We start from the raw sequence: 221078 nt of genomic DNA, 5'->3' as shown, positions 1-221078 counted from the left end.
AAATTAAGAAATACCACGTGAGGAGGAGGAAGAGTGTTGTTCAGCTAACGTTAGGCCTATAACGTTAACTTGCGAATAGGCCTACAGTAGATTTTCAAACTCCCTGTAAAGTCAAAATTTAATCACACAACAGAAAAATTGGTTATTAATCACACAGCCAAATTTGAATTATATATAGGCCTAAATAAATAAAAAAAACAGTTTAAGTCAGCATGAAGCGGAAGTTTGGTAGTCTTTCTTCTTTGTTGTTGTGGCCATAGGTTGTGGATGACGCATTCAAGTCCTCCTGGGAAGTTCGTATTTCCGAGGTGGGAAGTCGTGTTTACAACGTCAGGTTTCTTTCATCGGCGCAAGATGGCGGTATACCTCATTTTAATGAACTACACAATATCAGAAATGTCCGAATTCCCACTTCTTGTGATTACAAGCTCATGCATGGGCAAGACCCACCCACCCACTTTTTACAATCAATGATATTGGACCCACTCAATTTTATCGTCTCTAATTCAGCTCATGTCTGTTTACCGACCCCCTAATCAATAAACACTTGTTATTAAACACATGATAGACACTTTATTTCCACTTTTCTAATATTTTCTTCATTTTTATTGAAAATAAATGCCTTTCCGATCTGATATGTGATGGGAAAAGGGAGTAGAGTGAGTTCGGCAAAAGGCGGATTCGAACCTCGGGTCAATTTGCGTCAAAACTTGATGCCCTGCGTCTTACCCCTACAATTGCCACTCTCAATAATACTGTGATTTCCTTAATTTTGTCTTGCCCAACCATACGTTTAGCAAACAAGGCGGTATACTTAATGTAAATGGCATCTTCTCTAGTAAAATTTTTCTGAGAGAGGATCCACCCACAATTTTTTTTTCTTCCGACGCCCATGAGCTCATGGCATTCAAATTTTGACGTGAGAGGGCGTTCGTTTCCAATTTTTGGAAACTCATATTTATGAAAATTCCGATAGCACGCGAAGGCGGCATAACTCGAATTCTAGAAAATGAAGAACAAAGAATGGTGTGTGTTTTTATATGGTGCTTTTTTTTTATCAATTTAAAGGGGTCATAGAATGGTACATGCACTTTTACAAGTTGATTATACGGAAATGTGTGTTGGCAGTGCCTGTACACAACCATCCTATAATGATAAAAATACATCCAGTGTTTTTTTTAAATCTCCTTATATGTTTTCCCCTGTCTCAAATCGAGCCGTCTGACCGTGTGACGTTACACGGTGTACGCCCCCCCTACGATTGTTGATTGACAGCAGCGTTTCAACACAGACCCGCCCTGAGCGAGCTGTCATCAGTCCGCCATTGTTGATACTCTGGAGCAGAATGGTGTCTAAGCGGTTGTGGTGTTGTGTTGTTGGGTGTAATAACGAACACAGCAGTCATTTTGATGTTCCTAAATCCGAACCGCTGAAGACCCAGTGGCTGCTGAGTTTTGTTTTAGAAGGGAATGTTCCCCCCGATCAACGTCAATGTTTGCGTGAATCATTTCTCAGCAGACTGCTTTATGAACGAGCGTCAGTATAAAGCAGGTTTTGCTAATAAGCTGCTCTTGAAAAAAGGATCGTGTTCCTGCTGCACATCAGGAAGATGTGAGTGTAACGTTTTATTAACCTTTATATTAATCTTTGCAAATCGCTTGCACGCTTCACGATGAATGAGACTAAAGTTTACAGGGTAAGTTACATTACGGCATGCTTTCTGTGTATGACGTTCTCAATATAATTCATAATCCCACGTTTATAATGAACAATGCGTTATGTTTGTTATTACAAACTGTGTACTCGGGTGCTAAAGTTAACGTGGTAACACTACACTAAGCTTACTTTTGTACATGGTTTATAACGGTGTCTGTTACTGATTAAGAAGTAATGTAAAAAAAAAAATCTTATAACATAAAATCAATCTGTCAATGAACTAACACATCAGTAAACACATAGCAACTACGCTACTCTGCCAGTACAAAGATAGATCAAAGTGACATGACGTTAACCAACCATTCAGAAACGTCCTGTTCGAACTTCGATGGGTTCGTCATCTGTTCCTGGTCCGACTCCGGTTCAAAATGATAAGGTTGCTCAGATGTGTCCTCACAGACTCCCGTTGCCATTATTTCTCGAAAATATACCCTCAAATGTTGTCAAGGCAACACTCCACGTGTGTTGTGGTGTTGTCGAACCGAACGCCCCACAGAGCAGAGGGGACGGGGTGAGCAAAGCTCATTATCATTTAAAGTCACATACACTGAAATGAGTTGCTGAAAACTGAGCTGGTTTTGACCAGGTAAATTGAGTGTTTTCTTACAATACTAATGAGAATTTTTAATTAAAGTATATTACAAACTTTTCATTTAGACACTAAAGAATCATATTAACTTGTACAAAAATGTCATTCTATGACCCCTTTAATCGTATATAATATTGTCTAATGTTATCATATTTTGTGCTGGCAATAATCTTATTTTGTTTTAAATAAAAAAGCCTGGCAATGTCACTGCTATCTAAGTAAAGTGGTAAGTTCAACTCTCTCTTCTAAATACCGACTTCACAGGTTGGTACACCATAAATTTAGGACTAAATTTAGATAACGACTTTGATTTTGTCCATGGGGAATTGATTAGATGGTTGTGGTTTGCTATTGGTGGATCTCATGTGAGTGACAAGTTGTCCCGCCCTCACGCAAGTAAACACATCATCATAGAAGAGGGAGGGGAAGCTATTTTGATTTGGCTAAAGATTAGGACTGCACATGAATTCAAATAATAATAATAATTAAAGCTGCAAGCAGCATTTAGCGGGGTTCAAGCCTTTAAGGCCTTTAAGCACACAAGCATCAAAAGACATTAAGTTTTATTTAGCAAGATTTTAAACACTGAAATAATAGATGGAAAAGTCAATTTACAGGCAATTTACCATAGGAAACATGGTTTTAAAAGGTTTTTAACAGTTATAGCACCAACTATGGTCCGATCTCTATAAAACGTTTAATGCTTGTTAAGGATCTAATGTCACATATGCCCACCAATTTTCGTGAAGTTTTGAGCTTTCCCTTAGAATTTATAGGCTTTTGAGTGTATTTTGCCACGCCTCTTTTCTAAATGACCCTGTTATAGCCATCCAGATGCAAAAGTTCAACTTTTTTGATAATTATTGATAGGGGTGCTCCGATCGATCGGCAACCGATCATGATCGGTCGATAATCGCTTTGGGATGGTTGATCGGCGGTCTCCAAAAAGGCCGATCTCATGAACCGATCGCATGCTGACGACACATAAACCCCGCGCCTGCTGTGAGAGCTCGGGCATAATACGCAGCGACACCGTCTCATTCTCTTTCCAGTGCGGGTAAAATAATTATAATGCTGAAGGTGAGGTACAATTCATATTTCTATATTAGATAACTTTCGCAGTCATTTGAAAACGTTCTGTGGGACATAAGTTCACAAACAGCGCGCGTGAATCACAGCGTGCGCGCGCGCTCTCTCTCCCTTTCAAAATGCTCAAATGGCTTCACATCAGCGCATCGCATGTGCACTAAAATCGAGGTGCTCAGTTGACACAGGATTTGCCACTTTGCACAATCGAGGCAGTGTCGCATTGTCACTAAAGTTTATCATTTGCATTTATTTTTAAGTCTTGCCAGTGTTCAAACCGCACTCGCGCGCACGGTCTGGACACACACACACACACACACACACACACACACACACACACAGGCCATCTCACAAAAAGCTTGCGAGTACAAATTGCGCTGAAATGGTCAGATACACACATATGTATGTACTAAATGACCGTCTTGACGAGTATGCACGTAAACCCCGTCGTGACTCGCGAGTGAACATTTGTGCAACTGCATGTAACCGTAACCGTGTTCACTCTTAAAGTGACAGCTGTCGAATAAACTGCTGCTGTCTCTGAGTTTCTCTTTGTCTTGTGTTGAACCTTTATGACACCCACTGCTCTTGAATGACTAACTTTTGCAACCTTAAGTGTAAGGATTAATCTAATTTAATTTATTCAGGGAAGACCAATATTAATTTACATTTGATTTCTTATTAAATGTCTTTAGTATTTCTTACCTCAATACTAATGTTAGACCTACCTGAAAAATTGTTTTTAAAAACAAAAATGCACTGCATGATCAAATATTTAGGTGAGAATTATATACATTTATTATATACATTTATTTGGGAAAGATGGCCTACAATAGTCTTAAGTTATCTCATTTTCTAAAATAAACACTTGGTGGTTCTTCAAGATCTTGACTCAGTTAATTTAGAGTTAGTTTCATTTCTACAAATGGTGCAAACTCTGCAAGATTATAGTTAAAAGATTGCCATTCTGTGATCGGCAGTGATCGGCAATCGGCAGATCATGATCTTGGTGATCGGTAATCGGTGATCGGCCCCAAAAATGCTGATCGGAGCATCTCTAATTATTGATTTAGAGAGTGCAGAGAATTGTCCTAGACTGGTTTGGTTCCGATCGGGCAAAAAAACCGGGACTAGTTTGCAAAAGTAGGTTTTGGACAAAATTCGACATAGCAGGAAACTTTCCCTGCCTACATCAAAATCGGAGATAGCCATTTTGTCCGACTTGAGCCACGGATTCCAACGATATAAGACACTTGATCCTGGGACAATCGGTCTAAGAGTTTTGAGCAATTTTGAACTTTTGGTTGCTGTAGCGCCATCTATGGGCCATTCGGGGTCATACTCTGATAGGTTGTCCCCAAGTTGAGGCCTACCATCTGGCCAGGTTTCAAGTCTCTAGGCCTTACGGTTTGGCCTGCACGATGCGTTTTACGAATCCTTACAATTACAATAAGGTTTCAGCATTACATGCTTGAACCCCTAATAATAATAATGCGCAGGGATAAATCATTTACAATAATTACTGCTATATTCCGTAAAAAAAAAAGGAACTGTCACCATACAATTTATTTCATGATGACTTCAAGAAGTTCAATAATTACATTTTAGACACAATATTAACAGTTTGTTTTTGCAAATCAATGAAAATAGATGCAAACAAAGACAATATGATGCATCACTGAGCAACATGCAGTAGTTTCTGAATGAATAAATGTCTTTAAAGTGAATGATTCATTGATTCACAACTAATATACAGAATGGTGGCCACTAGTAGCATAACCTGCAGACAAAATAATAATAATTATAAACGTATGCAGTTATATATAATATAACAATGTTACAATATATATATATATATATATATATATATATATATATATATATATATATATATATATATATATATATATATATATATATATATATCAATTCCTTTGTGTGATGGCACAAACCTGTTGGGTTATGAAAAAACACAGTACTAGAAAGCAATTTAGGCATTCAACACTTTATTCACAAAGTAATGAGCACTATCAAATGTTCACTGGTAAACCAAAACAAAAATATAGGTTTGATAAATCTATAGAACTGTACAAGACTTTGTTAAAACCATCTCATCTCTTTTAAATTTCTATTTCAAAAACAGCCCTCCCTCTGAAAGTGCCAAAGGAAAACCTCTCCTCTCCAAGTTGTCTCCTATCCTCCAGTATCTACACAGTACATCTTTACAATAATTATGACCGTTTGGTTTTCAAAACAACCATACACAATCTCAGACAAAACTGCTTTTAGTACAGCCATGAGAGGTGAGGGGTGGATGTAGTACATTGATATGAAATAAGGAAACACAATGACCTGTACTGATGAAGTATCCCAGAGTAAGTGGACTGATCAGGGATCAGATTACCCTCTTGAACATTATAATCTCAATCACAATCATTTAAGAACCAAACTGATCTCAAAACAGGGATGAAACACATCGGGAAGGTGGATTAATAATTTAAACAATCTCAGAAACATCACCATAAAAAAACAAGAAACGAATATGTGTATTAAAGAACTGTTAGAAAATATGCTGCATAAATAATAAAACCTGAAGCTGGAGTGATGTCTTTTTATGTCTGGCGGTCGGTTTCGCTTCAAATGTGTGGTAAAAAATCCTTTAACCATTTACATTGCGAACACACATTAAAATACATACATCCATTTCATATATTTGCTCTGATATTAGTAGCGCTGTGTATAGCAACAAGTTTAAGAACACGCTAAGGTTACAAAAAAAGGTTACAAATATGCCGTGGCAAAATTTCTTTCTCATGGGGGAAAACATACATTTTTGTCAAACACAAATAATGACAGATACATCGAAAGAACCATTTTTCGTTTGTTCTTATTCTTTTGTCGTTCGTTGGTTCAACTTATAATGCTGCAATACGCAGCAAAGGAAATGTGTAAGAAATCTCAAATTTCTTCAACAAATTGTCCAATATTTAAGCATAAACAAAATAATGCTATAACATACACTGGGAGCAACAAATGAAATCAGAAAGCTTCGATTTATCACACTTTTGACTTATACAGCATGTTCACACACTCACATAACACACACACATTCGCCATTGACCTATCTGAGGTGATGTTCAGTGAAGTTGTAAGGCTGTATGAGACATTGTCCCACCAAGTGAGACAGACACGAACAAACAAGAGAGAAGCAGCCATCAAGGATTGTGGTGCAAAACCGGTTTCAAACTGAATCAAGTATGAACGGAAGTTTTACTGCTTTGAATTTTGACCCCCAACCTTCCCTAATGCCTTCAAAAAAAGGGTAAATGAATAAAAACAGTGAAGAATCTTTCTAAGTTAAAAGCCTAGCCTATCCTATCTTATGGACAAGTTGGGAAAACGGCCCATCTGTAGCTGGAAATGTCGCCGCGCTTCTGAGGCCAGTTGATTATAGAGCGAGGGAACATATGAGAGAAGAAAAAAGAACCGAAGGACTGCTGGCATTAAACCTCCTCTTTCTTCACATCCGTCAAATTTAGATGCGTCTTTCTGACGAGGGACGGCATGAGAGGAATATTACATGAGAGTCAAACTGTTTCCTGCAAAATGTCATTGCAGTCGCAGTCGGTGGAGCTTAACTCTCCTGTCCGTCTCTGAACAAACTCCTCCTCTTCCTCCTCATCGCCGTCCCTCCCTTCTCTCGGTCTGTCCTCTTTCAGTTCTCCAGGAGGAGCGTCCCAGGCCACATTGTCCATCTGCGAAGACGAAGAAGAAGAAGAAGAAGAAGAGGGACGTTCCTGTTGGTTCAGCCCCAAAGCATCTCTCAAAACCTCAGCACCAGCTTCCTTCAATAATAGAGCGGGTGTGGCCAGAGTGGTCAGGTATATGGCTGAAGCAGATTGGCTGGACGAAACCAGTGCGTGGCCTCTCTCTGTTTGTTTGTCCTCGGGGCGGGGCGGAGAGTACGGCTGGTTGTCGTTGCTGAGGAGCGTGAACATGTGGTCCACGGAGCGGCTGAAATGAGCCCAGTCCTCGAGGCTGAGGGTGAAGTTGAGTTTGAGATCGTAGGCGTGCTCGTCAAGTCTGTACAAAGGTTCAAGTTCGGACCAGTTCGACTCGCCGGGAAACAGGTTGGTGTCTTCCGGGACGTCCTCGTTCCATGAGTTATCCTTCCCATCCCTCCCAAATCTGTCCTCTGTGAGGGAACATCACACACACAAGCACGGCCACAACAATTAATCGTTTGCATCAGGCGACAAAAGGAATCAAGGCACTGATTAAAAGTGGATGCATCAAAATGGAGATGGATGCGTGTGATTTCATGTTCAATGGAAAAACTGAAAATCAACAACGGAAAACCCTAAGAAGGTATGGTGGAGGCAGGAAGAACGTAAAAGTTTTAGGCTCTGAGTGAGATGGGGTGAAGATGATGGGGGCATGTAGAGGGAATCTCCCCTCGTGCTCAGAAACAAAACTGTCCCGAACAGTTTCCATGCAGATAGACGCCTCTACAAACTAATCAAGCTATCATGCAGGCCAGGCAGAACTGAATGCATTCAAGAGAAAGGAAATTAAAGAGAGAGCGAGAGAACGGTGATTCAGAAAAGGTAGTGGCTTGGTGGCATTGTATCCTATGGACAAGAAGCAGAATTATTGTCCAAACTCACAGCGATTTGGAGACAGGCTTCCTCACTTTAGGCCATTTCCGACGCTGAAACTGCCTAATGCGACAAGCAACGATAAGACAAACTGTTACCCCGCCCCCAAACTCAAGCATGTGATAGAGACAGAGCCAATCAGAGAACTCAGAGGCTTTCACATACACACAACAAAACCAAAGGCTGAGTACATGCAAGGCACAGTAGAGAGAGGGAGACAATACAAGAGAGACAGAGACAAAGAGAGAGAGAGAGAGAGAGAGAGAGAGAGAGTACAAAATCTGAAGGAGAAGACATCTGATCTGTCAAGGAAGTAACTGAACTTAAATGTTTGCAGATGGTCAGTCATGATGTTTGTAAGAACCAATTATTAGCTTAGAAAAAGGTATGTATATGTATATATAGATATATATATATATATATACACACACAGCAGTTCAAATGTTTGGGGTTGTTACATTTTTTAAAATGTTTTTGAAAAAGTATTTTACGTCCACAAAGGCTGCATTTTATTTGATGAAAAATACAGTAGAACTGTAACATTGTGAAATATTATTATTACAATTAAAAAATAACCATTTTCTATATGAATATCATTTAAAATGTAATTTATTCCTATGATCATTTTCACTATCATTACTCCAGTCTTCAGTGTCACATGATCCTTCAGAAATCATTCTAATATGATGACTTGTTGCTCAAGAAACATTTATGATTATTATCAATGTTGAAAACGGATATGCTCCTAAATGCTGCTTTTGATCAATTTAATGTGTCCTTGCTGAACAAAAAAATCTTACTGACCCCAAATTTTTGAACAATAGTGTGATATAAATGTATACACTCTAAAAAATGCTGGGTTAAAAGCAACCCAAGTTGGGTTGTTTTAACCCAGTGAATGGGTCGTTTTAACCCAGCGGTTGGGTTAAATGTTTGCTTAAAACAACCCAATCGCTGGGTTAAATCAACCCAATTGCTGGGTTAGTCCAATTTCAACCCAAATTGGGTTTTTTTTAACAGCATTTTTTAGAGAGTAATATGTGATATTACATTTACCCTTAGGCTGGGAATATGTTAATCATATAATCTCTTCCAGTTTCTAGAAATCCATTTGGCAGACATAAAATTGATAGATCAAGTGTTTATTTTAATTTTTAAAATTAAATATATGTAAGTTATAAGTTATATAGATATAACTACCCATATTTATGCCATCAGTTACCATATAAAATAATTTCACCTTGTTCCTCAGTTTGTAAAAACAACAACTTTTATTGACAGTAAAAGCTATCACATTTAATCTGTGCCACCATTTATCGATTTTAGCTTTTTTTTCTCCCTTTTTTGTATCTGATAAATTAATCGATCAACCTCTAAACAGTGTTTACAGTAAAGCCCTTACAATGGAAGTCTGTGGGGCAAGGACAGGACACCTGGTGCTCGGTACCTTTCACATAATACATGCAAGGACACTCTTTACATGGAGAAACTGGCATCTAAAGGCTAATCCACCTACACTGTAGTCTCTCCAGTAAAGGACATTTTAGACAGCTTTACAGCACAATCAACACACCTTTTTGTAGAGAAGAATTAATAACTTTAAAATATACAAGCTGCACATTTTTGTTTTAAACTCTCCAGACTCCCATTGCAAGCGCATTACTGTACACACTCAAACTGAAGAATAAGTCAAGATTGTTTTCAACAGTGGAGCTTTTAACAGCAAACCGCCATCAAATAAGTTCAAGTTTCTCCATCTCCCTCTGTGACAGAGAGGTCTTCTCCTTGATTTCACATTGAGGAGTGAATTCCTGTGATGCCTTTAGGTGTGTGTGATGTGCATCAAATCAGACTACTTCAACATTCACTTTAAGCTTCAAGCTGTCTACAACAGAACTGCAGAAGTGGATTAGTATCTTCATCCAAAATAATCTCACAGTAGCCTTCTAGTCTAAAATGGGGTTAAATTCATTTGGCAGTGATACCTGTATTCATCATAGCTGCTTCTCTCTTTACCCCCTGAAGAAGAGACAATATCATTAGTTAGAGAGTGTAAAAACAATGTGATGTACAACCCCCATCAATGTTTAAGATCCTTAGGAAAGCATCACTGGGAAAACAACTCTGGGCTTCTGTCCAAGGGTCATGTGGAAGGTCGCAGTGTCAAGATAAGATCATCCATTGGTAAGAATGAAGTCGCAAGGGTTGGGCAAGGCCAGCTTGAATAAATGAGCTTGACAAAAGTCATCTTTTGGAAAATAATAAATCTGCAGGCTCAATATGCAGATGTAGAGTATTATTGTTCATCTTGAGCTGAGAAGTTGCTATTCTGATCCCTTTCAGATGATTTTTATACATATTAATAAAATACTGAACCGAAGGTTCTCAAACAGGTCTGTTACTAAAAAAAAAAAAAAAACAGGGCATCAGGAATAAACATTGCTAAATGTAAGATAAAATTCAACTAACAATATAATTGTGCAGCGTTGATAGATTTATCATTTTTCCGACCCCAAACTTTTGAACGAAATGTATTTAACAGGGTTTCTGCAGGTTTAAAGAAGGTACATTTAAGACCTTTTTAAGACCATTTAAAGAAAATTTAAGGAATAAATTGAAGGGAACATAACACGTCAATATGTTCTCTAAATGTAAATGTCTAAGAAGCACACAATGAGTTGTATTAACGACACTTCAAAGCTTGAAAATACAAATTCCAACAGATCTCCATAACTTTTTAACTTATTTTACAAAAAATAGCTCAAAGTTTGAGATAAAAAATCTTGTGAAAGTGATTTTATGATTAAAAGAAGAACAAATATCTGTGCCGATGGGTTCATAAAAATCAACTTCATTCAAATGCAAGTTATTTTCATCCCCATTGACAGATATTTGTTCTTAATTTTGTTCAACTTCTCAGAAAACAAGAATTCATATAAATGTATCTTGACTTAGGGATGTTTAGATATTTGTACTGAAACAAAAATCCTAGATATACATTTTTCATATATTTAGTTCATGATTTTTAAATGTAGGGCCCTATGGAATATGTTTTATTAATTTATTTATTGTTTTAAAATTTATTCTGTTTAAATTTTTTTATCTGGGCTCTGATCAAATAGCATGTCTAATTAATTGAAATCATGAAACAGACAATTTAAAAGCAACTTACATTTGAAATACGTTTTATTTTTTCCCAAATTTGTCTATTATTTTAATCCATTTTTATGAATGGATTCTACGATTCCGCCCATGTTTTCTGCATCGCAGAAATCATATGGCCCTAATTTAATGCCATGATATTGAATTTAAGATTTTCTGCTCCAATTTGAAGAATTTTTTTAAGGCCTTAAATTGTGGAAGGTCAAATTAAGACTTTTTTAAGACCTGCGGAAACCCTGATTTAAAAATTATAAAAAAAAAAAGAATGTTCTATTCAGCCTTTCTATGCTAAGAAGTTCTTTGCTAATATAAATTCCATTTGTCTACAAACGTTTTACTCTACTCTTGCATTTTAATGTGACCTTTCGACATATTGAATCCAATCGCAAGCCAGAGAGTTTTAACATGACATCAGCTGTCCTTGAGTTCATTATGAATGAGTCAATAAATGTGCCTCTTCTGTCTTTATCACTGGGACGATCACTTCTGCAGAAAACTCATGTCAACTCGAGTTTTGAGAGCAGGGACTACATGTCAGATACAACTAAGGACATGGTAACATCATCGGACGGCATGCTGTGTGGCACATCATGTTTACCCTTCAGGACAGCAGCCCAGGATGTGATGGGACGAGTTTCTGTTTGCATATAAAAACAAGGAGAAAACAGGAAGCAAGGCAGGGCCAGGGATCAGGTGAGGATGATGATGAAGATGTGATATTCCATGTCACCCTTTGCCTTCGGTCCTTTCAGAGGAAAGTGTGTGTGTGTGTGTGTGTCTGTGTGTGTGTATCAGTCAGTGTGTCGCAACCTCTGGGCCGGATGCCTAGAAGCTGTGTGTATGCATACAGTATAAGTGTGTGTGTCACTTATATGAGTGTGTGTGACTCACCGATGTCGAGGCTGCGTGTGCGAGGGTTACACTGCTTGTGTCCCTTACAGCCTCTGAGCTCCATGAGCTGCACATGCAGTTGATTGAGAACATACCGGTCCAGTGTGTTCACCGCATTCACCAACTACACATACACACAGAGAGAGATGCACCATAACAGCAATTAATACTCTATATTCCTCATTGGTAGCATTTTGACTACATATTTTCAAAATATAAAATTATATTATTTCACAATTTAACCTCAATAACCAATTAAATATTCATTTTGGTATTTCTTTTTAATGATCAGAAATAATCAGGACTGACAGCCGTATTCTGCTGCTGTGTGAACTACTGAGTGTACTTGTTTACCAAGGAGACAACAGTGACAGCAAAGAGCTTGAGATGAAATATGACATGTGATGTGTGAAGGAAACAAAGAAAAATAAGATAACTATCACTTGTGAGCAAAATAATTTTGTTGTGCATTTCCAATCAAGCTGTAATTTTGAAAAAAGTATGAATTAATTGTGTGTATTTAGGATACATGAAACAGTAGCTATGGAATGTTCCTTAGCTAGACAAAGGGAGCTACCATTTTATTACAAAAGTGTCAAATTCACAAGAATGTTATGGTGGAAATGACAGTGTGATGAAAATATTCGTGAATTTATAGAAGAAAACGCCTATTTCTTGATCCATTGAGATTTTGATATGTTTGGCTTTTATATTTTTGGTCATTAGACTTTTCCATATCCATGTGGCCTTGGTTAAGTAAGCAAATAAATTGTTTTCAGAGGCAGAAAAAGCATATATATATATATATATATATATATATATATATATATATATATATATATATATATATACCATCCGCAGTATAATGTATAAACCCAGTCCGTGGTGATTTCATGTAGTCTTTATATATGACCACTGACCTGATATGGATCCGTGTTGATGTCAAAGTACTCCAGAAATCCAGTGGCAAATTCACAGAACAGGAAGTTGTGTGTCTCATTAATGGTCCTCATGCACCAGTAGGTGTTGTTATTGGCACTAGTGCACGCACAAAACGGCCCCACTGAAAACAAATAGACACAATAGAGAGAGAGATATAGATCCAGTCCTGACTCACAGACAGTAGCCATGTTTCCATCCACCTGTTTTTATGAGCATTTTGTGATATTAGGTAAATAAAAAAACACTAGATGGAAACGCCAAGATGCACATCAATTCTAAAAAAAATGCCATTAAAAACGTATGTGCTCAATTGAAGTGGATCGTTTTTTTAATCTGATAAGAAAACATGCGCATAAACTACAATGGAAACACATTTACCGAATAAATACCATTGATGCTCATTAAAAAAAGTCATGTAACTGGACTGGATCGATCTCGTGGGATGGCATAACTGGACTAACTAGCAGACCGATCTCGTTGCAGAGCATCTGAAATGTTGTTTTGGTCATTCTGAAATGCCTGAGCCAAAGATTTTCTTCCTGAACTGTCTTACACGACTGCATTCCCAAACAGCAGCCACCTGCCTCCAAAAGCAAGATAGCATGACTGAGTCTCGTCTGCACGCTCTGAGGCGCAAGTCATTTATTATACACGAAAAAAGCCCCACAATGGCTTCTCCTACTGCAGCAACTTACCTTTTTCTTAGTGATATTTGGCGGGTGTTTATCAAGAAGTGACTGTTTTGTTCCTCTTCGTCTCACTGGATGTAAAATGTGCTTTATACACAAATGTTTTATGCGATATCCCAATTTTGTGCATAAGTTAAATTCACAACTTTGGCTGGAAACATAGCTAGTGTGTATGTGTGTGTGTGTGTCTTACATGTCCAGAACGGAGCGGTCTGCCAGTGCTGGTTGTCGTGTGTGAAGCAGGTCAGGCCAGGCATGCTGCAGGTGTCATTGTTACGCAGACGCTTCAGTAACTTCCTCAGCTTCTTCCTGCGCTTTTGCTCCAGTAATATCCAGGCCTTCTTATCCTTCTCCTGTCCTTTCCTAAAGGGGCAGAGACAATAATCAAAACCATAATCAACACATATGCATTCACACTTACAGTACATACAGTAGACACTGAAACCCACCTGAATGGATGGACACCTCCTGCTTTGTATTTCCTCAGTTTACTCTTGTACTTAGATTTGTAACTGAAAGAGAAAAATATAATAATTTATTACACATATTATTGTATATTTTATTTATTTTGTTACATATCATCTATATTTTAATTATTAATTAATATTAAAATGAGTTATGTAATTCGTATTTATTTCATTATATATATATATATGCATAAACAAAAAATGCATTTTAATTTTAATATATAATTAATATAAGGAATGTATAATGAAAGTATACATAATATTAAATGCTGTAATTATAATAACAAACGATTAAATAATTTATAATAATTAAATACATTTGTATACAATTTATTCTAATTTAATTAATGCTTATTAAAAATATGAATGAATCTGAGTAAACATTAGATCAGAATAAGTAGACTCTCACTAGTATTTGTTGCAGTCACAGTCTTCAGGTCGTGCCTTTTTCAGGTGACCTCTGACCTCACGCAGGTTTTTAATCTTGGTCTGGAGTGTTTCAATCTGGGAAAGAGTGGAAATATGATACATGAGTGACTTTTATGATGCTTTTTATGTCATTTTTCAATGTACATTTTAAAAGCTGGTCATCATTCACATTTATCGCATGGAAAAAAGCAACATGAACATCCCCTTTTATGATCCCCGGCAAAAAAGCCTGAAAGTCAGATTTGGAACAACATGAGGACAGACGAGAGGCGGTGTGTGTCATACTTCATGGTCGATGTGGAGCTTGTGGTCCTTCCATGCTTGCAGCGATTTGTACAGACCAACATCACATTTCACTGTATCATTGGCCAAAATGGAACATCTGAAACATATACACACACATTCTCACTACACTACACTCCCTGTTTTCTCCGACATGTGTCACTCGTGAAGCACACACACGCTCCTCACCTGTGAGTGACTTTAATAGACGAGGGCAGAGTCAGGCTGTTGCTGGTCTGGCTGACTGCAGTGGGTCCCATACCGCTGAACTCCTCCTCGTCCGCTGTGTTCTGCCTGAGGCTGAGGTTCCTGGGGCCTGCGGGTCTGTGTTCATGATCCAGGTCCACTGCGTACAAGTCTCCTCCTATCTCCATGGAAACAGCACGGGCAAAGCGGTTCCTGGAGTAGCTCTTCAGTGATTTCAGTTCTGTCAATCAAACGCAGGGTTTGACATTATCACATGTCCAGGGGGAAAACGGGGGGAAAACAATGTTTTCCCTCAAAGAATTAGTGCACATTTTCTTCATATACTACTATAAATTTAGTGATAATGTAATAAACAATTAATACAATTAGTATTATATAATATTCCAGAAAGTATTCCATTTTTCTTTTAAATTGTAATAATATTTCACAATATTATCTCTGTTCTTACTGTATTTTTGATCAATTGAATGCAGCCTTGGTGAGCATAAGAGACTATATAAGAGACTTTATAAACGGTAGCTTACAAACATAATTATTATCCAGAATATTTTATGAGTTTATATTTTATTATATTAGTTTTAATTATTATTATCAATTTTTGAAATAAATTATTACAATGATTAGCATATAGAAATATAATACATGATTAATTATTATCAAAATACTTCTACTACTACTAATAATATTCAAACAGTAATTGAAAGTAAAAAAAAAGATAAATGTCACTATCACTAGTATTTGTTTCCTTAAATTTAGTGAGCAAAGTAGAGTAATCCTGATAATATTAGTTATAATATATAACATAATACATATACTGTATATAACACATATAATATTTATTTGACTTTTACCTCCACTAGAGGACAGCAGAGGCCCACAGAATAATTGAGTGAATGCATCCCGAATTATCTTTTTTGGAGGACTTGTTGCAGTGTGTGCTTGTGCTGTGCAGTCTATCTAGTCGTACTCACTCTTTTTGGAGAACAGTTTATTCTTGGAGAAGGTGCTGTAGCTTTTGGGTTCACAGTTGCAGGCTTGAGGCTCAGAGTTCACGCTGATATCAGCACTCATGCTCTGAAGATAAATCTGGGATTTGATGCTGGATACTGACGGCTTCCGCACTGCAGACAGACTGGCCATGCCTTTGCATTTAGACAACCTCAGCTTCCCTGTGGCGTCTTCAACACACTGCCACTTCTGCAGAGAGACAGAGAAAGAGGGACATCTTCATGCATTTTTACTCTGAAAGATAACAGTAACAGAACGTGCCATAGTATTGAAATGGCTGGTACCAGGTAATACCAGGTTTTAGGTTTTTTTGCAACGGTACTTTGATAGCATTGTGGTATTTTTTGATTAAAGTGTAAATACAAGGGCACATCAAAGTATTGCCATCTCTTACCATACTATATTTTTTATATAACAAAGCCAGCTCTCTTGATATGGCTCATGGGAAATGATCTTAATCTTACTTGTTCTTTGAAAATATTCTTAGCTCATTCTCCTCTGTGACTGAACTGTATTTGACAGTTTTAGACAATTTGTTCGACACCATCAAAACCGATTAACGTTTCACCATGACGAGTATGTGTGTGTGGATGTGTGTGTTTATACACCGGAAGTAAAAGGTGAAAATTAACCCCCTGCCTAGTGAGGACATTTTTACTCCGCTGTAATTATCACAAATCCACCTCGTTAAAATCTTCGCTAATGAGGAACACAAGTTAAACAGCGCTCTGAGCCGCACACGATCAGAGAGATGAGAGAGAAATTCATCTTTTTAGTCACTCGTGGCCATGTAGTTAAAGTCACTGTGAAACCAAAAGTGACCATTCTGTTTTTTATGGAATATTGCAATATTTATTATAAATAATTTATCTATGCACATCATTATTATTTTTTTTAAAATGCACATGCCCTTGTAATCTTTAATTAAAATAGCTTCCCCTCCCTCTTGCAGCGACTTCTCTTCTCTGATGATGTCACTGGCGTGAGGGCGGGACAACCTTTCACGCACATCCAGAGATCGACCAATAGCAAACCACAACCATCCACTCAATTCTCCACGGAGAAAACTCTCACCCTATTTTTTTTTTCATGTTCAAGAAGACATTTCAGTTGATTATACGTAACAATAGGGACAAAAGACTATTGCAACTTCTGTCTCATGCCTACTTTAAAGTCTGGTCAATTAAAGAATGTGGAACAATAGACTGTAAAAAAAATATGGATGACATCTTGGGTCTCGAGTCTGCGCGTAGTAGCATGAAGTGGAGCCGCGATATCAAGGTCCCGCCCACACACTCCAGCAGAATCAACTTTTTGTGAAATAAAGTTATGGAAATTAAGAAATTAAAATTAAAGCTCCAATCTCCTCCCGAAGTTCCCGAAAATGTCCGATGGTGTCTCAATGACTACTTCACTCAGAGAAGCTGTCAATCTCAGCTGTAAATCATAACACTGTGTCTACATCGGACACGAGCGGCGTGACAAAAGGCAATATATGGGTGTAGACACAGTGTAACGCCACACCCCCGTTTTTAAAGCATCAAATAACTAACTAAAACCAAACTTATTTCAAGAACGAACACTTAAACTAGCATAAGCGTGATAAAAACTGCCTAAAATGACAGAAATCATCTTTGGAAAAAATGTATTTGAAGTGTAATCTGATTGTTTAGTTTGTCTATGTGCCATTACACGTTCGAGACGCTTTGGCTTCACTTTTCAGGACTCGTGTGGCACACTTGGTTTGAACAAAGAAAAGGCCAATCCAGCATATTGTACCAGGTGCTACTCTATTTGTGCTTGGAACTGTGCCATGCAAATTGTGTGAGTTTGCACCTTTAACTGATTCACATAGTTCTAAGTAACTCAGGAGCTAAAACAATGCAGAAAGCATGTGTACATAAAAATTCCCCCTTTTTCTTGTTTTGAAATGTCAAATTTTTTCTTGCTTTGCAAAACTGTGAATGTGCGTAAAAAGACAAACTGCTTGATCAAATGAGAAAAGAAGATGTAGGAATAACACCTGACATAAAAAAGAAAGAAAGAGATGGAGAAAAGAGGAATGGATGGAGAGGATGTATAATGCAGGAATGGGCTGCAGGTCCCTAGAGGACTACAGTAGGCCAGTCCTGTTAGTGTGAAAGTGAGAGCATGGAATTTCAGGTGTCTGGTTTGACAGCTCAGACATCTCTCTGTTCTAACTTCTGTTTCAAAAGACAGCTCGCTCACACACACACACCCACAAACCTACTCGTACCTATAGATGGATGGATGGATGGATGGATGGATGGATGGATGGATGGATGGATGGATGGATGGATGGATGGATGGATGGATGGATGGATGGATGGATGGATGGATGGATGGATGGATGGATGGATGGATGGATGGATGGATAGATAGATAGATAGATAGATAGATAGATAGATAGATAGATAGATAGATAGATAGATAGATAGATAGATAGATAGATAGATAGATAGATAGATAGATAGATAGATAGATAGATAGATAGATAGATAGATAGATAGATAGATAGATAGATAGATAGATAGATAGATAGATGGATGGATGTGCTGGTCATGATGCGATTAACTGGTGAAGGCATAGCTCATGAATATTTATTAGGTTATGCACAAACGATTGAACATGAGATTTTTATGTTTTTAAAAAGTCTATGTGACATATTGAGGTTAGCAATAGAGTTTTTGCTCATTTGCAAGCAGTACCGGCGCTCCCAATACGCACAGTACGCAGTTTGCGTAGGGCACCATCTATATCTCTCTCTAAAAAAAACTAAATACTTGTGTTCTATATTAATATTAACATAGATATAAACATACAAATCTATTGAAAAAATGCATCTTATGGTGAACGCAGTAAGCACACAAAACATGCAATTCCCACATCCACCTCGTCCCACCTCATGTTTTTGGCTGGCGGAAAATTATAATAATTGATGGACAACTATGCCCAAGAAAAGACAACAGCAGTCAGGCGCTGAGAAGAAGAAAAGAAGAAAAAAAAAACCCAAGATAAATCCAGTGCATCACTTTCAGGTATGTTCACAAACATGTGAAACTTTATATTTTTGGCTATTGAAGTTAATGGGCGAGTGTTTAACTCTGTTAATAATCACCAAACCGCCAACACATCTGCCTGATTTGATACTAATGCAATTCATGTCATATCATTTCAATCATTTTAATGTGCTATGCATTGCGTTTAGAACCAAGGTAAAGATATTTGTAGTATTACTATATTGTATTATTATATTGTACTTGAATGCCATTTACCCGTGTCGATTAACAGGCAAAACACCGGAAGTACTGCATTTCACAGACAAGAATCTACGTTTTCTAAGGCTGCACAATGTATTAAAACCATTTACAAATCATAATATAGCATAGCATAGTGTTATAATTTATAAACCTATGCCAACACAGGAGAATACATCAATATGTATCTAAATATCTGAATTTCACTGTGGTTTCAAAATATAAAGTTTAAACCCTCGCTCTGAGTTTGCATGTTTTGATGTTCTTATTCAAGAAATGGCAGTGGCTGTAGCATTTTTTCTATTGCAAAGAAATGGCCATATATTAAAGATTAAGTGGACATTTGAATAAAATGTTGTTTGGCTAATATTTGGATTTGATCGTGCTGTAAAGTGTAACAACAAAACCAGGCCGTTGGCGCCCTCTGCAGGCACATGTTATAATACATAATGCACATAAGTTGATTTTGTTAATATAATATGTATATTACATTACGTATTTTAAGTGTTGTTCAATAAAACCATAAAATCACTTGCTTTTGATGCTTTCTTTGAACCATCTATTGCCTCATTGTTATTATATAATAACAATGTATAACATTTTGTTTGATAACTTCGTCCCTACATCTGCAGGATTTTGCAGGTCAATAAATGCATGTATCAACAAATGAATGTTATGCATGAAACACTCAACGGTTTTGTGCGGTAGGTAGGTGGTTGTAATCGTGCCTATATTTTTTATTTTAATACATTGTGCGAGATCGACAGCAAAACTAAAGAGGAGAGACAAAGATTCTCCTGTGTGTGTGTGTGTGTGTGTATATGTTGTTGTACCTGACCGATCTGTTCACAGGGCGTCTGGTACTCAGCGCGCTGACACAGGTCTTTAACACGCTGGTATTTGGGCAGATAGTTCTCCTCCTGGGCCATATCTTTCCCATCATTCAGTACTTTATGTAGCAGTTTCCTGTCACCAGAGAAGAAAAGAAAATCTCATGTTATCTGAATAAACATACATTGACCTTTCACACCAAGAACCCAGAGCTCTCAGGCTGTTTTCGCACTTAATTTGCGCTGACTCACCCTCTCTCTACCAGGAACGAGTCCCTCCACACTTTTCCTTTCTTGTTGAGCTGGAACCTGCAATTGGGAGAGACAGGTGGATATTGATTTACAAGCTTTGTTACCGATCACCTGGAACGGCAAATTGGCCGTCTCTCAGTGCTTTCAAATGATGACTAAAAGCAACAAATTGAGCCTGAGACTGAAATGGAATGAAAAAATAGTAAAGCAGAAAAAAATGACAAACAGCTTAAACAGAAATCCAGCCTGCAATTTAAAGTGTTTTTCTCCCCTCTACTGTCGAAAAACAGAAGGAGGTATGGAGGTGAGGAAACAGAAGTGCTGTGTGCACCTGCTGACCTTTTCTGCAGATATGAGCTATCGATCTGTGCTCTCACACACCCTCTCTGATCTCCGCAGGAGTTTCTCTCAGATTTAAGAGCGTTCTGGCTGGCCTTTTCTCCTATTCAGACTCCTCTTGTTAGTGGTACTTTCTAAGGTAGCATTATTACACAAACCCCAAACCTAAAGTTTTCCATGTACTGTCTTTTTAAGGTCTTTTTAGCCATTCAAGTAAGAAATCGAATAATCAAATGTAAAAATTCAACTTTCCAGTTTTCACTGTATGATTTAAACATGTATTGATTCTAAGAGCAGTGAGTGATTTTCTCTTTTGCTTGTGTTGTTGCAGGTATTTTAGGCTGCTGTCACTTTAAGAGCTAATGCATTGATCCTATATACTGACACATCCAATTTCCCCCAACTGTATACATTTACTTTGCATTAATTTGCTTATGTGTTTTTGACATAAACTTGTTTACATTTTAAGCGCAATAAGACGGGAAAGAGAACTTGCGTACATCAAACGTACGTCAGACCCAGCTAACAAAAATATGTTCTAAGAACATTTAGCTCATGTTCCCATTAAGCAGTGTTGGGGATTAACTAGTTACATGTAATTAGATAATTGAGTTACAAAATAAATGTAGCTGTAATACAGTTCCTGTTACAGTTACTGAGAAAAATATGTAATTAAATTACAGTTACTTATGAAAATATGAATGCTTACAAAGAAGGTTACATCTGTTTTCTGTGAAAAGTTAGGAAATGTTGAATAATACACAAAGCAGGATGTCTCCATTTAAAGGCTGTTTAGTAAAGCGATGCCATTCTCATGCTTTTGATTGGCTCTTGTTTGAATTTGCAGAGCACGACGTCTGCCAATTACATCAATCCACATTGCAGCTGAAAGCTTTAAGGCCTGTTCACACCGGGACGATTTTCGCGCGCGTTTATCGCCGACGTTTAACGCCTCGTGACTAAACAATGGGCGCCAATGTGAGTGTTCACACCGACGCGTAAAACGCCAGGCGTAAAAGCGTCATTTAAAAAAAAAAACGCCTCGGGTTCGTTTTTTTATTTTGACGCGGCGCGTTAAAAACTGGCCGACCAATGAGACCAGCGCTTTTGTTCACGTGCCTGGAGCTGCTGAAGTGACAGTAAAACACGACTGGGTGGCGCTCAAGCACAAAATCGGTCTTCCCGAGCACACATTGATACGAAGAAGAAGTAGTAAGTAGACAAAGAAGAAGAGGAGCTGCTAATGCTGCTTGCCAGTTAGCAAAAAGTGTGTGAATGGTTTTGCCATTGACATAATATATCTGTGGTTTTGGCAAGCACGTAAATACTGTCTCTCCTCTTCTTCTGTGTGACAAGCGAGTGTCAGAAGCGTAAGTGCCGCAGCACCACCTTGTGTACCGGGAGCGCATCGACTGAATGTGCACGTTCACTCGGCCCATCGCCAGTGGAAATCGCTTGGGTGTGAACACTCAAGACGCGCCGAAAAACGTCACGAAAAACGCTGGCGATAAGCGCGTGCGATATTCGTCCCGGTGTGTACAGGCCTTTAGGCTACAACCCGTCTGAGAGTTGCCACCATGGCAAGTGACAATGTGTTCCAGTGCTGGAAAATAGAAAAGTAATCCAAAAGAAATCAGTTACATTACTTTAATAAAGTAATTTAAAAGTGACACTACTTATTACATTTTAAATAGGGTAACTTGTAATCTGTAACCTATTACATTTCCAAAGTAACCTTCCCAACACTGGCATTAAGTTATGAAAATGTTATTTATGTTCTCTGAACGTTAAAAAATCAATGTATTTTTTTTCTTGGTAACGCAAATATTAAGGGAACATTCCCTTTTGCTAAACATTCTGAAACAAGAAGTTAGACGGACATTCAACTAAAACTTTTTAGAAAAAAAAGTTACAGAAATGTTTTTGAGCTAATGTTTGAGAACATTATTAAAGACCTGATGACTCATTCTACTAATGTTTATTCATAATTTTGAGAGAACCTTGCAAAGAATCTTCCCTTTTAGCTGAGGAACAGCGTTCGAGTAACTTTAAAACTTTTGTGATGATGAAGCGCAATGTCACGTTAGCATAACCACGATAGAGATGGTAATCAGAAAGAATAATAATTAAAACAGCCATTGAACTGCAACTGATAAAATGTGCACTGTAGCACGATACTATATCTCTCTGTAAAGGCAGATTGTGGAGACATTTGAATCATTCACAATCTAAAATCGTCATATTGCACACATACAGTATTTAGGACCAGAATATCTCGGGATTGGGTTCTTTTGACAACCTAGTAAGCATCCAGAGACCCTAACAAATGCTTAGAGATGCCTTAGAAACCCGCTAGAGCATGTGGAAGCAGATGTAATGTATAGATCTACTTGTTTAATTAGTGTCTGAGGTGATTGAGAGCACAAGGCAGGTGTAGCCCTCCATCTCCCTGCCAGTCATTTTTCCTGAAAGACCCTCTTCCCTCCGGATTTCTTATTTCCTGTCCCCCCACCTCCTGCTGAGATATGCATCTCTTCCTCTCATCTGAAATAAAAGAGGTACGCAGGCTAGCGGAAGAGTGCAGAGATGAGATTTCAGCAGGTGTCATGGTGATGAGGGGTTCTGTGCCAGTAGGATGCCTGGCAGACTGCCATCTGCTGTCACTCAATGACAATGAAGTGAGGCGAGGTGTTGTTCCTGCAGCTCTGCTAGACCCAGGATTAGGCTAAATGCAATCTGTCATTATCCTCAGCAAACTCAGCATTACAAATTGATCAAGGAATATCGCGAAGTAGCGCTGTTGATTCTGTAGGCTACTAAAAAAGATAACATTGAGGGGCAAATTTTTGCACATGGTAACCTGCGTTTTATTCACAAACCACCCACAGTCCAATTCATCCAGGTGCCAAATGTGCTGAATCAGCACTGTGCTCTGGGTATTCATGGTAAATTCAATTATTGTCATTATTTCACCACAAACGCAGCTACTTTATATGCAAAGTAGGTTCATTATAGATTGTGCTTTGCTCATAAAAGGCGTGACATCGTACTGTTTTGATGTAAATTGAATTTCCTATAAAGATAGGGGTGGGAGAAAAAAATTATTCTCAGTTCAATGATCCTGAATCTATTCTGAACACTTTGCTTTTCATTATTATGGATTATTTGCTTGGATGTTTTGACTTGTTAATCCATTATGGACTGAATCTGAATCACATATTTCCACTCCTAGTAAATGAGAGGTTTATGTATATGTTTTATTGATCCATGTAGCAAAAATTCATTAAATGGTTATCAAATGATGGAGAAAAGAAAGACATTCTTAGTGAATGTATCCCTTAGTGAATACCAAACTTTCTTAAACTGATGAACTGTGATATTTATTATGTTTTTATATATACTTTAAAATCAGTGTTGAGGAAAGTTACTTTTAAAAGTAATGTGTTACAATACTGCGTTACTCCCTAAAAAAGTAACTTACTAGTTACTAAAACAAGTTACTTTTTATAGCAATTAATGTTATGTACTTTTACGTTACTTTTTCTTACCTGGGCTGGGCTTTTTGGCTTGTTTTTTAATAATAAAAATAAGCATCATGTTCATACAACGCACACAATGCTTCTGCACTTGCCCATGATTTCTCAACATGGGGACAAGAGAGCTGTCATTCAATACATGGGAAATCAAAGATACATGGGAAATCACAGAAATCACAGAAATGTTTCTTTACTAGTTACTTGAAAAAAAGGTAATCTGATTACTTGTAATGCCTTACCCACAACACTGTTCAAAATGTACTGAACTGACTTTCTATTCTGCTGATATAACCAAAGACACACATGTGGGGAACAATAACATTGACCAAAATTCAATCAGGTGGAATCAGGACAAAGTGAAGTACCGCTGTGTATTATTGCCCATAAAAAAAATAATCTCACCTGTTCATGACGCGGTCTGTGTCCAGGAGCTTGAGGATGGACTTGCCATCCATGTCTGGTGGAACATCTATCCCTGCAATATCCAGGATGGTGGGGGCCAAGTCTATGTTCAACACCATGTGCGGGTTGCTATGGAAACAGAAGAGGGGGTCGCCATTTGACATAATGGTCAGAAAGCAGATGAGCAGCACATGAACACTGACTGATAAAAAGATAAAGACAGTGAGAGAAACAGAGAGATCCAAGACTTGTTCAAAAAGGAATACTACTGAATACTCTATTTAATACAGTATATACTGCATTCTTTACTATTTTTAATAGTAGTATGTGAAACATTATACATTACACAATATACTTTTTGTTTGAAATGTCATCATCCACTGTGGTGGTATGCAACGATGAGTCAATTTTCCCCACTTTATATCGATGTTGAGTTGCAGTGCTTTTCAGACTGAACTTACACTATATTGCCAAAAGTATTGGGACACTCACTATTTGTGAAAGAATGGGTCACTCTCAGGAGCTCAGTGAATGCAAGTGTGGTACCGTGATAGGTTGCCACCTGTGCAATAAATAAGTCCATTCGTGAAATTTCCTCACTACTAAATATTCCACGGTCAACTGTTAGTGGTATTATAACAAAGTAGAAGCAATTGGGAAAAACCGCAACTCAGCCATGAAGTGGTAAGCCACATAAAATCACAGAGCGGGGTCAGCGCATGCTGAGGCTTCATGTGGCCTTCAGATTAGCTCAAGATCAGTGCGTAGAGAGCTTCATGTTATGGGTTTCCATGGCCGAGCAGCTGCATCCAAGCCTTACATCACCAAGTGCAATGTGTGTGACCGCCACTGGACTCTAGAGCAGCGGAGACGTGTTCTCGGGAGTGACGAATCACGCTTCTCTGTCTGGCAATCCGATGGATGAGTCTTGGTTTGGCAGTTGCCAGGAGAACGGCACTTGCCTGACTGCAATGTGCCAAGTGTAAAGTTTGGTGTGGGGGGTGTTTTTCAGGGGTTGGGCTTGGCTTGGTTGGACTCTTAATGCTTCAGCATACCAACACAGTTTGGACAATTTCATGCTCCCAACTTTGTGGGAACAGTTTGGGGATGGCCCCTTCCTGTTCCAACATGACTGCGCACCAGTGCACAAAGCAAGGTCCATAAAGACATGGATGAGCGAGTTTGGTGTGGAGGAACTTGACTGGCCTGCACAGAGTCCTGACCTCAACCCGATAGAACACCTTTGGGATGAATTAGAGCGGAGACTGAGAGCCAGGCCTTCTCATCCAACATCAGTGCCTGACCTCACAAATGCGCTTCTAGAAGAATGGTCAAATATTCCCATAAACACACTCCAAAACCTTGTGGAAAGCCTTCCCTGAAGAGTTGAAGCTGATATAGCTGCATATATATATATATATATATATATATATATATATATATATATATATATATATATATATATATATATATATTAAATTACAATAAAAGTCAAATAATACAATTCTGTTATTTCAGAAGATTCAAGAAGATTCAGGGTTCATTATTGAATCTAATGTAAACGACTTAATTTTGTGTTTAAGCTTTCTTTTAATTATTAGCTCACAGGTGCAAATTTCTATTGAATAAAATATTTGAGATCTTGACCAAACTATCTACATTATTTATGTGCATATGTACAGTCAAGTAATGTACATTCTTTATAGACATTTTCATGACTTTTCCAGGTCTATGAATCACACTTTTAAAATCCCCTCATACATCCAGGTTTTTAGGATTTAGAAGGATTGTGGGAATCCTGGATCTTAAATAAAAACAACAGTTGAGGGAACTAATTAAAATAAGAAACATCACACCATCTTACATCTTGATTTTTAGCTGTTTTCGTTTATTTTAAAACTTGTTTTGTCTTATTTTAAATTATTTAAAACCATTTTTTTCCTGGTTGAGAACCACTATGAGCTAACAGATACCTTTCTTTTATAGACCTCTTTGTCTGATATTTTAAACATTCACCATCTGCCACCGAAGTACACATCAAACCCAAACACCCTCCGTGTGCTTTAGGCCTTCTGAGGATTTTCATTTTGATTAAAAATTATTCAAAACTGATGAGTGTCAATTTCATTTGAACATTTCAAATCCCGTGAAGTCATTGGAATGAAACTCAGTGGCGATTAATCCAATCATATCCGCTCAAAGTTTTCAAAAAAGTAAATTAGCCTCATCTCTCTCTGATTTTATTGCCTAAAGGCTCATCTGATGTTGAACTAAGCCCAGCTGTGCCTCTCTCACCCGGAGTCTCTTGCCAAACACTTTATCCTCTTTTCTGTCTTTCTTCCACAGTAAAAAGTCTTGTGGTCTTCACATGAGTGGACTTTACTGCTGTTAATCAGCTTTTCTGAGAAAAAGAGAAGCCAGATCACACAGCAGTGGTAAACAAGACTACTGACTAATGATGTTAAACACTGGCGAGAGAAAGAGAGAGTGAGTTTTCTACATTTAAAAAGAGGTCTGGTCTGGTGCTCCCTTGGGGATGCAGGTTCAAATATGGCCTGCAACAAGTGTTGATCTCATTCCCCCTCTCTTTATGTGGCAGGACATTGGAAAGTCATTAAAAGCCCATAAATCAAGAAACACAAGAGTTCAGACCTCATTAAAGAGTAACATTAGCCTCTATACAAAAACATTAAACAAAGAGCAATTGCTATAGACATAAATAATATATTAAATGATATGCTACCTAATTATAAAGTATTTGCATAAAAAGTAAAAATATATACTTTGGGGAAATAATCATTATATTTTAAGAGCCTTGTGTGTGCAATGCAGTGCAACACAAAAGCCTCTGCAAACCTTACAGCAAATCAGTGAGGACAGTAGAAAAATGTTACGCCGTTTAATATAATATATATATATCCCTAGCCCTAAACCTACCCATTATCCCTATAAAATCCGAGGGAAATGATGGTGAATAACACTGATGTAGAAGCACCTAACCCTGGTTGTAAGCCTAAACTTGACATAAACTGTAAACTTTCCCTCAAATCTGATTGGTTGTTTGAAATGTTCCAGGATCAACAAGGATGTTGATCCAGGAACATGTTGCACTTGGTAAAATCAGGTTCTGCTCTCCTGGATGGCACCATCAGATACACAAACTCAAGCACTCACATGCCTCCTGCCTCCACATTTGGGCCGCGGATGTAAAAGGGAACTCTGATGTCAAACTCGTAGGGCATGGATTTCCCCTTGACCAGTCCGAACTGACCGATGTGGTATCCGTGGTCAGCCGTGTAGATCACATACGTGTTGTCCAACTCCCCAGTGTCCACCAACATGTTATATATCTATATTCAAACAGAAGAAACATGACAATGGGAGAATAAGTTATAGGTTATTTTGGGGTTGCGCTTGTACTTACATTTTGGAGAAACGCAAGACAACCATACAGAATCATACAGTCATGGCTTGCTGAAATTTGATTTTCCTGCGAAAACTTTTATTTTTAATTGTTTTTAAATATTGTTTTGCGAAATGCACCGTTGTAGTCTGTGTTCTTATTGTTAACTAAAACTAAAATCATTAAAAATGATTTCCACTGAATGTAAAATAAAATAAAATACAAAATATTAGATGAAAAATATGTAAATGTTGCCTTGGCAACTAACTGAAATAAAAGTCGAAAAGTACTAAAATGACAAAAAACTAAAACAAAAATGAATTAACGCTACATAAAAAGAAAAACATAAAAAATACTAAAATTTGAAGTAAAATTAACATTAAATCCAAACTGAATATATATATATATACAGTATAAAAGCTAATTGAAAACATTAATAAATAGCATAATAGTATATAAAGAATACTAAAATAACACTAAAATGTTTGTTTTGAACATCTTTCAAGTACCTTAACATACAATGGAAACTTAAGATTAGAATCATTTTAGAATATTAGAATTATTCAGTACCATGTTATTTAAAGAACTACCATAGAAATGCAATCTGATCCCATAAATATACAATTTAAGTGAGTGAAAACTGAAAAATCTCCTTCTGTGGAAATATGGAGCTGTCCTCAATTAGGAAAATAATTCATGCAGTAAATAAATAAATAAATAAAATATATATTTTGTTTTCCATTCAAAAAAATGCTCATTTATTTTAGGGGTAAGTATGGTTCACAACTATTATATTATAATCTATATGATGTACCTTCTCCACACTATCATCCACGGACAGCAGCGTTTGCAGTCTCTTGCGCTGCAGCATGTTGGTGAACTCCATGTGAATGGGCTTCATGGGGCCGGTGTAACGCATAATCCAGTGTTTGTCTAGATTAGGGGCGTGGTTATAACTGGGCGTTCTGAATGGAGAAGAAAAGAGTCGCAGTCAGTGGACCTGCTGGAGCATGACTGAGAGAAATCGAGAGTTTTCAGAGCTGCTCCAGACACTGTTTGTCGACTTTGTTCTGCTGATGTTGGAGGAAAGGACGCAGACAGATTTTGACAGCTGGGATGTGTCTCTCTGAATGTGTGAAGGTGCGTCTGAAGTGTGTGTGTGTGTGTGTGTTTGTTTGCATGGTCAGAATTACAAGTGACAGCAACTGACTGTGCGCGCTCTCTCCTGTCTCCTCGAAAATGACACATTGCAATTTTACAGTCTCATGGTTTCTTGGGCTCTGACTGACAGACTGACATTCTGTAAATGCAATGGTTGTTCAACCATTATTGAGGGATAAAAAGAGCCAGAAGTGTTAGTAGCTCCTCCTCCTGGCTCTTGTGACAGGCATGAGTGGCCTATTAGAAACAAACAGCACTTACACTTGACGCCTTTACAGTTGTGATTAAAAGCCCCCAGCTCCATTGTTTACAGCCATTACTTAAAGCCCTTGTACAGACAAATCAATGTGAGCATCATCGTGCTGATCTGCTTGCTGCCTGGCCTTGTTTTGTGGGTGTCGTATATTTAAAATGAAAACAACTTAGTGACAACAAGGGACGCAGGGGATGTAACTCTCTCTCGTTGGTGTATCTGTCTATTTCTGTGTCCGTATTGGGACCTGAAAGGAAAAGATGTGTACTGCTGTTCTTTTGACACTTATTTGTCTGTACAATAGCTCTAAATGTGCTTTCTACCTAAACACTTTTTAAGGTAACAAAACATGTCATTTTAATGAATATTTCCCTACTGATGGAGTAGTGTTGGGGATTTTAATTCAGAGATTTCAATCAATATTCATAAAGATATGTTCACTAATTCGCTCATTGCCCCTTCTGCATGTTGTATCGATATATAGTTTTTCCTCCATTTTATCACCTCCCAGTTCATGAACATGATGCTTCATTCAGTATCGCTCTGGCATTGTTTACACCTAGTTTTAAGATGCGTTTTTGACGATCCGATCACAAGTTGAAGACACAAGTGTGAACAGGGTCTAAAACCACTTTTAGAGGTAGTTGAAAGTGCATTAAACCGAATTGATTTCCTAGTGTAGACTCTCAAATAGTCGAATGCATATGAAAAGCCAAAAAAATACCACATATTGACCTAATACATAATCATTAGCCGCAGTAGAATTATAATTTCTACACATTTTCTATAAAAAATACGACCTGAGGAGCTTCAGCACTCTCTCAAGTGACAGTCCCAATACAGTTAGGCTATATTTATCAGAGAAGCAGAGGAAGCTCCTGAAAAACTGGAGTTGCTTTATTTTATGACATATGCAGAGCTAAATATGAGACAGTCCGGTATAAAGAGACGAGACGTCCTGACAGTTAAAATAAATAAACGATTGTGATAGCCTATATGATTTGTCTGATTTCTTCAAGTGGTCGTATTTACCATGTTTACTATAGTAATGGTTAGTGGCATAGTCTTTTGCATCGCATATAAATATTTCTACCTTATACGGTGATCAGAATCCACATTGGATCAAAAACAGAAGTCATTTCAAACACTCGCTGCTGTCTGAAAGTGAGATTTGAGCTAAAATTATTTGAAAAGTCTTTAATGCTGATGTAAGGTGGTATATGAAATCATCCACGCCGCTGCCATCTCCAGAGACTCGGATAAACTCGGCCTTTGTTCGTAACCATTCTTCAAGCCTGAGGTGGCCTGCTTTGGACCAAGGTATTCGGTGGGCCAAAAAACCCTGGCCGTTGGCCCCGAGGAAGCCCCGACGATCAAGCCTTGTAAGTGACAGTGGAAACGCGACTGCCCTTGGCACGCACTAGCCCGCCCGCTTTTACCCCTGACAGTGGAAACGCAGCTATTGTGGGACATGTTGTGAGAAAGTGGTTTATAAATACACGGGCTACGGTCAAAATCATAGCTGTTTCCTTTAACTTTTTTATTTGTATAAATACAAATAAACACTTTTTGTCTGTATTTATGTTTATTAGACTATCGAGGAATTAGCTTAGCAACATGCTAATGTCAAACTCAAGTTGAATTGTAAATTGAGTCGCTGGTGTGTTTGAAGTGAGTAATGCTACTTGTGTGTGTGAGTTGCTGCCTATATAGAGTGCTCCAAATAAGTCACATGAGATTCCATCACTGTTACACTTCTGCCTCATAAGGCAGCTGCCTATGTAGACGGTAAACGGCATATTCTCTCTCTCTCTGGTTTTATCTTCTTTATTGGTCGACATATAATCCTTTTAATCCTCTCAAAACGCTCTTTCTCTCCCTCTCTTGTTCTTTTCCGATCATATTTTCATTATTCCCTCCATGTTGGAGATGAAACAGGTGGAGCAGGCTCACGCGGCGATGAGAACAGGGGGATTTTCCCACCGAATAATACACCCTCTCGGACTATCTGTAAGGATTTGGACAATATCTCTCCAGTGGCCTTGTGCCAGTCCAAGGGGCAACGAGGGGTTAATCACATACAGCACTGTACAAGGGCAAGGAGCAGAGAAGTACAGGACTAGCGAGAGGCCATTGTGGACGGTGGCGGGTGGTTTGGAGCGGACTGAATGGAGAGAATGAGGGCTGTCTTCATGGAAAATTAAAAGAGGATAGAGGAATTCTGGGGCATTCTCCCCTGACAGCAGGCGAATGATACATGCATATGAATGTGTGTGTGGAGCGCGGACATTTTTATGGCTATGGGGTGAAAAAAGTGACATAATTCATCGCAATATAGGTACAATCAGACAGGTGGCGATGTAAAAGAGGTGGATGTGAATCATAAAACATGCTTTTATGAAGAGTTTGTGTGCCAAAGAGACTGGACAGGCAAAACGGGAGGCAAGGCTGTTTGTTTTTATTGGTGAAAGTGAGATGACATCAGAAAAATAAAAAAACTCATCAAATTCCAGACACGCTGCCTTAAGCAGTCACTTTGAAAGGATGATGGATAGACTGAGTCATAAAGTGGGCAGGTTTGCTTCTTTGGTTTTTATCTACTCCAGTGGTGAATCAAACGCCTGTTAAAATATAACAGCCCTCAAGATTTTATCACACACACACATACACACATTAGTCTATTTGAAGAGCTTCCCAAACACTAATGAAAAAATAGATATTTATTAATCTGTTTTGGTTTTCTCCCTCATCAGGCTGTATGAAAAAGTGAATATGCATGTTTGTGAACATTCTGCCCCTTTAAAGCCTGATTTCATTCCTGTCGCCTTAATATTTCAGGAAAGACTGTAATATTCATTGACAGTATCTCTTTGCTCTCTCTCTCTCTGTCTTTTTTTAGCTTGAATGCGAGAGAAATGGGAGCTCATGTTTGTGTGGTTTTGTGCTTAGAGACACAATGTCCTGAAAGCAAATCGAATCAGAGAGAGAGACACACAGAGAGAGAGAGAAATTAGTACACTACAGGCTTTTTTGTTTGCTCATTTGTGGTGTGTTAACTAGATAATGTATCTGTATCTGTATGTATGTGCTGCTGGGTGTCTAGGGCATGCAATATATTGTGTAACTGTATAAACGTAAACCTTTAAGCTTGTTTTATGTGTATGGAATGTGTCAGTGTGCAATTTATAATGCAATGCAAGTATGTGTTGCATTCTTAGAGTTGAGCTATAGCAGACATTAGCATAAAATGTCTTCTTCTATGCTCAGTTTTCTCTTTCTGTTCACCTAGTTTAGCTAACTGTTAACATTTTATAGTGAACTATATAAATAATAACCTCTGGTTTATAGGCACTGAAATTTCAAGGTAACTTTTTGCCCATGAGGGATTCAGTTTGTTACTGCTACAGAAATGCAAAAAGGCACGTTAAAGGAGAAGTGTGTATTTTTTCCATTGCTAACGCAAGCCATTTGTATGTTTATTACCCAGAAAAGTCACAACCAATCGCATGAGGTTGGGGAGGAGCTATCGTTTTTATCCCACCAATGACAGAGAGGAGGAGTGTACGGCAAATTCATCATTATTTTTGTGGCACAGAAATTACACTGGACGCATTCACTTAAGAACATTTTTTCTTATCTTAAGAAGATTTTTCATGAATCGAGCCCCTGACCAGAGATTTATTTTGTGCAGAGGCTGAATTTATAAGATTACCGGGTAAAACATTGAGAACTATAAAATGAGATTTTGAGATTACTTGGTGTACACACAGAGTGAGAGTGGGGTTATAGAGGTTTAGCAAATTCAGCTACCTAAAAACAACATCACGTGTAGACAGGATTTAACCGAGACTATGTGAGTGTACACAAATATTCTTTTCATTATCATGTATGTACTCAGCATGTGTGTGAGTGTGTGAAGAATGGCAGTGTCTCTCTGGCAGGGGGATTACAGACCTCGGGAAAAGCATAGACAGAGACAGGAGGATTTATCTGCTGAAGGGACAGAAGTGGAGAGATGAGATGAATGAAGGGAGAGAAAGAGACATTGAAAAATTGTCTGATAGCAGCTGGTGGGGAATTAGCAAGAGAGCAGGAGAGACAGCAGAGAGAGAGACAAAAACAAGTGTGTGTGTGTGTCTGTGGCTACATTACAGTGAACCAAAGAGGACTGTTTCCATTATAACAACTCTATTCAGTAGCACTTGATTGACAGAAATAAGAGAAATGTGGGATTAGATTTCTATTATGTTTTCAGCTGGTTCTCTGCTCTCTTCTTGTTCATCTCCTCTACCACTGTCCCTTTACATGTCTTTGTCCCAAAGTCCGAGACCTCAATGAAAAATGTTTTTTTTTTTACTACCTATCCTGAAAATGAACATTTTATGATTTTGAAAAAATGTAAAGCAAAGAAACATTTCTACATTTGTGTCTAGGTTAATAATTAAAAAAGTCAAAAGTCTGTGACATAGATCATGTGACTCTTTGCACAGCCAGTCAGATGTTCTTCTACTGAAGTTCAAGATGGTCTTTGGATAATCCCAAATCATTCTGGAGAACATCATGATCATCAGGATTTAGTGGTGGAGTGCATGCAGCTTTACTGCTGCCATTTAAGCAAATGGAGACCAAGCAAATACCAATAATAAGACATTCTAAAATCAGATCCACCTTTTTAAAATAAATGTTAGGCAATAGAGCAAGGGCATCAAATCCCACTCCTGGGGGGCCGCTGTCCTGCAAAGTTTAGCTCTAACCTCAATTAAACAAACCCGAACCAGCTAAACAAGCTCTTACTTGCTGGCAGGTGTGTTGAGGAAAGTCGGAGCTAAACTCTGAAGCCCTCCAGAAGCAGGTTTGGACACCCCTGCAATAGAGGTTTGGACTCACATGTGCTGTGATGCATTGGGGAAGGCAGTGGTGTACTGAGGAGCTGAGTCCTCAGGGCCATGAGGGGCGGCGTGACTGATCACCATCAGGATGGGTCTGTGTGGATAGATCTTCTTTGACATGCGGAAGTAACTGATGCTGTCATTGGTTATGAGGTCTGTCAGGTAGTCCTACAGGAGATACAGAGATCTGATCATTAATCTACCGATTTAAAATATTTTAGTATCAGTTAATCATTCGCTTAACATACATACACATATACCCCACTCATTGGCAAACTTTTCTGTTGCCAGAGGGCTTGAATGTCAGCCACTGCAATGAATGGTAAAAACAACAAAAAGGAGCTTACATGAAGCAAAAGCGAGACAAAAGAGACTGACCTCTGAGGGAGAACCCATGAGACAGACAGGGAAAGGTCTGACTTTGTTATAAATCAGACTAACAAGACTATCAATCAAACTGGTCAAGAATGGACGAAGACATGGAAATAAATAAATGAATAAGGGAGATGCAATAAGAAAAGACAGGGTTCCACATCGCTGAACACCTTGCACACAGACCTTTGAGTATTCACATCCGTGTTTCTCTCGGACGCCATTCCTGCACAGGGTGTAGTTGTAGAAACGGGAATTCTTCACCATGGCGACCCACTCCCTCCAGCCCGGAGGAATGTACGTACCGTTATACTCGTTCAGATACTTCCCAAAGAATGCTGGGAAAACACAAACACAAGACAGCATAGTTATCATTTCAGTGTTTCAGAGAGAAGAGTAGAGTACAGTCGGAGAAAATAAAGTAGAGCAGAACAGAAAAGAGCACAGTTTACAGAGAAGAGTAGGTTAGAACAGAGAATAGAAAAGAAAGACATAATAGAACAGTGCTGAGTACACTAGAGTAGAATAGAGTAAAACAGAAGAGAGCGGAATATGGCACAGCAGAGTAAATATAGAAAAGCAGAATAAAGTTGAGTAGAGTAAAACAGAATAATTATGTTATAGTAAAACAGAAGAGTAGAAAAGCATATAGTACAGCTGAGTCAGTTGAGTAGAGCACAGTAGAGTATAAGTAGAGTTAAGTAGAGGTGAGTATAGTAGAAAAGAATGGAGTAGATTAATTTAATTGAATAGAGTAAAGCAGAACAGAATAGAGTAAAACGAGAGTTTAAGGACAAAAAAGTGGATACAGGCAATTGAGACAGAGCGCGACATGCTATATTACACTGAGAACTACGCCCACTGGAGGGGAACGTAATCAGCGACAGGAAATATAATATATAAAACTGACATTTGGATATTTGACTTAACAGTGACTGAATGTTTACTGCACACACAGGCATACTGAGGCATACTGAGTGTCAGGATCCCAAAAGTCTCCACTTTTGTCTCCTTAAACGCTTGTTTTTTTGGGTCGACAGCTTATAAAAACTGAGTTCTGTATTTTTTAGCTTGTTTGCTGTACACCTTGTCACATATCAGCTTTTAGACATTGTTCTGTTTTTTGTTATAAGTCCGAAATGACAAGGAGGCCGCCTCACGCAATGCAAAGTCAATGGAGAGCGTTGGATTGTTCCCTACCCCCGGGTGTGGGCGTGGCCTAAATACGCTCTGTCTCTATAGAAACAGTCAAACGTTCTGAGACGGGCTTAGGGCTACGCATGTGCATTAGCTTCGTCCAGGCTGAAAAATGCATTTTTTTTGTCATGATTCGAGCGTTTAGAAAAAAAATATTTCATTGGTGATTTCGAATATGAAATGTAATCATAAGTTTGACAAACAGTTTTGGAGAATTTGATGTTTCCTTATTCAAAGAGACAGGAGCTGCACTTGCATGCCTGAGAGACGTTTCAAATAACATTTTGAGTGAAATGTCTTAAAGGGAGAGTTTGGTATGAAACACGGCAGAGTAGAATAGAACAGAGTTGAGTAGTGTAGAACAGAAAAGACTAAAATAGCTTGGGAAAGTATATCAGAAGAGTAGAAAAGCATATAGTACAGTTGAGTAGAGCAGAACAGAGCACAGTAGAGTAGAAATAAGTAGAGTATAACAGATTATGATTGAGTAAAGAAGAATAGAACAGAGTAAAATTTGAGTAGAATAGCATATGGTAAAGTTCAGTAGAGTAGAAGTATGTGGTAGAGCAGAATGAGGTATTGTAGAACAGGATGGAACTGAAGAGTGTAGAGCAAAATAGAGTTGAGTAAAGTATAGTAAAACAAAGTAAAGTAGAGCAAAGCACAGTAAAGAAGAGGTTAGAAGAGTAGAACAGAGTAGAGTAGAATAGTGTGTGGTATAAGAACAGAATGGAGTATAGTATGGCTGAGAAGAGATGGGAACAGAGTAGAATATAGCCGAATAGAATAAACTTTTAATACTAAAAATAAATTGCACATTTAAGACACAATAGGCATATAGACAGAATGCAGGCAGGTAGATAAATAGACGACAGGGAGCTTTGTGAAGATGGATGAATATTTGTGCTGGAAATGTTACATTAGAGGGGATGTTGGTCAGAGCCGGTCTCTCTCCTAGAGGAAGTGTGCTCTAATGGATCACTGTTACCACTAAAAGCTTGACTCGCTGCCAGGTGTGTGTGTGTGTGTGTGTGTGTGTGTGTGTGTACAGGCATAACATTCACAGCTGTTCATGCTATGTTTACATGCACATAGTAGTTGTGGATAATGTCTAAGTCACAAACAGATAACATCTCACACACACACACACACACGCACGCACGCACACACAAAACCATCTATTACAGCCCAAAGGAATTGTTTAATGAAAATCATCTGTTAGAGACAGATTATGTCAATGTTCGTGCAAGAGTCTGTGAGAGTGTGTGTGTGTGACCCGGGGGCCTGTCACACCGAATCTCTGGTAAGAGTGTGTGAAAGAACCCCAACAGACACAGCTCTGACTGATGAAACAGCTCACAAATGAATGAGAGCTCAATATATTAAATTCATGTCAGGTCGTTATTGTTAAGAAGAGTTTATGCACCATAATGCTTTGGGGTATATTTCAGAGGTTTTCGGATGGAATTCATCAAAAGGTATAAAAATATGAAAGGGTTATCTTAAGATGTTCAGTCTACTCCACTTTAGTCTAGTCTAACTAACTCTTTTCTACTCTACTTCAGCCTATCCTACTCTACGTTAATCTACATTATTCTACTCATCTCTAGGCTATCCTATTCCACTTCATTCTACTCTACTCTTTTAGTCTACACTGTGCTGAAATCAATGCTATACTTTTTCATGTGAAAATAACATTCAAACACTACTCTACTGTATGCTACTCTGCTTCATATGACCTCTACATTCATACCAAACTCTATTGAAATGCTATTTTCGGACCCACTTTATATTAGGTGTCCTTAACTACTATATACTAACATATCTGTATTTATTTTATGTAATTACACTGTTGACACTTCCCTTACACCTAAACTTACCCTTACCAACACACCTGTCCATAACTTTACCTGTATCCCACCTCAATATCAGCAAAGGTGTTTTGCAATACAATATGAACACAGTTAGTACATTGTACTTATTTTTTAATGTAAGTACATAGTAGTTAAGGCCACCTAATATAAAGTGGGGCCCTATTTTCTATATTGTATGCTTTTTCTATATTACCGTACCATATATATTACTCTATACTGCACTCCACACTACTGTATTTGACTTATATCATTATATCATGGCAATTCAACCAAGTAATTATTTTCATTGTGTGTGTGTGTTTTTGTATGGTCTCCACCTGTCCTGTAGCCAGTGTTGTTGAGGTAAACTCCAAAAGTGCGCGGCTCATGTTGGGCCTGCCAGGAGGGCGAAGAGCAGTTCTCGTTGTTGGTGTAGGTGTTGTGGTTGTGGGCGTACTTCCCCGTCAGCATGGAGGAACGTGACGGACAGCACATGGGCGTGGTGACGAACGCGTTGGAGAAGTGCGTTCCACCTTGTTCCATGATCCGCCGGGTCTTATTCATGACTTGCAAGGAGCCTTGATGAGAGAGAGAGAGAGAGAGAGAGAGAGAGAGTGAGAGAGGATCTATCATACTAAAGGTGACATAAAGTCTGCTCTACTAACTGCCCTACTTCAAAGAGAACCGACGACTTCTCTTTCTCTTCCTCTACAAAGCACCAGACAGTGACAGGATAAAGATATCAGTTCTTTCATTAATTCTCTGTTTGTGACATTCCAGCCTTTAAGAGGAAATGTATTGATTGTTTGCAACATGGGAATTCACATGACACCAGTGGTGTGTGTGTGCGTGAATGTGTGTTTAGAGATATATGATACAAGCTTTACATTCACAAGTCACACACTATTTGTTAAAAGTTTCAATTACAGAATATACTTTTCAAAACCCCTTTGTTTTTGCTCCTGCTCAGCATTTATTTGACCTTCTCAAATGTTATATTACATATTACTGTTTTTACGGTATTCTTCATCAAATAAACTGATGAGTATAACCGATAAGAGACTTCTTTCCAAAACAAGAAATCATTTTTATTAATGGATAAGTTTTAAAATTGACAACATGTATAAATAACATCTGGGAACAAACTATAGCTAAGTAAATCCACACAACCTACACCTTGATTGGCTCAATTGATATATTCGGAGACAGGAAGTCTAGTTCAGTTTGGCCTTTTCAGACAGGATCTCCACACCTCTACAGATTCATGCAGAAAGGTCAGCACATACAAGCGGCAAAAATCCTCTATGACCTTTACATGCAAAGGTCAGTATGGATGGACAACACAAATCAGAGTTCACACAGAGGAGACGTGACGAAACATAGAGAGTCATCTCTGCCACATATAGATTACACAAGTGTGTGTTTGGTTCAGGTATTGTCTGGTCAAGTCACCTTTATTTATATAGTACTTTATACAATACAGATTGTATTTCCACAAAGATGGAAATATCCGAAAACCTTGTCCTTTAGGGGACATTAAGAAAATAGCTTATAAGTCATTCTAAGTGATATTCTTTGAAAATGTAAAAATGCAGAACATTTTCTGTGATGGGTAGGTTTAGGGGTAGGGTTAAGTGTAAGGGGGGAGAAGATACAGTTTGTAAAGCATAAAAATCATTATGTCTATGGTAAGTCCCCATGAAACATGGAAACCCAACATGTGTGCGTGTGGTGTGCATATGAACTTGACACTGGCCTCTGCTGAAAGGAATGGGGACTTTCCTTCCTAATTGAATCACTGTCTTCCGCTTTGACAAAGCCAGATATCTCCTTTTGACCACATAGAGAGCTGCTTGTAAAAATAAATAGGCTCAATAAATGAGCTCTCACAGACACAAACACATTCAACAGACCCAAATGCTCGTTCAGCATTAGTTCCATCTCATTCCTGAAACCTGTTTGGACTGAGAGATCTCATTTGTCAAAACCATTAGAGATCTTAAAGAACTGCACAGTTTTTGTAGCACAAATATGTGACTGTTTTTTTTTTTTTTTTTTTTTTTTACAAGCAGTTAGATCAGGTTACACTGGTTAGCATGCATTGAAAAAAAACCCCTAAAGGAGTAGAAATATGTACACAACGATTGAAAAGTTGATTTTTGAAAGAAGTCTCTTATGTTCACAAAGGCTATTAATTTGATGAAAATACATTCAATTTAAAATAACTGTTTTCTATTGTAAAATATTTTAAAAATGTAATTTATTTCTGTGGTGCAAAGCTGTATTTTCAGCAACATTACTCCAGTCTTCAGTGTCACATGACCCCTCAGAAATCATTCAGATATGATGTTCCCTTTCAAAAGCTACACTCAATGCTGCATAAGCTTATGCAAATGGGAATGTCTTTGACATAACCAGCTGTGAAAATAGTGTGAAAACACGTCAATGAAATTGACCCGGAGGTATTTATAGCCTCGGCCGGTGACGTCATAGGCGCACCTGCTGCACGAGGCTATAAATAGATGAGCTTCAGCTGGAGCAAACCAGGTCTTTTTGTTTTCAGACCAACTCTGTGTTATGGTGTGTTACAAAGTCTCTGAAAAAAAAAATTCTCTCTCTCTTTCAAGACTCAACTCGAGATCTTTGTTAGGAGTTAGTTTTCAACATGGCAGTGTGCAGATTTCTCTCTCTTTCTCATCTCTGTTACAAAGAAACATAAGTGGAAAGAGTTCTAGTTAAATCTGATCAGTTGGAAACGAGTCAGCAGAGTAAAACGCTGTATATCCATGTTCTCTTTCAAATAACAGAACTGGATGCACACGTTTATTGCTGTGTGTGTTTGGGGAAGAGCATGCGGTCGCTGCATTGAGTCAGACGAGTGCGAGCATTGCAAGCCTTTGCAGTTAGAATGCTTTATGCTCGTCTGGGCTACTTTCAGTCCGCACCAGTTTTCGGAGCTCTCGAATGGGTTTGTTGACGAGCAAGAGACGGGTCCGTCCCTTTCGCTTGCTCGCTCAACAAATGCATGTTTCCCCGCGTGATCCCGAAGCGCGCTCCAGCGTTTCTTCGGCTCGCGCGGGGAATGATGATGAATCTCTGGGTCCGCGGACCTCGAGCAGCCGCCTGCGATCGTTCCTCACATGATAGTGAATCCATACGAGGAATTTGTCGAGGTGGTTGTTCGCGCGGTGGCCAGGGCAGTTTGTCTGGTACCGTGAATGAGAGATCCCCGAACGCAGTGAGCTTGAGGTTTCTGTCTAGAAAAAACATTTACTTCACGTGTTTTTGTACCCTTGACGTCAACATTTTCGACTATCATGGGTGCGAAATCGCGTGGATATGTGAGAATACCCCAGGTGGGAGACGCTCACGAGCTATCTCTCGCCTGGGTCTGCATTTTCATTAAAGAGACATACCTCCCCACGAAGCCATGTAGAAAATAAACGTCGGCTGTCATGGGAAAAGCTTATATATATGAATTATATATTGTATATTATTTTATATGGAATATATATATATATAATATATTATTTTATATGGAATATATATTGTATATGATTTATATAAGAATAATAAATATAAAGGGACAGGCTGGTGCTGCGCTGCACACTATGGCTGTCTTGCAGGCATATCAGGCTGACCTTCTGAAGGATTTGAGTGGTTCATTTGGTGACTCAGTTAACTCTGTAGTGGCCAGATTTAAAGGAGTGGAAGAAACATGAAGTGTTCACTCAGTTTCTTCCTCAATGCACTCAAGGGGAGGGGCTATCAGCCACACAACCTCTCTTCAGTCCTTCAAGATTTAGGGGGGTAATAAGCAGAGTGTGGCGAGTCGCGCTCTCCCTCGTAACGACTGGAGACCGGCTCGTCATCCTCAACAACCTCCCAGGGCAGACCTCGGGACTGTCATCAATATAAGAAGTCCGGTGGTCTGGTGCCCAGTCTGCCCCCACGGGACAGGGCGTGTCAAACATTTGCTCGCCCCACCCCGTTATCCTCAAAACTACTCCATCCCCGCCGCCTCTGGTGATGCGGGGGGGCAGTGGTTTCCAGTGAAATGTTAGACGTTCAGTGTTTAAATCCTGCTATCATCCAGGACATAGAACGTCTAACATCCCCTCAACAGGAAGTGTTAAAATTGTCACTCTCAGAGTCTCAGGCAGCGTGTGAACTTCTGCCAGGCGTTTCTGCATGGGTGTTAAACACAGTAAAAATTAGTAAACTAATTTATTTGTAATCCTCCTTGTTTGAACGGCTTGGTCTCCACTTCTGTGAAGGCGGAGTTGGCGTTCGTACTGTCACAAGTGACAGCAGTTACTTCCTGGTCCCCAGTAGGGTGGGGGGGTGTCTAATCTCAGATCTTCGAGTCTTAAACCGTGAAGCAGTTAAAGTACTCAAGGTCAAGATGTTACAGTGAAGGCGGTCGTGTCGCATATTCAACATTGTGATTGGATTCGGCACGATTGATCCGAAGGACGCATGTTTTCGCATATAAAGTCTGCCACAACACAGGAAGTTCCTGAGGTTCGCTCTTGGGGGCAAAAGCTTACCAATTTCGGGTCTTCCATTTGGCTAGCCTTGTAACCGCACATAAACAAAATGTATGGATGTATTACCGGCTCCATTGGGATTCCGGGGCATTCAAATTTTGAATTACAAAGGCGATTGCTAAAATTAGCACAATCACATGATATGGTGCTTCAACACAGTGTGTTGGCTCATCTAGTTTCTCTAGGGTTGAGACTCAACACCAAGAAAAGTGTTCTTTCTCCTGCCCAGAGAACGACTTATCTAGGGTTTGTTCGGTTTTTGGTCACAAGGTGGGCACAATGGTTTCCCGCTTGAATCAAGACCATTCAGTATTCCCTGAGCAAAGTCAGGCTAGACCAAGATCTTACTGATCATCAGCACCAGAGTGTTAGGTCTAATGGCATCAGCATCCACGGGTTTCCCTTTGGGGTTGTTGCACATAAGACCGTTTCAGTTGTGGCTCAAAGCCAGAGGACTTAGGGCCAATCCTCAGGCAAATAAAGTGGCGCGCCATGTGGCTTCGTACACTAACTATGTGGTTCAGACCCCGGTTTTTGCCTTGGGTCCCACTCTAGGCGTACCTTGTCGTCGCAAGTTGCTAACGACGGACGCTTCCCTGACGGGCTGGGGTGCGGCCTTAAGTGGTCGTCCAGCCCAACGGGAATGGGAGGGTCATCAACTCAGTTGGCACATCAACTGCCTCGAGTTGACGGCTGTATTTCTGGCCCTGAAATACTTTCTCCCCCAATTGAGGGGCTGTCATGTCCTAGTGCGGGTGGACAGTACAGCTAAATATCTTGTATATAATCACCAGGGGGGTCTGTGCTCACGCTATCAGAATAGCGAGACAGATTTTTCTCTGGGCTCAGAACAAGTTCCTGTCACTCGAGCAGTGTACATTCAAGGGCGGTTGAATGTGGGAGCAGATTTACTGTCCAGACAGAGTTACAGATGGGGGGGTGGAAACTCCACCCAGAAGTAGTCAAGCAGATCTGGATCAGATTTTACAGAGCTGACCACAGGGAGTGGACCTCTTCGCCTCTTCTCAGACAGCGCAATGTCCCTGCTTCTCTCTGTCACCCAGCCCCGCTGGGTCTGGATGTGATGGTTCATACATGGCCCAAAATGTGTCTGTATGCCCTCCTTCCAGTCGCTCTGCTCCTTGGGAGTTCTAGCCGGGGTTCGCCAACAAGGGTCTTGCTTCTTATCGATAGCGCTGCGTTGGTCGAACAGGGTTTGGTTCTCGGAGATAGTGTCTCTCCTCAACGGCTCGCCTTGGGCGATTCCGGCGAGGAGGGACCTTCTGTCTCAGGCAGAGGGCACGATATTCCATTCCAGGCCCGACCTGTGGAACCTTCATGTTTGGCCCCTGAAGGGCACCAACTGAGGGACACGGGGCTTTCGCCTGCAGTTATTGAGACCATCCTAAGTGCTAGAGCTTCCTCCACTCGGAAGTTTATGCTAATAAATGGGGTGTCTTTGAAAGGTGGTGTACGACACAATGTAGATTCAGTCAACTGCCAGGTAACTTCAGTTCTGGATTTTCTGCAAGAAAAGTTGTCATCAGGCACCTGCCCCTCCACTCTCAGGGTTCATGTGGCCGCTCTTTCGGCTTGCCACGCCTTGGTGGATGGGGTGCCGCTCGGGAGACATCCTCTACTCGCTCGCTTCATTCGTGGGGTAGGCGGTTGAGGCCACCTGTTAGAACCAAGATCCCTTCATGGGACTTAGCTTTAGTCTTCGAGGGTCTGGTTGAGATCCCCTTTGAAACATTATTTTGCCCCTCCACTCTCAGGGTTTATGTGGCCGCTCTTTTGGCTTGCCACGCCCTGGTGGATGGGGTGCCGCTTGGGAGGCATCTTCTGCCTGCTCACTTTGTTGTGCCAGGCAGTTGTGGCCTCCATTAAGAGCCAAGATCCCTTCATGGGACTTAGTTTTAGCCCTCGAGGGTCTGGTTGAGACCCCCTTTGAACCTCTAGAATCAGCGTATGACGAACTTCTGACTCTAAAGATAGTTTTTCTTATGGCTATAACTTCTCTGAAAAGAATTGGGGACATGCAGGCTCTGTCAATATCGCCATCCTGCTTAGACTTTGCCCCAGGTTTGGTGAAAGTGATTTTGCATCCCCACCCTGACTACCTGCCTAAGGTTCCTTTGTCGACTGTACATCCTGTCACTCTTGAAACCTTCTGCCCTTTGCCGTTCACAACGCTGGATCAGGAGAAACTTCATAGACTGTGTCCAGTCCATGCTCTTCAGGCCTACGTCCACCGCACTAGCCAGTGGCGTAAGTCAGAGCAACTGTTTGTTTGCCATGGGGGCCGTAACAGAGGTTCTGCCACCATCAAACAATGTTACATTGGGTCAGGGATGCTACTGCTCTTGCCTATGAGGTGCGCGGTCAAGCTTCGCCTATAGGATTAAGGGCTCACTCCACCAGGGGAGTCGCCTCTTCTACTGCGTTAGCAAGGGGTGCTCCCTTACAAAGTGTTTGTGATGCGGCAGGTTGGTCCTCTCCGCACACATTCTTAAGACTTTATAGCTTGGATGCTCATGCCACTCTGGGCTCTCATGTCCTTGAGTCGACATCACAGGCTAATGCCTGAGGCTTCTTGCGTTCTTGTGCACACCTACACAACCGTAAGGGGTCCAGGCACCATCAAGCACGGCGGCGTGGGTATTCTCGTTCCCATTTGCATAAGCTTATGCAGCATTGAGTGTAGCTTTTGAAAGGGAACACTTGGGGTTACTTGACTGTAACCCTGTTCCCTGATAAAGCGGAACGAGATGCTGCATTGCTAGGCCGTGCTGATGATGCTTCAGGACTGGTCTTCAAACAAAGAAGATCTGGTTTGCTCCAGCTGAAGCTCATCTATTTATAGCCTCGTGCAGCAGGTGCGCCTATGACGTCACCGGCCGAGGCTATAAATACCTCCGGGTCAATTTCATTGACGTGTTTTCACACTATTTTCACAGCTGGTTATGTCAAAGACATTCCCATTTGCATAAGCTTATGCAGCATCTCGTTCCGCTTTATCAGGGAACAGGGTTACAGTCAAGTAACCCCAAGTGTTTTGCTGCTAATTTCTTATGAATAAGAATGTCAAAACATGAACATTTATTTGAAAGCATTTATTAGTAACATTATAATGTGACTTTTGAACAATTTATTGAAATCTATTTTTCCAAGAATCTTACTGAACAAACTTTTTTAACAGAAGTGCATATTGAAATTATTCATTAAAAAGCTGATATACACAATTGAAAATGTCAATTAAATTCCCCTGTATATTAATTAATTAAGCTACATTGCAAAGTTAAAATGTAACAGTATGGTCGAGGAATAGTTTAATACAATATTTATTTAAAAAATTAATCTTGAAAATTGGTGTCTTTTACCGTATTGCGGTTGCCATATAAAGTGTCTAATCATGGTTACAGGAATGTTAGGAAGCTCAATAAAAATGAATAAATAAAAAACTTGTGGAGGCTTGCCATAAGTGATCTGAATATACTTTTACCACTCACCCAATTCAATGTCCTGGTCATCGGTGAGGATGAGGATGATGTTGGGGCGGATGTTGCGCCGGTCTCGCTGGAACCGCGGTTTCTGTTTTTGATTGGACAAGAAGACGGAAGCATGAGCCACCGCTAACACAGCCAGCAGCACCAAGAGCCGGACCGCCAGCCCCTGCGTCGCCATGGCCACAAACTATGAGCGCAACCTCTGACCCTTCTCAGGGCTCCCGCTCACACTATGCTGCTTTCACCTTGTGACACCTGTAGGGAAAATAAACACAGACAAGTAAGTTTGATTCATTTTTAAACCTGAAATGAGGCATAAAAGTTCATTTCCAACCAATTTCAGGTTCTCAACCTTTGGGGTTGTGACCGCATGCGGTTTCACCGGAGAGATTGCATTTATGGTAAAGTTTTAATGACCTTAATTGTTACAGCCATAAATCAGGTCTATATATACAATATGTAGCCTCTCTTGTGCTTAAAATATGACATGAAATGTAGGCTACAACATGACCTGGACGCAAAGGTAAACTCAACATAAGGAGCCAGCTAACAATGTGCCAAAAATGGTGAATATGCAGAAGTGCCACTGACTTAAACTCCTTTTTGCTAGTTCCTATTTGTGCTAGGAGAATATATTCATTAAGACAAATTATGTTCCAAATAGGATATAATGACAGAGATGAGATGCACACTTCAACTAAAACACCACACATTGGCAGATATGATGCAAACCCCTGGACTAATTTAATAATCTGACATTTATTAAACACTGACTAGAAATGTTCCTTTTGGTACACACTGTAACGCCCATTACAACACGTTCTTATCGATAAATATCAAATGAGAAACTTTCATTCTGTACAATGAAGAACAAATGTATGTACAACATTGAATATTATGACAAGAAATTAGTTAAGTAACTAAGTACCACACTCTTTATGTTGTAATTTAGACTTTTCATTGACTTTTCCCTCATAATTAGGACTGGTTATAATTATGATTTAAGCATGATTTTTCTCTTTAAAATAAAGGCTCCCAAAGTAGGTTTTCACATTAATTCCATAGAAGAACAATTTTTGGTTCCCCAAAGAACCTTTCAGTGAGTTTTCAAGTAATATTCCAAACAAAAACATGTGAAGAACCTTTTCATAATCTGAGGAACCCTTTTCCACCATAAATGACCTTTTGTGGAATGGAAAGGTTCCATGGATGTTAAAGGTTTTTCATGGAATCATAGATGCCAACAAAGCCATTCTTTTTTAAAAGTGTATTTGGCAGAAATTGGCTTCCATTTAGGTAACGGTGCAAAGTGGCCACAAAATCTGAAATTTGCACAGCGCTCTTTCCCATCTTTCAGTTCGGTTCTGAGCATTAGGGAGACTACCACAATCTCAGATACTTTACTGGAAAACATTTCATTCGAAGATGCCATTATCTACACCAAACATCTGGATATATGTCCAGTTATAATGCTCTACTTTAGTAATCTTTTGATGAATAACTACTTTTATAATCAACAGAAAATGGACACAAACACCTCTTTTAATAAAATCAATGTTAAAACTCTTATTTCTGACTTTATATCTCTTAATTCTGACTTTATATCTCTTAATTCTGACTTTATATCTCTCAATTCTGACTTTATATCTCTCAATTCTGACTTTATATCACACAATTCTGACTTTATATCTCTCAATTCTGACTTTATATCTCTCAATTCTGACTTTATATCTCTCAATTCTGACTTTATATCTCTCAATTCTGACTTTATATCTCTCAATTCTGACTTTATATTACACAATTCTGACTTTATATCTCTCAATTCTGACTTTATATCACACAATTCTGACTTTATATCTCTTAATTCTGACTTTATATCTCACAATTCTGACTTTATATCACACAATTCTGACTTTATATCTCTCAATTCTGACATTATATCTCTTAATTCTGACTTTATATCTCTCAATTCTGACTTTATATCACACAATTCTGACTTTATATCACAATATTCTGACTTTATATCACACAATTCTGACTTTATATCACACAGTTCTGACTTTATATCACACAATTCTGACTTTATATCTTGCAATTCTTACTTTATATCACACAATTCTTACTTTATATCACACAATTCTGACTTTATATATCTCAATTCTGACTTTATATCTCACAATTCTGACTTTATATCACACAATTCTGACTTTATATCTCTTAATTCTGACTTTATATCTCTCAATTCTGACTTTATATCTCTTAATTCTGACTTTATATCTCTCAATTCTGACTTTATATCACACAATTCTGACTTTATATCACACAATTCTGACTTTATATCACACAATTCTGACTTTATATCACACAATTCTGACTTTATATCTCACAATTCTGACTTTATATCTCACAATTCTGACTTTATATCTTGCAATTCTGCCTTTAAATCACACAATTCTGACTATATCTCACAATTCTGACTTTATATATCTCAATTCTGACTTTATATCTCACAATTCTGACTTTATATCACACAATTCTGACTTTATATCACGCAATTCTGACTTTATATCACACAATTCTGACTTTATATCACACAATTCTGACTTTATATCACACAATTCTATCACACAATTCTGACTTTATATCACACAATTCTGACTTTATATCTCGCAATTCTGACTTTATATCTCGCAATTCTGACTTTATATCTTGCAATTCTGACTTTATATCTTGCAATTCTGCCTTTAAATCTTGCAATTCTGACTTTATATCACACAATTCTGACTTTATATCACAATTCTGACTTTATATCTTGAATTCTTACTTTATATCACACAATTCTTACTTTATATCACACAATTCTGACTTTATATCACACAATTCTGACTTTATATCACACAATTCTGACTTTATATCACACAATTCTGACTTTATATCACACAATCACACAGTTCTGACTTTATATCACACAATCACACAATTCTGACTTTATATCACACAATCACACAGTTCTGACTTTATATCACACAATTATGACTTTATATCACACAATTCTGACTTTATATCACACAATTCTGACTTTATATATCTCAATTCTGACTTTATATCACACAATTCTGACTTTATATCACACAATTCTGACTTTATATCTCACAATTCTGACTTTGTATCTCTCGATTTTGACTTTATATCACACAATTCTGACTTTGTATCTCTCGATTCTGACTTTATATCACAATTCTGACTTTATATCTTGCAATTCTGACTTCATATCTCACAATTCTGACTTTATATCTTGCAATTCTGACTTTATATCTCACAATTCTGACTTTATATCACACAATTCTGACTTTATATCTTGCAATTCTGACTTTATATCTCACAATTCTGACTTTATATCACACAATTCTGACTTTATATCTTGCAATTCTGACTTTATATCTCACAATTCTGACTTTATATCTTGCAATTCTGACTTTAAATCACACAATTCTGACTATATCTCACAATTCTGACTTTATATATCTCAATTCTGACTTTATATCTCACAATTCTGACTTTATATCACACAATTCTGACTTTATATCACACAATCACACAGTTCTGACTTTATATCACAATTCTGACTTTATATCTTGCAATTCTGACTTCATATCTCACAATTCTGACTTTATATCTTGCAATTCTGACTTTATATCTCACAATTCTGACTTTATATCTTGCAATTCTGACTTTATATCACACAATTCTGACTATATCTCACAATTCTGACTTTATTTATCTCAATTCTGACTTTATATTTCTCAATTCTGACTTTATATATCTCAATTCTGACTTTATATCACACAATTCTGACTTTATATCACACAATTCTGACTTTATATATCTCAATTCTGACTTTATATATCTCAATTCTGACTTTATATATCTCAATTCTGACTTTATATCACACAATTCTGACTTTATATCACGCAATTCTGACTTTATATCACACAATTCTGACTTTATATCACACAATTCTGACTTTATATCACACAATTCTATCACACAATTCTGACTTTATATCACACAATTCTGACTTTATATCTCGCAATTCTGACTTTATATCTCGCAATTCTGACTTTATATCTTGCAATTCTGACTTTATATCTTGCAATTCTGCCTTTAAATCTTGCAATTCTGACTTTATATCACACAATTCTGACTTTATATCACAATTCTGACTTTATATCTTGAATTCTTACTTTATATCACACAATTCTTACTTTATATCACACAATTCTGACTTTATATCACACAATTCTGACTTTATATCACACAATTCTGACTTTATATCACACAATCACACAGTTCTGACTTTATATCACACAATCACACAATTCTGACTTTATATCACACAATCACACAGTTCTGACTTTATATCACACAATTATGACTTTATATCACACAATTCTGACTTTATATCACACAATTCTGACTTTATATATCTCAATTCTGACTTTATATCACACAATTCTGACTTTATATCACACAATTCTGACTTTATATCTCACAATTCTGACTTTGTATCTCTCGATTTTGACTTTATATCACACAATTCTGACTTTGTATCTCTCGATTCTGACTTTATATCACAATTCTGACTTTATATCTTGCAATTCTGACTTCATATCTCACAATTCTGACTTTATATCTTGCAATTCTGACTTTATATCTCACAATTCTGACTTTATATCACACAATTCTGACTTTATATCTTGCAATTCTGACTTTATATCTCACAATTCTGACTTTATATCACACAATTCTGACTTTATATCTTGCAATTCTGACTTTATATCTCACAATTCTGACTTTATATCTTGCAATTCTGACTTTAAATCACACAATTCTGACTATATCTCACAATTCTGACTTTATATATCTCAATTCTGACTTTATATCTCACAATTCTGACTTTATATCACACAATTCTGACTTTATATCACACAATCACACAGTTCTGACTTTATATCACAATTCTGACTTTATATCTTGCAATTCTGACTTCATATCTCACAATTCTGACTTTATATCTTGCAATTCTGACTTTATATCTCACAATTCTGACTTTATATCTTGCAATTCTGACTTTATATCACACAATTCTGACTATATCTCACAATTCTGACTTTATTTATCTCAATTCTGACTTTATATTTCTCAATTCTGACTTTATATATCTCAATTCTGACTTTATATCACACAATTCTGACTTTATATCACACAATTCTGACTTTATATATCTCAATTCTGACTTTATATATCTCAATTCTGACTTTATATATCTCAATTCTGACTTTATATCTCACAATTCTGACTTTATATCACACAATTCTGACTTTATATCACACAATTCTGACTTTATATCACACAATTCTGACTTTATATATCTCAATTCTGACTTTATATCTCTCAATTCTGACTTTATATATCTCAATTCTGACTTTATATCACACAATTCTGACTTTATATATCTCAATTCTGACTTTATATCACACAATTCTGACTTTATATCTCTCAATTCTGACTTTATATATCTCAATTCTGACTTTATATCACACAATTCTGACTTTATATCACTCATTTCTGACTTTATATCACACAATTCTGACTTTATATCACACAATTCTGACTTTATATATCTCAATTCTGACTTTATATCACACAATTCTGACTTTATATCTCTCAATTCTGACTTTATATCTCTCAATTCTGACTTTATATCACACAATTCTGACTTTATATATCTCAATTCTGACTTTATATCTCACAATTCTGACTTTATATCTCTCAATTCTGACTTTATATCTTGCAATTCTGACTTTATATCACAATTCTGATTTTATATCACTCAATTCTGACTTTATATCACTCAATTCTGACTTTATATCACACAATTCTGACTTTATATATCTCAATTCTGACTTTATATCTCACAATTCTGACTTCATATCTCTCAATTCTGACTTTATATCTCTCAATTCTGACTTTATATCTCTCAATTCTGACTTTATATCACACAATTCTGACCTTATATATCTCAATTCTGACTTCACAATTCTGACTTTATATCACACAATTCTAACTTTATATCTCTCAATTCTGACTTTATATCTCACAACTCTATCGTTATATCACACAATTCTGACTTTATATCACAATTCTGACTTTATATCACACAATTCTGACTTTATATCTCACAATTCTGACTTTATATCACACAATTCTGACTTTATATCTTGCAATTCTGACTTTATATCTCACAATTCTGACTTTATATCTTGGAATTCTGACTTTAAATCACACAATTCTGACTATATCTCACAATTCTGACTTTATATATCTCAATTCTGACTTTATATCACACAATCACACAGTTCTGACTTTATATCACACAATTCTGACTTTATATCACGCAATTTTGACTTTATATCACACAATCACACAATTCTGACTTTATATCACACAATTCTGACTTTATATCACGCAATTCTGACTTTATATCACACAATCACACAGTTCTGACTTTATATCACACAATTCTGACTTTATATCACGCAATTCTGACTTTATATCTTGCAATTCTGACTTTATATCTCACAATTCTGACTTTATATCTTGCAATTCTGACTTTATATCACGCAATTCTGACTTTATATCACACAATCACACAGTTCTGACTTTATATCACAATTCTGACTTTATATCTTGCAACTCTGACTTTATATCACACAATTCTGACTATATCTCACAATTCTGACTTTATTTATCTCAATTCTGACTTTATATCTCTCAATTCTGACTTAACACGGTGGTGTCAGGAGCACAACCTCTCCCTCAACGTCAGCAAGACCAAGGAGCTGGTGGTCGACTTCAGGAGGAATGAGAGAGAACACCGCCCCATCACCATCGATGGAGCACCGGTGGAGAGAGTCAGCAGCTTCAAGTTCCTCGGTGTCCACATCACAGAGGAACTCTCATGGTCCGTCCACACCGAGGCCGTTGTGAAGAAGGCTCATCAGCGCCTTTTCTTCCTGCGACGGCTGAGGAGGTTTGGAATGAACCGCCACATCCTCACACGGTTCTACACCAGCACTACAGAGAGCCTGCTGACTGGCTGCATCACCACCTGGTACGGCAACAGTACCGCCCGCAGCCGCAAAGCCCTGCAAAGGGTAGTGCGCACGGCCAGCTGCATCATCGGAGGTGAGCTTCCCTCCCTCCAGGACATTTACGCCAGGCGGTGTGTGAAGAGAGCTCAGAGGATCATCAGAGACTCTAGCCACCCGAGCCATGGGCTGCTCTCACTGCTGCCATCAGGCAGGCGGTACCGCAGCATCAGAACACGCACCAGCCGACTCCAGAACAGCTTCTTCCCACAAGCAATTAGACTCCTGAACTCTTGATCCATCAGGATCATAACACACACTGGACAGAATATCACTCAGCACAACCCACTGTCGATACACACACATTATATACACATTTATTATAATTTATTATTTATCATATAGCACCTATTGCACATTGGATCTCTACTGTGAATAATAATGTATACTGTACATTGTATACTATTATTATTATTATTATTATTATAGCGTAATGTATATTGTTTAATGTATGTTTTAGTGTGTATATTGTTTAAAGTATATTGTTTTAAGTATATTGTTTAAAGTATATGTATATTGTAAGTATGTGTATATTGGTTAAAGCTGTGAGAACCACACTCACATTGTGTAAATTATTTATTGTTTATTGTAGAGTTTACTGTGCTGTGAGTAATTGTGGGCGCATCAGTGTAATCTGATGCTGCTCTAAATGTTGTACATGTCATGTCGTGACTACTATGTTGCTCGGAACTGCACCAAGAATTTCACCTGCTGTTGCACTTGTGTACATGGCTGTGTGACAATAAAGTGATTTGATTTTGATTTGATAATATATCTCAATTCTGACTTTATATCAAACAATTCTGACTTAATATCACACATTATATCTCACAATTCTGACTTTATATCACACAATTCTGACTTTATATCTCTCTCAATTCTGACTTTATATCACACAATTCTGACTTTATATCACTCAATTCTGACTTTATATATCTCAATTCTGACTTTATATCACACAATTCTGACTTTATATATCTCAATTCTGACTTTATATCACACAATTCTGACTTTATATATCTCAATTCTGACTTTATATCTCTCAATTCTGACTTTATATCACACAATTCTGACTTTATATCTCTCAATTCTGACTTTATATCTCACAATTCTGACTTTATATCACACAATTCTGACTTTATATCACACAATTCTGACTTTATATCACTCAATTCTGACTTTATATATCTCAATTCTGACTTTATATCACACAATTCTGACTTTATATCACACAATTCTGACTTTATATCTCTCAATTCTGACTTTATATATCTCAATTCTGACTTTATATCACACAATTCTGACTTTATATATCTCAATTCTGACTTTATATCACACAATTCTGACTTTATATCTCTCAATTCTGACTTTATATTTCTCAATTCTGACTTTATATATCTCAATTCTGACTTTATATCACACAATTCTGACTTTATATCACACAATTCTGACTTTATATCTTGCAATTCTGACTTTATATCTCACAATTCTGACTTTATATCACACAATTCTGACTTTATATCACACAATTCTGACTTTATATCACTCAATTCTGACTTTATATCACACAATTCTGACTTTATATCACACAATTCTGACTTTATTTATCTCAATTCTGACTTTATATCTCACAATTCTGACTTTATATCTCTCAATTCTGACTTTATATCACAAAATTCTGACTTTATATATCTCAATTCTGACTTTATATCTCACAATTCTGACTTTATATCTCTCAATTCTGACTTTATATCACACAATTCTGACTTTATATCACACAATTCTGACTTTATATCTCTCAATTCTGACTTTATATCTCACAACTCTATCGTTATATCACACATTTCTGACTTTATATCACACAATTCTGACTTTATATCACACGATTCTGACTTTATATCACACAATTCTGACTTTATATCACACAATTCTGACTTTATATCACACAATTCTGACTTTATATCACACAATTCTGACTTTATATCACACAATTCTGACTTTATATCACACGATTCTGACTTTATATCTCTCAATTCTGACTTTATAAAAAAAAAAGTGTTTTCTTGCAATTGCAACTTTATATTGTGTGATGTGACTATCACACAATTCTGAGAAAAAAGTCAGAATTGTGAGATAAAAAGTTGCAATTAGTTTTCATTTTTTTATTCTGTGTTGGAAACATGCTTTCATTTGAAAGGATAGTTCACCCAAAAATGAAAATGTTGTCATCATTTACCCTCATGTTATTCCAAACCTGTATGAGTGTTTGTCTTCTGTTGAACAGAGCATCCTTTTTTAAAGGATGTTGGTAACCAGACAGTTGACTTGACAGTTGACTGACTGGTTACCAATATTCTTCAAAATATCTTCTTCTGTGTTCAACAAAAGAAAAAACCTCCTACAGGTTTTGAAAAACTTGAGGGTAAGTAAATGAGGACACAATTTTCATTTTTGGGTGAACTATCTCCTTAACTTAAAGATATCCATCCACTGTCTTTCCGCCATGAGAGATGATGAACAGTGTTTGGAGTAAGCCGTCTCTCTCACTGAGTTTATATTATGGTCGGCATTCAATTTGAACCCAGTAAATTAGGAACACACACACACACACACACACACACACGCATAGAGTCTAGGGTAAGGCTTTTATTGATGCACAATGCTGTTTCATGCAATGTAATCATTTCTTGAGCATGAATAATTTAATAGGATGGAATCCCCTTCTCAGCTGCTAATCTGTGTTTGAAAATAAAACCCCACCCACTGCTACCCACCATGAGCTAAATACACACACCACGCACACAGCAGGGACTAATCTGAAGCGAGGGGGGTAAAATTGGAAAGCATAAACAAGCGGAGGAGAGCCAGAGAGCAATAACCAGAGAAGTGAGCTGAAGAGGTGTAGCGAGAGGTGGAGAACGTGAAGATGTCAGATCACTGAGTCAAAGAGCAAATCCATGCTGAGAACATCACTTTCACAGAATTATCCCACACAGCGACTCTTTAATATTGTAATACTTCTCTTAGTGAAATTTAAAGCAGCTCATGTCGTTTGTTTCATATTCTGCTACACTGTGGTTGTGTAGGTGAACAGGAGACAAGCCGACAGTCATGCTGTCACCGTACAAATATAATAACTGTAGTTACTGAGAGTGTTTGAATGTGAAATGTGTTTTGCTAATAACATCAGCTCCTATGAATAGTATTAGAAGTCTTGAGGATCTTCTCTGATTCATCTGATGTTAGTCTCCAAATACACATGTAAGGATCAGTCATTTCAGCTGGACGTTCCGCACACAAATTGTATTTGTGCCATAAAACAAGAGAAACAAAGACCAACGATTGAACGATGACATTTAGCCATTTCTTGAAAATCGGGCAGATCGGGTTGAGTTAGGCCAGGTAAAGGTCTGTGAATGTGATTTTGATAATTGAAATTCTATACTATTTTGTCCAAATGAATTAAAAATAAAACACCAAAAACTAAAATCAGTTGTTTTACAGGCTACAAGTGAATTTAGGCATCACAACCTTATAATGTACGATATGAAAAATGGATATAATTGGATATAAATGGATATTATGAGATATCAGCAGACACAGCGAATATGTGGAGCAGCATTTACAACTTGTGCTTGTAATGACTACAATATATGTCAATGCAAAGTTGCCATCATCTGAAGTCTTCACAATTGTCTGCATCACCTGAAATCATCGCAAAGGCTGAATCATTTAACAAACAGTGTGATAAATCTTTTTTTTTTTTTTTTAATAATTCACTTTGAATGAGCTTTAGGTGATGGCAAAGACAATCTAGATATATAAACAGAGCAGGAAATCAGCATGAAAAAATAAAAATATCTAATATTGATTTACCAACACCAATAAATTAAAAAATCTTGTAAAATCTGAAAAACACTATGGGTTTCAATATGTGCATCCTTACTTAATGTAATGACAAAATAATGCATTAAACATTATATATTATTGACATAAAGACAGAATTGTGTGTTATAAAGTCAGAATTGCGATTGTTTTTTAAAGCTGCTGTCCGTAACGTTTTTTTGTGTTCAAGATTTACAAAAATTATATAATGAGAATGTACAACATGAATCCATTTTCCAAACTGTGTTTTTGTCTTACCCTGAATCCTTATGGTACACTTATAATAATAAGTGTTTATATTGGGACTATTTTCAGACCGGTCTGGTAGGAAGCACTGCGGATGAATACAGTCCCTGTGTGACTCGCCATAGACATAAACAGAGAGAAGTAGCTCCGGCTACAATGTTTTTCCGTAAGACGCATGCAGTTCTGTTTATTAACCGCTAGAGCGCCAAACGTTATAGACTTTAATAATTCACTTTGAATGAGCTTTAGGTGATGGCAAAGACAATCTAGAAATAAAAACAGAGCAGGAAATGAGCATGAAACAAAATATCTAATATTGATTTACCAATAAATAAATAAAACATCTTGTAAAATCTGAAAAACACTTTGGTATCAATTTAATACACGTCCTTACTTAATTTAACGACAAAATAATGCATTAAAAATTAATCATACACCAAGCAGCGCAGGTAACATCTGGTTGAACTGGACCGTAGGTGGATTGTGAACAAGACGCAGGTTTTTGCATTAAAATAGCGCATAATTAAGAGTCCAGACTGTCTGTACACGTACCAGTTCTTATCCTGAACACAACATACACGTGTCAGTCTGCACTTATTCAAACGCTTAATTCAAACTAAATCAGACTAAACTTTGACACACAGATGGCAGAATTGAACAGAACTACATGACAGACTTTACTCTCAAAAGTAAGTCGACTCACATTTACACTGAATGAGAACAACAAATTATCACCTTTAATTTGACGATACCAAAGGGCAAATAACCATATACTGTATGTCAACCTGCGAAAACAACCACTGAGCTGCAAACATCCGAGATTCAAATTCCAAAGCTGGAAATACAAAGAAACATTGATGTCAAATGAATAGAAATAGTTCAGCTTCTTTTCTTAGGTTACTAATCCTATAAGCAAACTTGTGACATTAATCATGCGGTCAGATGTTCTTCCGTCGAAGCACAAGATTAACGTGCTAATTATTAATACTCTGATACTCACAACTTTCCACTCAGATTGCCGTGCCGATTTTATCATTTGAATGAAATTGCATTCAATTAGAAAAATGCAAAATAGAAAGAAAAAACAAAACAAATCAGTGCATATCTGTACAAATTACACTTGTTTGTAATCAGTTGAGCTCTTCGTTTTTCATGCCAAGACAGCTGTGCGCCTCAAGGAGAGCATTGAAAAAGAAGGAAAGGAAAGAAAGAAAAAGAAACGAGGGAAGAAAACAGACACCAGCCTCTGAGGAGACAAATCACAAACCCCTTCAACCCTCCGAGACATTAATACAGCCACACAAACACCCTCCATCTATTCAAATTAATTCCCAACCGGATTCGCCATCAAACACAGCACTCCAAACACATTTCCTGTCAAATGCAATCATGCAGAACTTAACGTAATATAATGTTATTCTTCACATAACCAATAGTGTATTGATGGAGAGATTTCTCTTTGATGAAACACTTCGGGGCTCTCTCCGAACGTAAAGACCCTTTAACACCGTGAGAGCGGCCGACAGAGGAGGAGAGAATTGATTTCTGTTACATTACCGTTATATTTATGGAAAGTCACACTGACATTTGGCAGGTTAGACCAGGGTCCACAGGATATAATTATTACTCAGAATGACAGCATGATTTTTAACGGATTCTGGGAAATTATAAAGCACATGATAGAGTCTAATAGCTGGCTTGCATTTAGTCATTACCGTTTTTCTGTTTTCGGTCTATGTGGTCTGTGTTTCTCTTACTTTATGGCACAGATACAATTAGCGTGAGGAACGTCCAGCTGATCCTTACATGTGTATTAGGAGAAGATCCTCAAGACTTCTAATACTATTTAAGAGATCTGATGCTATTGCAAAACACATTTCACATCCAAACGCTCTCATTCCCTCGGCTTTCTTGCGATGTGCACTGTATCTGCGTTAGAGATTTCACACTACAGCTGCTTTTGTCCACGACACAATATACGGATATCCAGCTCATAACAGCCACTAGAGAGAAAGACTGAGGCAGTCTCTTTTACTGCCAGTTCTCACAGGAACAGTAAAGACCAGGCTTTTACTCAACAAAAGAACAGGATATACCGAACATCGCTATTACTGATTGAGCAGAGACTTTTGAAGCATTTACCCTGCCATTTGCAAAACAGACGGAAAATGTAAAAAAAAAAAAGCTATGAGAAGATAAGACATTATTAAAGTTGTGTTCTCATACAACACAAAGCGGCATATGCTATAAACACCAATGCTCCATAAAGAGCTACATTGATTATTGACATAATCTGAACAAACTATTCTTCAGCCAAATAATATAGTTTGTGGTTGCCGAGCAACACAGCATATTGCTGCATTTATATAGAATGTGCATTTGTAGGAGTGCGTTTATTATAGTGCTTTTACAGAGACTTTGAACATGACTTATCCAATCAGAATCCGTTTTTATAATCTGCTCTGAATTTGAAAATATTTGACTCATTCACATCAACTTCAGTTTCAAATGTAATGTGCTATGTTTCAAGGAATTAACAAACAAAAACTGTTATATACTTTTATATCATATTTGAATTGGTTCTAGATTTAAATGTGAATTTGAATTGTATCTGAATTTAAATGTGAACGCAAAATTATTTTAAATACCGGAATTTGGATTTAAACATAAATTTGAATTGTATCCTGATTTTGATTTAATATAAATCTGAATTATATCTGGATTTGCTTTTAATGTAAATTTGACTTATGGATTTAAATGTGAACTGTGAAGTCAAATTGTATCTGAATTTGGATTTAAATATACATTCGAATTGTATCCTAATTTTGATTTGAATATAAATCTGAATTGTATCTGGATTTAAATGTGAACTGTGAACTCAAAATTCGTCAGAATAACAGAATTTGGATTTAAATATACATTCAAATTGTATCCTAATTTTGATTTTGATTTAAATATAAATCAGAATTTGACCTGGATTAGCTTTTAATGTAAATTTGACATCTGGATTTAAATGTGAACTGGGAACTCAAATTGTATCTGAATTTGGATTTAAACATACATTCGAATTGTATCCTAATTTTGATTTGAGTATAAATCTGAATTGTATCTGGATTTGCGTTTAATGTAAATGTGAAATCTGAATTTAAATGTGAAATGTGAACTCAAATAGTTTCTGAATTTCGTTTTGAATAAATTTTTAAATTTGATTTAAATGTAAATCTGAATTACATCTAAATTTCCCTTTAAAATATAAATATTTAAAATAGTTTGGGATTTAAACATACATTTAAGATTAAAGCTTTATGGGTTTAAGAGGATAAAATACAAGAAAAGGAACAGCATTTAGACAACTTACTAGCCTGAAGTGAGCACAATCTGGGTTAATGTAGGGTACCTTCCCTCAACAGAGGCACAAACCCCCAACTTCACTTTTCAGGAAAACAACTCTCCTCCACTCGTCCCTCACTGCTTTCATCCTTCTAAATCTCCTTTCCTCTTCTCACCACCTTGCACAGCATCTCCCGCTTGTTATCACTGTCATCCCTCTCTCTTTCTGCTCTCAAACACCTCTCTCACATCTCGTTCCCTCCGTTCCGCGAGTACCTCATGGTGTTGATGTCAGACGCCTCAGTCTCGCTCAGCACAGCTGCACATCCCTCATGGAAGTAGAAATATCCAGATACGGAGCGCCAGGGCTACGGGACCATCTTAATGGGATCCTCGATAACAAGATACAGCGGTAACAGTCCACACACAGCACTTACTCATCTGTCTCTGTAGGTCGCTGCGCTGTAGCTATATCCCTCTCTCTCTCTCGCTCTCTCACAGTTGGAGTCGCTCATGTGCACTCTTTTCTCTCTGCACTTCCCTTCTCCTCCCCCCCCCCCATCCAGGCTCTCTCATTCTAGCTTTATCGCACCCTCTTTCTCTCTCTCTCCCTTGCTATAATTCCATTCCCACTCGTCTCATCTCCGACATCCACTCTCTTAGGATTGATGTGTTGTAACCTTGAGCTCTGCTGCTTTCAATTTATTGTCCCTCTCAGCCTGCCCCATCTTCGGTAAGGGTTAACAGAGCATCGCGGCGTAACAAAACAGAGGACGAGGGTCCCATCTGCGTCCCGTTTATGCTCCGCCGACCACGCTGCTCTGCATACAAGAACATTCATTTACATTACATTATATTAACAAGCACCTCAAACGAAAGCCCTCGCTATTTATATTTACATGAGTTCTAAATGAAAGCCCGCCACATTTAAATTTAGATGAATTACCGCAATAGCTGCACTTTCATTTGTAGAAAAACTGTCCTTATATTTACATACCAATGATTTGTGAGTGCAAACTGCATGCAAATGAATGCGATTGGTGTTGAAATTCACTGTGCCAGCTGTGTTGAAAATGCATTTTAACCATGCAAGTAACATTTGGGCACAGATTTGCTGTATATATATACACACATAAAATTTCATGTTCTTCCTTCAACAGTATATTTTAATTTATTAATAACATATATAGTATATAAAAAGAAATTATATTCGTTTGAACTATTTAATCATGTTCATGGTCTTTTTTAAAATGCCTTCAGTCCACTATATGGTCGCTCTTTCTTTTTCAGTATTTTTAAGCACTTGTTTTCTTTGCATAGTTCATTTTAAATTGATTTGTGGTTTGAAATATTAATTTGGAAGAGTACACATATTCCATGTGGTGTCTAAGTTAACATGAGCTCAAAAAAATAGCTAAAAAAGCTTCAATTATTTGTAGATGAAGTATAACTGCCCACACTGCATGAAGTGTTAAATTCCCAAAAGCATGTCATGTCTTTGACTACCCATTTACTTTTCGCTAAATACTGCCTTTCTTGAACAGGAGATAAATGTGTGTTGTAAAGTGGTCTGAGTAAAAGACAACCACACAAGATAAAGCCCAGATAACAGAAGAGGTTTTGTGTGTAAAGACCCTGATGGACTATGGCCGTCTGGGGCAGAGAGGTATTGATTCAACACGAGTACTTGAACGCACGCACACGCACACACAAACACGCACACACACAGAAATGACCAGACACACTTCAGACATCTGTCTGTGACTGCAAAGCCAACTGGAATTTTGCTATTCACAGATAATTCCAAAACTATTCTGCTATGAATTTCCAGAAGAAAAAAAAAGCTACAGTTCCCACTGTGAGGAGCAGGAGCTCAACAGACCGCGTCTTTGTTATTGTCAGAGAGACAGAAAGAGAGAACGAAAAAAAGAACTGTCAAATTATGGCCTTTCTTTTTAATTAACTTTGTCCATTTTGCTCTTCTTATCATGCTACATTAAAAATGCCACCCAGAAAGACTGAGTGTGGAGCCTATGAATAACATGCCACTTATAAATAAATGAAACAAAAAAGATTAACAATTAATTAATTTTCACTCACTGTGCACATCAAGCAACTAGTAAACTAAAAGAAGTCAACAAGGAAATTTAAAAAAACATGGGATGGGAAAATTTCAATGTACACATTGAACACACTTCTAAAGAGAAATCTATACTGTATGTGATATATCATTAGAATATTGATTATTAGCCGATATTAGAGATTTAAATTATTTTGTAATTTTTTTTTTTTATTTAATTTAGCAGCTCATTCCAATATTTTAACATTTAGGTTACCTTTGCTGTAATTTTATACATACTTAAAGGTGATCTTTAATTACGCTAACAATCAGCAAAAGTGCACTTTTCATATCATGTTGTGATGCCTAAATTCCCTCGAATTTAGTTTTAAGTGTTTTACTTATGTATTTAGACCAAACAGTATACTAATATATAGAATATAATAGAATATGACATAAATAATAATCAGCTTAATTGTACGCAGAATTTTAATATAGGTGTATTTCTTACGAATACAAATGAAGGCGACGTTGAATGAGAAATTAAGAGAAACATCACACAAAAACAACTGAAAACAGTCAGAAGCACCAATGAATATTATCATTTTTAGTAATTTTTTGGAAGAATATTAAACTTCTGAAGTAATACAATCGAGATGATTCCCTACATCCCACAGCAAATACACATCATTAAAAACAATAAAATAAAACACGAAGCTCAAAAGCAATAGATACATATTTTCCGGGCCCCAGATATCCAATGAAACACACTGGAACGATAAAGCAGAGAGAAATAATGAAAAATGAAACTAAATGAGCGGCCTCAAAATACAATCCTGCATTTACAGGGTGACATTAATTAGCAGCAGTAACTCGACAAATCACCTGATGCACATATCGGCACAAGCTCAATATCTCACGTCTCATCAGTTGAGTCAAGACTTGAGCCAAACAGCACACAGAGACTTGAGAGCTATTTCAGGTCTGCAGTTCATTGCCGTGACGAACATGTGGACAACTTGTATTAAATAAGGGCATTAATAGAGAGTCCTTGACGATAACAGCAATTAATCCTCCTTCATTAGTGTCTGCTAGCCTCTAATTACACCTGCTAATTATAATTCATCTCTCGCTTTCTATCCGCACTGCTCTGCATTAGAGCGCTGGCGTGTCTTTTCTTCCTACATTACGACAAAAATCTCCTTAAACTCATTGCAGAATTGCATCGCCATCATGCAGACTTGATGCATTTGTCGTCAAGGGAAAGGTGTGTCATTTAAAATGAATTTGTGTTTACAAATGTCCTAAATGATGAGGCGGGGAGCGTTGAAATAGGGTGTAAAACTGTTTAATGGAGAGACGCAGTGTGGGCTAAATGGTTTGTGCAAACATGCACACAACAGAGTTGTGATTTTGCTGGAGTTGGTGTGAGGTAATTACAATCCACGGAAGAGATGTATGAATACACTTTGATGAAAAAATAACTGTCAACCAATCAAAAGTTTGGGGTTAGTACACATTTTGGTGATTTATCTTTTCCGTCAAATCGACTTCGATAATGAACGTGGTTCAGATAACGTAATGTTTAGATTTTCTGTTGATGAAACCAATCTCCTTCCTTTCATTTCTTTTTAAATCATACTTTTATTCAGCAAGGATGCATTAAATTGAACAAAGGTGACAGTAAAAACATTGATAACGTCTAAATTATTATCATTATGTTACAAAAGAGTTCTATCTCAAATATATGCTGTTGTTTAGAGATTTTTAGGATTTTCTATGCATCAAAACAAAAAAAACAGACAAATTTATCACAATATCCACAAAAATATGAAGCAGCAAACACTGTTTTTAACATTGGTAATAACAAGAAATGTTTCTTGAACAGCAAATCATCATATTAGTGGATTGGAGTACATTGCTGAGTGGATTTCACATGTTTAGTGTGGTTGCTAGGGTGTTCCGAATGGTTGCTAGGTAGTTGATTACTGGCCCTAGTCTTTACTCGTATACTTTATTTATTTTTGGCCAAAAATCACAAAAAAATTGGGGCACTTGGACTCAGACTGCAATTATGAAAGAACTTGGACGCATCGTGTGGACTTGGGAATTATTGGACTTTTATTGTTTCCCCGATTATAGTCGAATCCCCATCATGTGTAATATGAAAGATAAAAAAATAAGTAACAACATAAAATTAAGATAACAAGATCTTAAACTTGGGTACATAACACACACAGTTTCTGCCAGTCTCATGTTAATCTCAAGTACCTATAGAGTAGTATTGCATCCTTCATATCTCCGAAGAGTCTTTAGTTTTATCATATTTATAAAAGACAGATACGCTGTACCGATTCTTTCCGAAAACAGCCGAACTCGTTCAGGTGTGCAGTGGGCAGAGCTAAAGAGACACGAGAGAATCGTATAGAAAATCGAACACTTTCAATTCACTATAAGTTTGTGTTGTTGACATTATATGCACTTACGTGCCGATTGCCAACAAAACACAGACATTTGATGTAGTTTCACTCACCGGCTGCATCCACTGTTTCCTTAATGCTGGGTTATTTGGGAAGCAACACAAGGTTATCTTTTCCTCACAACCAGAAACACACTTCTTTAGTGACATTGTTGATTTTGTGGCCTAAAAACAAAATGACAGCATTGCCAACGGCTCCCGTAACCCGAACGAAGCTCATTGATGGGCGCACGCGCTCATCCGGGAGAAGTGCCCATACAAGGAATTCCCCCCTTTATGACGTCATACAGGACCATACGCGGGGGGAAAAAACGTTCAGAGACTTGTTCAAATCCTGAAGGAGTGTATTTTGCAGGATGAAGTTTCTGAAAGATTTTTTCGAGTTCATTATGAAGTCATACAGGACCATAAGCTACTTGAAAAAATCTTTCAGAAACTTCATCCTGATCCTCCTGAAGGAGTGTATTTGGCACAGAAATACTCTTGTCATACATCCAACTCATTTTGTGAAATTTTGGCCATATTTAGCATGAGAATCCAAATCTTTAACAGTAGAATGCATGAAATAGCATTAGAAATAACAACTCCATTGGTTAAAGACTTGGACTCGACAAGGTGGACTCAACCCAACACTAAAAAAAACCCCCCCTAAACATCAAGTATGATATAATAGTAATAATGATCCTTGCTTTAGAAAGAAGCGGTAATGAGAAATCAGCTCTGCATATATTCTTCTATTCATCAGTCAAATTCAACATACAGGAGTCAGGACAAACAAATAAATTTCAATATTTTAAGCATTTGGCTTGATAACAGTGAATTCATGTTTGTTGTGCAATTACGATACACATCTTGCTTGTTTAAAGCCCCATGTGTTTTCCCGATCGAGTATGTGAGTGATTTACAACTTTTACAATAAACAGAATGATTTGGCTGAAGTAGTGTGTGTGTGTGTGTGTGTTGATTGACAGGCCTAACGACGGCATACAGAAAGTAGTTCATTTAGTTTGAGGGAGGCTCTACAGGCATTAAGAACAAGAAAGAACTAGTCAGTAATGAGTTTTAATTACTGATGCCGTTCAGAGAAATGAAATAAGCACACATGCATAACTTGTAACCTTCTGACAGCGCTTGCTCAAGATGTTTCTCTGCAAGCAAAATGAATGACATAATAAATTCTTAAAGACAATAGAGAGAACAGAAAGAGAGAGAGAGAAATAAAATAGAAGAACATGTTTTATTCACTCACTCTATGAAATGCTGAAGCACTTTGGAAAACAACAATGTATGTTCAAGAACTCCCACCAATATTTTTGCAACTTATCACTGCTCCATTTGCCTGTGTGTGTGCGCGCGCGTGTGTGTGTGCGCTTGACATGCTCTCATTGAGTATGTGCCAAGGCTGCTAATTAATTTTCACATTAACCAAATGTGTGCAATTGCTTGCGAGTGTGTGTGCATGAATACACCAAAAGAATAAAAAAGACTGGCCTTATTCACTCTGGCTTCTTGGAAAATAAAATTAACCATACCAAAGAGTTCTCTCTAAACTGTGTCTAAAGGTTTAAGTGTGATTTCTGGTTAACACGTCATGCTCTATTATACATTATTCAGTGTCGCTAATCATTCCCAGGTCTCACTGGGCAACGTGCAAAAAGATGAAAGCGACTTCAATGAAGTGTGACCTTTTCCCTTCTTTTTTCAATGCTTCTTTTCTGCTGCTGCTTTGCTAATTAGTCATTTAGCTGACACTTTCTAATCCAAAACGATTTATGGTACACTAAATAAAATGACAATCCCTCTGGAGGAACCTGGAGTCAGGTGCTAAGCTCGACGGTATGTTGGTAACAGTTCGAGGACCACTCAAACCTGGAAACTTCTGGCTCTAATCTGGAACTACTAAACTAAACCACCATCCTTTTCCCCTCTCATTATGAAAATGTAACATTAATCCCAATATACAAATATATTAATAGTCCAAAATAATATAAGAGTGAGTTGAGAAAATGTATCAGACAAAACTCTCTCTCACTAGCCATGACTATATTTTGTACAATAATAAATAACATTTAAATAATGTATAGTTTTTATTTGTACAATAATATATGTATATATATATTTTTTTTAATTTATTTTATAAAATATATTTTAACCATTAAATACATACCTCTGGTCATTAGTGACCCGGGATGTCATTCACTACCCTCCTCATTCAGTTAGACAAGAATGTATGTCAAGTATGACAAGAAAAGAAAACCGACAGAAAACAAAAGAAAAGGAAGAATCATCAGCAAAACTTGAAATGGCTCAGTGATTTACTGCAGAGCAAGAACTGAACGCAATCAAATATTACTGTCACTGATGGTGGATCTGGTGAAGAAGCTGTCAGAGATCAAAATATTGATTTTGAAGATGTTGAAAAAATATACTTAAGCTAGGAACACACCAAACCGACGCCGACCAACTAGTGGCAACGAAAGTTGACTGCTGAGTTGGCTCACGTTGGCTCACGTCGGCAGTGTCTGGGTCCAAAGTTGCCCTGACACACCAAGCAGACGCTTTACACTCGAAGGCCAAGTAGCACGTCCGTTCTGCGCCTGCGTAAGAGTAAATAGTTTTCCGTACCAGCTGGTGGCAGCAGTCTGTTTTCGTTATTCATAGCGGGAAACCGGAAGAGCTACCCTGTATATCCTATATAAAGCGCACCTCATAATCTCGCTTCTGAGGTTTTTTCTTGTGCACTGGTTCGCTAGCAGAACAGCCAATCAGAACGATCAGATGGCCCGACTGACAGACAAGCTCAGACGCCGATTCAACATGTCGAATCGGCTGAAAAATAGCCGACGAGGACCAACGTCAGCGAGAAAACTTAGCTGGCCGACACACGAAAACTGCCCGATGGCCGACCGTCGGCTTGGTGTGTTCCAGGCTTTACACTGTTACGCACCTCGGGTCGTGTAGATGAATGGGAAAACAGGCATTCTTTTATAATTGTATTTTTTTTTATTGTTATATTGTTTATAATTAATTGATTGAGGAATACTAAGAAGGTTGACGTCTAAATGGGTAGTGAATGACGTCCCGGGTCACTAAAGACCCGAGGTATGTATTAAAGGGTTAAAATCCAGAGATCCATCCGTGTTAGATATAAATCCGGGTCGCTAAAGACCCGAATATGTAATAATGATTGGCGAAACATTCATGAATTCAAGGGTTAAACAAATTAAAAATATTTATTTAAATAATAATATTATAGTTAATGATAATAAGGTTGTGTAATTCCTCTTTGTCATTTGTGATTTTGTTCCAAGCTATTATTCTGCTTTGGTGGCGTAATATGAGGAATATTCCAAATATGCTTTGCCACATGGAGTCGTGAAGAAAAAAAAAACATTTTCTTTAGCAGAAGCTTTGACAGTTTCATTTGAATTTCTTTAATCAGATTATTATTATTATTATTAATATACCCTATCATTCTATTCATTGTCTGTCTGTCTAATTTATTTACAAAAAAACAAATTCTGTTCTGTGCTAGACTAACTGAGACTTGTTACAGCACTTGCATATTGTTGATATTGTTGCCCTTGGACTGCTCTAGCTGCTTCTATTGCCCTCATTTGTAAGTCGCTTTGGATAAAAGCGTCTGCTAAATGACTAAATGTAAATGTAATAATATTTTGTATTATTAGTTGGTGTCACTTTAAACATTTAGGACATTCTTTTAAGATGGGCATGTGCTGTTTATCGACAAAGATAAAAGTGTTGAGTCTAGCCGAGTCATGTTAACAGAACTGGCCCCTGATGATGCCACATCAATGCGCAGTGACAGAGCACAGGCTAAGCCAGGACTGTCCGGCGATATGGAATGCAGGGAGAAATCCTGATGGAAGAACTTTTGTTTGGGCTGATCTATATACCCTACTAAATGTATTTGAATGTATGAGTCTCCTTCTCGCTACCTTGAATTTTTGTCATTACATCATTAGTTGGCAAATGAATTTGCAAATAAACTGAAATATGACAATAAAAAATGAAAAGGAGTGCCTGCAAATGAAAAACGCAATAGAACGTACAAAAACATTTTGTGGACAAAATGCATTTTGTGCTCCAGACAACAAAAGCAAAATACTTATCACATTCAGAGACTGAGCATTTGGTGGACGAAATGCATTTCATGACAGGTTGGGTACATTTTAATCAGAAAAGGTTTTTGTTATGCACAAAATTAAAAGTGCATTCATCCATTATGTCTACAAAATGGAAGAAACTTGTGTGAATTTCAAGTTTCAAGTTTAGAATTTTGTGTATGAAATAAAGTGCTGACTTTACAATTCCATTGTAGAAAATGCATAAAAGTAAAATGTAAAATGGTGTTCATGTAGCTCAAATAGTAGAGCAACATCAAGGTCATGGGTTTGACCCCAAGGCACTGAATAAACTGATCAAATCTATACATGGAATGCAATGTAAGTCACTTTGGATAAAAGCGACTTGCTAAATGCACAAAAGCCAAATTTTGTCACGAAACACTGCATTTTGTGTCACTTCATTCAGTCCAAGAGTCCAGACCACAACTACAAAGAAAACGACACAGGGAAACAATTTCAGATATCGTTCATGTTCAGAACTATTCTTTAGCTGATTAATGATAAAAAAATGACAGACAATCAGCTCAAACATTTCAAGCAACAGATGTTTATAATAAACAGAATGTTATTGTGCGTTGGTGTGGACGCAAAAAAAGTTAGCATTATAGTTATCTTTATTTATGACTTTGGGAACTGAGTGAAAAGCCTATTAGGAATGGCCCTGCCTAAAAAACCTTTTTTGCTTGACAAAATTGCACTCAAACCAATCAATTCATCTGAACTTGGCATTTCTGAGTAAACAAGGCATAGTATGTGAAAAGTACAGATTTTTACAATTAACTTGTTAGAACTTTTGGATTTTACAGTGTATTTCTTAGTGTGCACAGGCCTTTATTTTTAAGAGTGTAGCACGGGCACTGTCTGTACTCTGATTGGTAGTTGCCAGACTGCATTGCTGCGGATGTGCATCAGTTTGAAATCAGCTCAATTTTATTGCATCACCAACAGTCTCTGTCACTCATGGCATCTCTCGTCGAGAAATGAATGCATTCCGCTCACTTTTGCGGTCAAATTGCATGAACGCCCTTTTAGCAAGACATGAGTCAATGAATCAATAGGCCTAGTGATTCAAAACGCTTGGAAAGCGGATATTTTACAGTGAAAAGGGTCATTATTTAACCCAGTATACCATCCATTTTTAAAGTTTACAGAAAGTGGCATTGCATGGGTCTGGTGCTGTAGCTCTATTAGATTATTTGAGATTCTGCTCACTATTAGCTGCTAGTTGTGAATTTCAGTGTGCCTGCGAGGCTCTAAGTGCTGCAGTTTCTTTTGAACCGATTTATCTCTTTTCCCCTAAAGAATCTCCTTATCTTTAAGCAGAGCAGTCGGGTAGCACAGTTCACCCCCCTTTGCTTCTGAAAAGTCGAGGCTAAAACACAAGTTAATCGATTCCACCGACATGTTAAAGTTTCCTTCTGCTCTCAGGGTATGGTAGGAGAAGCTCTTGCAGATGAGCATGGTAATAAAAAGCTTGCGGTAACCCTGGCGGGGGCCAATTTTAGAACTGACTCCCACAAACTCCTGAGCTAACATTTGTCTTTGGCTTTCCGTTGGGGCCACGGTAATTTAATGTTCTCTTTTCACGTTGCCTCCTCACTGCCTCATCTCAGCTTGCAGAATATTAAAAGGTAGTAAAAAAGAAAAAACTTCACAAAGCCGCTTTCCTTTTGGCTTCTGCAGGAACCCTACAGAATGTAGATGCTCTAATTTGACCCCTGGATTAAAATGAAAAAGACATTATGAGGCAGCAATAAGTGGAAGAAGACGCCTAGTGTGTGTGTGTGTGTGCACGGTATACCTCAATTTAAGACCAACACGGGAGGAGAAAGCACTTGTATTTTGTGTTAGAATGGATATGACAGTGATGTACATACTCTTTTTGCGATACCCTTACAAATATTCCCACATATGCCTCTGCTTGTCTTAACACGCAAAGGGAGCCTGAAGCCTTCTGGGTATATCAGACCACAGCTCTGCTTCCATTCCTTCCTGGGCTCCATTCAGTTTACCAACAAAAAATGCTTTCAGATTCAAATCGCTCCATGACAAGCCATTTACCCTGACAATAACCATTCCCCCCTCTTTTCTCCTGCAGATGTATCATTAAAAATCGAGAAAGGCGGATGGGGAAAGAATGAGAGAGAGAGGAGAGGGGCTGGTGTACGTTGTACTGTATCCTTGTCTCATATTAGAATCCCATTAAATAATCTCAGTCGTATCAGCCAGCATGGTGTGTGTGCACACTGCACACTTAGGGCATTGGATTACACACACTGCTAGCTGATATCACTGAGAGTATGATAAAAATAAAACAGACTAGGGTATCAATAGGTTTCCCTGGTAGAATAACAGTCATAAAATTAATATTTGGATATTAAAATGATAATAATAATAACCAGTTCCTGTACCTGATCTTAAATTTGCACTTCATTTGCTCCTCCTTTAATATAGACTTAAGTTAAATATAGACTTAACTGGCTTATGTGTGGAAGTAAAATAATGCCAAATATTTTTGAAACAAAAAAGCTTGTAAAAAATATGCATTGCATTAACCGTGTTTGCATTTTAAAGCATTGTATTTTTAGGGCTTGCATTTTTATGGGCTGAAGTTCAACATAAAGTATATATTTAGTTTGTATATTTAAGATGTGATCATTTCAATTCAAAACATTTCACACACATTTTCTTGGGAACTTGGGAACTAATGTGGTCGGAACCAAAGTTTACAGCACTGCGTTCTCTGGAATCATCTCAAGCGGAGCCCTTCTACATTCCCATTGGTTGCCGACCGGTTGCCGCCGAACCGGGTCATAGCTCATTATCATAAAGTTGAGCTGATTTCAACTCTCCTCAATGCCCAAATCGTTCAAGACACGTCGCGCCGCTCTCGCCGGAGCTCTCCGCCGTCTCCCATTGAAAATGAATGACTTCCGGCCAATTTGACGCTCTCGCTGGCGGTGGTGTGTGAACGCACAGTAGCGCCGTGTCCTAACCAGACGCGATGTGACAAGATTTTCAGGGGCAAACCAGACTCGACCTGAAATCAATCAATTAAACATCACAGCCAATCAGAAGAGCGTGTGGGCGGGCTCTCTGAAAAAAAGCGCACTGACTGCATTCACAACAAAATTCTTTTTACATTAAATAAAGCACATAATCTGCACTTGTCATACTATGAATGTTGTTCCAGCCACAATGCCGCATAAATAAAAACAGTAGCCTAAAATAAATATAATTTTTTTCTCACGTGTCGCATTTGGTTAGGACACAGTGAAGGCCTATAGGACTGTTTGAGTATTTGCATTGATTGTGTATTGTTGTTAAGTTCTTTTACTGGATTTTTGTGCACGTTTTGTTTAGATATGATGTGATTATTTGGGAATGTCGTTGTTGTATGGCCAGAAGGACTCATGCCATACCCTAGGACCATTTTTGTGAAATGCCGCCACTGGAACTAACCCTTTAAGACATTAGACAATAGACTGCAAATGGGTGTTTACCAGGCGATAAAATATTTTATTAGCATCTTATCAGCTTTCTCTAAAAACTCACATGACATGGTCCAAGAAAATGTTTCATAAAATTCATAGTTTCAGAGATAACATCGTCAGATTTTAAATGAAGCATGAGCAGACTTGTGGCTTCAGCTTCATTGTTTCTAAGTTTCTTCAACACAGAAACATCATATTTTTTATACATTTAAAATCAAATGTTTTGTTTTAGGGTTTGAGCTAATATATTTCCATATTAATAACAGAGTATTTAACTGTAAACTCTCAAGTGTCGGCTTTCTAAATAGATGTTGGTTATGAGTCTATTCAGAATTACTTATGAGCAGCAACCTTTATATTTTGGGTATGTCATTCATGCCCCACTTGCCAAAATGAAGGGGTGTGGTTTAAGGGGTTCATATATAATAAAACAGAAAATTGTAATAATATGTCATAATATTAATGGTTTCACTGTAATTTTGATGGAATAAATTAAATTAATTCATTCATTAAAAATCTTACCAACCCCAAACTTTTGAATGGTAGGGTATAGTTCACCCCAAAATTTACATTTTCATGATTTTTAACCCTCATGTAGTTTCAAACGTGTATGACTTTATATCTTCCATGGAACACAAATAAGACATTTTATAAGATGTTCATGCTGCTTTTTTCTGTACAATGAAAGTGAATGGAGACTGAAGCTGTAAAAAACCCCAAATTACATGTGTATATTCAAAAATAATGCTGCATCACTCCTGGTTTAACATGAAAGATGCTCATTTGGTATTCACTTGAATTTGAGGACATGTGAATGATAAATGAGGATTTAGAACAACATTTAGAACAATTTATTTCAATTTATTTGAATTTTACGGTGAACTATCCCTTTAAAAACTCACAAATTGATCTTCAGCTGTGATGTTCACTCCTTTATGTACACTTCTGATAAATCATTTTTCTGTATTTTGCTCTGATATTTGGACAGTTTGCAGAAAAGCTGTACGTGGAGTGGATTTCATCATGGTAAAATGTGAAGGTTGAATACATTTTTGAAAAGTTTTGGGAAATAAAGTATTTAAACGAATGCGCAAAGAGGTCAATGTGCAGATCTAAACAGGCGTTCTGATTCTGTTCCTCCAGATTCTGTGTGGGCCTTATCAGAGACACACAGAAGAAATGAACACACAAAACATAAACCCTGACCTCTTTGCTTACCCCCTGAAGTGAAACACACTCATTATCATGCGTACAGTAACAGTTCAGATGGACCTCCACTACTTCCAGAACCATTGCTATGGCAACATCGCACGTCTGCTCGTACAACTGCACAAGTCTCTCTCTCTGAGATGGACACATTCAGAGGAGGCTAAACTCACAGCAGGGTGAATGTCTCATGTGGTATATATTTGTGTGTGTGTGTGTCAGTTCTAGGTGTGTCAGTTCGAGTGTGTCTGTCATTAGTTCTAGGTCTCTGTTAACAGTGTATCAAAGTGCGCTGTCACCCAGCCTTACTTCCTTCATTGCTCCATTATCCCATTTTGACACACACACACACACACACTCCATCCATCACTCTCTCCCCCAGTACCCTCTCTTCTCCATCACACTGACCACTCTACCTGTTTTATCTATATCTGCACGTTTTCACTGAATTCACCCCTCTTGGGCAGCATTTGGTATTGATGATAAAATAGTGAAAACACGCACACTTAACAACATCCACTATCCTGTCTGAATTAATCCATCCATTGCCTCCCACAGCAAAGAGATAATTTTGATATATTAATTTTAAAATGTTATTTATTTAGTAGAATAAAATAACAACAACAACAATGGATGGATGGATAGAAAATAAAATATAAAAACCTAAAGCACATCATATAAGTGGCATATACACAATTAAATAATAAAACTGTATATCTCATTATATATATATAATATATTGTATATTATATATATATATATATATATATATATATATATATATATATATATATATATATATATATATAAATAAATATATAAATATATATACTTTTTTCAACTTTTGACGAGTACATCAAAGTCATATTGTAATCTTTCTAATACATAAAAGTGAAAAGTGTTTTTTTTTCACCAAATGATTTAATTAGAAAATATCTGTCTTTGTGAGTGAAGTTTGTTCATGTGAAGTGTGTGTAAAGACATTTGTACTTGCCTGTAGTGCACTTATTGCTATAATAGAGCAATGCAAAATATTGACCCTTGATATGGTTTGTTTGAAATGTAGTCCATTAGTAACAAGAAGGTTTTCTCAAGCTTTATAGGATCCATTCCCTTAAGATCCATTGGAACCACATAATAAGCTTGAGGCATGTGCTTGTGACACATGCACCCACTCAAAGCTTTCATATTATGTTTTTCACATGTGCGGCCCACTCTTTCCATTCATCTGACCATGTGAGCATGAGTTGTAGTTTCTTTTGCAAGGTGTTACGACGTGAGAGGGAACAAGACAAGAGCAAAAAAGAGAAAAAGCATCACTCTTTTGAATACATAAAGATCCAGGGAAGATCAAAGGCGAGGACACAGTAAGTCAGCTTATGGACACTACGTTTAATAGATGAAAGCATGACTCGCTCTGATACATCCTGTCTGTTTTTATTCATCTTGTCCATCCTCTCATCTCCTGACAATAGGTTCAAGCTCGAGCTTGGGTTCATTGCTTAGAATGATTTCCAGACTCTCAACAGAAAAATGACCAAACCAACCAAAAATGTTGCTAAAATACTGAAAAATTTAAAACATATATTTCCACATTTTCTGATGAAATATAAGCGGTGCAAAATTTGCTTTTACTATGCCAGAGTTGCGTGTGTTGTTGTGTGTTGTTATGTGGTTGCTAAGGCTTTTTAAGTATCTTACAGTATGATGCTATGCAGTTGCTAGTTGCATCATACTGTAATATACTTAAAAAGCCCTAGAAACCAGCTAGGGTATTTTAGGTGGTTGTAAGGGCGTTGCTAGGTGGTTTCTGGGGCATTGCTACAGTAGGTGGTTGCTAGGGTCTTACTTCTGTGCATTTGCTAGGGTGTTCTGGGCGGTTGCCAGGGTGTTGCAATGGTGTTTGAAAATTTTTTTTTGTGTATTGATATGCAGATGTTGGAGTGTTCTGATGGGTGCCAGCGTCCTGTTAGGTGGTTGCTAATGTGCTCTCGGTGGTTGCCAAGATATTGCTATGGTGTTTTAAACATTTTCTGTGTATATGCAGATGTTATAGTGTTCTGTGTTGGTGCCAGGGCAGTGCTAGGTGGTTGCAAGGGGTGTTGCTAAGATTATTCAGTTGTTAGAGTGTTCTGGGTTGGTGGCAGGGCAATGCAAGGTGGTTGCCAGGGTGTTGCTAAGATTATTCAGTTGTTATAGTGTTCTGGGTTGGTTCCAGGGCAGTGCTAGGTGGTTGCAAGGGGTGTTGCTAAGATTATTCAATTGTTAGAGTGTTCTGGGTTGGTGGCAGGGCAATGCAAGGTGGTTGCCAGGGTGTTGCTAAGATTATTCAGTTGTTATAGTGTTCTGGGTGGTTGCCAGGGCAATGCTAGGTGGTTGTCAGAGTGTTGTTAAGATGAATCAGTTGTTATATTGTTCTGGGTGGTTGCCAGGGCAATGCTAGGTGGTTGCCAGGGTGTTGCTAAGATTATTCAGTTGTTATAGTGTTCTGGGTGGTTGCCAGGGCAATGCTAGGTGGTTGTCAGGGTGTTGCTAAGATTATTCAGTTGTTAGAGTGTTCTGGGTTGGTGCCAGGGCAATGCAAGGTGGTTGCCAGGGTGTTGCTGAGATTATTCAGTTGTTGTATTGTTCTGGGTGGTTGCCAGGGCAATGCTAGGTGGTTGTCAGGGTGTTGCTAAGATTATTCAGTTGTTAGAGTGTTCTGGGTTGGTGCCAGGGCAATGCTTGGTGGTTGCCAGGGTGTTGCTGAGATTATTCAGTAGTTAGAGTGTTCTGGGTTGGTGCCAGGGCAATGCTAGGTGGTTGCCAGGGTGTTGCTAAGATTATTCAGTTGTTGTAGTGTTCTGGGAGGTTGCCAGGGCAATGCTAGGTGGTTGTCAGGGTATTGCTAAGATTATTCAGTTGTTAGAGTGTTCTGGGTTGGTGGCAGGGCAATGCAAGGTGGTTGCCAGGGTGTTGCTAAGATTATTTAGTTGTTATAGTGTTCTGGGTTGGTGGCAGGGCAATGCAAGGTGGTTGCCAGGGTGTTGCTAAGATTATTCAGTTGTTAGAGTGTTCTGAGTTGGTGGCAGGGCAATGCTAGGTGGTTGCAAGGGGTGTTGCTAAGATTATTCAGTTGTTATAGTGTTCTGGGTTGGTTCCAGGGCAGTGCTAGGTGGTTGCAAGGGGTGTTGCTAAGATTATTCAGTTGTTAGAGTGTTCTGGGTTGGTGCCAGGGCAATGCAAGGTGGTTGCCAGGGTGTTGCTGAGATTATTCAGTAGTTAGAGTGTTCTGGGTTGGTGCCAGGGCAATGCTAGGTGGTTGTCAGGGTGTTGCTAAGATTATTCAGTTGTTAGAGCGTTCTGGGTGGTTGCCAGGGCAATGCAAGGTGGTTGTCAGGGTGTTGCTAAGATTATTCAGTTGTTAGAGTGTTCTGGGTTGGTGCCAGGGCAATGCAAGGTGGTTGTCAGGCTGTTGCTAAGATTATTCAGTTGTAAGAGTGTTCTGGGTTGGTGCCGGGGCAATGCTTGGTGGTTGCCAGGGTGTTGCTGAGATTATTCAGTAGTTAGAGTGTTCTGGGTTGGTTCCAGGGCAATGCTAGGTGGTTGCCAGGGTGTTGCTAAGATTATTCAGTTGTTGTAGTGTTCTGGGTGGTTGCCAGGGCAATGCTAGGTGGTTGTCAGGGTATTGCTAAGATTATTCAGTTGTTGTAGTGTTCTGGGTGGTTGCCAGGGCAATGCTAGGTGGTTGTCAGGGTATTGCTAAGATTATTCAGTTGTTAGAGTGTTCTGGGTTGGTGCCAGGGCAATGCAAGGTGGTTGCCAGGGTGTTGCTTAGATTATTTAGTTGTTATAGTGTTCTGGGTTGGTGGCAGGGCAATGCAAGGTGGTTGCCAGGGTGTTGCTAAGATTATTTAGTTGTTATAGTGTTCTGGGTTGGTGGCAGGGCAATGCAAGGTGGTTGCCAGGGTGTTGCTAAGATTATTCAGTTGTTAGAGTGTTCTGAGTTGGTGGCAGGGCAATGCTAGGTGGTTGCAAGGGGTGTTGCTAAGATTATTTAGTTGTTATAGTGTTCTGGGTTGGTTCCAGGGCAGTGCTAGGTGGTTGCAAGGGGTGTTGCTAAGATTATTCAGTTGTTAGAGCGTTCTGGGTGGTTGCCAGGGCAATGCAAGGTGGTTGTCAGGGTGTTGCTAAGATTATTCAGTTGTTAGAGTGTTCTGGGTTGGTGCCAGGGCAATGCAAGGTGGTTGCCAGGGTGTTGCTGAGATTATTCAGTAGTTAGAGTGTTCTGGGTTGGTGCCAGCGTAATGCTAGGTGGTTGCCAGGGTGTTGCTAAGATTATTCAGTTGTTAGAGTGTTCTGGGTTGGTGCCAGGACAATGCAAGGTGGTTGTCAGGCTGTTGCTAAGATTATTCAGTTGTAAGAGTGTTCTGGGTTGGTGCCGGGGCAATGCTTGGTGGTTGCCAGGGTGTTGCTGAGATTATTCAGTAGTTAGATTGTTCTGGGTTGGTGCCAGGGCAATGCTAGGTGGTTGCCAGGGTGTTGCTAAGATTATTCAGTTGTTGTAGTGTTCTGGGTGGTTGCCAGGGCAATACTAGGTGGTTGTCAGGGTATTGCTAAGATTATTCAGTTGTTAGAGTGTTCTGGGTTGGTGGCAGGGCAATGCAAGGTGGTTGCCAGGCTGTTGCTAAGATTTTTTAGTTGTTATAGTGTTCTGGGTTGGTTCCAGGGCAGTGCTAGGTGGTTGCAAGGGGTGTTGCTAAGATTATTCAGTTGTTAGAATGTTCTGGGTTGGTTCCAGGGCAGTGCTAGGTGGTTGCCAGGGTGTTGCTAAGATTATTCAGTTGTTATAGTGTTCTGGGTGGTTGCCAGGGCAATGCTAGGTGGTTGTCAGGGTGTTGCTAAGATTATTCAGTTGTTATAGTGTTCTGGGTTGGTTCCAGGGCAATGCTAGGTGGTTGCCAGGGTGTTGCTAAGATTATTCAGGTGTTGTAGTGTTCTGGGTTGGTTCCAGGGCAATGCAAGGTGGTTGTCAGGCTGTTGCTCAGATTATTCAGTTGTAAGAGTGTTCTGGGTTGGTGCCAGGGCAATGCTAGGTGGTTGCCAGGGTGTTGCTAAGATTATTCAGTTGTTGTAGTGTTCTGGGTGGTTGCCAGGGCAATGCTAGGTGGTTGCCAGGGTGTTGCTGAGATTATTCAGTAGTTAGAGTGTTCTGGGTTGGTGCCAGGGCAATGCTTGGTGGTTGCCAGGGTGTTGCTGAGATTATTCAGTAGTTAGAGTGTTCTGGGTTGGTGCCAGGGCAATGCTAGGTGGTTGCCAGGGTGTTGCTAAGATTATTCAGTTGTTGTAGTGTTCTGGGTGGTTGCCAGGGCAATGCTAGGTGGTTGCCAGGGTGTTGCTGAGATTATTCAGTAGTTAGAGTGTTCTGGGTTGGTGCCAGGGCAATGCTAGGTGGTTGCCAGGGTGTTGCTAAGATTATTCAGTTGTTGTAGTGTTCTGGGTTGGTGCCAGGGCAATGCAATGTGGTTGTCAGGCTGTTGCTAAGATTATTCAGTTGTAAGAGTGTTCTGGGTTGGTGCCGGGGCAATGCTTGGTGGTTGCCAGGGTGTTGCTGAGATTATTCAGTAGTTAGAGTGTTCTGGGTTGGTGCCATTATTGGCAATGCTAGGTGGTTGCCAGGGTGTTGCTAAGATTATTCAGTTGTTGTAGTGTTCTGGGTGGTTGCCAGGGCAATGCTAGGTGGTTGTCAGGGTATTGCTAAGATTATTCAGTTGTTAGAGTGTTCTGGGTTGGTGGCAGGGCAATGCAAGGTGGTTGCCAGGCTGTTGCTAAGATTTTTTAGTTGTTATAGTGTTCTGGGTTGGTTCCAGGGCAGTGCTAGGTGGTTGCAAGGGGTGTTGCTAAGATTATTCAGTTGTTAGAGTGTTCTGGGTTGGTGCCGGGACAATGCTAGGTGGTTGCCAGGGTGTTGCTAAGATTATTCAGTTGTTGTAGTGTTCTGGGTGGTTGCCAGGGCAATGCTAGGTGGTTGCCAGGGTGTTGCTAAGATTATTCAGTTGTTGTAGTGTTCTGGGTGGTTGCCAGGGCAATGCTAGGTGGTTGTCAGGGTATTGCTAAGATTATTCAGTTGTTATAGTGTTCTGGGTTGGTTCCAGGGCAATGCTAGGTGGTTGCCAGGGTGTTGCTAAGATTATTCAGTTGTTAGAGCGTTCTGGGTGGTTGCCAGGGCAATGCAAGGTGGTTGTCAGGGTGTTGCTAAGATTATTCAGTTGTTAGAGTGTTCTGGGTTGGTGCCAGGGCAATGCTAGGTGGTTGCCAGGGTGTTGCTGAGATTATTCAGTAGTTAGAGTGTTCTGGGTTGGTGCCAGGGCAATGCTAGGTGGTTGCCAGGGTGTTGCTAAGATTATTCAGTTGTTAGAGTGTTCTGGGTGGTTGCCAGGGCAATGCTAGGTGGTTGTCAGGCTGTTGCTAAGATTATTCAGTTGTTAGAGTGTTCTGGGTGGTTGCCAGGGCAATGCTAGGTGGTTGTCAGGGTGTTGCTAAGATTATTCAGTTTTTATAGTGTTCTGGGTTGGTTCCAGGGCAATTCTAGGTGGTTGCCAGGGTGTTGCTAAGATTATTCAGTTGTTAGAGTGTTCTGGGTGGTTGCCAGGGCAATGCTAGGTGGTTGTCAGGGTGTTGCTAAGATTATTCAGTTGTTGTAGTGTTCTGGGTTGGTGCCAGGGCAATGCTAGGTTGTTGTCAGGGTGTTGCTAAGATTATTCAGTTGTTAGAGTGTTTTGGGTTGGTGCCAGGGCAATGCTATGTGGTTGTCAGGGTGTTGCTAAGATTATTCAGTTGTTACAGTGTTTTGGGTCGGTGCCAGGGCAATGCTATGTGGTTGTCAGGGTGTTGCTAAGATTATTCAGTTGTTAGAGTGTTTTGGGTTGGTGCCAGGGCAATGCTATGTGGTTGCCAGGGTGTTGTTAAGATTATTCAGTTGTTAGAGTGTTCTGGGTGGTTGCCAGGGCAATGCTGGGTTGTTGTCAGGGTGTTGCTAAAATTATTCAGTTGTTGTAGTGTTCTGGGTGGTTGCCAGGGCAATGCTAGGTGGTTGCCAGGGTGTTGCTAAGATGTTTCAGTTGTTAGAGTGTTCTGGGGTGGTGCCAGGGCAATGCTAGATTTCACCTCAGCAAATACCACTAAATACCAATTGTTCGGTTACACCATTTCAATTGTCCTGTTTAGACTAAGTTAACTGGTCTAACTGTATTTATATGTATTGTCTGTGGAAGGTGTAGAACCATAAAATGTTTGTCCAATCATTGAATTTGGTCTGAATGCAATGATACAAAGTCCTACCTGCCTGTAAGCATATGTATTTTCATAACTCTGTGCACCTGCTCGCGCAAACATCACACGTCATCAGTGCGTTTCGTGCTTTGGAGAGTTAGACAGATCTCTCCATCACTCTCATCTTGTGATGCTTTGCAAACTCTGCATGTGTTTTGCAGGAGGCGTGGCTTTGGAGACGCTCTGAAGGGAGGGTGGGATCTTATGCTTTCAAAGCTAGCTTGCTATTGCTAGCCGCTTTGAAAATTGCTACCCTACTTTTAAGCAGACAGTCTACTAATACTCTAAAGAGAGTTAGTTGGAAAGGTTATTATAGTTAGTAGAATGTCTAAAGTGGACTATTGAAATAAAATTTACTCAGTTTTCCCCCAATGAGTTTTAACCTAAAAATAAAAAAAGTACTACGGTAATACCATTGTGTTATCTGTCACAGTACCGACTTGTAAAGAAAAGAGCCAGACAGTTTTGTTTTGTTATAATCTACTTTATATGGTACTGGTAGTCAAACTTATTTAGCGTGAAATAGTGCAGCACAATGAGGAAAAGCATCTTTGAGGCAGTGTGATAGCTTGTACATTACCAGTGATTCAATTGTGAGCATGTAGAGAGCCGCAAACAAAATATTTTATTAAATTGCAATCTGTTGAAAGCAACTCATAATAATATACTGTAGATTGTGTTCATGGTGGCAGCTAAATATGAGCACCAACATCTGTCAGTAGTTTACTGGGAAAACACTCATACTGATGAACCAAAAACATAAACGAGAACAATTTAATAACCAAACAATATGGGCCTTGTGAAACACTGCGGCAGGCTGGATGAAGTTAAACACATCTGTAAAATCTGGCACTGCAAGAGCATTGAGGCGTGTTTGGCAGATGAGACGCACATATGTGCTGAACCGGGCCAGACACATCCATGCGGTCCAGGCTTAGGTTTGGATTGAAATGTTTTAGTGGGATAGACATGGAAACGGGAATATCTGCAGTGGCCAAGGAGAGGGTGATGGTTATTTTTTACTTTTTTTTATTGTGCGTTATGAGCTCCATTAAACACTTATCCCCTGTCCCGAACAGTTCATGTGTCTCTCTGTGTGTGTGTGTGTGAGCGGTGAAACACAGAGTGGGATGTGCTAAGTTTCTGTCACACATCATTAATCTGTGTGAGTGTGTTTTCCCAGTGAACGAGGATGTGACAAGCACTGACCGCAGGACACGCCTCAGATACGACACGTTTTCACACACACACACACACACACACACACACACACACACACACACACACACACACACACACACACACACACACACACACACACACACACACACACACACACACACACACACACACACACACACACACACACACACACACACACACACACACACACACACACACACACACACACACCTTTCACTGCAAGCTGTGCTAATACTGAATAGCAGGGGTGAGAAATCTCAGATACGACACGTTTTCACACACACACACACACACACACACACACACACACACACACACACACACACACACACACACACACACACACACACACACACACACACACACACACACACACACACACACACACACACACACACACACACACACACACACACACACACACACACACACACACACACACACACACACACACACACACAAACACACACCTTTCACTGCAAGCTGTGCTAATACTGAATAGCAGGGGTGAGAAATCTCAGGCAGTGCTTGCAAAAAATATTAAAATACTGAAGATAATTGAGGGAAAACTTTGTTTTAAATGAATGTTTACATTTTTTACATAAAATACCATCAAAAACTTGCCCCTTTCTGGGAGATATAGGAGTATTTTGAAGTGTACATTCACTTTGTTTTAACTCAACAATTGGGTTGTTTTAACCCAGCCATTGTGTTGTTTAACCCAGAAATTGGGTTGTTTTAAGCAAACATTTAACCTAACCGCTGGGTTAAAACAACCCAATTGCTGGGTTAGTCCATTTTCAACCCAACTTGGGTTATTTTTAACCCAGCATTTTTTTTAGATTGTTTACTCACCCTCTATAATTGAATTTTTTTCCCCAGTGAAACACAAAAGAAGATGCTTTGAGGAAAAGTAAAAAGTACTTTTTTGTGCATATAATGAAAGTCAATAGGGTCCAAAACAGCACTGGACTTTTACAGAACTAAACAACATGAGGGGGAGTAAATAATGGGTAGTTACTAGTAGTTTAGTCTCGCATAGACAGACCTTCAGACTGCTTTCCTCATTCCTCAAGCTTTCATTGGTCAAGGACCGCCCAAGAGGACATTTGACTCACATGTAAAACAACCAGTCACAGTTAGTTTTGTTCCGCGTCATGTTTATGGGTGTGAAAATGTAACGTCAATGTCCCTGCAATAACAGACTGGTGTCTAAAACTCTTGGACTTTACATACTTCACACACGTACAATTTTAATGAGGGGGTTTGGCATCACGGACTCTTTGTTTCCAGGTGGACCGTTAAAGAACGCGACACACACGTCTTCCTGACATCCTGTAGAATTCAACCAATCAGATGACGACTTAAAGAAAGTGTGCCAAAAAGCGGTCTGTGGGCATGACATCTGAGGCTGAGACTACTAGTAATTAGTTACTTTTATCCTGAGTAACACAATATTGTAACAACTTTTCAAACGCACAACAAGCCCACAGCAAGACCAAAGTCATGATTTAAAAGAAAGATGTCACAGTACACACCGCTTTCTCTGTGCACACGCATACAGCCTGACAACTTCTCAATCGATTATGTTTTTTGCTCTTTCTCTCTGTGATTGGACATGACAGATGCCCTTTGCTTCCCACACAGGAGAAACAGATGCCAGAGAGAATCAAAGTGCCCTCCGCTCTGACATCCTGCTCTGCCTCAGCCTCACACTTTATCTCCTCCACACCTCTCTCACTTCATACATTCTTCCCAGGGCTCCAGACAAAAAAATATATATTAAGGAGCCTATAGGGGGGAAAAAAGGAGCCAAGTGATTGTTTTAAGTGCCACAAAATAAAAATGTTGTCATGTATTGTCACATCTGCCCTCCTTTTCATTTTCATTTTACTGCATTTTCATCCATCACTTGGCCACTGAGTATAGTTTGGCCTCCTCCAAATGCATCATAAACAGTATGTCTTGCACACACCTATTCATTTTTTATTCATTAGTAATATCTGAGAGGATAAATTTAGTGAAATGCAGCTTTTCACATGCAATAACATAGGCAGTGTTGCATTTCCTTTTTAGCTCCTTCCATTCTATGTAGACAACAGGTTAAGTAAAAGTATAAGGATTATGTGAGCGCATATATTTAGCCCCTTTCTATAGTTATTTTTCTAGAGTTTATGAGCATTTTAATGCCTTTTCTGGGGTAAAATGTGACATGATTGCTCTTAAGCTTAAGGGATCTGTCAGGCCACATTAAAGAACGCCAAGATGAAATGTATTTCTTGTATTTCATGATAAAATCGACTATTTTAAAGCTGAAAGTTTGTTAATTGTTTACTAAAGTTAACAAACACATTGAAAGTGACTATATCCGTATCAATTAAAAATGATTAGTTGGCGTCCACACAGCTGACATGTTTATTTGTTGTAGTTTATCCATGTTGTGTGAACGAAATACTGCCTTTCGGCACTTTTATATTCCCTGGATGTTCATTCACTGACACTTCTCCGTCATTTTCTATCTCTCTCTCCGTCGTCAGTGTTGTTGTTCGATAGAGCTGATGGCTTTGAAAAAGCCTGATATTTTCGTTTTGACACGCGTTTCTGAAACGAAAAGCTGCCTCAGTTCGTACAGTCTATGGTTCGTATTTTGGCGCTCAAACTCACTGAGGTCTCATTTTATTACGTCAACACAACAAAAGATGTGATGGGCTACTCATTACAGAACATGCAGTTAAAAAGGCACACATTTTTTAATCGTAACGTACATTTATATGGTCGCCAGTGGTGATCTCAGCAAAAATATCACTCACAAATTAATATTTTTGTGGTCGCAAATTTGCGACCGTTTTAGTCGCAGTCCGGAGCCCTGCTTCCTCAGGTCCCAGAGTACAGAGGGAGGCCGGGGATGGTTGTAACAGGGGGTCAGTTGTAACAATTCCAATCTGGCCAAACAGGAACTAGTTACAAATCACCTGATTCACTTCACACACTTATTCCACATGTGATAAATCAGAGCCCTGTGGCAGACACAGTAGATATTAGAGTGGAAAAAACTATTTTGAGGTAAGAAAGTAACCTTTTTTTTTACTTTGTTTATTTTAGTTATGGGAATTTCTGCTTTGTAGTTAAACTCATTCAATTTAAATTAAGTTTATTGTGTGTCTGTGTAGATATTTTTCATACAAGTTGTTAGTGCTAATGTTTTAGCGTTTAGTTGTAAGGTGAGCTAGTTCATGGCTACAAGACTCTGTGTTAGTTGTAACAACGATTAAACGTTATACCCCAAGAAAATTGTGTTGAATTTATATGTTTTACTTGAATTTCAGTATGCCTAGGTCTTGGAAGATGTTAGAAGAGAAGGGATCAGGTGAACTTCCAAGAGTATACCAAAGTGGAAAGAGGGTCTTCACTGAAGAACAAGAAAAACATCCTCAATTGTTGAAGTTCAATTTATTAAGGTCGATTACCATGACTGAGGGAGACAAACACACAGACACATCAGTTATTTTGAAAAGTCAGTGTTGAAAAGTCAGGGTCTCCCCCTATAGTTAGTGTACATATGCTATGTCAGCTTATGTAAAAAGTTGCAGTAAATAAAACAAAGATTATTGAAGTACGTTTTACAGGAAAATACTACCGGTATTTCAGTTTTTCTACTTGTAACATTCAATTCAATGTGTTCTTGTCGGTTCTTTGCACGTTTGTAACATTTACTAGCAATGTTTGAGAGAAAACATTTTATACACAACTTGGTGTTGAATAAGGGATCGTCTAGATCCGCAAGGCCAGATTGTTCAAAGCAAGTCTGCTCTACTACATCTTATTCTGTTTCTGAGCAAGAATCACTCATTTAGAAGAGAAGGGACTATCTGTCTAACCATAGTTAGTGTTTTAAGTGATCAAAAGTGGCAGGTGAATCTGGAATTGTTGTCAAGTAACTGTACATACAGGGGTCAATGACATGACCCTCAGTTTTTGCTTGGATACATTAATATTTAAAAACATGCTAAAAGTTAAACTCACGCATATAATGTAATGAATTCACCTAATCTATAAGAAACACATCTTTATTTCTGAATTATAATTGATGTTGATATTTTTGTAGCATCAAGTCAAAAATGCCAGGGTGATACACCTGTCTTGATATCAAGAAAAAACGCTTCTTAAAAAGAAAGTGTTACCGGTGGTTGCTGGCAAACAGATGATGACGATGATTAATAAAGTTTCAATAAGTTTAATTATACTCAAGTTCTCCACAGGACAGGCAAACAGGCAATAGCAACACACTATACACATAGACGAGATCTGACAAGAAAGGAACAGAACAGGGAGAATATATATTGGAACTAATGAGGGAGAACGTAATCAGGGAGAACAGAAACAGGTGTAAATATTTAACTTATCAGAAACACACGATGAGGGCAAATGAACAGAACAACACATGACAGAACTAAATGCAAACATAACAAAAGTCCATGAGTGTTACAGAAAGAAATTGAAAGAAAATGCTATAATATTTGTATTTTCATAGAAACAAAATACGGAGTGAAGCAGTTTAAAACATTTTAAAATATCACTATTTTTTACTTGACAGTTCTTAAATGTAAACTTTCTTTTGAAAATGATATAACTTTTATAGTATTATTCTTAATCTTGGACACTCTTATTTGTCATTGAGCCACAGACACAAAAAAAACTGTGGAAAATGTGTGTTGACTTTGTGGTCAGAATTAGTGATGGGAAGTTCGGATCATTTTACTGACTTTGAATATCGTTCATCGAAAATGTAAAAATCTTTTATCAAGTCATTTCGTTCATTTCAGCAGAATATAACTAATAATTTCTGTTTCCTGTACAGACTCTATACTAGGATGTTGCGCATGCGTGGTCAACGCAAAATAAACGAATGACTCGCTGAGACAACTCGTTGTTCCCGAGTCATATTAAAGATTCGTTCAAAATGAACATAATTCAGCATGTAAAGTCCTTGGACTATCTTTCAAATACTTGCAGCCATGAAGTTCGCAAACTTTGGCGCATTCAACACTTCAGAAGCGCTCATGGTGGCATTGTGTTACATTTTATGACTGATCTCAATAAATATATTGTTTCTCAAACTATTTGAACAAACTAAGGGAGGTTTCAACACCTCCTCCAGCACAGAGGTCTGAAGCTTAGTACGAATGACAAGGCTCACTCGTTCTATCTCTTGCTCTCTGTCTGTATGTGTGTTCTGAGGCTTGTGGCAGCACTGGGATCAGGGATTTAGTTACATCACCAAAGGAGCAGTCAATCACTTGAGAGATATGTGATTAAAAGGACAACCGCCCACAACGGTGGTTTACTGTAGCCTGTGTGTGTGTGTGTACGTGTGTGTGTTTGGTGCCGGGTGAGAATGAGGGAGATGTACATGTGTGGGTGGAGATGTGGGAACCAGACTGGATGGATTTGACGGAGGACACAACGATGTGTATGTAGAGTGTTTGGTAGCTGTTAGCTCAAAACTATCAAATAGCACAGTGAACACAACTCCTTTTGGCATTCGGACACTTAAACATGCAAAGCTGGAGAATGCTACAAATCTAATGACTTCTTTGAGGATGGTGAGCTACGAGAAGGATGCTGAAGCAAAAAATCTTGCAACATGACAGTTTCTCTTACATATCCCTACCCGTCTGATGCTCCACCAGAGCTTTCTCTAGTGTGTAAGTGCCCTGAGAGGGAGGTAGTGGAAATCCCCAATCACAAATTATTGTTATATTTCCACTATCCATAAACAGATTAGCAGCATGATAGACCACAGCCTAAAGTATTTTGTATTCAACACGTACATCCATTCAAATTATATTAGGAGCTGGAGTGTTTACTTACATTTGTAGAGCAAAGGCTTCAGGATGCAGAGGCCAAACAAACAACATGTATAAATGTACTCTATAAAAGTAATTAAAACAATCAATAATGTAATTAAAACCTTCGGAACGATTAAACTAATGATAAAACTAATCTGGCAAACACTGGAAGCTTGAGATTTATTTTTAGATCAGGAAAGTGCATCACATGTCCTTAACTGAACATGCAACAAATTATGAATTTTGGGGATGTCGCAATAATATGATTTTTTGTATGTATAGTTTGTATAATATGTTTTACAAGAAAATACTATTTCACTCTTTCTACTGTAAAAATTCACGTTGAATTTAATGTTCTACTTCTTGTTTCTTTGTAATTGTTTGTAAAAATGAATTGTGTCGATGCAATGGGAACAGCATTGTGTCAACGCAATCGGTCCCGCTCTCGGGGAACCGGGTTACATACCTAACCCTGAGACGATGATACGGTGTAGCTTTTACTACCGCACAAAATCCTGTTGGAGGAGATGACAGAAAAAAGCAAGACACTCTACCCCAACTTGAGAAAAAAGTTTGCTTGCCAGTGTTGGGAGTTTTCTGGATTCCGTAAGGCCTGGGACACACTAGACGATTTTTAAATCTTAAGCGATTTTAAAACTGTGGGAGACCACAGATATAAGGAAGTTTCAACCAATTTGTATCATTATAATCTTCCGAATGCACACACTAGAAGATTCGTCCGCGCCGCGAGACCACACACCTGTCGGTTAGTAACATTTCCACATTTCCACAGCGAGACGAGATCTCACAGAGACACGCTTGACTTGAGAGAAGAAGAAAAAAAAAAGAAGATGGAGGACGATCGATGTCGTACTCCTAGCGTGAGTGTTCTGTTTTACGGAAAGAAAAACAAAGGACAAAAAATGTGGCTGCAAAGATTCAGCTATAGACACACACAGCATCTGGTTGGTGAAGCTTGCTCGCTCTCATTGGCTATCGCGGGTATCACGTCAGAGGCAGCCCGATCAAGAGTCGTGTTTGATATTTACAATTTGGGATCGTGCAGGTTCCAGCGCGTTCAGGAGCAGTAAAATAATCGCAATTTTTTGGGGACGTTTGCGACAAGCATTGAATCGGGCCACTTGCTTGGGGGTGCAAATCGGGCTCAAATTTGGGCATAAAATCTTCAAGTGTGTGGCCAGCATAAAACAAAGTCTGTAGTAAGTGCTGTTCAATGGTATGATCAATTTTTGATTTCAGTTTTTGAATGACCACATGTGTTCTTGCTCAAGTGAGATTCATGTGGTTTTTCTGTAAGGGTATTGTGATAATGTTGTTATCGTGAATTCTTTTGGCCACAACAATCATGTAGTGGAAATATTGTGACAGGCCTATTCTTAAAAACGTACAATAAAAGTCATATTTTTTGGGTCACAAAAACTGATGCTAAATGCCATTGGTTTTCTGCATGTCTTGTGACCAAATGTCACTGATATCAACCCTAAAACTGCAGGTAAAATAGTGCCTTGCACACTAGGAAAAGTCCGTAAAAACTGTCCTGTGTGTAACGGGTAGCAAAGACGATGCGTGTTGCAGAAAGTACGATAATATAACTAGGAACGAGAACTCTACACAAGGGAATGTAACATTAACACAAGAAAAAGTGAGGAAGGTAATCAACAGAACAGAAAACAGGTGCTAACGAATGAGAAACCACGATAACAGATTAATGACTAGAAATCGGATTATTTTCCATATTGATTTTTCACAGGTGTTTCACCCGTATTTTGAATTACACAGTGTTCTGTTTTAGGGTTAAAAGAAAAATGTGCAATAAAAATACCAGTACCTCTTCCAGTTATTCTTTTTCTTACAGTGTGGAAGAAAGAGCCATACAGGTTTGATTCAACACAAGGGTCAAGGAAATAATGACAACATTGTCATTACAGCATGAAACATCCCTTTAAAAATTTTCCAAAGCAAAGCTCCCACACATATGCATAATGCGTGCGAATATTGAGCTGACAGCGCCGTTTACAACACGTAACAGCTTTCCCTCTCTGTCATCGGATCATGTGAAGAGATTTCATTACTGACCGACCACTGAAGCAGTGTCTCTCTTATCGTCAGCTGTCAAACTCAATCACGTCCCCCATCATCTCTCTCTGCGTGTGTGTGTGTGTGTGTGTGTGTGTAAATTTTAATGATCTGTCATAGTCCTGTGCTCTCCACTACAAGGAGCTGTGGAGAAAACTAATTACAACACACTCTATGTTCTCTTCAATCACAAAAGTGTGAAATATTAATCCAGCGGCGGCAGAAAGAGCCTTTCATCTTATTATTTCTGTATATTTCATTTCATTTCTCTTGCTCATGAAACAGTTCTGAAGGTTCAGGGAGGTTCAACTCTGAAGGAGAACACACACACTGGAAAAACTGCCAGGATTGTATGTGATCTAACAGGAATTATCACATAATAATAGACAATAAAATACCATTTCAGAATTGTACAGTGAAATCAAAGTAGGATCAGTCATTTTCTGTCAAAATGATGAAAATTAATTGTATGAAAATTGTTTCAATAATGTTATTTAGACCTTATTTTAACAGTAATAAACTATTGTGAAAAATAATATTGTGAATATATAGCAACTAGTTATCTAGTAAATACTGCAAATTCAAGCTTAACCTTTTTTTAAGTGAACACACGCCAGAATGGGATTTTTTCACTTTCTCAAAAGTCACTTTTCATTTGATTTTAAGTGCTATAATAGAGAAAGGTGACTCTAGGCAGTGTTGTTTTGGTTTTTCAAATCCATCTCTCACTCTTTCTCATTTTTTCTCCAAGCACAACGGCTATTCACCAAGGACATAAAAACATTGCGATCAAATTTAATCAGACATTTCATTAATCATACTGTCACGAAATAGACAGAAGCTCATAGACTAACACATGCCCACAAACCGAAATAGTGTTGCTTTGTGTGTGCCTTAGACCATGTCTGACCATGTTTGTTTTTATTCTCCCTTTCATCCTCACCTCACATTAACTCTGGGCAGAACAAAGAAAAACTAACAAGGTTTTGAGGCAAATGTTATTAATATATTAAGCCAAATTAAACAATACAAGCACATTACACAGAGAGCTGCTGAGGTACCTGCTAGTCAGGATGTCGTGAAGTTTCCTTCGAATGGCTGCACTGGCCAATTTGAATAATTCTAAAATGATGTACTTGTTTTGGTGATGGGAAGTGCATATGTGTATGTAGTGTGAAAGTTCACCAGTATCTGGATGATATTAGTGTGGTACAACTTAATAAAATTGCACTACAGACATCTAAATTAGCTAAATTAGCCTTATTAGCTAGTCCAATCAGAATTCATGTGGCATCTTTCTCCATTTTTCTTTTTGACAGCGAATAAAGTCGAGAACTGTCACAAACCTCATAATGTATGCATACAGAGACACTTAAGATTTATTATGATTTTAAATATAATTTAGGGTATAATGCTAATCACATACAAATTAGTATGGCTAGTATGTGAATTGTGCGGTCAGTTGCTTCTTATTAATCCTTGACGCTAAAAACACAATTTCTTGTAGGTGCTACAGCTGTGCTAAAACTGTAAGCCAGGAATTGTTTACCTGGGTGATTCTCACGAAAACTTGGTTTTAAAAATGTCAAACATGAAAATGTAAAAGATGCTTAAATTAACTTTTTCCCCCCCAGACATTAGAAACAAAGTCTTGAGTATTTTTGGAAATTAATTTTAAAACTTTTACTTATCATTTAACACTTTTTTTTACATAATTTCGAAAATAAGTCCTAAAAAATCTCATTACCGCAACGGTCTGAAAACATCAACACTGTTAGAAAAGCTAATATATTTTCACATTTTTAAAAATGGATTATTAATACGCATGCACAGTTACTTGAAATTCAGAAATAATATTTATTTTTAATTTAACAGTTTTTTTTTTATTGATTAATTTCTCTCATTACCGCAACACCTTCCACAATTTACAACCATTTTTTTCATATATTTTCATGAAAGCTGACATATTTTCAAAATGACATGACAAACCTGAAAGAACATAATTTGTAGATACTGCGCATGCATTTAAAATCAAAGTACCATGTTTCTATTAATTAAATTAACATTTAATGAACATCTGTTGCGGTAATGATACATAGGTTTCGGAAATGAGGTTAATTATTTCGGTAATGATAATACATATACTAGTGTGAGATTTTGTTAAAAAACTAATTGTAAAGTAGAAAAAACAGAATATTTGCACAACCATTCATTCAAGTTCAAAACAGTTTTATTGTGTAGTGTTTGAAAAATACATACGGCAAAAAAAAACGAAAGAAAGAAAAACATTAGAACAGGAATAAACAGGGCAACATATCAACGTGTGCCTTAAAACATTTTTCTTCCAATGTAGATTAGTGAAAGTATTTAGTATTCATTAAAAAAAATATTAATTAATTACATTGGCATGGTATTTAATTAACTACACACAGGAACATTTAATAGAAGACAATCAGTTAAAGGGTTAGTTCACCCAAAAATGAAAATTCTGTCATTAATTACTTAACCTCATGTCGTTGGACACCCGTCAGACCTCCGTTCATCTTCAGACACAAATGAAGATATTTTAGTGTAAATCTGATGCTCTGAAAGGCCTCCATTGGCTCAATGCACTTTACACTCTCAAGACCCTTAAAAGGTACTAAAGACGTCGTTACAAAGTCCATCTCACTACAGTGGTTCTACAATAACTTTATGAATCGCGACAATAGTTTTTGTGCGCAAAAAAACCCTAAATAACGACTTACATAGTGATGACGATTTCAAAACACGGCCTCATGAAGCTTCGAAGCGTTATGAATCAATGAGCCGAATGATGATTCGGATCGCGTGTCAAACCGCCAAACTGCTGAAATTTGTCGATTCAAACCGCTGAATCGACTCACTGATTTTTGGCCCTTTGGCCCTAACCTGGCCCTTTTTTCGGATTTCACCAGATTTGCCATTAATTACAGTAGAAACTTAATCTTGGTGAAAGAAGCGGCTAACAATTCTGCGCATTAATCTTCTCTGGCTTTTGGGTAATAAGTGGGCGGCAGTGGCTCAGTGGTTCATGTAGGTTGTCTACAAACCGGAAGGTTGGTGGTTCGATCCCCGGTTCCACCTGACCAAGTGCCAAGGTGTCCATGAGCAAGACACCTAACCCCAGCTGCTCCCGACGAGCTGGATGGCGCCTTGCATGGCTGACACTGCCGTCGGTGTATGAATGAGTGTATGAATGGGTGAATGTGAGGCAAAATGTAAAGCGCTTTGGATGGCCGTAGGTCTGTTAAAAGCGCTATATAAATGCAGTCCATTTAATATTCTCTGATCTCTCTGTCTAGCTTTTTGTTTGGCCTCTCTGCCTACCAAGTTAATAAGTCCCTGCTTTCTCTCTCTCTTCTCAAGTCTTCTCAGTCTTTTCCTTAGGTTTAACATCTCTTTAGTCCTGTCTAAAAGCTTCTCTTCTGTGTTACACAACTTTGCCCTCAATTTTGATAGTGTTTTTTTTCTTTTCTTCATTTTAGGTGATTCTTTTGGGGTCGATGTTTTTATATCTCTTGCTGTCTGTATCTCATTATTGGGGGGAATTAAGTTGATGTCATTTTGCTGTAAAAAAAAAGATATTTATACAAGTTGGAAACAAAAACAAAACAAAAAAAGAGCTTTAGAACTTTTGAGAATAGTGTATGTTGTGTTTGTTGAACATAATTACATTAAAACAACCCTCTACAATGAGAGTAAAACACTTGCATATGCGAGTATATTTCACTCTGGGCGACTAAATAATATCTATCATCAGCCATTGGCTAATAAATGCTTAGATTTTACTCGCCAGTGTGTGTTAGAGGTTAAGAATAAGTTTAGCATAGATATATTTTCACTCGCTGAACACTCAGAAAAACAGTTTCGCTCTCCGTCAAGCGATATGTTTATTTCTGTTCAGCTCAACGGATACGAGCATACCTGTATCTGACATACCGTAAACTCTAGTGTGAAGGCGCACAACTCGACGTCGCTTTGCAGAGAGCGCTGTGTTTCTCTCGCTCACACACACACACACACACACACACACACACACACACACACACACACACACACACACACACACACACACACACATTGGTGCAACAGCATTATGAGGACTCTCCATAGGCGTAATGGTTTTTATACTGTACAAACCGTATATTCTATCCCCTTACACTGCCCCTGCCCCTAAACCTACCCATCACACACACACTGCCCCTAAACCATGACATGCTGCATTTTTACATTTTCAATAAAACATTGTTTAGTATGTTTTTAAAGCTATTTGATTTACGGGGACAAATTAAATGTCCTCATAAACCACTTTTATGTTGTAATACCAGTGTAATACCCATGTCATTATACAAATTTGTGTCCTCATAAATCACATAAACAAGCACACACACACACATGCACGCAAAGAGAGAGAGTCTTAAATACTACGCAGAATCGGCGCGCTAATGTAAATAATAATCTTTGTTGTGCTTAGAGGGTTGTAAAATTATAATTATATTCAGTTATTTTAACTTTTAACTGTTGTTTGGCTTTAAAAATAATGTTTAAATTCAGTAATCTTACATTAATACATACATTTACCTGCTGAGACAAGAATGGCTGTTCTTTTGGGGCAGCTTCTTGAAGATTCTCTTGAACTTCATTTGCTTCTTCAATAACTTGGATAAGCTGAAGTGAATCATCTTCCTCACTAGATGGTGTTGTGTCTAGTACAGCTTTAAGCTGTTTCTTTCTTTTATAATAACGTTTTGAGCTTTCCCGCCACTGTCTTTTTTTTGTTTCATGTTGCTTCTTAGTCAGCTCTTCAGTTTTCTTTATTTTGTTAGTTTGTTTTCGTTTTTGATACCTGGAAGAGGAAAGAAAGCATAGCATTAAATTATGGGGGGGGGGGGGGTGTATGTACACATCTTCATATAGTATAGACTTATACTATATGAAATTAATTTAAATTGATTGAAAAAAATAAGTAAACAAGAAAATAAAAAATAAAACAAATTACAAACAGAAGCACAAATAACTATTTATTATTTATTTTAATTATAAGTTATAAGTTATAACAAAATTATTAACAATTTACTGAAGTTTGTTTTTAATTAATATTAATGACAGAGTGCTGTAAAATGATTAGGTTGCTGTCACTTTAAGAGTCACACAACCTGCAAGTGTGGTGGGAATTTCCTACAGTATGAACAGTACACTCAATCCAGCACCTGTTATAGGCTAAAGGTGTGTGTGTACTCTCATGTACATTTCCTAACACTTTTGGGTGTTTTTTGCTAATTACACTTGCTGAAACATCTCCAAACCTAACCTCTCTCTCTCCTTCCTTCTGTACCCTTCGAGCAGTTCTGGGTTGCTGTATAATTTCTCCCTGAACTTTGTCAACCTGGCCTTTGCTAAAGATTTTTTTTTCTCACTTGCAGACTGTCTACAAAGAAACATCATAAAGCAAAATATCAACAGTTATTACATTTTAAAATGATATTAAATTCATAAAAGATATTTAAAAGTAATAAACAATATGCTTGAATTCTCATTTCCGAAACAGAAGTTCTCTTTACCGCAACTGCCATTAAATGGTTGCGGTATATGAGAATGGTTTTGCGGAGGATGAGGTACCTCGGTATGTTTTGCTAACAATAGAGAAGCTATGAAGGCTTTGCTAATTTTTTACTCAGTGAATATAATTAGACTTTAATAAAGCACATTTTCATAAAAAATTGTAAATCTAACAATTTAAAAAATGTAGAAAACTACCTGTTTCGGTAATGATAATCAAAATGTCGTGTAAACATTCAGACAAGACAATATTGAACATTTGAACTGGAGAGATATAAAGATATGATCTTACCTGGTAGCCATCTTGAAGTAACTGCTCCATGTGCTCGGTCACTCAAAATCAAAATTTATTTAAATTCTGTATGTGCGCTTAAACAGTCCTCAAAATGTGTTGCGGAGGATGAGAACATTAGGCATGGACACATCATTTTCCTAATTTCTTTTCATTATTATTATACATGAATATTCAGTAAATTATTTTTCTGTCATCTGAAATAATCTAGTAAAACATCTATTTATTTTTTTCGAAATATTTTTATGTTAATTTGTTTAAATTACAACATAACACGCATTCAAACACAGTCGGACACATTGCGGTAATGAGAATTTCAGCAGAAAATGCAATAAAATTGAAAAATAATAAATTCTTATGTTGAAATCACACATTGTGCAAGGTAGAGAAAGGTATTGTCTTTATTCTGATGCTTTTTAATATTACTATATTACACATTTTATATTTAAAATCATTAGTGCTGTGGTGTTTCAATGGTTTCGTGAGAATCACCCACCTATTGTTGAGTCTAAGATGTATTGTGCTCTTGTGTCTCACCTCACCATGGTAACAAATGAAATAAAATCAGAAGACAGATTAAACAATCACAAGAAGATTAAACCACGATTGGAAACACTGCTAGGGCTTCTTGAGATGACAGAGAAAAGCTTGCTATTATTAAAATAAAACAATGAAGAACTTCTGCAGTGGAACGCAATGGGTTTTTTCTACATGCGTCTGACTGCATATGTAGGTGAAGAACTGGGTTCATGTGGGAAATGTGTCGTGCTGTGTTAATAGTTTGGAGAAAAGGGTGCAGGGTGAATTTGTGTCATGATTGGTTAACGGCTAACCGTGTTGATGAACGCTGCCTTTCTATAGTCCTTGGGCTATTGATGTAGTCATTATTTATATGGTGGGCCATGAATCTAAGAGTTGAAGCAGTAGGGTTAACGCTTCTGCCATTACACACCTATTCATCATCTTTAATCTCTGCCTTATAGAGCTCTATAAAGCTCTCTCTCTCTCTCTCTCTCTCTCTCTCTCTCTCTCTCTCTCTCTCTGTGTGTGTGTGTGTGGTTGGTTAAGTCTGGTAGTGGTGGTGAGATTGGCTGGTCTCCAGAGGCTCACTGAAATGGCAGCGAAATGACAGATAGGATTATGATGTATGGAGAGAAAATGTCAGCAAGGACATGCCATCAGTACAGATGGAACTGTATATAAGAAAGAAAGAAAGAAAGAAAGAAAGAAAGAAAGAAAGAAAGAAAGAAAGAAAGAAAGAAAAAAAGAAAGAAAGAAAGAAAGAAAGAAAGAAAGAAAGAAAGAAAGAAAGAAAGAAAGAAAGAAAGAAAGAAAGAAAGAAAGAAAGCTAAAAAATAAAAATGAAAAAATGAAAAAATGAACAAAATAAGAAAAGAGGAATGACAGAAAGCAACGAGATGAAAAAAACAATTTAAGATTATTGAAAACAAATTAAAGAAAAAAAGAACAAGCTAATTATTAAAAACAAACATGAAAATTAACAAAAGAAAAATAATGAATAAAACAAATGAACAAACAAATAAAAAAATGAAAAGAAAAGAACGAAACAACGAACAAATAAACAAACAATAAATCAAGAGACAAAGTAAAATAACTACAATATTAACAAATTTAAGCAAAAACAAAAAACAAACAAAGCAAACAAATTAACAATATAACAAATGAACAATAAAAACATGCATGAATGAAACAAAATTGACAAAAGAATGTGAATGTTAGAAAGAAAAAGAATGACAGAATTAAAGAAAAACAAGCGAACAAACAAATGAACAAAAAAATTATTAACAATGATTAAATAAAAATGATTAAACAAATGAATTGAGAGAGACAATAAAAGACTGACAAATGAGCAAAGAACAAACAAAATAAACAAATGAATGATAGATAGATAGATAGATAGATAGATAGATAGATAGATAGATAGATAGATAGATAGATAGATAGATAGATAGATAGATAGATAGATAGATAGATAGATAGATAGATAGATAGATAGATAGATAGATAGATAGATAGATAGATAGATAGATAGATAGATAGATAGATAGATAGATAGATAGATAGATAGATAGATATATGATGGATGGATAGATGGATGATAGACAGACAGACAGACAGATATATAGATAGATAGATAGATAGATAGATAGATAGATAGATAGATAGATAGATAGATAGATAGATAGATAGATAGATAGATAGATAGATAGATAGATAGATAGATAGATAGATAGATAGATAGATAGATAGATAGATAGATAGATAGATAGATAGATAGATAGATAGATAGATAGATAGATAGATAGAAATATGATGGATGGATAGATGGATGATAGACAGACAGACAGACAGACAGATATATAGATAGATGATAGATAGATGATAGATAGATAGATAGATAGATAGATAGGTAGATAGATAGATAGATAGATAGATAGATAGATAGATAGATAGATAGATAGATAGATAGATAGATAGATAGATAGATAGATAGATAGATAGATAGATAGATAGATAGATAGATAGATAGATACTGTAGATAGATAGATAGATAGATAGATAGATAGATAGATAGATAGATAGATAGATAGATAGATAGATAGATAGATAGATAGATAGATAGATAGATAGATAGATAGATAGATAGATAGATAGATAGATAGATAGATAGATAGATAGATAGATAGATAGATAGATAGATAGATAGATAGATAGATGTTGCCCAGCACAGCTCTGATGACACATGCACCTCTGTCACTCTACCAGCACTGCATATTAAATCATGTCTTAAACTACATCCATTCACACACACACACACACACACACACACACACACAATCTCAAACTCAGCAAAACTCCCAGCCTACACTCTCATCTCTGCCGCCCATCATCCAGCTAGTGCTACCATCCGTCCGGTCCAACAACACCTGGGAAATGATAAGTGTGTGAAGGAGGGAGTGCTTCTTCTTTGTCAAGTCACTCAATCACTTCTGCAAACTCAGCTAAATCCACCTCAGTCCCTGGACCAGTGAAAAGTGGCGAAATTCAAACCAGCACCAGTGGACTCAATGACCTCTCTGTGCGCTACACTGATCCTGGATCAGTCAATGTGAGTGTTTAAACAAGCAGTAATTGGCCCTCCAGGGTGGCTGTGTTCAGCTGTAATCCTGTCTGCGCTGAGACTCATGACGGTGAACAGCTGACCTGGGGTCAGTGGAGCGGCATGTAGCCAATTACAATACAGCACAAACTTAAATTAAAGACATGATCTGGAAACAGTGGTACTGCTAACAGGTGGTCAGCTTAGAGCTGACACATTCAGCGCTAACAGCTCACTGACATGCTTTTACATGCCAAAAATTATGTAAATCAAGCATTAATTAATTCCAAATATATATGTGATAATTACATAAGCTATGTGTGAAATTGATGCTAAAGTCTGTAAACAGACACCAAACAAGATTTGCCTACGTACATTTCTAAAAAAGTAACCTGCACGCTGTTTGACTGACAGGCGGGTGCTTTTGATCGCTCATGCAAGTATTGGAGTGTGTGATTTGTGCCTCACCATGATGTAGCTAAACATGCCATATATACTTATGGTTTTAAATAGATGTTGACTGGTCAGGCTGCTTTCTGACCAGTTAAACAACCTGAGCACCAGCTTGACATGGTAAGGAGACCAATTTATTCTAGCTTAAACCAGCTAAAACTAACAAAGACTAGTTAGACTAGTTATGAGCTGTTTTATTTTCCAGCAGGTTTGCAAAATTATAATTCAAATAATTCAAATTGTTAAAATTAATATTAATGTTTATCTAAAAGCATGTTTTCAATAGCATACTAGTTGTTGAAATTAGATAGATAGATAGATAGATAGATAGATAGATAGATAGATAGATAGATAGATAGATAGATAGATAGATAGATAGATAGATAGATAGATAGATAGATAGATAGATAGATAGATAGATAGATAGATAGATAGATAGATAGATAGATAGATAGATAGATAGATAGATAGATAGATAGATAGATAGATAGATAGTGTTGACATATAGATAGATGACTGCTGTCAGATAGACAGACAGACAGATAGAAATATGATGGATGGATAGATGGATCATAGACAGACAGACAGACAGACAGACAGATAGATAGATAGACAGACAGACAGACAGACAGACAGACAGACAGACAGACAGACAGACAGACAGACAGATATATAGATAGATGATAGATAGATGATAGATAGATAGATAGATAGATAGATAGATAGATAGATAGATAGATAGATAGATAGATAGATAGATAGATAGATAGATAGATAGATAGATAGATAGATAGATAGATAGATAGATAGATAGATAGATAGATAGATAGATAGATAGATAGATAGATAGATAGATAGATAGTGTTGACATATAGATAGATGACTGCTGTCAGATAGACAGACAGACAGATAGAAATATGATGGATGGATAGATGGATCATAGACAGACAGACAGACAGACAGACAGACAGATAGACAGACAGACAGACAGACAGACAGACAGACAGACAGACAGATAGACAGATAGATAGATAGATAGATAGATAGATAGATAGATAGATAGATAGATAGATAGATAGATAGATAGATAGATAGATAGATAGATAGATAGATAGAAATATGATGGATGGATAGATGGATGATAGACAGACAGACAGACAGACAGATATATAGATAGATGATAGATAGATAGATGATAGATAGATAGATAGATGATAGATAGATAGATGATAGATAGATAGATAGATAGATAGATAGATAGATAGATAGATAGATAGATAGATAGATAGATAGATAGATAGATAGATAGATAGATAGATAGATAGATAGATAGATAGATAGATAGATAGATAGATAGATAGTGTTGACATATAGATAGATGACTGCTGTCAGATAGACAGACAGACAGATAGAAATATGATGGATGGATAGATGGATCATAGACAGACAGACAGACAGACAGATAGATAGATAGATAGATAGACAGACAGACAGACAGACAGACAGACAGACAGACAGACAGACAGACAGACAGACAGACAGACAGACAGACAGATATATAGATAGATGATAGATAGATAGATAGATAGATAGATAGATAGATAGATAGATAGATAGATAGATAGATAGATAGATAGATAGATAGATAGATAGATAGATAGATAGATAGATAGATAGATAGATAGATAGATAGATAGATAGATAGATAGATAGATAGATAGATAGATAGATAGATAGATAGATAGATAGATAGATAGATAGTGTTGACATATAGATAGATGACTGCTGTCAGATAGACAGACAGACAGATAGAAATATGATGGATGATAGACAGACAGATAGACAGACAGATAGATAGATAGATAGATAGATAGATAGATAGATAGATAGATAGATAGATAGATAGATAGATAGATAGATAGATAGATAGATAGATAGATAGATAGATAGATAGATAGATAGATAGATAGATAGATAGATAGATAGATAGATAGATAGATAGATAGATAGATAGATAGATAGATAGACTAGTGTCAGACAGACAGACGGACGGACAGATATATATTTATATATATATTTTTCTCTTTTTCTCCAGCAAACCAATTGCATTTACAAAATATTTCTAATATTTTAAATACTTTTTTTGTTTAACCCAAACACTTACTGTATAACACTTAATGTGTTTTGAGGCTTTGTCAGTATGCAGATGGTGACACACATGTAAACACACACGTGCTCACATATTGAGCCTATCACAAACACCCTGGTTTAACCCTGTCCCCCAACTGCTCACTGGGGGTTAACCACTTTTGGCCCCAGATCTCCATCTAAACCCTGCTGCTAAACCAGCGCTAAGCTAAAGCGCCCTGGCGCTAGCCTATTGATATAAGATCTGCTTTCTGGGTGTGCTCCTGGAGCACTAATGACCAGACTGATTAATAATGCATAGCGTAACCTCGTCCGCATCAGCCTAATTGCCATGATTTGTCGCTCCCAGCAGAGAAGGGGTTTAAAGTGAAATCCATACCCAAAGTGAGGGACGCGCCACACGACAGAGCACGTACAGCACACACAAACACTTAAACGACACACACAATGTGGGAAGTGTAATTTCTTAATGAATCATTTCCAAGCCTATTTAACATGTGAAGGTCAAAGGCATTCCGCCATTTGTTGTGTCCACATCGGATTCATGCAAAAATCGTTCTTATGAGGCAGATATTAATCTGTTGATTTGATTCACCAAAGTGGTCTGAATGAATCATTTACGAATTGGTTCTCGAATTCAACTAATTTTTGAAACGCTGGAAACGGTTTACAGGGATAATATTACACCACTGCTCCACTGTCATCATTTAAGAAGAAAAAGATCAATATTTTTTAAAAACTTAATTTAGTTTTTAATATACATTCATATAAATTAGGGTTTGCAATACTAATCATTTACTAGTCAATCACGTAGCCGGGTCAAATGTTTATCTTCTGTAAATAAGAGTTTGTGATGATAACTTATTTCTGTAAATTTCCCAATTTTTTTTAAATGTCATCAATCATTTTGAGAGATAAAATGCAAAACAATTTAAGGTTACACTTTATTTTAAGATGTCTGTGTTATTTAACAGTAATTATACATTTAAGTTAGTGCTGTCAAATCGATTAATCACGATTAATCGCATCCAAAATAACAGTTTGTGTACATAATATGTGTGTACTGTGTATAATTTTTATGTATACATAAATACACACACATGCATGTATATATTTATGAAAAATGTGTTATATTTATATATAAAATAATTATATTTATATATAATATAAATTATTTAAATACATATATACAGTTTATACAAGCAAATATTTCTTAAATATATACATGCACGATTGTGTATTTATATATACATAAAAAATATACACAGTACACACATATTATGTAAACACAAACTGTTATTTTGGATGCGATTATTCGTGATTAATCGATTTGACAGCATTAATTTAAGTACTTAGTAAAAAATTATTAAATATAATGTCCTTACTATACTATACTAAAAATATACTTACTAAAAATATGATTATGGTTCGGCTTAGGTTTAGCTGCATGTTATAGTAACGTGTAATAAGGACACTACAATAAAGTGTTACCCAATTTAAAAATAAATGTTCCTATTTTTAATTAATCAAACAGCAGACAGGATTATTTACAGGATTCTTTTCTTATTATTTAATTCAATTTGAATGTATTAATTGTCCGAACAATAACTTTATACATCAGTGTAGCGCACAGAGAGGTCATTGAGTCCACTGGTGCTGATTTGAATTTCGCCACTTTTCACTGGTCCAGGGACTGAGGTGGATTTAGCTGAGTTTGCAGAATGTATAAAGATACAATAATAATTTTGTTTACAGCGGACCACGTGATCAGCTCATTCCCGGGAATAGGGGAACTGTCTGAATAGGGCTTTTGTTTCCTTTTTGAAGATTAAAAGCCTCAGTCCCCCATCTGTTATTGTATGTAAAACAGCTACCTGGACATTCTTCCAAATGTCTCCTTTTTCTCCTTTTGTCTTCCACAGGTTTGGAATGACATGACAGTGACTAAATGATGACAGGATGTGAACTATCCCTTTAAGGGGAATGAGAAAGTGTAAAGACAGCAAAATGAAGTAAGGGATGAAGAGAGCAAGAGGACGGAGTGGAGACAAACACTGAGTCTCTCAGGCGCCACAGAAACAAGATCCACTCCCTACGGAGAGAGAGAAATAGAAAGTCAGAGAGAGAGAGCGAGAGAGAGAGAGAGAGAGAGAGAGAGAGAGAGAGAGAGCGAGAGAGAGAGAGAGAGAGAGAGAGAGAGAGAGAGAGAGAGAGAGAGAGAGAGAGAGAGAGAGAGAGAGACAGTGGTAAGGCGCTCATCCTTCCAGATCTTACATAAAATGATTTCAGGTTTTTCTCTATTTATTAATCAGGGGGAAGATGAGAGAAACAGATATTGTGTTTGATACAGTATATACTGTTCAAGGACAGAAATCATCACCCGAGGAAAAAAGTGAGTCGAACAGCGTTTTCCTTTTTTTCAGTTTGAGAAGTTACCTATGACGGTAACGTTGATGGCGTTGAAAGGGTGCCAACCCCACTCTTACCCTAAACCTACCCACTTCTCAACACTATAAAACACGTAACAGGCAAATAAAAGTACAGGCAAAAACAGTATAAAAGCATTAACTCATGTTGCATTCCAAGTCTTCTAAAGTCATACGATATCTTTATGTAAAGAACAGAGTCGATATTAATGTTTTAATCGCTGAAATGATCCCAATAATCCCAGTAATGATGCAATTGGCCACGAGACATACGAGAGCCAATGTAATTTCACTATCAAAGCTGACGTAACGTTTCTTCGGGTGGCAATTTTTTTATGTGTGCATGATCTTCGGTGCATGGAGACGCTGATCCCTTTTGGGGATTTTCTTCACACAAATCAATCATTTGGCCCGAGAATACTTGGAAAATGTGTACTTTTTGAATAAATTTCATCATGATGATAACACGCAATATTGATGTGCGCACGCCCAGTGCCCGTAGTTGTATCCCTTTCTATCCTTTCCCGCGCGGGACGTGGTGTGATGACATCACCGTTTCACAAAATATACGAATTGGCTGTATATACGAAAACGCAAGTGTTTTTCAGTACAAAATTTTAACGTATACAGCTAAACGCGTCTCCGTGTGAACGGGGCCTTAGTTAATTTAAAATGATACAAAATAAACCAAGTCATTGATGTAAAGATCTAATCATCATGTGCAATTGAGCTTAGAATAAAGTGATTTAAGTCTTGAGGGCTTTTATTTTGTTACACTTTATTATTGATGCTCCATAAATTCAAGCTATTACACATTTTCACTTAATAGTAAATAAAATGCAATTAAATATATGGAAACACATTCAGTTTGCACTTAAGTATATTATTTCAGTAATACTTGTACATACTCATTTTTAAATGAACGCTCAAGTATAGAGGTACTTATTTTTCACAAAATTACATTTGCTTGGGAAAAAAAGTGAAAGCATTATGCCTCTGCTGTGATGTGAACATGTGTTTGTACAAAACCCACATGTTCCCTGAAAACCACAGTAAAGTTTAATGCCTCTGAACAGCTGTATGCCATGACCTCATAAGGGAGATCGAGAGCTTAAGAGACTTATATTGTCGAACTGAAATAACCACAATGAAAAAAACCCACCTGCTCCCCTCTTCAACCCACAGCCGTCTTCTATCTGTCTCTATTTTCTATCCATTCAAAATTTCTTTCTCACAAAACCAAAGCTATAGTCCTCTACAACAGTTTTACCAACCAAAAGTAACAAGCTACTGTTTCCAAGTCATGTAGCATAACGCTACATTATTGTTTTTGTTTTTATAGATCAAATGTGGTCTCCTAAACATTGTTTTCACACGTAAGACTGGTTTTATTAGCTTCAGTTAGCTGTTTAGTTAGTAACTTTATCAGTTAGCAAATTGTAACATAGCTTCACAACTTCAAATTATCATTAGCTTGTAGCTTGACAAGCTAGTTTCAGTGTAGCTTCCCCAACTGTCTCCAACACTCACACACATGGAGGAACACTATTCACGATTTCATATAAGTATATATATAAGATTTTCTATCCTTTTAATTCATTTTTATTTTTAACCCATCAACAGGCTGTCATAGGGTGTATGCTGATGAGGCACCCTATTAGCCACTGAGCTATTCTGGGAAATCCGTTTCATCCGTATGCTACGCACACGTATCAGCTATTCATCCTTCTGTTATTAAGCTGTCACTACACCTAACACACTGTTGCACTTTGCTTGCTCATATCCTTCTCTATGCAAACACACACACATATATACTGGATAGTGCTGATGAAGCAGGCTGCTGACAGTAGGATGAATGCAGCGGCCTGTGGTGGGAAGAGAGGCGAAGGTAAAAGGTGCTAAATCACGTCGGTTTCAGCGCTTTGGGGAGCTTATGGATGAAACTCCCGTCGCGGAGCACATTCATTCATTTCCATCCCCTCTCACCTGCCCGTGGCCACTAGCTGCTCAGCTGCTAAATTACATGCTGTATGAATATGATACACACAAACACACTCACACTAACAATGCTGTTGGAGTCATTGTGTTTAGTTATTACAAACAACACTTTAGTGCAAACAAACAAGATATCTTTTGTAACATTATGAATGTCTTTGCTTAAAACATGCTTGCTAAATATACACGATACACTGAAAATACACCGAATATTTTGTTGGTGCCCCTTTTGCTGCCAAACAGCCCTGACCCTTTGAGGCATGGACTCCACTAGACCCCTGAAGGTGTGCTGTGGTATCTGGTGCCAAGATGTTAGCAGAAGATCTTTAAAGTCCTGTAAGTTGTGAGGTGGGGCCTCCATGGATTGGACTTGTTTGTTCAGCACATTCCACGGATGCTCGATTGGATTGAGATCTGGGGAATTTGGAGGCCAAGTCAACACCTCAAACTTGTTGTGCTCCTCAAACCATTCCTGAACCATTTTTGCTTTGGGGCACATTATCTGCTGAAAGAGGACACAGCCACCAGGGAATAACGTTTCCATGAAAGGATGTACATGGTGTGCAACAATGCTTTGGTAGGTGGTACGTGTCAAAGTAACATCCACATGGATGGCAGGACTAGGGTTGGGTATCGTTCGGGGTTTTTTCGATTCCGGTGCCAAACCGATACTTTTAAAACGGTACCGGTGCCTAAACGGTGCCTGAACCGATACTTAAAAAAAAAAAAGGCCACAAAACGAGGTGGATGACATTAAATGGCTTTTTATTTTTTTATTTAAATTGAACCATTTATTAAAAGTTTAATGTATACTTAAATTTCTGAATATAAATAAATACAAAACACAATTTACTTATTTACAAATTATTATGGACTTATTTACAAATTCACAGAAAACCTAACCCAACTACAACAAGCTTAACTCTAAATAACAGTTACAGTTATAACAGCAAAATAGTCTGTATTCTTGGTATGCTACAAACCAGCTTCAAGCTTAATATTCTGAACAGCAGCTATGCTAATTATTTCCCATCTGCTTTTCTGTTGTTATCTCGGGACACTAGTCCCAAGGTAACTAGTTCGTCAGCTCCAGTTTGTATCCAGCCTCTCATGGAGACTTCAGATGCCCCAACATCTGTGACGAGACGACTCGACGCCTGTGAAGAGACGACTCAACGCCAGCGTTGTTATGGCCTAAATTAATACATGATTGATTAACTTATTCTAACATTTTTCTTTAACATTCTCTTTCTAACATTTTTCAATGTACATTTATGAAATGCACTTTCTGTAAAGCTGCTTTGAAACAATGTGTATTGTGAAAAGCGCTATACAAATTTGAATTGAATTGAATTGAATTGAGCTTTATTTTGAAATATTATCATATTCTCTGGCTAAATATTTTAGAACGCATCGTCTTAATGTTTCCATGGCGACGCGTCATGTTTCTCACATGACACACAGCAGCCGCAATAGCGCTGACAGCTCAGCTGTATCGGGTTTATTTCATTTTTCCTTTTTATTCAAAATATTCACAAACTTCTTAACTGTGTCACGAACTATCTGATGTTCAAATGTGTGAGTGAATGTGTGTTAGTTGATCTATAAAGCGCAATGGGCGGCGCCATGTTAGTTTGTGCCTCAGAATCGGATCTGTCGGATTTACAACACTTCAGTTCATTCTCGTCTCACGAAATACATGAAAGTAAGTGACCAGTGAACTGGAAGAAGAATAGAGTAAACTATATAGTTACTATATAATGTGCATGTAAGTTATGTATCTGATGTGAATAAAACACGTAACGTTAGTCAAATTATAACCGTCTGAAAGGATTGTCATTGCCGCTTTCATAGACATCAGTGTGTGTTTTGTTGCTAGTAGCCTACTTATGAGCATTTAAATGTCTGAAACCTGAAATAAACATGATGTGGTTGAAAACACTGAATAGTTGTCATGAGTTGTGATGTGACGAGCGCTGAGCGTCTGTCTCTGGCTTGGCGCCAGCCAAAGCGCGAAAGCACGTTTGAATTTTGGCACCGAAATAAGGAACCGAAATCTGCGTTCTGATTCGGTCCGGTACATACCAGTTATATAAGTACCGGTGCCATATTGGTTTCGGTACCCAACCCTAGGCAGGACCCACTTTTGACAGATACTGACCACTGCAGAACGGGAACTCCCCACAAGAGCTGCAGTTTTTGGAGATGCTCTGAGCCAGTTGTCTAGCCATCACAATTTGGCCCTTGTCAAACTCGCTCAAATCCTTACGCTTGCCCATTTTTCCTGTTTCTAACACATCAACTTTGGGGACAAAATGTTCACTTGCTGCCTAAAATATCCCACCCACTAACAGGTGCCGTGATGAAGAGATAATCAGTGTTATTCACTTCACCTGTCAGTGGTCATTCAAGTAACAGTGTCAGCATTTAGTAGATATAAAAACTCTCTACTCACCCTCATGCCACTAAAAATAGAGCTACTGTCATCGACATTGAGCTCTAGCAGCTCTGGAGGGCCAAAATCCCCCAAATACTAAATAATTATACATATACATTTCTGTGAAATATCATGTAAATGAAACCTTTTCCCTAAACGTATGTTTGTGTTCAATCAAAGCGCTGTCAGCTAATATCTTGCGTCAGGGAACCCGCACCTGTAGCGTTTTTCCAGTGTCATAATGAATTAGATTTAAGATCATTGCCTTCCTGGACGGTCTTTGATCTCAATTCGAAACTGACAGCAGGCATGGCCTTAGAGGAAACAAATCATATACAGCAGACTTTTTTACATATTTCAACGTCCTGAACCTCGCACATGGAATTAAATTTGTCAATATTTATGTAGCATATATTCTGTGGAGTATTCCAGAATTGTCTTGAAAATAATGTCACAAGGAAAATAATCGTAATAGTCCTAAAATAGATCTCCATGTCCTTCTTGCAAAACATCATTTCTTTTTCATCTCGGTGTGAAAGAGAGTGCTGTAGAGGTGTTTTCGCCTCCTCTCTGGGGAATAAGTGAGCGAGCGAGGAGTTGTCCTAAAAGTGTCAACTTTTATCAAGCCTTTTTTCTACTCTTTTTGAAGTCTGCGCATTTATTCACCACTAGTAAAATCTAACCTAGAGAAACATTGGTCATTACGGTCTTCAGATCAGGCATGATAATAAGGTCAAAACAGACATGAAACTAATACGTCTGTAAAATATCAGTGCACAAAATCGGTTATATATTCATTCAGAAGATAAAGAGGTTCCTCAAAACCATTTCCATTATTTTCTGCCTGTTCCCAATTCCCATCTATCTTTATTCAGTTTTTTTATTCAATCTGCCTTGCGAGAGAAGGACAGAGCGCGACAGACAGAGAGGAAACAGTGGGCGCCCTGGGCGATCGTCACATCAGCTCAAAGGTCTAGGAGCAGGAGAAAGACATCTTAGAGGCCACGCTGAGTTAGCGCTTTCTCCCAGCAGTCTGTCCGTGTGTCTGGGAAAGCGTTATTACTTTTATTACAGAGTCCCAGAGAGGGACAGAGAGCGTATCAGAGCATGTAGAGGGGAAGAATGTGAAACAGCGATGTCAATCCCCTCTCAACCAAGCCGTTGTAGCGATGACCTTCAATAGACTGTATTAAAGGAACATCACAGGATTTATTCAAGCTCTACTGACAACATCTGCAGCATGTTGATAATTGCAGACTAAACAATATTACATTAAAAACATGTGTGGAGCATTCCTGATTTCCTTTTGAATTGAAATATTCATGTTGTATATACATTTTTAAGCAGACGGAAAGAGGTGTGATTGCAAAATAGAATCACTCAGATTGTCTCCAGCAAAAAACATTATATACATATTGTATATATATACACTCACCTAAAGGATTATTAGGAACACCTGTTCAATTTCTCATTAATGCAATGATCTAATCAACCAATCACATGGCAGTTGCTTCAATGCATTTAGGGGTGCGGTCCTGGTCAAGACAATCTCCTAAACTCAAAACTGAATGTCAGAATGGGAAAGAAAGGTGATCTAAGCAATTTTGAGCGTGGCATGGTTGTTGGTGCCAGACGGGCCGGTCTGAGTATTACTGGGATTTTCACGCACAACCATATCTAGGGTTTACAAAGAATGGTGTGAAAAGGGAAATATGTGGCAGTCCTGTGGGCGAAAATGCCTTGTTGATGCTAGAGGTCAGAGGAGAATAGGCCGACTGATTCAAGCTGATAGAAGAGCAACTTTGACTGAAATAACCACTCGTTACAACCAAGGTATGCAGCAAAGCATTTGTGAAGCCACAACACGCACAACCTTGAGGCGGATGGGCTACAACAGCAGAAGACCCCACCGGGTACCACTTATCTCCACTACAAATAGGAAAAAGAGGCTACAATTTGCACAAGCTCACCAAAATTGGACAGTTGAAGACTGGAAAAATGTTGCCTGGTCTGATGTGTCTCGATTTCTGTTGAGACATTCAGATGGTAGAGTCAGAATTTGGCGTAAACAGAATGAGAACATGGATCCATCATGCCTTGTTACCACTGTGCAGGCTGGTTGTGGTGGTGTAATGGTGTGGGGGATGTTTTCTTGGCACACTTTAGGCCCCTTAGTGCCAATTGGGCATCGTTTAAATGCCACGGCCTACCTGAGCATTGTTTCTGACCATGTCCATCCCTTTATGACCACCATGTACCCATCCTCTGATGGCTACTTCCAGCAGGATAATGCACCATGTCACAAAGCTCGAATCATTTCAAATTGTTTTCTTGAACATGACAATGAGTTCACTGGACTAAAATGGCCCCCACAGTCACCAGATCTCAACCCAATAGAGCATCTTTGGGATGTGGTGGAACGGGAGCTTCGTGCCCTGGATGTGCATCCCACAAATCTCCATTAACTGCAAGATGCTATCCTATCAATATGGGCCAACATTTCTAAAGAATGCTTTCAGCACCTTGTTGAATCAATGCCACGTAGAATTAAGGCAGTTCTGAAGGCGAAAGGGGGTCAAACACAGTATTAGTATGGTGTTCCTAATAATCCTTTAGGTGAGTGTATATATGCGATTCTGCCAATATTGTGGAGAGCGAGCAAGTGAGAGACAAGTTATTAAGTGTACATTTGCCTTCACCTTGTTATTTTCTTGTTGTATTTGTAAGTCGCTTTGAATAAAAGTGTCTGCTAAATGAATAAATATAAATGAAAAAAGAAACACTTTTTTATTATCAGTGTTGTGATACATTTTGAAATTGTGATATTTCTCAAGATTCTTTGCTGCATAAAAGGTTTAAAAGAACAGCATTTATTTGAAATCTTTTGTAACATTATAAATGTATTTACTGTCATTTTAGATCACTTTAATGCATCCATGCATTCATTTCCTTAAAAAACGAATTAATCTCAAATCTGCCAAGCTGTATATAAAAAATACAGGCGTATAAATCATCTAAGTGCAGGTGTTGTCAAATACACATACACATACAACACACACACACTCTTCCCCTGCAGTCTGTGCAGGGAGTCCTGCTGGACAGCCAAACGCATCAGACTTGAGAATAGTCTGATCAAACTCTGAGTGCTTTTCATTTTCTTCAAATTTTCGATTTTGAATTCTTGTACCCGGAAACAATACAAGTCAATACCATTTTGACAAAGTTTACCAAGAGGTATTTCCCACTATAGCAAGGCGGTATTTGACTCTGGTCAAACGTATCCATAGCAAATTGGTGGGACTGTCCTTTGACGGCAACATGCCCAATGCATTATGGGTGTTATGGGTATAAATTTTCCTACCAATTTGGCAAAATTGATTTTCTCTAGTCAAGTAGCACAGATTCCCTTTTCGCATTTTTTTCTGCCAAGTTTTATTAAAAGCTCATTTTGTCGGCAGTGAAGTACCCATTTAAGTATGTTTTTTTTAAGCTTTGTTCAACAATGTGACATTTTCTCATAATTAGATAATATTATTATACTAACCTCATTATGTTGATTAAGTAAAAACAATTAACATAATGAGATTATGTTATGTTATAAACAATCTCATTATGATTGACTTCCACTCCGTAACAACCAACCATGAAACATTTTGAATGTAACAGGCTTGAATGGTCAGTAAGTATTTTTTCACATTAAGCTGTGGTACTCATGTGAGCAATGCAGGACAGGTTCATATTCCATTCCCTCATCTTCCATAATTTCCTGTCCTCTCCACACAACCGCTATGAATAAAAGTGGCAAAAAGTCCTAAAATAAAAATGATTTGGTGCAAGCCTTGAACAAATCAATCGGATTCCTTTTCATAGTATTCCAGTTTAAAATTGCTTCAATTTTCCGACATCACGGCTATGCCCTTGGCGGAAAAATGAAAACCACAGATCAATTTCAAACAATCCTACACAAACACCCGCTACTCGCACACAAACTGTACACACTTTTCTAATCTGATGCTTTCTACCTCTTCTGTGCAGTAAGAGGCTCACACACAGACATCAGTTCCACATCAAACACACACACACACAGCGGGCAGAACAAAGGCAGACATCAAAGAACCATCAGCAGAGCTGGTCAGATCCTTTTATCCTGTCATGAGTCTAAAAATGTTCTCAGGAAAACAAATGCTGCACTCAGAGCAGTCGTCCAGCACAACCACAGACAGCACCTCGGTTCAGTCAAATCACTGAATCTCTTTAAAGTCCTATGTGCCAGTGAAAAGAGAGTGAAGTGACAGACAGAGACACTGTAAACATCCCTAATTCTGTGTGTGCAGGTTTTGTTTTCGTTCTTAAAAAAGAAAGAAAGAAATGGTCTTTCTGGATTTCTGAAAATGTCCCCAGAGGAATAGAAAAACCTGACAAAACCTCATTGTGGGAAGTAGTAAAAGGCACATAACAGAACAGTATAAAAAAACAAAACAAAACCATGCAAAACAAACAACAAAACAAATCCATACAAATCAAAAATCCAAACAAACAAAAAACAAACACAAAAACAAACCAGAACAGTAAAACAAAGCAAAACAAAATAACACAAAGCAAGCAAAACAAACACAACAAAAACAAAACATAAAACAAAGCAAAGCTAAAACAAACAACAAAACAAATCCATACAAAACAAAAAATTAAGCAAAAAGAAACAACAAAATCAAACCAAAACAGTAAAACAAAGCAAAAACAACAAAACAAAATCACGCAAAACAAACACAACAAAAACAAAACATAAAACAATGCAAAGCAAATCAAACAACAAAACAAATCCAAACAAAAATAATACATAGCAAAAAAAAAAAAAAAAAAAACCTACAACAAAACCAAACCAAAACAGTAAAACAAAGCAAAACAAACAACAAAACAAAATCACACAACCAAAAAAACCCCCAAAACAAAATATGTATGTGTGATTATGTCATATGTCGTAAATGTTGAGGGCATGTGTCAGGAAGGCACGGGAAACAGAGCAGAGCTGACGACGGGGCACAGCCTGACACTCGTGTGTGTGTTTGTGTATAACTGTAGGGTCAATCAGGCATGCAAGAACACAATCACACCTCAAGGGAGACCTGCCAAGCTGTACTACAAGCAAAGAAACAAGGTCTTGAACACAACACATACTGACACATATTAACACGTTGATTGATACAAACATTTCCCAGCATCCCTCTCCAGTTTACAGGATGAATTTAAGAGCAGTGGCACGCATTGGACTTCTGAAACGAGGAGGAAAGGCTCAACTGATAAAGGAATCAGCCAATCATAGTACAATGGAAGAACAGTTACACTACCTCAAATTCATGCCCCGCTTGTGGATCTCAATGACACTATATTTAATCTCATATTTCATATTTTTTCTTTGTTTATGTTCACTTTTGAATTTGAAAAGGCAGAGTGAATGGCTCAATTCAAATATAAAAGCCCATGCCATAATAACTTTTAATAGCTCAGAGTGTGTGCAGGTATATCATATGTGTTCATATAAGATTGTGTGGTGTGTCTGTGTGTACTGTGTAGTGCTCCTCTGAGACAAATTTTAGCTATAAAAATGTTGGCTATAGTCTGCCTATAAACACACAACAAGTGTCCATGTTTTATAGGTACTATGGACATAATGGTTTTTATACTGTACAAACTGTATAATCTATCCCGTAACACCAACCCTGCCTCTAAACCTACCCATCACAGAAGACTTTCTGTATTTTTAGATGATTAAAACACTTCATTTATATGGTTTATAAGCTGTTTTCCTCATGGGGACACAATTTACTGGTTTGTTACTCCTTGTGGGGACATTTGGTCCCCTTAACGTAGGGAATACCAGGTACACACACACACAATTTTTCCCTACAGGATCAGGTAGCTATAACCCGAAAATAATGCCCCATTTTGGCAGGACAGATTGTGTAATTATATCACAGTCTGGAAGGAAAGAGAGGGAGGGAGAAAGGGAGAAGTCTGATAGATGAAATTATTTCTATGATTCACTTTCATTCTTATATGAGTGCCCTTTGTTCTATTTTAGCAGTGTGCACTTTGCAAACATTTACACGGACAGTATGCAGATTTTCTGTATGCATGAAATATGTGCATTATATTAGCCAAAATGCACAGCACACTCATCTGGGATACTGCCTCAAAATTCAATGTGCTCAGCTTTTAATGTTTTTGAAAGAAGCCTCTTCTGCTCACCAAGGCTGAATTTATTTGACAAAAAAGTACAGTAAAACAGTAATATTCTGAAATATTATTACAATTTAGTTTTCTATTTTAAAAATGTTATTTATTGCTGTGATGGCAAAGCTGACTTTTCATTCCTTCAGAAATAATTTTAATTTACTGATTTGCTGCTCAAGAAACATTTCTTATTTGTATCAATGTTGAAAACAGTTGTGCTGCTTAATATTTTTGTGGAAATAGTGACCATGATGAATGGACAGCATTTATTTGAAATCTTTTTTATAACATTATTGTCATTGCTGTCAGTTTTGATGCATTTAACGAATCCTTGCTGAATAAAAGCATTAATTTAAAAACACCAAACTTTTAAATTGTAATGTATTTGATTGGACTGCCAAAATTCAATGAGGCCATTCCATAAAAGTGAAAAATGTAATGTTGAGCTGCTAACTAGCGGTCATGTGACAAAAGTAACTTAATTGCTACTAATTTAAATGTAAAGATTACAAACATTTATTGCTGCACATTACAAGCTACCTTAAAGGGTTAGTTCACCTAAAAATCACCCCATGAATCATGATTTACTCACCCTCAAGCAATCCTAGGTGTGTATGACATTCTTCTTTCAGACGAATACAATCAGAGTTATATTAAAAAATGTCCTGGATAATCCAAGCTTTATAATGGCAGTGAATGGCAGGCCAAAATTTGAAGCCCAAAAAAGTGCATCCAGCCATTATAAAAGTACTCCACAAGTTTTATTAAAAACTGTATAAAGTAAAATAGCTTTCTCCAGACCGCCTTCCGTATTCAACTTACGCAGAGCTGTGTGGATTACTTTTATGGGCTTCAAATTTTGGGCTGCTATTATAAAGCGTGGAAGAGCCAGGACATTTTTTATTGTATTCCGATTGTATTCGTCTGAAAGAAGAATGTCATATACACCTGGGATGGCTTGAGGGTGAGTAAATTTTCCATTTTGGCTGAACTATCCCTTTAAATACTAGCTAGTATACCATTCCAAACACAGCCCACTGATAACGCAGACGAAATTAGTGAAAACTGCAACTATTCTCTCTAAACTCTACTGTCTCAGAGTAAGCAAACAATGTGACTCAATGTGTTGCTGTGATAAAAGCATGCATGTTTATTGGAAATGCAGAGAGACGGTAGCGCTTAGACTAAGTCCTCTTTTAACTGTAATAAGATTTGTTTTACCGCTCAAAACAAGAGCTGTGCAATCTGTGAGATTCACAAGATTAAGAGGTGAAAGGGTTTATATTTAATACCCATAATTCACATTTTGGTGAATGTAAGTAGTGGTAAAACGGTTCTGATCCTCTCTTTTGTTGCCGTTCCAGCAACCTGTTGTGCTAGATCTGAACTCTCACATGTTTGACCTGACGGATTAACAGCACAAGAATCAGGACAGATACAGAGGTGTTACGCAAGAGCTCAATAATGTTAACAGGTGCACGCATAGAAATCTCTCTCTCTCTCTCTCTTTCTCTCTGTGATTCAGCCATTGCCTCCTCTTTGACCTCTGCATGACACAAAGCTATGATCACATCCTGTTACCCATCATCCCTCTCTCCCTCACCCCCTGTGCCCGAGGCCCACATTAACCACGGCAAATTGCCCAGCCATAATTACAGCTCATTCTCCGTCGTGCCGTTATGCTTTGGGTCAGTTCAACGCTTAGATTTCAGAATCACTCTCTCCTGGATGGAAAGAGAGCAATTCAAATGGCAATTTAAAGGTCTCGGTTTTTAAGCAGCACATCAGAATATTTTTCCACACTTTTTCCCCCTCAATTCCATGTGCTTCTGTGAGTGCACTGTACATGTATAAAAAGCAGGATCAAATCTATCTCTGTCACCTCCCATCCTGAGATGTTTTTCCTCCAAAATATTATTTCGAATCTTTCTCTTTTCTCTTATTTTGTGTAATTATCCTCAAAGATAATTGTGCGAGTGTGAAATACAGCGAAAAACAACACACTAGGCTGCACATGTGCACACGTGCCGTTTCCTCCACACATCTATTTGCTCACTCTAAAGTTCTGTCAGCGCTTCATCCATCCATCTGTCAATATCCGCGGTTAAGAGGAAGAACGAAGGCATAATGATGAAAAATAAATGATGTGACGAAAGAAAGCGAAAGCATTGGAACTGAGGGAAAAGACATGAAGGGATGAAATGTGGATGAATTTCCAGCAAAGTCCACCTCAAACAGCTCAGCTCACTAATGGGAAGTGTGTTTGCGTGTCAGCTGTACGTTACTGGAGCTGTATTTTTAGCACTACACATTAAATAAGAGGTAAGTAAATGCCGCAGGATGCAGAACAACATTTTTATGAAATACTAATGGCATGTTAAACCATATCCTTCTGCAATTATCCAATACAAAACATAACAACCATACCTTTTAGAGACAAAATAAAAATTCAGTTTTTTTATCACACCTGGTCACACTTATTGAAAACACATTACAAACACAGCACCAATATTGAGCATATTGCAAGTTATTTCAAAACAGTTCTTGCTACATTATAAAGCAATCGTTTTCAGCACCAATCAAGCAAGCTTAAAAGTTCATACTTAGCATAACATGTTCATTGATTTATGGACACACTTGCATTTTAAAAAGTGTCCCAACTCCCACACACATTGTTGCTAAAATCAGCCTATCAGCAACCCATTACAGTAACCCACACCTATCTGTGCAATCTCTCCTCTGACGATGTTAGCATTTCCAGCAACAGGCATAGAAGATTACAGGCACTTAACTGAAGTTCCTTGCTACTTCATTAGCCCGCAGTCGAGACCCTTTATCGCTACTTAAATCTATTAAACAATTATGTTATCAGCAGGAGAGTGAAAGAAGAGGTTTGTGGGAGATTTTTGCCTGCGAGCATATATACACTCACGAACACCCACATACTCACATACACTTGAAAGGCTTATATTTAGTACCTTGACAACAGAGTGCATATTCTGCTCATGCAGCCCTCTCTGACTTCCTCGGTCTCGCTTTTCTCACTCTTTCTTTCTCTCGCTAGCACCCTGGGTTTTCCGAGTCAATATGAAGCTGTAAGAACAGAACAGTCTGAACAGAATTTGTTAAATAAATATTACAAACTTAATTGGCCCTGCGCACACACAAGACGAGACACAAAAAAGACGAACACACACAGGGTCTAGGACTTGCCATATGTCAGATTCAGATATGGATGGATAGATGGATGGATGGAAGGAATAAAGCATTTATAGGAAGCATTTATTATGTACAGTTGATTCCACCTGGATGATGCAACGGCAGTCACAGTACAACGGCGCCAGTGCGTTCACCACACACCAGCTATAGGTGGAGAGGAGAGAGAGTGATCGAACCAATTCAATGGATTATTACGAGGCCATGATTGACATGGGGCAATGGAGGAAATTTGGCCAGGACACTGGGAGAGCATCCCTACTATTTACGTGAAGTGCCATGGGATTTTTAATGACCACAAAGAGCCAGGACCTCAGTTTAATGTCTCATCTGAAGGATGGTGCTTTTTGACCATCACACAGACTCACACAGACATAGGTGAGCATAGGGCTGCAGCTATCGATTCTTTTTGTAATCGATTAATCTAGCACTTAATCGATCGATTAATCGATTCATCGGATAAAAAATTGGTGTGTGTTTTTAAACAACCAAAACAAATAATGCATAACGAAAATGAAGAGGAAAAGCTATTTAATTTATTAATATGCACAACAGGTTTTAATGCTGTAATCTAGCCCTGACATCAAAGTAAATATATTTTATGTAGATTTCTACACCTGCAGCATTTACCATTAGACTACTAACAAATAATATATAATTTCTGGGGTGAGCCTATTTGCTATGGTAACCTAGCAACCTGTGTGTGTGTGTGTGTGTGTGTGTGTGTGCGTGAGGAAGAGTGACGCCCCAGTCAGACCAGTTACTTCATTGCAGTTTGGTACGGCAGAAATACATACATTAATTTTCAATAGAACGCTGCATTTGGCTTGCATCACTTTTATTGCGGTGCGTTTTAGGTGAAGCATCCGTTCGAAAAATCGCGTCACAATATCACGTCCCGGTGTATACAGTGAACGCATGCTGAAATTATTGTTGCGTGGCTACATAAAAGGTTAAGCATATGTGATGCATTGCCACGATTGGTCTGACTGGCACGTGAGAGAGACGAGGGTGCATGCTTTTTCAGATAGGGTCAACATGGAACCTATGGACAAACCAATGTAGGGCTCATAGTGGGGCTAATTCAGATAGGGCTAACATGGAACCAATGGACAAACGAATGAAGGGTCCATACTGGGGCTAATTCAGATAGGGCTAACATGGAACCCATAGACAAACCCATGTAGGGCTCATAGTGGGCCCAATTTAGATAGGGCTAACATGGAACCAATGGACAAACCCATGTAGGGATCAAACTGGGGTTATTTCAGATTGGGCTGACATGAAACCAATGGACAAACCAATGTAGGTAATCAGCCCATAGTGGGGCTGAATCAGATAGGGATGACATGGAACCAATAGACAAACCAATGTAGGTCCCATATCTCAAGCCCATATTGTGCCTACATTTTCCCCACCATAACCAGCGACTGATTTTTTGAAAACATCAGATTCAAATGAATGAATTGATAACAAAAAAAATTAACTCTTATTCTGAAATATTGTCAGAGAAAATATAAAGTTGTGTTTGATAAGATTGACCTTGTACTGATTCAGAAAAAAATGCTTAATTGAAACGCTACACAGCTTCAAGAACAGCAACACGACCACCTCACTACAGAGAAGTGTAGTTAAACTAACTGCCAAACACTGGAGAGACATGAGAAGGATTAAGCCTCACGTGGCTGATCCATAATGCATTTCTGCAGGGACAGATTCACGGTAATCATCTAGAATGTCGCCACGGTGGCATTTCTGGAACAGTGTGTGGCCTTTTATTGACAAAGCTTAGTGTCTCCCACTGACAAATCATTGAGAATGAGTTAGGTGACAAAATCAATGACTCTTGCTCTCGCTTTCTGTCTATATTTTATCAGCAGGGATGGTGGAGAAACGATTGATCGAAATGGTGGAATCAGGCTATTCCTGTCAACAGGTAAAGTTAGACTAAAACATCAGAGATCAAGCGACACTTTTGAAAAGAGAAATTTAGTCAAAAAGAGCATTTCATTTTAGCACTAGTGAATCTTCTGTAAATCGGGTGTACAAAAATGTACATTGTGTGAAAAATTATGAGATTTATGACTCAACAATGAGATATAAAGTCATATTGTGATATTTAACTCTTTACCCACCAACGTCTTTTTTTTTTATTGTTGTAAGCCACTGCCAACATTTTTGATAATTTTCACAAAACTTTCATGGTCCCCAGAATATCCAGAATGTTCTATGAACATCTGAACATGCAATATATCAAAAGAAAGAACAGAGCCTCTCCTTTTAAACAACAACAGCAACAAAAATCTTTTTTTTGTGTTGAAATGTTTTATTCTAGCACCATGCATTCTTTTTTCTATCAACACTTCAATGTGGGTTTCAATGTGTAAGTTTTATACAAAACATTTTGAACAAAAAGCTGAGAAAATCGCATTAAAACATGCACAAGAAATGCTTTTATTGGGTGTTTCTGCTCCTTTTTTGCCTATGTTTTGATTCAGAGATTCAGTACTCTTTCAGAAAATACACCCCTGACCACATAACAGTAAAAACACGGAAAGCTGGACAATTCTGTCGATGGCGTGGGAAGAGTTAAAGTCGTACTTAAGATATAAAGTTGCAATTAAAGGTGTGGTCACAATTTCAATAGCTTGGTGAATTTTCCCCTGCGAGATATCCAGTCATTTCAATAGGGTTCCTGTATGACAGTTTAATTAAATGTTTTAATTTTATTCAAAATATTAACAATCTTATGAATCCTTACCATATGAAATATCTTATATTTTCCGAAATTTAAATATGTGTAAGTAACTTTATTTAGTTATTTCAAAGGTCATGACATGGGTTTTTTAATTTTAATATGTTCCTTAAGGTTCACTTATTATGTTGAAATGATCCGTTTTTAAGGGCCGGTCCTTTAAGGCTTGTCAGTAATCGGCCACTTTCACGGCCACTTGCTATTGCATGCGAGTAAGTGTTTTGAAAACATTATTCATATAAAACCATCATTTACAGACAAAGCATTATGAAATGATTTACTTTTTTGTTTGTCATGTAGGCCTAGCTGCTGTTAGATCCAATACTTCATCTGCGAAATTACACTGTGCCTCTCCGACAAAACAAAATGTTTTACGCGATCAGGGATGCAATTAAAATAAACCATCCACTTGTGTCCGACGCTGGGATACTTCTGTAGTCTACGCCAGTCAAAGTGGGGAAAGCAGATTTGAATTTAGCAGTTGATCACATGATGCACTGAATGTCACATTGGTGTGATTCAAAGGGTTTAAGTGTCAAATGCGTCAAAGGGTTAAGTGACAATTGTGACACCGTCTGTGAAACCCCGGCTAAAGTCGCATAATCTAATGATGAGATATAGAGCGTCAAAGTAGTCATAGCCATAAAAATGACCAAAACATGCAATTTGTGTTTATTGCTGTAAATTATAGATTATACCAAGGGCTTTGAGATGCAGTACTCAATTTTTCATTTATAATATTATAAATACTGAAATTAATGATTTTATTGACGCTACATTTTATTATTTTGCACCAAAAAATACCGGACGTGGGCTTCTTAAATATTGATTTAATGTTTACTTTCGACGCAGAAACAACTGCTGATTCTTATATCATTTGGTTCAGAAACTTATTTTTTACAATTACAAAGTGCAAACAGACCATAATATCAATCCGCACGACCAAGGATCAGATCAGTGTCGGGAAAGGCAAGAAAACGGCGACTTAAGCCGGGTTCCGATTTCTGTGTGGATTTCTTTGTGCCATCACCGACATTTCAGGAACAGTTTATTTGTTTCCTAACTCCACCTTCTGCCTATACATCCATATTATTTTAAAGACATTTAATGGCTGCTAAGTGTCTAAATAGTTTGTTTTTTGGATGCTGATGCGCTGGGTTTATGAATTCGCTCTCTGACAGGGCGGCCGCGGCAAGCGAAGCGCAAGGAACAGAACAGCTGATAGTTTAATTAATAATGATTAATATAGGCCTACTGTTTTTTGTAGGCTAAATAAAGAACCCGTATTATATATTAATATAAAAAAGTTGCGTGTGTCCTTCGGAAGCAAAGCTCTTGCGTCTGATGTTTTGGTTTCGGTTTGTAAACCTATACGAATAGAACATGCATGAATGAGAACATAAAGTGCAGGACGTGCTTTATGTAGGCTAAAAGAGTTGTTAAGCACAATGAGCCATGAAAAAATCCTAATGAATCATAATCTAATCGAATTGTGAGACAAGTGAAAATTCACAGTTATGACTAACTATCTGCACAAAGTTTGAGACTGACCTGTTAACTTGTTAGGGCATTAGGCCTAGTCCTGAATTTACTCCAAATGTTACACAGTGAGATTTTCTATGGATGTTTTATGTATTAATGGATATAGGCCTATTAATGACATTTTCTACTGAGATTTCATTTTACTAATAAAGTTATAGCCTACAAATCATTAGAGTGAACTGACTTGGTAAATCAAGCTCTTGTGGTGCCCCCATTTGTTTCAATGTTTCACGCTTTTTGGACATGCACATCATAATAAATAGACTTGTTTTACAAAACTAAGAATTTTCCCATAAATGTGTCCTATATCACTGAAAATGGGAGAATCTTAGCTTTAATGTGGTATATGGCACATTATCAGATTAATAATGGTTCAAATGTTTTACAATTTCAAAAATAAGCTTGATTTTAAAATTGGAATTTCTCAAAATCATGATTTTCTGAGGCCGAAATTCAGCTAACTTTTGACATGATCTTACTCAGACAATATTAAAGATATCAAGGTTATATTTTCACAGAATGTTCTTTACATTATGTAGGATGATTTTATGTATAAAACAGCAAATGACAAAAAAAATGACTTTAGCTGGGTTTTCACAGACAGGGTCACAATTATGTAAAAAAAAAAACCTCTCTGAGGTGAAATGGGGTAAGAGAACAAGCTACTTTATCTAGATCTTTGCCTGAACACGTAGGTTTGTTCCCCACTAAACAAGATTGTCCATGAAATAAAAAAGGGCTATTGTTTCCATGTCCCTGTGGTTTTGAGGGAAGGTCACTTCTCTTACAGGGCCAAACATGACTTTTGATACATTATGTAAAATAAAACAATGACAGGAATGAAAACAGCACAGCGTTAAATCTTCTGATGGATGTCTTTACCAGGGTGTGCCACACGGTCCAAGTTCTTCCTGTCATTCTAGTGACTTCCTACGACTTCCCTTGTTTTTCTCTTTCTTCCTCCTCAGTTTCTTTCCTTCGCCACCACCTTGGAGGACGGACACTTGTCAAAAATCCAGATATGCTCAAAAGGCACAACAATAAAAAACCTATTACCCTATCATTATGAAAGGCTTTTTAAACTGAAAAGGAATGTGGAGACTCCCTAGGAGATTGCAGAATAAATTATTTCCACTAAAACCGGACCAACGCAACTCCAAAGCAATATGTGCACTGAATTCATTTGCAGATGTCCGTTTTCTCTTCTTTGTAAAACCTCCTGCCTTTCGGATTTTCATAACCTGTGTCTCAGAACAGCCCACGAGGCATCCGGCCGACCTCCCGCTGGCTTTCATAAACTATGAAAGAGATTATGAAATTTATATAACGGCCGCAGAGATCCGATGAGGATTATTGTATGTGAGAACACAGAGTGCAGTGTGCCATGCGATTTTATGAATTAAACCACAAAGCCCAACACATTGGATTATTCCGATTATTAACGCTCAATTAACTGTAGGGGATGTATTGTTTTAATAAAGAATCAATATTAACAGATGGTCTGACGTTTAATGAGGCAAAAGGGGGGGCTGGTTATGAGCAAATGAATGGAATGATTTCTTCTTTTTTGGTTAAACACTCCCTCTCTTCTATCTCCCTTCTGCTTCAGAATAAGATAAAAAAAAGATGATGATTACGCTAAGATCTGAATGAACAGATGGTTTGCCTTTTAGGAAAACTGCCATTTTGAACAGCTTCCTTCAAACCAATCTGATTGGACATAAAACATAGCCTTGTCAAAAAGACCCCTCCATTTTTCAGCAAAGGTTTACAGAGGAGAAACAAAGAGCAGAGGTTATCTCATTTAGACTAATGGCTGAATAATGGCTTTGGTCTAATACTAGAGGCGAAGATTTGTGCTGCCATCCGTTCAAGAAACGCCAGCATCTTAAAAGAGAGAATTAAAACAAATAGCCTATATTTTCCCATCCATTTATACTAGTTGTTGTACAACTGAACCGCAACTGTGCCTCATACATGTAATTATGGTAATTAGGGTTTAGGCAACCATGTACACAAGCCCACATCTGTGCTGATCTTATAGGGAAGATGTCAAGCTATATTAGCTGTGCTGAAATTACACACTGCGCAAGGGTTGCCATGCAGTTCAGACAAGTGCATTGTGATTTCAAACTGAAAACAAAAAAGTGATTTCTGTGTTACTGAACTGATTATTTCAATTAGTAATGGCCAAAAATTATAAAATGGTCATTAGAGAATTATTTTACATGTTTTCTGTCGAATTCAGTGTGTGATGTGCGCCCAAAGCAATTCGCAGGCCTCCTACAACAGCCTACTTTACAAGACATCAGGTCACCAACCTACGCAATGCTTATAAATGTGGTTTTAAAATAAAGATGGTTCTTCACTCTGAGGACAACTTTGGTGAGAGATTCTCACAGCCATTTGACTCAGATGTGTGTGCATGTGTAAAACAAAGTGAGTGAGATAGGTAAATACAGTAACAGGAGAGAAAGTGAGAAAAAACAGATTAGTAATTCATTCTGTAAATCTCTTAATCACTTTTCAACTGCCATCACTGGATTCTCAGCACCTTTTTTAAAAGAAGGAATTTGGGCAGGACATACTGGAGGGCTCATCCTTTGTTGTTGTTGTTGTTGTTGTTTTTAAACAGCCAATACGCTTTAGTTATTAGCATTAATCACTTTTTCTACTTTTTTATAGACCGTATGTTGTCCCGCCCTTTTCAGTGCTGCACTCGTTGTGTTCTGTCTTCCAGCTGTGTTTCCGCAGCGTAAAGGTAAATATGCATAAAGATCGTACAGATTTATGAATGAATCTTCCTGGTTTACTGACATTTGTTGTGGCATTCGCTTCAAACTTCTCAATGCTCATGATCACTTTCGTTACAATAAGTAAATCCACAATCCACTTCACCAGCTAATTATTACTCTTCGACAGTGATACAGAAAAAGATATACAGTATGTATATATATACTGTATATACACATACATACATATGTAATAAGATAATCAATAAACCTGTACAGTGTGAAACGATGCAGTGTTAGAACGTTACAACTAGATGCTTAGCAACCGACAACCAATCGCGTGCCTTATAATCACACACTTTGGGCAGTCACGGAAACACCAAGCGATGTATATAAACAGTCGCTTCTTCGAATGATAAGAAAAATGTCAAACAGCGATGGAAAATGCAACAATTGGAGTGAAGAAGAGACCGTTTCATTCTTACCTTTATAGTAAAAAACTTGATATTAGAGTCAGCAATGTGTAATATGAGGACACACAATGCTAGAGCCTATGCTGCACTTGTACAGTCAGTAACACTGACACCGCAAATAATGACTTTAACCCGGGGTTTAAGAATGTGCAGTGTGAAACGGCAGCTTATGAATACCCATGATTATCTGTTAACCCCGGGTATAGTATGAGCAGTGTGATACTTAAATAAAGATAATCCAGGATTCCGTTTACCCGGGGTTTAGAATAACCCAGGGTTAACTATTTCAAGGGTGAAAAGCCCTATAGAGTGCCTATTTTGCCCATTTTTACAAGATGTAATATAAATCTCAGGTTTCCCCAGAATCTGTGAAGTTTAACTTCCTAAAATACCCCAGGAATCATTTATTATAGGATGTTTCAAAAGCCCCTATTTGGGTGGGAGCAAAAACATGCCGTTTTTGTGTGTGTGTCTTTAAATGCAAATCAGCTCCTGCTCCCCGCCCCCTTTCCAGCTTGGGTGCTTAGTTCACTATGGCAACAACAGAACTGGAGAACCTCACACAGCCAAAGATGGGAATTCTAACTGTTCATGATTATACTTCATATCCAGAACATGTAAGTATCGCACTTTATGTTTTGTGAATGTTTGCAAATCGGCTTTCTGAATGTGTTCGTTAGTACACTGTACAGCTAATGTGGCTAAAGTTAACATTGTCTCTGAATGTATTCACAGAGACCAGAGCTATGTCGTTAGTTTTATTTTTAAGAAGTAAAAAGTTGCGTTAATGAGTAATGAGCATTTTCGGGTTAAAAATAAAAAACATAGCTCACAAAAGAAAAAGTCCTGAGACGATGCTTATGATTTATGGGAATTAAAAAAAGAGGAGTGGGTGGATTTTTAGCATTAGGGTGGTTGTGTACACACACTGCCAACACACATTTATGTTCAAATACCATGTACAAGTGAAATTTGCATAATAGGTCCCCTTTAATACTGCAGTGAAGTACTTCAGTACATACTAAATAAACCAAATCCATTTCACCCAATACAACCACTCCAGCTCATCGCTATGATTACCACGGTCTGGACTCTGCAAAAGACTAAGAGCTTTGTTTTTTCATGTTTATGAGAAAGTTGTTTACACTCAGTCAGGTTGGGCCCTGGAGACTTGGAAGCTGGTCTCCTGATAGCCATTAGCACTGGCCATTTCATTTCCCTCACGGCCAAGGCCACCTCTATGGCCCTAGTTTCCAGGCAACAGCCTGAAGACACAACAAGGGTCATCGATGAGCAAGAAAAGCAGACCTCAGATGCCCCACAGCTGCCTTACAAGTCATTAGAGACTCTGTACTAGACAGAAGAGTATCTGTGTGGTTCGAAATACTCTAAGTGTGTGAGTGTCTGTTTGATCGTTCCTGTTTCGAAACTTTGTTGGAGTTTGACGGACAGGATGAAAGCTGTGCAGAGATGGAGAGACCACAAACTCACTGGAGAAGAGCTTTTGATTGCTTACCTAACAAAGATGAGATGATTTCTTCTCCAGACAGCAGTGGAAATGCACAAACCATTCACTGACACTGAGGAGAAATGAAAACACAAAAGTTAGCATCTGCATAAGCATCCAGAATTAATATGAAAGAATTTCGAAAGAATATTTTTGAATATTTATTATTGAAGAGCGACAAAAACTGTGTTGATTATGGTTTCAGTCTAACTGCCAAGCATCTCTTAGAATAGATTCCGTTACAACTGGATCTTACAATGCTAAACAATAACCAGCAATATCTTTTGTGCTCATGATAACTTTTGCTAACTTTTCGTGGAAGTAAATCCACGTCGCCAGCTAATTACTCTTTGAAAGTGATGCCATAGAAATAAACAGAGCTACCGCAAAAACAGAAGTTCAATCACAGAATTCTAAAGATGGAGCACGCTTGTTTCTCTGCCGCATAAGGGTCTCTATTATAGAGCAGTGCATTCTCATTATAGAGGGAATCTAATAGGACAAAAAGCTTTATAGTGCAGGATGAGTCATCAATATTTCTCCTTCATTTTCCCAGAACACTGGGTAAGTCTGTCTGTGAATTTGAGCCTGTCTGTGAAAGCGGTGTCAACTTTCAGCAGCATACTAGCATACTCTCGTGAATAAACAAACAAACAAACTCTTGTGAATATGTTTTTTTAATTACAAGTAATGGTTCCAAATTAAAAAATGACATGATTTGAACATTTCAAATGGACATGATTCGCAATTTCTGAATGACTGACTGACTGATTGAATCTGCTTCATATTGCTAACTCATGAACAAGTTTGAGACTTTTTTAAAGAATATTTTTTACTGACTTTTATATGTAAAAAATCTGTTAATAATATACTCTCACCTAAAGGATTATTAGGAACACCATACTAATACTGTGTTTGACCCCCTTTCGCCTTCAGAACTGCCTTCATTCTACGTGGCATTGATTCCACAAGGTGCTGAAAGCATTCTTCAGAAATGTTGGCCCATATTGATAGGATAGCATCTTGCAGTTGATGGAGATTTGTGGGATGCACATCCAGGGCACGAAGCTCCCGTTCCACCACATCCCAAAGATGCTCTATTGGGTTGAGATCTGGTGACTGGGGGGGCCATTTTAGTACAGTGAACTCATTGTCATGTTCAAGAAACCAATTTGAAATGATTCAAGCTTTGTGACATGGTGCATTATCCTGCTGGAAGTAGCCATCAGAGGATGGGTACATGGTGGTCATAAAGGGATGGACATGGTCAGAAACAATGCTCAGGTAGGCCGTGGCATTTAAACGATGCCCAATTGGCACTAAGGGGCCTAAAGTGTGCCAAGAAAACATCCCCCACACCATTACACCACCACCACCAGCCTGCACAGTGGTAACAAGGCATGATGGATTCATGTTCTCATTCTGTTTACGCCAAATTCTGACTCTACCATCTGAATGTCTCAACAGAAATTCGAGACTCATCAGACCAGGCAACATTTTTCCAGTCTTCAACTGTCCAATTTTGGTGAGCTTGTGCAAATTGTAGCCTCTTTTTCCTATTTGTAGTGGAGATGAGTAGTACCCGGTGGGGTCTTCTGCTGTTGTAGCCCATCCGCCTCAAGGTTGTGCATGTTGTGGCTTCACAAATGCTTTGCTGCATACCTCGGTTGTAACGAGTGGTTATTTCAGTCAAAGTTGCTCTTCTATCAGCTTGAATCAGTCGTCCCATTCTCCTCTGACCTCTAGCATCAACAAGGCATTTTCTCCCACAGGACTGCCGCATACTGGATGTTTTTCCCTTTTCACACCATTCTTTGTAAACCCTAGAAATGGTTGTGCGTGAAAATCAAATCCCAGTAACTGAGCAGATTGTGAAATACTCAGACCGGCCCGTCTGGCACCAACAACCATGCCACGCTCAAAATTGCTTAAATCACCTTTCTTTCCCATTCTGACATTCAGCCTTAACGGTACACGTATTCGTGCCGAACCGTTTCGGTACAGGGCTTTCGGTTCGGTGCGCGTGTGTACAGAACGGTTCCGAGCGCAATCTTTAACAGTTGGCTTGTTTTAAGCGCGGAACACACTTCAATCCTAGTTCCCACTCGGACATATGAAGTATTCAGTCCATTTTATCACGAAATTCAAACAATAAATGCCGCTTTGATGCTCTTTAATGTGACGACTGATCACTATAGGCGTGTCAGTTCAAGCGGCTGCGTGGCACGATCATCTATGAATGCGATTATCTCTTCCTAAAGAATAAACATGAATTAATATCTCTTAAGTTATGTTGAGGATACATTACAACTTACATAAACGTATCGTATGTGGTCTAATCGCTCAATCAGTGTTTCAACCGCTCAATAAAACAGCTTGTAAACAATGTCACGCAGCATCACATTTACCTCAGAAGTCATTCAGTGTCCACAGCTGTGAGTTCACTAGAGAAATCAACTCTTTCGCTAAATATATGCACTACATTAGCCAATTAATTATATTCTACTGAACCTGTTAGTAGATAGTAGACCATGTCAAATAATGTAGAAAGATATAATGGATTCAACTGTGAACCTTTTGTTAATTCATAACTGGCATCCTGGCATATGCATATTGTGTTCCTGTAGCTCAGTGGTCGCCAACCCGTCGATCGCGATCGACTGGTCGATCTTTATCACTGTCCCGGTAGCTCCCGATAAATAACCGAAAAATAATTAACAACATGTAACAAGTAGAATTATGTACCGCTCCTTTAATGCAGAAGGCAGGCCGTGCCGTGGACGGAGCGCGTGCTGTGAACGTCGAATGTATGCGTGTTATATTTCTGTTGCTCTCACTGTTTATTTTCTGTTCAGTAACGCTGTTGTTAGTGACGTGTTTTGCAAACTGCCCCGTGTGCGTGTGGGATCGACGACGCTGATAATAAACCCCTGTGAAATATCAGATACGTGAGTTTTGCTTTCACTTGACTAACGTTACAACCATTCAGGCCAGCTATCCGGCCTGTCTGTGTAAAGCCGGACAAACACATTATCAAGGCACGAAATCGCTCCTTATGCTCCCAAAATGTATTCTCTGCAACCACAATTCACACAGCAACAAATCGACCGATGCTATAGTTATGACAGCGCTACTGCAGCGGAATATCTCTTCAGCAAACTGCCAAGGAAAGTAAAAGTTGCAGACGCTCATTATCATTAAAAGTAAAGTAACTAAATGATCAGTGCTTATGCCACTCTCTCTCTCCTATTGCAGTCCTTGATTTGAAATTAGCTGTTGCAGCTCATATTTGTTGATTTCGGTGACGTGAACTCCATTAAAAATGCATATAACGTGGGAATTGAAGACACCACATTTATGTGACCAAGTGTAAATGAAATCGTATAAATAGGCCCAGCAAGATAACTGTTCGGGATGCTTGAAATATAGGAATATAGGAAGAAAAATATAAATATTGAATTGGGGAGGGGAGGGGAGGGGAGGGGAGGGGAGGGGAGGGGAGGGGAGGGGAGGGGAGGGGGGAGGGGAGGGGAGGGGAGGGGAGGGGAGGGGTAAATGAATGTATCTCTGAACGAAACCGTCTCCAGAATAGTTTTGATGACATTTTACAGCGGTACCCAAAGAAACGCTTCTTTTCCATAAGCACCATCTACTGTCAAAAAGTGAATTAGCATTTTTATTCAGTCCATCTTATTTGTTTTTTTGCAGGTGTGTCTTATGTATCAATTTCACAAAGCTAAAGCTGAATAAAGTCTTGAAATTATGCAATCTAATTTAAATAAAAAAACACTGCTCATGCTACATGTGTGTACCTTTGTTTGGGTAGTGATTAAAATGCAGTGGTTGTCTCACATATCAAATGGCTTATTTTCTTAAGGCTAGTTTGGGCTCTTATAGAGCAAATAAACAACAAAATAATTTGCTTAAGCAAAGAAAAAGAAAAAAAACGACAGATGTTCTCGAAATACATAAAAAAAAAACTCTGAATCGGCCATGAAAAATCTATAAGTAGATCTTGCCTTTCATCAAGGCTGAGGTCAGGGATCTTTGGCTTGAAAAGGTTGGTGACCACTGCTGTAGCTCAAACAACACAGCGTGGTGCTAACAACATCCAGACCACTACTCTCATTAAATAAACATTTCTTTGAGATCATCATTGAGGTTTCTGAGCCGCCTGATCTCACCTAGGGCCCAAGGTGAGGTAAAACCACCACTGCTGGTGTCAGATGACAGAACGCTAACTAATACTTGGAAAGTTACAGGAGGTCTTCAGACTAAATGATCACATTCTGTATCCGTCCTCCATTTCTATACACAAGAGTCTGGAATCACATCATATGCATTTACATATTGCGGATACACACATTCCACCGATGCATAAAGGATGAAACACACATTAGTAAATGAGTTTCAACAACAGCAGTAAAGCACACATGCTCGGCCCTGAACGGTGTGTGTGCGTTCATGTGCGCGGTTCCCCCCAGTGTCCCATTTCCCCGCTCTTTCACTCGAGTATAGAGAGCAATGGCGCAATTTCTCTTATTTTTCAACCAAATAGATCAGAAGGGAGTCATCAAAGCCCCTCCGCTGAGGATAAATCAAACAGGACACGCGGAGGAAAGGCAAGGACACGCACACGCTCAGAAAGAGGCAGGCAAAGTCACACAAAGACAAGCATACGCACGCAAACTAGGAAGTGATGTCGCAGTGGTCAGTTAATCCACACATCCAGGAGAAGCTGTGAAGCCACACGCACACATCGTCACCTCTCCAGTCCTTCTGTAAGACAGAGTTTTAATGATGACAGGACAGGGAGAGAGGAAGCATCTTTATGTGCAGAAGTAGGTCTTAGTGAACTCTGCATATGATGAGGTGACAGGCTTTCTTTTATTCTGTCGCTTTCGCTCTCTTCCTACTCTCTCCTTCTATTTTTTGTCTCCTCTCTCCCACGGAAAACGTAATATATGGTATACCTATAACAAAAATCTCCATAAATAATATATAGCAGGTGAAGTAAAATTTTTTTCACTTTCACGCCTAATATGAACATTCAGTTTCTTTATACAGTGTGCTGCCCACACATAGATCACGTCACAAAGACATCCATTGGCAGTATCAGTAACATAAATTATCAGTCGATATTAGATATTTTCATCTATCAGCACCGATATTGGATATTTTTTTTAAAAATTCACCTTTGCAGTAATTTAAAATTCACGCAATTAAAATGAATATTTAAAAACAATAATGAAATAAAAAATAATAATTTAATAACACTGTTAAATATAATCTTTAGAAAATTCACAGTGAATACATTTTGACTTCTGAATTCATCTGTGGCATTTAAATCAGCTGTTTTTTTATTTATTGTGATAAAATAGCATATCATTTTACTATCAATAAAAACTATATTTTAAATTGTGTTTTTAGAGAAATTAATACTTTTATTCAGCAATTATGCATTGAATTGATCAAAAGTGACAGTACAAATATTCATAAAGTTACAAAAGATTTCTATTTCAAATAAAAGCAGTTTCGTTAAATTTTTTTTATCTTTTTAATCTCTTTAAATCATTGTTTACACAAAAACAACATCGACTTTTTCAACATTAGCAATAATATGAAATTGTTTCTGAAGGATCATATGATGTGTTTTATATTACTATACAGAATTTTACTATACTATTTATCAGTTATTGGCCTAAACATAGTTCAACCCAAGTTGGGTTGAAAATGGACTAACCCAGTAATTGGGTTGTTTTAACCCGGCGATTGGGTTGTTTTAAGCAAACATTTAACCCAACCGCTGGGTTAAAATGACCCATTCACTGGGTTAAAACAATTGCTGGGTTAGTCCATTTTCAACCCAACTTGGGTTGTTTTTAACCCAGCATTTTTTAGAGTGTATGTATATTAAGATGTTACACCAAAAATGAGTGTCGCCAGGGCACGGCTATGCATTTGCTAATGGTTTTAGCATGTTGCTAGGTGGTTGCTAGGGTGTTTAAAATGTTTTTTTTACTGGTCCTTGTATAAAAACAGTTCATGCTCCTCTTATCTGCAATATTCTGGGCGCCAACAACTGGCCTGGCATGAATAATATAGCATTTGTAATAATTTTTCGGGGATCCGTGTGAACGGGATTCATTTTGACAACATTGTTGTCTTTAGGCAAAAAGGCGCAAAGGAAAAACCTTTTAGTACATCAATGATGTCATGTAAATGAACCCTAAACATTAATTGCAGGATTTTTTTTAACCTGTTTTATTGGTTGCCTGGCGAAAATCCATGAGCCCAATCATTTAGAAAAGTAAAAGCACACTTACTCAACCAGCCGCATAATTTGAGGTATTGTTCAATTTCACATTATGATACAAATTATACAAAACAAAATGTATTCACATGCGCCAAAAGTCCCCACACAATATAATCAAAAAGATTCAGATCTTTGATTATGACACACATTATACTGGTGCTGAAATTCTGTAATTATTATGTAGCCAATGTATTTTTGAGTTTTATTGTTGGAGCTAATTGTGTGTTGAACATCTGTGCTGATTTGCAAGTAACAGACAAATGTCAGACCATCTGCTACCCAATAGACTAATGAGAATAAAACATCTCTCTCTCACACATACACACACACACACATACACACAAACACACATCCCTTTTCAGCCATCCTATTGTGGGTTGCATTACAGCCATATTTTATACAACAGTCCCCAGACAGCCATTCAAATATCCTTATGCACCCAACGTGTCTTATAGAGCTATTTGATTTGTGGAGGGCGAATCAACCCCAGAGCTCCAACATCACTTTTTATCCACTTACATGGCAAATAAGATCTGTGAAATATTACTTAACAGCTCTAAAATACCGATCTTTGGCCAGTGTCCACTTTCCTGTCCATTAACACCAAAAATGGACTCGTATACCTGAAAGGAAAGCGGCACCCATGAGGAATCTCGACAAAAAGAAATGTGCCTGTGGCGAACTCACTGAATCACACAAACTCATTGAATCACATTTACTGCCACGTTTCCTGTCTAACAGCGTCCGGCTACATGCATAATGCACGAGGTGAGAGCAGCTAGCAGCCTTGAAAGCAAGCGCAAACACAACGTGTGAAACAGACTCCATGATAACACCCCGAGTCAGGCAGGGAGGCAGGCGACAACATATACATCTCTTTTTGTTTTTGTCTTTAATTCTCTCTATTTCTTGTGACTTCCTACATGAGGATGATTCCACACCTCCATATGTGTGCTAACACCCAAATTCAAAATAGTTCATAGTTTAAAAAGAAGAAAAGTGAACAACAGTCTTTCAGTCATTTTTGACTAATCGTGAAATGAGAAAAAAACATACAAAAGATCCAACAGACAATGAAACTTCTGTCATCATTTACTCACTCCCATGTTATTCCAAACCCATTTGATTTCCTTTCTTCAGTTGAACATAAAACAAGAAGTTTAGCAGCAATATTCAATAGGGATGCACAATATATTGGTACCATTTTGGTTATTGGCAGGCATTTTTTTTTATACCAACCAATATTAGATATCTAATTGTCTATTAGCCCCATTTCTGCATTTAGATAATCTTTCAAATACAAATATTTTAACTGACTTTATAACAGTTGCGCATTTATATCTTGCAGTTGTGTGTTTATATCTCACAATTCTGAGAAAAAAAAGCCACAATTATATTTTAAAATGTTTTATTATGTGGCGGAAACAAGCTTCCATAAAAATGACAGTAATTCAAATTGAAAATAAAAAGTATAAATATAAAAAACGAATACAAATGACAAAAGCACGTAATGAAATTACTAAAACTTAAACTAAAAGCTCATTTAAAATAGTAATACTATAAATAATAATAAAAAACACTGCTTTTAGTAAATGTCAAAATAAATATCCATTGTTCGTACTCTACATTATAATGTTGTTATTCTGAAATTCACTCGAAACAATCAATTTCCATTTGAAATCATTTTTCATTTGTTTAGAATATAGTATAGAATGTTAATAGGCCCTTAATTGGTTATCTTTTATCATAATAATCAGCTCATTTCTAATTTTCTGTAATTTATATCAGTGGATTCCTCATGTTCATGCTGCTCTTCCAAATGATGAAAGTGGAAAGTGACCAGGTATTGTTGAGCAGTGAGTTATGATAAAGGTCCAAAAAGGGAGAAAAATACTGGAGAGAAGCTGTCAATCGAAGCAGGCAATCTCTGTTTCCCTGCTGGGATAACAGAGCATTTGATGGTCCTGTTGGCCGGATCAGTGCCACTCAGTGGTGCAAGAACAGTGCATCCCCTCAAATGAACGTTTCGGGTTCAATACAACTTAAGCTCTATCGACAGCATTGTGGCATGTTGTCGATTACAGCAGAAAATAATTCAGCACTGAAATAAACGTTAAAACCAAGCGACAACCTCCCGCAGTTTCTCTTGAAGCCAATACGGAAGTGATTTTTACTGCAATTCATCGACTGGCCGCTAGGGACAGGCTCCAGAAGGGAGCAGAATCTCATTGAGCCCCATGTTAAAATGCCCAACTTCACAGCAGATTAAAACATGTTTACAGTCTGGTACAAACTGTGCTTTAGGTCTATACGGCTAATTTTGCCCTTCATGACAACTGTGAGGAGGGTGAATTGTTTGATAACATTATATAAAGCCTTAAAGTTCAGCATAATTAAGGGCGTGACCACTTTGAGTGACAGGTGGATAGCCATTTATCTGCTGTCTGTTAGTCATCACGTCACTTCAGCTCCGCCCACGTCCCACTGAATAATTAATAAACGTCCACGTCACTGAATAATTAATAAATTAATGAAATATAGGGCTGCAACAACTAATCGATAAAATCGATAATAATCGATAATGAAAATCATAGACAACGATTCTCATCATCGATCAGTCAGGTCTGCCCTCCGTGCATGGAAAACGTCCACTAGTCGCGCCAAATGACAGCATTGAATAACGCATTTCTATGGACAAAATGCATCTAAAAATACTGGAGGAAACAGAGTGAGCTGCTGCGGGAAAGGTCTGTGATCCAAGTGCCCCAAACATGATCATTCTTTATTTTAAGCTTCAAGTGAATGCATTAGTGTTTAACAGATGCGTGTGCGTCCTCAGCGCAAAACGCTCATTTTACAGGTTATATCCTTATCTGTAAATGTTACTAATTCATGCGAGTATTTCCATTTTGCATGAAAGCGTGTCCTGACAGTCTGCATTAAGCTTCAAACTTCACTGCGTCAAACAGACAGCAGAATGCAGTGGAGAGAGAGAGAGAGAGACAATTCATATTCAGAGCAAAAACATTCATTTTACGCTAAATTGAAGTTGAACGCTAAATTTAGGTTTAAAAGTCAACATGTAATTCACGTATTTTATGAGAGTAGTGACTGTAAAGGAATAACAGTGTGTAATTGGATATAACTGTAAGACGTTCCATATAGCCTGTTTACAGGATAAAGGAATGACAGAAATGGGTGACTTTATCCATAGCGAATGTGTGTGTGTGTTCCTGCAGAACATTCCTCTAATCTGCTAACACTGAGCTTGCGTTTTTGTTTTTCTTTAATATCAATTTAATGTAGGGATTTAAACTTTCCATTTGCTTAGTAACTTTTTTGCACATAATATATAGCACACATATACCCTTATGAACACTAACCATTGTTTATTATAGTAAAATCATGTTTTTTGGCGTATTGATTACCACTTGTATAGCCACACAAATACGATATAGTTAAACTATGGATTTGAAGCAAGGGTTACCATAGAATAACTACAATAATCCTGTTTTATTAATTACTTTATTATTAGTATTTTTGGTTTTATACGTTGTAAATCCATGATTAATTTTTGTATATATATTCACTATGTATGTTTTCACAGCACTCAGCTGACACGCTTGTATGAAGGACAGCATTGGGTAGGATGTGGAATAGTGTGTTTTTTCAATAAAATAAAATGAAAATTAAAAGAATTATATCATTATTTCTGACTAATCGATTAATCAAAAAAAAGGAAAAAAAAGAGCCAACTAATCGATTATCAAAATAATCATTAGTTGTAGCCCCAATTAAAAAATTTTAAAACCTCTAGTTTACCTCTAGTAAATCACATGATATTTTGTTTAGCTGTCTGTTCAGAATCCTGATCTCTATTTTTAACAAATGAACCGTGGATCTCAATGTATCCAGAATCGTGCAGCTCTACTTTATCTCTCAGAATTGTAATATATAAACTCGCAATTGAAAAGTCACAATTACCCTTTATATATTTTATTCTCCATGGCAGAAACTAGCTTCCAACGGTTATATCAAACCCATATGTGACTGAAAATACAATGCCAATTCAATTACAAGTCTTGTATATGAGTTTTTCTGTTTGTTTATTTATTTATTTTTCATTTCGGCCTTGGCAACTTTTGTGAAGAAGAAGACGCAAAAATGGATTTCAGTTCAGGAAAAAAAAAAAAAAAAAAATTCCAAATTACTATTTACCCAGTGCCACTGAAGAAAAACCTTGTACGTCTGAACCTCCCTCTCTCCTACTCTGTAAACCCACTGAATAGAAAAATGGGTTCCAAATTGCCAGAACACAGTAACAATTCCTCAGTAAGGGCCAGGCTCGGATGAAAGACTCATTATAAATTCTGGACATGCACTTGAAGTAATACACCTTCCACATGCCCTGAGCAAGTGGATCTATTTAGAAAAGTAACAGTAGGGAAGTTCTACTGGCTGGTTACTCTCTCTCTCTCTCTCTGTGTGTGTGTGTGTGTGTAACATGGAGCAGAGAAAGGCTTAAAAAGGACTTTCAGGGTTGAGGGAATCGGTTTTCTGTGGATTAGATGTTGCCATGCACCGTTGCTCTGGATTATTTCTCATGCCCACCCAGTGGAGCACAACTTGCTGTACTACTAATGGCATTAACAACATCATACCGCCCACTGTCCCTCATGTATAAAGACACACACCTCTGAGTATTATTCCTGGAGTGGTTCACCTGCTCACAAAAACAATTTGTGTAACCTCAGGATGACAACGCTCTGGGGAAATACCTCACCACACCTTAGCGTGACTAAGGTTCTGTTCTGGCCGGCACTTACGCTTTGATATTTCACCACAACACACTAACTCAAATCCGAGATCCTCTGGTGTCCCCATGGTGATTAAAACGGGAATATGTGATCATGGATCAACCTACAGGTTCTTCTGAAAATCTTCTCAAAAGCAGGTGTGGTTCACATACATTCCATAAACTCAACACACCCAGAGCTTGTGTAAACAACCAGCAATTTCACATGGCTACTTGTACTGTTATTGATGAACAGTCCTCTCATATGTAGCATTGGAAAATTTGATTCATACAAGTGAAGACTCTGTCAAAAATCACGATTCACTGATTGAAATAACTATGCTCCATTTAGGTTTCTTTTTAACATTTTTGCTATCTGCTGCTCTTTATACCTACATAAATTGCAGTGCATTTTATTTATTTAGTCAGTTATTTAGTTAGCTAGTATGAAAGATCTGTGAAAGTTTGATGCGGTGCCAGAGAAATAATGCTTGGACAAACTTAAAAATGAAATAATCAGATATTTAAAAATACATTAATAACCACTAATAAGAATGAATATTATTTAAAAAAAAAAACATTTTAAAATATATTAATACAAATTGTAAAATGTAGTTTAATTATTTTAAACTCATTTCTTTATCTTGTTTTCTTGTTTTAAATCAAGAGCAGCTTGGAGACTGACAAGCAATAGTTTGACATTATGTCAGACATTATAACAGTATTCAAAATACATAAAAAGTGCATTGAATTTTCATTTTTACACTCATTGTGTTGACACTCGCATGAAGACAAGATCTTGATTTGAATCTGTGCAAATCAAGAAATGTAATAAAAGGACAGAATTTAAAGATTGAACCCTTTACTATAATAAAACGTTGCGCTTGCCTGAGTGTGTGTGTGTGTGTGTGTGTGTGTGTGTGTGTGTGTGTGTGTGTGTGTGTGTGTGTGTGTGTGTGTGGGCATGTTTTCGTGAAATATCAGGACACAAATGTGTATAATAACATGGGTATGACATAGGTATTACAAAAAGAGGGTGAAATATGAGGACGTTCCCCATGTCCTCACTTTTCAAAATGCTTATAAATCACACAGAATGAGTTTTTTTTCACAGAAAGTGAACTGCACAGTCTCCTGTGAGGGTTAGGTTTAGGGGCAGGGGCAGTGTAAGGGGATAGAAAATACGGTTTGTACGGTATAAAAACCATTACGCCTATGGAATGTCCTCACATTTCACAAAAACAAACGTGTGTGTGTGTGTGTGTGTGTGTGTGTGTGTGTGTGTGTGTGTGTGTGTGTGTGTGCATACGAGCTGTCAAACCAAATGAAACTATTAAACGGTCTGTTTTGTGGGTTTAATGAGTTTGTTTACACTCATCTCTGAGCAGATTATCAGAGCCAAAGGCTACACCAAGAACATTTAACAAATATTGTCTCTCGTGACATAAAACACACACACACAACCTCCATTCCTCCAGCTCTCATCCATCTCAATTTTCCGTTCCCTTTTTCTCTCTCCTTGTACTAGGTGTTCACAAACCCTCAGGATAATGCAATGTCAAATTACATTCAGCATTAAATGAGCTAAACAAATAAATAAATAATTTCAAAGACACAAAGCACACTGACAGGACATTAATGATATTTCCTCGTCTCTTTTTTTGCCCAATTTCTCCTTCTTCAGACGTGTGCGGAGTGTGAATGACGTCTGAAGACAGAAGATGGAAGCAAAAAAAATCTCGTCTTTATAAAGTAGCATTTCACCTCAGAGAAAGAAGCAGAAACCGAAAACAGAAACACACTTCCTTGCCGTGCAAAGACTTCCTTCAGGAGACCTGAGAGGCAAAACCTAACAGGAAGCTGAAGAAGTCTCATTAGCCCTCTTCCAAACTATTGAAGACACCTTAATTACTCCTACGCCTAATTAAATTTACACACAATCACTATTACAAGAATAATGAACAGCTTGTCTAAACATAGACGAGCCCAAGCCTACAAAAAAAAAAAAAAAGTGGAGGGTGGTGAGGCAGTACATTCAGTAGATTTAAGCACTCACAAATGAATGGATATCAATTTCTTACCCTCATGTCATTTCAAACCTATTCCACAAATGAACAGGGAGTACAAATACTCTTTCTGTGCAGTTAAAAAAAATAAGATCATGCTACACATAACCAAAACAAAATGACAAGACCTAAACTGTGTTCAGCCATGCTTTGCTGATGTGTTAACAGGGTGAAATATGACTGGTCAAAGGCTTCCGCTGACCCATAAATCCAAGTGAAATGCCAAGGTCAGTGCAGGCCAGCTAAGAAGTGCTGCACAAAATGATGGGTCGAGTTGGAAGTGGCGTGAGTGGAGAAACAGATGAGATAAAAATTATACAATGCCAAATAACTTAGAACGCATAAAGCATCGATCGCATGAATGTGTTTGGCCTCTCAGAAAAACTTTGCACACTTGTGCGCAGCCAGCACTGGCAGCACTTTGTAGTGTTTCTCATGTAGATTTCCCCGAGTGGAAACCTTAATTATTTCTGTTTCTCTCACTTTCTCCTCTCTCAGATGTCAATTGCAGGAGAAATCTGATGTGCAAATGCATTAAACTTGTTTTTCATTACATAGCGCCCTGTCTTCCTCTGCTCTTTTCCTGATAATAAAGCACCCGGCTCTACCCTCTCAACATTTCCGTTTGATTCAACTCATGCCCCACCCGTCTGTCGCTCTCTAATAAAGCTTGCGTCTCAGAGGAATAGAAGGTAATGAATACAGCTCTGCTACAGTGGCCTGCAGGGCACCAGCCCTGACTCAGCAGAAAGAACTGATCCTTTTTGCTCTGAAAGCATGCTTGTATTTAAAAGCGATGACAGGCTTTCACCTCGACGTACAAGGTGTGTAATAAATTAAAAATCTATGAGTCCTCAGGTTTTCCAGCCAGAAATTATTGCAGCTCTTTTTTGCCCCTGATTTTTGTCAAGGTATGCTTTGTCTGAACTGATGGCCATGGCACAATGGTTATTATTTACAGTAATAGGGTAGAGTGGCATTGCGGGAAGGTTTTTGCCCTCTGGGTGAGTAGTGGATTTGTTGGTTGAGAGATAAGCAGGAAAGCTTCGGTTATTAAATCAGTTCATGCTGAAATGCTCCTCCATTGTTTTCTTCCCAATGGTTCTCGTCTCATATATTAAAACTCTGAATCCATGGCCATGAGTGAATTTGCTTAAATCTGAAATATATTCTACACAACACGAACGCTTTTAGCTACTCAAACCCGATTTTGCATGTGCACTGTTGAAGCATCTAATATAATATAGTTCATTAATTAGCATTTCATTTAAAGAGTTTTTGCTATTTATACACTATAACGTTCAAAAGTTTGGGGTTGGTAAGATATGCTCACCAAGACTTGATCACAAATACTATTGTGAAATATTATTACAATTTAAAATAACTGATTTCGATTGGAATATTTTAAAAATGTAATTTATTCCTGTGATTTCAAAGCTGAATTTTCAGCATCATTACTCCAGTCTTCAATGTCACATGATCCTTCAGAAATCATTCAGATATGATGATTTGCTGCCCCAAAAAAACATTTATTATTATTATGATGAAAACAGTTGTTTTTGTGGAAATTATTTTTTATGAATACAGTTCAAAAGTAAAAAAAAAAAATCATTGGTAGCTAACGTACATTTCTCAAAGTATCTTCCTTTATGTTCCACAAAAGAAAAAAGTCATACAGGTTTGGAACGAAATTAGGGTGAATAAATAATGACCGAATTTTCATTTTTGGATGAACTACCCCTTTAATTCTATGAGACTTTTCTTTGCTGAATTGGTAAACAGAGCAGGAAAATCATGGATAAGTAATGGAGTGAATGATGATACATGACTCCATGACGGAGGTGTGCATGCACACATCTAGGGAACGGGGAGAATAACATGTGGGTGTGTATTCTCGTGTAAGCTAACTCTACTCACAGGCCGCAGCCGTTCCCACAATAAATACCCATGACACACGGAAACACAAAGGACGGCTCAAAGACAAAGCAGTAAGAGAGAGACAGAGTGAGAGAGATACGGAAAAAGATCAACAAACTCTTCCTTTTGCTCATTCACGGCCATAGCCTGCAGATATGAGGCTAACAGTGGTGAGGGATTGCTGTCATCTGTCTGTATTGGAAAGAAGGGGCACAAGGCAAAGGCACAGTTGCCAAAATTGGGAACAGGAAATGACAGGGGTGTACCGTGACGAATGGTCACTACAGAGGAGAGGGCATAGATTCACAGTGAAATGAGCTTTGCAATCTCTATTTCAAATACCATCTCAAATAATGGCTCTCACTGCAGTGTTTAGACACGCAAGATTATGTTCTTTTGTTATAAAGATTTCATATAAAGATACATGTGATCCAATAAGATTTTGAGTTGTATTGTGAGATTTTGTCTTATTGAGAGTTTGTTATACATTTAACCCCTAGGGGTCTGAGACAGTTTTGGGGCCCCTTTAGAAGTTTTGACATGCTCTGACATATTACATGCTTGTATTTTTGAAAGAATAATGTTTATGCAGGGTTTTTTGAAAAAAAAAAAAAAAACATGTCACTGAAATAAGGCCCAAATACATAGTAAATATGTCCATAAGACTAAAGGATGTTGTTGCCGTTTTTTTGAGTTGATGCGGGTGGAGATACTTGCCTTGATCGTGTGAGAATTTGTCGTTGAACAGAACGTGCTCTCAGTGGGCATGGGCACATTAGCGGATAATGAATAGACTCACGAACGACTGACATCTCTCTCTTTTCAAACAGATTACATAAACAGAGAGTATTTGTTTTCGATTTGATTTCCATTATTTAAACCTGACATTCCAAAGTTTTTTTAGACATTTGTCTCATGTTTGTGTGACAAGTATTCACTAAGTTACAGAAGATGCAGATTGCGCATCATGTTTGCTTTCTTTATTTTGCAAAAAGCACAACATTTAGTTTTTATTGTAAGTGTACACAAATAAAAGTAGACACTTAAAGGGTAACTAAACCCTAAACCAACTTTTTTTAGTTAATGATCTGCAAGATTTGTGGTTTATTAATGCTGCATTGATTCGAGTAAATGTTTTGACATTTGGGTATAAAGTATTTTAATTCTATAATCTATGGTGTAAAACAGTCTAGTGCAGCCCTCTTAAGGTTGAACGGTGGCTACTGCAGTTGAATTTTCCTATTGGACGTTGTAGGTCATCGTGACGTATGATGGTTCTTCCAACGTCTCACTACACACGCCCCTGGCACGAGCTCACCATGCCCTAAGAAATGTTTTCCCCAATCACATGATGAGAACGGCTTCACTCCAGAATGAACTCTCATGTTACATGAATTAGAAACATTATGAATGAAACTTACTTGACACTGGCTTTAACATTGTAATGAAGAAAATACGGTTAAATAATGCAGTTGTCAGTACACGACAGGCTTTTCTTGCAATATTATTGCCACCCATGAGATGTGCTTTCAAACCCTGACACGCAAGGAGTTGCCGTGGTAACGAACAACAATACCGTAACATGCTAGCGTATATAGTCAAACTTTTATTTGAGGAAATCTGTTTATAATAGGCTATTAGGTTTGAACTTATTGGTCCTGCGCTGCTTATTGATTCAGTTAATTTGAATGAAAATACATCGTATGTATCTGATCTATTTTTAGTGGTATTCAGAATAAGGATTTGACTGTTCATAGATTAGGTCAGTTCTCTTGCGCTGCTGCTTCACTAGCATCGTCGGCATCGGGAGTTAACGAAGTTTGAGCCAGCGGCTCGCATTGATAAGGCTCCGGGTCTGTGCCTATAGACAATTCACCCTCCTCCACTTCATGTGAAGGTGGGGGAGAATGATCGTTCTGTTGCAAAGCTAGCTCTCCATCTTTGCGACTCGCGAGTCAGACAGCTGTCAATCAATCTGTCACTGCGGGTCTCAGGTGCACGCCCTCCGCTCAGTCCCGCCCTCGGTTCGTCCCCTCTGTGCTCTGCCCACTTTCCAGCATTTTTCAAATATTGCCAGTGGTTGGAGTTAAGCGTTGAGCTGGGGTTTAGTTACCCTTTAACAGTTTCGACTGCAGACCCCATGGGGGTTAAAAAAATAAAGGATAGTTGCCTGTCCAAGTTTTATTTTGTAAGTTAGTCATGGAGGAGTAAAGCCACTAAAAAGCAGATCACAAAGGCTGGCTGAGATGTAATAGTGGGAAGACTGTAGGAGTGGGGCGTGGTAGGGGGTCATGAATGTCCTGGGTGTCTTGAATAAATCTCTAGAATTAGACAGAATGATGTTACAGAATCACCATAGGAAAAAGTAAAGGGGGCCTATTACCGATGCCTGTGAAACCCCAGTGGTGAGGGTGGAGGGTGAGTCTTTCCAAATTACTTTATATGATTTTATTTAATATGATATAAGCAAAGGAGAAGCACAAGTCCAGACATCTCAAACACACACATAACTACAAATAAAATGATTACATGGACAACATCCAACTTCCAATAAAGATTCATATAATTTCATTAGAATATTGTTCCATTTCAAGAATCAGATGTAGCTTAATTGAATTGGGAATAAAATACTTAAACGCAAGGTTAGCTGATAAAGTTTTGTGCATGAAAACTCATTTCTCGTCAAACTTTTGTTTTCACAGTCCCCTTCAGAGGTGAACACAGCTACTATACATACCAGACACAATTGTGCACAATATGAGTCATTTCTTTATTTTAAAATAGGGTGATTTACAGTATGTTTTATAGCATCAGTACCTCCGCCAAATTTGAGATGTTCAGTCATGCTCTGCCGTCATAGTAAGTGGTGGTGGGTGTCATAAATAACAGCTCCAGACTTTATTATATTAAAGCGCTGAGTCCGTCTTGTTGCCTTTTTCATCAGTTCACTCCAAAACCTTAAACAACTGTAAAATCACATCTGAAACGTATTTACCTAAATAAAAATGCTGCACCCCACACATTCATTGGTGAACAATGAATGGACGGTAAAGTTAGCCTTTCAGACTAAACAGAAACACTCCCTGTGATTTGTAATCTTACTTAATTTGGCTACTATCAAGCAATTTTAACTATTAAGCAACTGGAACGTACCCTAAGACTATCAGCACGAGAAACCTTTACCTCAAACCACATACGATTTCTTAAATTGTGAAATACCTAAAAAATGGAGTTCCCCTATCAGAACTAAATGTTTCATTCTTCATCCCAGAACTGCATTACAAGTAGCCCACAGTGACTTTGATGGAGGGTCCTTCCATTCCTCTGCACCACTACTTCACAGACAGGCAGGCAGGAGCCTTCAGGTGGCTCAGAGATCAATACCAGTTCTGAGCCCACTCTGGATCAACCACACCTGAGACTAAATCATAGCAACACTCACTTTGGCTCCAATCAATACTATGCATCAAACTGTATTCATCATTGATCATTCCCTGCCTGTACTTTGTCATCTCCGACAACTCTTCTTGGAGCTTGAATATCATTTAGCTAGTCCTAATTTAACAAACCCTTCCTGACTTGCTGACACAAGGAATTGTGGGTGAAACAGAAATAAGAAAAGAATAAGATGGTGTTCTTATTTCTCTCTATCTTTAATCTTGAGGTACAATCACAAAAGTCTTTCATTAATGCAAGATGGCCGGGGCACAAAAGAAGAGATTTGCAAACTCAGGGAGTGAGACTGGCACTACCTTGCAGCAAAAAGACTTGGGTGTTGTCTGGTCTGAAGGGATCATCCCTATTTGTGTCTCTGCTTACTGTGAACTCAACTAATAAACAATGTATTTTCTGTCATAGTAGCATTGTTGAATTCTTGATTCGGATCCAAGACTGTTAATTTTCTATAATTGCAGGTCTATGCAAAAGCTCCAGGTAAACTAGCCTGGATGCCAGCCGAACTTAGCCCCCCCCCCCACAACATTTGAGCTTGGGCAGTTCGGTCTGGACTTGATCCGTAGAGGAGCAATTATGCCCGAACAGAAACTGTTCGGACCAATGAAATTGTCAGGGCGGGCTTTAGACGATGATGGACAGATGATCAACAGTAACGTAATCATCCACGTCATCAAAGGCACTTGGGTTGAATTTGTTCTAATCCTAAACGGAGAACTTGTTCGTATATGCATTCACCTTTACTATTTCTCTCAGAAATGATGATCGTGTTGGTAAGTACTCTGTGTATCCTTAAATTCTTTTTTTACAACACCGGCAAAGATCGTTTACACTTATCTTTTTCTTCTAATGTTACTTATTCCAGCGTGTGTGCAGACAAGGTTGCCAAGTTTTTACAATAAAATCCGCCCAATTGCTACTCAAAACTAGCCAAAAACAAGTCCAATAGCTCTCCGGGGGGGGGGGGGGGGGGGTTCTCCAGAAAAAACCCACAGACCTTCAACCCACAGACATGGAAAACAACCCGCGGACTTGGCAACACAGTGCAGTTGAGTTCTGTCGACATTTGACAACTAACGTTATGCGTCGCTCCATTGCTCTGATTGGTTGTAGGTCTATCCAATTGAGGTCTTTCCTGGTTCGATTGAAACACGCGCCATAATCACAGCCCAACGGAGCAGATCAGACTCATATTCTGACTAGAATTGAGTATGACGACGTCAGGCTACAGGTAAGCCGCATTGTAGTTCAATTTGCCATGTTTTTATGAAGCTGTAATGGCAGCTTGGGCTGTTCAAAAGATGCTTGAAGTGATAGTTCACCTAAAAAAAATATATATTTTGTAATTTACGCTCTCCCATATATATGGAATTTTATTTATTTTTGGGTAACTATCACTTTAATCAGTGATGTAAGGACATAATAGCATTTTAGGGATGAAAACTTTGAAATATTTAGATAAAAATATGTACACTACCAAATTAATACTTTTCAGTAAGAATACATTAAAAGAATGAAGAACTTTTACATTGTTACAAAAATTTATTTTTTAAATAAATACTTTTGTATTGAACTTTCTATTAATCAAAATAAATCATGAAAAAAGGCATCACGGTTTCCACAAAAATATTAAGCAAAATATAATTCAACATTGATAATAATCAGAAATGTTTCTTGAGCAAATGAAAATAAAATGCTGCAAATTCAGCTTTGCCATCACAGGAATTGTTTTATATTTTTAAAATTACTTTATAAAAATATGTTATAGAAATAAGTTATTTTAATAATAAATAATATTTCACAATATTACTGTTTTACCGTATTTATGATCAAATAAATACAGTCTTTGGCGACTTATTTCAAAAACCTTACGAAACCCCAAACTTTTGAACAACATATGGCAATATAAGCTAAATTATTGACTAATCAATTATTTCTTATATACTTTTTTGAATATTATATTTGATTGCTGGGCAAAACTGAAGATAAGACTTTTTATTTTTATGCCTCAGGATCACAAGACTATTCTAGAAAGTGTCAGAGACGTGGTCATGTCAGTCGTGTGAATGGCCTGTCCTAACCAATAAACAAATTAACAAAAAAGAAATCCATTAAATGTCTGGTGTACCGTATATATATAACCTTTCCAGAAGATGCATCCATTTAAATAACCCAAATATCGGTCGCAAAGGCTCAGAGCTGTGTTTGTGTGAAAACTTGTTAGAGCGGTCTTAGGTAAGAGTCAGTCATCTGTAATATCTTAATGGAAAAAGCCTTTTGTGCTGAAATGAACCATAAAAAGAGCAAATTATATCAGATTATAATAACATATAAATGCATTCAAATGACATTCAGCACCAAGTTACATAATCCTGTAATAATCGCTTGAGCTGCTTAAACCCTTCTTTTAAAACATTCCTTTAGGAAAATAAGAACATTTTCTCATCTCCAAACTTATTGAACACTCTTTTCTGACAGCTGCTCTAGCGCACAAAGTGAGACGTGGATGAGAGGCTCTTTCCTCACCGGACTGCAGACGTATTAACCTAATTACCAATGATTTCTGTCTTCCTGAGGGGCAATTTTGCAAGCAATCAATTTGAAAAGAGAGATGCCATATTAAAAGACAATTTAATAACAAGGGTGCAATCTGTGATGTCTACCGATTCAGAAAACATCCAGCTGATATTTGGGGCATAACTACAGAGGACCCTGAGCTCACGGCAGATTGATGATGTTGATGGTGATGGAGGTCAAGGCCAGGCGTTGAGAGTTAATGTTCAAGATGATAAATCGAAAAGGTTGTGCCCCTAAACAAACCCTTGGGGCATAAATATGACAGTGAGACTTTTCTAGTTTCTAGACTAGTTGGTTTATATGTGGGTGAATCTCAAGAGAATATTTCCAGGTCACTTCTCAACCAAAATCAAAAGAGAGAAAAAAAACATGCAACATTATTTTCATTACTCTTGGTAAATGTAGCCATCCCTGAAGATTATAATATAATAAAAACTAAAATTAGCAAAAACAAATTAAGTCAGCGTAACAAATGCTAATAAATTGATTTGCAAATAATGCTACAAAGCAAACAATTATGGTACCATTTCTTATTTTTGGATTCTGGAATGAAATATAACATGGTTCTATGAGATTCACAGAGAGAATCCACTTCTCTTCTCTCCTCGCACACATAATTCCTGATGAAGCAGGTGCATTATTGCTCTGCTTTTTTAATTATACATGAACCTTTGATCTGACTCATTAAAAGGATCAGATTAATTAACGAAGTTCATACACTCAATCACTCTCTGAAGTATCTCTCTCTGTCCCATCAGTCATCTATCGTCCATCTTTGTTCTGTATGCACAACCCTCAACCTGCTCACCTGTCTCTCACTCCCTTTAACCCAAATGGCCTGCTGACAAACTCGCATAACAAAGCACTGACTGTCTGGATTTATATATGTGTGTAAAATATGGCTCACCCCCCTCCCCCCTCCCCTCACACACACACACACACACTCACACACACACACACATTCTGCTGCAGATGGCTGTGTAATCCATCAGAATGTCACAGGAGATATAAAAAGGATTGAGAAGCTCTGGCTTCTTTATTGTTTATTTATTAAAGACAGAGTCCAGAATGACCCTCCTCTCTCAAACAAAACAGCTCAGCGAATCTCACAAATACTGTCAAGAAATGTCTGCTAATATTTTATCCCAAAACCAAACGAGAAATCAATGCCTCAATTATAAAACTAAGCTTATTTTAGGAATATTCAGATTGTTTTGCAGTTACATCATTGTCAAGCATCCCACAACATTCCACAATTTTTTCGGTAGAATACAGACAAATATTACTTTATATATAGAGCATTTACTGTACTAAATTTAACTGAATATGCTTAAAAAACAAACAAACAAACAAACCAAACAACATGAGTAGCTATTAAAAGCTTACAATTCTCTAGCATTTTTGTCTGTTTAAATAATGTGTGATTTCCACCAGAGAAGAGTTTACTTTGCACATTTAATAATTAGGGCTAAAACATTGTTGCAATAGCTATATTTTATTTTGTGTCTGATGACTGTTCTTTGTTTTGTCATTTACATCTCATCTCTTCAGGAAGATTATTTTCTGTAAGCAGTTCAGCACACAGATATTGTCAGAATATGCTTGGGTCATAAATATTAATTGTGTTTAAGTTGTTTATTGAAATATGGACACTGGTTGATTGTAAAATATATATATATATATATAATAATGGTCCTAGACTTCATTTTCTTACTTCAAAATACAATTTCTTATTACTTTATTTTGAATTTGGGCTGAAACATGACCTGTACATGTTCTCCATTAGATTCACTACTCCACATTTCTTTTTTGGACTAGTAAAAACGGACGTTGCTGGTAGAGCGATACAAGCAACTGGGGAAATAAGTCTCGTTGAGACCCCTGGGGTGGTTGCTATTCCTGGTGGACACAGTGAAAAAGAGCTCTATCTTTCTCTCTCTCTCTCTCTCTCTCTCTCTCTCTCTCTCTCTCTCTCTCTCTCTTCCACACTCTTGCTGGTATAATGGCCTTAACTACTGCCAAAAATACTATGCTCACTATCATACCCTGAAGGGGGTCTCTCTGTCTCTCTCTCTCACACACACACACACACACACACACACACACACACACACACACACACACACACACACACACACACACACACACACACACACACACACACACACACACACACACACACACACACACACACACACACACACACACACGCACACACACCTGCAGCCAGGGCTCAAAGGATTGAAGTAGATTGTTTACAAAGACCCAGTTGCTGCAGGGTTGTGCAGAGTGGACATACTCAAAAATAAATCACCCAGACACTTAGTAGAAGAGACAGAAGTGCTTCTTCATATTGCCTGCTAAAAAAAGTTATCGTAAAAGCTTAAATAACACTAAAACAGAAATTGTATTAAAGTTAAGTAATTAAAAAGCATTATTTTTCAGTCACAATCTGATTACTAAACTGCAACTGCAGTATGCGGCTGTATTTATTTATATATTTCTTCATTTTATTTAGTTTTTTTATTCATTCATATTCATATTTATTGTAATTAATATTTCAATTTTTTTGTGTGCATATTTACTTTTGTTGTACACTTTTTTGTTTATTGCTATGTGATAATGTGATAAAATTCCTAATTCCTAATATACACTCACCTAAAGGATTATTAGGAACACCATACTAATACTGTGTTTGACCCCCTTTCGCCTTCAGAACTGCCTTCATTCTACGTGGCATTGATTCAACAAGGTGCTGAAAGCATTCTTCAGAAATGTTGGCCCATATTTATAGGATAGCATCTTGCAGTTGATGGAGATTTGTGGGATGCACATCCAGGGCATGAAACTCCCGTTCCACCACATCCCAAAGATGCTCTATTGGGTTGAGATCTGGTGACTGTGGGGGCCATTTTAGTACAGTGAACTCATTGGCATGTTCAAGAAACCAATTTGAAATGATTCGAGCTTTGTGACATGGTGCATTATCCTGCTGGAAGTAGCCATCAGAGGATGGGTACATGGTGGTCATAAAGGGATGGACATGGTCAGAAACAATGCTCAGGTAGGCCGTGGCATTTAAACAATGCCCAATTGGCACTAAGGGGCCTAAAGTGTGCCAAGAAAACATCCCCCACACCATTACACCACCACCACCAGCCTACACAGTGGTAACAAGGCATGATGGATCCAAGTTCTCATTCTGTTTACGCCAAATTCTGACTCTACCATCTGAATGTCTCAACAGAAATCGAGACTCATCAGACCCATTCCCATTCAGTCGGCCCATTCTCCTCTGACCTCTAGCATCAACAAGGCATTTTCTCCCACAGGACTGCCGCATACTGGATGTTTTTCCCTTTTCACAACATTCTTTGTAAACCCTAGAAATGGTTGTGCGTGAAAATCCCAGTAACTGAGCAGATTGTGAAATACTCAGACCGGCCCGTCTGGCACCAACAACCATGCCACGCTCAAAATAGCTTAAATCACCTTTCTTTCCCATTCTGACATTCAGATTGGAGTTCAGGAGATTGTCTTGACCAGGACCACACCCCTAAATGCATTGAAGCAACGCCCATGTGATTGGTTGATTAGATAATTGCATTAATGAGAAATTGAACAGGTGTTCCTAATAATCCTTTAGGTGAGTGTATATATAAAACTTTGTTGTCACTGGAGACATCCTCAAAAGATAAAAATGATTCATAAGTAAATAATTTTTTATTTTATTTCAAAAATTGCATTTTTCTGGTTTAAAGGAACACTCCACTTTTTTTGAAAATAGGCTCATTTTCAAACTCCCCATGAGTTAAACAGTTGAGTTTTACCGTTTTTGAATCCATTCAGGCGATCTCTGGGTCTGGCGGCAGAACTTTTAGCATAGCTTAGCATAGATCCTTGAATCTGATTAGACCGTTAGTATCTCGCTCAAAAATGACCAAAGACTTATATTTTTCCTATTTAAAACTTGACTCTTCTGTAGTTACATCATGTACATCATGACAGAAAATGAAAAGTTGTCTGCATTGTTTTCAAAAGTATCCGTTTTACGGCGTAATAGACGGTACGTAGGCGTAACCGTCGCAAAAGTAATGTGTTTCAAAACAAAAATGCATTAGTGTAAACGGGGCCTTAGTCATAATTCTAATTCGCTTTAAATGTGGGGTAGGCAATTTCAGCGAAGCTAGCAATAGCAAGCTAGCTTTGAAAGCATGAACGCTCACAGCAGAGTTTGCAAAGTGTCATGAGACGAGGGACGACGTTAAACTACCTCATGTTTAATACATGTCAAAGCTCATTACATTACAATAATAAAGAACATAAATAATTACAGAACTCTTACTTGTACCACCTGACAGCTGCAGATTCAATTTGCAGTTGATAGTGTTGACATTGAAACGCATAATTCCGAGTCTCTGAACAGCTCTGTTCTATTGCTATCAGGATGTGAAGAGAGTTTCAACCAAAATAACAAAAAGTGTTTATAAAAAAAAGCCCTACCCTACCTTTAAACAAAAGCAATACAAATCTATAGTATGCACTCATTTAGATTAGCCCAGAATTGTCACGATGTCCAGCTCAGAACTCTAAAGCCATGTTCAGACTGCCAGCAAAAATCAGATTTTTTTGCATATCCAGATTTTATGGATGGGTTTTTGAAAGTCTGGACAGCAAAAAAAATAAAAAATCAAATCGGATTCAAACCACATTGACCACAAACAACACTAGGCACTAGGGCTGTAACGATTTGACCAAAAATAAAAACCTCGATTAATTGAACATTTTACCTCGATTACGATTAATGAACGATTATTTAGCTTTTTCTTTTTTCTTTTTTTTTCTTTTTTTGCCCTCGTAAGGTTTTTGATTAAGTTCCTGATAAGGTTTGTACTGTAAATATTTTCTACTAAAGGTGGATTTTTTTTTTTTAATGAAAAAGTGCATTTCTTTGTGATTTTAAAACACTTGAAGGAAACGGTTCACTTTCAGCAGTGATTGTCTATGGGGCGGATTTCGGTTTGTTGTACATCAGATACAGATAAATTAACACAGTAGGCCTACATTACATTTATTTGAATGCATTAATGAGAGAGTGATTGTGTGTGAATTACTCATACCGTCTCTATTCATTATGAAGCTGTGGTTTGTACTTACTTCAAAGGTATTAAAATATATGCCTATAACGGTTGAGTTTCTAAGCTACTTTAGTGACTTTACTTTAGTCACAGGACAGCGTTGACACTGCGTTTCTGCGCGCGATCTTCACGTGATGTGCGAGCTTCTATCAATATATCAGGCATTATACACATCATTATACACGTTCAACATAATACACATCTGATGGTCTAAACTCGCTTTAATGTTCAAACTGGCAGGGCTTAAAACACATAGAACTGACAAAGCTTTGTGAGGACGCAGGTGAAAGAAGTCTTCGCGCGCGTTGTCAGAGACGCGACACGGCTGTGTCACAGAAAGAAGCTGAGCACTGAACGGATACGTATTGTTATTTTTGAATAGTGCACAATCGCTTTAAATGTTGAAACTGGCAAGCCTTTAAACGCATTTACTTGACAAACTTTATGAGTACGAAAGTGATAGCGATCTGGCTTCGGGGCTTGCGCGCGCCGCCGTCTGTGTGTGTGTGTGTGTGTGTCGGTGGCAGCGCGTATAGGCTATAAGAACGGTGATTAACTGACCTGTATAAACTGTGTAAAACATGCAGCTACTATAGTGATTCTGGGCATCTATAAACACAGATAACTGCTCCTGCATCTCTCTGTGCCTGCAAACTGCACTTGATGTGACTGACGGGGCGGAGTCACGTGAAAACCGAAATAACCGACATGGGAAAAATATGTCGGTTAGAAGTTCTGAATGTCGGTTTCGGTTATTTTTCGATTAATCGTACAGCCCTACTAGGCACTCAAATCAGATTTCAAACACTGCTGCACAGCAAAGCCGGACGTGACTACAGCACGGAACATCAATATATACCAGTCTTGCTGAGTTTTTCTGCACCACGACTCGACGGGACGCTTATTTAGATCTGATGCATTTCTATTTTTCCTGCATCCTTTTTGAAAGCCTCCTCAAAAACGTGGGTAGGCCTACGTCATTACCAAAGCAAACCATGCAGGTACATTGGTTATGTCTGGACGCACAAATCTTATTTGGTTACTTGCAATTAATAGTGTGGACAGTCTGTCTGAAAACATCTGATTTGAGAAAAACTGCAGTTTGAACATAATCTAAGTGATCCACTCAATCCCCCAGCAGCCCCTCCGACTCTGGTCACGGGCCGTGGTGTTGCTGTGGAGACAGGCCATGTATATGATGGATGATTGGTTTCCTCCCATGTTGCCCCTGCACGATGCTGTTACTATGATAAATGGTACCCAAGGTAACAAATCTCTACACGTCCTTACGGCAGCAGACCACGGAAAAATACAAACAGCACTGCGGGATGGGTCACGGCCCCTCCTCTCATCTCACACACTCAAACATACAGTAAATCACACACACTCACCAGTACAACTGCAGGACACTTGCAGAAGCCAATCTAAATGAAGAAGCCCAATGTTTTGTCCGAGCACAAAATAGTGCGCTTTCAGAAATTAATATTCAACCACAACCCCCCCCCCCAAAAAAATTGTTGTTGCTCTATTAAAACACATCTAAAAACACACACGCTATTCATCCCACATCCTCCCACATATTGCCTCAACCAACACTTTTGCTGACATACACTCAAAGGAGTGCTATTTCTAATGAAGTTTTCTCCAAAAATAACCTTTAGAAATAGAATGATGGATTAGCTCTGGGTCTCTACTGGGATTTTCGAGATTACACATATATAATTTTTTTTCAGAGTGTTAGATTGGGTACCGCTGGCCACCAAGAATGTGCCCAATTAAGAAAGAAGAATGACCTTATTAGAAAACAGAGTCCATCTGCCAGTCACTGCGTTGTGAAGCTTGACTGACAGCTCAAACTTACCCCTACGGATGCTTTACCAGCTTTAAAGAGCTTTGGCGCATCTGATGAGGGGGTGGACGGCAGACAAACAACAAGAACTGTCCTTTTCCTTTTTTTTTTTTTTTACAAAAGAGAAGGTTGTTCCTGACACCAAAAGAAAACAGGTACACTGACTCATGTCTCTGAAGGAGTTATTTATACCTTCCAAACCAGGTGAAAGGAAATAAAAAGAAACAAAGTGGAAAAACGTTTATAATGTGGCGGACATGGAAGTTATTTGGAGTTTTGAGGGGAAAAGTGTTTGTACAGGTAGTTTAAAAACAGCTATAAACGGCCCATTCATACCATTTTGTCTTCTCTCCATCTTATTGCCTGTCGTAATACATCATTTGAACTATTTTTTATTTAGCAATACAAGAATATAATAAAAAAACTGCACTTATAATAAACAGAATGTTATCGACCACTGGTGGGTCGATAAAAACTTGAGAGACAGAAACTCACTTTTATCCAAACAAAAAAAGAAAGAAAGAAAATAATAATAAGGAGAAATAGCACTTCAGTTGCAACTTTTCACCTAAACTGCCTCGTGTGACTGAAACCAAAAGTATAGTGCATGTAAACATGGTATAATGTTGGTCTTAGACTATAACTAAGCCTGAGACTGAGAACTGGGACTGAGAAATGTACAGTAACCTCACAGAGACAGGGCGAAACAAAATGAAACAAAACAGAGTGAGGGGCAGATTGAACCTGATGTTCCATTAACACGGCCTGCTGGGAAATCAGGATGCCTACTTTCTAGAGCATATCTCATCCCAAGAGAGTATGCGTGCTTGTGTGTGTGTGAAGGAGAATGTGAGACTTAGAAAGAAACCTTGGGAGACAAAACAGACCATGTCTCTTTCTCACCCATTGCCTCCATCCTCCACTCCTCTCCGATGTCTTTTCCTTCTCTTCATATTCGGAGACATGTCATACACACACACACACACACACACACACACACACACACACACACACACACACACACACACACACACACACACACACACACACACACACACACACACACACACACACACACACACACACACACACACACACACACACACACACACACACACACACACACACACACACACACACACACACACACACACACACACACACACACACACACACACACACACACACACACACACACACACACACAAGCTGTATTGTTCCAGGATGGCCTCTCATGACTGCAACTGTGGGACAGCTGGAAAGATTGAAACCATATGCATATTGTTCGAGCACGTGGGTGTGTATGAGATGGAGAGAGGGAGATCTTTATCAGAGGAATCTTTTTGCTGGGTGGGTGTGGGATAGAGAGAGTGTGGGAGGAATAAACAGAACTGATCCAAGCACTCACATAAAGCCTAGGATTCAATCGTAGGTGAAAGTTCACTGACCTCCGGGTCATGCAGAAAGACATTTCAAACTAGCATGTAAGCATTCTGCACGTGACTGGTACAGTTCAGATAGCAATACAATATATAAATAATGAAAATTATATATGAGTAATATATAAGCTTTACATGGTATAGGAAATAGGATATGGGGGGGGGGTTCTCCCTAAATGCAATAAATTAAGCAGCACAACTGTAATAATATTAAATTATTATTATTGTATTTTTATTTCATTAAATTAAGCAATCATACTTGTTACAAGTTACATGTATTTACTGTAGTAATAACTAAGTTATACATAACCAAAACCCCAGTCCTAACTCTATAGTATGTTGTTATAGTATATTAATGTTACTGAGTAATTATCGTTGTATTAGTTACACAGTAATTGGGACATCTTAAAATAAAGTGTAACCCTATACTAATATTTAGGGATGTCTTTATTTTCTTTGCTTTCAAAAATTGAATCATAGAACTTTCTATCCATATCCTTTCTGTCAATCCATATAACTTTCTTCCTAGTGTGGAACACAAAAGTAGATATTTAGCAGAATGTCCAAGCTGCACTTTTCCATACAGTAAAAGTGAATGGTGACCATGGCTGATCTGGAACCACTTTTATTGTACCTTTAAAAAGTCTTTAAATGTGTAAATTCTTAGTTTTGTAGATAAATATAAATTGTGGTCACTACCTAATTCCCATACTTCCAGTTGTGTTGAAAATACTAAGTAGGTGTGTCCAAACTTGACTGGTGTTGTATGTGTTTGTGTGTGTCCGTATGTATGTGAGGTCATTCTTTGTCAGGACATTGTAAGTGTTTATGAGGCAGAAGTAATGAAGCATTTGTGTGTTTTCAGTGAGGGTCAATCTACCATGCAAAAAGGTCATGCTGTGTGTGCGTGTGTTTGTAGCGGAGAACCCCACAGAGCTCTGACCCCGTGTCCTACTTTCACCCCTTTTATTTCATTCATATATTTATACAGTCATTTCTGTTTTTCCTTATGCATCAACGATTCCTATCTGGTACATAGGAATCACTCTCACACACAAAGTATCATGGTGTTTTGTGGACATGTGCTATAGTAATACCACATTTTATGGTATTTGTGGTACATTTACAATGTACCCCGTTAATAGCAGCATTCTTTACCATGTCTGTACCATGAAATACAATGTCACTAACAATACATGGGCACTTTAAAATGTACAATAAATGTAAAATAAAGAAATACAAAAATGTACTAGATGACTAGAACATTATTTGATCACAATATACTCGTGCACATGATTTTAAACCATTTAAAAGACACAAAAGAAAACATAGTGCTGTTCTGGCGCACGTCTGTGAATCTCCTGTCTTTGTGACACACACACACACACACACACACTCGTGCGCACGTAAAGCCACTTCCGACAGCACTTGAACAGACAAAAACACACACAATTATGCCGAAATACCCATTTTACTGAGTATCCTCGCAAGCACAGTCTAAAATGAGTTAAATGAAGTCTTAAATGAACGGAAAGAGTGTGAGAAAATGGGAATTTCCCATTATTTGTGAGAAAACGCTTCCGTTTCCGTGTTTTCACTGTTAGATGCTAGGAGGCGCTATTACGTAACTTCTGAATGAGTACAAAATCTCCAGATCAAAACACAGACGAAGAAGAAAGCAGATGCATATGTAAAATAACGCGATCATCAACATTAAACAGCAAAACTATCTAATGTTACTGAATGAAATGTTGACCCAGGACGAGCTATAGGACTGTGCAAGCAGTAGGGGTGTTGATGGACTCCATCTACTCCATCTGTGTTTGATCATCACTCTGAATCTGATCTGTCTTTGACAAAAATGTGATTTTCTCAGCTTTTCGTTCAAAATGTTGCTTTTTTTTTAATGAAACTTACCCCTATTTAAGTGTTGATAAAAAAGGAATGCATGAAGCTAGAATAAAACGGTTTTTGTTTTGTTTAAAAGCAGAGGGTTTATTCTTTCTTTTGATATATTGCATGTTCAGATATTCATACAACAAACTATTCTATGGGCCATTACATTTTTGTGAAAATGATCAAAAACCCTGGCAGTGGCTGGCAACTTAAAAAAAAAAAAAGGCGGGAAAAGAGTTAAAGGGGGCATAACACAGTTTCTGCCAATCTCAGTGGTATCTGGTGATACTGCTCTTCTTTCATAAAAAGATTCCATTAAGCAAATATTTAAAATATCGGCTACTACCTTTATCTTGTTTCTACATTGGTGATTAAATGTGATATGATTACAACATAATAATATATTAAAAACATTAATGTTAGGTTTTATTAATTAACAGCACAAGTGTTTTCAACATTAGAGACTGTTTCTTGATATAGATATATTTCACAGTATTACTGTTTTTAATGTATTTTTGATCAAATAAATGCAGCCTGTGTGAGCATAAGAAATTACTTTCATTACTTGCATCTAATGTAATAAAATTGGAATTATTTTAAGTGCAGATTAAGTGTCCAAACACTTTGAGGCCACTGTGTATTATAGCACCAAGGTATAACCGACACGATACCATGGTTCCACTGCTGTACTTTTCTTTTTTTCCTGTTCAATATATAGAATGATCAGCATGTCCAATACAACTGGGAGAATCCAATACAAGAGGACAGCTTTTTTTAATAAGATCAAGACTTGGTATGTGCCTGTGTCATTTGACCAACGTCCTGTCACTCACCTGTCAGTCCAGAGAATCAGGCTCACGGCTGTTCAAGTTGTCTGATTCCACCTTGTTCTGAAAAACAAGAGAGAAAAGTCACCAAACCCATCAACCCTTATTTCATCATCAAACTCTCAATCTCTTTTTTTTAAATGGCAGCAATTGATTTCTCTGTTCTGTGAGCTTGAAACGTATTTGCTCCAAGACACGGTATGAAAAACGAGCCAGCTACGGGCCACATTTAATTCCTAGTCAAAAGACTTTTGTGCATGCCTCTTTTTTCAGTCTCGTATTCTCTCTCGCCTTCCCCTCCTTTTTCACTACTTTTCTTTGTGTCTGAACTGAAGTCTGACCAGAATACTGATGTCATGGATTTGTGCAGTGCATTTGGACACACAGAATGACTTTCTGGCCTTTTTTTTCCCACCGCACTGCCAGCTCCTGCTGCGCTCGGAGAAAGCAGGTCCAATTACCAGAGCAGGGGGGCTTAGTGAGCGCCACACCACAAAAACACACACTCACGCAAAACAGAGCGCAACAAGTTTATTCAGACGAAGCAATCAGGATGAGAGCTTAAAGAGACCTTAGCGAGGGAGGTTAAGTTACTTAGCGTGATGGCTAATGACAGTGTGGGAACGGCCATAGGAATGTATGAGGAGAAAGAGGGAGGGGCGAGGACGAGATATCCGATCGAATGGAATCGGTGCTCCATCAATCAATCTGATTAAGATGTCAACCTGTCAATCATGAGGATTAAACTGAGGGGGCTCATGCATATTCATGAACATCTTTAGGGTGGGATGTGAATATGTTAAGCTGTATTACAGAAGAGCAAAGACTGAAAGGGGAGGAGAGGTAATTAGTGGCCCACCATTCACCCGAGACAAAAGCAGGGTTGAAATGGTGTTCTTTTCAGCCTCAAGACAAAACAAAATGTATTAGAATCAGGGTCAAAGGGTACTATGATGTCATGTGGATTAAACATGGTCAAGGCTGGCATGCGACGTGTCCTGATGTCATTACCACTCTCTATCCTCAAATCATTTCCTTTCACTCTCCATTGGATCTATTTAACCGCAAAGATGGGTGGGTTCCTGGGTGTTGCTATCTTGTAGCAAAGGTGTTCTGAGTGGTTTTAATGTGTTGCTAGGGTGTTCTGGGTGGTTGCTAGGTGCATGCTTGTTGCACCAAGTCAAAGGAGCCCATGTCCAAGTTTCTATGACAGGGATTTTCAAAGTGCTTTGATCCCAAGGACCACAAATATGGTGATCTTCTTGCAAAGAGACCCCTTTATTTATTTATTGTTCCCGTATATATACCCGTTTATATTGTACGAGAAGTCTAATATTATAAACACAACATGTTGCTTAAATAAATTATTTTGTATTGAAGACAAAGCACATTTAATCATTAACTGGAAAATAAATGAATAAACTATTGAAATTTGCAGATGTGTTAAACATAATAATGTGTTAAAATAATTGATATTATATAAACACATATGAAGCCAAAGCATTATTAAAATATTATCTGGAAAATAAATAAATACAAAAAGAAATAAAGAAATAAAAGAAAAACTCAATCAAAATAATCAAAATTGGATAATATTATCAAAATTGGATGTGTGTCAAATATAATAATAATTAACTTTGACAGCTGTAGAATACATTTAGTAAAATATTTATTTTTCTCTCAAAAATATAATCTAAAAGATATTTATTTTCATGGATAAAGACCCATTGGAGCACATGGGAGCAAAATAGTAAGAGTAATAATATTATAAACACAATATTAAAAAATAGCTTTTCATATTAAAGATACTTGAATTGAAGCCAAAGCACACTATTAAATATTATCTGGAAGAGAAACAAACAATTTAACAGATGTGTTGTACATAATATCTTAACTGTGACAGGTGGAAAAATATATTTAAAAAGGACTTACATTTTAACTACTGTCTTGCAGCCAAAGCACATTGTTAAAATAGTTTCTGGAAAATAAATAGAATTCAGTAATATTGTAAAAATTCTTCTCTATCATCCTTTGGTATCATTCTACGCTGAAATGTAATGCTTCAGAAATACCTTTCACCTAAATTATGAGCAAAACTAATCATGATATGTGTCTTAGTAAAGCAGAACAAGTCAGAAAGTAAAATGTTATCATATGATACAACTCTATTGGACAGAGTTGAGCAACTGAGGAAGGTCCGACCAATCAGGTCAACCACTTGATGAGAGTCTTTGTAAGAAAAGAAGTGTTTTTTTTCTCTCTCTGCATCAGTGAGAGCAGTTAAGGTGACATTGACAGGAGGCACACGCTCAGCCATCATTCAGCATTCTGCCTCTAGACATGAGCCCACACTGACCCTCTCTCCTCTTCATCTTTACACATCTCTGTCACTCCATCACCTTCTCCTCTAATCCTCCACTCATTCCCACTTATGTTTTCCTCCATCCATAATCCCCTTTTTCTTTTTCCATCTTCTGTCTTGTTACTTTGGCTTTTCTCCTCTTCTGCCCCCTCTCCTCTCTAGCTCTGTAATTGTCAGTGCGTTCAAAAGAGCCCCACACAGAGAGAAAGTTAGCCACCGTAGATTAAATTAAACCCCATCAAGTAGAAAGCAGACACCAAACACCCAATGCAATATTAAAAGGCTGCACACAAGGGAGCGTGTGTGTGTGCGTGTGAGTCACTCCCTTCAGTCATCCCTCAGCTTTCTTCTCTGACTAATGTAAATCAATGATGTAAAATGGCTGCTTCCCTCACTACAGCTTCAGTGACAGCAAACAGGCCCAACCACAGACCTGCTGCCGCCAAGGTGATGGATAGGTGAGAGAAAGCGGATACACAGGCGGCTTTCATCTCCCTCTCTGTCTGTCTGTCTGTCACCCTTTTCCATGCGTCATGATTTCTCTCCTCTCTTACTTGATCTCTCATTCTATTTTTGTGATCTAGGTCTCTAATGGTGTATTTGAGGAAAATCACACTTAGTGGAAATGTGATATAACAACCTGGAGAAGATCTCATCAACTGTGACTACAGAATTTAGATTTTAAAATGCATAAACATTGTGGACTTTGTGCCATCTTATTTTTTTTTATTCCGAAACAAAAACACAAAGCAAAGGCAAAATCGCTAAATCAAAGCAGAACAACAGCAAAACAAAAAGCAAAACTATGCAAGTTTGTTTCCTCCATGGAATAAAAAAGAAAGGATATTTCACCATTCGCCGGAAGTTTGATTGACAGGCGTTCTGACCAATCATAATCCGCCATCCAACAAAGCAGTGAAGAGAGTTCGTAGATTAATGTCGGTGGACTTGAACTTGAAAAACGGTGTGTACTGATGTCGGTTGAAACAACATTCAACATTCATAAATGTCTCATGTTTGTGAGACAAGTATTCACTAAGCTAGAGGTCTTTTTCTGAAGAGGCTGCAGATCGCGCATCATGTTTGTTTTCTTTATTTTGCAAAAAGCACAACAATTAGTTCCCCTTCGAGGGAACTCGAACTGCGTCATCGTGACGACACTCTGGGGAACGCCCCTTCGCGTAAAGCGTCTGAAGAAACTGTAGAATCAGCCCAATCCGATTGGTGTTGCGTGATGACGTCGTATGTGACGGCATACCCGGAAGATACAAAGAGACGTCTGAACGAAACAGAGATAGCTTTTTTTGCTCTTCAGCGTGAGCGCTCTGTTTGTTCAGTCTGAAGGTGTTGTTGCAGTGAAAGTAAGTGAAATATATTTACTATGGCGAGCGAGCGTTTCAGGCTGTGTGTACACCCGTGTCCGCGCTATATTACGGGCACGGACACACATCAGCTTTGTGTGCAGTGTCTCGGCGTGCAGCACGCCCAAGCCGCTCTTGAGGGGGCGGCTTGCGGTGATTGTGAACTGCTGCCGCTGAGGGTGCTGCGCTCGCGGCTGGCCGTCTTTGAGGAGACCGGTCAGCCTCGTGAGCCCCGCGGTTCTGGGCCTGCGTCTGTTGAGGCAGCGCGGCGCCGTAGATCGTGGGGCTCACAGCGGGATCTGTCAAGAGGATATGGGACTGCTGAGGCATCCTCCCTATCCTCCTCTGACGATTCTGATATCCTCCCGCCCCGTGTGGAAGCCCGCGATGCGGCTTCTTCCCGCGGGGCGGAGGATCCGATTCTCAGGCTGTCTGATTCTGAGGAATCAGACAATTTGAGGATCGAGGTGGATGATGTGGGGCTTTCGCCACCCCACACACCCGCTATTGAGGAGCTAGTGGAGGTTTTAGTCCGCGCTGTGGCCAAACTGAGTTTGGATTGGCCACAAGAAATAGTGGACATCCAGCCACCATCTAAGCTGGATGAACGCTTTTTCAGGCGTCGGGTTCAACCTCCACGGCGGGGTCTTCCTTTTTTCCCCGATCTGCATAACGAGTTGTGTAGATCGTGGGAAAAACCCTTCTCAGCCCGTGTAGCTAATCCCCCAGTACTTGATTTTGCTAATGTGCTGGGGACGGCTGAGTTGGGGTATGCAGCGTTGCCACAGGTGGAAGAGGCGCTTGCGGGCCACCTCTCACCCGGGGCCGCTGCATCATTGAAGGCTCCGTCGCTGCCCACTAAACCTTGCCGCGACACGTCCAAGTTAGTCGGCAGGGCTTTTAGTGCGGCAGGTCGAGCTGCTGGTTGTCTGCACACCATGGCGGTCCTGCAGGCATACCAAGCCGACCTCCTCAAAGAACTGGATGAGGGCGAGGGACCATCTCCGGATGACTTCACTGAGCTCAGGAAGGCAACGGATTTGTCTCTCCGCATTACCAAAGAGACGGCTCGCGCTGTGGGCCGCTCTATGGCTGGAATGGTATGCGTTGAGAGGCATCTCTGGCTGACGCTGTCGGGAATCAAGGAGAGAGAGAAACATTTTCTCCTTGATGCTCCGATCTCGCCTTCTGGCCTCTTCGGCGGGGCAGTGGATACTGTCGTCGAGAGGTTTCAGGAGGCGAGGAAGCAGTCAGCCGCCTTCCAGAAGTTCTTCCCTCGCCGCTCGGGCTCTGCAGTTACAGCAGGCCCGGGTGGGCAGCCCGGACCCTCATCCAGCGCATCACACCGCGATGCGCAGAGGCAGAGTGTCGCCTCCCGCGCCCCTCCCGAGGGAGCTTGGCAAAAGAGACGGCGCTCTCGCAGGAAGCCTTCTCAGCCTAAGAGCGACCTGAGGGACGTTATCCAGGCTAAGAAGGCTCCCAAGCGGTCCTAGCTTCGGCAGGACCGCTGAGAGTCGTCCCCCACAGGGTGGAGCGATCGAGGTCGTTTCCACTCTGGGACTCTCGGGGAATCGTTGCTGCGCTCCCGCCGTCCAAGACGTTTCGGGCCGCATCGGTTCCCTGCGCGCGCGCACTGAACCAGTCGCCTCCATTAGGACTTGCGACAGTTCAGCAGCCGCGTGCGCCTCACGGACCTCTTCCCCGACGACACCCTGCCGGTCAGCCGCTTCAGGGCGTTGGGGTAGGGGCTCGAATAACACCCGAGGCTGGCCTCGAGAGGCTAGTTCCCTTAGTAGATTATCTCGGCGCATGGTCATGCCTTCCGAGTATATCTGCATGGGCCCTGCGTACTGTGGAACGGGGTTACAGACTGCAGTTCGGTTTCCCTCCCCCGAAATTCAACGGGGTGGTTCGAACTGTGGTCGGTCCCGAGCAGGTGCGGGTGATGGAGCAAGAAGTACGCTCTCTGCTGGTCAAGGAGGCTATAGAGTATATTCCTCCACCAGACAGGGAGTCCGGGTTCTACAGCCGGTACTTCATAGTTCCCAAGAAGGATGGGGGGTTGCGTCCAATTCTAGATCTCAGGCACCTGAACCGGTCTCTGAGGAGATACAGGTTCAGGATGCTCACAATTCCAGCCATCGTGACTCAGATCCAGTTCGAGGACTGGTTCGTCACGATAGATCTGAAGGACGCATACTTCCATATCTCCATCCTTCCAGCTCACAGGAAGTTCCTGCGGTTCGCTTTCGGGGGCAAAGCGTACCAGTATCGGGTTCTTCCGTTCGGCCTAGCTCTCTCCCCTCGCACCTTCACGAAGTGTATGGATGCAGCACTGGCTCCGTTGAGACTCCAGGGCATCCGTATACTCAATTATATCGACGACTGGCTGATTTTGGCTCAGTCGTACGATATGGCGGTTCGACATCGAGATGTCGTTCTAGCCCACATAAGGTGCTTGGGTCTCAGACTCAACACGAAGAAGAGCGTGTTGACGCCCTCCCAGAGGACCACGTTCCTGGGGGTTGTATGGAATTCGACTCTGATGCGGGCACAACTGTCCCCCGCACGCGTGGAGTCCATACTGGCGATGGTCTCGAGAGTGAAACTGGGCCGCAGCCTCACTGTGAAGCAGTTTCAGAGACTGCTGGGTCTCATGGCAGCAGCAGCCAACGTGATTCCGTTCGGTCTGCTCTACATGAGACCCCTCCAGTGGTGGCTGAGAACCAAGGGGTTTTCCCCCAGGGGGAATCCTTTCCGCATGATCAGGGTAACGCGCAGATGCCTTCGTTCCCTCGTCATGTGGAAGAAACCTTGGTTCCTGTCCCAGGGGCCAGTGTTGGGAGCGTCGTGTTGCCGGAAGTCCGTTTCAACAGACGCTTCCCTCACTGGTTGGGGCGCGGTCATGGAAGGCCGCTTTTCCAGGGGTCTGTGGGGGACCCGGCATTCTTCCTGGCATATCAATTGCCTGGAAATGCTGGCGGTCTTCAAGGCTCTGAGGAGCTTTCTCCCGGACCTCCGCGGCCACCATGTCCTGATACGATCCGACAACATGTCGGCGGTATCGTATCTGAACCACCAGGGGGGCCTGAGGTCGCGCCCTCTTTGCAGACTGGCGCATCAGGTCCTTCTGTGGTCCCAGGGGAAGTTGTCATCCCTCAAGGCGATGTACATTCCCGGGGACCAAAATCAGGGAGCAGACATCCTGTCGAGGCAGGGGCTGAGGCCCGGGGAATGGCGGCTCCACCCCGAGGTGGTGGAGGCTATGTGCGAGCGGCTGGGCCCGGTGGAAGTGGATCTATTTGCGTCTCGAGAGACGTCCCACTGCCCGCTGTGGTTCTCCCTCACTCATCCGGCCCCTCTGGGGCTGGATGCCATGGCACAGACGTGGCCGAGGCTGCGTCTGTACGCTTTTCCCCCGATTGCTCTGCTCCCGGGAGTTCTGGAACGTGTCCGCCGGGAGGGCGTCAGCCTTCTCTTAGTAGCACCCCGGTGGCCCACTCGAGTATGGTTCTCCGACATCATCGACCTGCTGGACGGTCCCCCATGGCAGGTCCCTCTGAGGAGGGACCTGCTGTCTCAGGCCAGGGGTACGATTTTCTACCCCCGGCCAGAGGTATGGGATCTCTGGGTCTGGCCCCTGAGGGGGCTCAGTTCCTAGCAGAGGGCCTGTCGGCAGGTGTTGTGGAGACCCTACTCAGTTCCAGAGCTCCATCCACCAGGAGGTTGTACAGCCTAAAGTGGAATGTATTTTCCACTTGGTGTAGAGAGCGGGAGGTGAACCCAGTTAACTGCCCAGTGGCTTCAGTGCTGGAGTTCCTTCAAGACCGCTTCTCCGCCGGTCTTTCCCCGTCCACACTTAAGGTGTATGTGGCTGCCATTGGGGCTTTCCACGCACCTTTAGGTGATGCGACGTTGGGAAGGCACCATCTGGTTGTACGTTTCCTCCGTGGGGCTCGGAGGATGAGGCCTGCGGCTCATTCCAGGGTCCCAACCTGGGACCTGGCAGTGGTGCTCGAGGGTTTGGCTGAGGCCCCCTTTGAGCCGCTGGAGTCGGCTGAGGCGAGAATACTGACCTTCAAGGTGGCTTTTCTCCTTGCCATCACTTCTCTGAGGAGAGTGGGGGACCTCCAGGCCTTGGCGGTCACGCCGACTTGCCTGGAGTTTGCCCCTGGCATGGTTAAAGCCATCTTGCATCCCAGCCAGGGCTACGTGCCCAAGGTGCCATCTAGCAGGGCAAGGTCAGTGGTTCTCCAGGCATTCCATCCTCCACCTCACGTGACGGCGGAAGAGAGCAGACTTCACCTCCTCTGCCCCGTGCGGGCATTGAGGATTTATCTGGAGAAGTCTGCTCAGTGGAGAAAGTCAGACCAGCTGTTGGTGTGTTTTGGTTCACCCAAGAAAGGGCTGCCTGCGTCAAAGCAGACGATTAGTAACTGGATTGTCCAGGCTATAGCCATGGCTTATCGGGTGCGCAACCTGCCTTCACCCTTAGCCGTGAGGGCCCATTCTACCAGGAGCATGGCCTCCTCGGTAGCCCTCCTTTCTGGGGCCTCTATGCTAGACATCTGCGAGGCAGCTGGGTGGGCCACTCCTCACACCTTCATTCGTTTTTATAGTCTGCATCTCCCTGAGACGCCTGGCGCGAGAGTGCTCGTCCCCTAGTTGTGCCTGGTTCCAGCTTCACACTGGGGTGGGTATGATTGGTGCGGGATAGTTGGTACTCGTTCCCCAGAGTGTCGTCACGATGACGCAGTTCGAGTTCCCTCGAAGGGGAACGTCTCGGGTTATGACTATAACCCTTGTTCCCCGAGAAGGGGAACGAGACACTGCGTCTCGTGTCCACCCAATCATCAGAGCGCTCGCTTCATCGCAAAGAACGCTATCTCTGTTTCGTTCAGACGTCTCTTTGTATCTTCCGGGTATGCCGTCACATACGACGTCATCACGCAACACCAATCGGATTGGGCTGATTCTACAGTTTCTTCAGACGCTTTACGCGAAGGGGCGTTCCCCAGAGTGTCGTCACGATGACGCAGTGTCTCGTTCCCCTTCTCGGGGAACAAGGGTTATAGTCATAACCCGAGACGTTTTTTTTGTGACTGTACACCAAAAAAATAGAAACTTAACAGATTATAATGATGTATAACACTTGCCTGAATGATAAATAAGCCGATCGAGAGGGTTAACTAGAAGGAAGAGATTATCGGTTCACGAGCAGCTTTAACTGAGGCGCGGTAAAATGACCTGTCACTACACATTAAAGAGCCACAAAACAATATTTTTTGTTTACATTTCTTTAAAAAAATGACAAAATTTTAGAGTTGAGACTTTGTTTCATATTAAAAGTAACTTCTCTGTCCTCTGTCAGTGCGTTGTCAGTGTCCTCTTTGCTCTGTGATGTGTTTTTCACTGCGTGAGAACGTGTGTGTGGCGTTAGAGCGCGGCTTGTCGGACATAGCAGCAGTAACTAAAGGGGACGGGTCTTTTTTGCGAACGGAAATTGCAACTTTTTATCTCACAAGAATTGCGAGTTATAAAGTCCAGGAGAATTGGAGAGTCCAGAGAATTGAACTGCAGTGAGGTTGATGGGGCAAAACCTGGGACCGGTTTGCCAAAGAGGTTTTCCCCATAATCTCCGATATTCAACGGACGATTTGATTGACAGCAGTGGTCCTAGAGGCAAAGTTGTTCGGATGGAGGAGTTCGATCATGTGGTATGACTATCTTGTGCATGTGTGAAGAAAATCATGTGACATACGATCATCTATAGCCGTTCTTGTGTTGTTGTTATTTCATTTCAAAGCGCCACCAGGTGGCCATTCACCACGTCCTTGCTCACCTGACCCCAGGCTGAGCCCGTGCACAGGTGTACCGGCTTGGGTGAAATTGTCTCGTTCTGTTCAAGAGTTATAGCCGTTTTTAGCAAACCCTGCCTCGCCCACTCTATAAATGTTTTGGCCTGCAGCTGCCAACGTGAAATTAAATTCCGACTTTTTTCCGATCTGGATGGACAGTCAGACTCCAGAGAATCTTTCTGCACTGGTTTGGGTCAGATCGGGCAAAACACGTAGGACTAGTGTGCAAAAGTAGGTTTTTCAAAAAATCCAAAATACCCGAAAATTTTGCCAGCGCAACCATCAAATCCGAGGCATGCGTCTCGCTCGGCTTGAGCCAATGATTCCGATGACATAACACACACGATTTCGTACTTTTGATCGCTGTAGCGCCACCACCGGCCCGATCGGGCCGAGCCTTGGTGAGAAGGAAAAAAAAGACTTTATAACTTACAATTGCAAGTTTATTTCACACAATTCTCACTTTATAACTGGCAATTGCAACTTTATATCACGCAATTCTGTGAAAAAAAGTAAAGTTTATGTAAATTTGAAATTGCGAGAAAAAAATTCAGCATTGTAAAAAAAAAAACAAGTCGCAATGACCTTTTTTTTATTCAGTGGCAGTAACAAACTTCCATACAAAATTTTACAGAAAGTAAAGCAAAAAACTAAAAGCAACAAACAAAAGCAAAACAAAAATCAAAGCAAAACAGAGTGAAACAAATACACAAAATAAAACAAAACTCGAAGCAAAGCTAAGTAAAACAAAACATCTTTCTAGGTTTATGAAGCACAGATAAAAGCTTTTATTCGCAGCCTTTTGTCACAAAACATTTGTGTCATCCCTCATAAATGGAAACATTAAAATAATACTTAATATAATTTAAATTAGATTACAAGTTTTTGAGCAGTTAAGCACTACATGTATTTATTTATTTGATTATAACTAATGGTTTTACTAGCTTTACAGTATCTATGGTTAACATGGGAAATCTACTGCACAAGGGATACAAGACATAACTTTTTTACAGGAGTAAACTTTTCCCAGTAAAACTGAGTTTTAACTTCAGTTCATGTAATAAGCAAAAACGTGAATGTTTTTGTGCTGCTATCTTCTTTATTTTGATTCATCCCCTCCCATGACCTTCAGTACTCGCTGAGATCGGGGTTTGACCCGGACATACCATGTGAACTGTTTCTCTCATTACGCGGCCCACCGCTCTGCGTGATTTATGCTCTTATTCATATTCCATGTGAAGCGCTTTTAATCACCAGGCCGCATGCTGCTGCTTCACATAACTACTGCAAAGAAGCAATTAATTCCTGCTGCTGCACGGCTTCCTCAACAAGCCTGAAATTAATACAACACTTAAGAAATACTGACTCATTTGTTCGGAGATGAAATCCACACAATGACCTCGCCAGCGATTAACAGCACATCGGCTGCATTGGACTGACCCGAGTGTGAAAAGTAGTAGGTAAGGCCCTGTAGATCACATGTACTATTTTATTTTATTTTATTTGTGTGGTGTTATGGTGCCTTGACTGCCAGTGTGAAACAAGTTTCCTTAGAAGGTGCCTTCATATTCAATCACTGCCTGTTTAGTCATTAAATGACTAGTCTAAGGTTTTGGACACAGTAAATCGAGAGGAGAAAGGAAATAATCTGAGAGAAGAGAGGGATCAGTACATGATATGAGATGGGAATGAGCTAGCTTCTCTTTCATTGGTTTTCATGTCTAACCACAGGGCCACTGCTCCAACCTACATTACATTTATCAAGAAAGGATACAGGGTAAAATGTCTGATATGCACTGTCTCTCTGTCTGGACAGTAGACCTGTCTGGCCTCTGGGGTTTGCTGTGATGTGTCCATGCTCCCAGACTTAGATTAATAATTTAGATAGTTGCTGAGTCTGGTAAGACAAGCTGATGACCGCTGGTCCGTGGGGCAATTTAAAAAAGAAGTAGTGAACCACACCAGAGCCCCTGCCTGCTCGTACTGAGCCACGCTGTAAAAATGTGAGCGTGTTTGAGTGTGCAGTTAAATTTAGACAGACTGATCAAGCTGGAGTAATGCACGTGTCAGGGAGTGCATATACACCACCACTCAAATGTTTGTGGTCAGTGTGTTTTTTAAAGAGGTCATGAATTGGGAAAATCAAAATTTCCTTGATGATCTTTTGACATCACATCATTGTACTGTAAAAACATACTGTATGTTTCAGAACTTCCTCATTACACTGGACGCGAGCGGCGCGATTCGACCCAACAAAAGACATTATAATCTGTGATGTGGTCAACACCAGCACGACATGAGCGGCAAATCTCCGACAGTAAACCGATGTCTCGTTCTATTTATGACGAATTGACACGAAGGACAAATGTTTTGCAATGGGTGCTTTGTCGCGTCCAGTGTAGACAGCCTTTAGCTGTTGTGACAAGCGATAACGGTCGTGGATTTTATTGAATCCAAGCTCAGAAAACCACTTGTTTGGAACTGTCACACTATGACGTTATACACCTTATTTTTCAGGTAAGTTTTAATGTGTCTGGCTTCCAGTGTCATTTGCTTCCAGTCATTTTTAGCTGTACAAAACGCGTAATTCTTCTTGATATTGCAAAACTGGTATTTCTTACCGCATTATTTTTAATGTCTTAATTACAAGCATGCAACAGTTTAACAGTTTTTCTATAGCAGGTTATTTCCCTATTCCGCAGTGAAAAATAAGGTGGATAGTGCGACGAAAGACCTCCTCTGCAGAAGAAGATAAACGCCTACTTCTACATCATTGCATCTTTGACACCGCCCACTGGCGCATTACTGAGATGAGAAGGAGAGAAGAGAGAGACAGGATCACTGGACTAAAAATAACATTACCTTCCAAAGGATCCTAATGCTAGGAAAGTGGCTGTTTATTTTCAACTATTTGAATGTCTCAGTAGAGCATTATTTGTTTGTTCAGTACATTTCAATGTGGATTCTTTGGTAAATCAGTTGCATTTTGGCACAGGTTTTGCAAACAGTGTTTTACAGTCCCCATTCTCAATCTATTTTTGAGTTAAAAAAAAAATGTTAATATGCAAATGTTAATATTCACATGTTTCCTTGCCACTGTTGCCTCTGGCTTGGCATGCTCAGTTGGGGACACTACATTTTTCAACTAAACCTCGAAATAAATCTTATTAATAAACTAAATTAACCATATAAACTAAATAAATGATCTAATTATTGATCTAAAGCCCACACTGTCACTGTATGATAATTGAAATGAACTGATGACATCAGCGTTTTTTCCAGAATGGCTATACAGCTGAATAAAATTATGCTGCATTATTTTCCTGTTTTACACTGTAAAGCTGCTTTGAAACAATCTGCATTGGTAAAAGCGCTATATAAATAAAGTTGACTTGACTTGACATGTAAAACTGATATTATTACTTTTTGTTGACTACATCTTTGCATTTTTAACTACTTGCAGATACTTTTTTTTCTTTTTTTTTCTTGCAACTCTGCAGGAAAATATCTAGTTAAAAATGCAAAGCTGTAGTCAACAAAAAGTAATAATATCAGTTTTACATGTGAATATTAACATTTAAACTTTTTTTTTAGTGGGCCCAGAGGCCTGGAGGGCCTATGAGGATCTTCCCTAAGGGCACCAGTCCTGGAACAAGATTTCCACCACCCACAACCGACCCCTCACTCGTCACCCCGGAATTCGCAATAGTGCAATGACCAGTACAGGGAGCCCAGTTTACCTTGAAACACCATTCATTGTCAATGCTGTGGATAATCCTTTTTTATACCCTAAACAGGCAACGTGTACTGGGAGTTACTTTCAAAATGACTATGATATGATAAATGATAAAAAAGTAAAACATCTTTCTTATGCCCCAAACAAGACGCTAAAGAGTATGTAACTCGTGGGTTACGTTGCCTGTTCTACGGTTAATAATAGTATATTTTAAAATGTAATTTATTCCTGTGATCAAAGCTGAATTTTCAGCATCATTACTCCAGCCTTCAGTGTCACATGACACCTCAGAAATCATTCTGATATGATGATGATCAATGTTGAAAACAGTTGCCCTGCTTAATATTTTTGTGAAAACCATGCATTTTCTAGGATTCATTGGTGAAAAAGAACAGCATTTATTTGAAATGGAAATCTTTTGTAAAATTCTAAATGTCTTTATTCAGCAAGATACATTAAATTGATCAAATGTGACATTTTCTTAAATTAATTTCTTTAAAAAAAAAAAAAAAAAATCTTACTGACCCCAAACTTTTGGACAGTATGTATTTTATTACTACATAGGTAACACTTAAATATATTAATATCAATGCATTATATAAAAATCTAACCAACTGACATCAGCAAAATATATGTAATTTTTTTTTGTCTCAGAACATACTTCCCTTTTCTGAGCCATTTTTTTCCAATCCTTGAGTCGAAATCTCTATTACATAATTTCCAAAAAGCAGTATGTCAAGTAACACATCCAAATTTAGAATAGTCATTAAACCATACAAGAAAAAATACCCAAATGATTTACCGCGTCCACTGAGATTCTGAAGAGTGGATCTCATGAGCACTTCACTATACCATGAGGCCACAGGAGAGGAGTCATCATATTCATAAACGGCAAAGAATAGTGGCATGATTGTCATTGTGGGTCACATGACAGTGGACAGCTAAAGTAACCACATGTGTAATTCACCACATTATCCCCACTAACAGTGTCATACATCTTCATTTGTGATAAAATCTTGTGAAATTTTGAACGCCAATTGGTTTGATATTTTAAAATGCAATGACATTCAAATGTTTTTAGGACCACAGTACTTCAGGAACTGGAGATATTTTGAAGTATAGAAATAAGCATGATATAGGTTTAGCCCATATTTTACCAAACACTTTACCGCCCTTCCCTCGCAAGTCCAGAAATCAATTCAAGGAGAGTTGCAACCTCTAGGCAGCCTAGTTTTAATTCCATCTGCTATCCCTTCACTGTTTCTATTTCTCATCCGCTCTTCATCCCTTTCTCCAAGTCAATTGATTTCAGAGGCCTTTCAAGCACCCAATTAAACCCCGCTAGACTAGTCCAGTTGGGCTGGTTTAATGAATGCCAGCATAGGCCGCACTATGATTATCTCTCCTTCCCTCTCCCCGTCTGTTTCTCCTTTCTATCCTGTGTAAACTTTAACAAATCATGCTTGGGCCCAAATTGAAATTCATTGCTCAATCCATCGTGTAGCTGTGAACCAACATAAAAAGATAAAAGAGAAAGAGTAAGTGAGTGAAAGATGGAGTGTGTGAGGGAGAGAAAGATTGGAAATTAGTTTGGCAAAATCCAATCTCAGGGACATGTAACACAACTGCCAGATCTTATTTAAAAAGCAGACACGGTCCTATCAACACTTACTCAAGGAACAGATGAGAAAGGGGGGAAAACAGATGAGGAAAGAGGGGATAAACAGCGCAGGAATCCCACAAGAGCAATCATCTTACTGACCTTCAAACGCCCGAACACACTCACACGTGAGCCAGACAATCAGTCACATGTAAGGGGAAAAACCATGGCTAACTGATTAACATAGAGCTATAGAAAAACTTCAACAGAGGAGCTAGAATGTGAGTGTGGTGAGGGTGTTCAATGCAAACACAATATAGAGGCTTGTACAATTTTCTCCTGATCTATAAGGCTGATCTTCAAACAAGCAGTAAAGGTCTTGTTGGACCTTATCAGAGGCCTGACATCTTCATGAAGCCACATATGCAGGCACGCTATACTGCAGACCTCATTTAACCGTCTGATGCAATCTTTTTGACAAACATGACCCGTTTTGAACATTTTTGAAACTCATTTATGGAGGATAAACTTAGCAAGCATTGTTCGGAACAGCAAACATTTGCACGTTTCAATTCTCAGAGCCCCAAGATCAATAGAACAGTAATTAGCAGTGTTTGCTAAGGTACCATCACTATTAATATTGCTCCTAATTATGGTTAGAGATTTGAACAAAATATGAAACTTTGGTGTGTAACTCATCTCGCGCGGTTAATGCTACAGACATGGTTCATACCTCAAATCGTCTAGCTTTATGAGGAAAGGTGCGTTTCGTTTCTAAGTGACTGGACTTGTGATTTTCATCTATACCGGTATTTCATATTTCTCTCCTCAAAGAGAGAGCTTCACTTCATTTTCAAAACTTTTAAAAACATTCTTTAAATGTTTTATTTTTAAAGAAAGGAAATGCAAGAAATGACATAAAACATCTGTCAAAGTTTTTAAAGGGGTAGTTCACCCAAAAATGAAAATTAGCCCATGATTTACTCACCCCCAAGCCATCCTAGGTGTATATGACTTTCTTCTTTCAGACGAATACAATCAGAGTTATATTAAAAAATCCAAGCTTTATAATGGCAGTGAATGGCAGCCCAAAATTTGAAGCCCACAAAAGTGCATCCATCCATCCGGCTCCAGGGGGTTAATAAAGGCCTTCTGAAGCGAAGCCATGCATTTGTGTGAGAAAAATATCCATATGTAACATTATAAAGTCAAATATCTAGCTTCTGCCAGACCGCCTTCCATGCTCAACTTCTGGAAAAAGCGCAAGGCAATACCAATGAAAGCGTAAATTTGGGCTGCCATTCACTGTCATTATTAAGCTTGGAAGAGCCAGGACATGTTTTAATATAACTTTAATTGTATTAGTCTGAAAGAAGAATGTCATATACACCTAGGATGGCTTGAGGGTGAGTAAATCATGGGCTAATTTCATTGTCGGGTGACCTATCCCTTTAAAATACAGTAAATAATGGAAATATTTTGGTAAACACAATCGGTCATGTAATATGCATTTGCATTTTGAACAGGTAAGTGTAAGATAATGTAAATCAGGGTTATAATAGTTAAACTAGTTGTCAAGGCAAAAATTCTCTTTTGTCAAGTTTAGCTTGATGTACTAAAATAACTAAAACGAAAACTTATGAAAACTATAGAGACATATACAAAATAATAATAAAAATGACACAAAAAAAACACAACAAAATTACCAAAACTTTAACTAAAATTAAAATCAGAAAATATAAAAATGAAAACTAATTCAGAATATAAATAAAAACTGTAATAGTATCTCAATGACACTAAAACAACACTGATGTCAATGCAATCTGGCTAAACAAATATCATATAATATAAGATAAAATAAAACATAATATAATAAAAAGTAATAATAATAAAATCCATGTTGAAAAGGATAGTTCACCCAAAAAAAAAAACATATGCCATTTACTTACCCTCATGTCATAAGACTTCAAAAAGTTTCAACTAATGAGGTTTGTTCTACAACGTCAAGTACGGAGCTTCTGTTTACCATTATTTATGTGCATTTATCAACTTACATATTATGGTATATTTTATAAATGAATAAAAGGCTAAATTAAATCTGTTCAACACATAAAATAATCATGTCTCTTCAGAAGACTTAGGTGCATATGGATCACTTTTACAATGTCTTTATTGGTGAAATGGATTTTCAGTGGAGGGACAGATATTATCTTTCATAAAAAAATATTTATTTGTGTTTCAAAGATGGACGCAAGTCTTATGGTTTTCCCAAGGTTCATTTTAAAGACATGAAATGTTTCCATTTCAAGAATTCAGTTCTCGCTCCGCAATGCGCCCTGTGAGTTTTGAGTGACGTCTGTGCGGGGAGAGGAAGATCACGGCACTTTTTTGTAACTTTTCCTCCAGCGCTTGTTTTATTTGATGATGTTAACAAGGCGAGGGGTGATACCGGATCTGTTTTCCTCCGAGCCATTTTTATTGGAGTGTCAAGTCATCCTCGCAGCTCCTCAAGGACTCCTTTAGAGCACTGGCACTGGTGTCAAGGTAACAGTCAGTCTCAGCAGGAAAGCACTACTGTAATTACCCAAATCACATCGCGTGTGTTTACAGCACTAATCCCCGTCAGTCAAACACAGTCATTAAGCCTCCCTTTTTACCCTCGCGCATTCATTTTGTTTCTTTTATTACGAGCTCACTTTCATCTCACGCTCTTGCGTTTTATCAGTTTTCCGCAGTCTTTAGTGTGCGAGAATTAAACCTGCTGCCTTTTCATTGTACGCTGGTAATAAACACAACAAGAGCACCAATAAACTCACTAAATGCCAGCAGAGCTTGTCCAAGAGCTTGAAATGGATTTGACTGTAGAGAATGGGTTGGATAACATTCGTGTACACGATCGCATCTCTCGGGAAGGTGCAATGAGGAGGCTCAGATCCCGACGACAATCATTAACAAGTAGACTAGCAACTTGACAGACACACCATCACTCGATTTAGCTTTGTCCCCAGGCTCTGCCTTTTCGGTCGTTCTCCCACGTAAACAAGCCTACATCACTAAAAACGTGCACACAAGCCTCTGTGTGAGGCGTTCTTTTAAACGCGATTATAGCAGTCACTTACTGCTCCAACATATCAGATATCGCTAATATTTGACAGCTGCATCAGTTTATATTTACTAGTCCCTGCAGAGGATAAAATATCTCCCTCCCTCTGTCTCTCTCTCCCTCCCTCTATGTCACATTCATTTTCAATTCTCTTTCTTCTTATAAAAGTCATTTCAGAGCAGAGGAAGGGTGAGCGCAGTCATTGCAAAGTTTTTACCTTTGCACATTCAGTATGTCCTTTGGTTCACCTGGCTTTGGCAAGACGGCACAAGTCTAGGCTCTGGCCTATATACTGTAAAATACGGCCTTCACTGAGAATTATGGAATTAATTGTGCAGTCCATGAGTCAAACACCCTTCAGTTAACTATTTTGTTCTGTTGGATGCAAGTCAACTCTGGCACTCTTATTTTTGTGCCCATGTGGGAATCGATGATTAACAGTGCATGTTGACTAAAAGTCCAGTTGCATAATCTTGAAATAATGGTCCTTCTATGAGGTCAATGCAGTGTAATGTTAACAAGAGACAAATAAGGCAGAACTGCCCGTTGTGAAAGAAACTAGATCAGATTTTGTATTAGATAGCATTGAGAATAAATGGAGAGCAAACTGATTTTTTATCGTCATTTAAAACAAAATATTACTTGTAAGTGTCTGCTCTGGAGTTCGAGAAGAAATCTCACGTGTATCAAGAGATTTGCTAAAATCTGCAATTCAGAATTAAAGAAATCAGATTTTAACAACCCAATCTCATGAGAATTCATAAGAATTGTACAAGCTGGTGATTTTGTATGGATTCTTACAATCTGACTTGTACAAAAACATACGATTTGTAGATAAAATTTCACCATGAAACTTTTGGGGTATATCAGCAGATAGTGTGAAAATGTTTTATTGAGATTTAATTCAAATAAATTCACCGCCAGTTCTCCAAAATTCACAAAAGATGTAAAATACCATTCAAAAGTTTGGACTTGGTAAGATTTTTTTTTAAGTTATGCTCAACAATTTGATTCACAATACAGTAAAAACAGTAATTCTGTGAAATATTAATACAATTTAAAATGTAATTGCAATTTTAAATTATTCCTGTGATGGCGAAGCTGAATTTTCAGTATCATTACTCCAGTCTTCAGTGTCACCTGATCCTTCAGAAATCATTATAATATTCTGATTTGATGCTCCAGAAACATTTCCTATTATTATCAATGTTGAAAACTGTTGTGCTGCTTAATATTTTTGTGGAAACTGGCATACTTCTTTGACAAATAGAAAGTGCAAAAGCACAGCATTTATTTGAAATAGAAATCTTTTGAAACATTATTAATTACCTGTGACTTTTGATGAATTTAATGCATCCTTACATTCCTTGCGAGTATTCATTAATTTCCAAAAAACTGGTCCTTAACCATGGTGTACAAAATTAACTTAAACATTTCTCATAAAGTCAGCAACCCTGGTTGCTTTATCTTATGCATTCAGTCTTTAAATCATGTAAAATGCATTGTTCTTCTCTGTAAGCTTAATTTTTTAATTTAGTATGTGACGTTACAGCCTCCACAGTCAGTCAACAACACATTAGTACACATCTCATGTCTCCAGTCCTCCCTCTAGCTCCCACTCTAATTGGCTTTTCAAAGTCGCTATACAATGATGTATTGGTTCACGCTAACCAATCAATGTTGGCCTAATTAAATCCTGTTAATCATCATCTTATCACAACTTATTCGGACCCACTTTATATTAGTTGGCCTTAACTAAATGATTTAATTAATCATTTGATACATTGCACTTATTGTGTACATACATGTTTTTACATTGTACTTAACTTTTTAAAAATACCTTCATGTAATTATGTCTGTAATTAATTTCTGTAGTTACATTTGTAATTCCACAGTTGACACTTCCCTTACACCTAACCCTACCCTTAAACTTACCCATACCACCACACCTGTCCATAACTTTACCTGTATCCCACCTCAGTATCAACAAAGGTGTTTTGCAACACAATATGAACACAGTAAGTACATTGTACTTATTTGTTGATGTAAGTACATAGTAGTTAAGGCCACCTAATATAAAGTGGGGCCACTTTTTCTCACAACTTCACTTCAAAAGCATGTTCTGTGTTCAATATCATTTACATTTACATTTATGTAAACATTTACATCATTTAAGCTCTATTGTCAACATCCGTGGAACGCCAATTACAAAATAATTTCAACTTGTACATCAGTTTGTAAAAACAAACAAAAAATTGTGTTTACAGTGATGTACTTAAAATAGACGTCTATGGGGCAAGATAATCTAGTATTAATATAGTATTTATTTTATTTAAAAAAAATTGTCACCCTTTCTGAGGTAGGACTGCTGTTCTAGGTGGATGAACACATGTATCAGTGTCTTGCCCAATGCATAGATTTCCATTTTAAGTGCATTCAAGGGTTAGTTCACCCAAAAATACAAAATTAAAAATTAATTCATTCATTAATTAATGTCATTCCAAAGCAGTAAAACTTTCGTTCATCTTGAAACCAAAAAAAAAAGTTATTTTAAATGAAATTTGAGAGATTTCTGTTCTTCCATTGACAGCCCACGCAACTACGTCCATACATCCATAAAAATTCATTTGCATGCCACCTCAGTGATAAAACTTGTGCATTCGGGTGGTGATTTATTCACGGTGGAGGAGCACGTTTTGTGATCACGTTTTTTGTCCATGGTGTTTGTCTAAAAACAGTAGATAATTCGGCCAGGGATTTTTACGCGGGTGGTGGGCATTCTGGATTCGGACGGCAATAAAATCACTGACTAGCCGCTGTAAATTATGAAAATACATTTGACCCCACAAGAAACCATTACCATCTGAATAGGGTTTATGACGCATCAAAATGTTCATAAGGAGATCTTAAAACTAATCCACATGAATTGAGCGGGTTAGTCCAGCTTTTATTCACATATAAACATTGATCAGTGAACATAAACAAGCTCAAACATGCTGCGTAACACACAATAATTAACCTCATTGGTTCTTGAGGAAGCTCAAACGTGCTGCGTAACACAAGAATGAACCTCATTGGTTCTTGTGGAAGCTCAAATGTGTTGCGTAACACACAAGAATGAACCTCATTGGTTCTTGAGGAAGCTCAAACGTGCTGCGTAACACAAGAATGAACCTCATTGGTTCTTGTGGAAGCTCAAATGTGTTGCGTAACACACAAGAATGAACCTCATTGGTTCTTGTGGAAGCTCAAATGTGTTGCGTAACACACAAGAATGAACCTCATTGGTTCTTGAGGAAGCTTAAACGTGCTGCGTAACACAAGAATGAACCTCATTGGTTCTTGTGGAAGCTCAAATGTGTTGCGTAACACACATGAATGAACCTCATTGGTTCTTGAGGAAGCTTAAACGTGCTGCGTAACACAAGAATGAACCTCATTGGTTTTTGGAGAAGCTCAAATGTGCTGCGTAACAGGAGAATGGATCTCATTGGTTCTTGGAGAAGCTCAAACGTGCTGCGTTACACACAATAATGAACCTCATTGGTTCTTGGAGAAGCTCAAATGTGCTGCGTAACAGGAGAATGGATCTCATTGGTTCTTGGAGAAGCTCAAACGTGCTGCGTTACACACAATAATGAACCTCATTGGTTCTTGGAGAAGCTCAAATGTGCTGCGTAACAGGAGAATGGATCTCATTGGTTCTTGGAGAAGCTCAAACGTGCTGTGTAACACATAATAATGAACCTCATTGGTTCTCGCACATCAAGCAAGTATGCTTGAGCTTCTGTTTACCGCATCTTGTGTTGATGAATGTTTTTATGTGAGTAAAAGCTTAAATTAAATCGGTATAATCATATAATGCGATCAGGTGTCTTCTGAAAATGTTTACATAACCGCTCAATTCAGTGGATGAGTTTTACAATCTCTTTATGAACTCTTTGAAGCGTCAAAGTAGTAGTTGCGTGGACTGTCAATGGAGGGACAGAAATCCCTCATATTTCATTCAAATGTCGAAAGTCATACAGGTTTGGAACAACATGAGAGTAGGAAATTGATGACAGATTTCTCATTTTTGGGTGAACTAACCCTTTGTATATATGGTGTTGCCTGTTTTTTTCTGAGGTAAATTATTTTCTGTGGTAATTGACAAAGTGCAAAACTTTCTCCTAAATAACATTTAACATGGAAGCCATGTTCTTATAAATGTTTAACTGCATCAGATATCAGTTTAATAAACATACTGAATAAGCCTACATTTTAAAAATGTAGAAATGTAGAAGTGACAGTTAGATTTAGGTGACAGAAAACATTGAGGGGAAAAAAGAGGGAAAGTAATTTCGCAACTAGCCATTTGCAGTTGGACATGTAATACATTTTTCTTTTAGGCAGTTTAATCAGTGTACATTTTTAAATGAAAAAAAAAAGATAACCAAGTAAACCCACACACACGAACATGAGCGTCAAAAGCTTATTTTCTGGCTCAAATTTGTAGAGCTCTCCCATTGTTAAATTGACTTTCTCTCTGTCATTCACATGGAGACCTCATGACCAACACAATTATCCTTTCACACAAATTTGGAGAAAATTGGAGAAAGCGAATGAAGTGGAGCCCTAACTGATCAAACAGAATTAAACAAAATGACTTAAATTACCCCAGCTCTTCAGAAAGCTGTATTAGGTCAGGCTTATCTACTTGTGAGATAGTTTTATTGGTGGAACTAAATTGTAGGCATGTTAAGAGAAAAGGCCAGGATAGAGGGCCAATAAAGAGGTGGGTAGATAAGCAGGGAGACGAGTGAACGCAGTGATGTGTGAAATGAGAGAGAGAGCGAAGACTGACTTGACAAGGTGGCTTAAAGCCATTACGGGATGAAAAAAGAAAGAGAAAGCGAGAGAAAGCTTGAATCTCAAGATTAAATATTCAAAGATGTTTTGACATGATAAAGAAGGGCTTTTGTCGAAGCATTTGACTATGTTATGACTATATTTTTGCTTTCCAGAATACTTGATTGTGATTGAAAATTGTATAATTGATAAAAATACAATTTCAAGTTTATTTTTTCAAAAAAAAAAAGAAAAAGAAAATGCTGAAAATAGATCTGCCAATTAGAAGTCGGTGTTACAATGGAAATGAAAACTGCACTAAAAGAGTTCAGCAGCAAACTCACCTGAGAAATTGCAGATAATGCATAGACTCCCTAGATTTTCAAATTACTTTGCCTCAACCTCAAATATATTGCATGTTCTACACTATATTATACTTTATATTGTCACTTTGCCCATTTCATTAAGGTGCAGTCACATTTCAGTAAAACTGCACTTGCAAAAAGGTCCATTGTCCATACTGTCAATAGTGAAGCGATGTATGAAGCACTGCTCACAAAGAAATCACTTTCAAACCAAGCAGCTTTCTGTTGGTTAACACAGTGAATCTGCACGATGCTGTTTTAGAATCAGCGTGAGGAAATCTTTCACCCTCACACGAAATTCCAGATGGATTCCTTCCTATTGAAATGACTGGATTGTGTCAGCAATAATACGCAGAACAGCAGTAACTGTGACCACACTTTTACACAACACTTCATGAGATTAGTACAAGTACACTGTATTTGTAACAAAAATAAATTATGAATCGAGTTTGATACTTTTTAGGTAAATTTCGATACCTAAGGGGCTAATCTCATCAATGTCAGTAAGCAAATAAGCATTCAGCATGATTGTTTGTGGCGAGGCATCAAGGAAAAATGCCTAAAGAAGATTGAAATGTCTATTTTTAAACGAACCCAATAGAATCGAAAACAAATACTCTCTGATTATGTAATCCAAATGAAAGGTGCATTTCTCTCCATAGTCGCGTGCATGCGTCATTAACATCTTTGCAGCCAACACCAACTTAATAAACAATTAAAATGTCTCCTTGGTTTCCCCCCCCACATTCATAATCATTAGGCTACTTTTGCCAGTGCCTCTAGGCAAGCTTTATGCGTGCTGAGCACAAGGAATATATCCCGCCCCCCCATCAGCCTATATTCAATTAAATTCACATTTATTTGTATAGCGCTTTTCACAATACATAATATCGTTTCAAAGCAGCTTTACAGAAAATGCATGTGTCTACATTTCAGTGTCCAGTGATCTGTTATTAGAGGTGACTAAGTAATGCATTTCAGAAATGTATACATATATATATATATACATACATACATACAAATCACGCACGCAGTTAGCTAACAATATATTAATTTAAACAATGTATTAATTTAAGGCAGAAACAATGAGCTCATTGAAGTACAGAATATGCTGTTAAATGATAAGGATATATATAAAAGTTTAGCATTTTTGCACTATGAGTCTCTGAGTCTGTAAAAAAAAAGAACTGAAAACAAACTGAAAAAATAAAACCAAAGTTTTTTGAGATAATGTAATTTTTTTAAAGTGGATTTCATGAAACTGGTACCGAAAAAAATTATCGTTCAGGAACCGGTATCGGAGTCACGGTATCAGTATCAAAATTGTTTGAACGATACCCAGCCCTAATTATGAAATAAAATTTGATTCCTTAAACTCCTTCAGTATGACAGAACATCAATCTGGTCACTCTGGGTTTATTTTGCTCTAATGTCCAGAGTACTACAAATTATATTTGTGCAAAAACTTGGGACTAAACGTGTATGTGCCCCGTGTGTGACCCACTCTTCTCTTAAGGCAAAACGCTCTCTCACTGCCAGACTGATCTACACACCGAAATACACATGTAAAGACAAGCACTTGCTATTTGCAAGTATGCATGCATATCGATACAGCTACTGACTCAGCAGAGGACAATCCAGTGGTAACATGCGAGATGCAAATGAAGAGGAAGCACCCAATAACCCTGAGCCCAACTCTCAGCTTTCCACATGGCCGGAGTGTATGTGTGTGTGTGTGTGTATGTTTATACGAAGCTGAGAGTGAGCGAAGCACTGGAGAACTTCATATGCCTGCGTACCTGTGGTAAGCATGGAATATTTCAACAAACAAGGAACAGACCTTCTGTATGTGCTTCTGTGTGTGTGTGTAAGTGAGGGCATAAAGCCAAGGCCTGACTGATGTTCCATTCTGAAAACATTTATGTTGACCTGCTAATGGCAACCATGCTGCCGTTCAAAGAGAGCGCTAAAGAAACAGAGAAAGACACAGAATTCAAACACACAATTACAAATAAAGGTTCCAATTAGGACCAAAAGGGCTTTAGCAGTCTGATGTCATTGGAGAACTTTTTTAGTTTCAAAAAAGAACTTGTTATTCTCCAGTTCTTTAGAAAACCATCTATGTGGTGTTTTAAAGAACTCAGAAACGAATTTGGTAATCTGAAGAGCTTAAAATGTAATATTAAGAATTATTAAATATCAAGAATCTTCAAACAACCACTGACACCCCCTGTCTAACAAAATGCAATGCAATTGCTTGTTATCAAGAATTTGCCCATGCTAAATACTGTAGCTATGTTTACATGCAGCTAAATATTTTATTAGTAATCTAATTGATGGCTCAGTCAGACTGAAAATGGATCAGACGGAGCAGCAAACACACTTGTAGCCAATCAGCAGTTTCCACTAATTATGGGGGAGGAGAGAGAGTGGTCAAGAGGGAGATTTGAAGAAAGACTGTAGACAGAGAGATTGCTGAGAGACATTACAAAAGAGAAAGGGTCAGAGGAATATCACTGGAAAAAGAAGTGTTATGATCAGGCAAGAGCTTTAGGACCCGTGGTAATATTAGAAAAGCTTTCCAGAGCTGGAGAGACTGAAGTGGGAAGGCCTGAAAACGGACACAGAGGTTGCATTGTTTCTGCTCCACACGTGAGTAACATTGGTTTTGCTATGTTTCACAGAACCTTGATATGCTGTTGTTGTAATGTAGGATATAGTAGCAGGACAGTTTTGAGTGTCATTGTTTGTCTGGAGCTGCTGGCGACTAACACTCAACTCTTGCTTGTGTTTACTCGTGCACTGTATGTTCATTTTATGTCCTTCCTTGATGTTCATTCGTCATCTTCTATTTTTCAAGAAGCATTATTTTGCTTTGCTTCAGCTATGATAAAGAGACATCCACTCTTGCATTGTGTGCATTTTGGGAGCGAGGCAACGAAGGGAGGGTCTGTTTGTTTGGGTTGATTTTTTTAAATATAACAGTTTCTCAGAAACCTTTTAATGGGTGGGTCTCTTTCAAGAATTTATTGTAAATGCCCACTATGGTTGTCTAACATATTTGCATATGAAATAATTCATTCTTTTGAAAACTTTTACTGTTTTTACTAACCAAAGCTTGTACAATAATACCTCCTGCACATGCACAGTGCCGTGATGCTTATGTTTATATGTTTTACATTTTACGAATATTAATTTGAGACTAAATATTTACAAAATTTTGCTTCTGACATACAGTATACGTTAGATATCTTTTTAGATCAAGGTAAAAATGACAAAGACAAAGATGACAGTTAATGAATGAAAGAAACAATTATTATTATTATATAAAACAATAATTATTTTTACATAAAAATATAACATGGTAGATAAAATACATTGATTTAAAATTATATATACACTTATTACATATTTAATTTGAATTGTTTTGCAGCATCCATTTGTTAAGATACTTTCAATAATTTCAAACCTCAACAAAAGTGTTTTGGTGTGTGATACATAAATTATTTATTAAACCTGCTCACTTCATACTTGCGGGGGGGGGGGGGGGGGTCAAAACTGTACTTCTCAATAAATCAATTTCCTCTTCACAAACTAGGGACAGCATCTTGTCATGACTAGGGAGCAGGTTAAAAGGTGTGGCGATCAAACAGCCCACAGTGTATTGAAACAAACACATGAGCTTCCAAGAAATATGCTCTTTACACACACGCACATGTCCCAGTACAGACACGCACACACCCCCATGCACTCCTGCTGTTAAGCAAACAGAGTGTAACGGGTGAAGAGCTCTTGAATACAGAGTTCCAGCTACCTGCTGTGCACTTCAATTTCAGAACAAGACGCGAGGAGGAAAGAGAAAAGAGGGCATCTTCCCTAACCTCTGCACTTTGTATATACCCAACAAAGACTAATAAAACCTCTATTTCCTAAAACCTCAGACGTTTCGGAAGTTGACATCCTGGATCAAGCCAGATCTGTTCTGCCTGGTCGAGCCCAAGAGCTGGAAGTAAGCTGTGCCGCCCCATGTATCGCGAGTGTTTACTGATTTGGAACGTCACTTGCCTGCAGGGTTGCATCTTTTTGGTTTTATTATAAGATAAGTCCATATTAAGTCCATATTTTCTTGCATGATTAAGCAACATTTTCCTGCAATGTCTTGTATGGTTCTTTATCATTATTGTCAGTGTTGGGGGTAAACGCAATACAAGTAATGTGCATTATGTAATCAGATTACTTTTAGTAAAGTACCATAACTTTATAAACTTGAGTTACTTTTTAAAAAAAGTAATGCACATTACTATTCAGTTTGATTAATTTGCTTCAACATTTTTTAAACTACTGAATTAAAGTTCTCTCCTTCATAACGTAGTCTCTTAGACATGTTCACTCATGCATGTGCATGAACAGACAAGTACAAAAGTAACAAAACACATTACTTTCAACTAGAGATGCACCGGTCGACTGGCCAGACACCGGATGTTTTTTGTTTTATTTTAGCTGATGTCTATTCCGGACTTGCACGCAAAATAGATTTTGTAATAATTTCCCAAGATGTCATTTGTGTGGAAATATTACAAAGCCTGGACATTAACACAGGCCAGAGACGAGACACACTGAAGACAGACGGAAAGAAGAGAACACAGACGTGCCAGCAGAGCAAATACTGTACCAGGCACAGCAAGCTCACTCGATGCTCAGAATATAGGAAGAAGAATATAAATATTGAATTGGGGTGGGGGTTTATATGAATCTTTGAAGGGAACTGACTGTCTTCTGAAAAGTTTTGATGGCATTTTCTTTTCCTCTTAACGCCATATAAAGTATTGTTCATAAGCACAGCGTAGAAACCGCTGCTGTTCTATAAACGCCACCTACTGTCAGAGAGTGAATTTGCATATTTTTATTCAGTCCATCTACGGTTTTTGTTTTGTGCAGGCGTGTCTGATGTAGCATTAATTTCACAAAGCTAAAGTCAGACCATTATGTTTTTGCTTTAAATCTTGATTTAAATTATACAAATCAGATGTGATCTTTTTTTTTTTTTTTATGAAAATTTCCAGATAATTTACTCACCCCCATCTCATCCAAGATGTTCGTGTCTTTCTTTCTTCAGTCGAAAAGAAATTACGTTTTTGAGGAAAACATTCCAGGATTTTTCTCCACACAATGGACTTCAATGGCAACCAAAATGTTCAAGGTCCAAATCAATGCAGTTTCAAAGGAAGGGCAACGTGCCAGGGATTACGCAATCACGTCGGAAAGGTCACTCTAGACGTAGGCGGAAGTACCGCAGAGCAGCGCAAGATTAGCAATTTAGGTTAAAAAGTATATAATGTTTATTTTTTTCTTGAAAATGGCCGATGGTTTCGCTAGATAAGACCCTACTCCTCGCCTGGGATCGTGCAGAAAAATCCTGAAATGTTTATTTATTTTCGACTGAAGAAAGAAAGACATGAACATCTTGAATGAGATGGGGGTGAGTAAATGATTAGGACATTTTCATTTTGGAGTGAACTAATCCTTTGAGGCCAGTTTGGCCTATTATTGAGCAAATAAACAACAAATAAATTAGCTTAAAGAAAAAAAAACTAAAAACACACTAAAACAGTCAAGGTGTGTTTTATAGGCGATGTTGTTGAATGCATTACTGTGTTAAAACACCTGCAAAAAAAACGTCATTAAAAAAAAAACCACCCGCAAGACCTGGAAGAGAACGTAATGCAAAAGTCACATAACCCATTACTTTTCTTAAAAAGTGGGAGTAATTATAACACATTGCTTTTAAAAGTTACTTTCCCCAACACTGATTATTGTATTGAGTGATTCCAGAAATTACACATTTGTCTTCTCAACCATTGCTGTCTTATTTCATGAACTGCTGTATAATAATTTAACCTTTGCTAAACATTCTATAAGGCCTAGGTAAAAGGTACTTGTTTGCACAATGACTGCTCAAGTAACTGGCTCAAAAATGTGCCTGGAACTGATCACCCATGAGCAAATATGGCTGTGCACTTGTGGTGGGTCCTGAACAAGACAAATCAACAGCAAATTGAGATGAATGAGAATGCTACCAGATAGCTTAATCCATATATTATAGCGCTCCTTAATAAAATGCACAAACACTGTTCTCTCCATCGTTGGTGTTTTCTTGCTTTTTTTGGCGGAGCTCATGTTTTCTGTGACTCACACCCTCATTCTTCTCCACAAATGACCTCCAAGCCCTACTGAAGTCCATTTGCATCAGTGTGATTTTGTCTCTTCCCTCTTAAAATATTTAAAATGTTTTTGCTGTTAGTGTTCACTGCTGAGGTGTGCTCTGAGTACATGAGTGTGTTACAGTACACAGATATGCTTTGCTTACTTTTAGCTATGAAACACTTAGGAGACATTATATGTTGCATTATACATGAATCTTTGCAGAAACTCCATGAAATCTTTCACATATGCAGGTCTGCACATGTACACTGTAAATCTACACTGCATAAACATGTTGTTAATGGCTTCCTGTTTCAGAAGTTTAACCGCTGACAGTGATGTGTCACATATTTATGCAAACACTACAAATTATATTTTCTCTGAGGCATAATGTCAAAATGTCAAAGTGGTAAACCATCATGAGATCGTAAAGAAGAAAAAGTGTCTGGAATTTTTGAGGGGGGGAAAAAGAGGAGGATGTAGTGAATAGGATTTTGTTTTAAAATATTCATTAGAATTTAAAAAGTTGGAAAAACAAAGTCAGTATGTATATCCAACGTAGAACACCATTTTAGTTATAAAGGTGCTGTAGGAGATCTGGGTAAATGGAAAGAAAGGAAAGAAGAAACATTCAATAAACAGCCTACAGAAGATTCTGTGTGGATTCACAAAATCCTCCTTCATGGGAAAAAAGAGGCTGTCAATTTGTCTCATGGTGTCTTATGACACTAGAAAGGTCAGAGGTCAGTTATTTGAATGACCTTGATAAAACAACGAAGCAAAGGGGGGGCTAGAAATCTCCAAGTGGGTGGACCTTGGTGAAATGGGGTAGACCTACATTTTTGTCTCCTATATATTATATATATGATACACAAAACCATCAATGGTTGACTTTTTAATGTTGTATTATATTTTAATGCAGTTATCACACTTACCTAATCTGCCAATAAACCAGTTTTAGTGATTACAATAAAGACTTGAAGTTAATGGGAACGCTGGAATAAGAAACACGGAGTCTGTAATTGGATACGCATACGCACATTCGCACACACAACATTTTTTCAGCAATTCAAATGTTATTTTTAGTGTGATGACCAAAAACATTAATTGTTCATCCTTCTGAGATTGTTTTGTAAAACCAATTATTTCAAGATGTAGAAAGCCCACAATTTAATAGAAAACGCTTTTATTTAAAAATTAAAAAGACAATAATTACCACTATAACCAGCAGATGGCGGCAGAGGAGCATTTATTGGCTCATATTAGCCATTTCCTGTAATTTCTTTCACTCATTTTCGCTTTTGAATAAATATTAAACATTATAAAAGCACTAGGTTTAAAAATAATCTGTCAAGGTGAAGTATGAAGTACTCACAAAAGTCTTGTGAAAAACTAAAACTTTTCTTGTGAACGTATTGCACCGCGCTCTCCCTCCCTTTATATCACTGACTGAAGCTGTCAGAGCAGCGCATGCTCACTGATTTCAGCACACTTGTGAAAACTCACATTTTGTTTAATGAATCTAACTAAAGTGCGTAATAAATCTTTAATTTACCGTGTGTTGACACGTTGTTGTCACATAAAAGTGAAAACTGAAGGGTCGAATTGAATCTTGCTGAGGAGGAAGGCATCTTTTTAATGTCGTCTTACGCTTGAAATAACTAAATGAATGCTTGGTCTGACTATTTAAGTGACTATATTCTGATTATAAACTAAGAATTACACTATTGATACTGTTAAAGCTACCTCAGGACATTGAAGACACCGACACACAAGAACAAGAGACATTTCAGCTGAAGTTTTCCAGCTGGCTTATATTATTGCGGAAGTTTTTAACATTCCGTGTATATGGTCAATTGAATACTCACTTTTGATCACAATAAACATGCAATAAACATTCAAATCTGCGTTGGCACTGCCGCTGACCCAAAGAAAGCAGTTAGGCTATATGAAACAGCTTTTCAGCCACACAGTAGGCCTACCGTTATTTTGTGTTACAAATATTCAAATATCACAGAAGAACTGGAATAAAAGTTTGTAGTCCGGATATAAACACTGATGTCTACGGAGCGATCAAAATAGAGCAAATCACCTTAGATTGTAAGATTGTACGTACAAAAAAACGACTGTCAGACCAATGACTATCACTGAATAGAGATTCGTTCAGAAACACTGATTCATCAAGTAATGAAACAAGTGAATTATTTATGAGTGAGCCATTAAATAATTAATTTTAAATAAAATAATTAAACATTTTAAATAGACTACAGCAATTAACAGAATCTCTAAATCATGTTATTTTGTTTAGATGTCTGTTCAGAATCGTGGGAGAATCGTGATCTCTATTTGAAACAACAACAACAAGACATGATTCTCAATTTATCCTGAATTGTGCAGATCGACATCCTTGCTGAATAAAAGCATAAATACATTTTTTTCTTTCTTTTTAAAATCTTACTGACCCCAGACGTTTGCATCCAAATGACGAATACCTAGAAGTTGATCTGAGAAAATAAACATTTAAAAAATGTATTTTAATCAGATTTCACACCATTTATGGATGCGGTTTGGAAGAGGTTTGTGATAATTCGATTTTTTTCTGTCAACAAATAAAGCATGACGTAAAAAGATACGCTTTAAAAATCTGAACAATGCCTTGACTCATACTTATCTCACTTCCAAAACAGCCAAATTATGATGCTATACTCCTTTCAAATTTAAGTTTCTTCATATAAAAATGAACACCAATAAACAGACACTCCCAGACTTTTAATAATTTCTCCTTGGTTCCTTGTTACTAGTTTGAGTAATTAACTGGAGTTCATAAAACAAAACCGCTCTTGGGCCCAACACACTCAAACGGAAGTCAAACATCTGCCTTTAAAATCTGCTGCTATAAAGAGAAAGGTGATTGGCTCTGATGCGCAACGACCTATGAAACGGTTCTTCTCCACTGACGCTGACCTCAACATCAGCCTTGACTGAATGCAGTAACTTCCTTCAGTCCTAGAACGTCCCTTTATGGAGGTTAACAGCAGGAGGAGAGGAGAAATAGAGCAGAAAAGGAGAGATAACGCAAGAGAGACAAAGAGAGAGAGAACTCAAGCAAGAGTCCAATCTGCCGGTCCTGCTTCGCCACCTGTCAAAATCGTGGGAATTTACTAACCAAATGTAAGCAATCAGTGTAAACATTGGCTAGGCCGTGGAAGGCTAACCACGGTCAGAGTCCCAAAGTCAACACAGCACTCAAAAACACAGAGCCAAAGTAAAGACACAGACACCACCTCTCAGACTGCTGCTGCTACACACACACTTATCAAAGACCGCTTGTAAGCTGACGCTAATCTTCAACGACCAGGCTTGTACATTCATTAGAAACTGAAATCATCAGTCGACAGCTAAATTAGATGATGGTTTAGTTTAGCGGTGGAGCTGCTTCCTTAGACACTTCCTCTTCCTTTGAAAAAAAAGAGAAGTGAATAAGGGGGTTTTGTTGGCTCAGCAAGTCTTGTTAGGCAGATATCATCTAAAGTAGTCCTTATCATAGCATAAAATAAGATATGCAGCTTATCCTGCACAGCTATTTAAGTCTGCAGCCCTCACAAAATAAATTATATTTAGCTGAGTTGTGAGTTTGCCATCGGAATTGAATTTCATGAGAAAGACTTTAGGTGCCATGAAATAATGCAAAGACAATATGTGATTGAATGCAACAGCAAATGTAAAACACTACAAGTACAGTCCCAAATCATGAATAAATGATACTTATTAAAAAAGGTGCTTTTCATAGAATCCAAGAGTTTGAAATTGTCAGAAAGTCTAGCATCTCAAACTCATAAATTATTGCTTCAATTCAGTCAAATGCAGGGTTTCCCACACAGAGTTGATAAAAAGTAAAAAAAATATTAAATTAGAATAATGTACAAACAAAATAAATAATTTAAAAATAAAAATCACTAAAATGCTTACTGAAAAAAACATTCAATATTTTATTCATGTCATGTGACCATTAACTGACATCAGAAAACATGAACGGGAATGTGTCCTTATTCCTTAATTTAAAGAAATTTCAAATCTCTGGGGAAGCAAATATTTTAGGTCAAAGGGGTTCGGCTGACAAGTGTGGGAATCCCTGGTCTAAAGACGCGCTCAAAGAATCAGTCAAAAACCTGTCTAAACTAACTTGTGACGGAAATGAACAGGTGTTTTGTGTACATTTGAAAAATGTGAAAGAATGAAATGATCAAAAAGTTTGGACACACTTGAAATGACTGTAAAAACAAATGAATTGGCAAATTACATTGCATACACTTAAAAAGCATCCCAAGATGCACCTCATCTCGTTGGTTGAGAGGATGTCTGGAGTGTGCAGAGTCAGAATTTAGACAAAGGTGGCACTTTCAAGAAGCTCACACTTTCAATTGTATTATTTCACATTTTTGATGGCTTTACTACTATTCTAAAATAAAGAACGAGTATCTGTGTCCAAACCTTTGACTGAAATGCGTTATTGCGTGCAGTGTATAGTTAGGAGGGCTTCCCATATCTGAGTTGACTTGTAAAATGTAAAAGAGCATGTAAGCTTTTGGAGATCTCAGGATGTCTCAACCCTATCATCAGCAGGTTTCCTCTGTTTGACACATGAGCAAGACTGTCTAGGGAACAGGGTGTAACTCTGACCCTCCCTTTCTTTCAGTAAAACTCGAGTCCGTCAATCAGTCTGTCAGGGAACTAATAATAACAACAACACCCATGCTCCCACATAGAAAAATAACACATGCACTGTGTGTGCAGTAACACAAGCCAAGGCACCATGCAAACTGCTCCTTTAAGAGTGCGAAAGTGAAGGGCGAACAGAGAGGGAAAGAGGGAGGGAAACCTGTAATCGCTACTGTGGAACGTCAAATCGCCGCGCTAGAACTCCCAGTGTGCGGTTACATCAGTGGAGCAAAGGGAGAGAGAGAGAGAGAGAGAGAGGGGGGGGGGGGGAAATAGGGCATGTCAGATCCTACCTCACACACAGCTGCAGGGGAGGCAGGTGGCAGTTTGTCCCCTTCTGTCCTGTGGCGGAGACCCCAAAACACCGAGCCGGACTAGCTTGGGAGGGATTTGGAGGGGTGGGGGGGTTGGGGTGGTTGTAGTGTCCCGGTGCACTTCTCCTCTTCTGTCCTTCTGTCTTCCAGCAGCCTGTTGCACTGTGGTCACTGCATTGCTGCAAAGTTTGTCAAACTTTCAAGTGTCTGTCAACACAGAAGTGAGAGCGAGAGAGGCTGGACGGAAAGTTATAAACGAGACGAGTGAAAAAAAGAAAAGTTTGAACTGAAGCGGTTTCAATTTCCTGAACTACCTTGCGCTCTCTCTCTCTCTCTCTCTCTCTCTGTGTTCAAGCTGTACCAGAGGCAGTGAGCTGGCTGAATCTGGACGGCAAGAGCCATCTGTTAAAACACGCCTGCCTCTTTTGCTTTACTCACATTCTCCCTCAATCGCTGAGCGACTGAGGGAAGAGGAGGAGGAGGAGGAGGAGGAGGAGGAGGAGGGGGAGGCAAAGAAAGAAAGATACCGAAAAAGAGAGGCTGTACTGCCTGCTGGTACCCAATCTGAACACACAAACACTCACAAAGGGCAGCACAGGCGGAGCTTGCGGACAGAGCGAGTGAAAGGGGAAAGCTTGGCTTCAGTGTGCAGTATTCATGGTTATTCATGTGGCTTCTACCTTCTGGGCTTAATAGTGCGAGTTAGCCAGAGGAGCAGCGCTTCACAGACAGCTTCAAACGCACACACTTATTATAAGTCCTACAACTTTTTTTTTTTTACTTTGATAATAAAAAATATTCTAAAATCTATTCTAAAAACAGATCACGATTTCAACAATTGTACCACTGAACTATATCTTACACTTAAGTAACAAACTGATGTTTTGAAAAAATGTCTTTGGTCATCACTTGCTTGGAAAAAAAGATGTGAATTTGTTTGAATAATTTGGAGTCAGAACGTTTTTTTTTTATAGAAGTCTCTAATGTTCACCAAGGCTGCATTTATTTGATCAAAAATACAGTAAAAACCGTGAAATATTATTACAACTTAAAATAACCATTTTCTATAAACTTTTGACCGGTAGTGTAGATTTAAAAAAAAAAAAAAAAAAAAACATACTGTAGGTACATGACACTCCTGAGTAAGAAAATACCTCCGAGCTAGTGCAATGATGTTTTATGCCTGTGTCAATTTTCCCATTCCTCCGCCTTCTATTCCTGAGAACGGCGAGGCGAGGGAGAATGTTCTATGAGAATGATATAAATGGTACATGGCGAACCCGTAAGGTTATCCACCGCCTCCAAGGCCTCCAGTAACAGATTTAACTAAGACCGGAATAGAACTCAAGGATTTCAGTTATCAAGGGAAACGGGAGAGAGAAGCTTGATTTTTACATTTCCTGAAGAAAATGTAAGTAGTGCTTGCCCCTGCAAAACTAGCCTACATGATGTTTGGGGCTTCTGAGCGGTTGCCAGGCTGTTGAAATGTGGTTGCTAAGGTGATCAGTTGTTGCTAGGTGATTACTTACTGGCCTAAGAGGCAATGATATCAATGATATTCTGGTGTCTGTGATTGCTTAGAAAAGTGATAGCACATCTCTCCTCAAAGAGTTACACCACTTCCGTCTCATTCATGATAGTGGCAAAAAATATATATTTTAAATGTTTTTGAAAGAAGTCTCTTATGCTCACCGAGGATGCATTTATTTGATCGAAAATACAGTAAAAACACTAATATTGTGATATATTATTACAATTTAAAATAACATTTTTCTATTTTAATATACTTTAAAATGTAGTTTATTCCTGTGGTGCAAAGCTGAATTTTGCATCAGTACTCTACTCTTCAGTGTCACATGATCCTTTAGAAATAATGAAGCTTACATTATTAATCTTGTGATTATATTTGTTAAGTTTCACATTCATCGGTGTAAATTTAGTAATCAGAAACCTCTTTTTTCTGTGGTATTGAAAGAATTAGAAAATTATATGGTTTCTCTTAAGAAAAGTACAAACAAAAAAAGCTGTTAAAACCATTCATTTATTGTATACATTTAAGATTTTGTGAAATGTCAAAGCCTTTTAATGTTTTTTTTGGTCTATTATGTTTTATTCACTTTCTTGTATTTTATATTTTTGTATCCTTAAACCTGGCATTTAAATATTTTTTATTTATTTATTTTTGTCTTGTCTCATTTGTTCATGTTTTGTAACTGAAAAAAGTTTTTAAAAAAAAGTAAAAAAAAAAAAAAAAGATCCTTTAGAAATCATTCAGATATGATGATTTGGTGCTCAATTATTAATAAAGGTTGGTATTATTATTATTAATTTTGAAAACAGATGCTTAACTTTCTTCCTTCTTTTCTTTTTTTAAAAAGTGTTTATTTGCAATACAAACCTTTGAATGTGCCTTTGTTGAATAAAAGTAATAATTTATTTAATTTTATTTTTTAAAAGTACCCCAAACTTTTGAATTGTAGTCTAACACGGTTTCCGCAAGCATCAGAATCAGCATATCTGAATGATTTCTGAGGATCATGTGACACTGAAGACTGGAGTAAAGATGATGAAAATTCAGCTTTGGCATCACAGGAATGAATTACATTTTAAAATATATTAACAGAAAACTGTTATTTTAAATTATGATCATATTGTACAATATTACTGGATTTACCATATTCTTGATTAAAAAAATGCAGCCTTGGTGAGCAAGAGAGACTTCTATCAAAAACATTTTAAAATCGTAATTATTCCAGTTTTGTAACCATTGGGTTTGTGGGTTTGTGTGTGTGTGTGTGTGTGTGTGGGGCACTATTTCTGTAGCCTTACCTACTGTGAGTCATTGGACTAGTGAAAAAGCAGCATAATAGGCACTTAAAGAGAACTTTCCTCTCCCAGTAAACTTCAAGGTTGGTATTTGAATGCCCTGTAATAGAAAAAACAAAGCAGAAAAGAAAATAAGAGGATGATGAAGGGAGAATAGGACAGATCAAGGCAAATGGAAGGGAGGAAGGGCTAGACAAATAGTTTCCATATCAAAGTAAAGTTGCCTCTCTCTCTCTCTCTCTCTCTCTCTCTCTCTGTTTATCCACAATCTCGTTCCCTCCTATTCTTTCTTGGTAATGGAGAAAAGTGCCTACCTCTTTTTTCTCTTCCTCTTTGCTGAGGCATCAGATGTTAAAGGTTGCATATATCTATCACTGTCTGAGTGTCTTGAAGCTGACGAATGCCCTGGTGCTTGCTTTCAAGAGTCATTCATTTGGAAAAGACACCACCTAGGCTTTCCTACACAGTGTGTGGTGTAGTGAAAAGCACAGTGAGGAGATTACATGTTGAAGATCAGAATTTGCTCCATAACCAATCCTACTCTCAATCTAATGGGCGGGATGGATTAAATTTAATCTTGGTCTTTTCAGCGAGGTCACATGAGAGCCGTTTATAACAACACTGTGCCATGCGAGGGGAACTGGATAATGGCTTGAACTTGACATGCTCTCTCCAGCTCCAACTGAGCTCTTGTAATCCAGATTAGATCAATTCACATTAAGGAGAGACATCATCTAATGCGGTATTTATGTGGTGTTCTTCACATACCTTGCAATACAAACATACACACATATGCACGTGCTTCAGATGATAAACAAACTTCTCATGACATGCATTTAGATGTTGAGTGCAAAGAGCTCATGTCATATCCACGATTACATCCTTCTATCAGTTATGGGAGTGTTGTGCTCTTTATTCCATCCTAGAATTACGGACTGCCTTCACGTGCTATCGGAAATTTCCTACTTCCCACTTCTGAAGTCGTGATTACGAGCTCATTGCATTCAAATTTTGACTCGAGAGGGCGATCATGTCCAATTTTTTACCTAGGAAACTAGTACGATAATTCCGATAGCAATGTTGTGGCCGGCAATTGCGTTTAAAACGCCTCAGTTTCTTACGTTTAAAAACTTAAGACGTAGCACTTAGAAATAGTAAAGAGTGCGTAGAGACATGCTATTATGAGACGTGCTATGAAATAAGAAAAATATTCAACAAATGATATTCAATTGCTTCTCTAAAACCACAACCACGAATCCTATCCCTCCCCAAGACTTACTTACACTGTTAAAGAGTTGGATTCTCATGCTAAACATGGCTAAAGTTTCAAAAAAACAGTTGGACATATCAGTATTTCTGTGGCAAATACTCTCCTTCAGGGTTCGTATAAATTTTGGATCGTTTTTATTCGAGTATGGCCCTGTATGACGTCATAAAGGGCCGAATTGCATGTATGGGCACTTCTCCCGGAAGAGCGAGCACACACATCAACCAGAGCAAGAACAAGAGTACGCCCATCAACGTGTTTCATTCGGGTTACGTCCCTGGGCACGGCACGCCTCTACGACCGTTTTTGGAAAGAAGCAGTATAGCTGCAACGTTATCAGTCTTTTAAAGATATGATAAAACTAAAGACTCTTCGGAGATATGAAGGATGCAATACTAGGTACTAGGGGTGGAAAGGTTCTCTGTAAAAAAAAATGTAACCGTACGGTTCTCCACCCACGGTTCGACACGCACTTGCACCGCGGTTCATCCAAAATCTGACGACGCATCTATTTTATGGCTTGTTGAAAATAACAACACAGAAAACAGACAGACAGAGTTAGGTTAATGTATGTTTCTGCTGATGGATACACATTCTGGCTTCCCAATACATTACACAACAGCGATAATCAAAAAGCGTGGACAAAAAACAGTCACACTTGTATGCGAGTGTCACCCGGTTGTTGATAGCGTGCGAGCGCAGGTGAGACCTGAACAGCACACTTTGTGTTTAAACTAAACTCATTTAAGCCTTGCCAATTTAAACATTCAAGAGCAAGACGTGAAAGAGAACTCGCGCACGCTGAGAGGAGATTTGTGTGTGTGTGCAGTGTGCACTCATCTGAAGCGCGCACACAATATGTTGCAGATAGCAAGCAAACATTCTCTTTCAAGTCTTGCGCTTGATTGACAAATTTACACACAAAAAAATGTCAACATGCCCGTTTTGGCGAGTATCCTAGCAAACATAATAGGTAAATGTCTTAAGTAAAATGTAAACAGTTGAGAAAGACTTGTGTTCATGTGTAAAAGTATGTACTCTTTCCGTGCAAGCCTTTTTCTTCTGTCTGTGTTTTTAATGTTAATCAAACAACAAATGACAAAGAAATCGCTCACTGCTCTTGACTGAATAACTTTTGTAACTTCAATAATGACTCGTCTTTATTTAATTTATACAGTGAAGATTATAATATGCAATGCTATTTTATATTTGATTACTTTATTTAAGTTAGATACCTGAAAAACCTGAAAAGCACTGTTTATTTAACTCTATAGGAGTTGGAAAATGAGCTTATTTTCAAAAAAAGTGGAGTGTTCCTTTAATATTGAGTAGGTTTACTTTCATTATAAACACAATATTTCCAGTTGGTTTTGTCAAATTTTGCTTTGCCAACAAAAATTATTTTAAACAGAGCATTCGAGCAACATTGCGCTTCCAGAATGAATCAGTCTTACATTATATATATATAATGTCGAGCGTTAACGCTTGTCCACGTCAAAACAAAAAAATAACTAGGAAATCACCAAAGTGCAATAATGATTCTGCATTCAGTTAGTGTAAGTGGAGATCGATAGAGGATAATATAAAACGAACTGACAAGGTTGTGCTGTTGAGGCTCGCGCAGCCTCTCGAGGAGAAAATAGAAACCAAATGAGCGCCGCTCTTACAAAGAAACTCAGTTAACATACATGGTTAAAATTGTGTAACGTTAGTTTTTATATTTATAACATATGATACAGTTAAGCAACATTACACTAACAAGAGTGTTGTTTTCCTGAATACAATCACGACTGAAAATGACACTGATTTCATACGCCAGTTCCATAAACAATTATTTAACATTAAGTCACTTACATTTTAGATGCAATATTGACTGTATTTGTTCTATTTCAGCAGCAAAAATAGTTCCAAACAAATATCACAGCAGAAACAAACGTATGTCACAGCAACAGCGTGTTACTGAATGATTCAGCGTTTTAATGAATCGGTTGAATCAAAGATTCAATGACCTATTCGTAAACGACCGCCAAATTCTTGAATGAATCAGCCGTTTGAACGAATCGACTCAATGACTCACTCATTCAGACGGTCACATGCTATTTAGTTTTAGTTTAGTTTCATCTTTCCAACGTTTCTTATTTGTATACACACATTTTTTTAAAATAATCTAATAATATTATTTAATGCAGTCGTAATTTTTCAGTGTAAATGATTTAATTTGATTGGTAACAGCCTATAGTGTCTTATTCTAATTTAATTTACAGATCAAATTTAAGAATATAAAAGGAAATCTGAAGCATATCCTATATTTAATAAGATTATGGAAAAATGTCCTTTATAAAAAGGTACAAATATGACAAATAGGCATATTTAAATATGTCAAAGCTGATTAAACACTGGTGAGAATATTGCTTCAGAATAGATTATATTTACAAAAAAAATCCGGACAAGCAAATGTTTTACTTCACTTGTCCGTGGGACAAACGTGTGAACAGGCTTAATGTCGAGCCCTGTATATATATATATATATATATATATATATATATATATATATATATATATATATATATATATATATATATATATATATATATATATATATATATATATATATATATATATATATATATATATATAATGAAATAGACTTCAGCTGACTTCATTTTGCTAAACTAACACAAGGCTACATCAAGACGAAGGCGTCAGCTGACAATAAAAGTAAAAACATTAAAATTGCCATAATAAAACCATAGTAAAAGTATTGAGTTAATACATATAAAACACAAACTAACACATCCTCACTTCACCTGTGAAAGCCTTGGTGTGGCATCATTGACACGCTGAACGTTGCAAGATGGCGGGAGCGTCGACGTGTCTGGAGCGGTCAAATGTGACGTCTATGTTCATAGTATCTATTTCACATACTGTCTGATTAGGTGCTACATCTTTTAAATAAGTAATTACTTAGCGACTGTTCAGAAAATACCTTCTATATAGTATGAATGTAATCTAGACCTACAGTAGGCCTACTATGTTAGTCATCTTTTAATTGCCATGTGACTTCCAGTTGCAAAACCTTTCCCTCATGTCATGATGTGGGTCATCCGGGTACTTGTTGCCTATTGTTTTACTGTAAGCTAAGTTATACCGTTCATATACACAAATGCAGCCAGTTACGTTTGAACGAATCAATCGGTTGAAATAATAATTTAGTCATTCACTCATAAAGACATTTGTCGCCACCTACTGGAGAAAACCATGCAACCTGCGGAAATAGTCACTGGTGGATTTGTTTTACATTTTTAAAGTCAGCGATAGGCCTATATCTCTCTCTTCGTTCCCTCAGTCTTTTGCATGCCTAAACCAGTAGAACCTTTTTGACTCCATGAGTCGACCCAGTCGACCCAGTCGACCCAGTCGATAGGCCTATGTAACTGCTTTTGTTACCTAATAAAAATAAATAACCATTAAAAAAATGATGTCTGGTTAATACAAAGCTCCTAAAGGAACGTGGTGGAAAAATTTTTGGATGGGAGGAACCCCCCCCCCCCCCCCCCCCCCCCCCAAATCTTTTGCGTTTCCTTGCAAAAAACGTTGCGTAAGATATCTGTGTTCCCTCGCAATGATAATGTCCCGCTGGCCGTTTCAAACAGCTCAGTGAATTAACAATGGAGAGGTTAGAGTAGAGTTTTGCTGCGGTTCGAGTTTATTTTGAACTTGGACTTAAAGGGATAGTTCACCCAAAAAACTCACCCTCAAATTGTTCCAAACCTGTATGAGTTTCTTTGTTCTGCTGACACAAAAAGATGATATTATGAAGAATGTTTGTAACCAAGCAGAGAGAGCAACCATTGACTACCATAGTATGGAAAAAAATACTATGGTAGTCAATGGTTGCTCTATCTGTTTCTAACAAAGAAACTCATACAGGTTTGGCACCACTAGAGGGTGAGTAAATGAGGACCGAATTTTCATTTTTGGGTGAACTATCCCTTTAAACATTGTTAAAACACAAATGACACCTCTTTAACGTAGACAACGAGCTGCAACCTAATTTCCCTCAAAACGAGTCTTATATAAATTGGTCTATATGAGCAGGCGGCTGAGAGACAAGTTTGAAGGGACCGTCTAGTCCCTTTGTACTTGTCTCTCATATTATAAGGTTCGTTTTTGAGGGAAATTAGGTTGTAACTCGTCTACATTAAAGATGTGCACAAGTTATTGATCCGGGAAGTTAAAATCTGTGAGTATATTTGTATTTGTATTTTTTTGTGTTTTTAGCATTTTTATTTAGCCTAAATAATATAACAATTTAAATCATTTGAAGACTTATAAGGGCCCCCCTGGAGGATTGCTGAGGCCCTCTATAGTGGGCACCGAACCCCTGGTTGAGAACAACTGCTATCCCTATCACTCTCAGTTATTTCTTACCTCGTTTTCTGTTCCAATGCAGCGTCTTGTGTAATCACTTCTTGACTGTGTGTGTGTGTTCGTGTTTAGGCAGCTCTGGACCAAAGGCAGGCTAATCATATTCATTATTCGTTATCAGTGTTGGCAACAGAGCAGGTTCTGCCCCAGTAGCTTCAGGCTTGAGCTCTGCCACTCCTATCAACTGCATCTACAAGGATGAATTATAATTATACAAAATCTCTTACAAATTACTACCAAAAACAGTATAAGGCTGAACCCTCAGGTGAAAGCCTAACTAAAGAGACTTCAGAGGCCGCTGGTTACAGCTCAAAGTGTTTCATTTGAGTGCGAATAGGGGGAGGGATAAATGGCGGGAGCTAAAAAAAATAAAAAATAGATGTATCCACAAGTTGTTTAAGCATATATGGGGGGGGGGGGGGGGGGGGTGGCCAATGTGATTTAATATGTTGATTGTTTCCCCAGAGAGCAATAACTGAAGAGAAAGCAAATTGTGTTCATGTTCCAAACATCCCAAAGTGTGTTATAATTTGGCAAGATACCAAAGTTGGTAGACAATAGAGATTGCAATATGAACTGAATATTTTAAAAATCTTATATTTTTATACTTAGATATTTTTAATAATTTGGTAACACTTTACAATAAGGTCCCATTAGTTAACATGAGTTAATGCAATATTAGTAAGCAATAGGCCTACATTTGTTGCAGTATTTAAAAATCTTGGTTAACATTAGTTTAAAAAAAAATGCAATGTTCATTGTTTGTTCAGGTCATATAATATTAACATATACAACTTTTTAATGATGTATTAGAAATGTTGAAATGAACATGAACTAAGATTAATAAATGCTTAAGACATAGTTTTTATTGTTTGTTCATGTTAACTAATTCGTCTTAACTATGTGGAACATTATTGAAGTGTTACCAATAAAATAAAAATATTTTATTAAAACTAACAAAATTTTTCCCCTCTGGGAGTGTATGAGGGAACTGAAATAAAATGATAAAATGTTTTTGTTTTTTCATATACATGTAAACATATTGCCCTTATGGCAAAATTATTTGAAGAATTCTCCCATAAACATGCCACGACTAAGAGCAGAAATTGAATCCAACAGCTGCCAGGATCAACCTAAAAATAATAAAGCATCTTCGGCACACCCTTCAGTCCACTTTTGACACCCTCTGCCACAGGGGAGCACTTTTGGCAGCTATACACTGAACGTCATGAGGGATAAAATCAGTTGAATGCCTTTGAGATGTGACATTAAAATAACTAAAGGATAGGAAAATGGTAATGAGAGACACAAGAAAATATAACTTCAAATGTGACCCTATAGAAGAAGAGTTCTTCCTCTTCTTGAATTTGTGTCAGTGATATGCTGGGAACCTGCGCTGTGGTGAGCTTCTGAGAACGGTGTGGTTTGGTTAGGCAGAGATAAACTTGAGTTTACTGTAAAACACAACAGTGAGGAAGGACAGAACGGTGACAAACATCTCCCAGCGATCTGTCTGTACCTGTTAACCAAGGCCAACTGTCTCAGAAAGTGAAAGAGAGAGTGTGTTGAATGACATGCACCCTGCTCATACTTGAGAAGGTTAATAAGGTGGAGCTGACATAAAAATTGCCTTCTTCTGCACTGTTGTGTAACTGACATTGAGAAGGTTACCATGACCACGTCAGAGAAAAAGAAGCGAGACGGAGAAGGCAGAGAGAAATAATAAGGCAGATAGATATGAAGACACGGGTGAGGTGAGATGATGGAATAGAGAGGACTGGAAAAGAGAACGGGGTGTATAAGTGAATCCCGAGACTCTATTATTGATGTACTCTGAGTTCCAAACAAATGAATTCTCAGTTCCTGTTCCGTTCTCTCAAATAAGCATCCCAGACACAGAGAACGAGCCCACGCGCTCTCCTTCAATTATATGAGCTCAGAGCGCTTCAAACACCCCTCAGACTGGAGGAAGTCGGTTTATTAGTCACGAATGTCAAATGAGGAAATTGTTGGCTGAAATCTGATGTGTCATTTGAGTGAGAGACAAGGATAATGCTGCCACTGAGACTGGAGCAGTATGAACAGACGCATGCCGTGTTCCACAACCTAGTCAACTGCTTATTTGGGCAACATTTTAAGGCATTAACTGACCTCGAAGACTGTTCCAAAAAGTAGGGAACTTAATGATTCTGCCTCATCCTTTTAGCTATCCTTTGTAGGAAAGATGGTCACATAATGCAATGCAGCAAGCTTAGTGAAAAAATGAATCCAAGGGGGGCGGACGAAGCAAGAAATTGATTATAACTAAACAAAGTTTATTACTGAAAGTGTCAATAAAAATAGTTTGATATAAATGAAAATGGATAAAGTATTTTACCTAATATTTGTGTGTGCAACTGTATGTAGCCTATTACCATTAGCTTAGCGACATGCTAATGTCATAGCTATTGACATAAAAAAAATAGACTGCCTCCTAATATACACTACTGTTCAAAAGTTTTGGATCAGTAAGATTTTTTTTTTTGTAAAGAATTTAATACTTTCATTCAGCAAGGACGCATTAATCCTTAAATGCATGAAGGTTTCGCCAATCATTATTACATATTTGGGTCTTTAGCGACCCAGATCTAAATCTAACATGGATGGCTCTCTACTTGTCGTGATAATATAAAACTCTCCTGTTATTAGAGTAACAATTACAGAAGAATAAAATAAAACATATTTCATTCAGCATCTGGCTCATTATGACTCAAACATATTCTCAAAACTATAATTTCCCACATCTTTCATTTCAAGTTTTGCTGATGATACTTCCTATTCTTTTGTTTTCTGCCTGTGGTAACTACAAGCGGCAACCTCCCTCAGTTTTTCTTGAAGCCAATATGGAAGTGACTTAAACTGCAGTTCATTGACTGGCGACTGGCTTAGAACAGGCTTCAAAAGGGAGCAGAACCTTATTGAGCCCCATGTTAAAATGCCCAACTTTACTGCAGAAAAAAAAACATGTTTACAGCCTGGTACAAATTGTGGATTTTGGTCTAAATATCTAATTTTGCCCTTCATGACAACTGTGAGGGGGGTGAATTTTTTAATAACTCATTTGTTTACATTATATAAAGCCTTAAAGTTCTGCATAATTAAGGGCGTGACCATTTTGAGTGACAGGTGCCGTTTGTCTGCTGTCTGTTAGTCATCACGTCCCCTCAGCTCCATCCACGTCCCGCCTCTTTGCCCATTTTCTTTTATCCGGGAGTGACACCCGTTGACGCGCTGTCAAGATGGCAACGGTCAGCTCGACCTTACTTTACGGTCCAAAACTGCTCTTCAGAATCCTATGGGTGACGTCACGGACACTACATCCATATTGTTTTGCAGTCTATGGGTAACTATGAGTGAACGTCTCTTCATCATTGTGAATCAGACATTGCCAGCTTGTGGAATAAAGGTGAATTGCACTTATTCAGTCATCAAAGATTAATTTATTGTTGTGCAGAAGAAAATATACTTAGGCTGTTAAACACCTTGGGTTGTTAGCGACCCTATACAATTTTTGCAAAAAGTTAATGGGAACACTAACACAATTATTTTTTTCTTATTATATTGTTTATAATGAATTGATTCAGGATACTAAGAAGGTTGATGACTAACTTTAAAAAATGAATGAGGAGGAGGGTAGTAAATGATGTTCTGAGTCACTAAAGACCCGAGGTATGCGTTTATGGGTTAAATTGATCAAAAGTGACAGTAAAAACAGTTATAATGTTACAAAGTATTTCTATTTCAAATAAATGCTGTTTTTTAAAAACTTTCTATTCATCAAAGAATCTTGTAAAAACATTGTATCACAGTTTCCACAAAGATATTAAACATCACAACTGTTTTCAATTATTGATAATAATAATAAGAAATGTTTCTTGAGCATCAAATCATCATATTAGAATGATTTCTGAAGAATCATGTGACTCTGGCGACTGGAGTAATGATGCTGAAAGTTTAGCTTTGATCACAGGAAAAAAATGCATTTTAAAATATATTAATAGTATATAATATGATATATATAGGCTAAATGTAATTCAATCAGCAACATGCCAATATCGAAATTAATTTGTCATGTCTCTCATTATAAAGCTAGCTATTTTTGCAGCCTATCCAATTCGGTTACATACTGCATGAAGTACCTTGAAAGTTAGGAAGGCAGTGGCAGCGTTTAGGAGCAGACCTGCAGTCAAGGGATACATAATGTACGTGTGTGTGTGTGTGTGTGTGTGTGTGTGTGTGTGTGTGTGTGTGTGTGTGTGTGTGTGTGTGTGTGTGTGTGTGTGTGTGTGTGTGTGTGTGTGTGTGTGTGTGTGTGTGTGTGTGTGTGTGTGTGTGTGTGTGTGTGTGTGTGTGTGTGTGTGTGTGTGCGTAAGAATCAGTATCATATGAACACAGAGGTAAGCAGGACTACAGTACTGCAGTAACACTGACTGACATTTCCCTGTTACATTATACACAAGCTCGCTCCCTGACATGTGTAGCTTACACTATGTAAACCAACACACTTTTCCTGAACCATTCGCACCATCAATTATTTATAAATGTAAATGCACTCAAATACATTATCAAGCACTTAGGAAAAAAGTTGCAGTGGATCAACTGAGTTTGAGTGAATGCTGGGCATCTGAATACCTGCTCTGCGCTTTCTTATGTAAGCGTATGTAAAGTTAGACTAAGAATAATGCAGTCCATTTATAATTTTATCATTGGCTTCTATCCCTGTGAGTATTTGTAAGAATAGAAGTGAGGATATTCACAATGTGGTAGGATGTCTCTCAGGGTCTAATGTTCCACATTCATGCTCTAGAAGTTGATATCTGTTTGGAGAGAGGAAAAACTTTCCCATAATGAACTTTATTTAAAAAATGAAGGTCCAGAAACTGGGGACAGATTTATGAAAATCTTTTTTAAGAAAGAGTTAAAGAAATAGCTAGTTCAGTCATGAAACTCTATAATGTACCACAGAATGCGTGCAGCAGCCAATCGGCCACATCTTCCTATCTAGGCTTGCCTTTTATATTCCGGTCTGACCAGGTAGCATTAGACTGTGCGCTTGTCTTAATCCACCTCCTCCCCAGCACCACCTGTCTAGATCTGCTACAGGGGTCTCTTGTTTGCAGCAGCACTTTTACTGTCACTTTGTGTCTTTTGGACCAAGTCTTTGTTTGTACTTGCTCTGTTGCTTTTCTTTCTGTCTAGCAGGACGACTCTGCCCTTTTGCGTCATGCAGATTACTGTAATAATCATAAAAAAGGTGCACACTATCTTCCAAACTATTTTAGTTACTTGACCTAGAGGGCAAAACATCCATAGTACTGCAGTACAGGCCAATATTCCATATGTTTCAAGCCACAAATATGTGACCCGTGCTGGCAAAATGAGTCGTAACAAGCAAATAAAAAACAGTTATTGTTATGTGTTTTGTTCTCTATTAAAAAATGATGTATAATCTGCTGGAATTAGACAAAAAATGACTGCGCTACACCTATTTGAAGTTGATAGAGTCAGCAAAGTCAATTTTGAGAAAAATCAAGTAAATTTTCGGAATATTCATTAGACTGCGCTTGTCTTAACCCACCTCCTCCCCAGCACCACCTGTCTAGATCTGCTGCGGGGGTCTCTTGTTTGCAGCAGCACTTCTACGATCACTTTGTGTCTTATGGACCAAGTCTTTGTTTGTATTTGCTCTGTTGCTTTTCTCTCTGTCTAGCAGGACGAGTCTGCCCTTTTGCGTCATGCAGATTTCTGCAATAATCATAATAAAAGGTGCACAGTATATTCGTAACAATTTTAGTCACGTGACCTAGAGGGCAAAACATCCATACTGCAGTACATGCAGTAATGAGCAAATAAATAAATAAAAGTTATTGTTATGTGTTACATTCTCAAAAGAATGTATGATTTGTTGGAATCAGACCAAAAATTACTGTGCAACACCTATTTGAAGTCGATAGAGTCAGCAAAGTCAATTTTGAGAAAAATCGAGTTCATTTTCTGAAGATTCCAAAACAAAATCACCTAGCAAACATACCTTAAAATCCCTGGTAATAACACCAATTTGACACAAACCAAATCAACACCAACTATCTATAGGAAAAATATATATTGAATTCTTTTTTTTACCATGATGCCACAATTGTTTGAATAACATTGAGACAGACAGCCTATAGCTATATTAAGACCTACTGTACCGCACAGATTTAATATAACGTAACACATCAGATGTTTTTCCCCAACAGTTAACCAAATGTTCACTTAAGACATAAAATATAATGTTTGCATGAATTCTTGCCAAGACAGATATTTAGAAAAACTGTAATTCTTTGTATATGTGTATATCGGGATCGATCGCTGTCTGAGGCATCTTTGTGTGCACACGTCGGATGTGTCAGTCAGAGAGAGTAAGATCACTTTGTTTACATTAGCATGAGTTTGATTCACATTTCATTGGTTCAGACTCATGTCATCGAGAATTCACTATGAATATTCACAAATTTGGAATGCTGCTCTTTAAAATTACACCAAACTTGAGGGGAAGCGCCAGTCGTGGAGAAGCGAGCCGAAAAAAAACTGCATTTTTCATGGGCAAAGGAAAGGTACTCCTCTCAGAAAACGTACAAATAAAGATACTTTTAGATGTTTAATTGCTATTTGGAGCATTGGGGTTGCTACGAGGGCTTAATGAACTTTAGCTTTTTGTGAAAACCTCAAATTTGACCAAAAGTTGCATTTTTCACTAGTTTGGCCTGTAGCTCGTAATTAGCATTCCGACTAATTTTGCCAGCACGGGACATATATTTTGATCACATCTAATGCCTGCTACAGACCTATAAGATCATTATACATTATATTGTAGGACATGGATCTAATAAACTTGGGCACGACATTTAGACTGTACGATGATAATACCTATTGAATCGTAGGCCGGAAAAAATAAAATGTCATCAGAATGCGCAAGCTAATAGAGCGAGATGAATTGCACTTCAGCAATTGTGATTTTTATGTGAGCTGAAAAAAAGAGGAGGAAGTGAAAGAGGAGAATATGGATGGTTTCTTGGCTAGGGAAAAGAAGCGAACTTAGCGTGTCAATTTTGCAAATACACCTTGAGTTAAGTAGATTTAAGTTTTAGCGCCACGTTGCATTGATCAATAGGCCACGTCATTTCATGTTGGCAAGTCAGTAGTCGAAAGTTGTACCAGCCAACACTGTGAGATGATACATTTCTGACACAAACAGCTACTGCTGCTGTTTTTTAATCAGTAAAAACAGCGGGACATTCTAAAAGCTTAACGTGAAAAACACACCTTCAAATATGCACCTTATTGATTATGCACACATACAGGTGAGCAGATGAACCCAGAATATGAATGCAACACGCTACATGGTTAAACATTTTCTTTATAATGGTTTTATAATCTGGGTTCATCTGCTTGCCTGTATATAGTATGAATCATCAATAAGGTGTATACTGAATTTGCTCTTTTAATATCACTGTCTTAGTACAAACCTGGTAAAAACATAACTGGTGGGCAATGGAGGAAAGTCTGTTTTGCCCTCCAGTTCCTATATGTCACATACAACAGATGTTTTTTGGGAATACAAAATACTCTTAACGTTATTCTTAACTTAGAAAACAAGAAGAAAATAGCAGTCAAGAAAGTCTTTTTGAATTCAGCCCTAGATCCTTATAGAGAATCTGTGGTTTATTAGAAAGACAAGAGAGGCAGATCTGTGTTCATCTCTTGGGGTAACTTTCTCCCTCTCCTTTTGTACTCTCCTGATGCTTCTTTGTATTTCAACAAGCCCTGAATGAGCGATGGATATTCCCTGCACACAGGCAGTCAGGAACCCTACAGATGCACCACGCTCCCTCTCACCGCCCTTTATCAAAGAGAAGCGGCGCTGTGCAAATTACACTGACCCCTATTCCTGACCCCTGATGTCCCACCTCCTTTCTGCTCCTTTTTTTCAACCCTCTCTTTCAGAGCTGTTCTTTTTGTGCTCGTGTCATGTAGCTGAAAGAGGAAGTCGCCATCCTTCAGACCACCCTCACGCTCAGACTCCCACTGAGTCGCCATGGAAACCCTCTCCGGCCCCCAGAGAGAGGCATCGCCGGTCATCGCCGGACAGAGCACAATGCAAATGAGGGATATATGGAGAGGGTGAAATGGGAAGATGTTGGAAGTGGGCACAGGGGCTGAACAGTTGTCCTAATTTTGTCAAAACTAGTCCTCGAATAACTCCTTTAGCTCTTTTAGAGACGTTTCGAAGAGAGAAAGTGAAAGCAGATGAATAATGCACGGGAGTCGTTTTGAAAAATGACTAAGACTTGCGCTCAGACAGACTGTAAGCACTGTGCAAATCTCGGTTTGTCTGGCGATTGTGAAACAAAATAATGGAATGGCAGCAGAAGAATAGTGAAAGTTCAGCAATGCCGTCTACAAGAAATACAGCCAGACTGCATTCCGCATACTAACACATGCTGCTCCTAGAATTACAGATCCCTGAGGGAAATCATAATGATTAATTATACAGCCACTGCATTTTTTAATGCTTATTTTCTGTCGCAGGCATTTAGGCTGTATTGATGCCTTGTTTGGTCGCACACATATTCACATATTTTCACGTAGCCTGCGGGCACAGAACTGCAATCATCAGGGTTCTTTTAATTAATAAATATTAATTGGGCCTGTTACCCTGAGGTGCAAACACAGCAGGCTATGAACTTTAAGAATGGTTATTTATCCCACATCTTGTTTGTTTTCTATCCATTTATTATTTATATATCCATAAGTGTTGATTTACTCTAAATGTCACAGTTTCCAGACCACTTTTAATAGAGGTTAACGACTGTTTACCATGAATCATTCCCCAAGTTATTGAGTAAATAGTTCCCTGAAGCTTCAGAGCTTAAAGGGATAGTTCACCCAAAAATGAAAATTCTGTCATAATTTACTCACCCTCAAGTTGTTCCAAACCTGTATGAGTTTCTTTGATCTGCTGAACACAAAATATGATATTTTGAAGAATGTTTGTAACCAAGCAGATAGAGCAACCATTGACTACCATAGTATTTTTTCCCTACTATGGTAGTCAATGGTTGCTCTATCTGCTTGATTACAAACATTCTTAAAAATGTCATATTTTGTGTTCAGCAGAACAAAGAAATTCATTTTCATTTTTGGGTGAACTATCCCTTTAAATCAGCAATGCCGAACATGTATAATTTAATCTTGATGATATTGAAATTCACATTATTAATACGCATCAACCATAACCCTAAAATCATTTTTAGCATAGCAATGAAGACTGTCAAAGTTAAAGTAGTTAATTAAATATGGAGGTTGCTGTAATGTTGGTTTATAGTTGGCGTTCAAACCTGATCTCAGGAAAACATGATTATTTTACAAGGTGGCAATTTTGTATTAATTCACGATGTGATTCGATTCGAACTTCGAAAAAAGTAAGCATGAATATCAACCCCTACACCTAACTGTCACTGGGGCGTAAGCAGATTGTATAAAAATGTATGAATGCCACAATTTGTAAATAAGCGGCGGATCATTTTCTGTGCTGCCATTGGTAGTCGCCACATTCATCTGTATAAAAGTTCAATTCCCTTGGCAACTGTTGCTGTCACTCAGGAAATCGACAACTCAACATCATTTACTCACTTTAATATAGTTTCAAATTCCCAAGTTGTGTTGTGCACTAATGAGTAAGAACACAACTTGGGAATTTGAACATGTCTTAACTAACTTTAACTAACTCTGAGTGACCCCTAGTGATCGGGAGCATTTCCGTTGTGTTGTGGCTTTTTTGTTGTGTTGTGGCTTGATTTCGTTGTGTGCTGAATTTATGTTTGCTTTTTAAATTTTGTTGTGTTGTGCACTACTGGGCCACCGTACTTTACATCCATAGAGTGTGGGGAAAAAAGTTGTTTTATTACAGAATTACTGTAAGCACTGTGTAAACTAAAATACAAATAAATTAAGTTAAATAGACATATTTTTAAAAAAGAAATAATGAAATGATTGAAATCTAAATGAAAATTACAGTGTAAACTATAAAAATATAAAAATAAAAGCTAAATCAAAACTATTAATAAAAACTATAATAGTACATAAATAATACTAAAAGAACACTGTGCTCCTACAACAAAAAATATCGTAAATATTTTACTTTCACACATTACCTGATTTATTACATATATTGTTGATCCTGGAACAACATTCCTGGATCCTAACCATATCCCTAGCCCTAAACCTACCCATAAGTTATCCCTAAAATCAGGAATGATGAAATAAAAAGAGGGAAATGATGAATAACACTGATGTAGAAGCACCTAACCCTGGTTGTAAGCCTAAACTTCACATAAACTGTAAACTTGTCCCTCAAATCTGATTGGTTGATTGGAATTATGTTCCAGGATCAACAAAGATGTTGCACTTGGGGATACAGGTTCTGCATTTTACTCTATTAAAAGTCCTGCCCTATATGGTCCTACTCACACTCACTCCGAACGGGATTCGAACCAGCATCACCAGCTCGCGCTTAAAGCCCAGGTATATAGCGGTTGAGACCCTAAACACATTGCTAAATACAAGATTAGCTTACCCTCATGCCGTCAAGCGAATCAAGTGATGTCATCATCTGTGTTTTGTTGTACGAGTGCATGCCTAAGACTCTTGATTTTAGCAGTATTTAGTTTTGCTGCCATCAGCCTCCTTTGAAACAAACGTCTTGTAGTTAAAAACATCCACATGCCGAGAAGTAGAGGCGGCGCAATTACAACGGTCCTTATATAATCACACCCACTTTAAAGCGGTGCTAACTGCAGTGGAAAACCAAACCGAGCCAAAGTGAACCAAGCTGTGCCGCGCTGAACGAGTCGTACCACACAGTGGAAAAGCGAAACAAGATAAGTCGAGCCGTACCGTGCCGAGCCGTACCAAGTGTTACCATGCAGTGGAAAAGCGCTATATGTAGACTGTACGATGATGACGCATATTGACTACGATGCAAGTTTCTATAGAAGAAAAAAACGTCATCAGCATGTGCTAGTGGTAAACAAAAAGACCATGATGAATCACACTTTGGCACTTGTAGTTTTTATGTGTGCAGAAAAAAAGAGGTTGCGGCGAAAGAGGAAGGGAAAAGAGCTTGAGGTAGGCCTAAGCATTTTTAAAAGGGTAACTTCAGTGATTTAGCATTAGGCTTTGTATCAGTAGAAACCCAGTAGTATATTAAAATTATGGTACTTTCCCCCGTCATATCCCCCTGAAACGAGAGAATTATGCATTTTATTTCTGGAAAAAATCCTCAGATGACGCAAATATCGTCATTTTGCGTCATCTGAGGATTTTTTGGCCAGAGGCTAAAGACTACAGCCAGTAGATGGAGCTGTTCCGCATGTTGTCAACCCGCCCACATGGGGAGAGATCTCACGCACAGAATGAAAGACACAGACGGCCGGACAATCATAACGAAGCGCGTTACAGAGCAAAGTGAGTGTTTCAACTTTTCAATTAATTCCTGTGATAGTTTAGCTTCCATATGCGATCTGAAAACGTGCCAGACTGGCGCTTAAAGTTACCTCAGCTCTGCTCAGCTCTTCGTGATGAATGAAATCTGACACTGCTGTGCCGTGACTTTCGTTCGGCTCACTCACACTTTATTGAAAAGACACGTTCAGTTTTTAATTGTAGTGTTTATTATCTAACTGAACGAAATGATTGTATTACTATGAAGATCAAAACGACGGCCTCGTAGGGCAGCGAAGCAAGTGCATTCTGGGAGTTGTTGTCTTTCATCCACATGAGACAAAAATACATTTTATGTCTTTTCTCATATTTTCATATTTCTACTGCATAAATGACCCAGTTTAAATACAAAGCTTAATGCTAAATCACTAAAGTAACCCTTTAAGTTTTAGCGCCATGCTGCCTTGATTTCATGTCAACCGTAGCAGCAAACACACTGTGATGATCATGCTGAATTTCTGAGGCTTTCTTTGGTCGCAAGACTGTGACAACGGCCATCTTTGAACCTCTCTCACTGTACAACATAGGACAGACGATTAGGAGCCACGATCACAGAAATCGCCACGATTGTTTCATGATGGCAATCTTTCATCTGGGACAGCTGAAAACCGTGCAGTGTATCCCGGGCTTAACAAGGATGCTAAAGACAGCAGCCTTTAACATCAGCCGTTGGTGCGCCTCTTGAGGCCAGGGTAGTGAGGTTTCCTTGCACAGCTCTTCACTAGCTGGCCTCTGTTACACTCACCCCTCACTCCACCCCTCAAACCTCACTCCCATCTTGGTCACAGCCAATGGCGTTAATTCACCAAAAGACAAGGTATGGCAGACTCCGATGACGTCATCCAATCTTATTCCTTCGACGTGACAGTTCCCACGTGACAGCACTTCAAAGTACTCATTCAGCGTTTTGAGAGATACTGAGTGGATTCTCACTACCGGTAACTTAAAAACACCTCTGAATGTTTTCAACAGAAATATTTGCAATTGGCTACAATACCCAAAGCTGCAAAATCACGTCGTGAATAGACATCACTGTTGAACTCACATGACACGAATATAACAACCAGATCGCTTTCATTTACCTACTTTTTTATTTAACAATACAAATTATATGTTACACGTAGTAATATAACTGTTAATCCTGCAATAAAAATATATTACTTGCATTGATCTTACCCAATTGATGCCCCTGGTCACGGCACTGATATAACTGGTCCTACACGCACTTGATCCGAGCAGGATTCGATCCAGCGTCACCAGCATGGTAGGCAGGCGCTCAACAAGTATACTATGGCCCCATTTACACTGCATGATTCAAGTGACACAATTCCGATTTTTCCCTCTCATGTGGCACAGATCAGATATGACATGTGAACGTTTAAGCAGGAAAAAAACGCATGAATTCGGATATCCTCAGATCGGATTCAGGCCTCACTCATATGTGGTAATAAATCCTATATGATTCGGATACGTGCATTTGCATCTGCCATGTAAGCGGTCAAATCGGATATTCCCTAGTAAATGCGAGTCGTACGTCATTGAAAAAGGGAAAAAGGCGAACGACGTCAACGACGGAATTGTGATCAAGGGCTCTCCTCTTTTTTCTCCGCCTTACGAGAGCAATGTTTTGCTGACCTTTAAAGATAGTGCGGAAAGCAAAACATTGAAGTTGTAATAATTTCGTCTGCATCCATTACGTCCATTGTATATCACGCCATTTTACTTCCTTTTCCGGGTCAGAACGTCTTGGTCTGTTTCGCCAGTGTATAGTGTAAATGCAAATATCGGATACGAGTCGCTTTTAAAAGATGATGTAAGCGAGTCGTCAAAAAAAAAAACGATATAGTCACCAAATTGGAATTATGCATTAAGACCTGCAGTGTAAATGTGGCCTAAAGACCGCAGTCTCTAACGTCAGTCGCTAGTGCGCCTCTTGAGGCCAGGGAAGTGAGGTTTACGTGCACAGCTCTTTGCTAGCTGGCCTCTGTACATATAGGATAAACCTGTTGTTCATTTTGTATCATTCCTCCGAAGATGTCATTACAGTTTAACAGTTTCTAATTCTGTCACTTTGCCTTTGGACATGCTAATTGCACTGATCCTACAACGTAAAACCGTGATGCTAGATGTTGACTAGGAGCATATGTTGATTCTTGTGGCATTTGGATGAAATTGGAGGGCTTCAACGATTCATCTGAGTGTGTTATGCAGATATGAAACCCTGAAAAGCATAAAATGTCCTCTTATCTGATCAAGAGTTTTAAAACACTATAGTGAATAAAACATTACCTCTTAACCCAGAGAGGAAGTGAATTTTATACAGGGATGTGATCGCTAATGGTCCGAGTTACTATACTAAGTGGTTGTAATGTTAGATGGGAGCTAAAATTGATGGACTCAGTGATGCAATTTGCCATGCCAACCAACTTTGGCACTGGAAACCCGCCGCTACTGTCACCCAAATACTCTGCATTTTATTGCACAATTGTGTATCGCAGCCAGACATGCAGGCAATGTGCACCCACTCTTCGTCTCAGCTAAATACTCGCTTTTGGCAAGCTTGGCAGACCATAATCGCATCCCTTCCCATGCATTAATACAAACATGATACTAACAAGGCCAGTTTGTGAGGGCGCTATTATTGAATCCATTGTACCTCAGTATTTCCGCCCACATTTTCTGAGACTGATCATAACAATGCACTAATTCAGTCAAAAACCATATGTCTTCATTACTCAAGGGATGAATCATCTTTTGAGGGCTATTTATCCAAATATTGCAAATCAAAAGCCTAGCCATTTTGCCGCCAGAAAGGCATTATTGAATGGGTGTATCCTAGAAACGAACTAACTGTTTTATATGTAACTGAATTGAAGTGGGCAATTCGAGGACAAAACAACAAACTTTTTTGCTCATCCATGGGTATGCGGCTCCATATATTTGACTGCACTTTAAATGGATGGGAGAAAGAATGACAGATAAAACATAAAGTGCAGCAGTGTGAGTATAAAAGAGAATATTGAAAGTATGATGAAATTTGTGGGAAAGTGTCATCAGATATTAAAGTTATGAAGTCAAGAGAGGCAGCCTGATGCCAGCTTACACAAGACTGTCAATCTAACTGTCAGTTACACTATTAAACTGTAGACTTAACAATAATAATACTCATTTATTGTCATTGCTATGATTTTGATTTAAACTAAAGTACAAAAATGGAACTTGATGGACTCAAATAAGAAAATAGCAAAAAAATATAGGGAGAGGAAAGGCTAACAGTGTCTAGTGGTGGTATTATTATAGTACAAATGGTCATACTATGATTACCAGATTCATGTACCATGGTATTAAAAAGGTAAGGCACTTCAAAGAACGGCATGTTAGTTGTAAGCTGAATATGAATAAAGACTTTCTAGCAGTAATTGTTTATATTTACACTTAAAGGGTTAGTTCACCCAAAAATGAAAATTCTGTCATTAATTACTCACCCTCATGTCGTTGGACACCCGTAAGACCTCCGTTCATATTCGGAACACAAATGAAGATATTTTAGTTGAAAGCTGATGGCTGAGAAAGGCTTCACACAGGCCTCCATTGGCATTCAGTACATTGACACTTCCAAGATCCATGAAAGGCACTTAAAACGTCGTTACAAAGTCTATCTCACCACAGTGGCTCTACAATAATCATACAATGCGACGACAATAGTTTTTGTGCGCAAAAAAAAATCAAAATAACACCTTTATCCAGCTTGTTCTCAACTTACGTGTGTGCCTCCACGACGCATGCGCGAGAATATGACGTAGCGCCGGTGTTCGGGAATCGATGAAATACACACTTAAGCCCCATTTTGAGCACTACGCCGAGACCTAAAGCACGATCAATGTAGAATCCAACAGCTTAGACACGCGCGTCTTCCTCTGCTCGTAAACAAATCACTTCTGGGTCATCTGTCCGAACGCCGGATCTGCGTCATATTCTCGCGCATGCGTCGTGGAGGCACACACGGAAGTCGAGAACAAGTTGGATAAAGGTGTTATTTTGATTTTTTTTTGCGCACAAAAACTATTGTCGTCGCATTGTATGATTATTGTAGAGCCACTGTGGTGAGATAGACTTTGTAACGACGTTTTAAGTGCCTTTCATGGATCTTGGAAGTGTCAATGTACTGAATGCCAATGGAGGCCTGTGTGAAGCCTTTCTCAGCCATCAGCTTTCAACTAAAATATCTTCATTTGTGTTCCGAATATGAACGGAGGTCTTACGGGTGTCCAACGACATGAGGGTGAGTAATTAATGACAGAATTTTCATTTTTGGGTGAACTAACCCTTTAAGTTTATTATATTTTGTTTGTGTTACATTTATTAGTATTTATATTAGATCAGTTTCAGTTTGGCAAATGTTTGGAGGTAAGGAAAGATTTATAAAAAAAAAATTAAATATTAAAATATATAAAATATATCTTATTTAATTTTTTAATGGATCCATAAATTAATAGAAGATTTTGAGTCCCATCATTATGAAAACAAAGAAAAGAAACGTGACGCTTGCACACAAAAGCAATGAAATATAATCATATTATTTTAATCTAAAACATTTTGTGAGAGAACCATGGTACTTCTCTGACAATAGTATACACTTAACTGTGTCCTCTCTAGACTGAGAATTTTGTTTGATTTTTGTCACATTTTTAGTTTTCCTTTCAAGTGAGAACATTGATTTGGGCTTATTTTGTATCCCCTTTTTTGTACAGCTTGAGTAGAAGACATACTGATGCATTGTCAAGTTGCAGCTTTCTTTTCTATCTGAGTTTTGCTTTGTAAACACAATAAAGTCTGGTAAATTGCTGTGCTTTGTGCTCTGCGTGTCTGTGGTTGTCCGTCTTTCTCAGAAATGGTCTCTCAGTCTCTCATCCTTAAACCTTTCTTCCTTCTGTGTGCCTCATTTATTCTCTTTATTCTTTCAAACTTTGCTACATGCGATAAAAGGTGAAATATCAGAGGCAGCAGTAAAGGGCTGTGACAGGGTCATGAGGATTGCTTCATAACTGCTGAAAAGTTCCTCAAACCGCTTAAATCTCTCATCTCAATGTCGTAAATCTTTATAAAATGCTGCCACTGGAATCGACAGGCATAATGAAAACGGCTTTCTGTTTTACTCTAGTTGGTTTAGGTTAGAGGTTAGAGTAAAATGTTACTTGCTTCACTTGTATTGCCAACCTCAACACAGAGATTGGCACCTCTGTTGCACTAGACTAATTAGGGAATATGGAAGTTGAGGGCCTGTGAAATTTTAATTGGAATTTATGTCAAGCTGGAAGCTCAGAGTAGAATTATAAATGGGTTTGTAAACAAACGAATAAACATAATGAAGAATTGAACAGTCAATGACACCAAGGAGATGGCAAATTACGCCAGGGAACACAAAATATAAGCCCAAATGTTCAGAGTTGAAGGTAGGATGAATTATTAAAGGGTGTATTTTAACATTTAGATGGGACACACTTTACTCTTAAAGGGATAGTTCACCCAAACATTTTTATTAGCCGATGATTTACTCACCCTCAAGTCTGACATTTGACATTCTTGTTTCAGACGAATACAATCAGAGTTATATTAAAAATAATATACTGGCTAATCCAAGCTTTATAATGGCAGTGAATGTCTGTTTCTGTTTTGAAGGCAATAAAAGTGCATCTATCTATGTAATCCACACTGCTCCCTGGGGTTAATAAAGGCTTTCCGAAGCAATGCGTGTGTGTCAGAAAAATATCCATATTTAAACTTTACAAATTGTAATCTCTAACTTCCGCTAACTGTCGTACGCATGTTCATGAGAGACTTGCGTTCCAGCATATGATGTAAGACTCAGGCTTAGCATAAGTTCCGGTGACGAACACTGAAGCGCAGAGGATAGAGCAAAACAAAATAAAACACCGGTCGCGAATTAGAAGTCTATAAAGAATGGAGAAAGTCTCCATTCTTCCTCGACACAGACCGTTTCTACTGTTTGCTTTCGAGGGACAGGTATACCAGTACACAGTTCTCCCCTTCGGGCTAGCCCTGTCTCCTTGCATCTTCACGAAAGTCGTTGAGGCAGCCCTTGTGCCACTCCGGCAACACAGGGTTTGCATCCTGAACTATCTCGACGACTGGCTGATCCTAGCTCACTCTCGAGACTAGGTTTTGCGAACACAGGGACTTAGTGCTCCGGCACCATGTGCGCGCAGCTTATGAGCGAGCGCGCACAGTCACTGCTGACTTGCCTGAGACAATTCGAGGGCAGGAGTGCTGTTCCACTGAAGTTATTTCAGAGGCTCCTGGGGCATATGGCATCCGCAGCGGCAGCCACACCGCTCAGACTGCTTCATATGAGACTGCTTCAGCACTGGCTTTGCGATCGAGTCCCGAGATGGGCATGGCAACCATGCACGCTCCGGGTACCAGTTACTCGGGCCTGCCGTCAGACCTTCACCCTGTGGTGAAACGTCTCCTTTCTACGGGCCGGAGTGCCCTTAGAATGAGTTTCCAGGCATTTTGTTGTATAAACAGATGCCTCTGCCTAACAATAACTGGGCTGGGGTGCCATGTACAATGGACATGCTGCTGCGGGCTCCTGAACAGGACCCCAGCGCCTTCTGCATGTCAATTGCCTCGAGTTGCTGGCAATCCGCTTCGTCTGCACCGCTTCCGGGCTTTGCTCAGGGACCAACACGTACTAGTCCGGTCAGACAACAAAGCCACAGTAGCGTACATCAACCGACAAGGTGGTCTACAGGCCCTGTGCAAGATCAGGGACGACGAGGAGCAGGTTCTATTGGTTGCGCCTCATTGGCTCATCCAGACTTGGTTCTCCGAACTGGTGCACCTCACAAGAGCCCCTCC

The 221078-nt window shown here is 38.4% G+C and overlaps 1 protein-coding gene across 10 annotated transcripts; it reads right to left on the bottom strand.

Moving 5' to 3' along the window:
- Positions 1-5376: 5376 nt before the first annotated feature.
- sulf2b (sulfatase 2b) lies at positions 5377-194556 on the bottom strand. 10 transcript variants are annotated; one of them, XM_079803664.1, is made up of 23 exons: positions 194072-194556; positions 159653-159709; positions 127383-127446; positions 45951-46202; positions 38230-38469; positions 35028-35179; positions 34468-34637; positions 28981-29131; positions 27938-28113; positions 24764-24892; positions 20487-20543; positions 20238-20370; positions 16090-16315; positions 15101-15338; positions 14915-15011; positions 14610-14704; positions 14183-14245; positions 13927-14096; positions 13023-13165; positions 12103-12226; positions 10035-10068; positions 8059-8112; positions 5378-7586 (listed from the first exon to the last, which is right to left on the bottom strand). In XM_079803664.1, the coding sequence occupies exons 4-23, from the start codon at positions 46123-46125 to the stop codon at positions 7556-7558; spliced, it is 2658 nt and encodes an 885-aa protein (XP_079659790.1). In that variant the 5' UTR covers positions 46126-46202; positions 127383-127446; positions 159653-159709; positions 194072-194556; the 3' UTR covers positions 5378-7555. The 10 variants fall into 10 exon arrangements, with proteins under 10 accessions (XP_079659794.1, XP_079659795.1, XP_079659796.1 ...); XM_079803668.1 differs by lacking the exon at positions 8059-8112 and having other exon boundaries at positions 5377-7586; XM_079803661.1 differs by lacking the exons at positions 8059-8112; positions 10035-10068.
- Between the last annotated feature and the right edge of the window lie 26522 nt (positions 194557-221078).

This window comes from Gobio gobio (assembly GCF_949357685.1).
Source record: "Gobio gobio genome assembly, chromosome: 21".
NCBI classification, from domain to species: domain Eukaryota; kingdom Metazoa; phylum Chordata; class Actinopteri; order Cypriniformes; family Gobionidae; genus Gobio; species Gobio gobio.
Note: the sequence above shows the minus strand (reverse complement) of the source record. Positions and strands in the feature narration are given on the sequence as shown.

Bases quoted from the DNA above. Each gene is read 5' to 3' on its own strand.
- sulf2b (XM_079803661.1), bottom strand. From the start codon at position 46,125: ATGGCGACGCAGGGGCTGGCGGTCCGGCTCTTGGTGCTGCTGGCTGTG. The intron at 15,339-16,089 runs GTGAGTACGACT...TTTGATTGACAG, and splicing joins TAAACTGTTCTCCAAAAAGA to AACTGAAATCACTGAAGAGC. The intron at 15,012-15,100 runs GTGAGGAGCGTG...TATATGTTTCAG, and splicing joins TCTATTAAAGTCACTCACAG to ATGTTCCATTTTGGCCAATG.